At 44.2% G+C, this 254872-nt stretch overlaps 4 protein-coding genes and 3 long non-coding RNA genes across 40 annotated transcripts; 3 read left to right on the plus strand and 4 right to left on the minus strand.

Annotated features, from left to right (window-relative positions):
- The first annotated feature begins 4978 nt into the window (after positions 1 to 4978).
- Positions 4979 to 129996, plus strand: SCRIB (scribble planar cell polarity protein). Of its 19 annotated transcripts, none has more exons than XM_080582886.1 (42): positions 4979 to 5307; positions 28148 to 28265; positions 28515 to 28593; positions 29900 to 29989; positions 30718 to 30774; positions 34520 to 34583; positions 35847 to 35921; positions 36010 to 36154; positions 36515 to 36633; positions 37255 to 37454; positions 38949 to 39115; positions 39711 to 39835; positions 41083 to 41208; positions 41745 to 41978; positions 42452 to 42769; positions 45010 to 45072; positions 67239 to 67328; positions 67908 to 67985; positions 69539 to 69853; positions 70343 to 70423; positions 76877 to 77143; positions 77393 to 77503; positions 80230 to 80406; positions 81305 to 81421; positions 83500 to 83688; positions 84376 to 84495; positions 84747 to 84803; positions 87819 to 87878; positions 88619 to 88702; positions 95584 to 95652; positions 100671 to 100712; positions 101575 to 101703; positions 103051 to 103158; positions 104911 to 105070; positions 106462 to 106630; positions 111814 to 111903; positions 112215 to 112403; positions 118094 to 118233; positions 118636 to 118673; positions 119532 to 119606; positions 122278 to 122329; positions 127667 to 129996. In XM_080582886.1, the coding sequence occupies exons 1-42, from the start codon at positions 5146 to 5148 to the stop codon at positions 127825 to 127827; spliced, it is 5310 nt and encodes a 1769-aa protein (XP_080439012.1). In that variant the 5' UTR covers positions 4979 to 5145; the 3' UTR covers positions 127828 to 129996. The 19 variants fall into 19 exon arrangements, with proteins under 19 accessions (XP_080439012.1, XP_080439026.1, XP_080439023.1 ...); XM_080582897.1 differs by having other exon boundaries at positions 4980 to 5307; positions 101578 to 101703; XM_080582900.1 differs by lacking the exon at positions 45010 to 45072.
- Positions 129997 to 149592: 19596 nt separating this feature from the next.
- LOC308191008 lies at positions 149593 to 153867 on the minus strand. 3 transcript variants are annotated; one of them, XR_013947639.1, is made up of 3 exons: positions 152096 to 152931; positions 151260 to 151325; positions 149593 to 151070 (listed from the first exon to the last, which is right to left on the minus strand). It is a non-coding gene; the product is annotated as an uncharacterized lncRNA (long non-coding RNA). The 3 variants fall into 3 exon arrangements; XR_013947637.1 differs by lacking the exon at positions 151260 to 151325 and having other exon boundaries at positions 152096 to 153867; XR_013947638.1 differs by having other exon boundaries at positions 149593 to 151325; positions 152096 to 153867.
- FAM83H (family with sequence similarity 83 member H) lies at positions 153868 to 183533 on the plus strand. Of its 4 annotated transcripts, none has more exons than XM_080582906.1 (6): positions 153881 to 154000; positions 168180 to 168321; positions 176112 to 176572; positions 178069 to 178233; positions 178582 to 178706; positions 180616 to 183533. In XM_080582906.1, the coding sequence occupies exons 3-6, from the start codon at positions 176126 to 176128 to the stop codon at positions 183272 to 183274; spliced, it is 3396 nt and encodes a 1131-aa protein (XP_080439032.1). In that variant the 5' UTR covers positions 153881 to 154000; positions 168180 to 168321; positions 176112 to 176125; the 3' UTR covers positions 183275 to 183533. The 4 variants fall into 4 exon arrangements, with proteins under 4 accessions (XP_080439031.1, XP_080439032.1, XP_080439034.1 ...); XM_080582907.1 differs by lacking the exon at positions 153881 to 154000 and adding an exon at positions 166349 to 166775; XM_080582905.1 differs by lacking the exon at positions 168180 to 168321 and having other exon boundaries at positions 153868 to 154000.
- Positions 183534 to 187081: 3548 nt separating this feature from the next.
- Positions 187082 to 212994, minus strand: MAPK15 (mitogen-activated protein kinase 15). Of its 3 annotated transcripts, XM_080582909.1 has the most exons (13): positions 212835 to 212994; positions 209358 to 209456; positions 208907 to 208936; positions 206471 to 206561; positions 204843 to 204973; positions 204521 to 204684; positions 201389 to 201528; positions 199277 to 199334; positions 197240 to 197377; positions 196272 to 196377; positions 192781 to 193081; positions 192164 to 192315; positions 187082 to 187972 (listed from the first exon to the last, which is right to left on the minus strand). In XM_080582909.1, exons 1-13 carry the CDS (start codon positions 212901 to 212903, stop codon positions 187769 to 187771), a joined length of 1683 nt encoding a protein of 560 aa, XP_080439035.1. In that variant the 5' UTR covers positions 212904 to 212994; the 3' UTR covers positions 187082 to 187768. The 3 variants fall into 3 exon arrangements, with proteins under 3 accessions (XP_080439035.1, XP_080439036.1, XP_080439037.1); XM_080582910.1 differs by lacking the exon at positions 204843 to 204973 and having other exon boundaries at positions 212835 to 212972; XM_080582911.1 differs by lacking the exon at positions 204843 to 204973 and having other exon boundaries at positions 212866 to 212943.
- Positions 212995 to 215546: 2552 nt separating this feature from the next.
- CCDC166 (coiled-coil domain containing 166) lies at positions 215547 to 221434 on the minus strand. The gene is made up of 2 exons (XM_080582912.1): positions 219591 to 221434; positions 215547 to 217038 (listed from the first exon to the last, which is right to left on the minus strand). Exon 2 carries the CDS (start codon positions 217005 to 217007, stop codon positions 216081 to 216083), a length of 927 nt encoding a protein of 308 aa, XP_080439038.1. The 5' UTR covers positions 217008 to 217038; positions 219591 to 221434; the 3' UTR covers positions 215547 to 216080.
- On the plus strand, positions 217133 to 254866 carry LOC308191009. 9 transcript variants are annotated; one of them, XR_013947640.1, is made up of 7 exons: positions 217133 to 218338; positions 237254 to 237481; positions 240370 to 240473; positions 241618 to 245027; positions 246629 to 246844; positions 247302 to 252678; positions 253312 to 254866. It is a non-coding gene; the product is annotated as an uncharacterized lncRNA (long non-coding RNA). The 9 variants fall into 9 exon arrangements; XR_013947641.1 differs by having other exon boundaries at positions 237257 to 237481; XR_013947642.1 differs by lacking the exon at positions 217133 to 218338 and adding an exon at positions 233143 to 233266 and having other exon boundaries at positions 237257 to 237481.
- On the minus strand, positions 227509 to 227945 carry LOC308191010. Its single transcript, XR_013947649.1, has 2 exons — positions 227870 to 227945; positions 227509 to 227755 (listed from the first exon to the last, which is right to left on the minus strand). It is a non-coding gene; the product is annotated as an uncharacterized lncRNA (long non-coding RNA).
- Positions 254867 to 254872: the final 6 nt, after the last annotated feature.

The raw sequence follows: 254872 nt of genomic DNA on the forward strand, positions 1-254872 counted from the left end.
GCTGTATGTTGCTAACATAGGCATGAGTGCCCTCATTGTTCTAAAACCATGCCTAATCAGAACAGAAGAGTTAATAGTACTGTAGAGGGCTAGTTAACACTTGTGCTTCTAAGGCAATAGTCCTTTAGCTCAACACAAGGGTTGTTGAAATAGCCTGAATTTAAGGTCAGGATTTTTTTTTTCATAAGGGCTAATTCCCTCACTTTTCACTGGCATGTCTGTGGAACGTTACTGCCCGACATGCAAGATGCCTGGCAAGAGAGGCGGGAGAGCAGCTTGACTAAAACGAGACCTCTAAGCCAAACTAAAACACAAAAACATCATACGTAGGCAGTGGAGGCAGAGATATACATCCTGGGATGATTATAATTTACGTCCCTAGGGTGCAGGGAGAGCGGCAGGAAAGCCAGAAACAACAACAAATAAAAATAAGGCTTTCATCAGGTACTCAGGACAACAAGGGAAGATGAAGGAAACTGTACACTTAAGATAAGTGAAACAGGAGACCTGGCTACAACTGACATAAAGAAGTTACTGAGCACTTCAGCCTTCTCTGCCTCAGTCTTCACTAGGAAGTGCTCTAGCCGCACTGCCCAATTCACAGAATCCAAAGTCAGGGACTGGGAAAACGAAGTACTGCCCACTGTAAGAAATCAGGTTTGAGACCATTTAAGGCACCTGGATATGCACAAGTCCATGAGACCTGATGAGATGCATCTGAAGTTGCAAAGCCACTATCATATTTGAAAAGTTGTGGCAGTCTGGTGAAGTTCCCAGTGATTGGAAAATGGGAAGCATAACCCCTATTTTCAAAAAGGGAAAAAAGGAAGACCTGGGGAACTACAGGCCAGTCAGTCTCACCTCTGTGCCAGGCAAGATCATGGAGCAGATCCTCCTGGAAGCCATGCTGAGGCACGTGGAAAATAAGGAGGTGACTGACAGCCAACATGGCTTCATTAAGGGCAGATTGTGCCTGACAAACTGGTGGCCTTCTGTTACGGGGTTGCAACATTGGTGGATAAGGGAAGAGAGACTGACAACATCTACCCGGACTTGTGCAAAGCATTTGATGCTGTCCCCCATGGTATGCTTGTCTCTAAAATGGAGACACATGGATTTGATGGTTGCACCACCTGGTGGATAAGGAATTGGCTGGATGGTCATGTTCAGAGTTGCGGTCAACAGCTCAATGTCCAGGTGGAGGTCTGTAACAAGTGATGTCTCTCAGTGTCTGTGCTGGGAGCAGCACTATTTAACATCTTTCTTGGTGTTTTGGACAGTAGCATCAAGTGCATGCTCAGCAGGTTTGCAGATGACACTAAGACGTGTGGTGTGGTCGACATGCTAGAGAGAAGGGATGCCATCCAGAGGGACCGTGACAGGCTTGAGAGGTGAGCACGCATGAACTTCATGAATTTCAGTAAGACCAAGTGCAAGATCACGCACCTGGGTTGGGGCAATCTCAAACACGGATACAGATTAGGCGATTAGTGGATAGAGAGCAGCCCTGTGGAGAAGGACTTGAAGGTATTGGTGGACAAAATATTGAAGATGAGCCAGCAATGTGCACTTGCAGCCCAGAAAGCCAACCATATCCTGGGCTGCATCAAAAGAAGCATGACCAGCAGTTCAAGGAAGGTGATTCTCCCCCTCTGCTCTGCTCTCATGAGACCCCACTTGGAGTACTGCATTCAGCTCTGGGATCCCCAGCACAAGGACATAGAAGCATTAGAATGAGTCCAGAGGAGGGCCATGAAGATGATCAAGGGCACCTATCCTAACACCTCTCCTATGAAGACACGCTGAGAGAGTTGGGGTTGTTCAGCTGGCAGAAGAGAAGGCTGCAGAGAGACCTGACAGTGGCCTTCCAGTACCTAAAGGGGGCCTACACAAAAGCTGGAGACAGACTCTTTTATCAGGGAGTGTAGTGACAGGAAAAGGGACAATGGTTTTAAACTAAAAGAGGGTAGATTTAGATTAGATATAAGGAACAAATTCTTTATTCTGAGGGTGTCAAGATATTTAAGCAGGTAGCACGGGGGAGTTGTGGATGCCTCCTTCCTAGAAGCATTCAAGGCCATGTTGGATGGGGCTTTGGGTAGACTGGTCTAACAGAAAGCCCCCCTGCCCATGGGAGGGGGGTTAGAACTAGTTGGTCTTTAAGGTCTCTTCCGACTCAAACCATTCTATGATTCTACTGTTTTAGACTAAAGGGCCCATCTTGTCCAAGGCAGTGAATGACATGCAGGTTTCTAGGCAAAAGTGTAGAGAGGGGCAAGCATGGAATGAATATGGTTCAGAGGCCAACAACTGATAGGTAAGGGTTTTCCTAAATTAGAGGTTGTGTCCATCTATGCACTGCTATCTAAATCCTCAGTTTCTTGGACATAATGCAGCATTGGACTAAGTGAATTTCTCATCCTGTAATTGGTGCAAGTCATGCTGAAATAGTGAAGGGTGGCTATCAGATGATCATGCGTTGATCCCTTTGTACATGGCTCTGTTTCTCCCACCTTGACCCTCTTCTAGTCAGCTAGGAAGCTGAAGTACTTAACTGTTTCTAGAAAAGGGTCTCTCTGGGCCTGTTCTAGTGAACTTCCTGATGATACTGCTCTGGGTAATTCCACATTTAATAAATCTGGCAAAGTTCTAGCAGAGTTTTGATGCTGTAGGAAGAATGTACTGGTAAAATGAGCTGATACAGGGCAGTAGTCTGTAACTGATTAGCTTTAATTTTTGAGTACTGCAGGGCAGAGCAATGGTGTTCTTATCCCAGTCTGCACTCCGTGGCGTTCGGCAGTCAGTGTCTGCTCTGCAGCAGCCAAGCATTCAAGTATAATGATGTCTGTTCACAGAAACCTGGTCATCTCAGAAATAGCCCTGCATATTATGACAGCACCAAATACAGATGGGAACAAGGCTGTGATGGGATTTTTCAAGTAATCCATGATAATCTTTATCTTCAGTTTGTCTTGCAAGTCAGTGTGTGTTAGCCCTGATTCAGCATCAGATCTTTCCAGTGGTGGGCTGATAAAACCTCGACAGCAGTTCAGCCCACAGATTAACTGCAGCACAGGCAGAGCTGTCTTAGTCCTATACGTCTAACAGCTGGATAGAGCAAGAAAAGCTTAAAACAGAAAATGTAGTTTCATTGTTTACTAATTAGGGAAGATAGGCTTCCAGAGAAAAGCATGTCAAATCCTCAGATTTGTCAGCTATGTTCAGCTGTGTCTCCATCTCTTGATGGTTTGAGATGAGCAATGTTATGTGCCTTCGGAGCTTCTGTAACTACAGGCTGACAAGCACTATGCCCTTGGGGGAGCTGCTGTTAAATGGTTTCTGCTGCTCAAAGCCCTTGCAGTGTTTTTGTTGTACCTTGATGTTATGACCCCTTAAGTAAAACAGGGCCCTTGAGAGTAGTATCAAAATGAAGTTAGCACAGAGAAGATGTACAAAGCTCTTGATCTTGAATGCTGAGATTTACAGATGATTTTCCCAACTTGTTGAAGTTGGACACATAGCATTAAGAATCAGTTTCATGCCTGCTCTTGCATTAACATCTTCATTAAGCTTAAATGTTTTTTTTTCCCTCGTTAGGGAGAGGATAAATCATATGATGTATTGCTATTATTAAGAGTTTCAGTAGGCTAGATAAATATAATCCCCTTCTTTAAAAAAATTCATTTATTCTGATGGGTTTAGTCTGAATAGAGACACAATGTCAAGCTTTTTTTCCTTGAACTGTAAGTGACCAGAACCTATGCATTTCAGATGTCTACAAGTACCTAATCGGCTGATTATTTATGCTTCTTTTTGGGGGGTGGGAGGAGGTGGAGGGGGGAGATGATCGTTGCTGTTGTTTCTTTCAGAGTACTTGGGCTTTACAGGCTTCTGTTGTGCTCCCTTGACTCATGTATTTCTGCATGGAGGCATTGTTTGAGCTATCTTCATAAAAAGACAAAAATCATGTTTTTGATTGCCTTTGTATACCTCACTGTAACTTGGCAAGGGCAAGGACCATCAGAATCGCAGAATCACCTAGGTTGGAAGAGACCTCCAAGATCACCCAGTCCAACCTCTGACCTAACACTAACAAGTCCTCCACTAAACCATATCACTGAGCTCTACATCTAAACGTCTCTTAAAGACCCCCAGGGATGGTGGCTGAACCACTCCCCTGGGCAGCCCACCCCAATGCCTAACAACCCTTTCGGTAAAGAAGTTCTTCCTAACATCCAACCTAAAATCATCAGGCGTTGGTGCATCGTACTGCTTTACGTAATGGCATATAAGTTGTTTTTTTTTTTTCTTTTTCTTCTCCACGGTGCTTTCCAAATCATTTTTCACGTTATAACCTTGACATCCAGAAGCAGCCCGTAAGCACGCGGGCGCACGTGTGTACAGCTCTGGGAAATGGTCACGGCCAACGCGGAGCCTCTCTGGATAAAACAGGGGATCTGCTTCCCTTCGGCTGTCGCAGACGGAGCAGCTCTGGGGCTGGAGGCTGACCGCCATGATTCTCGGTTTCGTTCCGCCGGTTTTAGGGGTGAGGCGCAGCACCACGGGCTGCGGAACGCCGCTACCGGCAGCGCCGCCGCCGCTCTTTCGAAGCCGGCTCCTGCGAACGCCCGGCGCTGAGGCGAGAGCAGCCGGCCCCGCGCCGACCTCCGCCGGGCCCCGCTCCCCGCCGCCCCCGGGCCGTCCGCTCCCCCCGGGCCCTCTCGCGCTGAGCGGCCCGGCCCGAGGGCGGCGCAGGGGCGGCCGGGCGGGGCCGCGGCCAGGCGGGGCCGGGGCGGGCGGCGCGGGGCAGGGCGGGAGCAGCGGCGGCCGCGGACTCCGTTTCCCAGGGACGCTCGCGGGGGGCGGCGCGGCCCCGGGCGCAGACCGGGCCCGGGCGGGAGCGGCGGGGCCCGAGCGCGGCGGCCAGGCCCGAGCCGAGGGGCGGCGCGGAGCGGGGGGCGCGGCCCGGCGGCGGTACCGGGGGGTTCCGGGGCTGCGGCGCGGCCCGGCCCTAGCGCAGCGCCCGCCCCGCCGCACATCCGGGCCCTCCCTCGGGCGGCCCCTTCCCGGCGCGGCCGCTCCCGCCCGGGCCCGCCCCTGCGCGCCGAAGCCGATCGCGGCCGAGCCCCGGCGCGGCCCGGCGCGATGCTGCGGTGCATGCCGCCGCTCTGGCGCTGCAACCGGCACGTGGAGGCGCTGGACCGGCGGCACTGCTCGCTGCAGGCCGTGCCCGAGGAGATCTACCGCTACAGCCGCTCGCTGGAGGAGCTGCTGCTGGACGCCAACCAGCTCCGCGAGCTGCCCAAGGTGAGGCCGCGGCCCGCCCGGCCCGGCCCGGCCGAGCGCGCAGCCGCGGGCCTGGCCCCGGCCCTGGCCTCCCTCGGTCCGCGGAGCTCCGGGCGCTGCGCCCGGCCCGGCCCGGCCCGCGCGTCGCCCACCTGCGTCCCCGCCGGGGGCCGGGCGGAGCCCGGGGGCGGCTCGGCCGGTCCCGTTCCGCCGTGCTGCCGGGGGCCCGGGGCTGCCGGTGGCTTCCCCCCCCCCGGCCGCCCCGGTCCCTGCGACGGCCCGCGGGCGGGCGGGCGCTGCCCCGGCCCGGCGAGGGTACCCCGCGGCCGACCCCGGCCTGCTCCGCTCCCGGGAGCGGCCTCCGCCGGGGCCGCGCCGCCTCCTGCTCCCCGCTCGCCCCGCAGGGAGCGCGGCCTTCCCCCGTCCGGCGCCGGCCCCCTCCCGGCCCGCTCCGCCGTGCTCCTGGGGGAAGGCGGGCGGGCGCCGCGCCGCCGCTGGCAGCGGGAGCCCCGCGTGGGACGTGCCGGGACGCGGGGCCCTGTGCCGCCGGCCGGTGGGTGCCGGGGAAGCGAGCGAACCCGCCCTGCGAAGGGGCGGCCTGCCAGGGGTCCCGTAAGCCGTGCTGGCTGCTGAGAGGCGCGGTGTGAACGTTAAAGCTCTGCTTTAACCTGTAAACCGTAGCAGGTATCGAAGAAGCATTTTATTCTTACTGTCTGGGACTTAAGCCTTAGCTTGTAACTTCTTCCACTGTTCTGTTTAACCTCAGTGCTCTCCGTGCAGATAATGCTGGTGATAAATGCTTTGTATGTCGCCACACGCCATGCCAGTGTGATTCTTCTGTAGGAGAGGATGGGAGATCCGCTCTGCAGTCAGCTGCGGGCTTGGCCCAGACACCTCTGGCTCCTAAAGGGTTTGCTTTCACAAGACAGAGCCTTTATTTTTTCCTTACAGTACCGTTCAGCCAAAGCAGAAATGATGGTGTTCCTGTTCTGCTGGTTAATCTGAAGCATAGAATACTGCAAACAAGAACTGGAATTTGAACCTGTGCGTGTGCTTGCCTCTCAGGAAGGAGAGCACCTTTAAACATTACTGGGCTATAGGGTGTTATAGAGGAAGTTTTTCCATGTATTCCCTGTCAAAATTGTACAATTTTTAAAAACTATGGAGTATCCTAAGTTGGAAGGGACCCACAAGGATCATGGAGTCCAACTCCTGGCTTCACACAGGAGCACCCAAAAATCAAACCATGTCTGGAGTGTGGCTCAAATGCTTCTTGAACTCCAGTAGGCTTGCTGCTGTGACTGCTTCCCACCATTAGTTAGTGATACCTAACGAACTTTTCAGTTAAAAAAAGTTTTGTGCTGGAAAAAGTATTTCACTGTAGCACGTTTGGATAGGTGCTCATTGGAGTAAATATGGTCTAAGTCACCTTTTTATTAAAAAATTAAGAAAAAATGGTAATTTTTCTTTATTTTAAAGTTTCTTGTTAAACTACTCGTGTTTTTCTTATTTCCATAAAATCTGGGGAAAAAAGAATCTGGAAAAAAAGGACAAACAACCCTTGCTTTTCAGTTATAGCAACACTAGTATGATCCTTCTGTCAGGTTTCTTCCATCATGTATCTGGGGATCATTGTATAATTTAGGTGGGGACTTTCTCAAACTACTGGAAAAATTGTGTTACAGGCAGGTTAGGACTTACAACTGAGTATCAGTCTCTTTTGCAGAGGAGGCTAATTGCAACACATCTGCAATGAACTTGCCGATCCTTGTACTGCGCGACTCCTCCTTATCCCTCTGAGTAGTCAGAGTCTTACTTTGTGTTTACGTAGAAGCAGGTTAGACTTCTACATAAGCTGAAGATAGTGTTTTGTTTTTTTTTTTTTTATGTTAGCTTTTGAAAAGCATCTTTTGGACAATAAATGCAAATTTTATACTGCCACTTTACTTGGTCAGTGATCAGATAGGTATAATGCTGTCTGTGAAGGCAGGTACTGTGTAGCTGTCCTAACCGCCATCTCCTTCCTGTTGGCACTCAAACTACTTGTACTTGTGAGCACGGTTGTTAAACTCCAGGTGTTAACATCTGGTCTGCTTTGGACCGTCAGAGTTCTTGCTGTGACCTGTCCCGGGATCATGGGTTCCCTTTCTGGTGATTGAGTTGTCCCCGGTTTCTAGAGTTTTCTGGTGAGGGATTATTAGAAAAAGCAATAGGGAAAAGAAAAATAAGATTATATGGTCATGAATGGTGCTTCTGGTCCTCCAGTCTCAAAAGAGGTGTAAAGTCAGAAGGGGTACAGAGAATGGGGAACAGAAGGCTTGATAGGAGGTATGCAACAGCTTTCGCACAAGGTAAAGAAAAGTTTGCGAGGTCTCCTCAGTCTGAAAAAGATAGTGCCGTTCCTCCGTCAGATGGTAGATGTCTGGTCACAAACGGCCTGCAGGGATTGAACAGGGAGCGGCTGACCACTGGTTCTTGCAGCCCAAGGACTGAGGACATTAACTGAAACCAAAAAAGGCTCCGTTCAGAAACAATTTTTCATGCATGTTGTAGTTAAGCTGAAGTGTGGAATTACTTGTCGTATGACATAACAGATGCTCAAAGTTTACATGAGCTCGTGAAAGAGAAGACAACCGAAAATGAATAAATCCAAAGACATCATGTTTGGCTGAGAAGTGGCTTGTGCTGCATATCCTGGGAGAGACCTAGAAGAAGTACTGTTTTGGACTTCATGTAGTCACACTCTTCTGTATCGAATACTGTCTGCAGCGGCTACGGGCTTTCTCCAGTAGTGAGAGCCATCAGCCATCTCTAGCAAAATCTAAATGCCCTCCCCCTCACAAGCAAGGTGAGAGGCAAATGCATGTAGCTGGGGCAATGAGCATAGTACCTCTAAGTGCTGGCCACTCTTGAAAAAAGCAAAGGAGCTGGTGGATGCTGCCGAGATATGCCGTGCCCTGGAGACATGTCAGGAAGAGCGAGCAGAAATAGGTCCTACAGTTTCTCACTTTCCAGCCACCCCTACCACGTTTCCTCCAGCCGGTGACACGGATGGTCAGGTAGTCCAGCTGAAGTTGATGAGGAGGTCTGCGGTTTGGTAGAACGAGGCTGCAAGGTTAGACCCACCTGAGGCATGACCCAGTGTGTCCTCGTGTTTCCTGCAGTGCAGAGCTGCGCTTTTGAGTCCCAGGTGTCGTTCCCTACACACAAATCACATGCAGGAAGGACGTTGTTAAGGGATACTGCTGCTGTGGACTATGTGGTTGTCGACATACATCTAACAGAGGAGTAAGAATCTGCATGTTAGGCGACGTGGATGGCGGATGAAAATTGAAAGTAAATTACCCTTTCACCAGGGAAAGAGAGGACAGCAATGCGTGCTTTGGGCACACATTTTCCTCGGGGACAGCAATCAGAGAGGTCTTCGGTTGGGGTGGGGAAGGTGCTTTCCAGGTGAGAAGCACTTCACAGAAGGATGTTCCTTTTGTGTGAGAGAGACGCGGGGAGGAGGATTGGTGCGTACCATGAAGGAAGACATAGGGAAAGGAAAACGTGCTGGTTTCACAGAGTAGAGCTGCACATGCCCGTTCCTTGGGGGAGCAGTTCTAGAGGAATACCGAGGTGTGTGTACAGGAGGGAGACGAGAGCAGCAAATGGAGATGAGTTAGAAGAGTTAGAGATGAGTTAGAAGAATGTGCATGAGAGAGAACACACGGGCTCTAAAGCAAGCGTGACCAGAGCATGCTTGTTTTTAAGGGCTCAGGAAGTTTTCTGGGGAAGGCATCTGTGTGGAGGTGGTTTTCTAAGCAAAAGAATGGGGGGGAGGCTGACTTTTGAAAAGGTCCTTCTGTTTTACAGTTAACAAAGAACTTCCTTTTAAAATGTTTGAATTTATCTGACCCCTCCTCTGTGGGTTTTCTTTCTTACCTCCCCTTACCAGGCCGTTTCTGTCTGACATACTCTTATTTATCTTTATTCCGTTTAATCCGGAGTCCAGAAACGCTGGCAATGTCTTGTTCCTTCTGTGGCATCATTTTCTTGTGTTCCAGAACTTCCCAGGTCCCTTTCCTGCTACTGTTTCGCTTTTGATCTGATTAGATGATCTGTCTGCCTCCTGGCATTTCTTAATGACACCACACTTTCCTGAACTCTTTCTTCCAAGTTGTAGAAGTGAATGCTTGTTTCTTTCCTTTCTGCAGTGCTGAATAGTCATCTGTCTGCTCTTGCTCCTTTTTTATTTGTCCCATGTGGAATCTTTCTTGTTTTGAGTACAGATTTTTCATTATGGTGACTGAACTCTGGTTATTTGAAGTGATAGATTAAATCTATGTTAGGAACATCTGCTGCCTTGTTGCAGGGATTTGCTGCCAGGGTGATACAGCGTGGTTTAATGGAAAGCGGTGAATTTTATTTGATAAGTTCTCTGCGCTCTTCACTGGGGTGCCTGAATTCTAGAGGACAACGTGCCTTGCTCCATGCTGACCTATTCCCTGCCTCGCTTGCATAAAGTGATTTCTGCAGGACTGTGAGTGTGTAGCACATCACAGCAGCAGGATGAAGTCCTTCAGCTAGGGACGTGGTTTTCAAGAATGCAGCTTGCTAGATCACTGGATTAGAGCTACAAGAGGCACCTGACTCGCACAGTCCACTGTGAGAGCAGTTCAGAGGTGCAGGTCTCACCAGAAAGGAAAGAAGGTAGTCTGGCATTCAGTGGAGGACAGAGCAGATCGTAGTCAGAAGGGATCCAGACTCTTGGTGAGTTTTCTGGGGAGTGCTTGGGTTGGACTATGGGAAGGCAAAAGGGAGATGTCGGAAGAAACCTGGGTGGAGCAGAGATTGTAGGACCTGGTGTGTGTGGGAGGAGGAGAAGGTGGAGCTGAGCAGGGACTGAAAATAGTGAGCAAGTTGATGTGGAGCGGGGAGGAGACATCCAATCGGTGTCAGCAGCAGTGCGCTGGAGACCTTTTGCTGGAAGGATACCTGGCAGGGAGTGAAGTGAGTTCGGGTGGGGCAGGCTGAAGGATCATACAAAGAGTGGGGAAAAAAAGGAGGAAATAATAGAGCTAGATTTGATACCGAGTTTTTGAATAGTGATGGTGCTGAAGAGGCAAGCCCTTAGGAATGTCTAATTGAGGGGGTGCAGTTCTGTTCCTTCGCTTTTTCCTTACCCAAACTCCCATGATAAAGTGGGTCCCGTGCAGAAGACTGCCCGCCCCCAGCTGTCCAGCGAGGTGTTTTCATCTTGCACTGAAAAATAAAGGAGATGGATGCCTGGCTAGAACTCCCAAGGAGAGAAGGGAGGCCTTGTAGGTCTGCTGCAGATTCCTTCCTGTTCTGGCTTGTTGCTATTTGCATCATGGCAAGGCAACTTCGAAGCTGGTAGAAGCACTCCGGGTTCCAGCGGTTCCTCCTGTTCGGCTGCAGTTAGCCCGGGGCAGCAGCATCCGTGTCCTTTGTCCCAGGCCTGGGATCCTGCTGCTCTGAGCAGGGTGAAACCCGAGAGTGGTATTTGTCACTTTCCCAAGACAAGGTGGGGCGTTGCAAGCCTAATTAAGAGCAGCTTTTAATTTCCTGGCATCTGGGGCTTGTGAGGAGGATCTCGGCTTTTATTTACTTCCACGGAGGAGTGAAGCTGTTCCTTTTAATCTCTGCATGCTAATAGCCCTTCCCTGAGAAAGTCGGGGAGCCGTGAATCATCAGTGACTGGCCTCCTCAGTGTTTCACCCTGCCATAACGAGACTGAGCATGCTTCGGTGCCCAGCGAGGGCTGAATGTGCGCTGGGCACCTTCTCTTTTCCTGCATGTGAATTCTCTGCATCACAGGCTTTGTCAAAACGGCAAGCTGCATTTGCTTAACAAAACTAGCCAAGAAACTGGTTTCACTTGATTGTTGTGAGACCTGTGCACAGAGTTGGCATGCTCCTCAGTGCCTTTCAGGAGCCATATGAGTTAATGTGTACAAATGGATGTGGTTTTATTTTTCCAAAAGCCAGATATTCTGGATGTGCTGCTGTCCAGAAGTTGAAATACTGCAGCCTATTTCACCCTTATCCTTCTCTCTCTGTACAGTAACCTTCTGTCTTGCAAATCCTGGATGGTGACTAGGGGCGTAAGGACTCGTGCTGGAGTGGTAATAGCTGAGAATAAGCTCAGTTATGGAAAAAAAAAGCCAATACAACTCTTGGACATGCAAACAAGAGAACAGGAAAGAGGAAGAAGGAAGTAATTTTATGTTCTAGGGCCTACAAATAAGAATTGACCATTAATAGTCATTTCTCAGTGAGCTCCAAGGTGTGTGGTCGGCTTTGCTTTTTGCACAGTGTATAGGTGTGTTGCCCTGTGTGGATCTCGAAAGGAGCTTAGTTCAAAGGAGTGTAACAGTGAGGTAAAAAGGCGTACTGGGAGATGAGGTTCAGTATAACAAAGGATTCGTGAGGGTTTTGGTGCTGTGGCCTAAACGGTGCTGCTTCTTACCAAATCTTCCCTTTCGTTGGTTTTGTGCAATGAAGTGAATCAATGAATCAATGGAAATACCTGCTCAGTCTCTCTTTTGGGTTCAGCTCATCTTAGTATTGTGTAAACTTCTAGATATGTCTCAGTATAATGTCAATAATGTCTTCCATACCTTTGGGTACGTCGGCTGCATTTGCACCTTTGAGATTTTTCTTATTCCTCAGTGACAACTCCTAGCATAGGTTCACCTTCCCCTGCTCCTGTTCCAGGCCTCTAAAGAATAAATACAGCATCACAGTGGCCCTGCGGATCATTTGATCGTTACCTGATCTGCTTGCATGTAAGATCTCTCTTTATTCCCTTTGACTATTTTCTGAGCACCTGCCAGGAATAATTTCGGGGGTGTCTCACTGATGCTTAGGGCTAAAGGCAGGACTAGGTGAACCTCTTTAGGTCCATGAAATTCCTGAATTTCATGGAATCACAGAATGGATGAGGTTGGAGGGGACCTCTGGAGGTCATCTGGTCCATTCCCCCTGCTCAGTCAGGGTCACCTAGACCACATTGTCCAGGACCATGTCCGGGTGGGTTTTGAAGATCTCCACGGGGCGAGACTCCACAGCCTCTCTGGGCAGCCTGTGCCAGTGCTCTGTCACCTGCACAACAAAATGTTTCTTGACAATCAGAGGGAATCTCTTGCGTTCCAGTTTGTGCCCGTTGTCTCTTGTGCTGGCAACCGGGCACCGCTGACAAGAGCATGGCTCCATCCTCTTTGCACCCTTCCTTCAGGTGCTTCTAGACATTGGTAAGATTCCCCTGAGCCTCCTCTTCTCCAGAGGGGGCTGAGGCTCAACAGTCTCAGCTCTCTCAGGCTCTCCTCACAGGAGAGGTGCTGCAGGCCCTTCCTCGTATTTGTAGGCCTTTGCTGGACTCTCTCCAGTATGCCCATTTCTCTCTTGTACCGGGAAGCCCAGAACTGGACCCAGCCCTCCAGATGTGACCTCACCAGTGCTGAGCATAGGGGCAGGATCACCTTCCTTGACCTGCTGGCCATGCTTTGCCTAATGCAGCCAAAGATACCCTTAGTCTCTTAGTGACAAGGGCACGCTGCTGGCTCCAGGGTCTTTTCTGCCAAGCTGCTTTCCAGGCGGGTGGCCCCCAGCACGCCCTGGTGCCCGGGGTTCTTCCTCCCCGGGCATAGGACTTGGGCCTTTTGAGATCCTTGTCAGCCCATTTCTCCAGCCTGTCAAGGTCCTTCTGGGTGGCTGCACAGTCCTGTGGTGTGTCCACCACTCCTCCCAGTTTCATGCCAGCTTACTGAGGGTGCATTCTGTCCCACTGTCCAGATCATTAATGAAGCTGTTAAATAGGACTGGACTCACTATTAACCACTGGGGTACTCTTGAGCCTTACAGGCCTCCAACTAGACTTTGCACCACTGACCACCTTCTGAGCCCGGCCGTTCAGTTCAGCCAGTTATCGATCCACCTCGCTGTCTGCTCATCCAGCCCGTACATCAGCAGCATCTCCCTGAGGGAGTTTTGGGCACGATGCTCCCCCTGCCATCCATCCGGCCGGTCATTTCATTGTAGAAGCTTATCAGGTTGGTCAGGTGTGACTTCCCCTTGGTGAATCCTTGCTGACCACTCCTGTTGATTTTCTTCTCTTTCACGTGCGTGGAAATAGTTTCTGGGATGAACTGCTCCATCACCTTTCCAGGGATCGAGGTGAGGCTGACCAGCCTGTAGTTCTTTAGGTTGTCCTCCTTGCCCTTCTTGAAGATAGGAGTGGCATTTGCTTTCCTCCAGTCTTTGGGCACTTGATTTCATAACATTGCTTCACTGTCTGCCTGACAGATACTTGAATGAGGCAGGGCACAGTGATGAAAGATTGTGGTGGATCGTAAGACATGGTGTGTGCTGTGGCAGAGGGATGTGGTGGCCTGCAGAGCTCTTGCATTGCAAGGTCCGTTGTGGCTTCAGACTCCGCCTTCTTCCATTTCTAGCTCAAGGTATTTAATGCGGTGTGTCTGAGCTGATCCCCAGAGAGCTACTTTGGCACCTTCCGATTTGTGCTCTTCCTGTTCAGAGGAATTATTTTTGTCTTTTGTGTCTGAGAATCTCCTGCAGTCTCCTTCCACACAGGGACATTTAATTCTTCTTAAAAACATTTTCAGTCCACCAAATGCACTTCTGTGAACACCAAGATTAGAATTCGCTATACTCTGAATACCCAGCTCTGTACCAATTCATAAACTCGATGTTTTCTGCCTTGTCTCAGTTTCTCGGTTTCAGGATTAGAGTTTATTTGTGGTTTTGTTTGTTTTCTCTGGCTTTTTTTTTGGTTGTTTTTGTTGTTTTTTTATCGTGCATCTCAAAGTCACTAGCAGTGCTGGAGATGTCTGTTGTGTAAATGTATAGGGCAATATGATTTCTGCCTCAAGAAAATACATTCCCACTTGAAACAATTGGAACAGGTAACTGTCTAACTCTTGACATTGTTCTCCTTTGCTAACATTTGTGGCGTTACGGGTAAGTAATTTTGTTCTTTTCTCGTTATAATTGCTACCTGACCTTTCTTTGGTCAGAAGATGGTTTAGAAGAAGAGAACTAGGTGGGTGCATCGGGTCCCTTTGTAAGCCTGGAGTGGTGGAGACTGGAAAAGGCCATTCCTGAGAGGCTGGCATTCTGGGACAGGAGTGTGTAGGAACAGATAAAAGGTAGAATTGGTAAGAAAAGGGACAGGTCTTTGGATAGTACTTGGGGTGTGTTGTTTTGCTGCTTCATCTGTCGCCAGAGTCCTGTCCCATGAAGTGATCTCGGTAGATCTTTCCAGATGAATGTTTCTGCAGGATTTCAGTGGGAGATGTCACTGGGTAATCAGGGTGTGTTGGTGGCACTCTTCCAGCCCGCCTGTACAGGACTCAGGGTAGAGGCTGCTTGTGCTCTGGTTTCAGCAGGGCCTGTCTGCTTAAGGTTTGTATGGTGTTGCTTCTTCCTTTGAGATGCACTCTAAGACCGTGAATTGCTGCAGTCAGTGAAAACCCCCACAGCTCTGCAAGAGCAAAGTTTAATTGTGGTGATCTAAGTCTGGCTTGGGGATTTCCTTTCTGCAGCCCTGAATTGGTTTGTCATTTCATTTGGACCAGAGATTTCACTTTGCTTCTGCATTAAATGCTTGGGCATTCTTGGTGTTTGCAGTCGAACAGTTGCTGCATTCTACCCCTGAGGGGGCTGCATTCCTCAGTCCCCGATTAAATGCCTGGGATGAAGCAGCTGGTGCGCCTTTGGCTCAGAGACAGCTTGCTTTGTCTTAGCTGGAATGTGTCCCTGATGCTTAAGTACTTTTATATATTTGAAATGCATTCCTCAGGGCCTGATATGTGGGGTTAAATAGTCGGAAATCCGGCCAGTCTGCATTACGGAGGGCTGCGTCCTGCAGCCAGGGAGCAGCCTGCCTGTGCGTAGGTCTCCTCTCCAGCTCTGGTATGTGCGGGGGCACGCGGAGCCGCTGCGTGCTGTCCTGTCCTGTGAGCCAGGAGGAGCCAGGCCCCTGTGCATGGGTCTCCCCAGCTGCACACCAGTGTCTCCATGTTGTGTTCTGCCTGGGGTGGGAGGGTGGGGAACGGCCCCATGTCATGTATGGGGGGGGCTGGAGGACAGCCCGTTGCCGTCCTTGCTGAAGCCCTAGGGAACGGTGACCTCTCCGTGGGGGTCTGGCTGCAAATGCGAGCCTGGCCAAAGGCTCGTGTGGCTGGTGTTTGGCTGTTGCAGAGGATCAGCTGCTTCTCCTTGGGACTCTGCTGAGTGGCTGCCTTTTGGGTGTTTGTGATTATGTGCTTGTGGTCAGAAGAGGCTAAAGCTAGTTTAGCGCAAGAGTGGAGAATGGAACACCGCTATAATTGGAGTTGGCTATTTGGGATCCCTTGTTTGGGATGGCAGATGGATGCATATCCACTGCCTGTAGTCTTGTCACATGCTAGCTCAGGTAAGTCCGACAGAGTAACCTGGCAACGGGCACAGGGATCTCTGAGGAATGTCCTGGTGTGAGGGTACACCTGAATGGTGGTACTGCTGCCTTTCTCTTGGCATCAGGGCTTCCCTATAAGGCTGGGGTGCGGCCTCTCCACTGAAGCTCCAAACTGCGGGTGTTCTGATCTCTCAGTGGAGATGATCATTTTTTTGACCTCTGCTACTGTTAAGTCCATAAACCTCACTATATTTCAGATGGGAATGATTCTTTTTCTTGCTTCAAGCTTGGATCATTTCCCTCAGGATAGGGAAAGGTCTGTCTAGAATTTACTGCTCTGGTGGTGAATCTTAGTGCTGTCTGGTGGTGCTTGGGTCTTCTCAAGTGGACTGACTCCTGCTCTGCCGAGAGAGCTGCACAGTCCTGGGACTGACGTCCTGCCTGCATTGTTCGGCTATGGGATAGAAGTCTTTCTGGTTCTTTGGCCTCACCTGTAAGGAGCTGGCTTTCAGCACAGTGATTTGGTAGGACTGAGTTTAACCTTAAAGCCGAGCAACTCTGAAGTGCTTTGCTTTGTAGTTTTTTTTGCTCCCAGCTCTCCTTGAATCTCTCCCATACAGCTGGCTTCCTCAAAGGCAATCCCACTGGTACGGTCATCAAAGACCATCTCTTTCTTTTATCACAGACGTAAGAGGAGGAACCCCAGTTCTGTTAACACTTCTACTGCTAGATCTGACACGTGCTCCAGCGTACTGCCACCTTGGCAGTGGAGCGCACAACAGTCTCTTGCTGCCTCCATAAGCAATGCTTTAGATGGAAAGCCCATGTTAACCAGGACAATGTGAATGAAGCGTAAGGCTCAAATATGCGGCCTGGTATTGCTGTGAAAATTTTGAGGAGCTGCTCAAGCTGCTGTATTTCACTGATGACACCTCCTGCCTGTGGTGGCTGAGTCCTCTGTGTTTGTTCTGGTTGGAGATGAACACAGAATGTTGCTGCATGGTCCTGTGACCCCAGCCCATGGTAGCGCTGAAAGCATGGGAAACCAGGCCCTGGTCTTGCTCATGAATCACCAGGAGCATCGCAATTATTTTCCTGCTACACAGTCAATCCTGCCTTTAATTAAACATGTGCTGTCCTGCTGAAGGCAGTGGGACTGTACCAGCAGGGTTTGACAGCTGGACTTGAAATTCTCCTAAGAATAATGAGATCATAGAATCATGGAATGGTTTTGGTTAGAAGAGACCTTAAAGATCATCTAATCCTAACCCCCCTGTCATGGGCAGTGACACTTCCCACTAGACCAGGTTGCTCAAAGCCCCATCCAACAGGGGCTTGAGCACTTATAGAGATGGGGCATCCACAACTTCCCTGGGCAACTTGTTCCACTGCCTCAACAGCCTCTGAGTGAAGAATCTCTTCCTTATATCTAATGTAAACCTACCCTCTTCTAGTTTAAAGCCATTATTCCTTGTCCTGTCGCTCCACTCCCTGACAAAGAGTTCCTCCCCAGCTTTCCTGTAGCCCCCTTTAGGTATTAGAAGGTTGTTATAAGGTCTTCTCCAGGCTGAACAACCCCAGCTCCCTCAGCCTGCCTTTGTAAGAGAGGTGCTCCAGCCCCTTGATCATCTTTGTGGCCCTCCTCTGGACTCATTCTAATACTTCTGTGTCCTTCTTATGCTGGGGGTCCCAGCACTGAACACAGTACTCTAGGTGAGGTCTCATGAGAGCAGAGTAGCAGGAAGAATCACTTCCCTCGACCTGCTTTTGATGTAGCCCAGGACATGGTTGGTTTTCTGGGCTGTGAGCGCACATTGCTGGCTCATGTCGAGCTTCTCATCCACCAGCACCCCCAGGTCCTTCTCCTCAGGGCTGCTCTCAATCCATTCTTCACCCGGCCAGTATTTGTGCTTGGGATTGCCCTGGCCCAGACGCAGGACCTTGCACTTGGCCTTGTTGAACCTCATGAGGTTTGCACAGGTCCACCTCTCGAGCCTGTGAAGGTTCTGGATGACATTCCTTCCCTCCAGGAGGGGAAACCCCACAGCGCAGCAGAGTTACTCAGGCACCCTTGGTTTGCTCACTCCTTGCAGCAAAATCACCCAACCCAAACACCTCTCTGGCTCTGGGCCTTTGCGTCTGAGGCAGCCTGTGGGTCCCAGGTTGTTTTTGAGGAAACAGGGAGATGTTTGAGACTTGCAGTTTGGCTGGCTGAACTTAGGAACACCCAAATAGTTTTGACTGCAGAAGCAAGAAGGTTTTGTGCAATTCTGGTGTGAACGCCATGTTTACAGTGTAGACCCAGTTCCTCTAGATATGTAAGTCTCCAGATATATAAGTTGTCACTGCCTTATTTCAAAAACATTGGCCTGTGTGTCACATCATTGTGGCTCTGTGGCTGTATAAGTTGGGTGTCTGACTCCTCTTCCTCTGGCATGCACCTGGCTCCCCCTAAGTGCTGCTGAGCTTGAGAAATGCTGAATCTTTATAAAGCATTTTGTTGAAGTCTGCTTAAAGCACGCTTGGCTGAGGAGGCAAATGTCCCTGCAAGCTGGTAGCTCTTGACAGCCACCTCCTGTCTGCTGTGTGCAGGAGGGGTCCTGGCACTGAGGCAGCCCCCGCGAGCAGCCTGCTGCTTCTTGTGAGAAAATGGGGGAGGAGCTGGGACATGGCATCGCCCTCTTCCCTCCGCTCCTGGCCACCGTGGGGATGGCTCTCCTACAGGAGCGTGAGGCTGGCCATCAGAGAGCAGCAAGGTGACACCGGGGAACAAAGGCGCCTGTGTCCTGGTCCCCATCCCCAGGCAGTAGGCACAGTGCCCTTGGCAGGACTGATGTTTGGGTTGTGAAACGGAAGAACCGTGTCTGTGCAGACATGTGGACGGCTTCATGCCTGTCTCTATGTTAGCGTCAGTATGGGGAGTGCAAAGGGGGTCTCCTTGCATTAGCAGCAGTTGAGTGGAGAGCTGGGGTTCTGCCTCAGAGAGGCCAGAAGCTCTTTCTTCTATACCCTCAAGAAGACAAAGGTTCAGAAAAGAGATAAGAAACCAACCCAGGCATCAGGCAGACCTGGAAGGGGGGAACAGACTGCATCAGAAGTAGTGGGTATTTTCATCATCCCTTGGGTGCTTCAGCACCAAAGACGTTTTCTCTGCTTTCTTGGCTGTGAAAATGTATCTTTCTGCATGTGGGATGGGAGGTGTGGGGCATACAGGCTCATTTTTCCATCATATGAGTCGTGGGTAGGCACAGGGCTCTGGCCTTGGCTGCAGTAACTCTGGGCTTGCAAGTGCTGCAGGCTGAATCATAGAATCATTATGGTTGGAAAAGACCTCCCAGAACATCTAGTGCAACTGTCCCCCTACCACCAATGTCACCCACTAAACCCTGTCCCTAAGCACCATGCCCAGCCTTTCCTTGACTCCACCACCTCCCTGGGCAACCCGTCCCAATGCCTGACTACTCTTTCTGAGAAGAAATTTCTCCTAATTTCCAACCTAAACCTCCCCTGGCACAACTTGAGGCCATTCCCTCTAGGCCTATCGCTGGTTATCTGCAAGAAGAGGCTGAGTCCCAGCTCCCCACCCCTCCCTTTCAGGCAGTTGCAGAGAGCAATAAGGTCTCCCCTGAGCCTCCTCTTCTCCAGACCAAACAACCCCAGTTCCCTCAGCCACTTCTCACAGGACTTGTGTTCCAGGCCCTTCACCAGCTTCGTAGCCCTTCTCTGGACACGCTCCAGGGCCTTGATGTCTTTCTTGAAGTGAGGGGCCCAAAACTGAGCACAGTACTCGAGGTGCGGCCTCATCAGAGCTGAGTACAGGGGAACAATCACCTCCCTGGTCCTGCTGGCTACACTGTTCCTGATACGAGCCAGGATGCCGTTGGCCTCCTTGGCCACCTGGGCACACTGCTGGCTTGTGTTCAGGCGAGCATCAACCAGCACCCCCAGGTCCTTTTCCTCTGCACAGCTTTCCAGCCACCCTGCCCCAGGCCTGTAGCGCTGTATGGGGTTGGTGTGACCAAAGTGCAGGAATCTGCACTTAGCCACGTTGAACCTCATCCCACTGGCCTCTGCCCATCGGCCCATCCTGTCCAGGTCCCTCTGCAGGGCCTTCCTACCCTCCGGCAGATTGACACATGCACCCAACTTGGTGTCATCTGCAAACTTAGTGAGGGTGCACTCAGTCACCCTCTGTGGCAGGCATTGCCAGTCAGCACAAGGTGCGTGGTGGTTTTGGATGCGTCTCTGTCCCTGGCCCTGCCACTTATTACCGCGCTGCCTTGGTCGTTCCTGTACTGAAACCCTTCCTGCCGAAGCAGGGGGCCAGTTCCCCTGTGCCTCTCCTGCAAAGGCAGCTGTGGTGGCAGGGGTCACCCAGCACTGCATGTGTGCAGGAGAGGGGGCTGTCCCCCCGCCAAGCGGGGCTGGCTCTTCGGCCATTAATCCTGTTTGGGGAATGGTTGGCTTTCCAGGTCTGTCCTCAGGATTTTGTTTCTGGGAAATGGCATAGCTGAGTGGTATTTCAAAGGGTTTGTTCTGATCCCTTCACTCGTTGTCCTTTCTCCTTTTTTCATTTTCCACCTCTTGATCTGACTAAGTGAGCAGAGAAAGGAGGCATGGCTCTGCTAAGCGTTGCATTTCAGCAGAAGCGAAGTCCTTGGGGGTGGCATCCAAATTCCCAGCATCACTATCTGAATACTGTGGTTCTCCAAGCTAACCCAGTAGCTCCATTAACCTTTTGTTCACGTCCTGGGGCTTTGCCACAGCCTCAGTAGTAATGCTGGGAGCTTTGTGGATATGAAAGTAGACAGAGGCAGGATTAAGTTCAGAAGAGTAAGCCATTTCAGCAAACTGAAGAAATGCAACTTAGGTGGAGGTATGCTAATTGCAGAGAGGAGGAAGGAGCCTCAGACATTTTCTAGGACCTCTTGTAGACAAGCAATAGTTTATAAGGGCTTTTTAGGATTTTGCTGTGTATATATGTGTTGTGTGCAACTTTGCATGTACTTGATGGTTGTGTTGCCATTCAGAGGGACCATGACAGCTAGAAAAATGGGCCGACAGGAGTCTCATGCAGTTCAACAAAGGGAAATGCCAAGTTCTGCACCCAGGGAGGAATAATCTCACACACCATTACAGTCAAGGAAATGACCACCAAAAGAAGCTTTGCGGAAATACCAGGGGGTCCTGATGGGCAAGAAGTTGATCCCCAGATAGGAAGAGCATTGACAGCAGGTCACTAGAGGTGGTCCTTGTGCTCTGCTCAGCACTGGTGAAAGCATATCTGGAGGATATGAGTGGGTCTCCCCAGTGCAGAAAACACATGGATGGACAAGGTTGTGTCCACTGTAGGGCCACAAAGATGGTTAAGGTTAAAGGACTGGAGCATCTGTGATACAGGGAGAAGCTGAGAGAATTGGGACTGTTCATCCTGGAGAAGAGAAGGCCGAGAGGAAATTTACAAATGTATATAACCTGTCAGGGAGTAAAGAAGATGGAGCTAGACTTCTCAGTAGTGTCCAGTGACAGGAAAAAGATGTGATGGGTGAAGAGTGAAATAGAGGAAATTCAGTTTAAATGGAATGAAACACATTTTTTTTCTCTTTTAACTGAAAACATTGTTGAATACTGAAACATGTTGCCCAGTGAGTTTGCAAACTGGCCATCCTTGGAGATGTTCAAAACCCAACTGGACACAGCCCTGGGAAACCTTCTGTAGCTGACCCTGCCTTGGGCAAGGGTCAGATAAGTTGATCTTGAGAGATCCCTTCCAACTGCAACCATTCTGTGATTCTGCTGGACCTGCCCCAGCGATGCAAATTGCCTTTTCGAGAGAACTACTGTGTTTGAAAATCTGCATCCTTCACTTACTGACCTTGCTGTGTGCTCTTTCGCAGTTTGGCAGACACTGGCTGTCTAGAAGCTTACTGTGCTGTCTAATTTTTCTGGAAGCTCTATGCTAGTATCCCTAGGCAGTGGGATGTCTGCCTCTAGCTGATTGATAGAGGTTGTGTGTGAAGGTAGGGGTGACTAGCTCCATTCCTTCTCTTGTAGAACAGGAGAAGGCTGAGGCAGCTAGTCTTGGAGTTGGATGGTCAGTGTTCCTCAAGCGTTGGAGGGAAATAGGGGACCATCAAACTTCTCTCTCAGGATTTAGGCATCTCCCTCTCTTCATTTTGGTCAGCACCACCTCTAGTCCCACCCACCGGCATTGCTAGGAAGCAGTCATGATACATGAAGGATGTGAGACTGAAAGCTCATTTCTAAATCAGGTTAGTATTTACTCCTTCCTATGTTCACTCTGCTTTTCTAAGCAAGAGCACAGCATTGACCAAAGCAGGAGCCACAGGCTAACCAGGCTCATAAATTACGTGGAGGCACAGCGTTTCACGTATACTGAACTGCTTGAGGCAGTGGATGCCAGTGGTGAGAAGCTCTGCAAAGTGGGATGGCAGGCATCCTCACATTATGAGCAAGAAACAAGTTCTAGATCTTTGGTCCTTAGCATCAGTATGTGAGGCTCAGTACTTTTTCAATATATAGGTTTTTTAGTTCCTCAGCGGAAGCCAAAGGTGAATCTGCCAAATGGGTCCAGTATTTGCTGCTACCAGTGTTTCTTGTTTTCATAAACGGTTAGAGCCTGTTGTTGTTTGTCTTGAGTAAAACCACAATATGCTGTTTGGAAATGTTCTTTGAGTAGCACTGACCTAACTGTTGAAGATGAGTGTTTTGTGGTTGGGATGGCTCACTGCTTGGCTGTTGGTAATATTTCAGTTTGAAGCTAATGCTTCTTTCCCTTTTCCCAATAGAAAAAAAAAAGGGTGTTGGGGGCAGGTTGGGCTTGAGGCTTTTTCTTTGGTTATGCAAACAGGCCTGTGATTTTGACCTCACGTTGCATGTACTACCGTTGACAATGTTCTTTGCATGTCGTACTTGGTCACCTCCTCTCGTCCTTTTGGACGTTGTGCTCAGAGGTGTTCAGTTTCCATAATTTGTCCCCATGTTTAGAGTTCATCTCCTTGTAGGGTCTGGCAGAATGCCCTGGCATTGAAGAAGGCCAGCAGGCCACCCTCCTGGGTGTATCGCTAGGAGCTCACCTGGAGACTGGGGAAGTGATTATTCCCTTCTGCCTAGCACTCCACAGAGCACACCTTGATGCCATGTCCGGTTTTCCAGTTCGGAGCCCGCAATCCAAGAACAGCGTGGATGAATTGGTGTGAGGGGAGGGGGGTCGGTAAGGTGTGTGGGGGCTGAAGCACTTGCTGTGACAGGATAAGCCAAAGGGACTTCTTCAGCATGGAGAAGACTGCTTTGAAGGGACTTCGTAGCAGCCTGCCAGTGCGTACAGGGAAGTAGGTTATCGAGGTGATGGAGCCCGGTGGTGCCTGGCAGGAGTAGGAGAGGCATGGGGTATTGTTGGACTAGGAGGTTCTGACTGGTACGGGGAGGCGCAGTGAGGATAATTAAGTGGCAGGTGCAGGGGCCTAGAGAATTTTTTGATCCTCCATCGTTGGAGGTTTTGAAGATTTGACTAGGCAAAGGCCTGAGCAACCTGGTCCGACTTCATAGTTGACCCTTGGAGCAAGAGATTGGACTAGAGAGCTCCCGAGGTTCCTTCCAACCTGAATGATTTCATGATTCTGTGATAAAAGTCTGTGAGGTACAAGATATTAGGGGGATATTACTTCATTGTCCCTTTGGACTGAAAAACCCATGGATCTAGTTTGTCTTGTTTTGTAAGAGATTGAAGTAATCAAATTTTATTTCAGAATCATAGATAAACTCGAGTGACTTTTCAAGTGTTTGCCAGATTTTGTCTTTAGAGGGGCTCCTGAATGAGGATGTCACTGCTGAAAACATGCTGCAGAGCCTGTATTTCATATTTTTCTGTATTTTTTGCAACGTTATAATTTTGAGCAGTGAAGTTATTTATCTTTCATCTTAAAGTGCTTTAGAGGCTCTTTATACTTTTCACTAATTTTCAGCCTGTCAGTACATTAATGAGAGCACCGGCTTATGTATTTCCAGTCTGCTATGTTGCAGTAGCACTGCTCTGGATATTCTAAAAATTTACGCCACCTGAATTGTATTTGCAAGACAATTTTGTAGTTGCTTTCCATCTTAGGCATCCTGTAGTCATTCACTTATTTCAACAATAAAATGTCTTAGTAATATATTCTGATTCACAAAAACCTTTCCTCCCACCCAGTTACCCAGCTACGCTGTTAATATATCAATATATGTATTATACCCTCACATCTTTGTGTCGAGCCCCTTTTTTATGTGTCGTAATCTCCATCGTACTCTGAGCTGGCTGAATTCCTCTGCATCAGAGTCTTGTTTCACTAACCCATGTTGGCTCTGTGTGGTCTTTGGGCTTCTGGTTTGCTAGTAAACTGTGAAAGTTTGTCATTCGTTTTTCTCTTCTATCGAAACTTGTGGTTTCGATATTATATCACTCTAGTTGGAAGGATCTAAATCATGCAGCTTTGGTGGTTTTTCTGTGTGTGTGTGTGTGTTTTGGTGCTCAGAAAATCTTGAAGTTGTATGTGTTTCAATAGAGACATACAGTATGGTGCTGAATTTGTGATGGTTTTTTGCCGGCTGTGTGAAACATGATTAACAGTGATTAGAAAAAGGGATAATTACTGGTCTCCAAAGAGACATTTGCTTGGGCTTTCACTCTTAGTTCCAATAACAATCTTAAAATTAATTTGTTCTTCCAGTGTCACAAGTGATTCTGTTGTGCGGTCACGTTTTGTAACTCTGGCTGTTGGAGTTACGAGTTGAAGTATCCAGTTTCCAAAATAGTGAATTGAAAATTGCATGCATCATGCTAGATGTAGCGTTTGCGGTCTTCTCAGTTCTTGATTACATCATGTTGTCATGCATTACATCATACTAAATTTACAGTCTTAGTAGAGATAAGAGCAAACTTGACTGCTTGATAGTTTTCCTAAAAGCTTTGCTAGTGTAAATGGGAAGCGCACTTTTGTTTCCTCCTGCAGAAAGACTCACCTCTGAACGGCAGCTGAACAACCAGCGTATGTTTATTTGTTTCAGCAGTGCTCGTCTAGCTACTTACGCATTTTTACTGTAATGACACCTAAGTCTGTACTACGCCAGTTATGGAATCACCGATAAGCTGTCCTGGCAAAACTCTTTGTGCTGTTAGTGAAAACAGCACTGAACAAAGCAGTCTGTAAAGGGAAAATACAGACTTGGTGCGTCTGTGCTTCAGCTGCCAGCATTTCACTGACACAGTCCTGTTGGTAAGGGGTTAACGGTGAGGACTAAGTACCTGTTACCTAACAGAATTAAAAACACGTTCTTTCTAGTCAGACTGGACATGGTGGGTCACTTGAGTCCTGTTTAACTTTATTTTCTTGCAAATAAAAAGTCTTAATTCTTGCACAAGGACACTAATTCTACGCCTGTCTTTTGTGATTTCCCCTGATGACTTCTAACTAATTTGAATTTTTGTCACATCGATATATATATATATATATATATTTTAAGTCCAGCTTAACTGACTTTTAAGGAGCGGGATGTGCTACTCTGATGTTTTGGTGTTTGCTGAATGGAAATTTCTGCACATCTCTGATAATGGTCTGTCAGTACTGTGAAGTTTTGAGTTTATTTGGTCACCAAAAAAAAAAGGCTGTGTCAGGAAAAAAAGCACGTTGTTTAATAGGTGTAAAACAATATACAAAACAAGGTATCTTGCAATGTTGTGTTTAGTAGATGACTCCCAGAAGTGAAGTTAATTGAGTGTGAAGAATTGAGATTGTCACAGCAGCCTAATTCTGAGGCTTGGTCTGCACTTAGCCTCAAAAGCATGTCTGTGTGCATGTAGGTTCTGATTATTTTCGGTAACATAGCTATGCTAGTAAAATGCCTGTCAAGCAGTTTGTTTTGTTAGATTGCGATAAACTGCATGGATACAACTGCTGTGCCAAAGAAGCGTGGTTTTTTTTTTTTTAAGAAGTGCTTTTTTTTTGATGGCCTAGCTAAGAAAGTGACTTAACTGTAGGCGAAAGAGGAGTCGTTCACAGCTAGCAGTTCCCTCCACAGATGACTATTTTTAAATCCCTACTGTGTCAATAAATACTTCCCATGTATCATGCAGTGCAACGTATAGCATGATTTTATTTAGTAAATTCTTTTTTTTTAAAGTCTGCACATCTAATTTGAGACTGTTTAAAACCTGTAGCCAGAAGCACTAGAAGTTTGCACTATAGATGTTCCGTTCCCTTTGTTATTTTCTAACTTGCAGACTCTAGCAGGTCAACACAATGTCTTGCCTGGAATTTCCTTACATTCTAAAATTAGGAGAAGGATCTAAGAAACAATAGCAAATCAAGTCTCTAAATGTCCTGCTCTGGCTTGAGGCTTTGCTGTCATTTAGACTTTCACCTACTTCCTTTTTTCTTAAACCGATTTTACGTTAGATAAACTGAATTAAAAAGAGTTTATGCTGCTCAAAGTCAAACCGAATTTACTCTTCTGATAAAGCTTTTCATGCTCCCGATGTCCTAAAGCAGTACAGTATTCGGTATGGGTGCTGTTCAGCCTGAGCATTTCTTGCTCCATGTGGGGGGGGGATGTGGAAGCACGACAGCCTCGGTGTAGCAGCGGCGGTGTTGTGCCATCCCTCACCCTGCACACGCGCCCAGCAGTGCCTCCTGGCTGAGACGCCTCTGTGGGAAACAGCAGGGGTTTGGGTCTGCAGCGCAGAAGCTCTCAAACCAGGTGCATAGAACTCGTTAGCCGGTCTGGTGGGGTGAGCAGCTCTCGTCATTGTCTGTGTATCTTTTCACAGTCACGTTCTGCATCGCCTTTACTTCCTTCCCCGTCCCTTGTCTGGCTTGTGTTACTGTGTTTTGCAGTGTTATGAGTGTTAGCTGTGGGTGCCCTCCCACCCCAAACTGAATGAATTTCAATACCCCCTTAGCTGTTCCTGGGGCAAGTCTGTTTCAGCAGCCTTTTATACAGACGGATTACTGGAAAGGTAACTGAGAAAGAAGGTTCTGACCTCAAATTCTTGTTTGGTCCTTCTCAGTGAGGCTGTGTAGGCAGCCCTGACTCTCTGAACCTGTTTTCTGAACTGTAAATAAGTTTGAGATTGCATTTTCTCTTGCTTAGTGTAACTACGTTTCTGCGTCTGGTTTAGCACAGACAAGGTGATTACATGGATTAGAAGTGGCTTGTCCTTGTCACTACATAGACATGAGTTTTCACCAAGCTTCTTTTCAATTTTCTTTTTCATCGTGGGTTGAGTTATTACCTTTTAAGGTTTGGTCATCTAAAACTCAAAAGCTGTCAGAGATAACTCATCTCTAGTACTCATCCGTGATGTGGCAGAACCCAAACACATAATCAGAGTCTCGCTTCAGTGTTATTACACGTGTAACAGTCTGCCTTGATCTATTTGTAGGTTATGGGTAAACATCTTGAAACTGTCTCTTTCTGCATCAGGTTAATAATGTTTGTTTGTTATTCCCAGCCATTCTAAAACAATCCAGGAAATACAGCAAACGCCGCAGCCTTGGTTTCCATCCTGTCCTATATCCTATGACCAACAATAGCTAGAAGCAGCTGCAAGATTTGTCAAGTTAATAATTATAGTATGTTATGTTTAGTAAACATACTGAGAGGCTGTTTATGTCTAAAAGAGGATGACGGATGAATGTTCTAATTTACTTCTTATAGGTAATGTAATTCACTTCTGAGAACAAGAGTAGGTGTGAAGAAATTGGATGTTATTGGACTAGCACACCTCTAGAGGTCCCTTTGAGTCAACATTTCTATGACTGATGTTTCTAGAAAGGAATTTGCTTTCCTTTTCTAATTCTTGGTTACTTGGGCCCTACAGATAGTTTGCTCACTCGTTTTCTAGTACAAGTGGCACAAATGTTTTCCCTGTTGTTGTAGGAACCTGGGACTGATGTCTTGGGTACTGGACAGCAGGAATGTTTATGACAGCAGGGACAGGACTTCAGTCTGAAAGTCCTGTTATGTTTCTCCTTTGTTGGCTTCTCTGAACCATACTCATAAACATTGTCAGGTCTGTTTGTGAGCTACTTTATTGTGACTTCCTCATGATGGGAGTATGTGAATGCCTGATGTTCTGTGTTTCGTACGGTACCTGTTCATTTTGCATCCTACACAGGAAGGAGAAGGGCAGTAGGATAATAGAGATATTAAATAAATCATTAAGCTAAACTCATTAAATTCAGGTTTTCACCCTTGTCTCTTGTAGACCTTAATTGGGGTTCTCATCTGTGCAGTGACTGCACTTTGGGGCCCTCAGGAGAAGAGAGATTGAGAGGAGATGGCATTTGTCTCCAAGGATGGATGTTCAGTTTTGCCCTGAGGTGAGACGACACATTTTCCACAGAACTGCCGCTGACCCAGTTTTGTTCTCTTCCTGTCTTAGCCTTTCTTTAGGCTTCTGAACCTGCGCAAACTGGGCCTGAGCGACAATGAAATACAGAGACTTCCCCCTGAGGTTGCCAACTTCATGCAGCTGGTGGAACTGGACATCTCCCGTAATGGTAAGGTCAGAGCTCAGTGGGGGAATAGATGCCCCACAGTCTTGCTTCTTTGCATACTGCACTGCCCTGTGCATTTCTGTTCTGAGAGTCAGAACAGTTCGCAGTCCTGCAGAGTGATCTGTCATGGGTCCGGAGCTGTGAAAATTTGTTGTCTTACTGTGTCTCAGGCTGCCACCAGTACCTGGTGTCCCATTTTCCACATGATAGATTCTTCTTAAGCCTCTTTTTCTTTCATGTCTTTTTTTCCAGACATTCCAGAAATTCCTGAAAGCATCAAATTCTGCAAATCCTTGGAGATCGCAGACTTCAGCGGGAATCCCCTCTCCAGGTAGGAAGGTGTATGCAGCCTTTTTGTACAGCTGAGAATGAGAGTTGAAGTTCCTCATCCTCCCTAGCTTTCTCTGGTCTTCATCTTGTAATCGTCTTCCCTTGAAGTTAAGGCCTAGGATCACCCTGCTTTTGCCAAGACCTGCAGCTGTCTGCTCTCCTGACACGTGGAACACTCAGCATAGGGGAAAGTTGGCGTGGCCTCTCTCTTCTGCAGGGCCTTTGGTTTGGACTTACGAGGCTTTATTCATACTGATGACACTGGTGTGAGAGACTTCTGTCCTCTTGGAATAAGTTTGTTACTCTTTCCCTACTCCTTCACCATGCTGCACAAAACAGAACGGATGGAGACTGGTGTTACGGAGGAGTACAGAAAGCCTTGCATGCTATCCTTTGCTCTCTCAGTCCTTTTTGCTCTCTGTCTTCTCGCTTATAATCTAGGGTGGCTGTTCTTTGAACCTGTTTGGTCAGTTTCCCTAGTAACACAATGCCCAGAGCTATGTCCAGGAACAGGGATCTGCCGTCTCTAGTATTCTCTTTCTAAAGCTCTTAATGCATAATGATCTGGGAATTTAAGTGTGGCTTCTCTGCCTCAACGAGCTATACTTTAAGGCACTGATGTCTTATGTATTGTCTGCAAGGGTCCCTGGAGATGCCAGCCTGATGCCAGATGCCTGGTGCTCTTGTGCTCCTGGGCAAGTGCTGCCGGTCACCCTTTAAATAGATTTAACTCTCTGCTTCCCTCTTGTGGTGCCAGACACTGTCAGAATGGGAGAAACTTTTCAGTCTTTGAGAATCCCCATGCCACAGGAATGAGGAGCATTTCTTACCCTACAAGTTATTTGTTAGTCTTTTTGTGGCCCAGAATTCATCAGGAAAGAAGGATTTCTCTGCTTTGTGGGTCTCTTCCTTGCTTTATTGTACTTTGGAGCTGTTGTGATTATACTACTTGGTCCTGGGGAATTCAGCAGTGTCCTCTGCAGCAGTATCCTTAACTGGGTATTTGTATTTCTTAGTAGCCCTCCCTCCTTCCAGGTTTAAATGATTGCATAATGTAGCTTAGTCTGTGGTTCATGCTTAATACTACAGAGACAAGTGTGCATACTTGGACATGTAGTGACTTTGTTGCAAGGAGTGTTGTGTCTTGGAAATGGGTCAGGAGCTGGGGTCAGAATTGGTTCCTGCCTGTCTCATTTGTGCCTGTTTATACCAATTGGAATAAGACTGGCTTTTGGGGGATTTGAGTGAGTTCAGCACTGGTTTTGCATACAGAATTGATGGCGCTTTATTCTGTCATGTTTTCACAGACTTCCTGAGGGTTTCACACAGTTGCGGAGCCTGGGCCATTTGGCCCTGAATGATGTGTCCCTGCAGAGCCTCCCTAATGACATTGGAAAGTGAGTATGCCCCTGTTCCTCAGAAAGCAGGGGAGGGCCAGGGTAGGAGCACTGTGCTGTTGGGGTTGGCAGTGCTAGCAGGACTTGTTGGGCAAGAGCGTGCTCTCCCAGCTACAGCTTGCTGCTGCACTGAATATGCTATCTGAGCACCTCTAAGCATTATTCATATTGAAAGGCAACCGTTTTAAAAGTTTCTTTCCTGGACTCAGCTGCTTCTACTCTTCCACAGTCAGTGCACAGGCAAGGCGTAAATCCAGGTCTCTCAAATCCTCTATCTTCTCTCCTTTTATGAGTACCCGTTTCCAAACAGGTTTGGTCTGTCCTGTGATGTTGAAGTGACTCATGCTTCTAGCAAATAACCAAGGGAAATCTCGTGGTGCTTTGTCCATGAGGTGCAGTGCCCCTCCCATGGGATTTGGCTTTCTACATGTGAGGGATTTTTATCTTTTTGGGCAGACAGTCCTTTATGTGATATCATGTTATCTTGCCCCAAGTTTGGACACTGTGTTGTAGCCCCCTGATTTTGCAATAAGGTGTCACCATCATTACAAGTAATTTAAGATATATTTCCCCCTTTCTCTCATCTCCATTTGTGTGTACACACTTAAGCATATGCATTTGTGCAGGACATGAGATACTGTCACAAGGGAAGGGATATGAACATCTCCTTGGTATCTCTGAAGCCCTATTGAATGAATTTGGCTTTCTTACTCCCTTTTCTCTTACAGTTTAGCAAACCTGGTGACTTTGGAACTACGTGAGAACCTGCTAAAGACTCTACCAACGTGAGTATCTGGTGGCTTCAGGAGTCTCCTGCCTGATAGTTCAGACTCATGGGCTTGCTTTTTCTATAGTACAAGATTTAGCACTTTGATTGGGAGGGCTCAAACCTTTGAATAAGTTAGCTGCATCATGCTGGTTTTCTGTAGATTGCGTTGAGGAGGGAGAGAGATAGTACAGGTCTCAAGAGCAGGGAAAAATATTTAGAGTTTATCCTCAGCTTCTGTGTCAGAAATGATTTGGAATAGACAGGGTTCCACACAAAAGCTGCTGGAAATTGTGGGAACCTTTTTTCCTTGAGAGGTGGAACAAATGACGATTGTTTTGGAAAAAGAGAAATACGTACTGATGTGGGTGTTGGAAGAACTCTGTATACAGTGAAGTTAGTAACTTGAATATGTCTACAGTATATTTTGCTTCTTATGTCTATTTTCTTTCTGATTGTCCTGGTTGAGCAGTTTGTGGGAATGGGTGGGATAACTGGCTTTTCTGCAACGGGTAAAAAATAAGCTGGCAAAGGAATAAGCCATCAAGGTAGAAAAGGTAAGTCATATTAAATGTTTCAGAGAGTTAGGAATAGAGCTAACTTTCTGGCAGAAGATCTGTTTGGTGCAGCTGATGCTATCAAGTAAATAGAATGTGGAGAATTAATAAGGCTGTACATCAATCTTTGATCTGGAGCCCATAAGAATTGTCTGCTGAGTTTTCTCTGAGGTTTCATTAGCACTGTCAGCTTGTTTTCTGCCTGCTTATCCATCCAGTTGATGGTTACAACCCCAGTCTTCCTTGAATATACGTTGGAAGGGATTCCACCTGACTTTTTTGAATAGCAGTAAGTTTTGGGGCTACACAAACTCCCTAGTGACTGCGTGAAGTAAGCAACTATTGTCACCCTTCCTTAGTGTCCTCTTATTCATGGCAAGCGTTCAGTCTGGCTACCTATGTTTTCCTCCATGCTCCCCTGCTTTATTTAAATAAGTGGGCAAAAGAGGCTTCTAATGATGTGGTGTTCAAGCAGGGCTTTGATAATAAGCAGTATCAGTAAGCAGTTCAGGCTTTAGTTTTGTTTCTTCTGTGATAGCTGTGCCTCCCTCACTGCAGGACGTTGCTGTGACTCATGCACGTCCTCTTACAGATGGTTATTTTCCTCTGAGCTTTGCAAGTACAGGGTTTATCTGGTTGTAGAATTAATGTGTCAGTTTTGACCCTTTAGACAAGACATTTCCAAAAGGGAGCTGACAGTCTGCACTGGTCACCTCCCAGCCTTCATACCTGGTGACTACACAGCGATAGACACATAGTTCAAACTAACGCTGTCATCTTGTCTCTGATGCCAAAGTTGCTGGATCTTTTGTGCACAGAAGTTGAGAGCATTGAAGCACTGTCACAGAAAGGTGATGTTAAGAGGACAGCTGAGGTGGCCCCACATGGAACATAGCCACAAGGGAGAAAGCAAGAGCTGAAGCTCCTCACGTCAGGCTGAGAACAGACAAGACAGAGAAGTTTGGGCCCTGGTATTGGGACCTGCTGCTGTCTGTTTCGTGTGTTCTTTGTTCACACAGGCAGATGCCACCACTATGATAAGCTACATAAGCAAAGAGGAGCAATAGCTACATCCAGAGCTGGCTTTTAAACTGCAGTGAAGAATGAGTGGCTTTTCACCATCTAGGAATCAGCGAGTAAATGGATTTTGAGAATTCAGTCTGTGAACAGACTCATGGTTTCTGGGGAGATCTCTCATGCCCAGTGTTCCCTTGTTTCCCTGAGTGAAGCCTCTGTACTGCCTAGAATGATGCTTGTAGCATGTTCTGAGTCTGGGGATTTTTCTCTGAGAGTTAAGTCCATACTTAATATTCATCATGCAGTGCAATTCCAGCTTCTTTTCATTTTTCCCAATTGACAGGATGATTTCCAAAAATAGAAAGTGCCTTAAAAGACCAAGGCAATTTTTGTCAGGTCTATCAGTCAAACATGAGATCTGTTCTTAGTGTGGTTACAAACTGTGCCCAATAATGGCTCTAAACAAGTCCAAGTGATCTTGCCAAAGAGTAGAATGACTTATAAAAATGGATGGTGTTTTCATTTTGCAAGTTTACTGAGTGCAGTAGATAGACAGACTTAGGTACTCTGCATTTGTGACAGTGTCCCTCCAGTTTTTGCTGTAGTCTTTCAGTGTCTTAAAAGATCCAGCTTGCAGTGACCTTGACTTGTTAAAACTTAAATTCAGTGGTTGGCTTTCTGTCAACTGACTTCTGAAAGAGTTTGTCTTGTACAGCTGGTTATCACTCCTCATCTCTTCCACGTAGGTGGGACACAGCTTGCCAGTCAGTTGGGAAGCGTGGCTCACATTGATGTATTCTCATGGAATGGTATAGAGAGATCTGTACTTAAAGCATGTTGTAAGACCTCATATATCAAGGTGAATTCCATGGCTCACTTTTCCCTGTTTTGGGAATTCAAACTGAAGATGCTAAGGGAGTCACGGCTGCTCCACCCTTCAGAGAAGTCAAAGAACAAATGTACAGTCATAATGAGATACTGCTGTACAATAGAATCCTTCTGACAATACTGTTGATAAACCTTTGAGTGAATATAATATCTCAAAATCTACCACTTTAAAAGGTGAGTACTTCTTCTTCCTGTGTAGTCCCAATATTTTTATAGCCTGCTCCAGGCGACACAGATCTATTTTGTTTTTTCTTTTTGTGTTTTTCTTTTCTCACAGGTTTCCAGCCTCCAACTTCCTGAGTTTGGGTGGTGTTGAGATGCATAGCTGTATTTACAAACAAATGCAGTGATTTCTTTATGAGAACATTTCCCTGTAAAGAACAAAATAAGCACTGAAGACCATCCATTCTGGGGACATAGGCAGGCTTTAAATGGGAATTCTGCCTTAGCGTAAAGCAAGAGGCAGCAACCCCTGTTCGGGAGAGTGGGTGTTGAAGTTGGTGGGGTAGGACTGAAAGCTGAAAACTTGTGGACACCTGAACCAACTCAGAAGAACTGAATCCTGGTGTTGTGGTGTTGACTTTTCACCAGAGGTTCATAATGTGTTTGGATAGTGGGGTACATCCTTGGGACCACCAGTGTTGACAGGCTTTGTAGCACAATTCCTGTGTAGGTTTCTTGCAGTATCTTGCCGAGTGAGCTTCTTGTCTGTACATCTTAACCTTTTCTGAGACATCATGCCAGTGTTGTCTTTCCTTTTGTCTTAAACAGCTTGTCCATCCCATTTGGGGAGATTGGGGCTCTTAAATTTGTCATTCCTGCCTCTCCCTGCAGCTGTTCTCCCCTTGCCTCCCAAATACGTATTGTCCTCTGCTGATTCCTGTTATTTATAACTCTGTGCTCAGGTCCCCATCCTTGCAACAAAAATTGGCATCAATGTTAAGGTGTGGCTTGTCATCTATCATGTTTTTGCTCAAAGAGTATTTTTTATAGTGGGAGGGGGAGAGGGCAAATTGGTATCAGAGTAGAAACTGACCACTTTGGGACTGATGGTGCTAATGAACCCAATTCCCTGGTGCACATGGTCTGGCCTGGGGAAGTGTACCAGCTCTCCTAAACTGCTTGGCGCAGAGGGAGTGTGAAAAGGGGCAGGATTGCCCCACCAGTTTTAGGAATTAGTCAAAATTATGTTATTTGTGAGATGTGTGTCCCTGATGCTAACCCTCCTTTCTTTCTTTCCTTCTTTTTTTCTTTTTCTTTCACTTTTTCTATTTTCCCCTTTCTATTCCCTGTATCTTGCAGTTCACTCTCATTCCTTGTCAAGTTAGAACAGTTGGATCTTGGTGGCAATGACCTGGAAGTACTGGTAGGTGAGGGATGGTGGGGAGGGAATACGGGTGGTTGGTAGGGGTAGCACCTGTACCTTTGTGGAAGTGTTTTTTTTGTCTGAAATGCAAAGAAATAGACCCTCGGGTTGTTTGGGAAGATTCTGATCTGCCCAGGATGGCCTAGTCATTGTTCCCAGTATAATGTTTTCTTTGTGTGTTGGCCCTGTCTCACTTTCTACTATCCTCATACACATCTTGCTCTGCTTTTTCCAAGCCCTTCTGGTCTGAGACGTTCTTTGTTGCTATCTAGCTGCCTAAGGATCTTTCCTTTCCAATGAGATTCTGTCTGGTACTTTCTTTCTCTGCTGTGTTACACTGCCACCAGCTGTTGTTTTTCATTTCTGCTGGGCTGACTTTCTGCCTTTCCCTTCGTAATTTAATTTCTCCTCTAGGAAGTACAGGAGCATTCCATGTTGTTCCTGACAGTTATGTCAGCCCAGCATGTGGTGTGTACCCTCTGGATCGGGGTGCCTCCGTGGAGGGCTCTAAGCCTAAGCATGCTGAGAGCCAGCACATAATATTGAATTACAGCTCGTCTTGACATTGGGGGAAATCCAGTGATATTCTTTAACTTTGCAGTTGTGGATCAAGTTGTTCCTGAATCCTGTTCTTAATGTTCTGAAACGCTTTTTGGCAGAAAGCCAACTAAAATGGGAGGCAAACGAGATTTTGCAGCTTCCTGTGCACAAAGCTGCAGCCTGCTTGTGAGAACAGTTGGCTGACACTTGAATTGCACTTGAGTGGTGCTTTAACTCCTAAACCAAACGCTCATCAGTGTGTGTTGTGTTTATAGGTAACAAAAGGAGCAATGCTATGAACACGTCTACCATTGCTGATAGCGCTGCTATGTCATGTTGGGATTGCCAGTGTTAACCGCAAGCTTTTATACATGTCTGGGAGGAGGGGGAGAAAGACACATTTCTGCTGTGGGGCCAGCATTTCCAAAACCCTGTTTGGTTCTTGTCTTGCCTGCTACTGGACAGTCCTTGCTGTTGTCTTCCATGTTTCCTGTTGGGAGCTTCTGCAGCCAGTATGCTAGCCCAGACACTTCCAAACATATTTGCTGCAGTATTGTGGCACACCAACGCGTTAGTTTCATAAACCATTTGATGAATGGTTTTAGGAGGTGTGAAAGCAGTAACAGTATCTAGTTTTGCAAAGTTTTAGTATGATTTGGAATATCCTAGAGCAGTTTCTCCCCTGGAAAGGACTGACACTGCTACTGTCCTGCTCTGTTACAGCCAGATACTCTGGGAGCGCTACCAAACTTGCGCGAGCTTTGGTTAGACCGGAACCAACTCTCAGCCCTGCCTCCAGTGAGTACTTGTTCAGTCCATTGCTTCACTGCTTTGCTCCCTCCCTGTACTGCTCCCTTGAACCACAGTGTCTCCTTTCTGATCCTAGGAGCTGGGTAATCTCCGCCGGTTGGTCTGTCTGGATGTGTCAGAGAACAAACTAGAGCAGTTGCCCAGTGAGGTCAGCGGGCTAGTAGCACTGACAGACTTGCTTCTGTCACAGAACCTGTTGGAATGCATTCCGGATGGGATTGGTGAGTATTGTGGGATGGGGAGCAGAGCAGGACTTGAACTGCCCCAGAAGTGCTCCTGTGGGGGAGGCTTCAGGCAAGACAGTATGTAACAGAGTATTAAGGCTTGATGGACGTAGTTTCTGTAGGTGAGTGCAGAAGCAGCAGATGATGCTGGTGAGCAGACCTCTACAGGACACGTTCAGGTTCTTGATCTGCATCATGCATAGATGAAACCTGTGAACAGGCATGGTTGGGAAGAAGGATAGTGCCTATATTGTTAGGTTAGGTAATCCCTGATGGGAGGCATTTCAGGCAGGCAAACATGGGACAGCATCATTATCTCTGTGGCTTAGTTCACACCTAGCTTGTTGCCCTGGCCAGGTCAGCTGAAGCAGCTCTCCATCCTCAAGGTGGACCAGAATCGGCTGACAGAGGTGACAGAGTCAATTGGGGACTGTGAAAATCTGTCGGAACTCATCTTGACAGAGAACGTGTTGACAGTAAGTACACCAGCAGTCAATCCTCCTGTCCTGTGCTGTTCAGTAGCTACATGCCAGGGATCTTATCCTATCTTCTCACCTCTGAGGCAGGTTCTTTAGTGTGTTACAGCTGCTGTCCTCTTAGCTTCTTTTCAGCACAGAGGTTCACCTAGCCCAGAGACTCTTGAAGACACTGGTGGAAGCTGCTTTCTTGGTATTTTTTCTCAGAAAAATTATCTAGGATAACCAGGATGGATCAGTGCCGAAATTCATCTAGTCTCATGGGAGAAGGTCTACAAGAAAAGCTATATTTGGCAAGGGGCCGTGGTGTAGTGTAGTTTAAAATCTCCCTTATCCAAACTGCTCACAATTTATTCGTTAATACACCAATATTGGAAATGGACAGGTGAACAGGAGAAACGTCTTGACCAGTGGTGTTGTGTGTGTGCTGTGCTGAGATAAATAGTTGACATGTAACAGCCTGTGAACCTGAGGGAAAACCTATCCTGAGGTTGTGGAAACTATACTGAAATCTCATCTCTGTTTGGACAGAAGGCAGCTTTTTTTTTTCCATCCAATAGAGGATTTTATGCCCATTCTGCTGTCTTATCTTTAGCAGCTACTGAATCATGTCCTTCCTAGGCCTTACCAAAGTCCCTTGGGAAGCTGACCAAGCTGACGAACCTGAATGTGGATCGGAACCGACTAACATCCCTTCCAGCTGAGATTGGAGGCTGTGCCAATCTGAATGTGCTGTCCTTGCGAGACAATCGCCTGTCCCTCCTGCCAGCAGAGCTTGCCAACACCACCGAGCTTCACGTCCTTGATGTGGCTGGGAACAGGTTAGCAGCAAGAGGGGTAAACAGTCTTGTAGGTGTATTCCTAAGGAAGCTGCTGGGAAGAAGCACTATGGGCTGGGCCATGGTGCGTTTTGGGAGACTCTGGATCTGTGCTGATCATGGGATCAGCAGTTTAGAGAGGTTGCTTAAACCTCTGGAAAGAGGCTGTGTCTCTCAAGCTTTTTGCCTGCAAAGCATAGGGTAGAATTGATACAGATGCACGGGGACGTTTTTCTATGTGTGAAACAAAGACCCAGGGAAATCCCTGGTCCACTGTATTAATGCCTCCAAATTTTGTAGCTGTATGTCATCAATCCTCAGGTAATTGGTGTCTGAGCCTTATGCTTTTCCCAGTTCAGTAGAAGAATACCACCTCCTCCTCCTGCTCTCATTGACACCCCCAACTCAACATGCACAGTCTTCATCATAACATGTAAGCTTTAGGGTGGCTTTTGGCTCTATCTGTTTCTCGTGCCAAGAGTGTTCTGCTTTCAGCCCCTGGCAGTGGTCTGAAGTGGGTGCTGGGCTCACTGTCAGTTCTGTGCAAATACAAACATAATTTTATTTGCTTGTTTCCGTGTATCTGAGAGTGACACTGGGCACACCTGGCTCTTTTCTTCAGGTTTTCTCTCCAGCCAGTGACAGCTCAATTTCTCCATTGTTTTGCCAATGTGGCTATGGTTTTACTAGTGTTTTCTACGCTGTTTAGGTGTCTCAATGGGACTGTCAGCATCTACAGAGTACAATTCAGTCTGACCAGTGGACCTGTACAAAGCACAGCTTGAGCTGTGCTTTGAACCACTGAGAAATCAACTGTTTGTAGCCTACTACAGGTCTGCAGTTCATGCAGGGATGGAGACATTTTCTTTCCTGGTTTGCATGTGATTCAGTGGGTGTTTCCATACTCTGACTGTGGGAAGATGAAATTTCTAGCAGGTGCCATGTCACATACAGCAGTGTGATTTGTGGCTTTGCTATTTACAAAATAGAGTCTGCAGGTAGACTAGTTCAAAAACTTCCATTTAAGACAAACAAACAAGAAAAAATAACCACAGTGTGCAAACACTTGTGATCTGGTCTGAAAGCTTCTGCAGATTTTAGCTGCAGTTCTGTTAGCTGAGGCTGGTATTTTTGTAGCCGTTGGAAGCTGACCAGAGCTTCTGTTTGGAACATCATCTGTACAGTAGTGCATTAAAGCAGCATCTTTTTGGTTTTCAAAACCCTCTCCAGAGTTCACCATTTTCCACACGCGAAATGATTGGAGTTGTCACCTGCTAAAAACTGATTCAGGTTCCTTGTGGTTTGCGGAGACCAGTCCCTGGCTGCGTCAGAGCCGTATGCAGCTTGAGCCAGCTGCTTCTGTGTGTACAGAAGTGAGGGATTACCTTAGTGGCGAGACTCTGTCCTTCTCTAATGCAGATGAGGCAGTCTGGAGCTGAGTGGAATTGCCGCCATTACTAAATAAGTTTAACCAACAGTTCTTCTTTTCTCTTGCAGACTACAAAACTTGCCGTTTGCTTTGACGAATCTTAACCTGAAAGCCCTGTGGCTGGCAGAAAATCAGTCCCAGCCCATGCTGAAATTCCAAACAGAGGATGATGAAAAGACAGGAGAAAAAGTTCTCACTTGTTACCTGCTTCCCCAGCAGCCTTCTCCTAGCCTAGGTAAGAGACTACATTATGAATGCTGTCTGCAGTACTGTGTACTGCAGAGAGTGATGTAGGGAAGAGAACGTGAACCTCCTCTGCTTGGCTGGACTGTTCTTGGTTACTGTGGTAGCTGTAGTGTACCTAAGCTTCTGACTGGCTGCTGTTGATTTCCAAGGCAGATTGCTAAAACTGCCAAATTGCTTCTCTACCATGTGGTGAAAAAGCTGCAGCCTAGTCTTCAAATCTTCTGCTTATATTTACTGACTGAGGAGTTCATAGTCTGTAAGGTTTGCTTCCTGTCGTGTTGATGTTTTTGTGTTAGTACTTCTGATTTGTGCCTTAATCCTACCTTTTTTGTTAGTTCTTGGGTAAGATATGCTAGAGCTGAAACCTTCAGTACCTTTTGTAGAGGCTGCCGTGGATCTGGTAGGAGACATACAAGAGGTGACAACATCTGGAGGCTAGATCTGATGTCTTCAAAGCCTCTGCAGCTTGATGCCGTGAGCAGATGAGACAAAAGTGCCCTAATGAGTTGAGAACTGTCTTTCATCTAAGACCACATCCCTGAACATTCAGAAAGTAGCTCCCAGTCTGTTATTTTTCTTCCCAGAGAATCTTTTGCAGAACAGTGTGGATGAGAGCTGGACAGACACCAATTTAAACAGAGTCAGTGTGATTCAGTTTCTGGATGAACCCAAAGTGGATGATGAAGAGGAGTCTGGAGCTGAGAGACGGGTAAGGAGTTTTCTGGTGGCTTGCTATCTTCCTACGGAAGCATGGGCACAATCTAGTTTTTTCCTAGGACAAGGAGCAATTATGGTGTTCCCATCTCACAGCTCCTATGATATTGCTGTAGGTTTGTACTAAATTTTTGCAGTAATGAGGGCATTAGGTGTCCTGAGAAGACAAAAAGGTATAAAAGAGATTTATTTCCTTGAGAGCATTTATGCAGACTTACAGTTTGGTGGTTGTCCCATGGGAACTGAGCTATGATTGCTAAACTGCCCACGGATCAGTCAGGTAGTCTAGAGATCCTAATGGTCACAGCAGTGTCAGGACTGGACACTAGTTGGACACTTAGTTGGTGCCCTCCACAGGGAAAGGCTGTACACCCAAACTTGTGCTAGGCAATCTTCTAGCCTGGAGCCAGAAGTAAGCCTGTGCTGTGGACAGTAGTGCTACTAAGGTAGCTAAACATTATAATTGTAGACAGGCAGCCTCAAAAAATATGGCAGATCATTTTACTTTAATTGCAGATGCAAAGGGGAGGATGGAAGTTTCACTTTTCAGCAGGTATTCTATTGGTTTAAATCTCCTGCTGAACTTCTTCCTTTTTATCTTGTGGAGAGACATTCTCTAGAGATCTGAATCCTTCTAATGAAATGTAAAAAATGTATCTGTCCTTCCAGCATGGAGATAATTTTCCTACTGGTGTTTGGAGGTTTACTGGTTAGGTTTGGGTGTTTTTATTTTTTTCTTCTTTCTTTTAACACTCTTATTAATTTTATAATACTGTTTTTCTTGACTTTTAGCTTGGATGGACCTAGCTAAGCATCACAAATTCTGCTGACACACAAGCTTGTCAGGCATATTAAGAAGCACCAGGCTGATTAAGAAGAAAATCTACCTGTGTGTTCCTTTAGGGGAATTCTGTGTTGACTGATTGGCATTTACTAAGACAAACACGAATAAAAACTTCCCGTGTTTATAATTTCTTCCAGACCCTGTGTCAGATGGAGAGGAGGTTAATGTCTGTGAGATGGATCTGATCAGTGTCATCTTCCATTTCTCTCCTCTTCCCAGCTGCACGCTGTAATAGCAGAGAAGTCCAGATCAGATTCTGTGACATTTAGTTCGTGTCCAGCTGGGGCTCTAGTGGTCTGATAAAACATGTCATTTGAACTGATTCAGTCTTGAGGCATGACACGTATTCCTCTGACTGTTTAATCTCATGCTCTGCATGCGTGCTTTTTCTTTGCTAGGGCCTCCAGCGCAGAGCAACCCCTCATCCCAGTGAGCTGAAGGTTATGAAGAAAGTGATTGAAGTTCGGCGCAGTGAGGTACATGCTGCAAAACCTGGCACAGACCTGAATTCACCTAAGTCAGAAGTGAGTGCTGTTCACTAAGAAATGGATAACCATACAGAACATGTAGCAGATGTGGGGAATGGAGAGGCAGTGTTTGTAAGCTGGGCAGAAAAAACTTAACTTTTGGGAAACGTGGGAATGGACTGAGCATGGATTGTCTGCATTTCATGAATTAGAACCTACCTTGTGGTGTCTGCTGGGGCCACTGAGACAGCACAAGATGCAGCAAGGATACAGAAAAGGCCATAAAGGGGATTGTGTGCCTCAGTGCCACTTCTGTCACAAAACAGGGAGAGAAAAAGAAGGCTCTGAGGTACTGAATAAAGATTGATGGGAATAGAGTACTCGGGGATGTTGCCTTTCTGCCCAGGTGTGATACTGACAATAAATGCCCACATAGATGATGAAACAGGGGTAGAGCTAGGAAGGTAGTGGGCAACTTGAAAAAGGTGGTTCTGTTGGCAGTGGACCATACCCCACCCTGCACCAATCAGATTATACTGATCCATTTCCTACTTTGGTTTCCGTCTTGACTTTGCAATCTATCATCTTCCCAGGAGAAAAGACTAAGTGCCACATCAAATCGCAGTGAGGACTCGCACCTTTCTAACAGCACCACCTCTGCTGACTTCAGGGGAGAGGAGCAGGGAGAGGAGGGACAAAGGAGCTGGCCAAATGGGCAGCTGTCTGAGATGCAGGAGCCGGAGAAGGTGGTAAAGCCAAAAGCTGAAGAGGAGCATAAAGAAGCAGCTGTCCAAGAGGAGGAAGATGTAGAAGTGGAATACAATGAGGTAGGAATCTAGGAACTGCATCAGGGTCATGTTAAAAAGTGGAAGGATTTGAAAGTTTCGGAGAAAATGATAAATGGATTTACAGAGTGTGATTTGGGCATTGCTGGAGGCAAGTAAAGGCCCTGGAAGCTAACTGCAGGTAGAGATTCAGGGAGCCTGGGGGAGCAGGGTCCATCAAAGACTAGGAAAGATAGCATGGGAATGAGGCAGGGACTGTGCAAAAATCAGGGTTACAGGTCTGAGTGCCCTCAGTCCATGAGGCTGACAGATGTGTCTAGGTGAAGGAGTTGGTACAGGGGATGGGGTGAAAACAAGTACGGGGAAATTTGAGTGTTCCTTAATCTTCTTTAGCATTAAAGCAGAAATGCTGACTTTGCCTGTGTTGGTAGTAGAGGGACAGCAGATTTATGTGCTGCCTGCAGCTATGGCTGTTATCTGAGGCTCACAGCCTTTCTGGGGCTTTGCCATTGCAGCCCACTGTACACTTTGCTGAGGACACACTAATAAGGAGTGAAGATGAGGATGAAGACGAAGAGCGACCATTCCCAGTGGAGAAACAGAGGCTTATCCGCAAGGACACACCCCATTATAAGAAACACTTTAAGATAACTAAACTGCCCAAGCCAGAGGCAGTGGTGGCACTCCTACAGGGGCTGAACAGTGATGGAGTCCCAAAAGAGGAAGAGGAGCTGGGAAGCCGCAATAACAATGCGGAGCCTGAGGATCAAGAGGAAGCATGGGATGAGGATGACAGAAAAAATGGAGCTTTATCTGCTCAGCCGTCGGTGAAGGTAAGGTCTTGAGGGGAGGGGGAAAGGTCAGAGGGGTGCCAGACCACCCTTTTGCTGCTTTGAACTACCAGCCAGGTTGATGCAGTACCAATGAAAATGTTCTCAAGAGGCTCCAGCACTTCAGGAGAAACATGCTGAGGGCAGGAGAACTGAAGTTCTTTCTGGGGCTCATACAATTGTCCAAGAGCTGTGCCATGTTGCTTATGTCTGACTTCTCATGCTATGTCCAAATGCTTGCACGCTCCCCTTATGTGCGATGTTGTGATCTGTGCTGCAAGAACAGTTCTTTTGTCCCATCACTGATGGGTTTTTTCATTCCTTTCAAAAAATGACCTCCTTGCTTGCTGGTTGTTGCACCTCGTTTGCTACAGGATGAGACGTCCCTGGATGGATGTAATCTCCTCAGGCTTATGTTCAGACTGCTAACAGTTGCTTTTCTGCCACAGTTCAGGTCCTGAAGAGGAGTGGTAGTGAGAGCAGATAGGAGCATGCCATTCTCATTGGTTCTACCCAGTGCCTGCCCAGCACAGGTGCAGTCTGATGAAATGTGTATAGGGACTTGAGGGAGCCTGTGTTACGGAGTTCTGCCATTGCCATGGGGCCACAATGAGCCTTTCTGGTCATGGTCGGGGCTGATGAGTTAAAAGGTCCTTGGCTCTACTCAGGTGAATCACCATGTTTCATCAGGGACATCCAGATTCTTGGTTGAGGAAGATGCTCACAATAGAATAGGAATATACTTATGAGGGACACTGCCTGAGGTCAGACCAGTTCGTACTGAAATTGGTACTGAAATTGATGATTTTGTGAGGTGTACTTAACAGGCAGGGATTAGGATGCAGCTGAATCTACATTATATAGAGTATGACACCAGCAAATCTTATGGGAGAGATGTAGGTCTCTGAACTGGTGTAATATGCTGGAGTAAAACGTATTCTTGTTGTTACTGCACACACTCCAGACTATTGGGATCTTTTCAACCCCACGCTGGAGTTCAGATGGCACAGGGAAAGTTCTTGCACTGAAGTTTCCATTGGAGCCTTTCTTCAGTGGATGCTTGCCTTGATGTATCTGAGCTGATATTTGATCCCTAGGGATGAGACATGCAGTTTCCTTACCATTTGCAAAGTTCTTCAGAGTGAAAATGCATTGTTGCTGCTGCTTATAAGAGTGTGTGAAGCCATCCTAAATCACCTGTATCTAAGACTTGCTGTACATGTGAAATGCCCTGACCCAAAAGGCTCATTTATTTTAGTCTGGGACTCAAAGCCAAGGACACACTGGCCCATTGGCAAAACCTGTGAAGACTACATAGGTGTTGAGATCATGGGTTTGGTATCGCTGTTAAAAAAAAAGTTGTCCTTAATAGAGGCTAAACCTTCTGCCTGGAAATCACAATTCTCCTTTTCTTGGGGCTGGGTTGAATGCTTGCTCCATGAAGGCAGGTTTGTTAGCTTGCCTCCTGAGCTGTCTTCCAGAAGTCGGAATGTGGGGAGCAATGTCGCCACAGAGTTTCAAGTGAGGAATGCGGTATACATGCATTAAGTAAGAAGGTAGGACAAGGTGTGCAGGAGGTCAAGTCCTTAAATCAGAGTTGCTTGTTTTCTTTTTTTGTTTGTTTTGGTTTTCTTCTTTTTTTCTTTTTTTCTTTTTTTTTTTTTCTTCCCCAAAAGTTGGTTTTCAATAGGAATTCTAAGATTTCCTGTATCTGGGAGCAGGATGACTGAGCATCTGACGCTTACTTTCACCGGAGGCATTTCCCTTCAGAGGAGGGACCAGTGAAGTTTGATTTGGGATAGCTTCATTCCTGTGCGGCAGCTAGGTGGCACCAGAGGGCCCTTTGCAGTTTTCTTCTGTGTTGATTAATGCTTCCTCCTTCACTGAAAGACTTGGTACAGAGTGGGTAAAACCAGCTAATGGTGTTTAGCTTGTGAGCTTGACGGTCACAGCCTCAGTGTGTCAACACAGACAAAATATGGCCTTTAAGATGTGGTTTCCAGTTAGCTAGGCCAAAGAATGCTGACACTCTGCATGTTGTGAGCCATGGTCGCAGCCCTGTCGCAGGTACTTGCTGGTAGGTGGTAATCAGCAGTGGTATGAGTGGGGTCTGCTCTGGTGCTGTGTGGCCAGACCTATCGGAGTGGTGTGCGTTTGTGTGTTGGGTGGTGGTGGTAGTGGTGGTGGGTTTGGTTTATGCTCCACTAATCCGCATGCCTCTTTGCTGGTTCCTGTCCTAACAGGGGGTGTCGTTTGATCAAGCCAATAATCTGCTGATTGAACCTGCTCGCATTGAGGAGGAAGAGGTCTGTACCACTCCTACTGTTCTCTCTCTGCCAAAAATCATTCAATCTGCTTGATTTGCTTCCCAGGCTCACCCATTGTTGTAGGGGAAACTCTGATCTATCTGGGTCAAGTGGCTTCTGGACCTGACTGATTGTAAAAATACAATGATTGTTTCCTCCCCTGCTTTCACCTCCTTTCCCTACTTTCCATACCTGAGGTGAGAATGGCTGCTGCAGATCAGGAATGAGATGGAAGAAATGTGAAAAACCAAAGGGGGCACAGGTGGAAAGTTCCTATTTGCTGTGCACTGAGGAAAAAGGAGGTGGAAGAAAATAAATGCATACATTCAGGAGTGGTGGTAACTCAGGAGTAGAGGCCTCAAGAATCTGCTGAATGCTGTGTATGACCCTTTGGGGTAGGGAGGATAATCAACCTCAGGACACTGCAATTGCATGAGGAAGGTGGACTGGAGCTAATGATTCTTGTATCTCATGCATCCCCTCATGCAAAGTCTTCACATGCAGCACTTTGGGATATCAGAAAGGAACAGGTGGCATTAGGGGGGCTGTAAGGTCCCTGTCATATGTACGGTGTTCTGCACCCAAGCTTGAAGTCCTTTGTCGTGCTGCCATAGCTCATCCTCTGACTTTGATTAACTTCCTGAATTCATTTACAAGTTTTCAGTAGGCTTGCCTTATCCTTTGTGTTAGTGGGCTTTCTGCAGGTGGTGTTTCCAGAGAAGTCTTGGAGGCAGAGTGCTACTGCCTCTGGTAAGAGGCAGAAACTGTTGTCAGTACTAACTGCTTGCATGGAAGATACTTTCCTTGGAACAGTACATTAGTACCCATGTATTACTTGTGAGTGCTGTCCTATTTGTCTCTGTGAACTTGTCTCTGTGCTCCTTCCTCAGGTGTGAAATGGAGGCTTTTCTTTCTTGGTTTTGGAGTAAGGCTTTCTGGGAAGGAGGTGGCACATACTTCCATTGAAAAATCTTCAGGGCACACCAACACACCATGTATAAGCCAGATCACATTTCAGTCTCCTTATCTGTAGATCTTGGGAAAACACGTTCACATTTCTTGCATTTCTCTTTGTATAACTCTTCTGTCATCAGTAAAGAGATAAAAAAAACTCACTACAAGTGCTTCCTGGTCCCTTGATTAGCAACACACTGCTCTTGGTCCTCCTTTCTAGCTGCTAGACCTCGAATTCCATATGCAGAGTCTTCTTGCTCCTCAAGGCGCAGTAGTCCAAGAAACCTCAGCCTTGTATTGGACACAGTCTGCCTGCCTCTTCGTTTTGTCCTGCCCATGTTCCACCTACGTCTGATCAAAGTGCCTAGAACAACTTTGAGTCAACTGGGGAGGGTAGCTGGTTAGATGCCCCAAGTTGCTCTGATGTCCCTGCACTATCGTTTCCTTCTTTATACAGATCTGTTGCCTCACTGTAAAAGACTGGTGTGGTAGTGCCATGTAGGATGTGAGATGGTGGTGCAGCTCCTAAGGACAAACATTTTAGAGATCCACAAGATGGGTGGAGGTGATGGCCAAAGTCACCCTAGAGCAGAACAGCTTTGGGAAGCAGTTGATTGTCCCACAGCTCATGGGGAGCAGTCAGCTCAGTGGATAGTTGCTGATCTCTCCAGTCGGTGATAATCTGTCGTTTTAGTGGAGTCATGCTGAGCCCAAATCAGGACAGCAGGCCGTATGGAAGAGTTAGTCTCCAAAAGCATCAGTGAAAGCAAACCGTGGGACTCAAGCTGACGGTTCTGTGAGAGCTGGATTTGTGCACTGTCCTGGTGGGACACCTCACTCATGCTCAGAGTGCATCTTTTTGCAGAGTGCATCCCGTGCCATCTTTTCCTAGAACATCAACTGTGATGTTCTAGGAAACATGTACCTCTCAATGAGTAGGGCAGCAGGAGAAATATTTAGGGCCTTAAAGACTACATAGTGTCTGAGTAGAGAATCAGCTTGGGAAGTGACTGATACCAGAAATACAATCTACCTACTGTTTCCAGGGATGATTTCATATACTTGAGAAGAATCTGTTATAGCTAAACCAGTCTGTTATAGCTAAACCAATGGGCTATTTCCCTGAGCAAGGCCATTGCAGAGTGGAATCCCTCGTGTCTCTTGTTCAGCACAAAGTTCATAATGTTGCTGTCGCATTCCTTGTATAATTTTATGCAGCTCTTACAGAGAGGAAACTACTGATGTTGTTTCAGGATTATGGTTTAGAGTTAACACAAAGACTGGCCTCACCAGAGTAGAGCTGGAGACATCTGCGTGACTTCGGACAGCACTGTAATACAATAGGGAGCCTAGCGCTGTGCATGCAGCTGGTACTTCCAGAGTTCCTTTGCCTGTTAGGGTAAGTGGTACTCTACTGCAGGGGAAGAAATAACTTCGTAAAAGCACAGGACTTATTGCTATCTGGATTCTACTGCTGACTTAGTTCCCAATGTTTTGTCGTAGTCTCCGTCTCTACTATAGAAACGGCTGTATCTGGGTTGTAAAGGAGGCTTCTGGAAGAGAAAAATAGTATATCAAGCTCCTATTTGAAGGCATGAGTTTGCACCTGAAATCTGCTTAGTTTCAGAGAATTTTCGAAGAAATAGTCCAGAAAGAACTGCTGTGCAAATTGAAGATGACAACAATGCAAAGGAGGTCCCAAGTTCTGCTTAAGTGAGCAATGCTGCTTTGTCCGCAGTAACGGCTGGTGTCATCCTTCTGTGTTTGCCTAGTGTTAACTTGTCTTTTACAGAGCACCTGAAAATATGAGTCATGAAGTGCCCTGCATGGGCAAGCTTGTGCTGATTGAAGAGTTTTATACATTTTTGCTTCTTCTGACTTGACGTTCTCACAGCTGTACTAGATTGTATAAAGAGGATGTTTTGGTGATTTCCATCCCTATGAAAAAGCTAGGCTGATCTTAGAGGTTGAAGGTTCTTGACTTCCTTGCTGGAGGGTGGAAAAGATCCTGTCAGCTTCCTCTGCTCAGATGCCAGATCTTGTCACTCTGGAGTCAGAAGCAAGTCAAGTCTTCTCGTTAAAGAAGTCTTATCCTGTGGAAATTGCTCAGAAATGCTACCATTTGTGTTTGAATGCAGGCTTCATGCTTGGCACAACAATTGTTGTTTGCCAGAGGCAGACTGTGACAACACAGCGTGGTCCTGAAGCATCCAGTGTTAAGTGGGGTTGAACTTTGAAAAGTTTTTTAAAATGTTTAATCATCCCATTGAGCTAGGAAGATGTGATGTAATTTCTGTTCAAATTTTTTTTGGCTTTTGATTTCTTGCAATACATTTTTTTAACCTTTTCCTAGTGAGATGAAAGGTCCCTTAGTATTCTTTCTTATGCTATCGCCCTATAACAGTTTGGATGTAGAGACTGTAATCTTCCCCTCTTAGATGTACGATTTCTCATTCAGGTCTATTAAGTCACAGTTTGAATATGATTCACCTACAAAATGACAGATTACTTGTCTGATTGCAGCTCATTCATCATAATATATCGCTGTCAAGTGCAAATCTTGTCTCCTATGGAGATTTCTTAAGGACTGAGTAGTAAACTGTAGAATGATTTCTCACTCACGTGAAGAGCTACCTGCAGTTTCCTTTTTGCTCATTTAGTTCCTTTCTCAAAAAAAAAAAAAAGCAATAGAGAAGTGGGTTTTAACAGAGAGAAAAGACACCTTGTTTAAACAAAACACTACACTTCAAATCTGATCCTCCCTTTTGAAACAAGAAAACAGGATGTATACAAGAGATACAGGTCACATTGCTTAGGACCAGCATTACATAAAAAAACTAGAAATTTCAAAAATGCCTCTAGAAATAAATGGGGAATTTGCAAGCCTTTAAAAATGGTTCTCTACTGGAAAAACGAATTACATTTTCTGACTGTGTCAATAGCAGAAAAGAGAACTTGTTGAATAGCTTTGAGACCTTGTAATGAAGAATGTAATCTCCAGCTTAGATCCAGGAACTGAAATGAGAAAAAAATGATGATAGGTTGACATTTACAGAAGATACACTTTAACCAAAAACAACCTATATTCAATCCAGAAGCAATTAGCTAAATTTAAGGCTGACATAAATTTGGAAGAAATCCTGAAGTCAAGTCTCCTATCGTCACCAACTAGCAGCAGAATCACAGCATGCTTGAGATTGGAGGGGACCTCTGGAGGTCATCTGGTCCATTCCCCTTGCTCAGTCAGGGTCACCTAAATCTCCACGGGGCGAGACTCCACAGCCTCTCTGGGCAGCCTGTGCCAGTGCTCTGTCACCTGCACAACAAAATGTTTCTTGACAATCAGAGGGAATCTCTTGCGTTCCAGTTTGTGCCCGTTGTCTCTTGTGCTGGCAACCGGGCACCGCTGACAAGAGCATGGCTCCATCCTCTTTGCACCCTTCCTTCAGGTGCTTCTAGACATTGGTAAGATTCCCCTGAGCCTCCTCTTCTCCAGAGGGGGCTGAGGCTCAACAGTCTCAGCTCTCTCAGGCTCTCCTCACAGGAGAGGTGCTGCAGGCCCTTCCTCGTATTTGTAGGCCTTTGCTGGACTCTCTCCAGTATGCCCATTTCTCTCTTGTACCGGGAAGCCCAGAACTGGACCCAGCCCTCCAGATGTGACCTCACCAGTGCTGAGCATAGGGGCAGGATCACCTTCCTTGACCTGCTGGCCATGCTTTGCCTAATGCAGCCAAGGATACCCTTAGTCTCTTAGTGACAAGGGCACGCTGCTGGCTCCAGGGTCTTTTCTGCCAAGCTGCTTTCCAGGCGGGTGGCCCCCAGCACGCCCTGGTGCCCGGGGTTCTTCCTCCCCGGGCATAGGACTTGGGCCTTTTGAGATCCTTGTCAGCCCATTTCTCCAGCCTGTCAAGGTCCTTCTGGGTGGCTGCACAGTCCTGTGGTGTGTCCACCACTCCTCCCAGTTTCATGCCAGCTTACTGAGGGTGCATTCTGTCCCACTGTCCAGATCATTAATGAAGCTGTTAAATAGGACTGGACTCACTATTAACCACTGGGGTACTCTTGAGCCTTACAGGCCTCCAACTAGACTTTGCACCACTGACCACCTTCTGAGCCCGGCCGTTCAGTTCAGCCAGTTATCGATGTTGTTAAGGGATACTGCTGCTGTGGACTATGTGGTTGTCGACATACATCTAACAGAGGAGTAAGAATCTGCATGTTAGGCGACGTGGATGGCGGATGAAAATTGAAAGTAAATTACCCTTTCACCAGGGAAAGAGAGGACAGCAATGCGTGCTTTGGGCACACATTTTCCTCGGGGACAGCAATCAGAGAGGTCTTCGGTTGGGGTGGGGAAGGTGCTTTCCAGGTGAGAAGCACTTCGCAGAAGGATGTTCCTTTTGTGTGAGAGAGACGCGGGGAGGAGGATTTGTGCGTACCATGAAGGAAGACATAGGGAAAGGAAAACGTGCTGGTTTCACAGAGTAGAGCTGCACATGCCCGTTCCTTGGGGGAGCGGTTTTAGAGGAATACCGAGGTGTGTGTACAGGAGGGAGACGAGAGCAGCAAATGGAGATGAGTTAGAAGAGTTAGAGATGAGTTAGAAGAATGTGCATGAGAGAGAACACACGGGCTCTAAAGCAAGCGTGACCAGAGCATGCTTGTTTTTAAGGGCTCAGGAAGTTTTCTGGGGAAGGCATCTGTGTGGAGGTGGTTTTCTAAGCAAAAGAATGGGGGGGAGGCTGACTTTTGAAAAGGTCCTTCTGTTTTACAGTTAACAAAGAACTTCCTTTTAAAATGTTTGAATTTATCTGACCCCTCCTCTGTGGGTTTTCTTTCTTACCTCCCCTTACCAGGCCGTTTCTGTCTGACATACTCTTATTTATCTTTATTCCGTTTAATCCGGAGTCCAGAAACGCTGGCAATGTCTTGTTCCTTCTGTGGCATCATTTTCTTGTGTTCCAGAACTTCCCAGGTCCCTTTCCTGCTACTGTTTCGCTTTTGATCTGATTAGATGATCTGTCTGCCTCCTGGCATTTCTTAATGACACCACACTTTCCTGAACTCTTTCTTCCAAGTTGTAGAAGTGAATGCTTGTTTCTTTCCTTTCTGCAGTGCTGAATAGTCATCTGTCTGCTCTTGCTCCTTTTTTATTTGTCCCATGTGGAATCTTTCTTGTTTTGAGTACAGATTTTTCATTATGGTGACTGAACTCTGGTTATTTGAAGTGATAGATTAAATCTATGTTAGGAACATCTGCTGCCTTGTTGCAGGGATTTGCTGCCAGGGTGATACAGCGTGGTTTAATGGAAAGCGGTGAATTTTATTTGATAAGTTCTCTGCGCTCTTCACTGGGGTGCCTGAATTCTAGAGGACAACGTGCCTTGCTCCATGCTGACCTATTCCCTGCCTCGCTTGCATAAAGTGATTTCTGCAGGACTGTGAGTGTGTAGCACATCACAGCAGCAGGATGAAGTCCTTCAGCTAGGGACGTGGTTTTCAAGAATGCAGCTTGCTAGATCACTGGATTAGAGCTACAAGAGGCACCTGACTCGCACAGTCCACTGTGAGAGCAGTTCAGAGGTGCAGGTCTCACCAGAAAGGAAAGAAGGTAGTCTGGCATTCAGTGGAGGACAGAGCAGATCGTAGTCAGAAGGGATCCAGACTCTTGGTGTGTTTTCTGGGGAGTGCTTGGGTTGGACTATGGGAAGGCAAAAGGGAGATGTCGGAAGAAACCTGGGTGGAGCAGAGATTGTAGGACCTGGTGTGTGTGGGAGGAGGAGAAGGTGGAGCTGAGCAGGGACTGAAAATAGTGAGCAAGTTGATGTGGAGCGGGGAGGAGACATCCAATCGGTGTCAGCAGCAGTGCGCTGGAGACCTTTTGCTGGAAGGATACCTGGCAGGGAGTGAAGTGAGTTCGGGTGGGGCAGGCTGAAGGATCATACAAAGAGTGGGGAAAAAAAGGAGGAAATAATAGAGCTAGATTTGATACCGAGTTTTTGAATAGTGATGGTGCTGAAGAGGCAAGCCCTTAGGAATGTCTAATTGAGGGGGTGCAGTTCTGTTCCTTCGCTTTTTCCTTACCCAAACTCCCATGATAAAGTGGGTCCCGTGCAGAAGACTGCCCGCCCCCAGCTGTCCAGCGAGGTGTTTTCATCTTGCACTGAAAAATAAAGGAGATGGATGCCTGGCTAGAACTCCCAAGGAGAGAAGGGAGGCCTTGTAGGTCTGCTGCAGATTCCTTCCTGTTCTGGCTTGTTGCTATTTGCATCATGGCAAGGCAACTTCGAAGCTGGTAGAAGCACTCCGGGTTCCAGCAGTTCCTCCTGTTCGGCTGCAGTTAGCCCGGGGCAGCAGCATCCGTGTCCTTTGTCCCAGGCCTGGGATCCTGCTGCTCTGAGCAGGGTGAAACCCGAGAGTGGTATTTGTCACTTTCCCAAGACAAGGTGGGGCGTTGCAAGCCTAATTAAGAGCAGCTTTTAATTTCCTGGCATCTGGGGCTTGCGAGGAGGATCTCGGCTTTTATTTACTTCCACGGAGGAGTGAAGCTGTTCCTTTTAATCTCTGCATGCTAATAGCCCTTCCCTGAGAAAGTCGGGGAGCCGTGAATCATCAGTGACTGGCCTCCTCAGTGTTTCACCCTGCCATAACGAGACTGAGCATGCTTCGGTGCCCAGCGAGGGCTGAATGTGCGCTGGGCACCTTCTCTTTTCCTGCATGTGAATTCTCTGCATCACAGGCTTTGTCAAAACGGCAAGCTGCATTTGCTTAACAAAACTAGCCAAGAAACTGGTTTCACTTGATTGTTGTGAGACCTGTGCACAGAGTTGGCATGCTCCTCAGTGCCTTTCAGGAGCCATATGAGTTAATGTGTACAAATGGATGTGGTTTTATTTTTCCAAAAGCCAGATATTCTGGATGTGCTGCTGTCCAGAAGTTGAAATACTGCAGCCTATTTCACCCTTATCCTTCTCTCTCTGTACAGTAACCTTCTGTCTTGCAAATCCTGGATGGTGACTAGGGGCGTAAGGACTCGTGCTGGAGTGGTAATAGCTGAGAATAAGCTCAGTTATGGAAAAAAAAAGCCAATACAACTCTTGGACATGCAAACAAGAGAACAGGAAAGAGGAAGAAGGAAGTAATTTTATGTTCTAGGGCCTACAAATAAGAATTGACCATTAATAGTCATTTCTCAGTGAGCTCCAAGGTGTGTGGTCGGCTTTGCTTTTTGCACAGTGTATAGGTGTGTTGCCCTGTGTGGATCTCGAAAGGAGCTTAGTTCAAAGGAGTGTAACAGTGAGGTAAAAAGGCGTACTGGGAGATGAGGTTCAGTATAACAAAGGATTCATGAGGGTTTTGGTGCTGTGGCCTAAACGGTGCTGCTTCTTACCAAATCTTCCCTTTCGTTGGTTTTGTGCAATGAAGTGAATCAATGAATCAATGGAAATACCTGCTCAGTCTCTCTTTTGGGTTCAGCTCATCTTAGTATTGTGTAAACTTCTAGATATGTCTCAGTATAATGTCAATAATGTCTTCCATACCTTTGGGTACGTCGGCTGCATTTGCACCTTTGAGATTTTTCTTATTCCTCAGTGACAACTCCTAGCATAGGTTCACCTTCCCCTGCTCCTGTTCCAGGCCTCTAAAGAATAAATACAGCATCACAGTGGCCCTGCGGATCATTTGATCGTTACCTGATCTGCTTGCATGTAAGATCTCTCTTTATTCCCTTTGACTATTTTCTGAGCACCTGCCAGGAATAATTTCGGGGGTGTCTCACTGATGCTTAGGGCTAAAGGCAGGACTAGGTGAACCTCTTTAGGTCCATGAAATTCCTGAATTTCATGGAATCACAGAATGGATGAGGTTGGAGGGGACCTCTGGAGGTCATCTGGTCCATTCCCCCTGCTCAGTCAGGGTCACCTAGACCACATTGTCCAGGACCATGTCCGGGTGGGTTTTGAAGATCTCCACGGGGTGAGACTCCACAGCCTCTCTGGGCAGCCTGTGCCAGTGCTCTGTCACCTGCACAACAAAATGTTTCTTGACAATCAGAGGGAATCTCTTGCGTTCCAGTTTGTGCCCGTTGTCTCTTGTGCTGGCAACCGGGCACCGCTGACAAGAGCATGGCTCCATCCTCTTTGCACCCTTCCTTCAGGTGCTTCTAGACATTGGTAAGATTCCCCTGAGCCTCCTCTTCTCCAGAGGGGGCTGAGGCTCAACAGTCTCAGCTCTCTCAGGCTCTCCTCACAGGAGAGGTGCTGCAGGCCCTTCCTCGTATTTGTAGGCCTTTGCTGGACTCTCTCCAGTATGCCCATTTCTCTCTTGTACCGGGAAGCCCAGAACTGGACCCAGCCCTCCAGATGTGACCTCACCAGTGCTGAGCATAGGGGCAGGATCACCTTCCTTGACCTGCTGGCCATGCTTTGCCTAATGCAGCCAAGGATACCCTTAGTCTCTTAGTGACAAGGGCACGCTGCTGGCTCCAGGGTCTTTTCTGCCAAGCTGCTTTCCAGGCGGGTGGCCCCCAGCACGCCCTGGTGCCCGGGGTTCTTCCTCCCCAAGTGCTGAGTTTGCACTTCTTGTTCAACTCCATGAGGTTCCTATCAGCCCATTTCTCCAGCCTGTCGAGGTCCCTCTGGACAGCAGCAGGATCCTCTGGTGTGTCCACCACTCCTCCCAGATTAGTGTTTTCTGCAAACTTGCTGAGGGTATACTGTGCCACATCATTTAGATCACTGAGTTTGTACTGTATTTCACAACTCAGTCAAACATTTTATTTAATATAGATTGTGTTTTCCACTTTCCCAGTACATACATGCACACTCAGGTTTCTTCTACTGGGAGGCTGTTCCAGATTTCTACTTCTTGAATGACTGGAGAACTTGATTTCGAACTAAACTTGCACTTGTTTATTCATTGTTGTCATTATATTCTTTTCCTGAAAAATCTTTTCTGCTGTCTGACCCTTTGTCCTTTGTGCATTTTTATGGATGTCAGTCACAACTCCTTCCAGCCTTCATTTTGCTAGATTAAAAGAAGATTCTTTTGGTCTTCTCTTCTATGATTTATTCTCTATATCTTGTCTTTCTCACTGCCCTTTCATGCACCTGTTCTACTTGAACTCAAACTTGTTGACTGTTGATAAGATGACAGAGTTTATTCAGTCTTCATTACCCTGTATTCCATAGTTTTTCTTCCACTTACGGTGTGGCAGATTCTGTTTATGAATAGGAATTCTCTTTAGCTACCTTGTTTTTATTCCTCCATTCAGTGTCAAGGTTCTCAGTGAGTTTTTGTTCTCCAGACTGCTAATATAATCTCTTAAGCATATCTCTGATTGTATGTTTTAAAATGAGCGATGTCAGGTTTAGTGCAAGAATTTTCCTTCTATCTCGTTGTCACTTTGGACAAACACTTTTCTAGTGTGCTGTCCTTAGCAGCACAGAATGGAAATGAAGCAATTCTTAGTGTGAGGCTAGTCAATGAAACAAATTTTAGAAGAGTTTCATAAATTTCCCAGTATTCTGTCATTTAATTACATACTGCCATTTTAATTCCATATTCCTAAAATGGACCTTTAAAACAATAAGAAATTTCTGGGCTGCAAAGGAGTTTCAATGTGAAAATTTTTAGTCAGAATTATACAAAATGAATGACTATACCAATGATTTTAACACAAAAGAGCATCAATAAGAATAGGAATAAAAATCCATTACTGCTAAAGAGAGGAAAAAATATAACGCATTTCAGTATCACTCATTCTAGCTCAGTCTGCAGGATTTCCACGTCTAGGTTTTTGTTCTAGTTCTGGGAATGGTTCAATGCTCTGTATCTGTACCTGGGTTGGGGCAATCCCAGATGAATACACACTGGGAGAACTCACTGAGAGCAGCCCTGTGGAGAAGGGCTTGGGGGTTCTGGTGGACGAAAGGCTCAACATAAGCTAGCAGTGTGTGCTTGCAGCCCAGAAGGCCAACTGTGTCCTGAGCTCTGTCAAAAGAGGTGTGACCGGCTGGGGAGGGAGGTGATTGTCCCCCTCTGCTCTGCTCTCACGAGGCCCCACCTGGAGTACTGCATCCAGGTTTGGGGCACCCAGCACAAGAAAGCGAGTCCAGAGGAGGGCAACAAAGATGATCAAGGGGCTGGAGTACCTCTCCTATGAAGAAAGGCTGAGAGAGCTGGGGATGTTCAGCCTGGAGAAGAGAAGGCTCCGGGGACACCTCCTTGCAGCCTTTCTGTAATTAAAGGGGTCTTATTAAAAAAAAAAAAAAAAAAAAAAAAAGGTGGAGAAGGACTCTTTGCTCGGGTAGATAATGATAGGACACGGGGGAACGATCTTAAACTAAAAGAGGATAGATTTAGACTAGACATTAGAAGGAAATTCTTCACTTGCCCCATCCCTGGAGGTGTTGAAGGCCAGGCTGGATGGGGCCTTGGCCAACCTGATCACCTGAGAGGGTGACTTCCCTGCCTATGGCAGGGGGTTGGAGTTAGATGATCCTTAAGGTCTTCCAACCCAAACCATTCTATGCTTGTGTATTTGGCAGAGAATCAGTTGCCATTCTATGATTTTATCTTTGTCCAATACTGATTTTTTTTATCTATGCAGTTGAGTGTTTTCATTTCCAGAAGGACTCTGTCCTGTTGTGTACCATGGTTTAGCCAGTCCAGTTCTTTCAGGAACCTCTCTTTTGCTGTTGATGTTTCCATGGCTGTAGGAAACCTGTGTGCCTATTGTGATGAGGAGGAAGGACTAGCTTCTTAAATCCCTATTTCTGGAATTAATGGAGGAACTAACTATCTATATGAACCTATATGAACCCAGAGGTTTTTACAGTTCAAAAGTCATCATCAAGAGGTACATTTAATATATTGCATTCTTTCCATCATCCTCACTTAATGTCCTGTCATCCATTGTCTTGGAGCCTCTTTGGAGAAGGGGGGTCTGTAGGAGTACACCTGAGCATTTAGCTTTGCAGGTCACCTGTCCTGTCTGCTCTTCATGCTACTGTCAGTCATTAGTATACTGCCATCTCTGCCTTGCCAGGTATCCATTCCCCTTGTAACTAACAAAACATTATAAAGGAGGAATAGGAAAAATCAGAGCCAGAAAATCTTCAGATCAGCTCTTCTGCCAGGGCAGGATCTTTCCTTCGTGTTCCTTTTTCCGTTGTTCATTTTTAATTTAGTTCTCAACATCTCATGCAGTGATGTCTTACCTTCCATTTGCTCACTGATATTTTCAGCCTGTCCCTATGTCCTCATGAGTTACTGTTTACTGAAGCCAGACAGATTTAGCTCTTCTAATCTTTCCTGGTGAGTCAGTGCCTCTGGCTCCTGAACTGTTGTGTGTCTCTTCTGTAACTACCTTCTATTTTGCTGGGGTGTTCCTGGAAACGGACACAGGGTTGGATGTGGTATCTGTGTAAAGACACCTCTCTTGGTGGGTATGCAGGTCTTTATTTGGGAATTATGAAGTGCGGTTTTTAGTGAGGCATTGTGATCCTTTCACTGGTATTTTCCCAGGTCCTTGTAATATGTTATTAAGGATTTCTGAACTGTTCATACCATTGTACTAGATACAGTGGAGCTGCTGTCCATGAATTTGTCTCATCTCTCCAATCCCACTGATACACTTTTATTCTACAGTATTCACTGGGAGTAAATTGTGCAATTTAATTGTAGTTTTGCATTGAAAAGATTTTCTTTTAAGACTGCTGCTGAAAATTCATTGGGTATCCAATGGCAATCTGGTCTAGTGGAAGGTGTCCCAGCCCATGGCAGAGGAGTTGGAATTGGATGATCTCTTCAAGGTCCCTACCAACCCAAGCCATTCTGTGATTCTGTGATCCCTAATTCCTTTGTTGCTACAAGCGTGGAATAATCTTTTCATATAAAGTCATTAATGTCATGCATGAAAAAGATTTAAAAAATATATATTTTTATCCCATCCTCTCCCATACTGGAAGGATGCTATGCTCCTCTCATAAAGAACAATTAGCATTTTCTTCTGTCAGGGATTCAAAATAACATCCGGCCTGATAAAGATCTCTGCAGAATCCTACTTCATGGTTCTTCTTTATTTCAGTTAGTTCTTAGTTTGTGTAATGTAAAACTAAACCCAGCATCCTGTGATGTCAGTGAGAATGTCTTGTGATAAGAAGTTTCATGTTTTACAAAAGCCTGCTTATTAGATTTATACTATTAATCTGTCAGCCAAGTTTAGAATCTTGTCAAGGAATGGAATAATGGTGTAGGTGTTTTTGCTTGTTTGAAAGACCTAATTTTCATAATATTCAGCTGCTTGATATGCATGTTATTTCTGTCTGCTCAGTAAGGGACATGCATACTAGTTCTTCTGTTTCTTTTCTGGAAATGGTGCTAGGATGACTGACTGGTAGTTGTAGGCATAATCTTTTAATATCGTAATTTAACAGCACAACGTAAATGCTATTTCAGGGTATCAAGTTTCCAGAATTTTATAAGTACTCTGTAAGTATATTGGAGACCTTGGTCAATTGTTAGGACTCTTGGGTACAGGTTATCTAGTTCTTCTAATTTTTAAGTGATTATTCATTTTGATGGTATTTAATGGATTCTCTAGCTCCTGTTGGAGTGAAATGTGATTTATGTGATATGTATGCATTATCTTATTTCTATCTAAATACAGATCAGAAGTATTTATTGAATATTTGCCTTTTCCAAGTCACTGTTGACAACCCAGTCTCATCTAAAGTTTCAAGTGGAGTAAATCCAGGGATCAGACACTGCCTCTAAATGTATAGCATGCTATAAAAAGATGTCTATGCATGCAGAAACTTGCTGCCTTCTGGAAATAAAGCCCTTAAACCCTCACTCCTTTGCGTAAGTCTGGAGGAACAACGTGGTCTTTCAGCAGGCTCTGAAGAGCAGCAGTTCCATACTTGGTCTGCTGAACCCTCTAAATGTCTAGATTTCTGCCTCTGTATCTGCTGTGCCCCTGTCAAGAACAAGTTGCAAAAATCCTTAGTTGACAGTTTGTAGGACACAGCACTAAATACTGTTCCAAGTCTGTTGGGCAATATTCAGATATCCCTGGCTGCTAGAGAAAAGTAAGCCTGACCATATGCGCAATGCTTCTAGTTTCTCTAGAAAGGTATACGTTTACTCAGTGCAATTTGGAAAATCTCACAGGATCAAGAGAATCTGTTAAAAGATAGCTATATCAAAAATCTGTGAAAAATAGGTTAGACTCAAACCAGTCTTTAGAATCAGAGAATATTCCGAGTTGGAAGGGACTCAAGGATCATCGAGTCCAACTCCTAGGTTCCCAAAGGAGCACACAAAATATCTGACCATGTGTTTGAGAGCGTTGTCCAAATGCCTCTTGAATTCCAGCAGGTTCAGTGCCGTGACCACTTCCCTGGGGAGCCTGTTCCAGTGCCTGACCCTCTCAGTGCCTTCACCCTCTCAGTGAAGAGCCTGTTTGTAATATCCAGCCTGAACTGCCCCTGTCACAGCTTCAAGACGTTTCCTTGGGTCCTATTGCTGGTCATCAGAGAGAAGAGATCAGCACCTGCCCCTCCGCTCCTCCTTGTGAGGAAGCTGTAGACCACTATGAGGTCTCCCTTCAGTCTTCTCCAGGCTGAACGATCCAAGTGACTTCAGCCACTCCTCGTATGTCTTCCCCTCCAGACCCTTCACCATCTTTGTAGCCTTCCTTTTGGACACTCTCTAACAGTTTTGTCTTTCTTATACTGTGGCGCCCAAAACTGCACACAGTACTTGAGGTGAGGCCGCACCAGCGCAGAGTATAAAGGGACAATCTCTTCCCTTGACCGGCTAGCAATGCTGTGCTTGATGTATCCCAAGATATGGTTGGCCCTCCTGGCTGCCAGAGCACACTGCTGGCTCATATTCAGCTTGTTGTCAACCAAAAGCCCCAGATCTCTTTCTGTGCAGTTGCTCTCCAACATCTTGTCCTCAGTCTGTGTGTATAGCCAGGGTTGCCCCTTCCCAGCTGCAGGACCCGGCACTTGCTCTTATTAAACTTCATATTGTTGGTGACTGCCTAGTTCTCTAATTTGTCCAGATCATAGATCTGGACAAATACATAGTCACATACATAGTCACAGCACCAAGTCTGTCGGAGTTTCAGAATTGTTTAGACTATGCTGTCAGTGATACAGTCTGAATTCTGATTTTTGGGTAGACCTTTGTGGAGCCAGAAGTTGGACTCGATGATCCTTTTGGGGCCCTTCCAACTCAGGATATTCTATGATTCTGTGACCTCTTTGCAAGGTCTCACCACCCTCGACTAAGTCAACAGCTCCACCCCATTTTGTATCACCAGTGACCTTGCTCAAAACACCTTCAAGTCCTACATCCAAATTGTTTATGAAAACATTGAAGAGGAATCGTCCTAAAATGGAGCCCTGGGGAACCCCACTACTGACAGGTTGCCATCCCAATGCAACCTCATTTACAAGAACCCTTTGTCCGCAACCCATCAGCCAGTTGTTCACCCATCTTATTATGCTCTTATCTAACTGTATGCTGGTCGTTTTGTCCAGGAAGGTACTGTGAGAGACAGTATTGAAAGCTTTACTGAAATCCAGAAAGGTTACATTGACCAGCTTCCTTTGGTCATCTTGATGGGTGATCTTATCGTAAAAGGAAATTTGTGAATTCATGTTGGCTACAACCGCTGTCTGTGTTGTCCTTCAGGTGTTTTTCAATAACTCCTAGAATAATCTTCTCCATAATTTTACCAGGCACTGAGTGAGACTTACAGGCCTGTAATTGCCAGGATCTTCTTTCTTGCCCTTCTTGAAAATTGGGACCACATTTGCCAACTTCCAGTCAATTGGGACCTCTCCAGATTCCTAAGACCATTAAAAAATAATTGAGAGAGGTCCTGCAATGACATCAGCCAGCTCTCTCAGTACCCTGGGATTAATTCCATCAGGCCCCACAGACTTACATGCACCCAGGTGGAGCAGCAAATCCCGCACAAGTTTGGGGTTGACTGGGCATTTATCGTTCCTGCAGTTATGGTCCTCCCATTCAGGGCAGCTGGGGTCCCAGAGCCCATCACTGGTGTTGAAGACAGAGGTGAAAAATGCATTAAACATCTCCGCTTTGTTTATGTCCCTGTTTGTTAGGTGACCATCCTCATCAAGTATCAGACCAATGTTTGCTCTGGTCCTCCTTTTCCTGTTAACATACTTTAAAAAACCCTTTTTTATTGTCCCACACAATGCTCTCCAGCTTCAACTCTAATTGAGCCTTGCCCGCACAAATTCTCTCCCTGCAAAGGTGAGCAGAATCCCTGTAACCCTGTAGAGGTCTGTGCTGCCATCCATACCTGGACAAGCTGGAGCACTGCCCGGTAAGGGACCTTACGAAGTTCAGCAAAGGCAAATGCAGGGTCTGCACCTCGGGCAGAGTAACTCCATGCACCTGTAAAGGCTGGGAGCTGACCTGCTGGAGAGCAGCCCTGCAGAGAAGAACCTGGGAGTCCTGGTGGACAGCAGGTTAACCATGAGCCAGCAATGTGGCCTTGTGGCCAAGAAGGCCAACAGTATCCTGGGGTGCATTAGGAAGAGTGTTGCCAGCAGGTCAAGGGTGGTGATTCTGCCCTTCTACTTAGCGCTGGTGATACCTCTCCTGGAGCATTGTGTCCAGTTCTGGGCTCCCCAGTACAAGAAGGACATGGAGCTCCTGGAGTGAGTCCAGGAGGGCTACAAAGATGATTAGGGGACTGGAGCACGAGGACAGGCTGAGGAAGCTGGGCCTGCTTAGCCTGGAGAAGAGGAAACTGTGAAGGGGATCTGATCAATGCGTACAACTATCTGAAGGGAGCGTGTCAAGAGCATGGGGCTGGACTCTTTTCAGTGGAGCCCAGTGACAAGACAAGATGCAATGGGCACAAACTGAAACACAGCAAGTTCTGGATGAATATGAGGATACATTTCTTTACTGTAAGGGTGAACAGAGCACTGGAACAGGTTGCTCAGAGAGGTTGTGGAGCCTCCTTCTTAGGAGATATTCAAAACCCGCCTGAGTGCAATCCTGTGTAATGTGCCCTAGGTGATCGTGCTCAGCAGCGGAGTTGAACTAGATGATCTCCAGAGGTCCCTTCCAACCTCAACCATTCTGTGATTCTGCGTAGTTCTCCCATGTCACCCAACCTTGTTTCCGGTGACCGTATACTTTCTTTTTCTGCCTAAGCACTTGAAGAAGTGCTCGAGCGAGTCCAGAGAAGGGCGACCAAGCTGGTGAGGGGTCTGGAGAACAAGTCTTACGAGGAGCGGTTGAGGGAGCTGGGCTTGTTCAGCCTGGAGAAGAGGAGGCTCAGGGGCGACCTTATCGCTCTCTACAGTTACCTTAAAGGAGGCTGTAGAGAGGTGGGGGTTGGTCTGTTCTCCTACGTGCCTGGTGACAGGACGAGGGGGAATGGGCGAAAGTTGCGACAGGGGAGTTTTAGGTTGGATGTTAGGAAGTACTTCTTTACCGAAAGGGTTATTAAGCATTGGAACGGGCTGCCCAGGGAGGTGGTGGAGTCACCATCCCTGGAGGTCTTTAAAAGACGTTTAGATGTAGAGCTTAGCGATATGGTTTAGTGGAGTACTTAGTGTTAGGTCGGAGGTTGGACTCGATGATCTTGAGGTCTCTTCCAACCTAGAAATCTGTGATACTGTGATACTGTGAAGAAGATCCCTGCTCAGCCAGGCCAGCCTGTCCCTACTGCTTGACTTCCAACATTTTGGAATTCCCTGTTCCTGTGCTCTTAGGAGGTGGTACTTAAAAAATGACTAGTAATGTTGGACCCCAATGTGTTTAAAAGCACTTTCCAGGGGACCTCACTAACTAGTTCCCTGAGCTGTCTGAAGTCTGCTTTCCCCCTGTCCAAGGTTGAAGTTTGGTGGCAGTTTTCCTCCTGTCGCCAAAGATTTTAAACTCAGCTACTTCGTGGTCATTATGGCCAAGGCGACCACCTATTGCAACTTCACCCACAAGACCCTCCCTGTTTACAAGCAACAGGTCCTAGAGGGCACCTTTCCTAGTCAGCTCTCTTAGTACAAATACTAAGTTATCATCAATCACAGAATCGTCTAGGTTGGAAGAGACCTCCAAGATCACTTAGTCCAACCTCCGACCTAACACTAACAAGTCCTCCACTAAACCATATCACTGAGCTCTGCATCTAAAAGTCTTTTAAGGACCTCCAGGGATGGTGACTGAACCACTCCCCTGGGCAGCCCATTCCAATGCCTAACAACCCTTTCAGTGACGAAGTTCTTCCTAATCTTCCTAACATCCAACCTAAACCTCCCCTGGCGCAACTTTAGCCCGTCAAGGTGCTTCAGGAATCTCCTGGACCTTTTTGTCTCAGCTATGTGATATTCCCAGTTGACATCTGGCAGGTTGAAATCCTGAAGTCCCCCATAAGGACAAGGACAGCCGATCTAGAAGTCTCTCTCAGTTCCTTAAGGAATAATTCGTCATTGTCATCCTGGCCAGGTGGTCTGTAGTAGACTCTTACAATGACATCTCCTTTATATTTGTCTGTTAATGCTTACCCAGAGCCTATCAACTGCATTGTTGCTAACCGCAAGCTCTGTATAGTCCAGTGCCTCCGTTACATAGAGTGCCACCCTCCCGCTTTGCCTGCCCTGCCTATTCTTTCTGAAGAGCCTGTAACCGTCCATTGTAACACACCAGTCACAGACCTCTTCCCAACAGGTTTCACTTATGACAACGATGTCATAGCTCTGGAACTGGACCAGGGCTTCTAGTTCCTCTTGCTTGTTTCTCATGCTGCGTGCAATTGTGTAGAAACATTTCAGATGTGCTTCATTGAACCTAGCCCCTCGTGGGGCAGACTGAAGGGTCTTGCTAGCACACAGTCCCTCAATTTTTGGCATGCAGTCCCATAGCTTATCAGTGGCAGGACCAGTTTTGTCCCTTTCCTCCTTCAAATCTAGTTGAAAGCGCTATCAATCAGCCCTACTAACTTTTGCCTTTGTTTGAGTGTGTTCCCCAGAGACTTAGAGGCAGAAACACAGATGAGACTGAGGGAGGTAGAGGAGAGGGGAGGGAAGGGTAACTGTTGGTTTTTACTTTGGTGCAATCAGTATGATAAATGTTTTTTTTCCTATTCTCCAGTTCAGGGAAATGCCAACTTCAGGCTGAAGTGGTGGTCTTTGCCATTTTCCCACGTTACCCCTGTCCGAGCAGCACATTTCCACTGAGGGCATGCATGCTTGCCTGTCTGGGAGGAACACCAGACATGTTGCCCACTTGATGAACATTTGCCTGTTCTGCTGCTGTAAGGAACCAGAACCAGATGAGCAGCATGTTTCTAGGTGGGGAATATCACAGATCTGTTGTTAAGCCTGAGATGAACCACTGTTGGGTGGTGGGTGGATCTGTGATTCTAAGAGCATAAATGCAAGAAGAGAAATAAATACACAGAAAAGTTATTGACAAGAGTGTGCAGGGGTGGTAACAGTGCCATCCCCTACTGTTAGGACAAATGTTTTCTTGAATGAAAGTCAAAGCAGCTCCAGGACAGTTACACTTTTAGGAAGGCATAATTTAGTATTTCAGTGCAAAAAGCAGTGTCTTAGCCATTATATGAAATAAAGTCATAGAATATCCCAACTTAGAAAGAATCCACAAGGATCATCAAGTCCAATTCCTGGCTCTACACAGGAGCACCCAGAAGTCAGACCATATGTGTGATAGCATTGTCCAAAGGCTTCTCAAACTCCAGCAGGCTTGGGGCCATGACCATGTCCCTGGGGAACCTGTTCCAGAGCCCAACCACTCTCTCAGTTAAGAACCTGTTCCTAATATCCAGCCTGACCCTCCCCTGTCCCAGCTCCATGCCATTCCCTCGGGTCCTGTCACTGTCACCAGAGAGCAGAGCTCAGCGCCTGCCCCTCCGCTCCCCTTGTGAGGAAGCCGCAGGCCGCCATGAGGCCTCCCCTCAGCCTCCTCTTATCTGCGCTGAACAAACTAAGTGACTTCAACTGCTCTTCATATATCTTCCATTCTAGGCCCTTCATCATCTTCTTAGTGCTGAATGTAAAACTAAAAGACACGTATAGGCTACTGGAACCTTTTTTGTAAGGTTTCTTTTTTGTCAGGTACATATTAATTTCATAGTCTTTCCATAGACTTCAAACAAACATTCACCAGTTTGGTTTCTTACCACAATATTTTGTGGGAGAACTTACTTGCTTTGGGAGTTGGAAATCTTCTTTCTAGCCTAAATATATTTATGTCCCATGCAACCCAATTTGCTGTTGTTCCAGCAGTGTCTTTAAATTTAGTTACACTTGGTTCCTCACTGGTGTTTTGTTTTTTCAATTTACATTGATAGACCTGCGGTTCTTAGCCCTCAGCACAGTTGACTTTTCTGGCAGATTTCCTGATATTTTTGGTCTGGTTTCTGTGAATTTGTGAAATCCGTTGTTTTGTGGTTTATCTTTCAGTTAGTTTCAACAATCAACTTAGCGTGAAACTGAAAGTGACTTCAACCAGTGACACCATATATTCCTTGTTCATTGTCAAAAGCAAGTCAAAAACAATAATCTTGTCATATTCAGTCACTGAGCAAAATCATCAGCTATCTTACTCAGAAATATCTGGATCCTGTTATTAGAATTCTCTCTAATCTACATATGGGAACCAAGTTTTCTGTAGACAAATTGACAATTTTTAATCAAATTAGATAAAAGCCTTTATAGCATTATCAAAATCCAGTGAGACTGGAGAATATAATGAGTATTTTCACTTAGATCCTAATAGACTTTTTCACACAAGAAGAGTTTATGTAATGTATAAGCGGTTTTAAAGTGTGCTATCAATGATATACAATGCTATTTTATGCCCACCACATTTTTGTCTCAACTGAATAATCCATGTCTTTCAGTACTTGGATTTAACTCAGTCTCTAGGTCTTGCACTACAGACAATGTATGTATGGTCTGTCTAGAATCCAGGGTAAGCTTGTGAAGATTCTGCCACCTTTCTACTACACCATTGACTGGGCACAAAGGAAATGGCAAAGATCCTCAGTGTAATTCTGCGTTTCCTGGGGTTTTTGATCTTAGTAGAATGTGAAGGCCCCACAAGCTGTTGCTTTTGTCACTGTAGAAAATGAAGAAAAATTTGAAGGGAGGGCATTAAGGAAGGGCTCTCCTGGTTCCTTTGTTGACTGCCTTGTGGCCTGGCCAAAGCCAAGTGGATCTGATGTTGAAGCTAGAAACCTCTGCAGCAGCCGCTCTCTGTTCTGGACTTTGTTTCCAGAGAAGTGACATCTGGAGGACAGTAAATTTTGTTCTCTCCAGAAGTCTGTGTAGGTTTCCATCACTTGCATCACCAGCTCCTTGGTCCTTGGCCCTGACAGATCCCCGAGGGAGCCCTGCCTATCCCATTCCTTTCCGTTTCCTACCACATGCTCCTTACCTTCCTTCTCATGACTTGGGGCAACACAAATAGTTCATGCTAGTGTCCTGAATATAGGCAATTTCAGTTCAAGTTTGAGGAGAGTTTTGCTATTGAAAGGGGCCTTAATTTGGTACGTGGAAATGGGAGATAGGAAGAAGAGGCTTCTGGATTGCACAGCTACATTTCTGAGCCTGCACGTGCAGAGGGGAGAAGAGGAAGGAGCCACTGAACAAGACAGATGGCTTTTCCAGAATAACACATTGATTTCCATCAACAGAGTAAAGCCAAGTATCTGTCCCAGTGTATTCTGGAACATGTGCCATTCTTGTTACTGCATGTTACATTAGGGTGATCCTTAATCTCCCAGTAGCTGTATGGAATTGCACCTCAAAGAGAGCAATGTGGTAGATCTGGGCTGTGATATGAACAATATCCCTGTTTTCTTATCCAGTCCTATTCCACTCTTTATCAGTTTATTTTGTGGTGGACATCCCATTCCAGTGTGTTCAATACAGGCAAACTAACTCTTGGTCTTGAGATATAGTTCAGAACTAAACTGGGAAAACTGGTTTGTTTATACGTATCGCAACTTTGGTACCTTTGAGGCATCGACACCACAGCTTACACAAATACATGAGCAGATGCATGCAGATAAAGTCTATACTCTTGTGCTTATTCTCTGAAGTAGTCATCTCTTGCTCTTCAAGATGTTTTTGGCATCTTCTACGCCTGCGCTGACCTGTAACCTGTGTTCATTCTGCTTCCAGTTGACATTGACTATCGTGCGGCAGACAGGGGGGCTGGGCATCAGCATCGCAGGGGGCAAGGGCTCCACCCCCTATAAGGGTGACGATGAGGTAAGACCTTGGACTGCATAATCATTGAAGCACCCACTTTTCAGGGACTAGTTCTCTGTAGATGGACATTGGATTTCCATATGTAAGAGCTTTGTGGCGGTTGGACTGGGTTTTCACAGAGCAAGGTGGAGAGCAACCCTTGACCTGCCAAGGAGTAGGGGGCTGGAGCACAACTTCTCAAACATTCAGGCTACTGACCGCCAAGAGCAGCAATGAGAGCAGCAGTTTCTTTCCCACTTGTGTCCTGATGTACAGGACTCAAAAGGAGAAAAGTATAGGGTTGTCTTCCACATGTGATAGCATCAGCTGTGCTGTTCTCATCCTACTGGAAAAGGATTATTGTTTCCTTCCCTTTTCCTTTTTGTCACATGTGGGGTAGCCCTGGAACGGGAATTTTTTTCCCCTTTCCACTAACTCCTGAACGGAGTGATGTGGATGTCTTGTCCCCACAGCCAGGGTATGGGATTGGCAAGGGATTTCCCCTTTCCCTTAAGTTGAACGGGGTGGACTACTTTCCTTCCACGCTTTACATGGTTGAGGAATGGACTCCACTTCTTTTGACATAGAGTGTCTTTCCAGGGCATCTTTATTTCCCGTGTGTCAGAAGAGGGACCTGCAGCTCGTGCAGGGGTTCGTGTTGGGGACAAGCTTCTGGAGGTAAGAACCTAGCTAATATTTCTAATGACTAGAGAGTGAATGGAGAGATGTAGGTTGATGCATAAGTGCATTGCACTAGTCTGTAAGCCAAATTAAGCATCAGGAACTGCACAAGGAGAAAACAAAATCCCCCCTAGCTCAAAGAGTAGGTTGTTTAATTAACATTGCCATTTATCTTTTAGTTACCTGCCTGGGGTTTGCTGCCTTGTGGGGATGGTAGAGGTGATGGGGAGGATGAGGCTTCCTGTGGAAGAGAATTCCCCTTCGCAGAAAGGGCCTTTCCTGTGCTTGGCAGGGGCTACCTTGGAGACGTATTGCAGAACCATAGAAAATCCTGTGTTGGAAGGGACCCACAAGGATCATCAAGTCCAATTCCTGGGTCCACACAGGAGCACCCAAAAATCAAACCATATTTCTGAGAGCATTGTTCAAAGCTTCTTAAACTCCAGCAGGCTTGGGGCCATGACCATGTCCCTGGGGAACCTGTTCCAGTGCCCAGCCACCCTCTCAGTGAAGAGTCTGTTCCTAATATCCAGCCTGACCCTCCCCTGTCCCAGCTCCATGCCATTCCCTCAGGTCCTGTCGCTGTCACCAGAGAGGGTCAGCGCCTGCCCCTCCGCTCCCCTTGTGAGGAAGCTGCAGGCTGCGATGAGACCTCCCCTCAGTCTGTTCTTGGGGCTGAACAATCCAGGTGACCTCAGCTGCTCCTCATATGTCTTCCCCTCTAGATGCGTCACCCTCATTTGGGCACTCTCTAATAGTTTTATGTCCTTCTTATATTGTGGCACCCAAAACTGTACACAGTACTCAAGGTGATGCCGCACTACCTCAGAGTAGAGTAAGACAATCGCTTCCCTCAGTTGGCTAGCAATGCCATGCCTGATGCACCTCAGGATCAATTGGCCCTTTTGGCTGCCAGGGCACACTGTTGACTCATACTCAACTTGCTGTCAACCAGAACCCCCAGATCTATTCCTGTGGGGCTGCTCTCCAGCCTCTCATCCCCCAGTCTGTCCATATATGCAGGGTTGCCCCATCTCAGGTGCAGAATTCAGCACTTGCTTTTGCTAAATTTCTTGCAGTTGGTGACTGTCCAGCCTTCTAATTTGTCCAGATCTCTCTGCAAGGCCTCTCTACCCTCAAAGGAGTCAACAGTTCTTCCTAATTCAGTGTTGTCTGCAAACTTGCTTAGTATGCATTTGAGTCCTGCATTCAGGAAATGAAAGGGATCTGGCCCTAAAATGGAGCCCTGTGGAACCCCACTAGTGACTGGCTGCTAGGATGATTTTACCCCATTCAGTACAACCCTTTGAGCCCCACCCACTAGCCATTGTATTATGTATTTAGGCAGCACGTGCTTTCTGAGTACAGGGAAGCTCCCTTGTGGGGTAGCAGGTGAGGTCTGTCGTGTCCCTCTTGGAACAGGGTTGCAGCGCTAGGAGATGAGCTGTGTTTTTGTTGGACACTGACTGCTAAGACTGGAGCTGTCTTTGTAGGCTGTTGGAAGATCTCCCCACAAAGGGAGGGTTGTGCCTGGCTCTTTTTGTCCCCAGGTGAATGGCGTATCCTTGCATTGTGCTGAGCATCATGTGGCAGTGGAAGCTCTGCGTGGATCAGGAAGCTCTGTCTCCATGACAGTCCTGCGGGAGCGGATGGTGGAGCCAGAGAATGCCATCACCGTCACACCGCTTCGCCCTGAGGATGACTACAGCCCTCGTGAGAGGCGAGGTGGCCTACGCTTCCCAGAGCGGCCTGAGGGGACACCTCCCACGGAGAGATACTCCACCTGCCTTATGCGCAATGAGAAGGGTCTGGGCTTCAGCATTGCTGGTGGCAAAGGTTCCACACCCTACCGGGCTGGTGACACGGTTAGTAACGATTCCTTGGGAGGGAAGATGCTCAATCCCAACTCTCAGCACATCATGAGGGAGCAGCATGGGGTCTTCCTTACATTGCTTGAGGCAGCATAGGAACTCTGCCCAGGAACTCTGAGTTGCTGAGCCAGGCAGTCTGTGTCTCGCTGAGAGCCAGAATCTACTCTTAAGTCAGGGAAAGAGAGAAGTTCAAAAGGAGGCGGGGCTGAGGCTCACAATTCCTGCCAGTGACATTTAATCCTGCCAGTGTCCTCTTGACATATTCTGGGCTCTCGGCCATATGAAGACTTTGCTGCAGGTGGCTCCAGAAGCAGAAGAGGGTTTGTGCTGAGTGAGGAATGAAGGGGAAGTGCCAGGGCAGGGGAGGGCTCTGCAAAGGGGAAAGAGCTGAGACCTGCCTGGTGTCAGGGAGCGATTCTGGGAAAGCAAAGCTCTGGTGAGGGGAGGTACAAGGCTGCTCTGACCTTTCTGATTGTCTTTCAGGGGATCTTTATCTCACGAATTGCAGAGGGTGGTGCAGCCCATCGGGACGGGATCCTGCATGTAGGAGACCGGGTCATCTCGGTGAGTGCGGGTATGCAGGGAAGGGCAGGAGGGTCTGGAAGGGGTCTGACTCGCTGCTCTTGGGACAGCAGGCACAAATGAAGCTTCCTGCCCTTCCTCAGACAGGAGATGTGTTCCTGTCTTTGAAGATGGATTTTGAGGGTCTTTTTTTCATCTCCATGGTCTTCTGTGAGAGCACTTAATATTGCTGGTTCTCTCCCTGTCTTTTAGCAGCCTGTGACTGGTAGTGGGTACAGTTAATGTCTCCTTTCCCTGAGTGGAGCGTGTGAGCATGTGCCCACAGGGACAGTACGCAGTAGTCAGGGCTGTACTAGAGAGAGGTAATATGGGTGATATGACAGCACTGCCCTAGCCTGGGGTCCCTCCAGAGCCTTGTAGGACAGCCTTGGAGAGCTGTGCCATAGCAGGATGTGTGGGAAGGGACGTTCTGAGGCACAGCTGACAGCTGCTCCCTGCGGGGTGGCAGGGGTCAGTATAGGCTGAAGAGGAGGGAGGCTGCCTGATGGCAGTGTGGAGCTGGGCAGGGCACATTGGAGTGCTTCCCCCTGCTTTCATTTCAAACTCTGGCCCCAGTTTCCCTTCCTGTTTGTGCCAGTGATATGGATCTCACTGCTGCCTCTAACCTCAAGTCTGCCTAATGTGTCACCTCCTCTCCCTCGTGTGGGGGAGAGTCTGCTGAGTCTCCTGACCCTCTTCCCAAGCTCGCATGCTGCCTCCATGTGAAAGCTCCTGCATCCTGGTGCTGGTGGTGGGTTTCTGATCCAGCTGTTGTGGTAAGAGCATGTGTTACCACAGAGCTGGTGTGAGTAAACACTGATACAGCCTTGTCAGTGCTGGCTTCTGTCTGCTCTATCCCTAGGCTGGGGGCTGTGTTGTATTTGCTCTGGCACAAAATTTTAGTGGAGCTTTAGCCCAGGTCTGACAGGCATATCTTGACAAGAGACTTGAACACCGTGGTACAGCATCTCTCTGTCCTTGCTAGGGCTCCCCACCCCCTCCCAAAATCAAGCATTGACCCCGACTGTTGCCAGACAGAATAGCAGAATCATAGAACGGTTTGGAAGGTTGGAAGGGACCTTAAAGACCACCTAGTTCCACCCCCCCCTGCCATGGACAGGGTCTTCTTTCACTGGATCAGGTTGCCCAAAGCCCCATCCAGCCCAGCCTTGAGCACTTCCAGGGATGGGGGCATCCACAACTTCTCTGGGCAACCTGTTCCACTACCTCACCACCCTCACTCATCATGAAGAATTTCTTCCTAATATCTAATCCAAATACCCTCTTTTAGTTTAAAGCAATTACCCTTTCTCCTATCACTACGCTCCCTGATAAAAGAATCCCTCCCCATAGCCTAAATTATTTTGGTTTTGCTCATCTTTTGATGCTCCACTGGTACAGAGGCATGACTGAGAGGCGTGATTACAGGCACACAGACCATCATGTGGTGTTAATTGGCTCTACCTGTGGCAAGAAGGAAACACAAGATCTCAGAATGGAGTCAGAAGTCAAACCCCATTTACCCCTCCATTAGCAGCTATATTTATATCCATGGGCATCTTCATAGGAAAGCAGATCTAATTCCCTAGTAATAGCTTGCAGTGTCTTCAGACTGCTTTGTATGAGCCCAAGGCTTACAGAACTCAGGAGCACTGTTAGGTTTTGACGTGGATGAAGGTTTTGCTGTCCTTAGTCCTCTGACACACCTCACTGCAACAATATGTGCAGTGTTATTGCATAGGTAAGGAGTATATCCATGAGCATGGTCTTCTGCTCTCAAGGATATTTCCTGTGCTCAACTATGTGCAGTCATAAAAGCTGTGGTGTTGAGCGTCAGTTGCAGCTCAAATCTTGCGATCACTTAAGAAATCAGGTACAAATTACTATCTTTCAGGAGAATCCTTACCTAGTCTAGACTATTCACATAACTTCTGCACCTTCCAGCAAGTGTCTAACTGTAGCAACTCCAGCAGGTGTGCCTCCTGGTAGCAGCTGCTATTCTGCCTTTCCTGCTTGTGGGGTTCACAGTATCCACATGGTGGTGGTAGCGTTAAATCCTGAGGCCTCTCCTATCTTCTTGGTGATAGTTGTCCTTGAGATGTTCTGCTCATTCTAAGAGACTCATGAGCAAGCTGTGTGAGTTTTGCCCTGTCTCTGGCCAAATCTGCTGCTAGGTCAGACCTGTGGAACTGTCCTGGCCCAGTGATACTGGATGTTGAAGGAGTGCCTGTTCACTTCAGAACAGTGCCCACACGGCATCACACAAATTCTGTCTTTACCACAACTCTTCTGAAGCATTGATGGCCCATTTTTATTGGAGGGCTTTTCAGGACATGATGATCTACAGGATATGATGTGTAGGTTGCTCGTGTTCCCCTATGGGGAAAGCAAGAGGGCCCTGGTTAAGATACAGGTGGTTTCACAGGTCCAGCAGGCAGAAGCCTGTTTGCCAAAGCCATGGTCTCCTAGTCATGCTTCTGTATCACTTTGCCAAAGATTTTTTGTTTTCTTGGGAGAAGAAATACAGCACAGCTTCATATTCTTCCCCTGTGCTCTATATCATCCCGGACTTCTCTACAGGGAAGGACCAGGATAGCTCCTTTTACATTCTTCAGGGAGCTTTGAGTACATGGATTGAAGAGCCCAGCCTAGATCTCTCTTCAATGTTAACACCCCACAAAACTCACCGGTGATTGATTACTAATTCTCCAGCCTTCCTCATGTTCTAGTGTCTCTTATGAATAGCACCCTGACACAATTGTGACAGGCATCTTGAGAGTCGTCTTGGTAGTGGAAGATGGGGCAGAAAGCAAATGGGACAGGGAGCTGCATGGGGGAATGTTGGAGAGCTTGAGTCATTGGATGGGAATCTAGCAGGGAGGGTGCAGGACTGGGAGCAGTGACTAAGGGCAGCTATTTTGGGGGGGATAGAACTGGGAGTAGAAGGAAGAATACTTAATCTGGGGGAGACTGAGAACAGTAGTGGTACCAAGTGATATGTGAGGGTCCTAAAGAGCAGTCTGATCACTAAGAAATTTGCTAGAGATCTATAGCTCCCTGTGGCATGGACAGATGATACTCTTTCCCTTCCTCTGTGCATTCTGATAGCTCAACTGCTCCTGTTGCCCTTGTTCTCTTGTTATGTAGAGACACAGCAATAAGGGCCACTGAAAACTAGCTATCCAAGAGCTGAGAAGGTATGATTGCCAGGCAATAGAGAAGCTCATGCAGAAAATGCTGTCAAGAACTGTTGTATATGACATACCTCTGACTCGGGGAGTTCTTGTGACCTCATTCGTTGGAGTCTGAGGAAGTACTACTGTATACTTGTGCTCTGACCATTCTCATCAGTGGTGGAAGAATAACAGAGCTCACTTTTCAGAGTGGAATGCATGAAGTCAAGAGTGCATGCTGCTACTGCAGGTCTCTCTGTGAAACATGTAGGGCCTTCATCTGGTGATAAAAGCCTAAGGGCCAAGCCACATCTGCATGTCATCTTCGTTAAAAATTGCTGCATCCCTCAGACAGGAGGACCTAAGAGGATTCTTCCTTACCAGTCCACTAGATGTGAGGCAGCTGCTTTTCCCCATTCCCAGGTCCAGCCCTACAGGCACAACTGGCCATGGATTTGCACAGACAGGAAAGGAGGAAGTACTTTTTCAGGCTTCCATATAAAGATGAATGGTTCTCATAGGGCATGAACAACACAAATGGCTTAACCCTGTTTCTACCCAATGGCTAATCAGGTTTAAGGTTTGCTTGCGGAACATACACGTGCACTCCCTCACTTAACCACCATGCAAATTCACATTTGCAGGTCTCTTCAGTTTCTGGCCCAAGCATCAAGTTCTTCAAAGCTCTTTGGTCAGACCCTGAGCCTTTTATTCAGTCTCTGGGCCAGCTGCTGGGTTTTTCCAGATACTGGATTCCTACTTGCTGGCTAGTTCAGCATGAGTTTTACTAGTGGGTCTTGCGCTAGTACATATGCAGAATAAAGAACAAATTCACACAGTAAATAGGAACAGGATATGATAAAAAGGTAGAGCAGATTGTGGTGATCAGGCACAGGGCTTGCCCAGACAAGTATACTGTCGAGCAGCCTGCTTGCCTGTGATCAGCCTCTCTTGTTCTCTACCTTCTCTGTTTTCCCATACTCCTTCTTCCCCACTCCTTGGCCCCTCCATTTCCCTATGTGTGATTCTCCCCCTAAACATCCCATCGTAAATTTTGCATATTCACACAATCCCTTTTAAAACTTCCTGTAGTGAGTTTGCTTTTTCCTGTGAGAGCTGTTCTGACAACCCATGATAATCTTCATTACCAGGTTTTTGGTCACACTTCTTCAATGTTACCTTTTGAGTGATTTAGTGATCCATCCATGAGTGTCTTGAGACTTATCTCTGTCACCTGCTTTTCATTAGGTTTGTGCATCTCTCTGTTTAATTTATTATCTTTCCTGCTTATTGCCTTTTATGCTGAATAGCCATTACCCAGGTACTTTTGCATCCTTCCTAGAGCCTCTTCCTGCATGTATGTGCGGGCTCGAACATCTTCACATCCTTGTTAGGCCTCTGTAGTTGGTGCCAAAGATGTCCCTTTGGGACAGATGTCCGAGTATCGGAGGATAGGCTGTGGGGCTGAGAGTTTCCTGACCGTGTCACAACTAGGAGTGTAGGGCTATCTCGTCTGCTTTTTATGTGATAGTCAGAAGATAACTAGTGAGCAGGGTAATATTGCTGATAGTCTGACAAAAACCCCACTGTAGGCTGAAGCCTCCGTGTCATAAGCAGAGTAAGCACACTTGACTGTGGATCTGGATAGTGCAGATTGGTTGAGGGTGGTGGTAGTGTTTATGAAGTTTCTGGACAAAGCCTTGTCAGACAGTGCACTGTCAACTTTGCCCAGAAACTGCTTTCTTGAAAGGAGCCTGGGAATAGTTACAATATTTCTAGGAATTAGACAGTGAGGAATCAGGCTACAAAATCCAGTTGCTGTGGCTGTTAAAAAGTCATGTTATTATTTCATAAGCTGATCAAACTCCATCTTAACAGCTATTATTTTCATGTCATTGTTATTCATTTTGGAAAGCTATTCCAAAAACTATGGACTAGAAACCTTTCAATTTTCAATGTTAATGTTGTCATGGCAAATTTGGTGCTTCTGGCAGCATTCTTTAACTTAGCTTTTCTCTTGATGCTCTGTCCCTTGTACAGAATAGCCTTCCTCTTGGAGAACAGTCACATCCTTCCCGTTCCTTTGATTTTCTAGTCAAGCTACTTTGTATCTTATTTTTGTAGGAAAGGCTTTCTGTTCCCCTTCTTGTCCTACAAGCATTTCTCTGTGCATTTTGATAACCTATGTTAGATTTCCTTATTTTGTTAGTGTGAAGTATGAGAATAGTATACATTTTTTCAGATGAGGTCTCTTCAGTGCTTTGTACAAATGACATTGCTGCTTCCATGTATGTACTGGAAGCATCTCTGTGTCCAGAGCATTGTCTCTTTCACCAATACCGTAGCAAGACTATATTTGTATTCTTGATATTATTTCGCATAGCATATTGGATAATGTCTTCTTGTCCAAAATATTTCTATTTTTCTTTTTGTGTCAGCCAGACAGTCACTGTTGACTAGCTGAGTCTGTTTCTTGTTGCTTCCAAATCTTTTTATACCCGTGGTACACTTTTTATGGCTTAAAACTGACAACACAGGACTATCCTCCCAAGACTGCCTTAACCTTGCCCAGCATGAGGGAACAGTGGCCCAGTAGCTAGCACACATCAGATTGTGTCCTTCAGCTTTTCAGTGCCTATGTCTGGGCTCTGAGAGTGGTTGATATGGGCAAATGCCCTAGTTCAAAGGTAGCTGATGCCATGGTGCGTTAGTGTACTGTGACATCACTGCTGGGAATCACTGCTTTTTGCCTTCCTCCCATATTAAGATCTTTGAACCCATTCCTTTAATGCAACCTCTTGGGTTTCTTTTGTCATGGCCAAGTAAGAAAGCTGGCATGCAAAGCCAAAAAGGAGTCGTAGATACTTTCCTGATAATGAACGAACAAGGGCATAGTCTTGACAATAGCTGTGTAGCACTCCAGGAGGTACAGCATCATCATACTTGGTGTTTGTAGTCCTCTGGAGCATCACTGATGCTGATAGGGCCTGGAGGTTTGGAGGGGAAGGTGAAAGGTGTTAGGGCCTGGAGGTTTGGAGGGGAAGGTGAAAGGTGTTGGTAATCTGTCTAGAAAGGGGATGGTGGTCAGCTGGGAATGAGCAGGTGCCCACGTCCTTTTGCCAGATAGGAAGAAGTGGGGTAAGTTACAGAGTGCTTTGGTTACAGACTTTTGGGAAGGGGCAGGTTTTCACAGAATGGGGTCCCTTAGGGTGCTTTGCTAAGGCTTAAAATGACAGGGTGTACTCGTGTGATGGTCTGACACTGAGTTTGCGGGTTGTTCTAGATCAATGGGGTAGACATGACAGAAGCCAGGCATGATCAGGCAGTAGCGCTGCTTACCGCATCCTCCCCCACCATCGTGCTGCTGGTAGAGAGAGAGGGTGCAGAGCAGCTCAGCGAGGGAGACTCACCAGGCGTGCCACGAGTGCGCATGCACTCCCCACCACCGCCTCCCAGCCATGGGGAGAGCCCACCTGAGGAGACACCTTCCTGCAAGGAACTGCAAAGGAACCATCTGTCTAAAGGCCTGGAGGATCAATATCCCATTGAGGTGAGCCTGTCTGTTAGAACATGGGATAGTGTAATCTTCGTATTTTTTCATATGAAAAAGTGGTAGTGCGATGAGGGCTGGCTCACTGGGTTGTTGGAGCACTGAAAAGTAGTGGGTAACCCTCTTGTCCTGTGGGAGATTACTTTGTGCTCACTCACACAGAACATCCCTGACTCCATGTTTTTCAGTGTTTGTGGTCCCTATGTGATATCCTTTATTCTCTGTAACACTACCTCTTGTTCCTTCAAGGAAATACACCTTGTAAAAGCAGGTGGCCCCCTGGGACTCAGTATCGTAGGAGGCAGTGACCATTCAAGCCATCCATTTGGGATTCATGAACCAGGTGTCTTCATTTCAAAGGTAAAGTCCTATGTGGGCAGCCTAGCAGTGAATGATCCTGAGTTATTTAATTATTGAGGTTCAGATGAAGGATTTTGATGTGAGAGTATTACAACTCTTAGCCAACAAATGCTATCTATCCATGTGCTCACAGATTTTACTCTTTCTTGACTCTATAATTTTACAAGGAATGGAAGTTAGGTTTGTTGGTCTGTAGCTCTCAAGATACCGTCTAGAGCACTTCTTTGTAGACTTGAGTTATACTGACACTGTCAGTCCTGGTACAGTAAATGGTAGTGACGTCTACCATTTATAATGGTAGATGATGCACTTTTGACAATAGTGCTGCAGTTAAACATTTGAGTTCTTTCAAAATTCCTGTGAGAAAGTTATTTCCTGTTTAGTCTGGCATCAGACAGAGCAAACTAGTGAAAAGATGACAAAGGTTTTACGCAGGTTAAAAAGCTTATATGGGACCATAACACATCGAATGACATTTTAGAGCAATTCTTACTTCATTTTGTGCCAGTGTTAAATTTTTCATTGGTGAAGTAGCTTGATACTTGTTGTGGTTTTTTGAGATAGAAGCAGTTTAATGAAAGAAAAGCAAAGTCTGTGCACAAAAGCAAAAGGAAAAAAGGTTATTCTTTATTTCCCATCAGCAAGCAATGCTCAGCCACTTCCTGGAAAGCAGGGCCTCAATACATGTACTAGTTGCTCCAGAAGACAAACGCTTTCATAATGAGAGTACCCCCCCATTTGTCTCCCTTCATCCCCCTCAGCTTTTATTGCTGAGCATGACATCATATGCTATGGAATATTCCTTTGGTCAATTTAGGTCTGCTGTCCTGGCAATGTCCCCTTCCCACCTCTTGCCCACCCCAAAGGCTACTGGCCTTTGGAGTCAGGTTGGAGAGAGTCTTAATGCTGTGCCAGCACTGCTCAGCAACTGCCAAAGCGTTGGTGTGGTATCAGTGCTGTTCTAGCTACAAGTGCAAAGCACACTGCTATAATGGGCTGATGTGGGAAAAGTTAAATCCAGCCCAGCCAGAGTTAGTATGATATTTAAAAAAAAAAAAAAAACAGTCCTACAAGATGATTACTATATTATCACCTAATTGAAAGTTAGCACCATGTAATAACATTACAGAACATATTAATGGACTCCAAACTGGGTGGCAGTTTTCAAGAGGTAGGATGTCAGTGAATGGGAGGGCTCCCAGATGGATTTTACAAGCATTTGTACCAGACCTGATGCTATTCAGCCTTAGCAACTGTGTGAACGTAAATCTCAAATTGCAGCCAAGAAACTGAACAAAAATATACTGCAATTGTAATTCGTAATGAGGAGGAAAGATTGAAGTCGATCACTTTTTCCTCTTCAAAGAAATACACTAATGTAACTAAGCATGAGGTTTTGTATCTAGATATAGTTGGTGCAGACCAGTTTTCCCTTTTACACTATTTTTTTCTGGAAAGCAGTAACTTTGAAAAGCATAAGAGTATCATAATAAATGGACTGTAATGTGAGTTCCTACTGTAAAACAGTCATCCAAGTGATACTCGGACATGTAATAAGGGACAGTGAAGGGAACCAAAACTCAACTGAAGGCAGTGCTGGCTAAGCCAAAACCAAAATCCACAGTCAGTCGAAATACCTGCAATTTCAAAAGATTTTAGATGGAGAAGAGGAAATAAAAGTGACAAAGATTATTCAAAGCTACAAAGATTTTTCAAAATTGGAAAAAAAGTCATATAATGAAGGGAGGAAATTGTGAAGTACCAAGGGGTGCTTTTTCCTAATGAAAAAGAACTAAACTGTACATCGGGGAAAAAAAAGGTCAGACAGTATTGGGCTAAAAACTGAGGAGAGGTTTGAAGTAGCAAGAATAATTATTCACTGGGAAAATTTTCGAAGATGGTCATAGTTTCTGCAGCCCTGAACACCTTCAAATTGAGGTTAGATATTCATCTGGGAGATAACTGTTAAAACACAGTTTTTTTCTGAGCAGAAGGCAGTGGTGCATAATGACCTGTGATAATCATCCAGTGGGTTAGTTGACTACTTCTGGCCTTAACAACAAAAGTGGAAATGCCATTTGAACATTGTCCAGTAGCAAATAAATGGTACTATAAGCAGTACCAGCTGTATCAAGTTTTGCCAGATGACTGAAAATCTGTGTCCTTTCTGCTTTTGTCACAGCCTCCATGCTGTCTTGATGTATGGACAATTTTCAAGGCATTTTTTCAATCTTTGCAACATCAGCTCAACTTTTGTGACATTAAGGCTGAGTTTGTATCTCTCTGGCTACTGTCTTGCCTTCCAAGGTACTGGTGATTTAGTACTTTTTTCCCAATGCTTCAGAAGGTCTCCAAATGAGAAAGAGGAAAGAGTTTGAGTGGGAGTACATGGACGAGCATTTACACTGCGCATAGAGGATAGAACTGACCTTTTTATGGAGGCTTTCTGAAAGTCAGTAACACAGTAATGCACCTGAGCAGCTTCTTCACAGATACAATACCTCTTGGGGAACTTTATCTGTGGAAGTCAAAACATGCCTGGAGGCATGTTGGAGGATAGCATAGGGACATGATAAAAATTGGCCCTTACAGCTTCCTCCTGCTGAGGTTGTAACACTTACTTGCTGTTCATTTGTTTTTTAAGCGTGTCCACAGGCTTTATCAGTGTATCTCCAAGGAGAGATGGAATTTTCTTTTCTAGTTGTAACATTAATGATTCTTTGTAGGTCATTCCCCGTGGGTTGGCATCTCGCAGTGGACTCCGTGTAGGGGACAGGATTCTGGAAGTGAATAGTATTGACCTGCGCCATGCTACCCACCAGGAAGCAGTGAATGCCCTGCTCTCCAACACCCAGGAGCTGACTGTGTTAGTAAGACGAGATCCACCACCACCTGGTATGCAGGTAGGTTCTGAGTAATAGCACTGGGGTAAACCGCACTCCCTTCTTGATAGAAGGCTCAACTCTGAAGGCAGTTTCTTATCTAGTTGGAAGTCTGGGTCTAGGATACAACCAAACTTCTGGCTAAAGATTCTGGATCCAGAGGAAGGCCACAAGGATGATCAGAAGGCTGGAACACCTTTCATATGAAGATAGGCTGATGGAGTTGGGGTTGTTCAGCCTGGAGAAGAGAGGCTCTGGGGAGACCTTAAAACAACCTTCCAGTACTTAAAGGGGGCCTACAGAAAAGAAGAGGAGGGACTCTTTCGTCAGAGAGTGTAGTGATAGGACAAGGGATAACTGTTTAAAACTAAAATAGGATAGATTTAGATTAGATATTAGGAAGAAATTCTTCATGGTGAGGGTGATGAGGCACTGGAACAGGTTGTCCAGAGAAGTTGTGGATGCCCCATCCCTGGAAGTGCTCAAGGCCAGGCTGGATGAGCAATCTGATCTAGTGGAAAGTGTCCCTGTTCATGGCAGGGGGGTTGGAACTAGGTGGTATTTAATGTCTCTTCCAACCTAAATCATTCTATGATTCTGTAATTCCTTTGTGGAGGAATCCATTCTCATGTAAGTACATACACAGTTGAGGGCTGTGGAGGGTCTCTTGCCAGGACCATGATGATACTGTGATCATAACTGATCATTCCCAGATTTCACAAAGACTGGTCTTGAACAGGAGACAGAAATACAGAAAGGGCAGAGCCACATAAAAAAGAATCAACTGTGCCAAATGAGTGAAACCAATTCAGGTCCCTTTTACTATATTTAGAATATGGCCAATTACTGAAACTTTTTCCTCAACAATCCCAGCCTGAACTTAACCCAGAAACAAGGAAGACTGTTTCTGTATTTGCAGGAAATATGCATTGAAAAGGCTCCAGGAGAGAAGCTGGGCATCAGCATCCGGGGTGGAGCAAAAGGTCATGCTGGAAATCCATTTGATCCCACTGATGAAGGCATCTTCATTTCTAAGGTACCAGACCACGAATTCTGCAACTTGGTTGCATGCAAGGACTGGTAGGGAGAAAGGTGATTCCTTGTGGGAATTTGTTTCGTGTGCTCTCTCCACTTTTCACTGGGTACACTAATTCTCCTTTAGTTTTTAGTTTTTTCTCCATCCACTGAAGCATGTGCATGTGTTTCCTTTCATATTTCCTCCTCTACAACAGCTGTAAAATTTGTTTTCTCATTTCCTGTGTTTACCTTTATTTTGCCTTGCACTCTTTCTTTTGTTCTTTTTCTATTACACAAACCAACGTTTCTTTCTTTTTCCCCTCAATTCCTATTGCTTCCCCCAAGTGCTCGTGGCCTTTCTGCCCACTGAAACATGCATTCATTTTCCTCCTTTCATTGAAAGCATTATGAATTAATTCCTGACTGCGCCTCATGTGCAGTGCACCATGTGTGTAATTTTTCCCTTTTCTTTGTCTGCTTGTTGTGCGTACTCATTTGTCATGTTGCTTTTCCCCAGGAAGTAACACACATTTTATTTTCAACAAAATACTATATATAAGCTTATGCTTCTCCTGACCTTCATCAAAAAGTACTGCATCTTCTTTCTTACCCAAGGGAGCATAGTGACGTGGAGTGTAATTTCACATCCCTTGCTTGCTTTGGATGTTCATATTAATGTCACTGTTTCCCTTTCTAGCTCATATGTTAGGGTGGAAACTCTGCCCCTACTCTAAAGAGTCCTTGCTGGACGGTAGACACTCCATAGCTGCCAGTTAATCCTTTGTAGTAATTGGCTGCTGTCACCCAACTCTATGGAGGACAGGCAGCTTCTTTAGGGATCCTTGGCAGAATGAGGACTGGCCACAGGTCTGTGATTATAATTAGAGATTTACGATTTCATTAAAAAAAAAAAAAGTTAACAACCATCATAGCTTGTTATCTACAATTTCTTACACTTAGTGTTGTCTGTAGGTTCGTGCCCAGTGTGGCGCGCCAATAAGTACACAGTCGGAATCCACACGAAGGTCTTTTAATCAAATAATTAATTATATAACTCTGCAAAGTCAGGTGCTTGGCGATCTTTCACAAAGCAAGTACACCTCTGACTCGAATCACTGTAATTTATACACAGCAAACTTGTGAAAACTCTATCTTTGGCTACTTTTGATTGGCTATTACAGCTCACCTAACTTATCTCCACTGAGTTTGCGCATTACAGAGGAACAGCGGGGGGGGGGGGGGGGCACACTAAATCCCACATTAGCATACATTAGCATTTTGATCTATGTAATTTTAATATGCTAATGACCCTCAATGAGCAAAAGATTACTATAGGTCAGTCTGGGGCTGTTTTTCTCCTTGTTTTTTACCTTTTATCGCTTATCTTCCTTGCTTCTGCTAGCTCAAGGCTACCTGTCTCTTTCTTTCAGCTAAAAGACTACACAAGCTACAGGCCTTACTATTTTCTTCAAGGTTTTCTTGTTTTTTTTTTTCCCCCAGCTTTGGGACTACATTAGCGTGGCTTATAGTTGCCCAGAATTTCTAGAATTCTCAGTTACAGGGGCTTTTCAGTCATCTGGATGGACCCTCTTACCAACCAGTGTGTGATACAGTCATAGCCTATCGGATAGTTATTGATGGTTTTTGGATATCCTCATCTTCATCTTCCTGTTCCTCTGGTGGCCCAGCCTCGTCTTCTTCACAGAAGAAGGCAGGTGCTGATCTCTTTTCTCTGGTGACCAGTGATAGGACCTGAGGGAATGGAGTCAAGCTGCGACAGGGGAGGTTCAGGCTGGATATCAGGAAAAGGTTCTTCACCAAGAGGGTTGTCGCACACTGGAACAGGCTCCCCAGGGATATAGTCATGGCACCAAGCCTGTCGAAGTTTAAGAAGCATTTGGACTATGCTTTTAGTCATATGGTCTGAATTGTAATTTTTGGGTAGACCTGTGTGGAGCCAGGAGCTGGACTCGATCATCCTTGTGGGTCCCTTCCAACTCAGGATATTCTGTGATTCTATGATTCTTCCTGATGGTCTCCATGTTTACTTAATCTTAACTCCTGATGTAAAATCTTGATTCTGCCCATTCCTTGTAGGTGAGCTCCTCTGGGGCTGCTGCTCGGGATGGCCGTCTGAAGGTGGGAATGCGGATCCTGGAGGTGAATCATCAGAGTTTGCTGGGAATGACACATACAGAAGCAGTACAGATACTGCGAAGCGTGGGTGACACACTCTTGGTGCTGGTGTGTGATGGCTTTGATCCCAAGGCTGCAGCTGCCATTGAGGTAAAGAGTGAAGTGCAGGGTGCCCTTGTAGTGACCAGTACTGTAAGGATCCCACCTATTCTGCAAAGAAGATTGCTAGATTTTCCAGCCTTTTGCTGTAGATTTTTTTTTGAGTTCCCAGATTTCAAAGTTTGGTCTCCTGCTGTATGAACTGGAAGTGGTTGCTGGTTCATAAATCAGTAGTCTCCCAAGGCTGTATATCTTCTGCTGATTACAGAGTTGTTTCACTATATCACTGCACTGACTAAAAATGTAGTTTTCAAACTAATTGTATACGGTATATTTTATACCCATTTTTTCTTGTACTGACTGATGTTACTTTTAAAGTAAATTTCTGTCTGTCTATTGGAGATCACCTTTCCCCACAGGTAAACATCCATAGCAAGCCTGTGTCTTATCAAATTTTTGAGGCTTAGCAAGTAAGCTTTTTTTTAATCCTTCACTAGATTATGTGCTCAGTTCTTGGTAACCTTACCCCTTTCTGTGCCTGTTTCAATTCAGATTCTTCTTTCTTAGCCCTCAATTTCCTTGTGTAACTGACCATTGAAATAAGGTTTTAAGTTGTGAAACAGTTCTGACTTGCCTAGGAGCATCTTAGTACTCTACATCTGGTAGCCCAGGATGTAGAATTTTTTTGTATGGTATACTATGGGCTTTCACCATGTTTATTCCCTTTTTGCTTTGTAGATGTCTCCAGGAATTATTGCAAACCCTTTTGCTGCTGGTATTGGGCGGAAGAATAGCCTAGAAAGTATCTCGTCTATTGATCGTGATTTAAGCCCTGAAGAACTGGAGATCCTACAAAAGGTGAGTATTCTGGCTACAGCTGGGAGAATGATGTAGAGTGGAAAAAGTTTCCAAAAATCTCAAGCATCTCCCTCAGTGCGTGGAATCTGCAGTATAATGGATAATGGACTTCCTTTTTATGGGATCAGCAGTTCCCAGCACTTTTATCAGGAATGCACTAGGACTTGACTCTGAAATCTTCATGAGGCTGCAGGTGCTCCATGTGAGGAGAGAGCACTGGGTGAAGTGGCTCTAATTTTGGTCTCTCCTAGGAGATGGAAATGGTGAGAGAAGCAGCTCAGTGGGAGAGAGAAGAAATGGAGAAAGTGGTGAGAGACTTTTCATGTAGTGGAATCTGTTCTTGACAGCAGTTCTGCTAAGTCTGTGAGCCCTAAGGAAAATGCCACAGATTACCTCTACCTAAATGTGATTGATGTGGGGAACTTTGGGCCGTCTCTCTCCATAGCGCACCTCTCAGTTACTGTAGTTGCTTTTTGGCTTTGCCATACCTTCCTATGTATTTCTTTGATGGTACTTACTGTTATTCGTGGAGTTTGTCTTTGTTACCGGCAGGTACTTTCTGACCAAGGTTTTCTCAAAGCTGCAACTTTGAGGAAAATGGCCTGTTATCTTGGAAGTCCCACTTTAATCAGTTCTGTGTATACAGCACTCCATGATCTGACAGAGCTTTTATGAACAAAGATGAGAACACACAGCTCAAAGTTGCACTGAGCTTGAAGAATTGACCCTGTTAATCAATCAGAAGTTTGTGCTCCTCAGTTTACATGGCCATTTTTCTGATTGGTCATGAGAATTTTGTGTTTCTACCCATTATTTCAGCCTTTCACAGAAATAGGTTAGTAGAGACAAGCCCCTCAAGTACTTAGATTTTCTAGTTATCCTTAAAACTGTAATTTATTCAGTCAGATCCTTTTGGAAAATTAAATTCTTCAGTACTGTCAGTTGTAAATCTGTTCTCCTGGCAGATAATGTGTGTACGTGTTGCAGGCATTTTTTCAGGTTTCCAATTTAGATCTACTTTAATATTTCTGTAGGTTCTATCTGTAGTTGTAATTCCTCAGCTGGATGGGCTTCACTAAACCTGTTTTTTTTTGTGTGGTTTTTGTTTTTACATTTGCTGTACCCCAAGAGTGCAGTTTTGTTGGCAGTTCTGGATGGAGATTATCTTTCTAGTTCAGTTAACACTTGAGATTTTATTTTTTTATTTTTTGGAAAAAACAATAATGGGCACAGGCTGTAATAGTACGGAACAATGAACAAGAAAACAGCCTTATGACCTTTCAGTCATGCAGTGTCTAATCATTAAACATATGTATTTTATATTTGTATAATCCTACCCTGTCTTCTGGTCCATGACTGGTATGGGCTATGCAGGAATATGACTATATGAAAGACTGGAGTAGAGAGACAAAAGGGGTTCAGCATGTTACAGATTCCCTTTTGAAACTTTTTTCATCTTTGATGGCATAAAGGTTGGTTAGATTGACATCACCATGTGCAAGAGTTGGACAAGGGTTGTCTGTCTTAAGGATCTGCAAAGTGTTCTGATGGTGTTTGAGACCTATACATATAGGGGAAGTTTTCCAGTGGACCATACAGAATTATAGAGTAATTCAGGCAGAAAGGGACCTCTATAGGTCTTTCGGTTCAGCTCTCTGCTCAGAGCAGAGCCAGCTTATCTAAGATTTATTTTTTTCTTATGAAATTCTCCTTCCTTGCCTAGGAAGGAAAGTAGAGTGGTATGTTGTGATTTCAGAAAACCTATTTTTGTAGTGTTACTGTTTCAGCAAAGAATATTCCTACCAGTTTTAAATTGGTAGCATATGGATCTGAAAGCTCTCTAATAGTCTTCAGATGTTAGAAGTCATTACCCACATTTCTAAAACCTCTGGATAAACCAAGAGCCAGTCCTGCTTCAAAACCATGTGGCTCTGTCTAAGCAGGTTGCATTAGTTCAGTCTTAGGTAGGTAAAGGCTTTTCCAAAATTTATGCTGAGATTACTTAAAAATACACCCAGAAACTGTCAAGACAAACAAACAAACAAATAACCACCAAAAGACAGAAAAGCTTTTATGATTGAGTGGATAGCCTTGGCAGTCTCTCATTTTAAAAAGTGCTGATGGTATTATGATTGCTTTTTATGAAAAATTTGAACTTGAAAGATTACAGTCAGTTTGAATATCCAGTATCACAGATAATACTTGTCCAAAATATATAACCAGCTCCAGTGTAGACTTTAGCATAAGTATCCCTAAATACCCCAGTGGGTCCTGTGATCCACCAGAGCATTATTGTCTTCTCATGTCTCTCATTATTGTCTGGAGATTGGAGGTGTGATGTGGGGCATTGATTATTTGCTAGTGGTAATGCACAGAGGTTTTCGAAGAGGCGAGCTAGGTGCATATCAGAATTTTCAGGTGGCTCCCTCTGCATTTCTCAGATGTATTTCCAGCCTTGGGATTTCTGGACCATCTGGGTGCTACTGTTTGGGAACAGTCGAGAGGGTTGGAATACACAATAGAATGGACAAATTCTGCTCCTTTTGTCCGCAGCCCTCACTCTGCAGCATAGCTTCTGGGGGAAAAGTCACAAAATGCACAGATACCATTCTTCTATTATGACAAATAACGCATATTATTACCTTCTTCTTGCAACTTTGAGGCAAGGCTGTAGTAGGGTGTATGAGATTAGTCACTGGTGACTCTTTCATGATATTCCTGTGCTGTGTTAACCAGCTGGTTTTAAGCCCTGCCTACAATTTCTGTCTTTCTATAGCCTTTTGGCTGTGATGCTATTAACAAGCACGTGATTTTTTTAGGTCTTTTTCCTTGGTGGAAAGGAAAGGCCTGTGCTCTTTAGATTTGTTTTTCCATTCCTTCCAAGCTTCCCCAATCTATGCTCTGTCAAGATGTCTCTTCTAGCAATAAGCAGTCTTCTCCTGTCCCTCAGTGATGGTGCGGTTTGTGCTGTGTGGGCAGCTTTAGCTCCCCTTCCTTTTCCCCAGGATTGGCCCTGCTGAGGATCTTAGAGACATCTGCCCTCTTCCCCTCCTCTGGTGACACCCTGGCTTGTATTGTGTGAGGTGTCTGTTCCCATCCGTTTTGCTGGCAATAACCCAGCTCATGCAGAATGCCAGCTTCTCTTTCCCTGGGCCCAACTCACCTGCGGATTTCTGCTCGTCCCATCCTGGTGCCAGCCCTGTTCTGTTCATGCCTCTCTGTTTTCTCCTCAAATTATTGCCCAGCATGATGCTGACCTCTTTCCCTCTCTCTTTGCCTGCACTGCTTGGATGCTGCTCTGACTCTGTCCTGTCTCATGGAAGGAGTGGATGCGTAGGGAGCGGGAGGCAGCCACACAGCAACTTGAGGAGGAGGCGGCGGAGGTGAGGAGCATGGTGGGAGGGTTGGAGAGTCACAGAAAAATGCCACAACTGGATTTAAAGGCTAGAAAAATATCTAAAAGTAGAAGCACTCATTCCCCTCAATTTGTGTTCTCCCCTCACCCCTAACCCCCCAAAAGACTTGACTTCAGGATATAAGAGAAGATACCAGGAACGAAGAAGTCTTTAATGTGATAGAGAAAGTAATGCTGAAAAACAGTGGCTAAAATTTGAAAGCCAGACAAATTCAACTGGAAAGTAAACAAAAGTATACAATGAGTTTGAGTTAAGGTAGAGAAAAGATACCACTTTCTCAAATACCTCCATCTCCAGACTGGAAGTCTTTCTGGATGCTATTAAAAAAAAAAAAAGGTGTGTATATAATATGCTTTTCTCCTCCTGTAAGGGAATGGATGTGTGCACACTGGGAAAGGAGAAATGGTGAGGATCTGTGCACCAGTGAATGACCAAAGGCCCATTGTGGCATGATTTCTGCAGTTTTTCTCAAGGCCAGCATCTATCATGTTTCCCTATGGTTGTGTTTGGAACACTTCCAGGTTCACTTCCAAGCATGGGAACTTCCTGCATAGTTTGGAAATAAGGCCTTGGTTATCACTAGGGGTGATTTCCTTTCAATTGCTCTCTATAGTTGATTTAGTTGACTTTTGGCCTGATCTCTTCCTGGTGTTTGTGTTGTTTTTGTTTGTTTGTTTGTTTTTGCTCCCCCCTTTGGCCCTCTCCAGAATATCACGAGTGAACCTTTGAGACTGGACTATCGGACCCTGGCTGCTTTGCCCAGCAGTGGCTTACAGAGAGTCAATCGCACTGTAAGTGAGGGGCTGTTGAGTTGTGGGTCCCTGCATGGGAGAAGCTGTGATCATCCCCTTACCTGCCCTCACCTTGCGCACTGGTGTGAGAGATGATGGTACTCTCAGCAGAACTGTAGTAGACTTCCAACACTGAAACAGGAGGGAGCTGTAACAGAAAGATTAGAATGAGCAAAAGAGGAGAGAGAGCAGAGAGACGAGTTGCTTTCCATTTTGGAAAGGGAAGCGGCCTCTGTAGTTGGTGAGACAAAGAAGAAGGTGTCTCAAACAAGGCAGAAAGAACAGCTCAACAGGAGAAAAGAATATGTGTGAATGGGAGTGTGTGGGGAGTTGTCATAGAAGGAGGCAAGCACTGAAAGCTGCAGAATAGGGAGGGGAAGATTATGCTGGACACGGAGGACAACAGTATTGTGTGCAGAGAAAAAAAGGGATGCAGAACGCTGATAGCAAATGTATTAAAGCAAAGTCAAGACCCATCTAGAGCTGCAAAAGGCAAAGTAGAAGTGATTGCATTATCACAGCCGTGGATACTTCCACCTCTCTGCATTTCAGTCCCTGTGGCAACTCAGCAAAGAGAAAATTCAGATTTCACAGATTTCACAAATTACTGTCATCCATCTTTCCTGTGTTGTTCAAAGTCTCAACTCACCTCTCCATCTCTGTTTCCTTTGATCTTGTTTTGTCCTCCCTGTATCATACCTATTCTACTGTGTTTCTGCGTACTCCTTCAGAGACACATCCTCATTCTTAACCTCTATTCCTTTCCTGCTGTTGCAGCAAGACCACCCCATTGCTGATATCATCAGAGACTAAGTATCTCTTGTCTTTCCACTGCCACCAGACCTGATGTTTTCTGTGTTCCCATTCCACTGTTTCAGGATCATCTCTTTTACATTTACATGTCTCCATTTCATTCCATCCAGACAGGTTTTCTCTCCTGTTCGTCTGTCCTCTCGTTGATTTCAGGCCATCTTGCTTTTCTACTTTCACACTGATTAGAGATCTTCTTTGCCACCAGCTTTGACTCATATTGTTCCACACCATGCTCCCCAGCTTTGAGTTTTCTCTCTTGGCTGTTCACACAGAAAACTTTTATCAGGAAAAGGTTTAAAGTATTTGTAGCATCTCTTAATGTAACTTAGTAGCTGGAAGCATGGAGATAGCCAGCGCCATGCAAGCAGCTGCCTCCTGCTGAACAGCCCGTGTCTTCCAGAGCAGAGCAGCATTTGGGAGCTTGTGCCTTAGCGGTCTTTGTCAGCCCAAGAATGCTGGGCACTGGAATGTGCAGCCGGACACATTGGAATGCCAGGGTGTAAGGGCAGCATCTATAAATGTCCCATCTCAGGGGAAGGGCCAATTAGTGCCTATGTTTATCTTCTTCCAGCTGTCTTTTGCACAGCCTTGTCTTTGCTTTGTTTGAAAAAAATATATCTGCTCAGACTGTGAGATATGGGCTTCAAGGCCAGCAAGGTTCTGGCTTTCCTTCAGTAACTGCACCTAGCCTATTTGATGACTGACTAGAAGATTCAAGCATGGATCAGTCCAGCCAGCAGAAATCCCTGCAGTTCAGTTATCAGGTTGTCTATCTGCAGATAGCCTGCTTGGATTAAGAGGGCTAATACTATTGCCCTATTCCCATGGTATGTTTCTTTTTCTTCCTATACTTAGCCCAACTCTGTCACCAAGTACTATTTCCTAAACAGCGTCTTACATATCTTCTGTTGCTGTGTAATGCCCTGCAAGGGAGTGCAGGGCCTGCTGTTCTTCACACTGTTGAGCAGGAGTAGGTGCAGACCTCTGCCATATCTTTGCTGTAGTTTGCAGGTGGAATTTCTCATGGGGATGCCCCAAGAACTGTTCCTAAAGAAAGGGCAGATGGTTGTCCATCTTGGATTAGTCCGTATTGCTGTCATTTTGTGACTAAGAGTTACAAAGGCTTACTGTGCTGAATGCCTGTTGTGTTTGTATGGCTTTAAAATCCCAACTACAAATGTTCAGTTGAAAGCTGCATAAGAATATTCTTCTCGGTGATGCCCTCTGGCCATGCCAGCTTCTCAGTAACTCTGTGTCTTGCAGAGCACCCAGTGCACTAGAAATTCAGGATAATACCATCACATTAATAAAGGAGCTGTTGTAGTCTCTCATTTTTCTGCATATTACAGGCATGAAAACTATACCCATGAAAGATTGTGTCTAGCCACAACAAAATATTTAAACTCTTATTTTGCTTTCTGGACTAAAAGAAATGGAGAAGACTTTACATCTGTCAGTAACAGGTCACCATTGTTATTTAATTAATAATCTGTACTATCTAGTCTGAATCTCTTCAGTTTCTAGTCATTGACTCTTTCTCTGTAGCAGTGAGATTTCAGGTTAGGGCAAAGTGATAGATCAGAACTGCAAATGCATTTTCCATGGAGGATGCATGGTAAAACATTACTGTCCTCTCTGCTGGACTGTGGAGTGACAGGGGCAACGCTGGGAAAAGCACACTGCATTGCCAAAATCTTTGCTTACCCAAAACAGAAATTGTTACGTGTTTGATAAAAATAGTCCACTATGGAGAGGAGGGAGCAGGGCATCCTGCACTAGAATACAATGCTGCAGCAGTAGTGCTGGAGATTAAAGGAGGAATGTGTGAAGCTCAGTTCCAGTCATGTCTGTGAACAAAACAGGGCTTTAAGGTCTAACAGACCTCATGCAGTCTTGGTGAGATGACCACCTCCACAGTGCCATAAAAGTGTCATTTATCTTTTTTCCCTTTGTGTGAGCAAGGTAGGCCTTGGTGATTGTGGGATTCACCTGGAATACACGTTGGTCAGTATTTGTACTCTCCTGTTTGGCAAGGGAAAGTGGCAGTAGTGCCAGAGTGGTCTGTCTGTAGGACCAGGAAACCCACCTTGCAGTGGTGGATTGCTAGTAGTGTTTTCATTACTGCATCCACAAGCAAACAAAAAAACAATGTTCCTGAAAATGCTTTTTGCCTGGTGTAACTTTGTGTGTACTACAGCTCTGCTAGTGTAGATTATGGCACTTTGGGAAAATAAGGTTGGATTTTTGGTTGGGGGTGTGTGATTTTTTTGATAGCAGTCTTACATTGGAAAGTGACATAGCTACAATAACAGTATTTCTAAGGGTAGCACAGGCTTCATTGTCTGAAGAAATGTGATATGAACCAGGGCTCTGCCATCTACTGCATTAGGTTGGGTTGGGATTGAGGGGCTGGGGGAGGGCCTCAGAAATTCCTGAGCCTCTCAGCTGCCATTGTAGTCACCAGCCCACCCAGCCCTTGAGAGCTATTTTTGTGACTGCTGCCATGACACAGGAACTGGAGAATGTGCTCTAAGCAGAAGGGGTCTTTCTGCTCCACAGCAGGCAGTTGGACAGAAGGAGTTTGGAACATTGTTCTGTGATTATCTCTGCTTCCCTGAAGAAGGCTTTGGCTGGGGTAACAAGCACTCTTTTATAGTATTAGAAGAGGAAAGGTCAGTGCTTCATCTTGGATGGGTACAGTTGATCCTAGGCAGAACTGGAACTCTGTTTCAGTTCTGCCTTCAATAAGAGTGCTGAAAGAGATCAGTGCTCTGTTAGCTATTATTTAGCTCTCTGGTACTAGCAGTTGATATGCATGTTGATGAAATGGGACCATAGAAGAATGATTGTGCATGCAGATATGATGGATCTGCATGGGGTGAGCAATATGGAGTTATTGTGTGACTGTATGGAAGTGCACTGGAGCAAGATGTGAGATGTTATTCTGTAAGATAGTGCTGGAGCTACTTGAAAGTGTGCTGGGGTGAGACAGGTGATGTTTGGCTATGTAATGGTGGAGCTGAGAATGTGCTGTGGTGAGGTGGAAGACTGTGCTTGTGCAGGTTTTGGTGGTCACTTTAGCTAAGGAGCAGCAGTGTTGAGCTGCTGAAATGCAAGCTGGAATATGTATGAGAGCTGGAAAAATGCAGGGAGTATGCATGTGCCTGTTGATTACTTGGTGTATGTATTGCATACTGTGAGAACAAGTCCTTTTCTGGAAAATGTATTAAGGATCACAAGATCGGTGATAGAGTAGAAGAAAGGGAGGGGATGGTAGTATGGGAAGTAGTACTGAAGTTCTTCTCTTCCCTATCCTTCAGCGTCAGCAGGTGCTCTCTATTTTCTGCCTCCTCTCCTTTACTCTGTTCTCTTCCTGTCTTTCTGATCATTTTGTTTCCTCGCAGCTTATTCAGTATAATAGGGCCAGCTCCAGAATGGAGGGTGACTGCGCTATGCTGTCTCCGCCAGTGGCCCAGGATAGCCGGGACTCCTCCCCAGAAACAGCTGCAGGCCTGATCAACAGACGTGTGCCTGGCCTTCCCCAGGACCCTGCATCACCCAACCAGTGTGCAAGTGGGGCAGAAAAGCCCCAGCTAGACAAGCAGGATCCCACGGGTTGTCCCCTGTCCCAGGACCAGATGCCAAAGACGCCAGAGCAAGAGTGTATGATCGACTCTCAGCCAATCCTCTTCAGTGAGAACCCCTTTGTGGTGGCTAACCGAAAGGGGAAAGCAGCAGGCAAGGCTTGTCTGGGGGGCCCACCCCTGGGCTATGGCAGGGAGGGAGTGCTGAAGACCAACCTTTACTTCAAGGCAAGCAGTCCCATGGCATGCTGTGTGTGGCATGCAATCACACAGTTAAAGCCACCTGCCTCCTACTAAACCACTGCGCATGCCCTGGGCCCCAGATGCCAGGCAGCACGAGGCCTGTGCAGGGGCTGGTCCCATCTAACATACGTGCTTCTGTGTGCAGTGGCAGTCATTCACTGACAGTCAGTGAATTGTCCTCCAGCCACTAATGAACCCCAGTTATTGCCAAGTATGCATGCTGCTAAGCCCCTCTTTGTGAGGAGGCAGTGATGTAAGGACTGGGGAGGACCTTCTCTTCCCCCCTCCCTCCCCAACTCCACCAGTGTCTCTGTGGGCAGGCAAAAATCAGGAGCAGTAGTGTTCCTTGTCTACAGTAGTTGTGAGAGCAGGAATTTGGCAGGGCTTGTAGAAGAAGGATAATGGTGTCACACGTTTGTATCTGGGCCTGAACAAACACAGACATTTTTAGACCCCTGAAAGCTAAGAGGCAGTGCAGCTGACATAGTTAATCTACAGCCCAGGAGCATGCTGTTCCTTGAAGTGACATGTTTCGATATATCTAGGCTTTCAGTCTTCAAGGGAGAGCTTTGCTTTTCACTGTGGAAAATCTGTTTGTATTTAGCTTCTTTATTGCTGCACAGCAAACGAATAGCTGAGCAAGGAGGACTAGGCCCAAAAACTTGCGTGCTCCAGATTAGCACCACACCCACTTCCCTTCTTCCTTTCTGAGCCTTTTGGGAGATCCAAAGAGCAAGAGAAGCAAAATAACACTAGGCAAACACCATACCGCACCCAATACACGCACACACACACACACACAGAAGGAAACAAAACAAAACAACACCTAGCTATAGTTTCCTTAGATGTTTATAGCCTAGTTCCTTGGTGACAATTTGTTTTTCACGTATGTGTAGGCATTTTAAGAATAGGACAAGGCATGCAGTGGAATCTCTGTAACCTCTCAGTATATTCAAAGTCTGTGGTATGGACATAATAGAAATATATCCACCTTCAGAGTTAATGATTCAAAAAAGTAGGGGTTACAAAGCACTGGCCCTTTTTGAAGGCAGGTTTTATGCCAGATCAGCTATCATCAGTCTGGAGGTGGGTGTCACAGTTAGCTTGAGCTAATCTAATTCCACATTGCTGCTGAAAGGGATTGATTCCCCTTGTCTGTATGTTCTCCTCCTGTGTGCTGACACCAGAATTGTGTGTCAGCTGCGTTAGGGAGTTTAAGTATTTTCTTTTCAGAATTAGTTTTTTGTAGAACAGCTCCCTCCTTGATGGATTGGTAGGCTGTGTGTTGTCGCACAAGGGAAGGGTTGGACAGAGGTACTAAGAAGCAGGGTGAGTGAGAGTGTAGCAGTGGCATGGAAGTAGATGTGTTGAGACTGCCACATCTCTGTCACTAGAGTGCTAAGAAGAATCAGATGTTTTCTGTTCTTCAATATAGACCTCAGATTACATCTCCTGGCTTGGTCAGTAGAAATACAGTTGCCCAAGGCTGACCTGAATCCAGTTAACAGGATTGACTAGTACATGAGTATGCTATTAATTGCAAAAGCCTAAATTTACTTAAACAATTGTCTAAATCCCAAATACCTTGTTTCCATCTTTAGGCATCTAAAATACTTTTCAAATCATGCTCCTTATTCATGTGCACAGTATGGTAATTATCGGGGGCTCTGCTGTCTTGTTGCAGCTGTTGGGGCTGGCTGTAGGCTGGCTCTCAGCCAGAGCATTGCTGGTCATAGGCTCCTGCAGAGGGGGTGAGAGCCCTGTCTTTCCTATGCTCGTCTGCTCATAAAGGGTCTACAGTGGATGTGGCTGGGGATGAATCTTGTCTCCTTTCAGTTGGGAGTGGCTTTTGTTGCTTGGTGTCTGTACAACACAATGTCTGTCTAAACTGTGGTCCAGCCTGTTGAGGGCTAACAGGAAGTTAGGGGGAGAAGATTCCAGGAATGTCTTACAAGGCAGAAGGCTTCAACCTAATTCAGTTGGCCTTGCAAGGCATTTTGATGTGATCTGAGTTCTAATGTTCAATGTAATTCCCTTGCTATTTCTAGTACTTTTTGCAAGTTTCTGCCACGTAACAACTGTCATTGGACCAATGCTAACTCTAGTTTCTTGCGGTGAAGTGGCCAGTAGCTGGCATCAGGCTGGATATCAGTGTTCTCCCTTGCCTCCTGGTGTCACTGCAAAGGGAGATACGTGGACATTGCTGCTGTACGGTAACTATGTTTGTCTTCTCTCTTGCAGGCTCCTGCGAGCGAGTCTGGGACAGGAATTTCCCGGAGGGAAACCCCCTATTCTCCTAGTAACCAGCAGGTGAGACTGCACCCAGGACTGGCAATGTGGGGAAGGGCAGGCTGGCATGTGTCCAGGAAAAGACAGCACCAGGGCAGAAAGGCAGAAGAAGCCAAGGTTAATTTCTGTATTTCAGAGTGATACTTTTGTGGTGGTGAAGTATCCACCACAGGAGGCATCTAGAGAGCTAGGGAAAGAGCTCTGCTTTTTCAAAATATCTCAGAGACGTAAGAATATAATTAGCTAGTCATAAACTCAGTGGAGAGTTATTGCTCTGAGGGTTAATTTAATTCTTAGGGTAATGAGCCGGGGGAGTACCTAGAGTGACTACAAAATGATAGTTGTCTTATCTTTTTTGAGAATGGCCTCACCAATGCTTTACATGAGACTGTATTAAATTATGTCAATTGGTACTTTAGAAGAAATGGAGAAGTCAGGATTTGGAGAATCATCTCATGTCTGTAAACCATCGCTACCTGGTCTCCCAGACTTATCCCTAGTTTTGTCTGTGACTCTGCTGGCAACCCACATTATCTCTTCAGAAGAAAATCAAATCTGCAGCAGACAGTTATAGGTTAGCCTACGTTTAGGGAATGATTTTCTAAAACACTTTGGTTAGAGGCTAGTTTTCAATCTGAAATGTGGGGTGTTTTTTTTTTTGTCTTAATTTCATGCAACTTTTGATGTTTGACAGCATTATTTATCCTTGCAAACTCTTCTTACCCATATCAGCTATGATCTTTTCTTTTAAATCTTTCAAAGTCTTTGATTTCACTTTTCATCCTGTGGCAGTAGGTTTCGCAAGTTAAGCCTTTTGAAATGAGACCACTCTTTTTGAAAGTGGATTTTGAAATTTTCCCTTTACAGGCATTACGTGTAATTGTATTTTGTAATAAGAGGTTGTGGTGGTTTTACTCAGCTGGGCAGCTGAGCTCCACCACAACTGCTCTCTCACTCACCTTTCTCAAAGGGAAAGGGGGAGAAAATACAGTAGAAAGGTCTCAAGGGCTGAGATAAGGACAGGGAGATCACTCAACAGTTATCGTCACAGGCAAAACAGTCAGCATAGAGACATTAATGAAATGTATTACCTATTACTAACAAGCTAGAGCAGTGAGAAACAAACAAACAAAACTACAAACACCTTCCCCCATCCACCCTCTTTTACATCATCCCCCTGAGTGGCACAGGGGAATGGGGAATCGGGGACTGTGGTCAGTCCATAACACTTAGTCTCTGACGCTCCTTCACAGTCACTCTCTTCCCCTGCTCCAGCATGGGGTTCCTCCCACGGGATGCTGTCCTTCCTGAACTGATCCTGCATGGGCTTCCCACAGGCAGCAGCTCTTCAAGAACTGCTCTGATATGGGTCTGCACCATGGGCTCCATCCATCAGGAGCAAAATACTCCAACATGGGTCCCCCATGGGCAACATCTCCCCCCAGATCACCTCCTCCTGCATGGACTCCTCTCCACAGGCTGCAACTCCAGCCCAGGGCCTGTTCCGGCAGGGGATCGCCACAGGCCACAGCCTCCTCCAGGCCACATCCACCTGCTCCACCGGGGGCTCCTCCACGGGCTGCAGCATGGAGATCTGCTCCGTGTGGGACCCATGGGCTGCAGGGGGACAGCCTGCTCCACCAGGGGCCTCTCCTCGGGCCGCAGGGGAACTGCTGCTGCATGCCTGGAGCACCTCCTGCCCTCCTGCTGCACTGACCGTGGTGTCTGCAGGGTTGGTTCTTACTCCTGCTGTTGTGCAGCAGTTTTTTCTGTTTCTTAAGTCTACTCTCACGGAGGCGCAAACAGCATTGCTTACTGACTTGGCTCTGGCTAGCAGCAGGTCCCTTTGCAGCTGGCTGAAATTGGCCCTTGTCTAACACGGAGCAGCTTCCAGATTCTTCTCGCAGAGGTCACTCCTGCAGCCCCCGCATACCAAAATCTTACCACGTAAATCCAATACAGAGCTGTAATGAGTTGAAAATGGTACTGTGTACTCTGTTCTTACTCCTTTTGCATCTGTTGCATTCCTTTTGGAGTATGACTGCATTCCTACTATTCAGACCCAGCAGCTAACAGATCTTTGGCTTAGTCATATCAGCAACCTGAGCTTGACAAAAGCTATCTACTTTTTTGCTTTGTTAATTTTTAGCCCGCTCAATGAGGTGAATCACATCATCTTGGGGTGAGGTGACCATTAACACTGACAAAGGAGAAGGGTCAGGACCACATGGCTAGGGGTAGCAAATACAACTGTGGAGCTGTAGTGAGCAATAGCTCACTCCATCTTCTGTTGCCTCCGTAGCCTATCTTGCATCTTCCTTGATTCTTAGATCCTTTGATATCAAGTGAGCACCAGATACACAGTAAGATTGGAAAAAGATACTATTCGTTAAAGTAATGGTATTTCAATGCATTCTGTTTCAGCTCCATATGTTTGTTTATTTGCTTTTTTGACAGCAGATCCTCAGAGGTGTATTTTGGGCAGTTTACCTGCCAGTTTTCTTTGAGATTAAGGTCTTTTTATCAAGAAGTATTCTTGGGGTGAAGATGATACTCCTCATTCGGAAAGAAATCTAGATATTGCCAGCAATGTGCACTTGCAGCCCAGAAAGCCAACCATATCCTGGGCTACATCAAAAGAAGCATGACCAGCAGGTTGAGGGAGGTGATTCTCCCCCTCTACTCTGCTCTTGTGAGACCCCATATGGAGTACTGTGTTCAGCTCTGGGACCCCCAGCACAAGAAGGACATGGACATACTGGAACGAGTCCAGAGATGATCAGAGGACTTAGAGCACTTCTCATATGAAGAAAGGCTGAGAGAGCTGGGGATGTTCAGCCCGGAGAAGAGAAGGCTCCGGGGACACCTCCTTGCAGCCTTTCAAAACTTAAAGGGGGTCTTAATAAAAAGATGGAGAAGGACTCTTTGCTTGGGTAGATAATGATAGGACAAGGGGGAACGATCTTAAACTAAAAGAGGATAGATTTAGACTAGACATTAGGAGGAAAATCTTCACTGTAAGGTAGTGAGGCACGGGAACAGGTTGCCTGGAGAAGTTCATCCCTGGAGGTGTTGAAGGCCAGGCTGGATGGGGCCTTGGCCAACCTGATCACCTGAGTGGGTGACTTCCCTGCCTACGGCAGGGGGCTTGGAGTTAGATGATCCTTAAGGTCCCTTCCAACCCAAACCATTCTATGATTCTGTGATATTAATTTACTCTGAATTTAAAGAACATCCGCTCTCAGTTAAAAAACAAGCACAGGTCTCAAAGGGTGGCCCTGTATCTGCTCACAGAGTGATTTAGGGTGGAAGGAACCTCTGGACTAAGACTCTGCTTGGAATAGACCCGATTAGATCAGGTTACTGAGGTCCATGTCCACTCAAATTCTGAACACCTTCAGAGACGGACAGTCCACATCTTTCTAGACACCATCTCCAAAGTTTCAATGTTTGAGTACCGTCACTGTGAGTTTGTTGTTTTGGGTGGCTTTTTCTTGGTTTGGTTTGGGTTGGGTTTTTTTGAATTAAATTAGCATTTGGCTAGAATGTCCCTAGTTCCAACATGTCATGGGCAGCTTTTGTGATACCCCTGATGCTTTTTGTTACTGACTCAGGTTCTTGAAGATGTTTTGGTGTCACAGTTAGTGAAGCATTAGTCTTGCTAGTGGTACTCTCCACCTGTGTTATGTACATGAGCTTTCTGTCACAATTACATGATTTAATACTTTTTGAATCAAAGCCTTGTACAGCAGTCTCCTGCATGTCAGGTAAGATTATATCTGGTAGATTTAGTTCTCTTTGGACAGTGAATGTTACACAAAATGGAACAGGTCCCCCAGATGATACTGAAGGACATAAGGCAATTACTAGCCTTGTGGCTTGCACGTTTTCTGGGATTTCAGGAGACTGACCTTCAGGTTGTTGCTCCAAAGTAGAAATTCCAAGAAATGGCATCGCTAATTGTTTGTCTCCATCTATTTTTAATGTAAATTCATTGTTTTTGACATCTTGTAGTCAAACCAGAATTTACAGGCTTATTTCAGAGCTCAGAGAATTATTTGGAGAAGTCAAGTCCTTTGTCCAGAGGCTGGCGTCGTGATGGTATCGCCTGGCCTTGAGTTCTGCCAGCTTCTCATGGGGAGCAAGCAAGGTGGGGGAAGGAAGGATCTGTTTGTGGTGGGGTTGGATGTATGTACAGGGGACAGCAGTGGGGCTTCCTCCACAGCAGGCAGCAAGGACCTGCGGGGGGCACTGACATCTCTGGGTAACTGCAGTCTCTGTGCTGGGAAAGGTACTTGTCTCAGCCTCTCATGCAGGAACCCTGGTATCTTCATTTTCTCTCCATTTTCTCCCCTGGCGATCCTCTGGCGTTACCTCTCTCCAGACACCTGCAGCCACTCGGCCTGCTCACCTGTCAGGCAGGGAGACCCGCTTTGTAAGTGCCTGTTGGTGTGCAGTGTGTGCTGCTGCTCTGTGCTGCTCTCACCCGGCACCGCTGCTCGTCTCATCTTCCGCCAGCTCTGTGCTCCCCAGCTCTTGGTCTTGGTGTGCACCGCGGGCTCAATGCAGAGAGCAGTGCCCAGAGCAGCCAGCCAAGGCATGAGAGGCTTTTTCCACTAGATACTGATGATATGGCATCTGGGAATGCTTTCTGGCAGAGAAGCTGTGGTGCTGATGGCTTTGCTCGAGTGCAGTAGCAAGTGCAGAGTGCCGGGGATGTAAACAAGGGCCAGGATCAGCTGAGCTGGAGCAGAAGAGGAGAGGGTGGGGGTCAATGCATGGAGATGCACAGAGAGCTGTGAGTGCCTTCTCACATCACAGAGGAACTAGGAGCAGTTCCTCTTGTGGGAGGGCTCTGGACATGGGCTCCCCACCTGAGGAAGGCATTTCAGGGGTTGATACAGGACTTAAGATTTTTTTCTGGTATGGGGAGAGGGGTGTGGGTAACGAGTTTTATATCTTTTTTTTTTGTATGGAGCAGGGTTAGCTAAAGGGTTCTGGCTTGGTCTTCACATTTACACCTTTATTTCTGTTTTCAGGCTTCCATTAATTTCATTGCATCACAGGATGATAGTAAATCAGTAAGTACATCTGTTACGAGACTTTGTTGTAATGTCCCTATGCGTTCTGCAGTGCGTAGAGCTTACCTGTTCCTTCTGTGTGTGCTTACTTTCAGCCGTGTAAGTTTCAATGTTGCCTCATGTACTCTCCTTCAGTCCTCCGTTATACGTCAAGTTTATACAAATGCACTTAAATATTCGTAATTTGATAACTTGATGCAAATGTTCTTGCAGTTTTTATTCCTGTTTATACTTGCAGCTTTCACTCGTGTTTTTTGCTGGCTTATTCAAGTTCTGCTCCTAATCTCTTCAGTATGTGATGTTTTGTTCACTTCCACACAACAACCAGCAGTGATGGCATCTAGGTCAAATCTCAGACTTTTATGTCCACTCTTTGCTCCTATCTGTGTCTGCATTTCTAATTGGAGGCCTGGCTGGTTCTCTGTTCATTTGCGCCTCCGGCTTTTGCCAGTACTCGTTTATCACTGATGTTTCCCAACTGCATCTCCCATTCATGATGCATACATTCTCCCAGCTCCGACATACTTGTGCCGTACCCCTCTGACCATTGTAGCTGCCACTTTTATGGCAGATTCTTCCTTGTGACCTGGGCTTTCTCTTTGTTGTTCCTGTTATCACCTTGACTTGTCTGAATCTCTTTGCCTGTACAAAGTACTTGTACCAGAGGCATTGCTTGGTGTTTGGTGTTTGCTTCAGTAGCTCAATTGAATTGAACTACTTGAATTGAGTAGAATTGAGCTCAGGTGCATGGATTTGTCTTATTCACTTGCATGCCAGAGACACATTGCTCCCCAAACTTCTCACCTCTCTTCTCTCTCTCTATTCCTCTGCTTTTTCCCCTACTATGTGATATTGACACAAGCAGACCAAACCAGGTGTCATTCAGCCTCTGTCTCGAGTGCGTCAAAATGCTGCCTCACATAATTCGGAGGACAGGGACAGCCCCAATCCCTTCCAGCAACCTGAGCCGTGCTCCAGTATCCAGAACTCTGTAAGTGGCCTGCAGTTCTTTCTTACTAAGCTTGTCCTAGGCTGCTCTAGTGCCACTTTTTCTGATGGGTAGGCTGAACACAGCCTCCCAGTGGTGTCTGTGTAGTTTAAAGATCATGTGCCTTAGCTAAAGCTGGTTTTGAATTTGCATCAGACTGGATGCCCTGATTAAGAACCCGTACTCTACAAGTAGAGTAATAGTCAATGTGTCCTGTTCAGTTTTCTAACGTGAAAGAGCCTCACCAGCCTGCCTTGTGTCTTCACTTATCCATTCAAAAATCTTGCATTGTTGAAACTGAATTGTGGCTGAAATCCTCACAGCAGTTAGTTTTAAATCCTTATTTATGAACTGTTGCATTCTGTTGAGGCATAAATCATTCAGAACCCTTTTCTGTCAATGTCTTGCATCTTGGAGCAAAAGCCAATGTCATCTCACTGATAGTAAGTTTTTTGATTTGCAAAATAATTGTTTTTCAAAGACTATTTTTATCTGGGATGTATGTTGATGGGAGAGAAAGATTAGCTATTTTGGTCTTTGCCTTGGTAAGAATTGACATGACTTGTGTACCTGTAATATAGCTCTTCCCTTTTATTGAAACCTATATGAAATTATAGCAAATTACAGACATTTCTCTGAATAAGTGAAGGGAAAATTTGAGATCAAAGTCTATTCTTCTCCAGATTATTGATCCCTGAGTGGGTTGCCACTGGTTTAGGAGGCTATGACCATTAGCCTTGAAGTGTGCAGAACTATGGACTGGTCATTTTAGAAGCAGAAGCACAATAGCCACGGGGGAAAAAAAAAAAAAAAAAGTAGAATGAGACTGATAGATCCCTTCCCACGAGGAAGTCTCATTTAGTCAGAAATACTAGATAAAGCCAGGGCTTATCTTCCATTTTTAGTAGACTAAAATTGGCTAATTCAGTTCTAAGTAAGGGTCAGTCAGCTGTATATCTGCTGTATTCCAGTGTCCAAAGCCCATTGATTCAAATAAGTGCATTCTAGTTGAATTGGTTGGAAATCCTTAAGGATCAAGAGAGTAGTCTGACGCCTTGGCCAAGAGATCAGTCACAAAATTCTGGTGAAGTCAGTGTGGATCTGTACCACCAGAAGTATCAGTCCTCCACCATCCAAGAAATAAAATGGGGCTATGTTACATGTGCTGCATTATACAGTGTCCACTGCTCACCTTGCTGTACAAGGCTGCCGTAGCTGTCCCTTCTGTATTCCAGGCTTTGCAGGCTGAGGATTTTGCAGTGTTTCCCTCGTTTTCTGTTTGTTTTTGTTGTTGGTGGTGGTTTTTTATAAATCTGTGATTCTTTTTATATTCTGTATTTGTCCCTTTAGCCAAAGCCACCTTCACCACCCTCTCCTGACGAGATTCCCATCAATGTCAAGCAAGCATACAAGACCTTTGCAGCAGTACCCTTGTCACACCCTCTGCTCGAGACACAGGTAACTAGTGCTGACTGGGGTGAATGTTGCCCGAACAGTGGAACACACAGAAGATAAAACATTGCAAGTGAGCACGGGAAGTGTGAGGATAGGAAGGAGGTAGCAACTTGTTTACCCCAAAGAAATATGCTGTGTGTGATGTTGAGGATGAACTAGGTTCATGAGTTAGATGTCTTGACTCATCTTGTACACAGATGATTTCTCAAGTTCTAGCTGCTGTATCATGGTTTAGGAAGCAATTACTGATCCTGAAGTAGCTCACCTTGTATTTTGTACTACTAAATTCAATTCTTTTCATCCTCCTCAAAGCAACCTATCATTCCAGGATGCTATTCCAAACCTTTTTGAATTTTAACAGTACTTATCTCCATTCTGTGGAGTGGATGAATGAAATAAAGTGCAGAGACCTTTGACAACTCTGCATTTCTGCGAATCTGTGTTCTGGTCTTCTTTGTCATTCATCAACTTTTTTCATGCCTCCATGGTTTCTGATTCTAATTTGGCAATGCAAATGTTAACCAAGATTGGTCACGAAACTGATGTTTGTAGTCTCAAGACTACAGATCTTTGCAGTTCTTTGTTTAAAAAATTATATTATCAAATGAGGGTATTAGATTAATCCTCATTGCAGCTGTTCCATTATACTTTTTTCCATTTATTTTCATGTTGTATTTTCATCCTTGAATATTTGTCCTGGAGCTTTTTACAGTGCTTAAATTAGACTGGTGGCTCTGCTTCTCAAATTGTTTTTGCCTGCTTCTTGATTCTGACAAGATATTGGCTATCTTTTAGACATAAATGTCCACCTAGTCAAACAAGTCAATTAAAAAAAGATGCTTGTCAGACTTTGAGTTTCTTGGGTCTTCTCATTCAGAATTCTTGAACAGTGATCTGCAGGGGTGAGATTTTTGATAACTCTTGGCAGTTCTCATTTTACCCTTACAGTTTCTGATTTCTGGTATACGGATGGATTTTGTGGATCAATTTCTTCTTTTCCCTGTAATTCTACTCTTCCAATATGCTGTTATTTTATTCTGCTAAATAAGAATTTCTTTTCTTCCTGATAGTGAAATTTCCACTTCTTAGAAGTAAATTTTACGTAGTTATATCTTTGATTTAAAGAAAATCTCCATCTTAAGCTAAGCCTTCTGCTCCTGTTTGGTTCACTGATTTCCCTGTAAGTTTCAGTTTCTGCCCTTTTAAAATCAAAAATTTTTGTCACCATCTGTTTCTGTTTATCCCTCAATTAACTTAAATCCTCTTTGCCCACTACTCAGAATTGCTAAGTCTGAAGCAGCCTTGCCTTGTGTTAATTCTGTGACTGTTCTGTGAACCAGTTCATCAGCTGATGTCCCTGACTGCTGCTGTTTTATATTGCATCATTGACACTTAGTTGTGGGCGAGGAGTGATGATAGAAAACCCTCTGTCCAGAGTGTGCCCACTTCTCTGTATCCTTAGGAATTGCCTGGTCAGACCAGCACAGAGAAACCCAAAACTGCCCCAGAGGTGAATTCTGGTGACTGGAGCAGGAACTAGGAGAGGGACTCAAAGAGGATTCAGGCTTTCGGGACTGTGGATGTGGAGACAGGATCCCAGTGCGGGCACACACTGAAGGGCTGGGGAGGAGGAGGAGGGTGTGGGTATGGAGCATGTGAGTGGGGTGAGCACGCACAGGGCATGCATTCAGGGTGGTATGGGAAGAGAGCCTTGGCTTGGTCGCTCTGTGGACAGTGCTGGTGCATCTCCCACAGGTGCCGATGCCAAGTGGACTGCACAGCCCTGAACAGCGATCCTTCCGTGAGAGGCAGAAGTATTTTGAAGTTGAGGTTAAGCAGCAGCAGATGGATAAGCCTCCCAAGCGTGTTTCCTTGGTAGGAGAGGATGACCTGAAGAAAATGAAGGAAGAAGAAGGTATGCTTCAATCTGTGCAGGGAAATTTGGCCTGTTAAGTGAATCCTACCTCTATGGGAGGCATGAGATAGCACACACACCAGGAATCCAAGACCTGCAAAAGCGTGTGGGTGGTTATTAAAAACGCATGGTAACTGCTTGACATATGTGAACTTTAATGAGTTTATTGGCTGCTCCACTGTTACTGTGTAAAACACAATCTCTGATCAGGACAACTCTGAGTACAAGAATTAAAAAAAAAAAATCCTGGGGAAGAGAAATCTCACAGTGAAGATTGTCCAGATAATAAATGAAATTTTAGCTTACTCAAGAAGAAATATCCCAGTAAAATACTTAAAAATCATATATTACACCCTCTGGATCTCTGCAATTCTAGCAGTTACCCAAAGATTTCTGCTGTTCTGTGCTCCCACTGCCAGCAAACTACAGCTTTAGAAATTTCTAAATCTTGTCATAAAGATCCCTAGTCATGTTTTGAATTAGGCACGCTTACTTGCACAAGTGTTCCACTTGCATTTTCTTATTTTAAAAGCATTTAATAAAAGAGGCCAAGCATCGTTATTACTTTGCAGTTACAGTAGATTGGTCAGAACACCTGCCTGCAGAGAGTAGCCTATTCACAGGCCCCTTTTGTCCCTGTTCCTCTTGGGTCCTGTGCAGCTACCTGCCTGCCTAATGGTTCCCTTTGACTCAGTGCCAGGAGGAGGGGGTTCCTCAGCACTCCAGTCCTGGTTTCGGCTGTGATAGAGTTAATTTTCTTCCTAGTAGCTGGTACGGTGCTGTGTTTTGGATTTAGGATGAGAATAATGCTTAAACATACTAATATTTTAGTTGCCACAGAGCAGTGCTTACACTTAGTAAGGGACTTTTCAGCTTCTCATGCTGTCATGCCAGTGAGGAGGATGGAGGTGCACAAGAAGCTGCGAGGGGACACAGCCAGGGCAGCTGGCCCAAACTGACCAAAGGGATATCCCATATGATGTCATGTGGAACAATAAAATGGGGGGCGGGGGTTGTTGCTGCTCAGGGAGTGTCTGGGCATCAGTCAGTGGTGGTTCTGCATCACTTTTTTTGTATATTCTAGTATTCTCTCTCATCCCACTGTGTGTGGGAAGTGAGTAAATGGCTGTGTGGTGCTTAGCTGCCTGCTGGGTTAAACTACGGTAAGCCTCTAGGAGTGGAGGCTTATTGCCTAGGGAGGGCAGGACTGAGGGAATGCAGTAGAGCTCGTTACATCTGAAACATTAGTGGAGTGGAGGAGAAACAAAGGAAATGGTGAAGAGCACAGACTTGAAGGGATGATGAGCATAAGTTCCTGCCCAGAGGCTTCATCCCTGTGGGGTTTTAGTGAGTGCCTTGTGGTGTAAGATGAGTCTGTATTATTTTGACAGCTCGAAAGCTGCAGCAGAAACATACCCTTCTGTTGGAAGAAGAAGTGGAAGAGGATGAGATGATAAAACAAGTGCCTGAGATGAGCATGCAGTCCAGTGTCATCATTGAAGGAGTTGAGTACAAAATTGAGAGACTAAATGGAAGGAGCATCCAACCTCCAGGAACTCGGTAAGACAAGGCTGCTAGCTCAGTGCCACCTACATGTGTCAGAGGTGTCTCAGCATCAGTAATTTTCAGGGAAGAGGGCTGGACATTACCTCAGCTTCAACATAAAACCACACAGTATGGAGTTTTGTTTTTCCAGCTCTTTCTTTTCAGAAGAATACCTTCTTCAGCTCTGTGCTTTGGTATGTAGAGCCATTAATTTTTGGTAATAGCTAACTTGTGATAAGCCTTGGTGCTGGACCTAGCTTTGATTTTTTAGGGTATTGATTCCTGGTTCTCCTGGACTTGTTCTCCATGTTGTTTTGATGTTGTTTTCTCATTCTTGGGCACAGAGCTGGGGAATGAGAAAAGGCTTCTCATAAAACTTCAAATAAAAATAAGGCTGCACTAAATAGAATAAAACTAGAATAAAACTGCAGCACCCACCTTTGGATTTGTCCTTATCTGACTTAATGTACCTGAACTTATTCAAAGCATTTGTCACTGTCCTCCGTGATATCCTTGTCTCTGAGTTGGACACACATGGATTTGACAGATGGACAGCTCAGTGGGTAAGGAATTGGCTGGATGGTCGCACTGAAAGAGTTGTAGTCAATGGCTCAGTGTCCAGGTGGAGATCAGTAACAAATGGTGTTCCTCGGGGGTCAGTATTGGGACCAGCACTATTTAACATCCTTGTTGGCAACACAGACAGTGAGATCACAGAATCACAGAATCGTCTAGGTTGGAAGAGACCTCCAAGATCACCTAGTCCAACCTCTGACCTAACACTAACAAGTCCTCCACTAAACCATATCACTAAGTTCAACATCTAAACATCTCTTAAAGACCTCCAGGGATGGTGACTCAGCCACTTCCCTGGGCAGCCCATTCCAATGCCTAACAGTCCTTTCAGTAAAGAAGTTCTTCCTAATATCCATCCCAAACCTCCCCTGGTAAAACTTTAGCCCATTCCCCCTCGTCCTGTCACCAGGCACGTGGGAGTATAGACCAACCCCCACCTCGCTACAGCCTCCTTTAAGGTACCTATAGAGAGCGATAAGGTCGCCCCTGAGCCTCCTCTTCTCCAGGCTGAACAATCCCAGCTCCCTCAGCCGCTCCTCATAAGACTTGTTCTCCAGACCCCTCACCAGCTTCGTTGCCCTTCTCTGGACTCTCTCGAGCACCTCGATGTCCTTCTTGTAGCGAGGAGCCCGAAACTGAACACAGCACTCGAGGTGTGGCCTCACCAGAGCTGAGTACAGGGGGACAATCACTTCCCTAGCCCTGCTGCCCACACCGTTTCTGATATAAGCCAGGATGCTGTTGGCCTTCTTGGCCACCTGAGCACACTGCTGGCTCATATTCAGCCGACTATCAATCAGTACTCCCAGGTCCTTCTCTGCCAGGCAGCTTTCCAACCACTCATCTCCCAGCCTGTAGCTCTGCTTGGGGTTGTTGTGCCCCAAGTGCAGGACCCAGCATTTGGCCTTGTTGAATTTCATACAGTTGGCCTCAGCCCATCGGTCCAGCCTATCCAGATCCTCCTGCAGAGCCTTCCTACCCTCAAGCAGATCGACACACGCACCTAACTTGGTGTCATCTGCAAACTTACTGAGGGTGCACTCAATCCCCTCACCCAGATCATCGATAAAGGTATTAAGGAGGACTGGCCCCAGTACTGAGCCCTGGGGGACTCCACTAGTGACCGGCCTCCAACTGGATTTGACTCCATTCACCACAACTCTTTGGGCCCAGCTATCCAGCCAGTTTTTAACCCAACGAAGCGTACACCAGTCCAAGCCACGAGCAGCCAGTTTCTTGAGGAGAATGCTGTGGGAAACGGTATCAAAAGCCTTACTGAAGTCAAGGTAGACCACATCCACAGCCTTTCCCTCATCCACTAAGCGTGTCACTTTGTTATAGAAGGAGATCAGGTTCGTCAAGCAGGACCTGCCTTTCATAAACCCATGCTGACTGGGCCTGATCACCTGGTTGCCCTGTAAGTGCCACGTGATGACACTCAAGATAATCTGCTCCATGAGCTTCCCTGGCACTAAGGTCAAACTAACATGCCTGTAGTTCCCCGGGTCTACCCTCCGGCCCTTCTTGTAGATGGGCGTCACGAGAGATCGAGTGCACCCTCAACAAGTTTGCTGATGACACCAGGCTGTGTGGTGTGATCAGCATACTGGAGGGAAGGAATGCCATCCAGAGGGACCTTGACAGGCTCGAGAGGTATGTCTAGTGAACTTCATGAGAATCAACAAGGCCAAGTGCAAGGACAAGAAGGACACAAAAGTATTAGAACAAGTGCAAGGTCCTGCGTCTGGGCCAGGGCAATCCCAAGCACAAATACAGGCTGGGTGAAGAATGGATTGAGAGCAGCCCTGAGGAGAAGGACCTGGGGTTGCTGGTGGATGAGAAGCTCGACATGAGCCAGCAATGTGCGCTCACAGCCCAGAAAACCAACCATGTCCTGGGCTACATCAAAAGCAGGTCGAGGGAAGTGATTCTTCCTGCTACTCTGCTCTCATGAGACCTCACCTAGAGTACTGTGTTCAGTGCTGGGACCCCCAGCATAAGAAGGACACAGAAGTATTAGAATGAGTCCAGAGGAAGGCCACAAAGATGATCAAGGGGCTGGAGCACCTCTCTTACAAAGGCAGGCTGAGGGAGCTGGGGTTGTTCAGCCTGGAGAAGACCTTATAACAACCTTCTAATACCTAAAGGGGGCTACAGGAAAGCTGGGGAGGAACTCTTTGTCAGGGAGTGGAGCGACAGGACAAGGAATAATGGCTTTAAACTAGAAGAGGGTAGGTTTACATTAGATCTAAGGACGAAACTCTTTACTATGCGAGTGGTGAGGCTGTGGAACAGGTTGTCCAGTGGTTGTGGACGCCCCATCCCTGGAAGTATTTAAGGCCATGTTGGATGGGGCTTTGAAGAACCTGGTCTAGTGGAAGGTGTCCCTGCCCATTTTGTGTGGGGTGAGGGTGGGCAGGAGTTGGAATTAGATGATCTTTAAGGTCCCTTCCAAGGTCCTAGGTGACCCTGCTTGAGCAGGGGGGTTGGTCTAGGTGATCTCCGGAGGTCCTTTCCAACCTCAACCATTCTCTGCTCTGCTCTCGTGAGACCCCATCTGGAGTGCTGTGTTCAGCCCTGTGGTCCACAGCACAAGAAGGACACAAAAGTATTAGAACAAGTCCAGACGAGGGCCACAAAGATGATCAAGGGTCTGGAGCACATCTCCTGTGAAGACAGGATGAGAGAGCTGGGGTTGTTCAGCTGGGAAAAGAAAAGGCTCCAGAAAGATTCTATAACAACTTTCCAATATCTAAAGGGGGCTTACAGGAAAGCTGGGGAGGGATTCTTTGTCAGGGAGTGTAGTGATAGGACAAGGAGTAATGGCTTTAAGCTAGGAGAAGGTAGATTAAGATTAGATATAAGAAAAATTCTTTAATCTGAGGGTTGTGAGGCCCTGGAACAGGTTGCCCAGAGAAGCTGTGGATGCCCCATCCCTGGAAGCGCTCAAGGCTGGGTTGGGTGGGGCTTTGAGCAACCTGGTCTAGTGGGAGGTGTCCTTGACCATGGCAGGGGCGTTGGAATTAGATCATCTTTAAGATCCCTTCCAACCAAAACCATTCTGATTCTATGGCTTTCTCTTCTGAGTCTGTGTTACAGATGTTCTTTTTTTCCCAAACACTTTTTTTGGGGGTCAGTTTTACAGAGGCTGAAAACACTCATCTTGGGGTTTTTTTGAGTCTTATTTCTCTCCATTGTTCCTATCCAGTCTCTGTTGAGCAACTTCTCACATGATGAATGCACTGAGAACCTTCCACCTTCTGTGCTGCCCTTAGCCTATTACTCGTCAACTCTAAAGGACAGCAGCCAAATGCACACCAGCTGCTTGGTTTGATACGAAGGCCTACTTATCCCTGCTTTTTTCATACTGAAATGTGGGAGGCTAGAGAAGAGTAAGCCTGGTTCCATCAGATTGCTTTGCTCAGTCAGCAGTGATTTTAACAGTGGAAGGCTCTGAGAATGTGTTCAGCTTCAAGCTTACAGTGCTTATCTGTGTAAGAATAGGCAACTGCTTATATAAGACTTTTGATTCATGCTTGTACAAAGTAGAGGTAATGGAATAGGCTGAATGTGTGCATCTTGAATTTTTTTTCTTGTCATGCTGAAACAGAAACTGGAATTTAATAAAAATAAACTTGAGCAGTAACAATAAGGGCTCAAACATTTAATAAGCTTTCTGACTGCCAGCTGAGCTGCAGTGACTGGGGGCATGTGCTTAACCTCTGGAAAGCAGTGCTGTGTGACCTACAGTTCAGCCTGACATGCAGCAATTTGGTTATGAGCATAAATCCTCAGTGTGTCGAGCAGAGTGTGCATAGAGTGGCTGCACTGAGAATCATGGCTCTGAGATCTCACAGGATTTGTCCCTAGCCCAGACATGCATTCACTTACAACTCAGGAGGATTGATCGTCCTTTGTTAACGTTTATGCATATCGAGCATCAGCAAACGAAAAAGCTGGAAGCAGCCATTCGATGTACATGATGGGGCTGCCCATTGTGTAAAGGGAGCTGGAAAGAGCCAGACTAGGGCAAGGCAAGAACTTGTCAGCAAGCACAATGTATTACATTTGAAGAGTGTGTGTGTTAGTGGAGGGGGCATGGCTGACTTCCAAATCACAGAATCACAGAATTGTAGGGGTTGGAAGGGACCTCAAGAGATCATCAGGTCCAACCCACCTGCCAAAGCAGGTTCCCTAGAGTGGGTTGCCCAGGTAGGCGTCCAGATGGGCCTTGAATATCTCCAGAGAAGGAGACTCCACAACCTCCCTGGGCAGCCTGTCCCAGTGCTCCGTCACCCTCACCGTGAAGAAGTTCTTTCGCATGTTGGTGCAGAACTTCCTGTGCTCCATTTTTTGGCCATTGCCCCTTTTCCTATCCCCACAAACCACTGAAAAGAGGTTGGCCAAAATGAGGAAAATGAATTCTGAACATAGAGAACATGAATAGTTATGAAATCAACAAGGAAATGCTTGCAGCAATGGAGAAAAAGCTGTTCTGCAAAAGCATTAAGGGTTGTGTCTTCAAACTGAACTAATTACTGCATTCTAGAGCTTGGATATTCTGAACACTCATTGGATATGCCAGCCTGCGATACTGTTAGCTGACATGCTTTTTGGTCTAGGTCCTCAGAGTTTAATGAGAACAACAGCTCACAGAGGAATTCACTGGAAGAGGCAATGAAGCCTGAACAGAGAACCAACTCTATATCTGGGTAAGTAGATGAGCAATATCCTCTGCGTAGAAACTGCCAGATGACAGAGCAGGTGACTCCTACTTTTTAGCAAATACAGGGTGTGAAAGGAAGAATTTTGTGGAGAAGGGAAATTGATCGGAACCAACTTCTTAGCAGAAGTTTAATTTTGTGTCCTCCTTCCATCTCCCAAGATGATATCCTTGGACCTAGTTGTGGTACAGAACAGTTGATTGTGGATGTTGATCATCACGTTTCACCTTCAGAAGAGCAGACAGAGTTGTACTGAACCAGGCCTGCCTGTTTCTCACTGCTTTTCTCTCTCTGCCAAGGCTGAGTCCATTAAATCTTGGAGCAGGGGATCCAGTGGCACCTGTGCGGACAGCCAAAGCTGAACGGCGACACCAGGAGCGATTGCGAATGCAGAGTCCTGAGCTCCTGAGCAGTCAAGAGAAGGAGCTTTCTCCAGCAGAACGTCGTGCTCTGGAGGCAGAGAAACGAGCAATGTGGAGGGCAGCACGGTGAGACAGATGAACTGTCACTATTCTCTTCACTACGCTAGTTCAGGGAAAGGGAAGCTGCTGCATGTCTTGGAATCCATGGTGTTAAAAATGGAAAACAAAGAAACCTCCCTATGTCATAAGCTGGGAGAGGTTGTAGTTGCACTTTGATTCTGTCAAACAGTGCAAAGCATCTACTGCTTGGCTGAGCTCATCTGCTTCTGACAGCTACATGAGTGAGATGTCTCATAGTTCAACAGTGCTCATACAGTCATGAAGACTGAGTTTTATAAAATACACAACTCAAACAGCTTTATGTGATGGTGACTGTATCTCTTTCCTCTCAGCACACAGTTCCCCCCCTCTTTTGTAACACGTGGGGAAAGATAGTATTTATCAAAGCTGTGAGGTGACACATTCAAAATGAAAAACAGAAAGAGCATTTCACATATTCAGTGTTGCTAAACTGGTAGACTCGCTGAAGCCAAGAAATGAGCAACATGAGGACGTTCTTATCCTCACAAACTTCCATGAGCTGTGAAAGAGTGATTAAAAATTTGTTTTGAAAGAGGTCTTCCTACCTCAGATCTTTAGATTGGGGGCTAGTCCAGACCCTTACTGTGTAATATAATTCCTTTCAAGAATTAGTCAAGCTGCTGCTGTAACAAATTATTTTTCTTCCCTGAATGCTCCTGTAACAGGCACTCAGATGATAACTGCAGCAGTCTTTCTGGGGGGTTGAGTGAGAACTTTTAGAAGAACACGACTGCTAGCAACTCATCGTTGCCAAACTGCTAGATAGGATGTTGGAGGGATTACTGTGAGTTGTACCACCTAGCAATATCAGTGTTTGTGGTTAGATTTGGATGATAATGGTGCTGCCTTCTTCTGAGGCTCTGAGGATGAAGAAATGTATAGTGGAATTATCAATGATGAGAGCTGACTACTTATGCTTATCTAGGGTTTTGATGGTACACATCTTCCCATTGTTACTTGATCATATAACAGATCTATCTGGTTATAGTTTTGCTGAGCTGGGCTCAACTGATGTTCACAGTACCAGGGCTCTTGTCTTTCAGGAAGAATTTTCTTAGCATGCTCCAGCTCCATTACCTTAGATAATCCCTTTGGTCTGTCTCAGATTATTTTTTTTCCTGGAGCATTGCCTTAATTTCAGTGCACTACCCTGCAGTGTCAGAAAGCTGATCAAGTCACTGGAAAGCCTACCTGTTACACAAAACCTTAATTTGGAAGAAAATGATTTCTGTCTTCTTGTAGCATGTTATACCTTTGAAGCTGGCCCTGCTTTGAGCAGCTTTAATGTCAGATGACCTCCAGAGGTCCCTTCCAATCTGAGTGAATCTATACTCAACAATCTCTCCTTCACGTGCACCCCAGACATGGGGGTGTCTACATACAGGTACAGCGATGAGTCAGGATCTCACCACACTGTGCTCTGGCAGGATTGTTTCCTTCCTGTGCTATTGTCTCATCCTCCAGATACTATGGGATTCTGTCTGCTACTCTGACTTACTGAATGTTCTGCTGTATTTGGCATCACACTCCTGTTCTAGTTGTTGTAGTTCCCATGGCTTCTGTGTCATGACTTGTCAGGAGGCATCGTTTGCAAATGGCAGTTCTGTATTTTCACATTAAGGCAGGAACAACCCTTTTACAAAAATACTGACACATGGAAGAAAGTTTATGAACAATGCCTGCCATAATAGAGGCATTGTCATTGTATTATAGGGCTAGAAACTGGGCAGGTGTTGTAGAACCAATATGTGGTTACAAACCATAGTGCATCCAGGCCTGGGGCCCCCAGCACAAGAAGGGTGTGGATCTGTTCAAGCAGGTCCAGAGGAGGGCCGTGAAGATGATCAGAGGGCTGGAGCACCTCTCCTATGAAGCCAGGCTGAAGGAGCTGCAGATGTTCAGCCTGAAGAAGAGAAGGCTTCACAGAGACTTCAGCTTTTCAGTACTTAAAGGAGGCTTATAAAAAACATGGAATGCAACCTTTTGCTTGGGCAGAAAATAATAGGACAAAAGGGTTTTAAACTAAAAGAGGGGAGGCTTAGATTAAGTGTTAGAAGGAAATTCTTCACTCAGGGGTGGTAAGGCATTGGAACAGGTTGCCCAGAGAAGTTGTGGATGGAGGTGTTCAAGACCAGGCTGGATGAGGCTCTGGGCAACCTGGTCTAGTCGGTGGCATTTCTACCTACATCAGGGGGGTTGGAACTAGATGGTCTTTAAGGTCGCTTCCAACCCAAGCCAATCTATGGTTCTATGCTTGATTCTATGATTTTATCTCCCTCATGCCTCCACTTCCCATGCATATTTCCTCATACACTGGAGCAGGCTGTATTAGCTCCGATTACTCCTAAGCCTAAACATTAACATGTCCAGGTAATTCTATAATAAAAGCCTTGTTTATGGTGGATATAAAGTGGAGGAACATGACATTGCATGTTCAAACATTTGAAAACATAGACATTACAAGGATTCTGCCATGTCACAGAATGTACATCACTTGCCTCAGGAGTCTGTGTTCTTACATGATCTTGTTACTGTTGCTAGCAGATAAAGAAATCTGAAAAATGCTGGGAATAAACAACTTTTCTTTCTTTCTTTTTTTTTTTTTAACTGATCACATAATTTGCTCCTATAACATTACCATACACCTGCTGATGCTTCTTGGTCAGCTGGGCATTTGTCGAAATTGCTTAGATTACAGTCAAGTTTTACATTACACTGTAGAAGGGTTAGTGAGTGTTGAGTATAGTGTTTTTGTCCACTCTTGGCAGGAGATAGACCACATATCTTCATGCCTTTTAAGCATGTTTTGTTCACAGAAAATGAACTAGGGAAGGGAGAGTTAAGAAAATGCATGAGGAGAAGCTGCTTGGAGCTGCCTTGGTTTTGAGCTGTTAGATTCCGTGTAACTGTTTCGAAGTTATGCAGACCAGCTTCTCAGCTTCACTTTGCTTCTGATAGCAAGGTGTAGTTTTTTATTCAGCTCTCAAGAGAAGTGTCTGGCTGATTCTTTGGGTAGCGTTAAGTCCTTGCTTTTATTGGCATCAGCAGGAATCAGTCAGTTACCATATTGAGCTCCTTTTGGTAAGACAAGGATGGACTGTCCCCTACTACCACAGATCTCACAGATCTGGTCTTAGGAGCCATCTTCTGTAAATGCTAGAGCAAGTGCAATGACATGATGGCAGCTGGGGCTCATGTCTTGTTTCCAGAGGTCCCCAGGCAGCACCACATGTGCTGTGTGGGAGGGAGGACTGGATTGTCCTGCACATGGTGCTTCAGCCTCACTAATCTGTATTTTCTTTAAGTGCATGCCACTGGTTTTATTACTTTCTTTCTAATCTTCTATCTTCTGCTTCTTTCCAGTTCTCTGATCTGTGTGCTGTCACTTGTGACCCCATCAATTCGCACCATCTTGGGCTTTCCTTTTTCTCCCTGTGTCATCAGTGCCCTTACAGGACATGTGGTGCCCCCCCCATCCTCACCTCACCCCACACACCCACTCCCCTGTCCTCTGTAGGGAGAAACACACCTGAGGACCATGCTACATAAGTGTTCTCAGTGCACGCAACTGCTGACAGTGGTGCCATAGGAAGAGTGTGACTGAGAAGGTACAGGCACATATAGAGGGGGAACAGCAGTCCAGCAAGGCCTATATGCATCTCGGCAGGTTTCCCAATGTGCGCATATGGATGCACTCATCTCTGCAATTGCAAGTGTTTCAGGGCCTGCGGCAAATAGACCCTTCATAATGTGCATGCCCGTTTTGCATCGGTGTGGCCTCACCTTGAGTAGTGTGTGCAGTTTGGGGCTCTGCAATATAAGAAGGATATAAAAATAATAGAGTCTGCCCAAAGGAGGGCAACAAAGATGGTTAAAGGACTAGAGGGGAAGATGTATGAGGAGCAGCTGAGGTCACTTGGTTTGTTCAGCCTAGAGAAGAGGAGACTGAAGGGAGGCCTCATGGCGGCCTGCAGCTCCCTCACGAGGGGAGCGGAGGGGCAGGCGCTGAGCTCTGCTCTCTGGTGACAGTGACAGGACCCGAGGGAACAGCATGGAGCTGGGACAGGGGAGGGTCAGGCTGGGTGTTAGGGAAAGCTTCTTCACTGAGAGGGTGGTTGGGCACTGGAACAGGCTCCCCAGAGACATGATCATGGTCCCAAGCCTGTTAGTGGTGTTCAAGAAGCATTTGGACAACATTCTTAGAGATATAGTTTAACTCTTAGGTTGCCCTGTATGGAGTCAGGAGCTGGGCTCAATGACTGTCATGTGTTCCTTCCAACTGGGGATATTCTGTGATTCCATGATCCCATTTTATCATGGTCAAAGGTGCATGCTAAAGGTGGTCAGATATATGTATGCCAATGTACACTGAGGCGATCAAATGTGCATGCACATACACACACTCATGTCCTGTATGCCCTCAGTCTGCTTCATACATGCACACACTTCTTTGAAACTACCTGCTGGGCATTTCCACTGGTCTGCTGAGTGTTTCTAGTCCTTTCCTCCCAGCACATGAGGGCCCACCTACTTAGGCTCTGAAGGCTAACACTTCTGGGTACATCATCCCAGACTGCCCTCTGGAGGTTGCTGCTTCTTCTACAGCAGTTGGTGTTGGGCAGGATCAGATATATAGGAGCCTGTTTTAATCAAGGCTATGCCTATTATCAGACTCACACTTCCCCTTGCCAGGGTATGTTCATGTATCTGCTTCTTTCTTTCCCTGTGCTTGTCCGCTGTAATGTTCATCACCATCATCTCCTCTTCCTTTTCCTCCTCCTTCTCTTCTTCCTCCTCCTCCTCCTCTTCCTCCTCCTCAGATCCTCAACTCTTGAAGACAGTATTAAACAGTACGAGCAGGATCTGGCCAGGAAGCTGTACCAGTCCCGACAGTGGGCACCTGCTCCCGGGGCCAGGCCAGCTCAGATGTCTAGTCCAGTGCAGAGTCACGCCTCAAGAATCCCTGGGTCAGGAAGCCAATCCAGGTGTGCACAGCCCCAACCCTGCTGGCTGCATGCTCAACTGTCCTGTCTGTGTCCCCACATCCTAATGCAGTGCTCCAAGCTGTAGCCTGCTAGGGGTAGGGAGAAGATTTTTAGCAGTTGCTGGTATCCATTTCCCTAAGGTCCCACAGACTATTAACAGTTAATGAGAATGAAGGGGGGATGCTGGGTCTGTGTGGCTGGGTGGGAGCAGACATTTCTGAGGGCTGAACCTACTTTTTCTTAGGTATTTCATAATCTCCTAATGGCATAAGAGGGTTAAGATGCAGCACGCTGAGAGCAAAGAGGAGAGTGAAACAAACCCTATTTATCTGAGTCCTGGCCATTCCCCTCCTTGTTCCCTAATTTGGGTTGCTCTCCTTCCTATATGGCACCTCTGAGAAGGCCTGCAGCATCTCATTGGGTTGATGCTTGGCTCCAAGCTCTGTCTCTTCAACACACATGACAGCATGCGTGTTTCAGGACAGCAGTCTGATGAGAGCAAACCAAGCTGTTCTCCTCTCCTGCTTTGAAAATCTGTCTGCCTCAGGGAACCAAAAGTGCCTAATCTGCCTTTCTGCACTCAGCTTACTGACTGTGGTCCAGTTGCTGGGCACAGAAGAGGGCATTATCTTTTACAGAGAAGGCAGTATCTGATGTCTTTTTCTCCCTCCCTCCTCCTTTCTGAGACAGGATGAAATCCCTTGAACAGGATGCTCTTAAAGCCCAAATGGTCATTGCCAAGTCCAAGGAGGGGAAAAAACGCAGCACTCTGGAGCAGCTGGCAGAGTCACCTTCACCTGTTCCTACCCCATCACCAACACCACTGGAAGGTACTGTACAGCTATCTGTATCTCTGAGGAAAAAAAGTTAATGCTTCTGTAGATTAACTTATTTGAAAACAGACTTGCTGAAAGCAGTTTCTTCGTTCAGCTGAGGTTGGAAGTGCCTTCTAAGCACATGACACTTCTCAGCATAGGAGATAATCCTGACACGTAGAAAACTTGAGAGACCAATACATTTGAGTTACGGTTCCAGGGAACCAGAGCAGAACTGAAAGGAGCATCATGACTAAAAAGGAGAGAGGCATTTTTTCTGAGATTGCGGTGCCTTCCCTGAGTCTAGTCTTTTATCACACTTAAATACTGCTAAGTGGAATGTGTGGGTTTGTGTGTGTATGTGTTGCATATAATACAGGCATTCACTGAATAATGTTTTTGTGTTATCTTTTGCAGATTGCAGTCCCAGGAACGTCACTTCACCGGGAAGGCTGGTATGACATATTCTGCTTGCTTCTGTTCTCTCACCTGTAATCCTGGGGTTTCTCAGTTACTCACCTTGGGTATGAATAGTGCATCTGGACAATGGGATCCCTATTTAAACATTTAATCCGAATCTGGCTGCGTGATGTACAGAACTGTGAAGAGGAGGGCACTGTGGATGGAACTCTGTCATACTGATTGCTAGAGGCATCCCCCTTTGTTACAGCTACTCTGTAGCATCTGTTTTCCATTTCTCTGTTTTACTATTTCATCCCTTTCTTGGTTCTTTTACGCCATTTCCATGTTCAGAAAGCCTTTTACTTTAGAGACTTTGCCCCCTTGTCTCTTCAATAGCACAATACTGAGAACTTTAACTGAAATCAACATCTTACTTTTTCTAAGCACTGTATAAATGCAACAGGACATTGTTGCAAAGAACTGTCAAAATCAGTAAGACCACAGAATGGTGGGAGCAGCTGCACAGAAAGAGGACCTAGCTTTGCCTAAGGTCACACAATACAGATAACTCCAAATTGAAATATCAGCCGTGCTAGAACTACCAGGAATCTTGCCACTGATTTTCCCACACACACTAGGTTACATAAGAACCCTGTTTTGTATGTGCAGTTTACTAGAGCATATGCTTTCTCTGCAACTTGGAGCACCTGTCTTCACACCAGAATAGATGAAAGACTGTGTCCATGAGTTGCCTTTTTTTTCAGAGGCTGTATCTAGACACTGTTGTCCATAACTGAGAATGACGCTCTGCTTCCAACTCTGCGTAGATCACTCACTGTGCTGCTCTCTCTCCATCCATTTCTCTCTCCTTACTCTCTTCTCTGTTTCTTCTCATTTGCTGTTCCTTCTAGTCCATGTCTGAAAAGAAGTTTGACTACCGGGAATTTGCTGCTATTCCTTCCTCCAAACCTGTTTACGAAATCCAGGTATAAACTGCATGCTGAATTTCTGCCATCTGTTGGATGGGTTAGGGTTTGATGTGATAGAATTGCCGGCACTTGAAGTGATGACCTTCAGTAGAGAGGCTGAATGACTTGAGGAAGTCCTCTTCAGAGTCGCTGTGTATGGGGCAATGACGACTGACCATGTTGTATAATTGAGAGGTTATTGGAGACTTCAGTCAAGTTGTTAAAAAGTTGCTCCAGACAGTTTTAAAACTAGTGTCAAAGCCTTTGCAAATACAAAGTAACTGCATCTTCACTTTAACTGATCATGAAATATTAAGTGAAAGATGAGAACTAAAAGGGAAGAAAAAACTATAGAAATAATTGCCAACAAGTTGCAAATTGGAGTTAATGTTAACTTCAAACTGGAATGTATCCAGCATCCTGCCCAAGAAGCAGCTGTTGACAATTGTCTTATGCTGTAACGCTGCTGTAGATTAATTATGAAGTAATAGTGGTAAGAGGACACCAAGTCTGGGGCATGAGCACCTTGGCAAGGTTCCTTGAGGGGGGAAACAAACTCATGTCATTTAAGCTGCTTTGTCGTTCATGTGAGCTGCCTGTTTTTGCATTTGTCTGATTTAGTCATTAACTGATTGCACGTGACAGATGATTTGAGCAGATATTATACATCTGTAATTATTTTTTTGTTTTAGCTTTATGAAAAGACAACGAGGCAGATACCTGCATTTACATTGTAGTTTGCGTGGGGAGCTAGCAAATACTGGCATGTTAGGCTTTAACCTGCTGCCATGACACAAATGTTCCAGGTCCCAAGAGGTCTTTTTCCCAATGCCAGGCTGACTTTAGCAGAGTTCCAGTTTGAGGAGTCTCAGGCAGTTAAACATTTGATTCATATTCTTGGCTGACGGCTTTTGCTGGTTGTATTGCCCAGCCCTTCGTAGTCACTGATCTTTTTCTCTAAGAATCCCTTCCCTGTTGTGGTGCACACTTGTCCAGGTTTTGTACCAAGTAAGTGAGTAGAGAGTGGGAGTGGCAACTCAAGCCCCACTGGCAGCCCTGTGCTACCTGAGTTTCCCCGAGCCTCTGCTGAGGTCATAGTGCAGCACTGTGTCTTTATGCAGCTGAGAAGTTACCTCTAAGTGATAAGGCTACACCTCCAAGTGATCAGGCAGTTCCTCTGGACCTCTCACAGCAGTGCAGTTAATTACAAGGCTGCATTTCTTCCTGGCCATAGTCACGCAACTGTCAGTCACTTTGGATCAGCACAATGCTATTTGGCTGCACTGTGTTCCTCAGCAATACATGCCAAAGTCAACACAGCTCCCTATGTTCTGCTCTCTGCTGTTCACGAAGAACATGATTTCTACCTTGCATTCGCTTTATTTCTAAGTCACTCAATGAACTGAGATCATCTCCCACTCTTTCCTACCCTCACCAATTTCACTGATTGCATAAAATAGGCAAAATTTATACGTAAATGAGAGTATTTCTCACAGCTGTGAAACTTCCTTAATGCTTTCCATAGAAGTGAATAGAGCCATCATTCTTTATCCTACTACAACTGAGTTTCTACTTGTGTTCTTGAGCTGAACAAGAAGACTCCTAAAAGAAGATTTTGATCAATGGTGGCCAAAAGTTTCAGAAATTTGTCATTATTAAACCTGTGGAATACTAAGCTCTTCTGAAACATTTGTATAGCTCGGAAGTGTTGAGCTCAGTGTAAGTATTGTGTACAAACTTAGAAAGAATACTAAAAGTAATAAAAGCAGCCATTTTTGATGCAAACAGTACTTTTACAGAGTACTTTGATCTTTCTGTCCTTGAAGTCCTATACACAGCTAGATCAAATTTTCTACTTGAGTGAAGTAAGCAGTACTTGGGACATTTATGCCAGTGTCCAGAGTAGTGCTGATTTTCAAGCCACCTCAAGTTTATGACCATGAGCAAAGTTGTTTTTTCATTGTGTTGTCACTCTGACCTGGTGAACTACAGACAGCTCTGGTTGGTTGTTGGAACAGGCTTCATTTTGTGAAGTCTTTAATGTTAGCAGGAACTGGTACAGTTTCATAGCTATCATTTAGCCATTTTTCCAGAGCTGTCTCTGCCACCTCTTGGGATGTAAGCACTTTCTATCCCATGTCAGTTATCTGTACACACCTGAATAAAGAAAAATTTTGTTTTTGCCTAAGAAGCTAGGCCTGGGAACAGTGCAGGTACAGAATTAGGATCCAAGACTCTCAAAGAAATGTAGCTGTCTTATGTCATTGCTCCCCTCCCATGCTTCTACTCCTTTTAAATTGTCTTTATGCTTTTTGCCTTTCCTGTCACTTTCTATCCCCTCCTCCCTACCCCTGCAAAGTAATGGGAGAGTAATGTGGTGCGCTGACATGCCTCTAATCTCACAATTCAGACACTGGGCTGGTTGACTTCAGCTCAAAAGGTTAATGTGTAATCACACACACAATTGTAGGGGTTGGAAGGGACCTCGAGAGATCATCGGGTCCAACCCCCATGTTGGGGAGTTGGGGGGTAAACATGTGAATTCACTGAGGGTCATGCCCTGGCTGCTTTATCACCAGAGCCTTTGAGGGCAAAAAGTTCTCTGTAGTGTGTTGGAAGGCTGGAGGTGGGGAATTACCTGGCACTGCTGTTACAGAGGTGGATGCTTCTGTCTTCTGCTCTTTTCCAGTCACCCGATGCAGCTGATGACCTCAGATACATAGATGACAGAAATAACTCAGGTAAGCTGATGGCCAGAGGATTCTTCTTTGTACTACTGCTTGTGTCCCATCACAGTTCTAGAGTTCACCTTTGCCTGCTTATGGAATCCCTGAGGACTTCAACTTCTTGCTGCTTGAAGCAATGACTTTTTTTTTTTTTGTCCATTCTAGAATGAAACCTTGAAACTTGCTACATTCAGTTTTGGGTAGGATATCTGCATTGCACTTCAGTGATGGCTAATTTGCTGAGAACTGTGTGTTACAAGCATGCCTAATCTCCTTCCTGTTTTGTGTTCTGGAGTAACAAATGATAGTAGAACATGGGTGGGAAGCTTTGGCCTCTGGCACCTGCTGGCAGTGGATAATGTCCATTGTTCACAGTCTTCCTTGTGCTTATTCTGCTAAAGCAAAGAATCTCACTGCCAGCAGCAACAACTAAAGTCATCCTGGTTTAGGATTTGAGAGCATTTGGATGTAGCCAGGTGACTCTTCAGGTCACCTTGTGAATCTTTGTGCATGGTCACCTAAATAAACGCTAATTAAAGCTTTGACTCTTCGGACTGTGCTAGCTACAGTACGTCTTTCTGTTCCCAACTATAACAGACACGCTCAGACTATCTTCCACATCTTTTCAGGTGGCTCAAGTAGTAGTGTGGAGCTCAGCAGGGCCTGCCTCATCCTTAATAGTATTTTTGTTTCATTCAACAGTTGATGCTGGGTTTCTTCTGCCTATTCCACAGCTATTTATTTTTCTTTTATTTTACACAAGAAACAGTTCAGCTCTCAATTTTGTCTTTGCAAATCTCTCTTGGTAAAGGCTGCACTCCAGATTGCTGATTAACGTACAGACCATTTCCAAAGGAGGTTCTGCTGTAGAGATGTTCAACAAAAACGTACTTTCCTGAGAACAGTATCTATTTCTCATGCCTGTGTATACTTCCCAACCCTGTTTTTTTCTTTTGAGGTGGTCCATTCGCGTAGTCTCCATAACCTGCATAAGACAGGTCACAGAAGGATCAAGAAATAATCAGCAATTGCACAATGGTTTCAGACTTCACTATTGCCTGTCATTGGTCTGTTGCATCCTCATAGAGAATAGAGGCCATAGAGAAAAGATGGTGGTGCTCTATTAAGAGGTTTCTGTTTGATTGTTTCGGGTTTTTTTTGAGCCAGTCTTTAATTCTTATTTAATCCTTAAGTTACCATTGTATGAAGCTGTGATATACACCAAAAAGGATGCAGGTTTTCCAAAATCGATTTGGAAGGATAGCAGCTGAAGATGCAGCTGGACTCTCTTGGTATGGGTCAAAGGTTAGACTAGATGATCTTAGATGTCTTTTCCAACCTGAATGACTCTATGAAAGCTCTCAAATTTTTGTTTGTTTCTTTGTTTCCATTTTTTTCCCATCTCGTTCTTCCAGGAAATGCAATATTCCAGTCAGCGTATAGATTTAAAAAAAATAAATAAATTCATGAAGCATACATTGATTTTTGGGCAAATATTATCATTTGTTTTGGGACTCAAAAACCTCTCCTTTTCAGCAACAGTTCCAGCCTCCTGCTGGTCCTGCGTTTGCCTCTTTTCAGATATTTTTCTTAGAATATGTGGAGACAATATTTGGAATAAAATATTTAACTGAGAAAATTCGTGATAATTGGAGTGATTTTTAGTTGTATTTTTCTTTACTGTAATGGGAAAAGGAAGGAAAAAACTATTACCAAAAATTAAAGGGGTATGTATTTAATACATCTTTAGTCATGTCTAATTGCTACATTTAGCGACACCTCTTCTGTGTACTCCTCTGCATGCATTGGGGTTATAATCACAATTTTCGTTGATCATGGAATTTTTATGGCTGTTTGACCATATTGTAAACTCATAAGCAATTCCTAACCTTTATGCTAGAAAATCAATATAATAGAAACTCCAAGAAATCTTACTGCTGACTGCAAGAAAGCATTAGCATATTCCTCTTCTTTACATCTTTCAAAACAACATTTCACTCTTTTCAGTGGTGCCTAGCAACAGGACAAGAGGGAACAGGCACAAACTGAAACACAGGAAGTTCCAGCTGAATATGAGGAAACATTTCTTTATTGTAAGGGTGAACAGAGCACTGGAACAGGTTGCCCAAAGAGGTTGTGGAGTCTCCTTCTCTGGAGACATTCAAAATCCGCCTGGATGCCATCCTGTGCAGCGTGTCTTAGGTGAACCTGCTTGGTAGGGGGTTGGCCCAGATGATTTCCAGAGGTCCCTTCCAGTCTCAACCATTCTGTGATTTTCTTTCTGCTCATTGCAGATGGGCTCTAAGAAACAGTCCTTTCCATTCTTGGGTCTGACTTCATGTCTGCAGCAGTCCCCCACCATCATCTTTTAAATGCATTTAAAAACATTAAATCCAATGCTGTTAAGAGGCCATGAAGATAATGAACTATATACTAGCACTTTTAGGGTGGGACCATGCTATGTTCTTGCTTTATGATACAGCTTTTCCAAATCACTTACAGCCAGTGGCTTTTGCTTTCCAATCTTATGACCGTTAGGTTTCAGAAATACGTTCATTTTAACTTTCTATTGCTCTTATTACTGAACACCAATTTATGATATTTAAGAAGTTATTTTTCTCCACATGGTCTTTTTTATGTCTAATGTTTACAGCAACTTACATGGGAAAGATAGCTTCTTGTCCTACGCTTGTCTAATCACTACTTGTATTACTAGTTTGGTCTAGGACACTGCTCAGCAGCTCATATACATATGGGAAACAAAGATGATCCCTTCACCTTCTTCTTGTATGTTAGTTTAGCCTCATCGAGCCTCTACAGCCACCTCTCTGGTCCCAGGAACTGCATCCACCCTTTTGCTTTCCAAACTTCTTTTTTACAGATTCTTTACCACAAAAATGTCAAAATTTCACAAAACTGTAATCTCTAAATTCATACAAGTTGCAATGCATGTGTTCCTTTCCATTGTTTTCTGACTTCTGTCAGGATAGGAAGGACATAAGGGAGGCTGTACTGGTTCAGAATATGTCAGTATCTTTGGCTATAAATGATTATGTAAATTAGAGAAAGACAGTAACAATCAGAGAAAATGAGCTTGCTTGCATGAATCTTCTCAATTTTCTTCAATGACCTATTAATTATGGATGTCTTGAGCCAGATATTGTGTCTGGATTATCAGTGGAATAATCCTCTAAAAATTATCTAGCCTTTCTAAACTACTTATTCTGTCTTTTTTGACACTTTGTGGTATTGAGTTCCCTCACTATGCACTATTGCAAATGCAGGTATATAAAGAGTTATGCAGTAGCAGAATGTTTTCTCTAATGTTTCTCTAATGAATCCTAATGTTCTCCCATCTTTTCTGATATCTAATAATCAAAAGTGAAACTGTGTTCCTGAGAATTGCATTGTTTTCAGAAAGCTTCTCCTAATGACTATAGAATTGATGCAGAACCATGATTTCAATTTAAGGATGTTGCATTTGATCAGTATTATACTACTTTTTTTGAGCTTAAGCTTCATCCAACAGTGTAAAAGTAGACGTACTATGTCAGCACAAGGTTTGGGATAGTCTGACACGAGCTACTGGGAATGCCAAGAAAAGAACATAAAAGAAGCCTAACACAATTCTTTCCAGAATACTGCTCCAGGCTACAACAAACTGTGGTGTTACATTTTATAAGCCAGAGGCCTTTAATTTCAGAGGTGTTTGCTTCTTTCTTGAATCTACACACATTTGCAGTAATTTTCACCTTCCATGTTATTGCCCAGTCAACTCTGTAAAATCCTAATACACTTTTTGTAGCTGAGTTTCATTTGACTACTCTGATACACAGCTTGGAATAATCAGCAATTTTTCTCAATGCAGTCATAATCACTTCTACTCCTCATTAGTTACCAAAACCTGACCCTGCTATAGATAGCTACTCCATTTTGTGATGCCAGGTAATTTTTTCCTACAATTTTTCAATGCTTTATCTATTTATACACTGAAGGATGTGTCGTCTTATCCTATGGCAGCTTATTTTCATTAAGAGCTTTAGCTGAAGATTAAAATATTTTTTTGAAAAGTCCGGTACACTGTGTTGAGATCATACTTATTTGCATGTTTGATGAATCCTTTGAGAAATTTTAGTGGTCTAAGAGCAATGAATTCCCTCTGAGACACGTTGATTCCTCTCCCCAGTTTGAATTTATCTGCATGTCTGTCAATGCTTTTGTTTTATGCCAGCTTGCTTTGTTCGGAAGTCAATAATCTATTTGTCAATCCCAGAATCCTTTCAAGATACCAGTTTTGTCACCTATGTTCACTTGGTTCTGAGGCCTTTTCAAACAACAGGTTGATGCTACAGTTATTAGTTCAGGAAGGCTTCTGGATTATAACAAATATTCCTATGTGGGTAGTGTAACTAAGGGGACATTACATCTTGGAACATGGCTCTAGAGCAGAGGGTGGCCTACCAGGTACAGCTCCGCATCAGCAGACTGTGCACCTTTGATCTGATATACCTTCATAGACTTCTGTATTTGAGGTTCTCTATTAAATTCAATGACTTCAGGCAGGCTTCCCAGGAGCCAGTTTGTACTTGAAGGAAAAATTCTGGGGCTTCATGAAACTTTTTTCCTTTTTACACAAGTATCTCACAGTAGATGCTCAAGCAATATTATCACAAGGGGCTTATGTTCCAGGTGTATGTAAAAGTACATGGGGTAAGCTGCGCCAGTTCTTTTCAGGAGAGTAAGGAGCCACTTAACAGCAGTGTACTTCAGATGCGGAATACATCCTGAAAGGCCTGAGACCAAGTTAACTGAGGGTCAGTCCTGCCAGAATATCTTTTCTGGTGAGTTATTTTGGTGGGGGACCCAAGTTGAAGTCTAAATTCACAGAAAGGGCTTTAGTCATGCAACTTCAGCATTAACCAAGGCCAAAATGCTCACCTCTCTCAGTAGCTACTGCATACCATCCTGGTGCTCATACTGCTCTTCAGGGCTTGATACTCTTTTGAAACTAGCAAAATGCTTAGAGCACTAACATACGCCTCAGTCTCTTCAGTGTACTTGATTTTTTCCTAAAGCTTGGTGCTTCCATACTGTTTTCAGTGAATCCCGGGTGTTAGGGGCAGATATCGCCTGAGGTGTGTGACTTTCTTCCCAGACTCCACAATAGTCAGTACTTTAGGTACAGATCGTCTAAAAGTTCTGGGCATGGTATTACTTCATATCACATCTAAAGACTCCAGCACTGTCTCAAATTCAGTACCTGGGTATATCCCTCTGTCATCATTAACTGTATCAGCTAAATACTTAACCTGACACTTTCTCCTAAAATCTCAACTTCTGTTGTTTCTGCAGTTCCTCAGGAGCAAGATGGGCAGCCAGAGGAAGAGGAAACGTTACTAACACATGATTCATCAACACCTACTGCATCAGCACTTGAAGAAATGGCTCTGTACAGCAGCAAACGCAAACTCCGACACAGCCGGCGCAGTCTGGAGACTGCTGTCCCAACGTAGATGATCTGATGCACCTGGGTGATAGAATAGCCCAACACAGGGCTCTTGAACTTCCTGTGCTCCAGGAACAGCACTGCCTCCTGGACTCTGGATGGGAACTGAGCACCCCAGGGAGCGTTGTGGTTAACTAACTTCCTTTAAGGCTGTGAACCACCCTCTTTTCTCACCCAATAGTGCACTGGGGCATGTCCTAAACAAAATGGGACAACACTAGACTAAGATGGCCAATTGAGAGGAGGTGTGGGTAGGACAGTGGGCAGCTGCAGTTTGTTAGCCTGTAAATATTGGGGGGGAGGGAGGGGGTAGGACAGAGAACATATGAGTGTAAGAGTGTGTAGGGCTCCAGCTGTTATTTCCTCAACTTGGATATTTTTTTAAATAGTTAATATGGGAGCTTCTACTCTGGTATGAATTAGAAGGAAGTTCCAGCCTTTGCTCCTATTTAATTTCTAGTCTTTTGCCAAGAAGCATCTCCTTCCACCTCCCACACTGTGTCACCTCACTTTCTTTTGGGAGTGTGTGGAAGTAGGTAGCTTGGAGGCAAAAAGGAAAAAAAAAGGAATTTCAGTGAAGTGCCTCCCTCTGACACTGACAACTGACTCAAGCAAAGACGACTGAACAAGCAGGAGCCTGTGCCAGCTCTAGGAAGCATCAGCTCCATTTCACTTGCCTCTGTGAGTGCAGCAATCTGTCCCATGTAGAAGAATGCTCCTGACACTATTTTGTGCTATTCTGGGAGACAGGTACCTACCTAGAGATACACATAATTGTGTGCATGCAGCGTGAACCACTCTACCTGCATGCTGCTCTAAGTGTCAGAGGAGGCCAGGTATCTGTCTTCTGTCCACATCATGTCTGATTTGGTGAACTGCGGCAGAAATGAGGAAGGAGTCGAAAAGGTGTAGCAAGGGTATAGCAGTGTGCATGTGTGACAGCAATAGAGAGCAGAGTAGTTGGGGGTTAGGATACGGTGGCAGAGGTAGGAGGTGTAAACAGCAGATAAGGTAGTGGGTTAGGATTCAGGAAATGGGGAAGGGTAGGAAATGGCATTGCTGGGGTCAAGTTAGGAGTAATAGGGTCTTACAGATAGGAGGATACTAGTAAGTGACTCCATTGTGTTGCCCGCTAGCTGTGAAATGAAATGTGATATCGTGAGGGGTGCTCAGTGTGGGACTCTCAAGGAGTGCCTGCTAGGCAGGGAGCACAATGAAGTGAGATGGATCTGGCCTATGCCTTGCAATAACTACACAGTTCTGCTTTCTGCCAGCTTGTTGTCTTCAGGCCCCTGCCCATGTAGAACAGGGCAAATACATGCAGGAGGAAAAAATAAAAATGAAAAAGGAGCAGGGGTGTGATTCCTGGTTTCCATGAAAGGGCCGTGAACAGTCTGTATCAAGTGAGCTCTGCATTTGTGGAGGAGACTGACACCGCTTATTGCTCTGAAATCAGTCTCTGCTGCTCTGCTGCCCACTACTGAAGTAAAACATCCCTTTTCTTTTTTTGTGATTTTTTTTGGTTGTTTTTGTCTGTTTGGGTTTTGTTTGTTTGTTTTGGTTTGTTTTTGTTAATGCCTCCAATAGAGAGAAAGACATCTGAACTTGACAGTAGTCTGATCTGTCTACCCAGGTACAATGGTGCTCTCTGGTGAACCAGTCCATCAGTAAGACCAGAGTTGTATCTTAAGCCTCTCAGTGGCTGGATGGGGCTTGGGAGTGGCAGGCACTTCTGCTTGTATATTTGCTGAATGACTGGATGCATTTTTTTTATAGTTGAAACTCTCCCTTCATGCCAAAATCCAGTGGATCATTTTTAACTGACTTCATGTTTTAATTTTACAGGTCTCTGAAGGGGGAACTCAGATAATCTCAAGCTGCAGCTATAGCTGCTTCCATCATCAGCAATTTGAGCTTTTCCTTTTTAAAATCTAATTTTAGCATATGCTTTTTAACAAGAGCAATTTTGGAAACAATCCTGGATTGGTTTTGGTGACTAACGTGATTTTTTTCTTTCCCTTTGTGGTACCTGGTGCCAGGTTCTGGGTTCTCTCCCCTTCTCTCCTGAGAGACTCTGAGGGAAAATTAGCGCATCAAGACTGTAACTAGTGAAATTTGTACAACCAAAGAAATCTATTTTGTGGTTCAAGGATAATAAAGTTTACTTTACATTTTAGAACCTTTAGTTAATGTGGTTTGCCCTGTGTGAAGTCTGCAATTTCTATACCAACACTTTCTTTCTGATGATTAGCAAACGTATAATCTAGCAATCATGCTGGTAATTTTCCTGCTTCTAGTTTCCTGAAAGGGGATGAAGTTTTGAGTAATAGAGAACAGCCAGGGGCTGCTGGTATATTGGGAATCAACAGGGAAACAAACACCTGTGAAATGCCTAAAAGGAATTAGGGTATGTTCACCTAAAAAAGTGACACAGACGATAGCCCAACTTAAGTGTCTTTATGCCAGTACATGTAGCACGGGTAACAAACAGGAGGAGTTGGAAGCCACTGTGCAGCTAGAAAGCTATGATCTAATTGGTGTCACTGCAGCTTGGTGGGATAAAGCACGACTGGAGTGCTGCAGTCAGTGGCTATAAACTGTTCAGAAGGGACGGGCAAGGAAGAGGGGGAGCAGAGGGGGGACCTCTTTAAAAACAGTGATGAACACATTGAGGGCTTATGGCTAAAAACTGGGGGCCAAGCAAACATTCTTACTTCAGCTACAAGGAGCTTCATGCTCACAGGCCTGATCCAGCTAGGGGGCTTCAACCACCCTGATATTTACTGGAGAAGCGGCACAGCAAGATTAAACAGTCCAGGAGACTCTTGGAGTGCACCGAGGATATTTTTTAATGCAGGTGATAGACAGCACAACCAGAAGAGAAGCATTACTGGACCTGCAGTGATCATGCCCTTGTGGAATCCACAATCCTGAGGTAAGATCTTGAATTTTAGGAGAGCAAACTCCCAGTTGCTTAAAGAATTATTGGATGGGACCCCCCCCCCCCCCCCCCGGAAAACTGCCACTGAGCAGAAGGGTTAAAGGCTTAAAAGAGCAGAACAGAGCTGACAGCTTTTCAAGGACATTTTTTTTTCTTGGAGCACAAGATGTCTCGATTCCCATGTGTAAGAAATAAGACAAGAAAGGCATGAGACCCGCATGGTTGAGTAAGACCCTCCTGGTCAAACTAAAAAGTGAGAAGGAAATGCAGTGGAACCAGGGACATACATCCTGAGGATATTATAAGGATGCTGCTTGGATGTGTAGGGATAGGATCAGAAAAGCTAGAGGCTGAATTTGGCAAGGAATGTGAAGAATAGTAAGAAGGGCTTCTACAGGTATGTTGTTCAGAAAAGGAGGAATATGGAAAATACACGCACCCGATAAATAAGAGGAGAACAAGTGACAACCAATGTGAAAAAGTCTGAGATACTCAATTTTTTTTACCTCAGTTTTCACTGGTAATTACTCTTCCCACATCTCTCAAGTCCCTGAACCTCAAGGTAGGAACTGGTGGAACAAAGTCTCTCCCATTACAAGAGATCAGTTTTGAGGCCACCTGGTGAACCTGAACATACACAAGTCCATGGGACTGGACAAGCTGCGTTTTAAGGCCCTGAGGGAATTGGCTGATGCAAAGCTTTCCACCATCTTTGAAAAATCATGGTAGTCCAGGAAAGTCTCCAATGACTGGAGAGAAAGGGTTCTCACACCCATTTTAAAAAAGAGTAGTAAGGAGGATCCTGGAAACTACTGACCAGTCCTTGTCAACAAAGCAGAGCAGCATTACTGTGGACTGAATTGATGAACTCTACATTATTATCTGATTGCATAGCATGTTATATATACCTTCTGTAGAAAGCTGGCAAAGACTCACTGTAAGTTCAACAGCAGTAGAGATGACAAAGCCCTTCTACAAAGGGCGGTCCTAGCAAGAGTAATTTATGGCGTTTACATAGTCCATGTATTCACACTTAATTTTCCCCAGAAATGCATGAAAAACATTAAAAAAAACAAAACAACTACAAATACGCAAGGCATATTAACAAAATTTCAGACATCAAGAGCCTAGATCTAAAAATGTAACTTTCAAAGAAATATACGTGATTAGCAATGGAGAAGAATAATTTGCAATCTAAAAGCCACTTGGACTTTGGGATAACTACATATCCTGAATCCTCACCTCTAAGGATTATGGGGAAGAAAGAACAAACTTTACAGAAAGAATAAATCAAGCAGATGGGAAGGAACCTTAGTGCAAAGCAAGCACTTAAGGCTACATTTTATGCCCACTCTTACCACAAAGCTCTCAGGTCCTTTATGGAAGTTTTCGTGGCTCCAGGATTAAGTCCTGTCTGTTACTGGTAAACAAGTGAGGGATGAAGTTCTTGTCCTCCCTTGTATTTCCTTTTATATTGAATGAATGGTAGGCACATCTGAACACCTACAGGATTCTCTTCAAGGATTTTCAACTAACAGATACGAGGTACTCTAACAAAGGCTGCAAATCACAACACATTTACCTATAATGGGGGGTGGATGTGGGGGGGTTGGAGAACTATGGTTTGTAACCCAACATAATTATGAAACAGCACACCAGCAGACAGAATTTTACAAATATATAAACACAAGCTAATGCTCACTGGAAGAAGTAATTTAAGTTCTCTCTGGGTTTATTCTGGAAAACTCAGAAAAAAAAAAAAAAGCAGGGGGAATCAGTATGCTCAATGAATACATATGTTAAAGTCTGGCATAGGTAGATATCACTGGTATTTACAATTCTAAGCACTACAGTGACAGAATCTGAGGGTTTTTTGGGGTACTGCTTCTATGAAATTTCAACCTATTAGGGTTTTGTAAGGAAGTTAAGAAGATGTCAGTGTCAACAGACCAGGAATGGACAACAGAATGCGGGATCCAGCCATCCCAGGTGATTGCTTGCTAGCCAACATATGCACTGATAGTCTTCCTGATTGCAGAATCTTGATACACATTGTGGTCAGAAAAACAGGCTTGGTTTACTGTCCTGCTGAAGGCTCCGTGACAAAATACAAGTCTGCTTGATGGGTACTGCTGAATAGTCTTGATTATATTATTTGCATATCTTATGTTTTTTTCTGTTTCTTGACTATTCCTTTCTCTGCCCGTGCCAGCTTTTCTTCACTTTGGTCTCCTCCCAGAAAAACAACAGCCACTAATTATTTCTTCCCTATTGGGCCCAGTTTTGATACATTCATACCTAAATCTGATATTTCTGATAAGTTGCCCAAGTAATCTTAGTATAGTATTACTGATATAGTGGCTTAAGGACTTTTGGCCTAACTACATTCTACTCCCCAGAAGGTCCCCAGTATTCCAGTTATCTGCAGTTCCTTTGTTCCTTGCATAATTTACCCACAACTACCTGTGAAATCCAGCCACTTCTCATGGCAATATTAGCAAATCTTTTATTGGCTTCTTACATTGTTATTTGTTATGTCCAGCAGTTTCTCACATCATGTCTAGTACTGTCTCATGTACAGTTTAAGTCAGTTTAGCCACTGGCTTAGCTTGCCAGCTCAGACTGTTTAGATATCTTGTTTTCTTTTAGTTTATGGCACCCTTATATGAGACCAGTGTTTGATTAGTCATTGTACTTTCTTCTAAGGCACAGGCTGCAGCTCAAAGATATTCGTGCATATTATTCCTCCCAGTTTGCAATGAAATTTCGACTTCCAGGTCTATGTTAAAAAGTGTTTGAGTGGTTTTATGTTTAGATTTTTTTTTTTAAAGTAGAATGTGTCCTGGCTAATGTTTCTAGTATCAAACATGAACCAAAAGTACCGAAGTCCCTCAGAAGAAATGGTCTCCGGTTCTTAACGCCCGAATTCACAAAGACCCAACAGGAAGTGTACGTAAAAGGTTTAGGATAAAAATAAAAAAAATCAAACACTCTAAAGTGAAGAAATAAACCCTGTAAAGAACTACGGCACTGTGACAGCATGTATCATGTACTTCAATTCCAATGCAAGAGGTACTCTGGGTAAAAGGTGAACTTGCTGGTAAACAAAAGGTATTTTAATTGTGTATGTGTCAGGAGACTGGTCTTTGCAGTATTGTCAGCATACAATGTCCCTAAAAATAGCACTAGCATCACAAAAGAATGTATCAATCCCAACAGATAATACTAACAAAAAACCATGAAAGATATTACCATGTGAAAGAAACTTGGAAACAGTGCGTAGACCTGTGAACAGTCACCAGAAATGGCAACAGCCCTTGGTCATGTCTAATGTGAATGTAACATAAATTCAGTATTCCATAACAACGAATCATTAAAAAAAACAAACAAAAAAAAAATCAGTGTAAAACTCAAGTAGCTTATCCATGAAGATAACTGGCCACTTTATTGCCAAAGGGACTGTTTGGCTGAAAAAAATGCTCTCAGCACAAAAAAACAAACAACTATGTTTTGCTATTAGCCAATATTATCTATCTGGAGGAAAAATGTATAAGTATCTACTTCAAGAATAAGGTGAATATTCAACTGTAAAGGATTTTTCAAACCAATCAAGGCTGTCTATAAAAATTAAAACAAACAACAACCACCACCAATAAAAATAAAATAATAAAATAAAATAAATAAATAAATCAAATCAAATCAAATCAAATCAAATCAAATCAAATCAAATAATAAAATCTCTTTTAAAAGGAGGGTAGAGAGGAAGGGGCAAGTGTTAATCACAAGGCTGCCAGACATCTCACCTGTGTGATTTGAATCTTAGCATTTAAGCTGTGTTTGCCGCTAAACTCTACCTCATTTCTATAACCACTGCACTAAAGAGTGCTAACTTCAATGTTTTCATGTTTTTGTTTTTTTTTATGACAAGCACATAATTTGAAAGTGACGAATCAAATCATTAGCGTGTGAATGTCTGAGTTCCAACGTTCCTTGAAAAACGTTCTTCCTTCATGAGACTTCACAAGTAGCAAGAAAATGAATCATGGAACAAGTTGTCCAGTGGTTGTGGATGCCCCAACCCTGGAAGTGTTCAAGGTCATGTTGGAAGTGTGATATATGGAGTAATAATTCTTGTCAAGAAGATGGTTAATGTTAATAAAGAAGGAGGAGATGTGGGAGTGTGGCCATGGGGGTCGACAAGCCCCATGGCTGGTGATAACATCGGACTCTTAACGATGAGGCCATCAGGAATGTAAAGAGTTTAGAGGGAACAAAGAAGGGTGATTCAGGAGACGCCATGCCGTCTTGGGTTGCTTGTTCTCCCGCCGTTAAGGCATGGAAGTTGCTGGGGGTTTGCTGGTTGCCGGGCAAAGTTGTTGACCAATGAAGAGTTAGTGGAAAAGGACTGCTGTGGGGCGAATGGTATAAGAAGGGAGCCTGTCCTCAATATGGGATGCAACACGATATGATGAAATTCTGTCATCAATAAAGTAGTAGTGTTAGCGTAGCAACCACATAACCACCGAGTGATTATATGAAGGTGCTTTATTCAGCGCTGGAAGCCGGGGCAGGTGCCCAAATCTGGCTTCAAGTCCCGTTACTTCCCAGCCGTTATTTATACATACAATATTGCGTCAGGTATACATAATCATTACAGGTTGCAACAGCAGCCTCGCTTTTCATTCTAATTAGCTCCCCTCCCCTTTGCACATGCGTGGCGCACTCTGGTGGTCGTCCAGATGAAGTAAGGAGTCTTCCTCTCCGCTAAACTTTTCACCTTTCTTACTCGATGCATGCTCCCTCCGTTTCTTGGTTCTGCTTCAACTCATTTCATCATTTCCAGGCCCTTATCCAAGGTCAGGTTGTACCTGTTCCCTCCCAAGGTTCCCCTTCAATGACTCTTTTGATTGTTCAATGTACTCCCTAAGTATCCAGTATACATAGATTACTTGATAATGTAAGTACATTTAATAATATTTAATTATACTGTATGATCCATCACCTGAGAAACATTAATAGAACATCCATTCGATTCTCCCCAACACTAACATTTTGAGAAACATTAATAGAACATCCATTCGATTCTCCCCAACACTAACAGTAGCAGTTACTGATCCTGAAAGAACCCTGGTGTCCGTGTGGTCGTTACGCCACAAATGGCACCCGAACAGGGACCTGAAGAAAACAGGAACAGGGACAGGGACAGGCTAACAGACCAGGGACCAGGACAAGAACAGGGGCATTGATCGCCTAATGAAGATGGGTTCGGCCAAGCTCAGCAAACCGCTCTAAGAAACTCGTACAGAAAGCTGGAAATAGGCGAGCTGCAGCTGGAAAGAAGCTCAAGCTGAGAGAAGCGGACCCGCGCACACAACCGCCCCTCACTGGCCGAAGGTAAGCAGTTGCGCATTATGGTGAATCATACGTCCTTAGAAACAAAAACTGTCCTGGTAACCTTACAGCTTATTCCCTTTATTAACAATCCGACAGTTTATGATCCTGAAACATGGGACCAAACTGAGGTCAAGGTGTGGGACTCTGCTACTAAAAACGACAAGGTTGTGGTGGGATGGCTCGGCACCTGGCGAACAGTCTCTGAGGCCTTAAAGAGCTATGTGCGACCACAATCAGAAACGTGTGGTTTGCCAGATAGTGAGGGAGCTGCGGGCTCGTCCACCGATCCTTCTGCTACACCATCGGCCCCCCGCCGCTACTGCCATCGCAGGCCTTTGCTGTTACGCCCCCTGGTGGCCTGGGCGTTCCTTTTGATCCAGGCCCTGTAGGCCCTGAAAAGGAGCCGGATCTGTTTCCCTTCGATCCGGGAGGAACAGGATACACAGGGCCCGAAGGCCGAACTGCTTAACAACTTAAAGCGAGACATATTGTTCCCACGACTAGCCCTGGAATTCTCCGGTGTTTGTAATCAAGAAAAGGAATGGAAAATGGAGACTGTTACATGATCTGAGAAAAATTAATGAAGTCATGGAAGATATGGGAGCACTTCAACCAGGATTACCAACTCCAACTATGTTCCCCCAGTCATGGACATTAATAGTAATAGACTTAAAGGATTGTTTGTTAAACACTTGCCAGAATTCGGAAAACTTTGCCATGTTTATGTTTCAGTTGATACCTTCTCTGATTGTACATATGTATAGGCGTACTCGGGTTTCTTATGAATATGTAAAAGCAATATTCTATATATTTAGAAAGTTCGACGGTTCTGTGTGCGTGTTGGTAGAGCATAGACTCCCTGTGCACCCAGCGCTGTTTACTTGCCTTTTATAAATATTACTAAATTCAGATTGAGTTGTATCTTCATTTATAACAGAATGGACCTTAAAGATCATCTAATTCCAACTCCTGCCCACCCTCACCCCACACAAAACAGGCAGGGACACCTTCCACTAGACCAGGTTCTTCAAAGCCCCATCCTGTTAGCGTTCATGAAGACACATAATCCACAAAGTGATTATATGAAGGTGCTTTATTAGGCGCCGGAAGTTAGGGGCATGCCTGCCCAAATCTAACTTCGTCTGATTTGTTCTCTTAGTTCTCTTTTATCTCCTAAGATACTACATATGCATTAGGTTTCACAACTCATCTATGCATATTCATTTCCTAGCTCCGCCTAGCCTCGCTTCGTATGCTAATTATCTTATCAGTCCTTCTGCGCTTGCGTATCACTCTCTGGTGGTCGTCCGGGTGGTCGTCGGGATGAAGTAAGATGTCTTCATCAGAGTTGAACTTTTTAACCTTTCCTTCTCACGCATGCTCTCTGAGCCCTTGGTCTCAGTCCAAACCACAAGGTTGGTTTGATCCAGTTCCCAGGGTCCAAGAAGCCCCAGTTATCTAGATGTCTTGCAAATTGAGCATTCTTTTAATCCTCCTTACTCCTCATCATGAATCGGTGCATTCTCTCATGTTACCCTTACACATATATTTTGTATCTTCCAAGCGCAGCCTCGGAACAGTACATCGCAAATGTAACATATTAAACAATATCGTATTATTTCTTCTTCTATTACTAACAATCCAACATGGCCTTAAACACTTCCAGGGATGGGGCATCCATCCGTGATTCAGTATAAATTAAGTAAAAGAATAAATAAAAACAATTTATAAATAAGCTGCTAGGAAAATTAGCTAGGTTCTTTATTTCCAAGTTCTTCAGTCTGGCTGATTTGAATACCAAAGAATCTCTTCTTCAAAATAGAAATGCTAAAACTACCACAAATCTGTACCCTGAGTGAACAAGAAAACTGTAAAAAGTTAATTTCTAACTCTAACTGTACGAATATTTCTCAAGGGATATTAGTAGATAGCAGAACTTACAAAAAAATGAAAAAAAACTGCTCAAAGAAAGCTATGTGCATAGGTCAAAAAGAACAACCACAAAGTGAAAACTCCCCCCAGATCAAACTTACTTTACATTTCAAAGTGTAGCTTAGAAAATACACACTTCGCCTCAGCTTTCAAAAGGACTATGATGTTGAAAACGGGAAAAGAAAAGAAGAAAAAAAAAGGAAAAGATAGTTAATAGGAATGAGGATTAGAAAGTGGAATTACCTTGCTGGAGGTATAGAAAAATTCAGGAATCCTATTATCCTCAATAAAATCTTGCATAATTTCTTTCCCAGAATTTGTAAGGGATGGCACACTAAATCACAAAGATAAAAAAAATACTTGAGAGAATCTTTCCAGTGTGGTGTTGCATCATGAGTTACTTAAAGCTACTTGCTCACCCCTAGCCCTCTTCCAAATATGTAAGAAAAAATCTCATTAATTTTCTTCAGACAGGACCTTCTGTGAAACTATTTTAGTCGCGATTGCATTGGCAGGCATCCTGCAAGCAGGAGTGCACAGTAAAAGTTTATCATAACCTTATATTCCCTATTACTCGACACCACATTTCTCCCGTTTCCTCATTGGCTGAGTACTACAGGTTCACAAGCTACTCAATGCACTTCTATACCATATATGTACAATTTTATTTGACCAATCATTAATTTCTCCTTTTCACCTATTTATCCTGCAATTTTATCTGAAGCAGACACTGCAACATTTAATCACTGGTCTCATTTTACCCTTTTATTTCCACTTGCACACAAAGTTCAGTTAACGTGAGAAAAATAGTCGCAAAATCAAGAGAGAGATAAGGCGTCTTCCCCTACCTTTCCTCTGCTAACTAAAAGATAACCAAAGCTTCCTTTGCTAGTTAAACAGATTTTCTTTTGACTGTTATTGCTTTCAGGAAAGATGCTAAACAAAACCATCTGATGTGGTTATAAAAGAGAACAAATGTGTTGCAGAAAATTTGCTGATGGAGCATGCCAAAGTAGTAAAAGAGTTCCTAAAATTCCATAGGAGTTTCCATAGCTGTTCTTCCATCATTTAAATGTATAAAATCCATTCTTATTCTCCACAGAAAAAATACTGAGTTTTAATTGTGCACTAGAAACAAAAATGAAATACTTTTCCTATTCAAAATACAATGCATCTTCTAGAAGTTTCGCAGAATAACACTTCAGCAGCCTGCAGGCCAAACCAGGATCATGTCCAAAGTGAAAAAGTATACAAACATAGGATTCTGGTAGTATTTGAGGATTTCTCTTCTACATCTGATGCATTCTGTATCTCACAGATTATAATCCAAGTCAATCTTGTGTTGGGACACAGAATCCAGACAGTCTATGAAATGATGAAAATTTAGTCCTGCGTGGTGTATTTCACACACATTATACTTTGCCTTGTTAACTGTTTAGAACCAAATGACCTACAAGCTTTCGTATTCTCCAGTTGCCTCAAGATGAGAACAAGATCCATGTGTTGTCAACAGAAAATAATTAATTAGGTGAAATTCTGTCACAGAATCCTACCGGTAAAGCCATGCTCTAGCCTAGAGAGGAAAGTAAAAAGCTGCCAAGGTCTGCACCCTAAGAAAAACTCCTTTCCAGTCCCAAATCTAGTGATCAGTTTGTGTGAGCATTTTAGTGAAATTTACTATCCAAGCGTCTGAGAACAAGGCTTCCCTATAGCACTTCAGAGGTCACATCCTATATTCATATATGACCAATCTTTAATGTATGGAAATGGAAAAGCAAAACAACAACCAAAGGAAATATCTATCTCATCAGAAGGCATAAGGGAAAAATAAAAATAAATCAGAAACTTTCCACGCTTCAAATAAATAATCTAAATAAATCAGGTAGGAAGTCATATGTATAATTTACCTGGTACACCTGAACAGAAAGACAGTGTTGGTGCAGCCTCACGTTGACTATTGTTTACAGTTCTGGGCTCCACAATATACAAAGGATAGTGTCCAGAGGAGGGCAACAAAGCTGGTAAAAGGGCTGGAATGCATGTCCTGTGAGGACACTTGGATTTTTTAGCCTGGAGAAAAGGCTAAGCATAAACCTTATTGCTCTCTGCAGCTTCCTGGGGAGCTGAAATGGAAAGGGAGGTATCGGTTCTTCTCCCTGGTAACCAGTGATAGAACGTGAGGGAATGGCACAAAGCTGTGCTAGGGGAGGTTCAGAGTGGTCATTAGGAAAAAAATCTTTAACGGAACAAGCTTTTGAGTGAAGTGATTGATTCCCCTGTGTTCAAGAGGCATTTAGACAATGCCCTCAGTAATACGCTTTAACTTTGGTTAGCCCCGAAAGGGTCAAGCAGTTGGACTTCATGATCTCTGTAGGTCCCTTGCAATTGTTCCATTCCATTCCATTCCATTCACGTATAACACCTGCTTTTACAACCCCAAGATCCAATGGCACAGCTCTGCAAACAAAGTGACCAACTGTTAAGTTCACTTCTGGTTAAGGCCTTAAACAAGCAATTCAAGCAAGATTTAAGTACCTAGAACTAAGCCTGAGAATGAACATTGGAACGATTTAAAGGCACACCACAAAAAGGAAAGAAACATAGGTAAAATGTCACAACTAAATCAAAACGTAAGAAAATCAGGTACTAAGCTGTATGGGTACACACACTAAGGAATACACGTTAAACTGGCTCTGTCCTCCTGATACAGTGCGTACTGTACCACCGCCGATCCAACTCTGTCAGAACATCCTGAAGTCAGAGGCAGCACAAGGCCACGAAGCGACTCGCAGGCTGAGTGACCAAGTCCCGACAGTCCCGGCAAGCGGCCGCTGCCGCCGCACGGGGCGAAGAGCTGCTTAGTGCTGCCGGCGGGGGGGCGGCCGGGACCGCTCAGCCGCGGGCCGCCTGGCTGCAGCGGCGGGGCCACCCGTCGTGGCCGGGCACCGCCGTTCCTTCGCGGGTCACCGGCTGCGCAGCGCAAACCCGCTCCCGGCCGTAGGAGACGGGCCGGGCCACGGGAGCCAGGAGCGTGAAGACGACGCAAGAGTTCTACGACGAGCGGCCCCAACAGCGAGGGACGGAGCCGTTCCGCCACCTCGAATCGACGGGAGCCGCGACCGTACGGTGTATCAGCGCGGCCGCTGCCTCCGTGCTGCGGCCCCGCCTGGTCCCGGCGGCAGCGCGAGGCCGCCCGGCGAGGCCTCCCGGTGGCACCGCCCCAGCGCCCAGCTCCGCCCGCGCCCTCGGCCGCGGACCCATCAGCAGCCAGGCGCCGGCCCGCGGGGGCGTTCCTTCCAGCGAACACAGGCTTACTCCGGTGGCTCTGAACGGAGCAGAACCGAGGGAGGAGGAGGCCCTGCGACAGCGGCGCGTTCGTGCTCAGCCGCCCGACTCCTGATAGTGGGAGCATGTTTGAACAAAAGTGCTTTAATAAACTCAAATGCAAGGTACGTACCTGTGAAGAGTAAAGACACGTCTGCAATGAATGTACAGTATTCTTTAAAGCTTATTGAAAAATCTGGGGGGAGCGCTCACAGAAAACAAGTTAGCCTAAATTAATAAGATCACAGGATGTAACAGTGGGTGCTTAGATGCGCGACGGCGCCTAGTAACGTGTCTACAACAGAGACTGAGCTGCACGTTTGGAAGCTGAAGTTCGACAACTTCAGACAATAAAAAGGTGCAGTTCTTCAACTACCGAAACTACTTACCTGCGGTTTTGCTGAATTCTCAATCAATCAATTGAAGCCAACATTCTTCTAATACGTTTTCACTGCAAAATGATGATTAGTTTTTCTGGTCTTTTCATGCAAGACAACTGCATTTAAACTGACTTTACACTCTGTGTGTCTTCTCTACGTACTACAATACTGATTTATGTAAATAAAATCTATATTAGAAAGTAAAATGCAAATTTTACTACTGAAGCTAGAGACCCTGGCAAATGGAGTGATGAGCTCAGATCACAGGGGATCTGTTCCTCCAGCCTTTTTTCTGTGGGGAGACTTTAACTGGCCAGGCCAAGCATATGCATGTCAGATCATACTGGATGTTCAGCTACACTGAACTTGAATGCCACCCTATGCTGACTGGGGATTACCAATCTAGTCACATGTCAAAGTGCGATTATCTCATCACAGGCACCTTCATTCCTTATATCATCTCCTACATCTTCCCTCAGGAGAAAAGGATGGCAGTATTAGCTGAGTATTTCGGTAAGAAAACAACAAAAACATGCTGGTACCCAAAGAATGCTGCTGTACCAACAATATTGACTGTAGTGATTCTTCGTCTTATTCCCCATTTTAGACTGTTAATTTAAGGCATTTTTTTCACTAAAAGCAGACAAAAAAACCTATAAGCATAATAGTGAAATTAGGCAAGACTAAATTTAGATTCATGTTCCCACCCCCATACTTCCATTCAGATGTCAGTCCTGCTTGTTATAATAATGTTAGATTTCTCCACAGCCACACTTGAAAAAAAAAAATCTTTACAATGAATAATTACCATGAAGAACTGGGAGGGGAATGAAGGAGGCAAGTTTCTGAAGAGACTCCTTCAGTATCTGTGAGCAAAGCAAGGCTGAGAAGTCAAAGACAGGAGTACAATGACTTCTTCAATGATACACAGAGCATGTGTTCACTGCATAAAAAACAAGTTCTATGCTGAGTGCCTGCTGGTAGCTATTACTTCTTGATACTGAGTTGGAATAAGAACAGGAAGATCTTGTTAAACAGCTTCAGACTAGATAGATAGGAGAAAGCAAAGTTGCACTTAACCCAGGTAAGGTAATATATACAAATAAAGTGTCTGGAACAGATCAAAAATGGAAGGGGCAGAAAGGGTTAGTCACAAATGTTAAGTCAAAAGGAGCTTTCACTGTCTTCTCTTCCATTATAGTAGTCCAGGGGATCTGAAATGCTAAAGTAAGCAACTCAAGAGATCGAGAAAGATGTGTTACTATTCTCCTCCAGGTCCTGGGTCACGTCAGTTCATCTCTGTTTCTGTCTTCTTCAGTGGAGATGCTGTGTCTCTGTTCCTGGTATACTGATAAATGATCATAGAAGGCCAACTGCTCTTTATAGGATGGAGAGCCAGGGGCAAAGCATGATAGTAAGGTATCCTAAGCCGGGTTAGGAGTGTCACCAACCAGAACAGTCCCATAGTGACTGAACAATGATGGAGACAGGGTCAGCTGAGAGTCCAGACAACCAGACAAGCTTGTGGTGGCAAGGCAGGTCTGAGGTAAAATTGTGAAGTCTGACCACTGCTCAGGGTCAGGTCCAGTGATGGTGACCAGGTTCAGACACAGCTGATTGCTGGGCAGGCCCATAATGACAAAGCAGGTCTGAGATGAAGCTGGGTAGTCAGACATGGTTCAGGGCCCAGATAAACAGGCGTGGGCATGGCTGTAGCTGGGCTGGAAACCAATATTCCTATGACGTAGCTCAAGCAGGACAGAAGGCATGGGCTCAAGGTGAAATGGAGATCCTGGGGCCCATGGACTGAAGGCTAGTGAGGGCCATTATGGCCTACTAGTGCACTTAGGGCCCTGATACTTACACTGGATATTCATGTTTAGTCCCCTCTCTTCCTGCGTTTCTCCTCTGCAAACTCTATGACATTTGCCATTCCTATCTGAGATTTATTCCATTGTTACTGCTAGCCGTTTATAAAATGATGAAATTTGTGAATTTCAGATTCTAACAGTTACTGATATGGCTAAATAATTTTAGAGAAATGAAAAAGATTTGGAGAGACAACCAAGCATAGAATCATAGAATTCTTCTGGACTGCCCTTGTCACCACTGATTACTAAGAATCTTGTTACTTGCTAATTTGACTTGCATGATGCAACATGTAGAGTGGGATCATACACCAGCTAGAAATGCAAACTAGGGAGTGTTTTTGCCCTTTGTCAGGGCAAAACAAGCCTTTTCTGCAGGTCACCTTTAGTTGGTGCTTTGGAAATAAAGACTATTCTCAGCCAGTCCAAATAAGAAAACAGTAGAGCTTGTTCCATCCTATCTTCTAATAACACTGACAATCTCCAAACTTTACTTCTCTCCAATTTCTCTTCTGGGAAATATATTATTTCCCCACAGCTATAAACAAGCTACTAGCCAGCATACTGTTGTAGAACGACAGCAGCAACTGTCTTTCCTAAGAACAAACACTAACATCTTTGCTAGTGTGAGCAATGGCACAGATAATACCTTCAAACAAGAACAAAGATAATCAAATTATAAGAGAAATGAAATGGTTGGATAAGTAATGACAATAATGCTATGAATAAAACTAATGCCTTTTCAGTTTCTACTTCCCTTTTAACTTGCTTACAGTTTTTGACCAGGACAGGCAGACAAAATAAAGCTTCAGTCCCTGAAGCGTGAGAGGTGTACTTAGGGAGTGAGGACATGATGAAAGATAAACTTCTGTTAGGTCAGGTTTTCAAGGTATAATCGAGCCTGAATAAATCACTGATGAGAATGGTTCTCAACAGCTGGCTTCCTGACCATAGATTTCACATTGCTCAGTTAGAGGCAGAAGTCCTTCCAAGCACAGGCTGTCACTTTCTTCCAGTCCTTTGTGATTTCCAGAGGAGAAGGATGAACACTGATACACAGGAGGCAGGTATTTATGTCTTTCTTGTGTATTTTGGCAAGATGTGTCTACGTGCTGTGCCAACCAAATCCTAGAATTGGACTGAGGACATCCTCAGACATGCCTTTCCATATTACAGTACACTTCTGCCCTTTCCTGCCAATTGTGCCAATGCACTAGTTTGCAGAGCCACTATATGAAATGGATCCAGAAACAATTCAAAAATTTAAGAAGTTTAAAGAGAAAATTTTATTTTTCTCAGTTTATGGTGAAGTGGCAAAGATATAGGTGCAAAAATACAAGATACAAACAAGTACACAATAATGCAGAGCATCTTCATTACTGTGGACTACCCAAGGAACTCCAGTAACATTTTTCGTGGAATAATCATACTTTAAGCAGCTCCCTCAAGTTCTGGGTAAGTTCTTCCTGTCTCTTCCACCAATTGTTCTAGTCTGGGTTTCCTGCATTGATTCTCAGCTTATGCATAATGTTGTTATCTCAGCTACTTAACTTTTTTTTTGTTTTCAGTATCCTCCTCATCCCTGGTAAGCCTATGTGCTGCAGGTCTGCAGCCAGAAATGGAACTTTTGTGGCTTCATGAATACTTTAATTGTATAGCTCCCTTGCATAAGATAGTGTTTTTATATATATTAATTTTACAAGAGAAATAACTTCATATAATTTCATCAAAATGACTTGATGCCATAGCATCACTTTTCTTCATGCATCTGCCACTGCTGCTATTTAAATTCATACTGGTGGATATACGTGTAATTTATGACACACACTTACTCTTTTGCAGGTCAGAAGCCTGAATGTCCTTAAGCAATAAGGAAAAGCAGAGTCACTTTCCCAAATGGGTACAAATTTTGAAGAATGAAGTGTCCACCATGTGTCACATCAAAATATATATACATATATATATGCAGGAGTGGGACCACAGGTTACCATGTACCTGTTGCCAGATGCTGGAGGGAGTGGGGAGAAGTGTATGTATCTTTCCCTTCACCTGGTGTGCCTGGGCACGTGTGTGTAATCTGCAAGCTCAACTAGGGTCCAGGAAACAGTATTAAAGGACTTGCATTGGTATTTGAGAGCTCTGCAAGTGTGGAGTGCCTATGAGACAAGAGTGTGACTGTGGGCATTTGTTCACTAGTGGACAACAAGCTGGACTAGCCAGTAAGTGGGAAACAGGTAGGCTGGGTATATGGGCTCCAGATCTGGCTGGGGTATTGGACAGACATTGGAGACGTGCTGATACTCAAGGGTTCCATGAAAGCATGCGTGTGCTTGTGAGTCTTGAGAGTGGGGAGTGTGAGTGCTTTCCCTTGAGAACTTCAATACTGATCAGCCAAATAGGAAAAACGAGACTTGACTGCCTGTATTGATGTTACTTCTTGTAGTGTTGAATGTGACTGCTGTTGAGAGCAACCTCAGCTGAAGGCACCAGGTTTGGTTCCAGCAGGCAGGCAGAAGGAATCACGAGGCCCCAGATCGCTGGAGGACACAGCTACTTAGAACATTCCTTAATATTAACCTCCTCAGAGAAGAAGAAAAACTGAACAGTTGGACTAAAACATGGTGTATGCGATTATATGTGTAGAAAAATATGATCTATTATGTAACATTTTGCAGCCATTTATATGTTTATTCATACAAGTGGTGAGAAGCTCATTCAGAGATTAAATAGGCTGCAGAACCATTGATCTGAACCAATGAGACTGATACAGCATGTATTCACAAGATCTAACTGGAGGAAAAAAATGATACCTAATCAATAGTCAAGTATCATCAAAGTCCTGCCATAAGAGTAGAAAAGAGATTACTGAGCCCTGTGTGTGGGAATATCATTGTTTCAAGCCAAAGGCCACTACAATCACAAAGTTCATATACCTGTTTTATCTTCATTCACTCTGTGTCTCAGTGAGCAGCAATCAGCCATATCCATTACTGATCACACAGATGTTTGTGCTGTGCATTGGTTCAGCCTACTGTATGACCTAGTTGAAATACAGATCCAGACAAAATTTCCTAGGATAGGGAATAGCAAGCTGCTGTGGACTGATGTAAGCAGAATGAAGAATAGCCTGCACATCTTTTCAAGTGGGTTCACTGTTACTTCGTTTGCTGCTTTCTCTCCCAGTGCTGAAGTCTAACAGCTGTAACAACTGCTGCAATCTGAAATTAGGTACACTTATTTCTGATTACTTTGTTTTATCCCACTGTAGCATCATGTCATTAACCCATATTATAAGCAATCTGGGGCAGCAAATGTCTCTTTCCTACTGGCTCTTTGTTTAAAGGCAGTCAGCATAAAAGAGCCCTGGTGAAGACATTAGTCACAAATAGTAATTATCTAAAGGTATTACTAAATTAATCCAGTATGATAATGCATACATAAAATTAGTAAAAATAAATAAATAAAAAATTAACAAATGCATCGAATGACAATTCCTTAAAAATAACTAGTATTATCTTGGAAATAATAAAGAAAAAATAAACATAACCAACCTTCTGAATAAAAAGGCAGCAAAACATTATTAATAGTTGGGGGGGGTGGTGATGTACATGAAGCAGGGGCTGGACTGTGTGGAACTTGAAGTTGGCGATGGCATGAGAGCCTCTGGGTAAGGATTAAGGGAGGAACAAATAAAAGGGATGTTGTGGGAGTCTATTACAGACCACCCGTCCAGGATGACAACGCTGATGAATTATTCTTTGTGGAACTAAGAGATGCCTTGAGATCAACTCCCCTTGTCCTTATGGGGGGCTTCAACTTGCCGGACGTCAACTGGGATTACCACACAGCTGACATGAGCAAGTCCAGGAGGTTCCTAAAGCACCTAGAAGATAACTTCTTGGTCTTTTTAGCTTTAATACCTTCTTTGCCTCTGTCTTCAATGCTAATGATGGGCTTCGGGACCCAGGGTGCCCTGAGCTGGAGAACCATGATGGTGGGAATGATAAACTCCCAACTGCCCCTGAACATGTGCAGGATTTGCTGCGCCACCTGGATCCATACAAGTCCATGGGTCTGGATGGGATTCATCCTAGGGTGCTTAGAGAGCTGGCTGACATCATCGCGGGACCTCTCTCAATTATTTTTCAACGATCTTGGGAACCTGGAGAGGTTCCAGTAAACTGGAAGCTGGCAAATGTACCAATTTTCAAGAAGGGCAAGAAAAAAGACCCTGGCAATTACAGGCCTGTCAGTCTCACATCAGTGCCTGGTAAAATTATGGAGAAGATTATCCCTGAAGTTATTGAAGCGAACCTGGGGGACAATGCAGTCGTAGGTCCCAGCCAACATGGGTTCATGAGGGGCAGGTCCTGTTTAACAAATCTGATTTCCTTTTATGGTAAGATCACCCATCTAGTCAGTCAAGGGAAACCAGCTGATGTGATCTTTTTGGATTTCAGTAAAGCTTTTGACACAGTTTCCCATAGGATCCTACTGGATAAAATGTCCAGCATACAGCTAAACAAAAACATCATACGATGGGTGAGCAATTGGCTGATGGGCAGGGCTCAAAGGGTGGTGGTAAATGGGGACACATCAGGCTGGTGGACGGTCACCAGTGGGATCCCCCAAGGCTCCATTTTAGGGCCAGTCTTCCTCAATGTTTTTATAAACAATTTGGATGTAGGACTAGAAGGTGTTTTGAGCAAATTTGCCAGTAACACTGAACTTGGAGGAGTTGTGGACTCTGTTGAGGATGGAAAGGCCTGGCAGAGAGATCTGGACAGACTGGAGAGCTGGGCGATCACCAACTGCATGAAGGTTAACAAGAGCAGGTGCTGGGTCCTGCACCTGAGACGGGGCAACCCTGGCTATACGTACAGACTGGGCGACGAGACGCTGGAGAGCAGCCCCACAGAGAGAAAGCTGGGGGTTATGGTTGACAGCAAGTTGAATATGAGCCAGCAGCGTGCCCTGGCAGCCAGGAGGGCCAACCACATCCTGGGGTGCATCAAGCACGGCATTGCTAGTCAGTCGAGGGAAGGGATTGTCCTGCTCTACTCTGCGCTGGTACGGCCTCACCTTGAGTACTGTGTGCAGTTCTGGGCACCACAATACAAAAAGGACATGAAACTGTTGAAGGCTGTTCAGAGAAGGACTACAAAGATGGTGAAGGGCCTAGAGGGAAAGATGTATGATGAGCAGCTGAGGTCACTTGGCCTGTTCAGCCTGGAAAAGAGGCTGAGGGGACACCTCATCGCGGTCTACAGCTTCCTCACGAGGGGGAGTGGAGGGGAAGGCACCAATCTATTCTCTTTAGTCACCAGTAATAGGACCCAAGGGAATTGTGTCAAGCTGAGGCAGGGGAGGTTTAGGCTAGACATCAGGAAGAGGTTCTTCACTGAGAGGGTTGTTGCACACTGGAACAGGCTCCTCAGGGAAGTAGTCACTGCACCAAGCCTGTTGGAGTTTAAGAAGCATTTGGACTGTGCACTTAATCACATGGTCTGAAATTTTGGGTAGACCTGTGTGGTGCCTGGAGTTGGACTTGATGATCCTCATGGGTCCCTTCCAACTTGGGATATTCTATGATTCTAGTTATTGATTGGAAAGATGCAAGTAATACCCTAATGCTGTAAGTGTGATGAAGTATTTTAGACCATTAGCAATGAGACCACCTCTGTTAGGAGCTCCCTTCTTAAAATCAGCCATTCTAGATAATTTTCATTCCAGAGTATAACAGACACTGGCTCAGGAAACGTCAAACCTATTTAAAGTTCAGAAAACTTGGAAGAGCTGATAATGATAACATAATGTTGCTGATTCATTTGTGTATACAGCAGTAGTGAGCCTGACAATAAAAGTATCTGTACAGTTTGATAGTCAGATTTTTAAGCTAGAAGAAAAAAGTTCAATAAATACAGTTTAAAGGATGGGAGAAGGGATTTTAAAATGTTGTTTATTTAATTTACTGAAGAGAAGACTGAAAGGTGATGTGTTTATTTTAGTTGCATTACTGACAAATATTTAAGTCAAATACAGGTTACTAGACTCAATGCAGAAGACTAAATTCTATGTACGTTATAACATAGGAGACTGAAGCAGAAGAGTGATAGTTTTTTCTGGCCATAAGCTCTATGAAGGCAAGTGCCACTACACTGACATTCACCTCAAATACGGTACCCAAGAAGAACACTTCAAATGGGATCTTGCTTGCTGGTAGAAACTAGAGCCAGAGTTTACGTGGATTTTACTTTCCTTTACAGGTAATTTTTAAACTTTATTACAAATAATTATTATTTAAGGAATAAAAGGTTTGTAAAGCCACACACTGAAACCTTGCTGAAAATTTTTGTGAAACAATCACAAAAAAAAATTTGCGAACCAATCTTGATTTGACCTTCAGGGGGATTTGAAAATTCACATTTCAGTATCATACAGGAAAAAGACCTAAACGAAATGAAACTTGCTTTCCTTACAGTCATCTTTGGTTCAACTCAACCTAAATCTCATCTTCAGATTAGAAGTGCTATTTATCCCATCTAATTTTAGGTATTTCTATCTAAGGTAGCTGATTCATCTCCCTCTGTACTCAGTGGGGTTTAGCTGCAGTTCACCTCTCTGTTTTCGAAGGCCTGAATTGCATCCTAGGCTCCATTGACATAGTAACAAGCCCTCCACAGACTATAAAATAATCATGGGTAACTTGCCGTGTTGTGGACACCTACATAGTAATCACCAATGTTGAGTCAAATAAATTCTGCTTTAAATACATATATCATTACCAGGACACTATTGGCAGTATCATCACTTTTTTGGGCCTCAAAGTTTCCTGACAGTAGGAAAGATATATTATCTAAAAGATAACATGAAAAAAAACTCTGACCTTAAAAAAAATAACCTCCTTTTGAATGTTGTTTCAGTTAAAATTAAATGGAAGGACAAATAAAGACAGGACTATATCTTAAACTATTCACTTAAAAAAAGGAGACAATGTAATTTCCTTAGACTAATGAATAGATATGAAAGAACCTTGAAATTTCTTTACAACAAATGTGCTAAAACTGCTTCTTTAGCATTGTCGACGGAGTATTAGGTAATTCAGGAAGCACACTCCAGGCTGTACTCCTGTCTGTGAATCTCACAAACATCCTTCTTCAATTCTTGAAGATTCCGTATTAGAACTGGAGTGCTGATAACTTCACACAGGGAAGGAATCAGCTTCATCTTTGCAACAGACTCTTCACTTACAATGTTAGTTTTCTTTGCCATTAGGGAAAATGCCAGATGACATGGACTCAAAGCCAAGCAGCTTACAAATGGCACACAGCCCTGTGCATCTCTTGGCACAACCTGCCTACAGAAGGTTCAGATCAGCTCATGGATGAAAACCAGCTGGTCAAAGCAGAACCTGAGAAAGAAAATGGTCATAATGTTAGATAAATGAAAGTATTTTGGAAAGCCTTCTATCATGTATACCTTTCTTTGGCTGAAGGTACACACAATTGGAGCAGTCGGTGTGTAGTTTAGACATTATCAGACTCACAGGCATCAGCTGCAATAAAAAAATTCAATTAAATGTTAGAAAAAGCAAAATCACCATGAGAGCGGTCAAGCTTAGGAACAGGAACTGAATGAAGCTGTGGGATCACTGTCTTTGGAGATACTAAAAAAAAAAAACCACAGAAAATACTACTAAATAACATGATCTAATGGATTCTGAATTGAATGGGGATGCTGGACTATATGTCTCCAATGACACCTTTCAAACCAAAATTATTCTATGATTTCTTTCTTAATCTATACTCAGATAACAGCAACAACTAATACATTCACCTATCTTTGATTATCTAGAAGATTCAATCTTATCCCAGTGGATGATGACCCCAGTTATTCATGCTTTTGAACAACTGCATTAACCAATCACGCTTTAACTTTACAGAATACAGCAGAGTATTTCCTCAGCAATGTGTTAACCACAAGATCATCAAACTGACCAAGTACTCCTTACAATGGCTTCTTTGGATAAGCACCTTTGGATAAATTCTAAGTTGTGCTTCTTACCTCCAGGGCGTGCACATGGAAAATACAAAGATCACCTGAAGTTCTAAATTTTGATGGAGATTGTCATAACCATCCCAATCGCACAACAGAACTTTCCATCAGAGATCAAATTTGCTTAGGCTTACTTGTATTTCAAAACATTTATTTGACCTTGCCTTTTCTAACAAAGATAGCAACCTACACACTGAAAACAAGAACAACATAAAAATTTTATCAAAGGAAAATATTCCAAGACATACACAATTATACCAAAGAGAAGAGGAAAACAGCAAGACAAAGCAGAGATTAGCCACATGATGTGCTGCTGGAAAGCATCTATTTGTAGCTGAAATCACTGACAGATATGAAACTACAGAGTTAAGATTGTTTTACCTCTACAGGTGGCCATCCATCCCGCATTCCTTGTATTCCTAAAAGCTGTGATTCTTGAAGTCTTCAACTAAGCACTCAAAGTAAGTGGGGCATTGTAAATAGAATATTCCTGCTCCAGTTCCTTTCCTCCAAAATAGAGATAATCACACCATCACAGCCCAATTGAGTACTTAGAATTTAATTGGTGTTTGTTAAGCATTCCAGTAGTATACTGATGAATAGCACAGCAACACCTACATGGAAGTTAATAACTCCATTCAGTGTGGTGCTTAAGTGGCGTGTGGTGAATAATGCCCTGGGCAACACAGTGAAGGATGATTAAAAGCTGTATTTACTGGTTACCTCCTCAGTTGGAACTCTCTCCATCCTTCTGCATTGAGTGAAATAAGCTCCTTCTGAAAAATATCCCACAAGGATGCTACTGAAGTCTGTATAATCATGCACATTTCCAAATTCTGAAGACATCCCCTCCTGTCTTGGCTCCTTAATATTAAATTACGTTTTGTAATACTCACACGAAATTACCATACATGACCATACAGAAGGAAGCAAGACCCAGGCACGGACGGTACGGGATGCGCGGCCACGCACTGACTGCGCTGTGCGTGCATACGCACCACACACCACGGCTAACCCGGGCGCGCCCGGCCTTCCTGCGCCGCTCACCCTCGGCCACAGTACCCGGACTCCCCCCACGCCCTCCCGCCGCAGGGCCCGGTCCCGCCGTCCTTGCGCTGCGCGGGCACCCAGGCGCCGCCAGCAGGATAAAGTCAACGAGCGCCGAGGCAGGACGGTGCTCCCCTCCCCGCCTCTGTAACATGGCGCCCGCGTCGCCCCGGCCCCGCCCCCGCCCCCGCCCGCCGCGGTGCCCGGGCCCGCCAGAACCGGGCTGCCAGGCCTGAGTCACCGCCGCCTCCCGCGGAGCCGCCTCCCGCCGCGCCCTCCCAGCCGCCCGGGCACCGCCCGGCACACAGCAGCCGTGGCGGTTGCCAGGCTGAATAAGATAGAACATGAAAGGCGAAATAACAGGAGCTGCCACGCCCGGGGCTGCGGGGAATCTCGCTTAACCCTTCTCAGCCTGCGCTTGAAGCTGGCCCCAACTCCACGCGCGGCTGCAGTGCCAGCAGGACAGCCCCTCTGCCAGCGAGGCCGGGGTGCAAATGACAGTGTATGGGGCGGGGGGGCTGTGCAGGGAGACGGGGGAGGCACGGCTATGGCCTCGGTTACACTTTTGCACAGCACCCCCAGGGAGACAGGAGGGGCCGCGGGTAAAGCCTCAGGTACTCTTTAAGGGTGCTCCCAGGAAGATGGGGGTGCATGGGCATGGCCTCAGGTACCTTTCAGAGGCATGCCAGTGCCCTGTTGTGGAAGAGGGAGGCTGAGGGTCCAGCACTCCAATCATTCCTATTGTGATGGTGCCATGGCCCGGGCCCTATGGCCGCACAGTGCACAACACAACGGTCTCCCCAGCATGGACCCCTGAGCATGGCAAGTCTGTGCTGAGCCCAAACCCTCAATTCCAGGGCAGCTACTGGACTACGGTGTGCATGGGCCAAACCTGGGACTGGCAGCCAGGGTCCCTGCACGGCTGTCAGTACTGAGCCTGCTTCCCAGGCCTGCTCCAAGGCCCAGGCCTGAGCTGGTCTGACAGGCTCGGGGCAGACGGAAGGGAGAGGCTGCCTGCGGCTCAGGAATGTGCAGCCCTTATCTCTGGCTCCCCTGCAATCCTGGGGAGGGAATAACTCTCCGGAGTTTGCCTTTCTCTCGCTCTTACTCACCCTCTGCCCTGGGTGGAGCTTGATTCTCGCTGGATTGGAGGTGCCCGTGAATCAGGCTGCAGGCACGTCCAGGGGAGCGGAGAGCTGGAGAGCACGACCCACCACCTGCCCTGGCTCACCTGGGAAGGTAGGAGAAGTTCAGGCACCTCGTGGGGTACCTGAATGGCTTCGTGAAGTGGTGGGCAGGGGCTGGGGAGGTCCTCTCCTGCTCCTCTGTGCAGGACTCAGTGCTTAGGATTTGGGGCAGGGACTTTCTGCAGGTAGTTTGTGGGCAGAAGATGGCTGCTTTGTGGGGCCGAAAGGTTCCAGTAGCAGGAGCTCCCATCTGTGTCATGACTGCTGCAGTAGGAGGAGAAACCCAGTAGGAGACAGAAGAGGTGAGTGGGGAGGGAGAATGCTCCAGCACAGTCGGAAGGCATTGTGGCTAGTGAGGGAAGAGACCTCTCGTTCCTTAGGTAGCCTGATCAAAACTTCTCAGTGAATGCTTCGCTGAGCCTGTGGCCCATCTCCTTTGAGAAAGCCCCAGGGAGGGTACATTTCCAGACTTAGCCCTGTCTTCATGAAGAGATCTCACAGCTTGACTCAGCTTCCCACGGCAGAGTCTGAGCTGGCCATCTCCTTGGACAGAAAACCCTGTAGGCATGTGTGCTCAGATGACTGGGATGAGGACTTCGCTGGTTGTAGGGCTGGAAGGGCCAAGGTCTGCAGTAGGCAAAGAGCCGTGAGACATCTGTTGAGGCCCACTGCACCCATACTTGCTTTGACCTCACTCCGCATGCATGGGTGTGTAGCTGTCTGCTGACATGGCCTGCAAGCAGCGACACAGACATTCATGCACGTACATGCAAAAGCACAGACAGATGCGTGTGGACACATGCATGCACAGGCACACACGCATATAGCTCATTTTTTCCACAGATGTGAGCCTTCTGGTTTTGTGTGTACGCAGAGAGGAAGGGGAAGGTCTTGTATTCGTGACACTAAAATGACTGAGGTCAATAGAATTCAATTATGGCTTTTGTCTGGCCCGAGGACCAACGTTCTCTATCTTCTAAAACAGTTAGAGGGGAAGGAGGCACTTGGAGAGGGACAGAAGCTTTTAAAAACCTTATTTTGCTGAAAGAAATTAATTCATGAAAGTTACAATAAGCTCAGCTGTAAATACAGGAGTAACAACTCTAGGCAACAAACCAGCCCCCAAGCAGAGCAGTGACAAACACTGCAGAACACTGGTGGTCGGTATCCCTTTGCACAGCTTACAATAGCATGTGTTTTCATTGAACAACCAGTAAAGAAAGAGACAAGCAGACAGAAAAAATATAGCACCTCTTCACCCCTTTGCAGGGGCACAGGAGGGTTGCAGTTTGGTGAGGCAAAGTTATATTAATTTTGGCCTAACTCCCATTGGTTTGAGGGGCTTCAGAGATGTATATGAATTTCTGAGAGCTGTATTTGCTTGTCACCTGGCAGTGCAAACAGGAGTATACTGAGGAAGAAAAAAGTTTTGCTTATGGTGTGGCTGCAGGGAAAATTGCATGCCGAAAGAAAAAACAAAAATGTCATACCAGAGTCTGGTTTGATTGTGACAGAGTAGGATCATAGAACAGGAAGCAGATACCTGCATTTTCTATCTTATTGTTCAGACAATCTTAATTTTCTGAGCAACAAAAATTTAGCCCCAAACCTTGTAGTATTGGACTTATTTCTATTTTATAAGTGGAAAACTTTTGGACTGCTTATCATGCCCCATTTGGCAGGCCTTAATGAGGAAGAACAGTTTTGTGAATGGATTTCTAAAATCTAAGCCACAGTGCGGGGTAGAGTAAAGGCCAAGGGTTGCATGCAGTTGTCCTCCAAATTATATGTTACATTATTTGGCCTTTTTCTTGAGGTTATACATGTTCTCTAGTGCATGAAGGAACAAGCAAAAGGCTTGACTGAAAAAGAGTAAGTTTGGCATAAGTGTTGCCAGCACTTCAGGTAATCTCTGTAGAGGCCCCTTTTGCATGCAGAATCACACTTCAGTTTTCAGTTTGTCTTAGCATACATAAGTAGCTGTAAACATCAAATTTTGGCCTAGTAACTTTCTGCAGGCTGGATTTACACATACCACTTCATGCTCTTTATTGCATAAGACAGTTAAGATTGACATCCTGACACACTGTCTCAATAACCACTTCACAAGGAAAATTATGACATGTAATTTTTGTTTTACTTTTCCTTTCCACTGTGCTGTAGGAAGATCCCATGGACATTCCGAATGTATGGCTACAGCAAAGAATATTTTGTGGGATCCCTTGCACAGAGTAGCAAGCAGAGGTGAATGGGAGTCCAGCAGGTGGTCTGAAGTGCTGACCAGATTCCCAGTTCTGCTCTGTCACATGCCGGTAGCACACAGTATGTTTACTACTCACCTTGGTCATTGAGTTTATTATATCAGTTCATAGGGTGAGCTAGCAAATGTATGTAATATGGAAGGTAAAGCTGTAATCTCTGGAAGCTCAGTAAACAAACTGATTAAATGAGTTGAAGCAATTTTTTATCTGGTGACTGTGACTTCAGACAAAATTAAACTCCTAGACCACAGCGGGCTAATATAGTGTTTTTTAAAATGAGGACTGTGATGCATATAAAACCATCTAGAGTAAAGAATGGGATCACATTCACTCAGATGCTTTGACATAGGGTGATAGTAGAGGCTGCCCAGATAACCAGAAGAAAAAGCCTATAGTTATATATATGACATTGTAATAGGAATAATAAATTTCATATTTTTATCTTCTAAACAGAAATTTTAACAGTAACCCAGGCTTTGAGCCTACAGCCTACAACCAAGAGAGCTTTAGAATGTGAACACAGAGACTTCAGCAGAAAATACAGAAAGGAAGATCGAAAGAGGAAGGATAATTGCTGTGAGGATTTAGCAGATGCAGCTGTGGCTGAGAAAGTGTCTAATTCAGAGTACTGCCCGCATTTCACCAGACTGCTCTGCAGAACATATCTAAGCCTTACTTGGTGAGAAGAGCAGTTAATAGGAAGGTAATTAAGTCTCCAGTGTGGTCCAGCACCCAGTGTTTTTCCAGCCACAGCTCTTGTAAAATTTCCATGGTAATACATTATTTCTAAACCAGGAAATTCTGGAGTACCCTTGAAAACTGAAAGTTCTCTACACTATATCAAGTTTCTAATCTACAAGAACGTCACTATGAGATTGGCAAGTAAGAGGCCTTAAATTGAGAAACCCTTTCTCAGAAGAAGTTTAATACTTAGTACAGAAAGCTAGCACCCATAGGAGTAGCTCTTAGAAAGGATGAGCATAGCTGTCACTATTAATTGACTGCTGCAGCAGGATTACAAAGCACTAGCCATCCCTCCATTACACAATGCAGAATTAAAAACAAACAAACAAAAAAAAACCCCAAACACCTCAAACAGTATTCCAGGAGACAGGTCCACCCCCCAGTCGTTTACCTACTACAGCATTTTCTTGAGAGCAAACCAACATTTTCCATGTCTTGTTACCACAATGCCAGCCCAAGTAGTTTTACCATAGGCAATACTGTTCTCTCCTAAAGCTGACCCTCCCAGAATATTAGCAACCTATTTTCCTATCTTCTATTTTATCAAGCCAAATATAATTTTTAAATAGTTTGTTTCTAGACTTTGGGGGTTCAGAATATTTTGGAATTCTGAAAATTTTTCACAGCCCATCATAAGGAAATACGTGATGTCATTTAACATGACTGTATGGGCCAGCTGTGGCCTGCTCATTCTTGCCTTCTGGATCACAGTTTGAAAATCACTGCTTCACATTTTTCTACAGGATGTAACTTTGATGACGCTCAAAATCACTGATTCATTTCTTCACCTGAGTTTGGCAAATGCTGCTAGTTGAGAGAGGTTTTGTGGCTGTGTTTGGAAACTACCAGGCTAAACTAAATACTTTTAAGTTGCCCTTCTTTTCTTGCTGTTATCCAGGGCAATGAAAAGACAAGGTGTTTAAGCTCAGCAAATTGTGTATATACTTGCATATAAATATGGGGTCTTGGGCAGAGATCGTATCTTACTACCCCTTTCCAACATGTATGAGACAGCCTTTGCTTCCTCTCAGGCAGTTTCCTCTGCTGGTGTATAGAACACTGTAAAGACCTCAGCTTTTGGGAGTGTCTTAAAGCAGAGAAGCAGGTCCAGCCAGGGAAGTCATCATCTGAGAGAGGCAGACTAGGAACTCGCCATGCAGGCAAAACACGTAACAACAAGCACTGGAGTCAGCATTGGAAAGGAAGATAGAGCCAGCCTGAGGTGCTGAGGCATCACTGGGGGCTGACATCAGGCAGCAGCAGATGAGAGGGAAAGGAAACACTGAGCCAGTTTACTTTTGCTTAGACTGGAGAAATACAATCCATCACTTTTGATTCACACCTGGCACAGAGGAGAATGAAGAAAAATGCAGGCCTTTTTTTTTTTTTTAATGTAGGGCTTTGTGATCTTACAGTGATCATTCAGACAGCATTGTCGAGACTAGAATTTCATGGTACTCTTCTAGAAAAAAAAATTAAAGTCCACTGAAATGGAACAATGTCAAAAGGCATTGAATGATGCACAAGCCAACAAGGTCTATATTTTTCCATTTTCTGATCTTAGTTTTAGTCTGAAGGGAGGATTTTTACGTAGCTAGCTTTATCTGTCACTTTTCCTTCCTCTGCCTAGATTAAAGATTTCCTTATGACAACCTTTTTCTGTGCAGAGATACTTGTAGACTGTGATCACATCATCTCATACTGTTTTCAGTATTAAGTGGGTGACATTCTCTGATCTGATAGCTTTACTGGATCACAAAACTGAATGCTAGTGGTAAGTATCAAACAAAGTCACTCCCAATTACACCAGTGTGAACAGAACCAGACCTCAGGCCAAGCCAGAAGGAAATTTCCCAAGAAGACTCTCTCCTCAAATCAGCAGGTCCTGATAACTGCAAAGGTATAGCTGCATGCTCCTTTCTGTCCTCCTGTTTCTCCCTTGCCAGTGTGTTTTGGCTGGGGAGGGGAGCAATTACATTAGTAACTACACGTACAGAGGTGCACTGGCACAGGAGCAACCAATGCAGTGTCTTTGGGAAAGCCTAAGCAGATGGGTGGGGGAAATCTTTGCTGTTGAGAGATTGAATCCCGTCTCTCATCAGTCCATTTTATCTGCCTTCATCTCCTACTTGTTAAGTTTTCAAAAAGCTCCTTCGTGCTTTCCTTTATCCACTGCCCCTAAGCATGGGAGGAGTTACTCATAAACAGCTACAAAGTCTGCCTTCCTTTTCTCCTTCAGCTTCCTCCTGAAGAAAAACAGGAGTCCCATATTAGCATGCTAAAAAGTAACTTCTGAGGAGCCAGTGTACTGAATACTTGTTTCTTTATACTGCTTCTCTGTACCTGTCTGTATTCTACTATACTTAGAGGAAGAATTTCTTGGGAAGGGACTTCTGTAGTCTGGGTTCATTCTGTACCTAATATAGTAAAGTTCTCATTCATGACTGGTGCTTTTGATACTTACAAATTTGTGAGCATGATTTTATGAAATCATAGAATATCCTGAGTTGGAAGGGACCCACAAGGATCGTCGAATCCAACTCCTGGGTCTCCAAAGGACCACCCAAAAAATCAGACTATGTGTCAGGGAGCGTTGTCCAAACACTTCTTGAACTCCGGCAGGCTCAGTACTGTGACCACTTCCCTGGGGAGCCAGTTACAATGCCCAACCACCCTCTCAGTGAAGAACCTTTTCCTGATACCCAACCTGAACCTCACCTGTTGTAGCTTCAAGCCATTTCCTCGGGCTGGATAAATAATAAACAATTTAGGAAAGCAGACTACTGCATGAAATTCCAAGTAATAACAACTGCCTTCTAGAACAAAAAAATAGAGGACACTGTGAATCAACACTATTTTCTTCCAGACTTCATGAAATGCCAATTTTGTGTGACACTGCAGCTTTGTATGGGGAAAATGGGATCCAGTGTGGTGACTTGTCAAATGATAAATGAAAGCTAGTCTGGAATCTCTGTAAAAGTAAATTCACAACTTTCTTTCTCTTTATTCATTTACTCTTTATCGTGGAGCATGATGTTCTCTATAAGACTTTATCTGTCTCATGCATGCAAAGGTATTACTTTGCCTTTTCTTTAGGCATTGTGATGGTTCTCCTTATGTTAAAAAACTCCATCAAAAATTGTTTTTCCTGTCTCCCTGTAGAAGCTAGCTGTAGTACAGTGCCTATAAACCACATAATTCCAAAACTACTGATATGTAAAATGCTAAATTTGCACATCTCCCTGTTGTTCCTTTGCACCCTTTGCTTGTTTTCCATCTGTATATCATGTCTAATGGGGTCTAGATTACAAAATCTTCTTAAGCAAGCACCAATTTAATAATTGCATCTAGCAACAATGGGATTCTGACTCCCGATCAGAATCTTTTATTATAACTGAAAAATGATTGAAACCAGCAAGTATACTTGCCTGTATCCACTTGGGATTCAGGAAAATTAGTTTCTTGCCACTAGAACCATTCAGCAACAGCAGGACTGAAAGAAAGAAACAAACCATAGTAATCCTGTCCTATAAATCAGCAGGATAATCATTGCTTCTTAGTGGTCCATAATAAAATAGAATATTATGAAAGGAACACAACATAAAACATTACTCTGTGCTGGTGCAGCCTTACCTTGAGTACTGTGTATGGTTTTGGGTGCCACAATATAAGACGGTTACAAAACAATTGGAGAGTGTCCAAAGGAGGACAACAAAGATGGTGAAGGGTCTAGAAGGGAAGACATATGAGAATTAGCTGAGGTTTGTTCACTTGGTTTGTTCACCCTAGAGAAGAGGAAACTCAGGGACAACCTCATTGCTACAGTTTCCTCACTAGCAGAGCAGAGGGGCAGGCACTGATCTCTTCTTTCTGGTAACAGCAACAGGAGCCAAGGGAACAGCATGGAGCTGTGACAGGGGAGGGTCAGGCTGGATATTAGGAAATGGTTCTTCACTGAGAGGGTTTTTGGGCAGTGGAACAGGCTTCCCAGGGAAGTCATCATGGCCCCCAAGCCTGCTGGAGTTCAAGAAGCATTTGGACAATGCTCTGAGACAGGTGGTTTGATTTTTGGATGGTTCTGTGTGGAACCAGGAGTTGGACTTGATGATCCTCGTGGGTCCCTTCCAACTTGGGATATTCTATGATTATACCACTGTATATAAAGCCATATTTCACTTTCATCGTGCAGCTCCATTCCCATCATCTCAAAAAATTACACAGTAGAAGTGAAAAATTCAGAGAAGAGACTAGACTAGAGACGTAAAGCTGCAAACATGTAATAAACAGTTTAATAAGTTAGAGTTCTCCATTTAGAAAAGTGATGATTGAGGAGGGAGTTGACATATAAAATCAGAGGGGCACGATGAAGTTCAGTAGATACTGTTTTTTTATCAAAAGCAAAAGACAAAGAGCAAGAAGCAGATTCTAAAACAAAGGAGACTGTTCTTTATAGCTGAGCTGTAGAACTCCTTGCCTCTGGCTGTTGTAGATGCTGAAATTGTATATGGGTTTGGGAAAACTCTATGTGAGTTTATGATAGTAAAATCCTTTGAAGCTGTCTACAGTCATTAAAGCATATCTGGCTCAGGAAGTTCTTGAACCTCAAGAAGCTAACATTGAATTAGAGAAGCTGGTGAAGCATTATAAATGCTTGGCCTGTCCCTATATATTTTTCACATCATCTGCTCTCAGACCCCATTGGAGATTAGATTCTAGGCTACCAAGACATCTGATCTGAACCTGTACAGCTGTTTTTATGCTCTATTCTCCCTTGGTCATTCAATTTCAGGAATATATATTAAAGAGAGGGTTCAGACATAGAATGAATTCTGGAGAGACTGAGAATTTTGGGATTCTTTATCTAGAGAAGCCAGAAAGTAAATAAATAAATAGAGATGAGGAAAGGGCAGGTGAAGTGCAGAGATGTGCAGAGGGGCTTTTATAGTAGAGATATTTAGTGCTAAAGAACTCAGTACGTAGGATTATAGTATAGTACACTGTATGGAATGGGATTGGGAAAAACTATAACCTTTCTGGAGGATTATGATCTAAATCAGCATCATTTAGATGAGGAAAAGTCATCTCAGTAATTTACAGAGAGAAAATTGCTTGAAATATGTTGTTTTGAATATAGTTTCAGATTAAGGACATGGCTGCACACAAAAATGCTTTGTACTATAACACGTCATCACAGAGTAACTATTTCATAGCAACTACCTATATGCATGTACCCTTACTGTAACGTTCTCTGTCGTAAATGCAAGGTATTACAGTTCACTTATGTTGAAGAAGTAATTGCCTTTCACTCATGACAAGAAAAGTGCATGGTAGATACAGTGGATCATTAGGTTTCCACAAAAACAGCTTACTTCACAGTAATTGTATATTGAGTCTGTACCCTAATGGCCAGTTGTTAGTTGGATGAATATGCTAAAATCATTCAGTGGATAAAAGTACATTACTTTCAAAAGGCCATTGATAAGATCTCTCATAAAATTTACTGAAAATAAATAAACACTGAAATTATTAAATCTAGAGAGAAATGCAGGTAACTTTGGAAAAAAAAATAACAAACCTAGGTGAAAGAGCACCAGCATAATGCATATTAACCAGCATAATGCAAATGAAACCACGTGTTGCTGGTGCAAGGTAATTTATACAAAGGGAAAAAATGATATAATTATATGCCCTCTGGCATTCAAGTGAATATGCAGTTTGGGTTGGTGATGGTGTATGTTTATTATAATGAGCCCAAATTTCTTCAAATAATCTAAATAACTACTTTCTGAAATATGATTAAAAATCCTACATTATGTTAACAGATTTTGTGTGTTAGGTAGATAATGAAATAGTAATTTATTACTATTGATCATTAAAGAGAAGGTATTAACAATGTTCATTGCTATCAGACTTCCCAGCAATTGAGTCTTTGTCCAGTGCTGCTCAGGAGTTTGATAAGGAGTTTAGGTAATCAGTAAATAATCTGATAACATTCAAGGATAATGTAAAATTTGTCGAAACAGTAGATATCGTTATATATTAAGTTGAAACAGTAAATATCATATATATATTAAGTGCAACATCACAATCTGATTACTGGAGTTCCTGAAGGGAGTCCAGTGAAGGGCTATGAAGATGCGTAGGGGGCTGGAGCATCTCTTAGGAGGAAAGGCTGAGGGAGCTGGGCCTGTTTAGCCTGGAGAAGAGAAAGCTGAAAGGGGATCTTATCAATGTATTTCAATATCTTAAGGGAGGGTGACAAGATGTTGGGGCCAGACTCTTTTCAGTGGTGCCCAGCAATAGGACAGGAAAAAATGGGCACAAACTGAAACACAGGAAGTTCCATCTGAATATGAGGAAAAAATTCTTTACTGTGAGGGCGACACAGCGCTGGAACAGGTTACCCAGAGAGGTTGTAGAGTCTCCTTCCCTGGAGGTATTCAAAACCTGCTTTGTCATGGTCCTGTGCAATGTGCTCTAGGTGACCCTGCTTGAGCAGGGAGGTTGGACTAGATGATCTCCAGAGGTCCTTTCCAACCTCACCATTCTGTGATTCTGTTAAATGTATTTTTAGTAGTAAGATGTAAAACAATACACATAAATCCAGAATAAAGGTTAGAATTGAAGATTTAGTCATTTTACCATGAAATGTAGTGTAAGATGAAAGTCACTAGAAGTACACTGTTCCTTGTTTTGGTATTGTGATACAAAGATGGATTACATTTCCAAAGTTCGGAGAATTCATAAGGAAAAGCCCCAGACATTTTTCAGGGTCAGTAAACAGGCCCTACCAAGACAGAAAGTTCAACTTATCATGGAGAAAGCTGAGAAGTGATTTACTTGAAGACACAGAAGATGTGGTAATAGGTAATTTTTCAGTTTTGCTCATGGAGGCATTATAACAGTTAAAATCTGAAGATAAAGATTAATTTGACTTTGAAAAGAGATGCATTGTCACAGAAGGAAAAGTAAATGATCACTGAATTAGCTTGCTAAGAAAATGGTTGACTCACAGATATCTGGTATTTTAAAAATAAAATCTATCTAATATATATATTTAACTACAGTTACTGGGAGGAATGTATTCACCAGTGTGAAAAAGCCTACAGTGTGCAAGCTGATAGATTGTTTTGCTCTTTTTCTGCTCTTTGTGTTTGTACTTCTCTACTCTACACACTCTGCTCTGCTGGATTCTACCAGTCAGAATTTCTGTATAGTATTGTGTGCTGCATGGTTACTGCTCTTCCATGCATATATTAAAATAAAATTGATAATCACTTCTGATATTGCAGGACTTGTCTGAAGGAATCAGCAAGTAGTTTTCCTCATGGTGCAACTAGGTAAATGTATTTAGAGCTTTTCATGTTCCTTTGATACAGCTGACCACAGCTACAGGTAGAATGAGACGGTGGAATGATGAGTTGCAAAATTCAAGGCAGATTTTCAATGGCTGGCAATATTCAGTGCTAAGCTAACCCCCTTCATGTACTCTTAATTTATTAAAAAACAGTTATGATATCGACTAGACAATAGATATTTTAAAATTAAAATGCACACTTTAAAATATTGCTTTGTTTCAAAAAATAGTCATCATTGGATAGGTTTGCTTTTAGCAGATTTTCAAAAATTTCAGTGTTAGGGTTTATCTCTATTTAATATTTTGATCAATAAAATAAAAGCACTTGTGATAAAGCCTTTAGATACTTGATTATTGGGGAGGTCAATAAAAATAATAGGGCACGTATACAGAACATCTTGGGTCACTTGATAAACAGATGCATCACAGTTAGTTTTTACACATACTAAGAATCCATTTAGTACTTAGAAAAAGGAGATTGTATCCCAACAACCATTTCAAAACCTAATGAGTACCAGAATAACCAATGAGGTCAAGTGTAATTCCATGGCAATATCCACAGATGTACAAACAGGAGTAGGGAGGCAGTTTTATCTTAAATACAGCATTGGTAAGAGAACAATCAAAATACTGTGTTCAGCTGTCCTGGATGCATTTTATAATGGACCATGAACAAAGTACAGAAGAGCTATTAGTACAGTTTGGGGGCTCGCAAAATGTCGTACAGTGATTGTAGGATTCATCAGCTTTGATGTAGTAGTCTACTTTAGTGTGAGACAATTCCTCACTTCACTGTATTGACAAATTTTGGTGGTTGGTAATAGGAGTATGGACACCAGTCATTTACGGAGATGCCTACAGTAGAGAGGCCTGAAGTTAGGTGAGAGCAGTCTGCCCTACTGTAGATGTGTGAAAATATAACTGAAAAAGTGAAAAACCTGCTCTAATTTCTTTATCAGCTGTTTAAAGACTGAAAATGCTGAAACTACCTGCTCAGCAGGTTCTGGTATAATGTATTGAAAGGTTCAAGCTGAATCTTGACAGTGGATTGTATAGAATCACAGAAGCAGGTTGGAAAAGACCTTTAAGATTATCAAGTCCAACCATCCACCTAAAACTACAAGTCACTGCTAAACCATACCCCTAATGTCATATCCACATGTCTCTTAAGTACCTCCAGGAATGGGGACTCTACCACCTCCCTGGGCAGTTTGTTCCAAAGCCTAACCACCCCTTCCATGAAGAAATTCTTCCTGAAAACTAATTTAAACCTACCCTCATATGCTTTCACTTGCCACCTGAGAAAACAGACCGGCACCTCCTCGCTGCAGCCTCCTTTTAGGCAATTGTGGAGAGCGATGAGGTCTCCCCTCAGCCTCCTCCAGACCAAACAGCCCCAGGCCCCTCAGCCGCTCCTCACCTCTTGTTTTCCAGTCCCCTCACCAGCTTCTTTGCCCTTTTCTGCACACCCTTGAGCAACTCAGTGTCCTTAAAGTACTGAGGGGGCCCAAAGCCAAACACAGTACTCGAGGTGCTGTCTCACCAGAGCTGAGTACAGAGGGCCGTCACTTCTCTCGTCCTGCTGGCCATACTAGTTGTGATGCAGGCCAGGATGGCATTGGCCTTCTTGGCCACCTGCGCACACTGCCAGCTCCCATTCAGCCGCCTGTCGAACAGGCCCCCAGGGCCTTTTCCAGACAGTTTTCCCCAGGCCTGTACCGCTGCATGGGGTTGTTCTGACCCAAGCGCAACTCACGGCATTAGCCTTGTTGAATGCCATACACGCAGATGCGGCCCATCAGTCTAGCTTGTCCAGATCCCTCTTCGGAGCCTTCTTATTCTCAAGCAAATCAACAATCCCACTCAACTTGGTGTCATCTGCCAACTTACTGAGGGTGCACTCAATCCTCTCATCAATATCACGGATAAAAATATTAAACAAAACCAAGTACTGAGCCCCGGGGAATGCCACTTGTGACTGGCCATGAACTGTATTTAACTCCATTCACAACAACCCTTCATATATGATAGGATAAAGGTAATCTTGGAGTTAAAAACTGAAGACTGAGGAGTGAAATTTTGGAAGACTGATTTTTAATGTGTTGTCCTGGTTTCAGTTAGGATACAGTTAATCTGTCCTAACTGAAACCAGGACATGTGTCTAGGAGAAAGATTAAGAGAAGACTTGACCAAATGTGTTTGTATTAAGAGATGAATCTCATCCCATACTCATTCCATTTTATTCCATTTTATTGAGGGGATTACAAAGCAATTCTTTTGCATGTGGACATTTTATACACTGGCATTTAGTTAACAAATCTGACTGTTGGGGAGCAATCCTTTTTCCTAAACTTAGATGTTTAGTGTCTTTTAGGTGCTTTAAGGTATCTGAAACATGGCAGATGTGGCACAAGCCCTGTGAGAGACTCGCACCCTTCTTGACCAGCAGATGGAAGCCGGGCAAGGTACCTTAGGGCATCCAGAGTGACATTAAACAGCTGTATGTAGACCCCTGAATTGCTCCCCTGGTTATAGTTTGTACTTTATTTATATTCAGTTTACCCAATGCTTAAGGACTGCATACCGGGAAGAAGTTTGAACTTTTCCCCTTGCTACCTAATATGGCTTGGGTTTTTCTAAGACAACAGGGATTACACAGGAAATTAATTGGTGGCATATGCCAGCATGTTTAATGGCTTGAAATAACTTCTCACGCCCCATACTGGTGTGTTCTGCTCATAAAATCAAGTTTAAAATATTTGCTGAAATTTTTGCTGAAATTTTCTCCCAGGTCATACTGAGGGGCCCCCCATAAGAGGGGCCCTTTGCTTTCTTGTACAATGTAGGGGCAGTATGCTTCCTGAGATATTTTTCCAGATAAAGTTGCAGCTGCTGAAGGTGTGAAGGACTTTGGTGGTGTGCTTGATCTTTCCAGTTCCCTTCTGATAGTACATTGCAGATTTTATGGCTTTGTGGCTTCGGTACTAAGGATCTTAACTTTTTTCAGTACTTGTCATATGAATCAAAGAAAGGATGGTCAGTGGCTCTTCTTGAACTGATTGTTTGTCACATGGCTGCTCACAACTCTGGAAGCTGGAGTAATTGATTTATATGAGCTCTTCTCCTGTAAACATACACAATTCAGTTCCTGAACTATAACTCCAATACAGAACATCACATTACCCTCTATAAATACTCTCAAGAACATCATGGTGGTACCACATAATTATTTTTTTTAGCATCTTAATTTTTCACTAGATTCCCCACAGCTTGTGTCATTAAATTTTTTAAACAGTGGCTAGCAAATTGAATAAAGTGAAATTCCTAATGTAATTGAATAAACAAACACATAAATAAGTAAAGTTCTCTAATAACAGTAGTTACAGGTTTCCATATACATTTGGTATATTTTCAGTTTGTGACTCAGTTTCTTCGGCAGTTACAGTAGTTCAGATTTCCAAATATATGGTGTCTTTTTTTTTTTTTTTTCTGGGGTACAAGAAGCTGCTATAAAGAGATTTGCAGCTGAAGATCAAGCAACAGGACAATCCACTTCTTGGTGTTCCTCTTTTGTTTTAGATGTTACCATAATCTTCTGGGAAAATCCAGCCATCATGCAAGAATACTAATAAATAATGTGTGCCCTAATCTTCCATTACTATGGATTCAGGAAATTTGACAAGGTATCCAGTGAATTCCCATTAAAGGAACAAAGGCATAAAAGCAAAGAGTAGCCATCTGACTTTAATGAGAGCCTTTGACAATGAGTTCTAAGGAAGTAAGGGCCCAGATGGGCTGTCCATTTCACAGAGCTCTGTCCCTGATTTTGCTTCTTCTGCTAAATACTTCCTTTATTTTTTTCTTTCCAGAACTCCTACATGATAACTGCCACAGATTTAAGATAGAATGAGGAACTGCTTGTTCTTAGCTGCCCCTCCTGGCATTCTAGGTCCTGAATGCCCTACAAAATAAATAACGAAATACCCAGTTCTGGAGTCAAACAATAACGAGGTAATACTGCATATTTAGTAATATCTCTAATTGTCTCTGTGGCATGTGAATTGATACTGAACAACATTTCTGTGCAGCATTACACTGTGATAACTAACAGTTTGAATGGATCAAAACTAGTTAACAGAAGAACAGGATTGGAATGGAATGGAATGAAATGAGGATAGGATAGGATAGGAAAGGATAGGATAGGATAGGATAGGATAGGATAGGATAGGATAATTTAGAGTAGAGTAGAGTAGAGTAGAATAGAACAGAACAGAACAGAACAGAACAGAATAGTTGCAAGGGACCTGCAAAGATCAAGTCCATTTCAGACTACTTCAAGGCCAATCCAAAGTTAAAACATATCATTAGGAACAATTGCAAGGGACCTACAGAGATCATCTAGTCCAACTGCCTGACCACTTCAGGGCTAACCAAAGTTAGAGCGTATTTCTAAGGGCATCGTCTAAATGCCTCCTGAATACAGACAGGCATGGGGCATCATCCACTTTGCGTGAAAGCCTGTTCCAGTGTTCTACATCCCTCACAGTAAAGAAATTTTTCCTAATGTCCAGTCTGAACCTCCCTTGACACAGCTTTGTGCCATTCCCTCACATTTTATCATTGGTTACCAGGGAGAAGAACCAACACCTCCCTCTCCATTTCAGCTCCTCAGGAAGCTGCAGAGAGCAATGAGGTCGCCCCTTAGCATTCTTTTCTCCAGACTAGACAACCCAAGTGTCCTCAAAGGACATGCATTCCAGCCCTTTTACCAGCTTTGTTGCCTTCCTCTGGATGCTTTGAAATATCTTAGTATCCTTTTATTTTGTAAAGAGGTAGTGTATATATATATATATATATATATACATATATATATATATATATATGAAACTGTACTGTGGGAAACCAGCATTAGCCATAAATGGTATGTAATAATGTCTGCTACTTTGCAGGGGAATTGCTCATCAAATGCTGGCTTATTTGACCTAAAACTAGAGACAGTTTTGGAGATGGCAGCTTAACCACACCAAATTTGAAACAGTATCTCAGAGTTCTGCAAGTTTCCTATAGCTATTCCCAGGAGTTGTAACTTTAAGAAAAAAAAACACTAATACATTAACTAAAATTTTATAAGGGCCTGGAGAAATTCTGCAAGATGGACTGTAACAGGAGTATGCTTGCTAAGATTGCAATTGCATGGAATCCAAAAGCTCTGGTGACTGTGCTGTACCATAGTGAATTACCATTCCTAGCAGTGTTTCTGCCCAGGAGCTACCTAAATGACTTTTGTAAACTTTTACTTATTCACTGATTTGAGATCAGCTCATGTTTACCATATGACAAAAGATAATGACATTTGAAGTTGCAGCTAACTTCTTTCCTCCTGCTTACCCTGACAGGAAAGTAGTTTTAAAGACTACTGAAAGAGTAACAGTCATTTTGTGCATCTTTTGCCATATACAGCATGGGATATGTTCATTGTAGATAGCATCATGTGAGAAGCCAAAGGGAGGTTATTGGGATGATGCCATTGCTGAGTGTTCCTGGGAGATTTCTTCACAGAAACTACCCATACTTTTTGGGGCTTAAAAATGGTGTAGTGTAAATACACCATATCAATGATACAGGTAGAGAAAAAGCAACATTATTCATGCAAGCTGAGAATTCATCAACATATTATGTTGTTGCCACAGAACAGGGAATTGAAGAATGACAGCCAATTCTGCAGCATTCAAAAAACATACAAAGCACAGCACATCACCTTACCCATTTAAACATTTTTGTAGCCACATAAACGCTTACAGCTACTAACTAGAAAGCACTCTAGATTAGCAGCCTTAAGGAAAAATGCCATATAGAATATAACTGTATATTATCACACACCTCTCTTCTCACATGAATAGAAATGCCTGTATAGTGTCCTTTTGGGCCAGGAAACCAGCTACCTATGTTTTTGATGCAACAGATACAGAGATCTTGATTTGCTGAAGCTTTTTCTCCTTTTGTGCAGAAATTTCAACCTCTTCAATTTTTGGCTGGATCCAAAAGCTGCAGTAATCTTTACAGACGTATACACAACCAGTTGCTCTTGAGACTGTATATATTCCCCATGAACTAAATCTGTATCGTTAGACTGTCAGTTTTCCATCTTGCACAAACATTAGGTGCAGAGATTTGTTCCACTTCTGATATACCAGCAATTGCATCACTCATGCAACAGAATCCTATCTTTCTGAATGCCTTCCCAGGAACTGCCCTACTGCTTTCACACTCCACAATCCCATTCAGTAAGTTATTTTTAAGTGTTGCAGAATATTTAAGAGACTTTTTAAATAAACTCCTGCTTAGGTATTGTTTAAGCTGTTTCAAAACAGATCTATCTACGATTCTGTGAAGAGAAATACTCCATTGCGTGCACAGCAAGCAAAGTGCGTACAGGTAGTTGAAATTGCTGCTCTGCTTACATGTACTACCCATGCAGCTGTAAAAGTGTCCCAAGTGTATCAGCCACATTGCATGTGCACAACCTTCTGTGCAGCCCTAGTGCTATTAGTCTGGCACTACCTGGGGGCACTGGGCTTCTGTGAAGTAATGTAGCCTTTATCTATGAACCCTTCCTCTATATAGCAGGCTGCCCAGTTACAGCTGCTGCTGCAAACCACTTGTCAGACAATCCAGACAGAAATATGAAATGTTCAGAACCTTCCTGAACTTCATAAGGAAAGGAAGGGAAGGGAAGGGAAGGGAAGGGAAGGGAAGGGAAGGGAAGGGAAGGGAAGGGAAGGGAAGGGAAGGGAAGGGAAGGGAAATCAGAGTACATGGCAGCTATACTTGAAAAGTGAGCCAAATCTGAAATTTCCTCACACTCAGGCTCTGCATAATCTACGGAATCCTTGGGGGGAAAAAGATACTGCTTTTCAGCTTTTCTGCCTTTCCTTGGGAACAGCATAATGGTCAAACACTGTAGCTATGCTTAAATTTATTGTTCCCACTTGTGAGGGACTTGTTCTTCTGTCCTTGCAGCTCAGAGGTACTTATGTTTATAGTGGCAGACATAATTTCTGGGTTTTATTTCATGGTTCTCAGATTTGTGCATGTATTTGGGAAGAGATTAAAAGTACCTGTAGGAAATGAGGAGGGGTCACGATTAGAGCTTTGCCTGGGCAAACACAGGAATGGCACACTCAGCAGGCTGCAAGTTCTCTCCAAGTGGAATTTAGTGGTGCTTTCTCAGCGTTAACTTCTAAGCAGAAGGAGCTGGCTGAAATAAGACACAGCATCTCCCTCAGTTCTCGCCTTGCTCGCCAAAGAGGGTGACGGTGCAGATTTTCCAGCCTTGTTACTCAGCCACAGGACTGTTCACGCTCCGGTGTTTGGTCTAATCCAGTTCAGGTGTTTGCTGCGGCCTTCAGGGTCTGTTTTCTCAGGTAAAGGTGACGTCGGAAACCGCCCTGGCTCCGCCTCCCCGAGCTGTGCCCCGGGTGCTCGGCTGGGGCCTGGCAGGCCCGGCCTCGGCGCGCTGCGGCCAGCGCCGGTCTCTGTGGCGATCCTCCGGGGGCTGGAGTCTCCTCAGCATGGCGCTGGGTGGGAGATAGTCTGGGCTGGCAGCAGGAAAGCTGATGGCCCAACACGTGTCCGAGGCTGGGTGCTGACAAACCTGCTCCCTGCCTGCCCTCCGGCCACACCACACCCTCTGCCCAGCCTGCACAGAGCCCGGCTTAGCAGACACCCTGTGCGTTCACAGCCGAGGCCGACACTCCTTAATGCACACGCAGCGAAATGATAGCCTCCGACACGGATGGGCGGAGGCAACGCCCTCGTAAGAGGCTGTTTTTAGCGTGCCAGCACAGCCGAGTGCAGATGTCTTTCCCTGTTACATGAGAAACTCGAGTCCCCTTCTGAATGCCTCTAACAGACCACTGACCCTCCTGGGACTGGCTCTCCCACCTCACCTGTGATCGCTATATTCAGTCATACCAGGAGTTCTTCCAGCTCTGTGTTTGTTTTCTCCCTGTGGCCAATGGCTTAAAGAAAAGCGTGAGGATGGTTTTTCTTTTTCATCAAAAGTATTTTTTCACTGATATGTTCTTGCTTGTTCATGAATACATTTGACTACCACAAATCCTTAGGGAACGTGACTTCCCCTATTGTAAAAACGACCCTACTTACCCTTCCCTTTGTTTCCTGACCTACCTTTCCAGCCACAAATTGTTGGATAGTGGAAGAGTGTTCTGGCACAGTATCATATGTCTGTCGTGCCCATATATGCTTCCTTGGGCACTTAGTGTTGCCCACTGTCAGAGGTACAAGGGACAAGCAAACCTTGGAGCCAACCAATACGTCCACATAAAGAAAACTGGCAATTTTCCTCATCTTTTTGTATCCAACTTCCTGTACTCTTTCTCTCCTGCCCAGGCCACAGCCACAGCTGCTCTGCTGAATTCCCCTTAACCATAGGCACCAGCACCATCTCCTGCTGCCATCACCATCTCCTCAGCCCCATCACTACCAGCTCACCTACTGCAGCAGTGGTGCTGAAGCCATGCTTACAAGCCCAGCTGTACCTGCATAAGTCCATCCCAACCTGGTTATTTGTTACCCTGCACAATGTGCTTTATGCTTCCTGCTCCAGAAATGATGCACATACATATCCAGGCAGGCTCTGCATTAAGTCAGTCCAGGTTCAGCAACACTTATCCGCTTGAGCTTCACACAGAGACTCCGTGGTACACACATACCTCACCAGTGAGGCTTACTTTGCTGGTGGGAAATGACAACTTACACACCCACGGTTTATGAGAGACAGAGGAGATAATACCAGTGGCTCGTGATTTGCATGGGGATGGGTCCAACTTTTTTTTTATTCTACAGTTTAGTCTTAGGTGGGTATTTTTTCATGCAGTTGGGAAAAGGCCTTTCTAAGACTGCTTTTCAGTGATTAGTTCTTGACTCAGAGATACTTGGTCTTTGTCAGCAATCAGAAACTGAACAACATGGTGAAATGTTTGTTGCTACAGAATATGAATCACATGTTTAAGTAGACTCATATGGTCTGTGTGCATGTCAATACAGCTGGATGCTGTGTTGAAGTGAAAACAGAATTCTACATCCTAGTGTGCAGTGATGATGGCAACAACAAGAGTCAAAATAAGAGGGGAAGCACTGTTACATGTACATCTAGTATTTTCTTGCCAAGCATGGCAAGCACAGATGCATAGAGAAGAGTAGCAATACTCCAGAGTAGTCAGTCAGAGTAGATCCATAGCAGTATCTTTATAGTTAATGGTCTTCAAAGGATTTTCTTCTTTTCCATTGAGATGTTAATTGTTTTTTGAACACTGGCAAAATTTTGATATCTAAAACATCCTGTGGGAAGGAGTTCCGCAGAGTAAGAACAATTGAGCAAAAGCTTTCCTGGTGTTCAATTTGAACCCACTCCCTGCTAGTTTCAGTTGAAGCCCTTTTAGTTCTTGTAGTGGAGGAGGAAATAGACAGCTGTTCCTTCTCATATTTTGTAGACCTCTTCTGTAGGCTAAAGAATCATAGTTCACATTTATAATAGCCTTTTTGAGATGGGAGGAATGAGACTCATATTTGCAACAGGTTTAGGTTGTAAGTTCCTCTGAATCTGTATTCTTTATTAAACAATGCTTAGTATTAGCTGACACTTTTCCTTTAAAGGTTTATCTTTGTCATCTCGATTTATAACATTATTGATATATTAATAAAATATAAAATTAAGGTTATTTTGTCACTTTGCATTTATCAGCGTTATATTCTCTTTTGCTATTTTTATTGTCCAGTCAGTACGATGAGGTTCTTCTGCTTCGTCTTTCTTTTAGTTTTTGCAGTTGGCTGTCACTGTTCTGAGCAAGCTAGCATTATTAGGAGTTTGTCATCTGCATGCCTATTCATCCCCTTTATGGATTGTTTCTGAATATGTTGAACAGCATGGACTCCAGCATAGCCCTTGGGACCCCTGTGGAGCTGTGGAACTCCATGGGGCATGGAGTCTAAGCATTAAATTCCAGTGGAATGCTGTGACTAAGAATTTTGTACTACAAAAGTGGATAATGTCAGCTAAGAGAAGAAAAATGAGGATGCTGCTATTTGAAATATTAATTATTTCATTGCTTCAATGTTGTGGTCTGTTTCAGGAAGAATGTTAAACAAGGGAAAGTCCAAGAATTAATTTAACTCTGGGAACATTTCCTTAAAATGAAGAGCTAAAGACACTTTTATAATAGTTAAGAGCTAGTACATAACTGACATGAGCACACCAAAATGGAGGTATATAGTAGTCTGCTTTTTATTCTAAGAGAAAAAAAGACGAAATGAGAATTAGACTGGGAAGATAAAGCTGGGTATTTCAGATTACAAATAGCTAGAGTGTAGACTGTAAAGACGATTATCTGTTGGAGTAGTTTACACAGGTGCTTGCTAGATTCAGTCTGTTATAGTAAGACCATATTCTTTCCTGTTGTACCATGCAGCTCTACCAAGAATTACAGTCTGAGGTAGGAGTAACTTGTGATATTCACTGATCTGTGATCTGCAGGGACTCGGACGGGAAAGTCCTCCCAGGCTTTATCTCAAAACTATTGTAGGTTTTCTCTTAAAGTGATTAATAAAAGTGATAGTATGGGCCTGAAGTCATTTTCCTTCCTCCCACATCAATGGCAATCCTTTCTGTTTTGGGAAGTATCATCTCTGTTGAATGGTAATGGCAATAGGAGCCACTTTCACCCTCTGTACTCACAGTCCCTATTAAAGCAACTTGGTCTAGGTCTAGGACTGTCATTTTCTTTTTTTTTTTTTTTTTTGACTTTGAGGAAGCTTCTGTTGGTGTATTAGTGATGGAGCAGAAAAAGTGTGTCTGAGCATTGGCATTAATTGAGGGTCAAAAGCCAAAGAGCTTTGGAGCTCTTTGCAGATCAGTTGGTTGTTATTATGTGAGTTATATTTGTGCCATGACAAGCCTTTCTTCCAAAAACTGGTTAAAATCACTGGTTTGTCTTGAGTCTCAAGTAATGGGTTCCCTACAGGCAAGTATTTGTCAAATATTGGATATAAGCCCCTTCAGCTCAGATTTTCCCAAAATCCCAGATTTTTCCATCAGGAGATTGAAGAAGCAATCATATCACTTGTTTTCATTTCTTCATGGATATCTTGAGGCCTTGTCTGACTTCTGACCATGCTACAACAGTAAGAAATCCTTATACCTGCCTGCATTCGCCTTAAACTCTTGCTTCTATTCATATACTGAGGTGATTATAACACATAATTTCTAAGGGTTCAATGGGTGCATTTGTAGGCATGCGTGTGCATTTGCATTTACTACCATGTTGCACACAATAACATCTTAATAGCATTTGGAAATGAGTTTCAGTGGAGTTCAGATAATAACCAGCAGCATTGCTCTTCAGAGGAAAAAAAAGGTAGGTTTAAAATAAAAGACACGTTTAAGCTTAGCTATCAGCAGCCTGAAAGAGAAAGCTGGGCATTCTGTTATATGCATCATCTTTGTTCATTGCTGTGATGCCCTAATTGATTTGTTCCTTACTTTGCTCATGTTACGTTTAACCATGTTAAAGTAATTATTTGATTACCACCTTTGCCTAATTTAGGGTGTTCATTGATTATGAATGAACTATCTCCAACATTACTCTGCACTTTGATTCTCTTCTCTTTTGATTTTGTCATCATGACCCCTCAACCTTCACCATTTATGAGGATTGGTGTGTCACTGGACTGAAACTCCTGGCCTGACTGCTGTTCTCATTGTTGGCTTTTTTTCCTTACAGCTCTCCCTCCCCTCATGGCTCGTCGATCTCAAAGCTCCTCACAGGGGGACAATCCCCTTGACCCTAACTACCTTCCCCCACATTACAAGGAGTATTACCGCTTAGCTCTGGATGTCCTTACTGAAGAGGGCAAAGAAAGTTACGAACGCTTCCTAGCAGAGGAAGCAGCCCCTGATTTTCTTTGCAACTCAGAGGTGGATCACATCATACAGAATCTCCAGAAACCCCAGTATGCCAATCAGGAAGGTAGCACAGACACCACAGGTGACAATGACATGGATGGATCCTCTGGGACATACTGGCCTATGAACTCGGACCTTGCTGTTCCTGAGCTTGACCTAGGCTGGCCAATGGTCTTTGGGTTCAGGGGAACAGAAGTGACGACCCTTGTGCAACCGCCACCCCCAGACAATCCCAGCATTAAGGAGGAGGCTCGCAGAATGATTCGAGCAGCTCAACAGGTGAGACATGAAACAGTCCAACTAGAGCAGAGATAAAGGTTGTATGTGTGCGAAAGGATGCATCAGATCCACTGCTAATTTCCTTAACTTTGCTCCGAGGACCTGACAGAGGGGAAAGATGATTCTAAAACTACCATTTACTGCATCAAAGCTAGTCTTTGAGTCTTTGCTCTCTGGACTCATGGAAAAGTGTGGAAGGCCATACTAAAGCATGATAAGAGTTCACAGAATCATAGTAGCTGAGGTTGGAAAGTGTCCTCTGGAGATCATCTAGTCCATCTCCTCTGCTCAAAGCAGGGTGAATTAGAGAAAGTTACTTAGGATGTGTCCTTGAGTATCTCCAAGGGTGGAGGCTCCACTATCTGTCTGGGTAACCTGTTGCAGTCTTCAATCACCCTTACAGTGAAAGAGTTTTTTCTTATCTGTAACTGGAATTTCCTATATTTCAATTTGTGTCCAATGTGTCTTGTCCTTTCACTGGGTATCGCTGAGAAGAGTTTGACTCTGCCTTCCTTACTCCTTCCCATCAGGTATTTATATCCATTGATAAGAGTTGGGAAGTACCGGGAGATCCTACAGAGCTTTGAATCATAGAGTCATAGAGTCATTTAGTCATTTATGGGGAAAAGACCCGTAAGATCATCAAGTCCAACGAGCCACCTAATACTAAGTCCACTGCGAAACCACATCTGCATGTCTCTTAAATACCTTCAGGGATGGGGACTCCACCACCTCCCTGGGCAGCCTGTTCCAATGCCCAACCACTCTTTCCATGAGGAAATACTTCCTGTATCCAATCTAAACCTCCCATGGCACAGCTTGAGGCCATTGCCTCGCTTCGTATCAATTGTCGTCTCAGAAAAAGAAACCAACACCCTCCTCGCTGCAACTTCCTTTCAAGTAGTAGTATAGAGCAATGAAGTCTCCCTTCAGCATCCTTTTCTCAAGACTAAATAGCACCAGCTCCCTCAGCCACTCCTCATATGTCTTGTTTTCTAAAGCCTCTAGAAAAGCAGCTATTAAAATCTGGTAGAAAAGCTACTAGTAGCTTTCTAAAGCTACTTGTTTTTTGAAGCTACTTCCCATCTAACAGCTTTTAGAGGTAGCTATAAAGTGACTGAATAAACATTGGTGAGGTAGTTATTTAAAAATGACTTATGTGTTTGAGGGAATGAGGAGGTAGTGGCCAAGCAGCCCAATAGATCCTTCCAATGTGGTTCTGGTGCCAGAAAATGCCTGCTGTGATCATGGGGTTAACGAGTAAGGGAATGATCAGTTACAGTGAGGTTTTACCCTCACCTCGCACCTTCATATACACAATATGTACATCAGATAACAATTCTGTTTCCAATTCTGGAGCCCACAGTGTTTAAATAGGAAGTTGAAATGGAGCCATTGCAGCAGTGCAGCCTTGGAATGTGAGGGCTGGGGGACATGAACAGGCAGGCCATAGGCATACACAGGTCTCTGAAGACTTTCTTGCATTCTTTTCCTAGGTGGTAGCCATAGTGATGGACATTTTCACTGATGTGGATCTGCTGTTTGAGGTGTTGGATGCTGCTGCTCGCAGAGTGCCCGTGTACATCTTGCTTGATGAAATGAATTCTCAGCTTTTCCTTGATACAGCTGCTAAATGCAGAGTCAATCTTAACTACGTAGAGGTGAGAAAACCAAAGACCCCTCCCCCCCGCCAATTCCCATCCTGAGGAGGGTATGTCCTAGCACACTGTGCTGTCATTACAGTAAAGACCTGAGAAATAGGAAAGCTGGGCCAGAGGCTAAAGAAATATAAGAGGAGCCAGGAGAGCTGGCACAACAATACAGGACTGAAGGCTGAGGACACAGTGATAAAGAGGGTTGTTTATCCACTGTGTATGCAGACAGAATTGCTAGTGCTGAAGTATAACCATGGTGGCAGGAGGGACATTAAAAGAGCAAGGGGAAGAAAGAGGGACTAGGGGAGTGAAGTAACAGCGTGCAACTGAGTCAGTGCCTTGTCTGGTTTCCAGTTCCTAAGGGTGAGGACAGTTTCTGGCCCAACCTACTACTGCCGCACAGGGATGTCTTTCAAAGGTCATGTGAAAGAGAAATTCCTCTTGGTGGACTGCATGGTGGTGCTGAGCGGCAACTACAGGTGAGAATTCCTGCAATGTTATATCTCAACCTCAGTGAGTAATAGGCTGTTTGCTGGGTAAAGCAGTGTTTCAGCATTTCCAAATGAGGAATTTTTAAACCTGCCTCAAAAAAAAGTGTCAACAAAAAAAGCCATCTGAACCAACAAACCAATCCTAACCCAACAACTCATTCCAAAGCAGAACAGTTAAAGAGACCAAGGAGTATGCCTTTACATTTCAAGAGCAAGTTACTTTAATGGAATTACCCATGTCGTCTTTATTAATGACTTGACTATAATCATGTTATACCCAAGTATATCAATCAAGAGTTGTATGTTACTGTATCCCATTTCCTGTTCTTAGAGGGAAACCTATGTTACATCTTTGCTCATAACCAAAATTTACTTTGGTCTGTTAATATTGCCCTACCACAGCCTCAAAAACCTCCTCAAATAGCGTCATATAGGAAGGCAGTTGTAAACCTTTATTATGCTGAAATTAGAAACCATTTGTAATTCAGTCTCAGAGTAAATTAGAACAGAACAGAACAGAACAGAAGAGTTGAGCTGAGTTGAGTTGAGTTGAGTTGAGCTGAGCTGAGCTGAGTTGGAAGGGACCTTCAAAGAAGCTCATCTAGTCCAACTGCCTGACCACTTCAGGGCTAACCAAAAATTAAACCATATTGTTGAGGCCACTATTGAGGACCTTGGCAAGCTTGAGAGTTGGGCCTGTGTGAACCTCTTGGAATTCTACAAGGCCAAGTGCAAGGTCCTGCAACTGGGTCAGGGCAATCCCAAACACAAATACAGGCTGGGCCATGACTGGATTGAGAGCAGTCCTGAGGAGAAGGACCTGGGGTTGTTGGCTGATGAGCTTAAGGTGGGGCTCATAAAAAAGGTGGAGAAAGACTTTTTGCCAGGGCCTGTAATGACATTATAAGGGGCAATGGTTTTAAAATGAATGATGATAGACTTCAATTGGATTTAAGGAAGAAATTTTTCATGATAAGGATATTGAGACACTGGGAGAGGTTGCCTAGAGAAGTTGTGGATGCCTCATCCCTGGAAGTGCTCAAGGCCAGGTTCGATGGAGCTTTGAGCAACCTGATCACTACCTAATTAATTCACTACTTCCTATAGGCAGGCAGATGTTCAGTCACTTCAGTGAAAGCAGGGCTCATCACAAATGCCATCACTCAAAATGTCTCCCCTTACCTCCTTCCTTCTCCCAGCTTTTATTGCTGAGCGTGACATCATACGATATGGTATCTTTGGTCAGTCTGGGTCAGCTGTCCTGTCTGTGTCCTCTCCCAGCTTCTTGTGCACCCCCAGCTCCCTCACTGGCAGGGCAGCATAAATAGAAAAAATCCTTGACTAAGTGAAAGTGGTATTTTGCAACAACTAAAAACATCCATGTGTTATCACCATTATTTTCATCAAAAACCCAAAACACAGCATCGTAGACGTCTCTATGAAGAAAATACGCTTTATCCCAGCCAAAACCATGACAACAATCTTCCCTCTGACTGAGGTAAGGGTGACTGGATGTAGTTCCATAGTTCATCCCTTTGCCCTTTTTAAAGATGGGCACAAAATTTTAGATGTTAAAAAAAAAAAGTATTTGCAAGAACATCTACTTCACATCACTGGTATGGCTTATCATCAGCTGTCTTGCCGTTGTTAGTGATAATTGCTTTTTTTTTTTTTAAAACAGTAGTCACTTATTGCCTGATAAAATCCTCTTCCAAGCTGTGATGCCCAATAAATATATAACTACAGAGGCTGGGAACAATAGTGTGTAATGAATGGCTGCCTGAGCAGTACATAGTATCAGGAGAATTTTTTTCAGACAAGCTTATGGTTTAATGTGAAGTAGTACAGCTGAGTTACTTGATGCTAACACTATTTTTACTTCTGTTTCTCTTTGTAGTTTTATGTGGTCTTTTGAGAAGATTCACAGAAGCATTGCACACATCTTCCAGGGAGAGCTAGTGGCCAGCTTTGATGAAGAATTCCGAATTTTGTTTGCACAGTCAGAACCTCTTGTTCCTCCAGCCAATGTCTTGGCAAAGGCAGAGAACCCATTTGCCATGACTCCCTTTGGCAATAACATGCCCTTCTTTCCAAAAAAAGCACCCCTGATGTTCCAGAGGGATGACAATCTTTTTCCCTCCTTTATGGACAGAGTTGATCCAGACAGGTACTTCCTGTCAAATTTCAGGCGGGATGACATGTTGCGCCATACTGTGGAGGGGTCAGCCATGCGAATGTATAAAAAGGTAGAAATGGAGAATGCTCAAATGGATCCTGTCAGGGGTTTTCTCCGTTCCAAGCAGTTAGAGTTAGATGCTTTTAAGAGACACAGTTTTGCAGAAGGAACATATGAAAATTTTGCTTCTTCTAAACAGTATGCCAGGCAGATGTTCATGAACAATATGGATGAATTTAAAATCCAGTCTAGTCATTTTCAGAAGGATCAGTTCTACCAGTATCAGTTTGACCATCCCCATCTTTCTGGCAGACCTCAGGGACTCTTCGAGAGAATCCGAGGTGGTAGGCCAGGATTCAATGAACTGGAAGAGGGAGGACCTCTTTCCTATGGAGAGGGACCCAGATACCCTGAACTTGAATCTAGTTTTCCACAGGAGGGTTTCCCCTTAAGGCTGGATTATGTACCTTCAAATTCTTCCAGGGAAGTGAGACATGGCTCTGATCAGCTGAACCCTGCAGGCAATGGCCCAATGGGAATGATGTTAAGAAGGCAGAATATAGGACAGAAATTTATTTGCCAAACTTCTCCTACACAGAAACAAAGCCTGGAACAGCGCCTGTTCCTACAAGACAAAGATGAGGACCAAGATCAGGACAAGAACACCCAGGAAAATAGAACAGGTTTACGTAACTGGAGGATTTCGTCATACCTTAGTGCATATCAGTCAGAACCAGAAGAAGGTCTCCCAATGCCTATGGAATCAGAAGCATATAATGATGTTCTTGGGGATACCCTCACAAAGCACTCCACTGACCTCATCTCAGCATTCAAATCCCCTATGTCTTTTAATAGCAAGTCACTGGGAGTTGACAGTGCCAAAGAATTTGCAGATCCTGATAGAGTAGGTGAAGAAACCCCTATACTGAAACAAGATGCCTTTAGGTCCAGAATAAATCCTTTGATCCAGAGGAGCTCAAGACTGAGGTCCTCTCTGATTTTTAGTGCTGCCAAGTTAGATCAGCCTAACACAACAATAGAAAAGGTTCAGATGATCCAAAAAGAACAAATGTCCAGTGAACTGACAAAAGATAATGAAACTATAAAGACAGCCACCTCATCTAAAGTGGCAGAACTTTTAGAGAAGTACAAAGCTGTGGGCAAAGACACAGAGCGAGCTACAGTCACTCACACCAAAGCTGTTTCCAGTTTTCTCCAGGAAGAATCACAGAACACAGAGAAGAAATGTACCAAATCTGTGCAATATAAGATTCTGGAGAGTAGGGTTCTAGACTCCAAAGACTCCTGCAGTACTTACAAAGTGCATGGAGAGGCTGACAGATCATTTGGAATGGCTTCATCAACCCCCCAGCTTGTTGACACATTGAATAAAGATCCCCTAGCACATATTAGCACTAAGGTGGACAAATTATCATCTCGGTTTTACCCAATAGAGAATAAACCCACTCTTCCAGAGAAAGAGAGTCTTATATTTGTAGGAGACACTCAGAAATTGACTCTTCCAGAAAAGAAGGAAAGAGTGACATTCAAAGAAGACACACAAAAATTAGTCAGTACAGAATTGAAGAAACCACAGGTCAGGACAAGTACTGCATCAGCTCTTGAAAACTTATCTAAAAGTCAAGGATCTGACAGCTCTCTCAATAAATCTGAGGAAGACTGTTCAAAACAGGAACAAAATCCAATTGAATTTTTAAGAAAAGGATCACTACGGTTGAAGCAGCTTTTGAACCCAAAAGGTGATAAGAAATTGGAGGAAGAACCCACTTCTGAGAGTGGAAAATCTGACAAACAGCCTGTGGGGCTCAAAAGATCTTCCATAGGGGACTGTCAGGAAATGATGGAGGAAGAAAAACATAAATTTGCAACACCACTTCCTCCCAAAAGCAACCAACCAACACAGGGGAGATTTCCTTCATCCACAGCTAATATCCTGTACAGCAGCAATCTCCGTGATGATACCAAGGTGATTTTGGAACAAATATCTGCAAACAGTCAGAAGAACAGAGCTGAACTCGCCAAGCAACTACCATCCACTAGTAATCCTGATCTTTCTAAGTCAACTACGAGCTTGGAAAGGAAAGGTGAGAAGGAGAAAAGCTGTAACATCCATAGGTCAGAGAGTTTTGGAAGCCAAAAACGAAATCTTCAGCGGCAACCATCAGAAGACAGAGATACCCTTCTGAAAAAAATGGAGAATATGCGGAAGGAGAAGAGAGTCTACAGTAGATTTGAGGTTTTCTGCAAAAAGGATGAACATACAAGTCAGAGCGAAGAGGAGTATGACACAGATGCCAAAGATAAGAAGATGGGAAAATTCATGCCCAAAATCCTGGGGACCTTCAAGACCAAAAAATGATCATAGAAATACTATTTAATACCATATAATCACTGACTGTCAAAGCCAAATGAGGAAGTAACACATTTATGATGGCTATAATACCATAGGCAATGTTCTTTGGGGGTAGTGAGTGGAAATATGTTCCTATGACTCCTATGGCACAATTTGTCCAGTAAAGTCATGTGGTAACAGGCAACTTTATTGCAGTATGTTTAAAATAAAGTTATTAAATTGCCAACATGCTTAAACCATGGAAATAAAGCAGAGTCTCTTTCTATCAGGCTCAGGGAATGTTTTCAGTAGATGAAAAAATAATTCCACGTTCAGTAAATTCAAAAAATAGAAAAATCAATACTTGAATTCAATCAAGGAAAGAAAAATCTACATATACATGTATTTAAAAACAATTGTTTTTCAGGTTCTTTGAATCTAATGCCTAATCTAATACAGGAGGCACCTCTTCGAAGATTTACAGGACGAAAAAATATCATAAGCAACTTTTTTTCTTTACCTATGTAATGGTCTTGTCCAGCAGAACATACCCAGTTTTTATATTTACCATTTTACAAGCCTATTGGTTGTGCTTTGTTATTGGTTTGTTTCCTTATGTATAATGGAAGCATTGCATCGGAAGTTGAGCTGAGAGAAGAAGCTGGAAGGCCATAAAAGAAGAAATTGACAATTTATTAATGGAGAAAGAGATGGTTTTAGAACTGCTTTTCAGCTGAGCTGGGTGTTACAGCCTGTAAAATGCTGTTTTAGTCAAGCGGTATCTTACCAGACTGTGTAACTCCAATTCATTAGAGGAGGAGGGGGAGGGTCATTTGTTAGCACATCTTCCCAGTTTGGCAATCCTGATGGAACGTTCAAGCTCAGAAGTGTGTTATCACACAACTTTCTTGTATGACTTTGGTAGCAAGCTTAAGCATGCAGTATTAGACACAGTACAGATTAATCTGTAGGTTCATGCTGTTGTGTTATACTGTCTTGCAAGATTGAAGGTAAAGACAGAGGCCAAGAAACCATTGAGCATAAAGTTTTTTTTTTTTTTTTTTCCTTAATTTGGACTGCCTCTGCTTGGCATTCCTCAGGATTGCCAAACTGTTTTTTGTTTGTTTGTTTGTTTTTCCATCTAAAGAGATGAATGAGAAGGGTCTGCCAGAAGGTAGGAAGGCCCTGCAGAGGGACCTGGACAGGTAGGATCAATGGGCAGAGGCCAGTGGGATGAGGTTCAACGTGGCTAAGTGCGGATTCCTGCACTTTGGTCACACCAACCCCATGCAACACTACAGGCTTGGGGCAGGGTGGCTGGAAAGCTGTGCAGAGGAAAAGGACCTGAGGGTGCTGGTTGATGCTCACCTGAACACAAGCCAGCAGTGTGTCCAGGTGGCCAAGGAGGCCAACGGCATCCTGGCTTGTATCAGGAACAGTGTAGCCAGCAGGACCAGGGAGGTGATCGTCCCCCTGTACTCAGCTCTGATGAGGCCGCACCTCGAGTACTGTGCTCAGTTTTGGGCCCCTCACTTCAAGAAAGACATCAAGGCCCTGGGGCATGTCCAGAGAAGGGCTACGAAGCTGGTGAAGGGCCTGGAACACAAGTCCTGTGAGAAGTGGCTGAGGGAACTGGGTTCTTTAGTCTGGAGAAGAGGAGGCTCAGGGGAGACCTTATTGCTCTCTGCAACTGCCTGAAAGGAAGGTGTGGGGAGCTGGGGGTCAGCCTCTTCTTGCAGATAACCAGCGATAGGCCTAGAGGGAATGGCCTGAAGTTGTGCCAGGGGAGGTTTAGGTTGGAAATTAGGAGAAATTTCTTCTCAGAAAGAGTAGTCAGGTATTGGGACGGGTTGCCCAGGGAGCTGGTGGAGTCACCGTCCCTGGGGGTGTTTAGGGAAAGATTGGGCATGGTGCTTAGGGACATGGTCTAGCAGGTGATATCAGTGGTGGGGATATGGTTGAAACATGATCTTGGAGGTCTTTTCCAACCTTAATGATTCTATGGAACTAGACTTCTGAATTTCTTGTTTCCATAAGCTTTGGTTTCATGACTAACCACTTGTGGTGTTGGCTGCAAGCTCAGAAAACCTGTTCAGGTATGCGGCTGACAGATAGAAGCAGAAGGCTGCAACAGTTCCTGAAGGTAACTTCAGTAGGGTCTTTAAAACTTGATATTTTATTTTAGGATGCCAGCTCCCATGGTAGCAGGCTGTATATAATTTGCATATCTTTAACAATTAATGATAGTTTTACGGTTTGTTGAAAATCTTGGGAAATGAAGATGCTGATCTGAAAGAAAATAAGCCAATTTCCCTATTACTATATATGGTATGGAGAAATTTGCAAGAAACAAAAGAATTTATCATTTTAACATGAGAAATTCAACCTAAAAATAAACTTCCGTGTAAAAAATAAGGAGGGAAGAACCAACCAAATCTGGAAAAAAAGCTGATGTGGATCTTATTCCACATTCTATATATGTATACTATTTCAGATACAAACTATAATCAGTTACACAGGCACAAATTCATAAATTGATACTGTGTGTATGCTTATTTCATTTTAGTATTGAATCAGATTCAGTCACAGATAGGTTCCTGCTGAAGTGATCAAGACAACAGTTCTCTCTCCAGTGATTCAGATATTAATCCTACTCTACCCTCTTCATAGTTATATATCCTATTTGTGATATATGCTAGCCCTATTTTGTGTAATTCATATAATCTCTTGCTTCACCAGCCTTTCACAAACCTACCTTCTCTAGTATCATTCTGTAATAGACATGTTGGAAATGTAGTTATTTCTGTAATGACAGATTACATGAACATTTTAGAATTTTTCTTCATTTGTTTAGACTGTTAGAATTTTATCTTGCTCAGCATGATGTTTTCAGTGTAAAAGTATGTTCCTGACTAGAAATAGAATGACTCATCTCTTTTAGCAGTAAGCTGATTACCAGCTGTTGTGGGGTATATACAAATGTTGCAGACTAACTAATTCACTTGGTAATAACAAAAGCTATTTTAAGGATAAAAAGTTAGTGTTACAGCCCATCACTTGTCAGTCTAAGACTAAGTTCACAGAGGGTCTTAGATGTTGCATTGTACCATCAAATTGATAGGCGCTAGGCTTTTAGTGGAACTCACAACCCTGAAATAAGCATTAGGCTGACTTTTCAGTGAATGAGAACTGGCATCTTAAACTCACAAGAGCCAACATATTGTGCAGGGTGCTGCCTATACAACCCTGTCATTGCTGTTTACTATTTCTGTCTGTACCTCAGATAGATGGGAAATGCCTATTTTATGAATATAAACCAGGGCTTCCCAGTGAGCTGCATTCCCAGCTCCCTAGTATTACCTGATTTAAATGTGCACACTACATAGCAGAAGTGAACCTGTTACTATTTTTTCATTTAACTGGACTTTGGTGTTTAGGTACTAAAAGATAAAATGGATATGCTATCAATGGCAATGGTACTCATATCTTGCACTTTAGTGCCTGAATCCCCACTGTAACCACCATCCCAAAGTTCTGGAATAGCAATCACTTATCAAAGGTGAAGTAAAGTTTCAGGGACAGAGACTTCTTGTTAGAATTTAGGAGTTAAATAAGAAGAATGTATTAAAAATCAGCATTAAACCACGAAAACAGTTTTAAAGTTTACTGTATTCCTAATGCTGCCTGATGACAGCTTAACGATGTTGCAGCAATAGCATCTCTTGGAACATTGCTTTCTGTAAGAAAAAAAAATTACCATGATCTTACTCACTGAACACAATAACCCTTGTATTTCTCCCCCTTCAACAGACTGCAAACATCAATTAAAAGACGTTTTTTTCTTTAGTGCAATATAAAGAATTTATTATTGCAACACTTACAAAATATATTAATGCATGGTAGGTAGGGTATTCAATATTCTAACAGAATCCACATATATTTAAAATACTTCTCTACTTGATTTTGTTGAAGTAGGCCACCATTACCTTTGTTTATTCAGGTTCATTCATTTACCCTGAAAGAGTCCTATAGAAATTAGTGTATGAAGGGCTTTAATGTTACCTGTGAAGGGTTTGTTCAGTCTTCTTGGTCTTCAGCAAACAGTTAGTTACTTATTCTGATCAAAAAAAGTCTGGACTTAGGCAGTGCACCCGAAGCTGCTAAAGAAACCTGAATATATCTAAAGACAGTCAAGCATCAAAACATTGCAACTTTCTGTAATTTTTTTGCAATAATTAAAATGAGGAATATGAACTGACAGTATTCAATGTTCTCAGATTAGGGGAGCAAATAGTTCTGTGTCCTTGTCTGGGAAGACTGTAAGGCAAAGAGATTAGATTCTTTTCCCTGTTGGTTTGTCCAAAGGAAAGTGGTACATTGTTCCATGCAATGAATAAAGCATTTCTCTTCACCTGGGGTAACTGTAAAATTCCTGTTATATTTGGCTCTCACTTGTTGTTACTGAGTTAGGGGATTGATGAGATGAGCTGTATTCCACCTGGTTAGGACCCTTCATATTCACTACTCATGTTGTTGTGCAGAATTTGATATTGGAAGACTCTGCAGTGCAGATTTACATATAGTTCCATAGGCCTGGGAGTAACTGCCCATTGATGCTTTTGGATCACCAGCAGCTCCCATATTTGCAGTAACCTGGAACATCTTTTTACTGGATTTCAGAAGGGGACGAACATCTTTGCTGTGAAACTGAGTATTTCTTGGATTCTGTGTGAGAAACAAAAACCAAGACAGTTAGAAATCTGTAATCGGCATTCTAAAATACAAGTAAGGAACAAAGAATTTGCTTCAGCTGTGGAATAGAACAGATCATGAACGTTAATTGACTAACAAACAAAATAGAGTGTTTCACAATATTAAGAACAGGGTGGCAAGAATGATGTGAGGGAGAAGGGTTTTAAAATGGGTGTATCAGGAATGAGTTAGCAGCATTGGAGCACTGGAGCAAAAGTTCAAAGGTCTGCTTGGCTAGTATCTTGTTTTCAGTGGTAGTGAATGGTTTAAATAAATGTACAAAAGACAGGTCATCCTCATCATTTCCCAGTACATCCTCCTGGCTTCTGCCAATCGAATGGCTTGGTGAGTGTCTGAGTTGGAAATTGCTTATGGGCATTAGCCCATGTGGGGAAAAGTTAATCATGTATTAACGCTTTAAAATGCATAATACATTACTGTATATATTACTGCAGCTTTAAAGGACAGCTGTTTCACTGCAGCTTATGCTTAGTGAACTGCTTTAGTTAACTGGAAGCCACATTTCCTCTCACTAAGTGTGGCACTGACTGCTGTTGCCCCAGCCATTATAGGAGTCAAATGGCTGAGAACAAGAGTTTCATGAGCCTGACTTGATACTGGAAATAAATGTAAAATGAATGTAGAGCAAGCTGGAATGTCAGAACTTTTCAGCTCCTGCTGAGGCTGACCAAGAAAGACGGAAAAGTCAACATTCACTTAACACATGATTAGCCACAGTGCTGATGAGCGCCCACCACAATATCTTGCCTCTGACAATGGCCAGTGTTAGCCTCTCAGGGAACAAATACAAAGCACAGGGCACATGTAGCATGATCTTCTCCCTCTTACGTGCTTCCAGTAACATGAAGTTAGTCACCAGTACCTAGGGAATCTTCAGAACACATTGTTTATATACATAATTGCACATGCAGCAATCTCCACAATCTCACATTGTGGAATTAATGGTTCCACACTTGTTCCTCACATGTGGAATAAATAGTTCCCTATTATTCACAGAAAGCTTTGAATGGGATTCCGAGGCAGAAAGGCTGAAAGGTAGGTTGTTAGTGTGCACATGCGGACTTACATTGAACTTTGTAGAAATCATGTCTCCTTTGAGCAACTACTCGTATATATTTTCATATCAATCACAACAGATTGCTGTTACTGGCTGGGTTAGGGGACTGATGAGACAAGCTGTATTTCACTTGGTTAGAACTCTTTCGTATTTGCTACTCATGTTGTTGGGGGGAATTTGAAATTTAAAGACTCTGCACTGCAGAATTACATACAGTTCTATAGGCCTGGGAGTAATCGCCTATTGATGCTATTACTAAGAACAAGCTTGATGCTTAACATTGTCCTCAGCTTGTTTCTAGGTTGAAATAGTTCTGATCTTTCAGAGCTGTGTTCAGGGAAATAATCTGTTTTAAGGTATGATACTGTATGCTGATACAAAGCAGCTGATCCCACCTGACTCTTCTTTGACAGTGGCATCTGTCAGAATTTCTGTCAGAAGTCTCTTCATCCAACTGAACTGCACTTAGCATACCTTTTCAATGGTTTGGAACTCCAGCATGTAGATATTCAAGTATTTGTTTGTGGGGATGTGAGAAAGTCTCACAATAAATAATCCAATCTTTACTGTCACAAAAAGGGTAATTTGTGGTGCCTTATTCCATCTTCTTTTGCCATGAACTTCTGATCACCTTGTGTTGGCTAGGCTCTCCTTGAGTTTGTCAGCAGACAACTAGCTCAAGGAGAAAGAAAAAGCAGGGGCACAGAGTCATTTAAGAACCCAATGAGCATAGGAATTTGCACAAGGAAGCAAGAAGAGGGAGGAGCAGGGGACAGGACTGAAACCTTCACTGTTAAGCAACAGCAGTCCATTAGGTTGGTAACAAAGGTAGTACAAATTTTCCAGCTAAATTTGGAATATCCAACTGTGTCAATCAGGTTAAAAAAGGAGTATGCTACCTACGTGCTCTGGACTTCACACACCATCATTTAAGAGAATTTAAAAGCAACTGATCTGTGATTCTTGAAGTCAAAGGGAGCTGATGATGACCCGAACAATGCAGTGATTTGAAATGGTGTTCAAATTCTCACTTGTCTGAAGTGATAAAATTGAAAGTAGAATGGAGTCAAAATTAGACTGTCCTCTAGAAAAAGGGCGAAGGAAAGTATGGTCATAGATCTTAGCACATCTCAAAAGAAGTTGCGTTAAAAATTCAAGATGGGAAAAAGAAACAGGAAGAGAATTTGCAGAGAAAATTCTACCTTTTTTATTACAGTTAACTGATAGTTATGATCCATTGTGATTAATATTTAGAATGGAATAGAATAGTTCACTTGGAAGGGACCTTCAAAGATCATCAAGTCCAACCGCCTGACCACTTCAGGGATAACCGGAAGTTAAAGCATATTACTCCCCTGTGAAAAAAGGCAGAGAGAGCTGGGGATGTTCAGCGTGAAGAAGAGAAGGCTCCAAGGTGACCTTATTGCAGCTTTTCAATACTTAGAGGGGGCTTATAAAAAAGATGGAGAGCAACTTTTTGCTCGGTAAGACAATGACAGAGCAAGAGGGAATGGTTTTAAACTACTAGAGAGGACATTTAGGTTGGATGTTAGGAGGAAATTTTTCATTCAGAGGGTGGTGAGGCACTGGAACAGGCTGCCCAGAGAAGCTGTGGATGCTCCAGCCCTGGAGGTGTTCAAGACCAGGCTGGATGAGGCCCTGGGCAATCTGATCTACCACCTACTGTGGCATTCCTGCCCATGGCAGGGGGGTTGGAACTAGATGATCTTTAAGGTTCCTTCCAACCCAAGGTGGTCTATGATCCTATGATTAGAGAGGGCATTATCCAAATGCCTCTTGAACACAGACTGGCATGTTAACCACCTCTCCAGAAAGTCTGCTCCAGTGTTTGGCCACCCTCATGGTGGTTAATTTTTCTTAATATCCAGTCTGAACGTCCACTGGTGCACTTTTGTGCTGTTCCCTTGCATTCTATCATTGGTTACCAGGGAGAAGAAACCTATACCTCCCTTTCCATTTCTCCTGCTCAGGAAGTTGTAGAGAGCAATGAAGTCACCTCTTAGCCTTCTTTTCTCCAGACTAGACAACCCGAGTGTCCTCACAGGACATGCCTTCCAGCCCTTTTACTGGTTTTGTTGCCCTCCTCTGGACGCTTTCAAGTATCTTAATAGCTTTTGTATATTGTGGAGCCCAGAACTGTACACAATATTCAAGGTGAGGCTGCATCAATGCCAAGTATAGTGGGAGAATTGCCTCTTCTGGATGGCTGGCTATGCTACGTTTAATGCACCCCAAAATACAGTTTGCCCTCTTGGCTGCCAGTACACATTGCTGATTATTAAAAAAAATCCTGCTTATGAGGCAGAAAACTAGTATTACAAAAGGCTGCATTACTTCGTGTTCTCTAAAGTACCTAAATCCTGTATTTAAGTTCAACGGTCATTCACGGAACTCCTGCATGAACCTGTAGGCACTGAAATGCTCTTACTCAAGTCAGAGATGACAATGGCTTCATTTGAAAGACTGCGGTTAGACTTAAAATTCCAGGGGAAAGTTTGTGTTTATAAACCCAGACTAGCTGAAGATCAGCATTATATATGTTGGAGATGTAAGGTTTAAGACACATCTCTTTCCTTGATGTTTCCTGGTCATTACATGGTCTTCCTCTCAACACGCTGCCTTTTGTACAGAACTTAGCTGAGGGTTGTAAACTTCATTAGTAGACATAACACTGGAAACGTAGGTATTGCATCACAGACGACTAGAATATTCAAGCTTCTGTCTCAATCTACTGCATATTAGAGGTAAGTTATGACCAGTTATTTCCAGAAACATCAGTTAGCACACTCCTCAGTGCTCTAGTAAAGGGAACATATTCAGTACAAGACCTGTACCATTTGACTGACACTAGATACAGGCAATGAAATTGTATATATCTTTATCATGTATATCTTTATCATAAGTAATTTTAACCGATGGACAGTTAGTAATTTAGTAACTATCAAAGCAATATGACTTGCCTCTCATATAAGTATCTTTATGAAGCTGCAAATCAAGATATTTTTTGTCTACGTCATTTCGGTCCCTGAAAAGTTATCTGTTTTCTGTGCAGGACTGCTACTTACATTACAGAGGTTCTGTACACTTGTAGGAAGTAGCTGAGCATTTGCATTTGCCCATGTGATTTGTCTCCCCAGTTTTCCGTTGTTAGAAGTTTTTGCCTGTTGATGATGTGGTGCAGAATGGTTCCTGATCACAGCACCAGAATTTGCATTACCTGCAGGAGAAAAAACATGAGAGAAAGTAGGAAAATCATGAGGACACAGAACACACTAACTGAAGCAGGGACAGAGCGTAAACACTGAGTCAGCCTCTGCCACATCACTTCATCTCACTAATGGGACAAAAATATTCAGAATAAAATTAGAAAGAAGTTGCAAACAAAACCGGTTCCAAAGAGCAGGGGAAAAGAAAACAGCACCAGAGAAGTAACCGAAGAGAAAACAGAAAAGGAAAAGAGTCAAGACTGAGGCAGCCAAGAGCTAAAAAGAACATCACACACTCAAAACTCATTCAACAGTGTTTTGCTCGTATGTCATTTTCCTTCCACAGTTTCACTCTCATTTTGCCCTGTTAATTCTCTCAGTTTCTTTTTCCCCGTTCAATCTATTTTCCTCTTTCTTCCCCATAATAATGCCTCATTATGGTGGATTGCATCCAATTGCAGGATGGTAGTACCTACTTTGAATAGCAATGTGTGTTATAGGATTGTATATCACATTGATCCTTGATCTCTGACATAAAGATCTTGCTAAATCTTCACTCTGGATGGACACTTCCGGCTGGACACTAGTTGTAGTTCCACTACGCATTTGTGGATTTTTTAGAAGAGGTGGTGTTGGTTCTCTCTGGCTCTTCCTGGTGGGTAAAGTCACAGAATTGGAATATGGAAGAAATGGCCTGGATTGAGATTGACTTAGTTGAATGTTTTCTCTCTGCATTTGGTCCTTTGGATGGCTATTTACTTTTGTTTCAAGGATCATCTACAGAAAGGAAAAGTCAGTTAGACTTAACACAGCTACACAGCAAAGCAGAAGAATAAAAAAAAAAAAAAAACGCAAATAATTTATTTCATGGGATATGTAACAATTATAATTTTAAAATTAATTTAGGGTTGGAAAGAAGATAGAAATAATATTCTTAGTGGAAAGAAAGAATGGACTGAAGCCTTAAGAAAAAGGATAGGGTGAACAGGCAACTTCAATGCATCTTTAGGGAGAATACCACTACATAAAGTTGCCATTAGCTACGAGAAAGGCAGAATCTATATGGCAAAAAATGGTTAACACTATGCTGTTTCTTACCATCTCTTTCTAGAATTTTGCCAAGTCAATTTTTAAATTGTCAGAGGAACATACATTGCAGTTAGTTCATAATCTCACCTACCTCTACATGGCTATTATCTAGCATTAGAATCCTTGCTGAGGTTTGGAGTCTTGGTACAGACAACCTGCTCTCACCCTCCTCTGATCACAGTCATGCCGAACTTGGCACACTGTTGTTAGGATTAGTCAAAATTTGTTTCTTAACCTTGTACCTAGATTATCTGTGAATGATCTACTGATGTTTGTAACATCTTTTCTACCTATACTCAGTATTCATTTTATTCAGTCATCTGCTCATGACTCCTAACACTTTTTCACAGTAGAGTTTAATTTTTTTTCCTTTAAAGACCTTAAAAGAAATGTTCAGTATATTCAACTTTTTTAAAAAACAACTTTCTTTTTCCTTTTTAAAAATTTTAATTGCTGTTCATAGAAGCAGTAACACTTTTTCTCTCTCCCTGGGAAGCTGGTCACCCTTATCAATGTTTCTCATTCTTAGATTTTCTGATCTCTAAGCTTCCTTCTCAATCTTTTCTTCCCACTGACATTCTTTCCAATGCCTGTTTTACTACATTCACTTTCCAGCTCCTGCTCTTCTCACCATCTTCCAGCTACTTTGCCTCATAATATTTACATAATATTCACTGGAAAAAAAAGGAAAAAAGCCCAAAACAATTTCTCATCCTGAAATCTTGACTTACTTCCACTTTTGCTGCTCCTTTTATTCCATTGTTAGAGCATTCACTGTTGCTATCCTCCTCCTACTGCCTCACACCACCATTCAACTCAGTCCATTATGTCCTACAATTAAATCTGATTTACCTTAATTTTGTTCTTCTTTCATTCCTTTAAACATTACATTTAAACAGTTACTTTAGTTACTTCTGTTCCCTGCAGAAGTTTCTCTAAGTCTTTCTCATCTTTTCTCTCTTGCTCTGTTTTTTTAAAGCAGATGTCATCTACTCATATTATTTCACCGAAGATGTACCTCTCCACTGCCAAATTACTGTCAGCTTTTTATTTTCCTTTTGATCTTAACATGTCTACCAAATAGCATCAAAATACTACCTTTCCTTTCTCCCCTGTACAGCTAAAAGTCCTGTATCAGCTTTTTTTCTTCCTTGATTATTACACTATTTTCTGATTTTTCAAGTACTATTATTTTCCCACATTAATGTATTCACAATATGGCTACTAAAATATCGCTGTCTTTTATTATTAGCACATCAGCTACGCTTATCCTTCACTTGATCTTCCTCCTCTCCTCCTCTGTCAATGGTTCTGTAATGTGCAGAACTGGGGACAAGAGGATGGAGAGCAACCCCAGGGAAAGGGATCTGGGTGTTCTGGTTGACAGTTTCTTCACATGGGGGAATGGAGGGTGGGGCGCTGATCTCTCCTCTCTAGTGACCAGCAACAGCACCCGAGGGAATGGCTTGAAGCTACATCAAGGAACATTCAAGTTAGATATTAGAAAAAGGTTCTTCACTGAGAGAGTTTTTGGGCACTGGAACAGGCTCCCCAGTGAAGCCATTGTGGCACCAAGCCTGACAGAGTTCAAAAAGCATTTGGACAACACTCTGAGACATATGGTTTGACTTCTCGGTGGTTTTGTGTGGAGCCAGGGACTTAATGTTCACTGCAGGTCATTTCCATCATGTGATATTCTGTGATTCTGTAATTCTGAAACCTGACTGTTCTGTGTATGTGGTCCATCATGCAATGGCACTTGACTACTCTTGAGCAATAAACATAAATATGTGATAAAAGCTTACATGCAAATTCACAAAGGAGCCCAGAAAGAGAACCAGGATGGGGACCCCAAATAATACCATGCCAAGCTGCACTCAGGCCAATTCACAGGAACCACCAGCCAAAGATACATCTGCACAAACTGAGAGGAACACAGGTGCACAATGGCAAATGGGAACTCAAATTAAGGACTCCGGGGAAGCAAACACTTTGACTGGGCCCCTCCCAGAGCTGTCTCAGCAGAGCCATCAGCCCTTGGTGGTGATGTGATGGCTAGCAGATCAAGCCAGTCTAGTCAGTGAATGGCTCAAATAGTCTGGGAGCACAGAGGTGAGTGCGTCTCTAAGGGGATGAGAGCACCTCTGTACCTCTAGGTGTGAGAGCACAAGAAACATCAGCTAAAGGGCCTAGAAAATCCAGTGCAGCTGTATAGGTATGCGTGCATGGTCTATACCAGCAATCAGAGTAGGACTGCAGTCTCGGGGGCTCATATGTTCAAGTGCAGTAACTGGGGGGCCTAGGATCCAGAGGACAGCTACTGGTCAGACAGTGTTTGAGACCAGTTGCTGTAGGGATCCAGTGTGCACATACTCTCAGTAGCGGACTTCCATTTTGCTCAGCCAGAGAAGTGAGTAGGATGAGGCTATTGGTGCTATGTTTGTGTGAGTGTTCTGTCTGTCTGTCTGTGACCTGTGTGGCTGTCCATTTCTGTATGTATATATGTAGTGTGCCTACATTCTCTGTGTGCCTGAGCCTACAGGGAACACCTTCAGGCTTTCTACTGGCTGGACCTGGGGACACCAAGTGGCAACAGCCTCATTTCTTAGGCTGTTGGATCCAGCCTAATATATTTTCCTCTAACACAGTCTTTCTCAGACACCAGGCTTTACAGACTTTTCTTTTCCCAGTGGGAATCTAGATTTAAACACTTCTCTAAAAAATTATGACAGTATGATAAGAAGCACCAAGCTGTACCTATAAGTAAGCATGGAAGGGGAACGGAAATAGAAGAAAATGACAGAAATCAGTAAGTGTGTCAAGAATTACAGGTTACCTGGAGGACTGAGATTTCAGAAAATAGAATAGAAGAACGTACCTCATACAATTTATTTCGATATTCTGCCACAGACAACTGGATATCATCACCTAAAGGAAGAATCACATCATAATCCAAAGAGGGCTCCCTGGCAGGACAATGAAACCTAAGATGACAACACAATATAAAGTCACTAAGACTAAAAACAGCTCCACAGTTTAATATGGTATTACAAAGGATTGTCAGATCATCTAGTGTGATTTCTTGTCTAAATAGGGTTAGAGAGAGTTAGGATTTAGCTTTGTCTTTTTTTCTACCATGGATATAAAGGAAACTTGTTCCAAAAGCAGCTCTATACCATTTCAGCAGACAGCGGCAGAAACTGCACATTGATACATGTGCACTTGCAGCCCAAAAAGCCAACCGTATCCTGGGCTGCATCAAAAGAAGCATGGCCAGCAGGTCAAGGGAGGTGATTCTTCCCCTCTGCTCTATTCTCGTGAGACCCCATCTGGAGTACTGCATTCAGCACTAGGGCCCCCAGCACAAGGGCACAGAAGTATTAGAATGAGTTCAGAGGAGGGCCACAAAGATGATCAGGGGTCTGGAGCACCTCTCTTACAAAGACAGGCTGAGAGAGTTGGGGTAGTTCAGCCTGGAGAAGAGAAAGTGCCAGGGAGACCTTATAACAACTTTCCAATACCTAAAGGGGGTCTACAGGAAAGCTGGGGAGGAACTCTTTGTCAAGGAGTGGAGTGATAGGACAAGGAGTAAACTAGAGGAGGGTGGATTTAGATTAGATGTAAGGACGAAATTCTTTACTCTGAGGGTGGTGAGGCAGTGGAACAGGTTGCCCAGATAAGTTGTGGATGCCCCATCCCTGGAAGCATTCAAGGCCTGGCTGGGTGGAGCTTTGAGCAACCTGGTCTAGTGGGAGGTGTCCCTGCCCATGGCAGGGAGGTTGGATCTAGATGATCTTTAAGGTCCCTTCCAACTCAAACTGTTCTATGATTCTATATTAGTCTCACCTTTTCACATAAGGATGCTGAAGGGCCTCCTCTGCTGTCAGCCGTTTATCAGGGTTAAATACTAAAAGTTTCTTCAGAAGATCCAAGGCAGGCAAAGGAGTAGAGGATGGTAAAATCTCTTCAAATGTTACTCGTTGCCTAGAAGTCAGGAAAAAATGATATAAGAACCCAGTGTCTAACTCACAGGTAAGTCATGAATTACAGTTCTGGGAATCACATCAAGGTGACACCTGTCTCCAGAGTTCACTCACAAATAGTGTGTCATAATTCTGGAACACTCAAAAGCACAGGTCTGTGAGTATGATAAAGACTTTTACCTCTTTGGTTAGGTTTGGATTCCTCCCTCTCAGAGCTATGAACCTACATGAAGTGCCTACCTAACTTTTAAGACTAGTCTTTCTCTTGTTTCAGTGGAAAGAGAGATACAGGTCAGTATGCCAGAACACAGAGTAATAATCAGTCTTGTGGAAGTACTTCTTCTCTTTTTTTGACAATGCAGGAAGCCCAGACTCCTAACTTGCATGTTTCAGTTGAAATGCTGATTCCATGAATCCAACCCTAAGACCACATAAATATATTTCTAGATCATTTGCAATGAAAAGATTAAGTTTAAAAATCTGGTTTTGCATTTTTTAAATCCTGAAGATATTTATTAACATAACAAACATGACAATATTTAATACATTTCATAGAATCATAGAATCATTTGAAAAATCAGTTTTAAAACATTATTTTTACTCATATTTTAAAACATTTTATTACTCCATGACAACATTATTTTTAGTTTAGAAAAATGATCCAACATGGAATTTGGATTTGGATTGAATGGCTCAGAAAAAATCATGAACAAGATTTCACTTGTTCTTTTACCTAGCTAGCGCTGTCTATCAGAACCTAGCCATTTGTATTCCATATTTTCAGGTGAAAAAAGGAGCATAAAATCTAGGTGTAGGACTGTCAAAAAAAAAAAGTGCATTTCAGCTAGGAATGAATGGAGTTTTCCAGTTGTTTTCTTCCACTGTGTGTAGAAGGTTTATAGAAACAAGAGAGCTCAGAGGTACTGCGTTGGGTTGACCCTAGTTGGCAGCTAAGTCCCTTGCTTGCTTACTCACATCCCCACCTCCACACCTCCTGCTCATTGACATGCAGCAGCCCCGTTACAGGATTCACTGAGAGGCTAGGCAGTTGTAGACAGTTGTTTAATCTCTGTAACCATAGCAGCTACACCAAAAGCACACTGGTACCCTTTTGAATCTTTGAAGTAGCCTCTCCTGCGGTAGTCTATACCAAGAATGTACAGAGCCTCTAGGCCAGCCACAATAGCATGCTTTGGCCACTCCTTGCTTGCTAGGCTCACTTTCTCTAACACAGACAACTTTTAGGAACCCACTGTCACTCCAGAAATCCAGATGGGTTCTGTGCCTTTATACCCTGATGGTATTAGGGTACACTGTGCACTGGTATCCACCAGAGCCTTATACTCCCCAAAACAGATATATCGGTAAGCAGTCAGAGAACTCATACCACACATAGCTGGGCTATTGGTAATGCTGAGTCCCTGATGAGGAGGGATGCCCATGTCACATATGAGTACAGAGTACTCAGAGACTAGTGACTAACTTTCTATGACCTTAAGAATGTTAAGTTTCCTAATTTTTACTAATCAGGTATGTAATAACTGACTAATTTACTTAAGCAGAATTATCAGGCTTTCCATGTGTGAACCAATGACATTAGATACCTAAAAAAGTCAGGATAGGAAAAATTATTATTTTGAGAAAGTACACATGACGATAGCTTCGAATCTAGGTCCAACCTCATTTTTGCTTTGTTACTCCCATACTACAATGTCATCGCTCTTCTCATCATTCTTTTCTTTTTAAACTTTACATCCCCTCCCTAGAGTCAGGTGAATGTGCAGAGAGCAGAAAGCATTTCTACTGGTGAACTCTGGAAGGTGAACAACAGGTGATTTTTTTGTCCACATTATACAGTAGATTGTTGACTTCTGAGACATATTTAATATACCCAGCTTACCAGGAATTCATGCGGCTAATAACTGAGGCCCTGTAATCTGATTGCATAGCCAAAATATCTGGAATAATGAAAAGATACCATTAATGCTAAGATTAGGGTTACCAGAGCTATACAGTTTATGAAGGAAAGCAAGTATTTGATATTAACATAAGAATCATAGAATCATTAAGGTTGCAAAAGACCTCCAAGATATCTGGTCCAACCATATCCCCACCACTGATATCACCTGCTAGACCATGTCCCACCTTTTCCTAAACACCCCCAGGGACGGTGACTCCACCAGCTCCCTGGGCAACCCGTCCCAATACCTGACTACTCTTTCTGAGAAGAAATTTCTCCTAATTTCCAACCTAAACCTCCTCTGGCACAACTTCAGGCCATTCCCTCTAGGCCTATCGCTGGTTATCTGCAAGAAGAGGCTGACCCCCAGCTCCCCACACCTTCCTTTCAGGCAGTTGCAGAGAGCAATAAGGTCTCCCCTGAGCCTCCTCTTCTCCAGACTAAAGAACCCAGTTCCCTCAGCCACTTCTCACGGGACTTGTGTTCCAGACCCTTCACCAGCTTCGTAGCCCTTCTCTGGACATGCCCCAGGGCCTTGATGTCTTTCTTGAAGTGAGGGGCCCAAAACTGAGCACAGTACTCGAGGTGCGGCCTCATCAGAGCTGAGTACAGGGGAACAATCACCTCCCTGGTCCTGCTGGCTACACTGTTCTTGATACAAGCCAGGATGCCGTTGGCCTCCTTGGCCACCTGGACACACTGGTGGCTTGTGTTCAGGTGAGCATCAACCAGCACCCTCAGGTCCTTTTCCTCTGCACAGCTTTCTAGCCACTCTGCCCCAAGCCTGTAGTGTTGCATGGGGTTGGTGTGACCAAAGTGCAGGAATCCGCACTTAGCCACGTTGAACCTCATCCCACTGGCCTCTGCCCATGTACACATCGAAAGAAGAAATTAGCCTAAGAAAGCTCATTAGGAAATCCTATGGAAGGGGGGATGGAATACTGACTTACAAATGCTCTTTCATGCTTCCTACTTACTTTTTTGTAGATTTCATAAGCATGTACTCTTATACCTACATACTTAGAAACACCAAGATATCTGAGGCAAGATGATCTGGCCTGAATCACTTGTGTTTTAAGCAGACTACAAGGGATACCAGCTATCAGTTTCTTCATTGCGCCTCTGGGGTTCTTTTTGATTGGTTACAATGAACAGTTGCTGTGGGATTTTAGGTTAAGTTGCTATTATTAGTTTAATTTTCCACATTTGAAATACTTTGAACATATGTCTATTTTGTACGTGTTTGTCTAGCAAAAAAAGAAATGTGTCTCACAACCTTCTTGCTGTGTTTAGGATACAGGACTTTCTGATGGGGAGTCATTTGCCCTGTGGTCTTATCAGAGTGCAAGCCTTCCGGTCACGACATTAGCAACACACTCTTCAATTATATTGCTGAGAATGGTCCTAAAATGCTATTCACATTTTTGTTATTAGTGCAGGCTATTCTTCTAACCTTAGTTTTGGTGTTTTCATATACATTTTCATCCATATTGTATTCACAGCAACCAAATCTCCAAGAAAAACTATACATACATTTAAACTAGATTAGAATTATCCAAAACATGTTCTTAACATAAAGTTAGCTATCTTTCTAAAAACTATTTGTTAGCTCAGTCAGAACATGTTATGTTGCAAAAGTTAGTAACCTGTATAGACTGTTAGACTAGAAGCTATAGAAGACCATCATAATAATAATCAATTTTGGATTTAAAATATATTTTCTCCAGCTTTCAATTCTGTATTTAGATTTCCAGACCGAAAAGTCCAATTTACTGTTACTACAGAAGTCCCTCTGCAGTATGGTACTCCGTTTTAAACTGTTATCATCTTACAAATCTCAAAAATGTTTTCAAGGCCTGGTTCTTGTTTCTCATCTAATCAAGTATAGGCCTATTTTCCTCTAACAATAACATTTCACAGATAATCTTCAGCTTCCTTGGGAAGATGTTAGAATAACCTACAACAGATATATTCTTCCTGATCCAGCCGGGCTGCTTGCTTTCACTCTTTTTATCTCTTCTCTACATAACTTTCTCCATAGAAGAGTCTTACCTTCTCGGGATGGGGCAGGAATGACCCGCAAGATCTGCTCTATTTGATTCACTGTTGATGTTCCAGGAAAAAGAGGTTTCCCAAGTAGCAGTTCCCCCAGAATACAGCCAATGCTCCACATATCTACCCCTTTAGTGTAGCTACAAATAAAAGAACAGAGTTAGGTTTATTTTTCCAGTACCTGGTATTCATATCATCTACATTACCTTATTTTGCTAGAAAAATAAGCTTGATTACTCCTTGAGTATGAATGCTCACAGGTTTTGATTATAAAGTGAATGACACTGGTGAATTATGAAAGTGGCAAGAGCAAAACAGAAAAAAGACTTACCATATTAAAAGTCTATTCTATAAAACCAGAAAAGGAACTATATTAAAAGTGAATACTAGGATAAGGGAATATATACATTTCACACGATCAATAGTGAAGATACGAGCTGCTGTTTAGAAACAACTGTTAAGAATCATAGAAAGGTTTGGCTTTGCTTGGTTTCTCCCTGCAGATGCAAACTGCAGCTCTGCACTCTCTCTGTGAAGCCAGACCTTGCTTCCAGAGGTCATGTATTTTCTTTTTCTTCCCTAGTTCCAGAAGGAATTCCCTGTTCAGCCAGGCCGGTCTCTGCCCCATTTACTTGACTTGTGGCACAATGGGATTGCCTGCTCCTGAGCTTTTAAAAGGTGGCTCTGGAAGAGCAATCAGCTCTCATGGGCCCCTGGACTCTCTAAATCCAATTCCCAGGGAACACTGCTAACCAGCTCTCTGAGAAGCTTAATGTTTGCTCTCTTAAAGTCCAGAGTGGCAACTCTGCTGACCTTTTTTCTCCTTACCCCCAAAATTTTGAACTCCACCTTGCCTGCCCTGCCTATCCCTCCTGAACAGCCAATAGCCCTCCATCCCAGCACTCCAGTCATGGGGCTCATCCCACCAAGTCTCACTAATACCGATGATATCATAATTCTACGAAAGGTCCAAAGTTTCCAGTTCATCCCATTTGTTCTTGATACTGTGTGCACTCTTATACAAGCATTTCAGATGTGTTCCTGAACTTGCAGTGCTCCCTGGAGTGGCATAGATGCTCCTATGAACCTTGCCACCCTAAAACAGTGCTGTACCATCCCTTGGCTTAACCACAGTATCCCTAATGGTACTCCCACATCAATCCTAGTTTAAAGCCTTCTCAATCAGTCTTGCCAGGTTACAGGCCAAGAAACATTTCTCCCATTGACAGAGGTGGATCCCATCAGGCTACATCATTGGCACCCACATGAAAGAGGAGGAGTGGATAATAGTCTAAAGGCTGTATCATGCTCAAAAGCTATACAGAGATATAATCTGAAACACAGATCTGCACCAGAAGGAGGAAATTTCTGAAACAGAAATCATTAAGAAAATGAAAGCTGAAAGCTAACTTACCTAAGGCAATGATCTTACCTTTTTGCCTACTAGATAGATTCATATGTCCTAGCAGTATTTGTACCAAGCTGCACACACACACAAGATTTCAGCTCCATGCAGTCTGCTCTTCTTTTTTGAATGCCATCTTATTATATACTCCTTTCTGCTCTCGAACTCTCCGTCTCTCCAAGTGAAGACTCAGAATTGATGACCATTTTCTCTCACGCTGTCCTACATACTTTAGATTCTCTGTTCTGTGCTCACCCCCCCACCTTTTCTGTGTTTTTTTTTTTTCTTTTTTTCTGCTATATGCTGGACTACATATGCTCATCTGGAAATATGAGACCTGATACTGACTTAGATGCTACAGATCATATGATGGACCAGGCTAGTGAGCCACAAACTAATATCACAGACAATTAGGTACTATACAGTAACTGGTCTACAGTAACTGTCCATGTACAGATTCATATCTCACATCTTATCTACCTTTAAGGTAGGCAGCTCACCTCTTTCCTAGAAAGTAATAACCTTCAAATGTCCTGAAACATAACCTGGCAAAAGCTCTTTCAAATGAGAAGTTGCTAAACAGAAGCTAGCTTACATCAGCCAACTCAAAAAGACATTTGGACTGCGGATGACTATGCACTCATCCAACAAAGCCAAAATATGTATGAAGAATTCTGGAAGACTAAATACCACTTCTAGAAATGGGATGAGAAACTCTGAAGTGTTAATAGTAGGTCTGTTCTCATAGCTTGATGGCTAAATATGCTTCAGTGAGTTGTAAAGAAAAAGACAGTTATGCTGTGTGCCCATGCATCACATAACAGAATGGGAACATCCCATAACAGTTATTCTCCTTTCTGTTATTGCGGCAGCAAGCAGAGAAGGAGTGGTATCATCCCAAATGAAGCATCTACAATGAAAGCAAAAGATTAATAATTTCAATTTCCCTCAGCTAGCTATGCATCACCCTCATTGGAAATTGATAGAAATTATATCTGCAGTCTTCTTGCCGTATTAGCTGTTACAGCTGAGACAAGCTTCTTTTCACTTCAAGTTTCTTTCCCTAGTCCTAGAAGGAGAGCAGAAGCTGCAGAGTTCCTTAAGCAAGTGAGCAACCAAACATAAAAGACAGTATGAACAAGCAAAAACTCAAAAACCGAAAAAAACCTTCCCCAACCACCCACACTCCCCCTCAAAAACAAACAAACAAACAAACAAAAACCTACAACAATAGAGAAGTATCAGCAATACTCTAGGGAAAATCCTCTTTAGGGAAAAGTGGAATAGGCTAAAACTTTCAACTCCATTGGCAGGGAAAAGAAAAGCAGTGCTTGAAAAGGAGCAACAAAATGAAGACGAAAAACCTGCTTCCTGGGGTCCTTAAAGAAAAATTCGGAAAAAGAGGACTGAAGTACTCAAAATTTTGTAAAGATGCAGATTTAAGGGGATAAAGAATAAGTCTGGTGGGAAAAAGGACAACAAACAGATGAGCTGATAATGTAGGTAAGTTGGCAATCTAAGAAGCCAGGGAGGAAATGTACATGAAATGAGAGATTTTTCTGTTGCAGAACAGAAGTTTAAATGCATGCTGAGGAAATGAACCTGTGACAAGACATTGCATCTGGTGACATCTGAAATTAAAAGATTTAAGACTTCCCAGTCAATTACTTTTCCCAGCAGTGAAGAAATTATACAATCCCATCCCTTTACTCATAACAAGCAGTTACCTCCGAGAGGAAAGTAAGATCTCAGGGGCTCGGTACCAGCGTGTTGCCACATACTCTGTTAAGGCAGGGTTGCCTTGATCCTCATTCATGTGACACAGAGAACGGGCCAGTCCAAAATCACAAAGTTTTACAAAGCAGTCTGCATCCAGCAAGATATTTGAAGGCTGAATTGAACAAAGCAAAATTAATAAGCTCTTTACTCTCTGAATTGCAGAAGGTTATTATCAAGGTTCTTATACTAGTCTCATTCTTTTCATACTTTTCCATTTAGTGTTTAACACAAAACTTGAGTGAAGGATAAAGACTAGTGACTGAAATATACCTTCTGATCTCTGTGAATAACATTTCCTGAGTGGATGAATTTAGTTGCTTTCAGAAGTTGGTAGAGAATGTAACACTTGTGGATGTCTTTCAGTAAATTTCCCTTCTTAATCACAGCATGTAAATCTGTCTCTGTAATACACATCAGTAAAGGATTATCAAGTTACGAATATGTTCCTCAAAACAAGGCCAGAACAGACCATTGTACAAACTGTAACTTTCCAAGTGCATTCTCAGTGGAAGTTAACACTTTAATGACTGATAGTACTGCAACAGAGTCACAGAATCATAGAATCTCCTGAGTTGGAAAGGACCCACAAGGATCATCGAGTCCAACTCCTGGTTCCACATGGGACCACCCAAAAATCAAACCACCTGTCTCAGAGCATTGTCTAAATGTTCTTACACTGGATGTCCCTAGAGAGCCTGTTCTAGTGCCCAAACACCCTCTCAGTGAAGAAACTTTTCCTAATATCCAACCCGAATCTCCCCTGATGCAGCCTCATGCTGTTCCTTCCAGTCCTATAAACTGGTCATCCCCTCAACTCCCCCTCACGATGAAACTGTAGACCACGATGAGGTTGCTCCCCAGTCTCCTCTTCTGTAGGCTGAACAAACCAAATGACCTCAGCCACCCCTCAGATATCTTGCCCTCCAGATGCTTCGCCATCTCTGCAGCCCTCCTTTAGACCCTCTCTAATAGTTTTATGTCCTTCTTATATCTTTATGTCCTTCTTCCAAAACTGCACACAGTAATCAAGGTGAGGCTGCACCAGCACAGAGTAGAGTGGGACAATCACTTCCCTTGACTGGGTGTGTAGTAATGCTGTGCCTGATGCACCTCACGATACAGTTGCCCCTTTGGCTGCCAGAGCATGCTGTTGACTCATATTCAACTCGCTGTCAACCAGAACGCCCAGATTGCTTTCCATGGGGTTGCTCTCCAGGCTTATCATCCCTCAGTCTGTACATATATCCAGGTGCAGAATCTGACACTTAACTCTTGTTGAACTTCATGCAGTTGGTGATTGCCCAGATCTTTAATTTGTCAAGATCTCCCCGCAAGGCCTCTTTACCCTCAATGGAGTTAACAGCTCTTCCTAATTTAGTGTTGTCCACAAACTTAGTATACCTTCGAGTCCAGCACCCAAGTCATTTATGAAAACATTAAAGAGAATTGGCCCTAAAATGGAGCCCCAAGGAACCTCACTAGGGACTGGAATCAGTATGAGTCAGCGACTGCAGTCTCTCTGTATTGTCAGTTCAACTTGCTGCTTATGCTACAGTAATTGTTCCATTATTGCATAATTTTCTTACAGTAAAACTGCATGTAGTCTCTTCTATATTCTATTCTATTATCTCTTCTGTCTCTGTAAGCCTTCTAATCAGTTGCTCGCTGCCTTCCTTCTTCCATCTCAACCAGCCAGTTCTCTCATTCCCTTCAAAGGTTCACAGCTATTCCCATCTAATCACAACAGGTATACACAAAAAACCTGTATTGCTCCAACTTACAAGTCTACTTACATGAATATTCATGTTAATCATTAACACATTACTACCACAGGCAGGAACAAAGATAACTCATAAGACAGGATGCATTTAAATGGCTGACACAACACTAAGTCTCACCCATGGACTCAAAGATGAGGTAGATGTCTTTGTCATTCTGAGCACGGATAACATCAAGCAGCTTGATGATATTTGGATGTTCTCCAAATTCCTGCAGAGGGAAGAGACCCAACTGTCAAAATCAAGTGTCTTTCTTGTGAATCACCAAAAGTAGTATAATTTATTTCATTTTGTAATATTCTCTAGCACAAACATTAACATGTTATTTCCTTCATTATGCTTCTACTGAAATACTGAAAATTTATTTAAGCTTGCTCCAGTATGAAACCAATCAGTCTAAAACTCTGTATGATATATAAATTAGTACTAAAAATCCCTCTACAGCATGTATGGATAAAATCTAGTCAACATTATGCATCTTATATTTCCTACTGAAGGTAAAGAATTATTGTGGTAGTGCAAATTTAACAGAGGTGCCATCACCATTCATAATTAAAAATCCCAACCAACCAGAAAGGGTTTATTTGAAGGCAGGCTGAAGCACTATATAGACTGCAGTAATTGAACTGATTGCAATGGGAGATCAGACAGCCACCATACTCAGAGATACAGAAATACAAGTATATTAAACTGGGGATGAATTCTGTCCTCACATTTGCAGATTGACAATACTGTCAAGACCATTTACTTTGTCCTCAACCTTAACAGCTTTTTTCCTATAGCTAACACCTCTTCACAGCTAGAGACACTGTGAACACTTCACAATATGCCAATATTTTCATGAGCTACCCTTTGTAGAAAATACTACTTATCACTCAGAAAAGAATCATCAAAATGCCCAGATTGTGAATCAACGTTTCTCAAATATAATGAACTTCATCAAGTGCATCAAATGTCTTTATGATAAACATACAGATGAAACTAAGGAATCAATATGTACAGGAAGGAATTTGCTGAGGCAAGCAATATAAGAAAAACATCCAGTTACCAATGAAAGAATATTTTTTACAACTTTCACCCTCTGATTTCTCAGTCCTGAATTTTAAGTTAGAGCTTAAAAAACCTTCAAAAAGAGTAGGTGTAAACTAAAATTCTTAAGACTATTGAGAACCAAAAGCCATGAAAGTACGGGCTTAATGGCACATTAACCACCTTCTCCCAAAACGTCTTGGTCTTTCCTTCAGGAGAGATAACCTCCTATTTCTTTTCACAGCTCTTCCTCCATCCATCTACTCCAGAAGTGCTACACTTTCAGAGATGATCTAACTCAGAATCAACCTCTCAGAAACTATTCTCACATGTTTGTAGCTCTTGACTGTTGCTTTTAATTCAGGCTTAAAGAATAATTGGAAACTTAAAAATCTCATATCTTTCATACTAAAACTCGACAGTCATAGGAAACAGCCTATGAGCCCTGCCTTGTCTGTGTCTTTAGCTAATCATATTTTAACAACATTATCGCTATTCCAAAACATTGATGTTTCTACATGGTAAGTTTATGGAGGAATGGACAAGTAATTTTAATGCCATTGCTAAGGTAATTAGGCCCAGCGTGTGGTTAACTATATTCAAACATGAGCAGCTGTAAGTAATTTCATACAGAACTTACATTTTTAGTTTTGTTTTGATTACTTCAAGTGGTCAAGTTTCTTTCACACAGAATCACGGAATCACAGAACGACAGAATTTTAGGGGTTGGAAGGGACCTCAAGAGATCATCAGGTCCAACCCACCTGCCAAAGCAGGTTCCCTAGAGTGGGTTGCCCAGGTAGGCGTCCAGATGGGCCTTGAATATCTCCAGAGAAGGAGACTCCACAACCTCCCCAGGCAGCCTGTTCCAGTGCTCCGTCACCCTCACCGTGAAGAAGTTCTTTCGCATGTTGGTGCAGAACTTCCTGTGCTCCATTTTTTGACCATTGCCCCTTGCCCTATCCCCACAAACCACTGAAAAGAGGTTGGCCGAATCCCACTGTCTCACACACTTAAGATATTTGTAAACATTGATAAGATCCCCTCTCAGTCTTCTCTTCTCAAGGCTGAACAGATCCAGGTCTCTCAGTCTTTCCTTATAGGGAAGATGCTCCAGGCAATGTGATGTGTTCTTTCCATGTGATGGAGGAAAAACATTTTGGCATGTAATCTTCTTACATGCCCCAGCCCCATCTCTGAGTAGTGGCATTTAAAATTTAAGAAAAATACTTTCCGTCACAAGGAAGGAAGAAGCGACAGAAAGTGCAAATCTATATGCTGATCACAGAGAAGGTATATGGCTAAAAAACGGTGAAAAAGCAGGGCATGTCTAAAGGGAAAAACAAGACCAACTCTCCATTTCATTCCAGTGCTTTTGCCCAGTCATGCAAAGACTCCTTGTCAAGACATTGCAGAAAAGAAGTGAAAAGAAATGTCAATGATGATCATTTTGAAAAAGGATGGGAAGAAAATATGTGAACAGAGATAATTAAAAATCAAAGAGTAGGAGGAAAAAATGGACCTTACCCGTAGGAACATAATCTCTCGAAATGTTCTCTAGAAATAAACAAAAAACATTTATTATCATATCAACAGAATGACAAAAGAGAGTATGGACTTCCAATGAGAGAGTTAAACCCATTCTCATTTCTACGGTAAATGGAAACTCCATGTGGTAGGCAGGCTTGGAAAAAACTGTTTGCTCCCTAGAGAGTCACAAGTGTGCTCTAGACTAGGGAGAATCAAATTGTGCATGCCTATAAAGACACTTTTTCCTCAGTGACATCAAAAAGTAGTCTGTAGATATTAAGATATACAAAGCCTGACATTTATTGCTCCTTTTTATCCTATTGTAGCTGTAGACTATATTACTACATAACTGTCAAATAACTAGTATCTTTTGGAGACATAAATCCTGAAAGTATTGATGAATTCCCACCATATCCCCTCAGGACATGTTATAAGAATGATACCTCACCTGAGCATCTGTTCTGTTCCTGAAGGCATCAAAAATCTTTTTAACAGCAACTATTTCCCCTGTCCTGCGATCAATTGCTTTCCATACAATGCCATAAGCCTAGGGAGGAAGAAGGACAAATGAATAGTGTACTACAACATCTTACACTGAGTTCAAACCTTCAGCACAGAAGCAGAATGAACTCAACAGAGAGCTTCAAATCACCAGCTACCTAGAAGAAAGAGAAACTAGGCCAATAAGTACTACTTGGTTGATATGAGAACTACGAACATCCATATCGTGTCTGACCAAAGGACCACAAGGTCCAGCATCCTGGCCCCCAAAGCAGCCAATAGCAGATGTATATGAGTAAATATATAACAATGATCCCCCTTTACAGCTTCCTGGCCTCTAGTTATTTTTGGCTGAGGATCTACCTGAGCCAGAGATAGTTTCAGTGTATTTGACAAAGTCTCCACAGATGTGTCTTCCATTAACATGACAGTTTCCTCTTCACCCCATGCTGAAATATCAACAACAACATGCTGTTCCAAGGAGAATGTTTTCATCTCTAAGAAATAAACCTTGTTATGACATAGGAATCACTAGATCAGATCACAATAGAATGTTCTTCCTATTTCTGGGTTATGATTTTGAATAAAGGCATAAAAAGATGACTCTAGTGACTATAAAACAACCACAAGGTAAAAACTTATGGAATAAGTTCATTGTATGGGAAATATCTTCTTAGTGTCTATTGGTTAAGAAATCATCTTCAACCATCAGACCCATGACATACAGCAAACATCATCAACATACACACACAACAATAGCAATACATCTCATTAGCTGTATTGTATTAAACAGGTGTCCATGCACTATATTTCCAGAAGTACTTATCGCTGTTCTGTTTCAGCACTGCCATGACTAATCCTAAACTGCCCTATCAATTAATAGAACTTCTGCTGCAAAACACAGGCTTGCCATATTAAGAATGTCTTTCCTAAAACAGTTGAACTTCCTATTCTCAGAAACCACGCAAAAGGAGAGAAATCTAAAGAATATAGTAAAATGAAGTTAAAATAATATAAGAAAACAGAGAGAAAGGATATTTCCAATTACATAGCTGATGTGACCAGAAATAGACATCTATCGCTCATACAGATAGGTTTGTCTGCTTAAGATCCTGAACAACACATCCTCTCCTGAAAATGAAATGGAAAAAAAAAAAGACAACACAATCGCCAACAACCTAGTACTAAAACACTGATTTGATGTACATATACTCCAATGGCTTGCACTTCATGATGCATAGCCAAGGACCTGAACCCATATTGCAGGACCACAAATATTCTTGGAAGTCTGCCTTGATGTCACTAACTGAGTATTTAAGTACAAAAATCACTCACTATCATATACTGGAGCTATTTTACTTTGTAAAGATATTTAAACATTAACTGGGCAACTGAGTGACAAATGACCCTGATGTGCAGACATAAGGCATTCCCTAGAATGTGGAAACTTAAGATTCAAATCTATGACCCCAAAATAAAAAAAAAAAAAAAAAAAAAGAGATGGTGAAGGGCGTAAAGGGGAAGATGTATGAGGAGTAACTGAGGTCACTTGGCCTGTTCAGCCTGGAAAAGAGGAGGCTGAGGGGACACCTCATCGTGGTCTACAGCTTCCTCACGAGGGGGAGTGGAGGGGAAGGCACCAATCTATTCTCTTTAGTCACCAGTAATAGGACCCGAGGGAATGGTGTCAAGCTGAGGCAGGGGAGGTTTAGGCTAGACATCAGGAAGAGGTTCTTCACTGAGAGGGTTGTTGCACACTGGAACAGGCTCCTCAGGGAAGTAGTCACTGCACCAAGCCTGTCGGAGTTTAAGAAGCATTTGGACTGTACACTTAATCACATGGTCTGAAGTTTTGGGTAGACCTGTGTGGTGCCAGGAGTTGGCCTCGATGATCCTTATGGGTCCCTTCCAACTCGGGATATTCTATGATTCTATGAAAATGGATCTGTACCATAAGGTAAACTGAGTAATCACCATTTGCAAGTATCATACTAGTTAAAACAGTCATCTAGAATAGGGAAAACTCAAGATAAATTTCCTGTTCCCTCAGTAGACAACACAGCTTTTAACTTGAAAAGATTATGAACAGTTTAAATTCCCTTACTATGAAGGAACAGCTTATCTCCCTTGCTGCTGCACTTCTCTGCTCTATTTTTCTGGGCAGTCCTCACCTGTTTCAGGGCCTTTCAACAGTCTTTTAAGCACTCATATAAGTTCATCAGCTGTGGAATCTTGCCAATACATATAGGGCTTTCTGCGTATGAGAGGCAGAAAATGCAAGTATTTAGGAGACTGGCACTACCTGAGTTAAGAGCTTGACAAGCAGTTTTGATAATGTCAGTGGTGGCCTGAAGACACTAAAGTCCTTTAAGGACGCCACTGTATGCTTGTGAAACAGTTTCCAAATAGAATCCTCAATTTAATTTTTCAGATGAAAGAATAATGCCAATTTTGTTCAAAGAACATAGCACATTAAGATATATTACATTCAGTCAGAGGGAGAAAGCTGATAAGCACTAACAGTATGGCTGCAAACCTCAAGTCAGAGGCAAACCTGGAACGAAATACAGCCACAGGAAAGATCTTGATTTCAAAATGAGAACAGACAAAGCATTGTCTTAGTGGATAAGGATGACAATGTACCTCTCTCAAGTGCCCCCATGTAATTGCACATGAAATGCGTTAACTACTGCTGTCGACACAGCTAAACAACGGCAAAGAGTTGCCAGAACAGAGAAAAACAGCTAAATCAAGAAGGGCTCAGAGACCAAGACAGATCCTAGAAACGAGCTTTGGCTCACATAAAAATATGTAATTTTATGTGAAAAAAATTACTTGATGTGGCGTTATACCTTAAACAGTGGATTTACAGTAAATGTGAAAGAATTTGACAGATACAAACAGAAAATCTTTTTGAGGCTCAGACTCATTTCACTAATAAACTAGGTGTACTATGTGTACTAGCATTGCTTTGTGTGGAAACACAAAAGTATAGCATAAAACATGCAAGTGGGAATGGTTCCCAGTAAAGTACAGAAAAAAAAATCTGGTGGGAAATTTAGCCCTATTTTCAGTTTCATATGCTACAATCATAACATTTTAATTACTGTTTTTTTTTAAGAACAAAAAGAAAAAAAGAAGTCCCAGAAAGTTATCGATTTGTTATTTGTAATACGATTTGTGATTTTTAAAGGTTTAATAAGCATTACAAAGCCCTTTTCTTTTTTTTTTTCCAACTGGCTTCACTCCGAGACATCCAACACTAGACGCGGTTTCGGTCAGAGGCAGGGACCGGGGCCGGAGGCGAGACCGAAGACAAAGCCGCCACCGGCCTGGGCACCGGCCCGGGAGGGCGTGCCCGCGCTACAGCGCAGGTCCCCGCCGCGCAGCTCCCCAGGCTCCCAAGGGCCCCCGAGGCGCTCACCCCCTTGCCCAGGCGCCTCTTGATCTCGTACTTCTGGGAGACGAGCGCCTCCACCTCCGGCACGCTCATGGCGGGGGAGCCGAGGCAGCAAACGGCGCCGCCCCGCGCCGCACCCGCCTCGTTGGTTTCCACTGCTATGGAAACAGCCGCGCCGGACGGCGCAGGCGCAGAGCGCGACCCCGGCCGGACGGCCGGCGGCGGCTGCCGTGGCGGTGCGGCTGCCCCCGCCTCCTGTCCTCCCCGCTCCCCCTCGGCGGTGCGGCTGTGAGGAGGTGTCGCGGGCTGGGCCGCGGGTTCGCGTGGCTGCTGGTTGAGGGGGCGGCTGGCGGAGCGCAGCGTGGCCGCCGGCGGAGGGCTCCCCTCAGGCAGCGGCGGGTTGTGGCCGTGCTGCCGATCGCGGCTCCCAGGGGTGCGGCGGGGGAGTGTAAAACGTCTTCAGCGTATCCCACCCTGCGCCTTCGTCTTAGAAACTTTTAATGAGCGTGCCAGTGTCAGCGGGAGCTCTCTGACTTGCTCGCAGCACCTGCTGTCATTCCAATGCACAGTAACGTTTCTTTTTTTTTTTTTTTTAAATCTATCAGTTGTTAGTGGAAATGCCTACAATGCAAGTCGTTTCTTCCTACCAGTGTGCTCTGGCAGATATTGTTCCCATAATATCCATGCTGACAAACTGATCTAAGTGTGGATTAGCTAAGTGGATGGTTAGATGGAGTGAAAAGTCAACTGCTGGAATCAGACAGCTGTCATCAGTGACACAAAGACCAGCTGGAGGTCAGTCACTATAGTGCTTTACACCAGGGTTAAATACAGGGGCCAGTACTGTTTGGCTTTATCATTAATCATCTGGATAATGTGCTAGAGTGCTGTCTCAGCAAATTTGCAGATTATATGAAACAGGGAGGAGTGGTTATTACAGCAGATAGTTGTGCTACTATTCAGAGGGACCCTGACAGGCTGGAGAATCAGGCCAAGAGGAACCACATGAAGTTCTACACTGAAAAATGCCAAGTTCTGCACTAGGGGAGGAGTAATTGTATCCACCAGTACAGGCTGGAAACAGATGGTCTAGAAAACTGCGTGGCAGGAAAGGACCTGGAGGTCCTGGTGGACACCAAGTTGACCATGAGCCAGTAATGTGGCCTTCTAGTAAAGAAGGCCAAGAACATCCGTAGGACATCGAGGTGCTTGAGCGAGTCCAAAGAAAGGCTACAGAGCTGGTGAGGGGTCTGGAGAACAAGTCTTATGAGGAGCGGCTGAGGGATCTGGGGTTGTTCAGCCTGGAGAAGAGGAGGCTCAGGGGTGACCTCATTCCTCTCTATAGGTACCTTAAAGGAGGCTGTAGAGAGGTGGGGGTTGGTCTATTCTCCCAGGTGCCCGCTGACAGGACGAGGGGGAATGGGCTAAAGTTGCACCAGGGGAGGTTTAGGTTGGATATTAGGAAGAACTTCTTTACCGAAAGGGTTGTTAGGCATTGGGGTGGACTGCCCAGGGAAGTGGTTGAGTCACCATCCCTGGAGGTACTTAAAAGACGTTTAGATGTAGAGCTTAGTGATATGGTTTAGTGGAGGTCTTGTTAGTGTTAGGTCAGAGGTTGGACTAGGTGAGCTTGGAGGTCTCTTCCAACCTAGATGATTCTGTGATTCTGGGCTGCACTAAGAAGAGATTTGCCAGTTGGTTGAGGCAAGTGATTCTTCACTTTTACTCAGCACTGGTGACACCACATGTTGAGTATTGTGTCCAGTTCTGGCCTCCCCAGTGCAAGAAAGACATGAACATAAAGAAGTGTGCCCAGCAAGGGGCCACAGAGATAAAGCCTTAGAACATCTGTGATAATTGGAGAGTGTAATTGTTTAGCCTGTAGAAGGCTCCGGGGAATCTTACCAATGTGTTTAAATATCAGGTGGAGAGGGTGACGGGAGGCAGAGCCATACTCTTCTGAAATTGAAATTTAAGAAATTCCATTTAAACATAAGAAAGATTTTTTTTTTTTTTTTCACTGTGACCATGGTCAAGCAGTGGAACAGTTTGCACAAAGAGGCTGTGGAGTCTCTGTCCTTGCAGATGTTCAAAACCTGCTGAAGGTGTCCCTGCTCTGACACTCCTGTGAGATTGCTTGCATCCTCAACTATGTTTTGATTATTTATAAAATATCCCTTTGTGCCTACTCAAACTTAGGGTAAGGGTGACCTCTAATATCATTGCTGATGAGATAATCACAGTCCAGAAGTGGTCAGCTTGAAATGTGAATGGAACAGCAGGCTACTAGAATTTTGCTTCTCCAGTGAAACACTGAAGCAATAAAAGAATGAGAAGAAAGCAAAAATTTATACAGAATCACAGAATTGTGGGGTTGGAAGGGACCTCAAGAGATCATCGGGTCCAACCCCCCTGCCAAAGCAGGTTCCCTAGAGCAGCTTGCCCAGGTAAGTGTCCAGACGGGCCTTGAATATCAGAGAAGGAGACTCCACAACCTCCCTGGAGAGCCTGTCCCAGTGCTCCATCACCCTCACTGTGAAGAAGTTCTTTTGCATGTTGGTGCGGAACTTCCTGTGCTCCATTTTGTGGCCATTGCCCCTTGTCCTATCCCCACAAACCACTGAAAAGAGGTTGGCCAAATCCCTCTGTCTCCCACACTTCAGTATTTATAAATAACACAAATATATTTTATTGATAGTTATGACCGAAGGTCAAATACCGTAACTGCATATATTGTTTAAAGTATTTGGTTACTTGCTTATTTATTTTCTCTTTTTTGGAGACTAACAAAAGATAAAATTAATAAAGTCTGCTGTGCTGAAGATTTGGAAAAAACAGTGCTGGAAGCAGGAGCTGGCCTACATCAATTCATTTTATGTTAACAATAGATGTAGCTTGCAGTGAAAGTTAACATAGAGTTTGTCTCAGTATGTGTAAGGGTATAATGTTTGTGTGGAAAATTATTAATTGATGTCTGATCTCAAAGAGAAAATGTGATTGTTTATTTTGGGGAATGAAAGGAGTGCAGTTCCAGTTGTCTTGGTATAAATGTCATGGAAGTTAAAGGTGAGGTTGCTTTCAAGATCTCATCTAGATTGCATGCTGAGCATGAGCTATGTAAATGAATCCTTTCATCAACCTACAGAACATGTCAGCAATTCAGGTTATTTATGTATACTCTGTTACTTAACTGCTTGTAATAACAGTTGATGGTCCAGCTAGGTTTAGTGATACAGTGTCATGAGTGAGGAATAGAAATGTTTCTTTAGGCTAATGGCCACATCCAAAGGGGCTGTTAGAGCTGTAGGTTTTCCAGTTTGCATTGTGTCCCTCATGCTGATGTAACCTGTGACGCACACGTGCCATATCCTGAGTGTATTGGTTCTCCCGAAGAAGCTGCTGCTGCTGCTCTCTCAGTTGAACTCTGATTTCTTTAAGGACTTTTGAGCATTGGATGAGTCTGAGCAACTCCTGGCGCAGTTGCCGATTCTCAGCTTTTACTTGTTTGATATGCTGAATTAGAGATTGTATTGCTGCTTCTTCTGCTCTCTTGGTGAGAACCTGGATCTTCTGGTGAGAGTCCACCTCACAGTCAGCCTTGGCCTGCAAAAATCTGCTCTTGATTTTGTGCATTTGTTCTGAATGCTGGATCTTTGTGACCAACAATTCCTTCTCCAACTCTTTAATCTTTTTCATCTGTTCTAACTGCAGATCTTTGAAATGCTGCAAGTCTTCAACTTCCTTGTTCATAAGAGAATACTTTGCCTCCATATTCATCAGATAGGTTTTTACCTCCTTTTCTTTTTCTGTATATTGCGAGATTAGCTTCTCTTTCTGCTTCCAGACCTGAGACAAATCAATTTGGTTCTGGTCATTTAGTGTTATTATTAGATTCTGGCACTTCTGGCTGTGTTTTGTTATGTAGGAGAGGTAAATGTTACTCTCTTCCCGATTCCGTTGGGCTTCTTCTTCTAGGAATTTATTCTCCTGCAGGAAATACTCCACTTTTCCCATGTATGTGTTCATATGTTCAGTAAGAATTTTGTATTCCTTCTGCAAGTATGACTTCCTCTCTTTGACAAGTGTCTCCATATCACTTATTCCTTTGGATATATCTCCATTCTTGGTTCTTACTCCTTGCTTATTTTTCCTAGTACCAGTGGTGTCTTGTTTAATCTGCTTTGTCACGGATGCCATATTCCACAGAGGGGTATCAAATTCTGGCAAACTGTAATGGAAAGGGAAATTATGAATTTTTAGTGAGCATTTGTGTCACATGTATGATTAACATTGTTTTTTCTCCCCAATCATGCCATCTAATGTCCTTTTGTTTTCAGTTGTTCATTACAGCAGCCAAAATGTTTGACCTAGAATTTCTCTTATCTCACCTATGTCTTGAGTTGAAGAACACAGGCACGTAATGTGCATGTGCATTTTTACGTTCATAGGTAACTGAGGAGAAGTAGTTCTGCTAATTGAAAACCACATATCTTTTTTTAAATTGTTGTTGTTTTATAATGTTGTGTTATTTCTCTACTTTGGAGAACAAAGTCAAATTCCACTGAGGAATTATTACAGGATTACATTCTCTGTAGGTGGAAGATCTTCTGTATAAAACTTCAGCCAGCAAGTAAGCACTGAAGGCTAAATAAAGGGATGTCTGAAGCTTATGAACATGTATGTTGATAAATTCTAAAATGTAACTGCTAGGTCATCATGCTAGACTAGAAGCTGTCTGTATTAGTCTATAGAAAACATTAAGGAGAGAAATACAGGTTAAGCCTCGTTCTTCCGTAAGGAAGGAGAAAAAGCATCTTGAGTACTACTGAAGCACAACACCTGAATGTTCCAGAATCCTGGCACCCTATATGAAGTACAGGCCAACACTCTTGTCCCCATGAGGTGTGTCCTCAGTGACTATTAGAGCATGCATAGGCACTGTGGCTGATAGTTTCCTCTCCAGTTCCTCTGGGGTTTGCAGCCCTACCAGGGTAATCAAGACACACAGAAGTTTCAGCCAAACCTGCACTCTTACAGGATAGAGACCAAATCACACTTTTGCTGCTGCACCTGCACAGTAAACAAGTGTTTCCTGACGTTCAGACAGAACCTCCCATCTTCCAGTCTGTGCCTGTGGCTTTTGGTCCTGTCATTGTGCACTAATAAAAACAGTGTGGCTCCTTCATCTTTGCACACTCCCTTCTGGGCAACGTGCTCTGGGTGGCCCTGCTTGAGCAGGAGGATTGAACCAGATGACTCCCCAGATGTCCCTTCCAACCTCAACCATTCTGTAATTCTGTGAAATTAGGAGGGTAACATGTAATGGAGTGCAAAAGACAGTGAGATAACTTTGACCAATCAGGCAGGTTGGGGCTGCAGGTGAGAGGAAGAGCCAGTTCTGGAATGGGCACTATAAATGTGAGCATAGGACCTCTGTGCTTCTTATTCTTAGATACACACCCAGGTTTCCATGGAAAGAGAACAACATCCCAGAGCCCAGTGTGAGGAAACGTGCAATGCTAATAAAGGTAAGACTTATCAAGTTGCTAATAAAATTGACCAGTGTAATATGCACTTTAGGACATAGGATATTTTTCCAGAAGAGACAAACATGAATAACAGTGTTGAGGCACAGTAGCAGTATAGAAGCTGAATGTGTCTGAAATCTACGCTTTTTCCTTTAGTTTCAGAATAATGTTTTTGTTGATCTTGTTGTCTGTGTGGCACAAGTTCACGCCAGTAAGTATAGCTGAGCACATGCTGAAGCTGAGAAATAAGTTAGAAGACATGTTTTGTAATGTTTGGGAGATAAGAAGTAAAGATGATGGGATATTGGTCAATGCCCTATATTGCTCTTAAAAATTCATCTTCTGTATGTATCCAATGATTAAAATAGAGTACATCATAGGAAATAGGTATCTAGAAATTAGGCGTAATTTTTGTGATATCAGTGAGGAAGAGAACTGTTGAAATAACAGTAATTGGTAATATAGTTATTTGAATATATATTCAGACAGTTTGAGCACTATGCTACAATTCTACTTAAAGAATTTGCTAATTTTTAAGCAGTCATCTTATCAGAGGTTTCATTTTTTAACATACAACATTAAGTATTAAAACTGCTGAGATACCTGCAATATAAGAGAGACAGTTAAGTCCACAACAGATACTGAAGGAAGGAAAAAGCATCAGTATTAATGGTCCTTGCAAATATAATCAGAAAATAAAGGAGTGAATTGTACTTTGTACAGAATTTCTAAAATACTTATTCAAAAGAGGAACAGTGCAATCAAGTATTTAGAACTGGAGCGAAGTCCGAGAAGTCTAATGTTTTTAATGAACATTTATAACTAAAACTTACTGTATCCTACTAGAACTGGTAGTCCCTTTTAAAGAACATATGCAAAATTTGAGTGGATAGGTGAACTAAATAGAAAAAATATATTAATCTATTGTCATAGTAACAGCAGAACAGTGTCCAAGCTAGGAATGTGGCAGCTGCATCAGAAGTAGGGTAGGCATAGGGAAACGTAAGAATGTGTGCAGAAATCAGTGCAGTTGTGTTTTGGGGAACTGAGTTTCCAAAGAGCTAAAAGGTTGTCACAATGGAAGGTAGTAGAACTGAGTTAATGCTAATTATGTGGTTTTATGGGAAAGAAAATAGCAGAGCTGTATGAATATTAGGGAAATGACTAAATCTGCATGGAAAGAAACAGGCCTTGCTAAAGTTATTATTATACAAAAAGTGTTGAAAAACAAAATAACAACAACAATACTGACCTTTCCTGCTTTTGGGGTCTTCACAGAGTTTCCAGATAGCTCCTTCTGGCTTGCTGATTCTGGCTTACTAGACGGCATTTGCAGATAGCTAAATTGTGATCTCTGAGCAATGGTGGTGTTAGTAAGCTGTGTGTGTCCATGGTGATGAAATACCGCGAAGTCACAAGAGAAGTTCAGTAGCGAGATTCTCAGAGCCTTTTCACTTCCTGGCTTGGTTGTGAAGCCTGACTGTGATGCTCTTTGTTACCTATTGGAGTTAATTTAGCAGACACATGAGGGCACTTTGGCTTATGAAAATGTGATTTTTAGTGGCCACTATATAAAGAGGAAAACAGTCTCAGCTACCTACTAGTATATGCTGAAGGAAAAGGTATGTCTTAAGCCATGATCATCCTTGAGAATTAGATGCCAGTATCTACTCAAGCATTTCTGGTCTGTATGTTTGGGTTTTCTTTCCAACAGGTTGGCAAGCATTTCTATATTTCACAAAGATAGGAAGGGATGGATGTGGGGAAGGAGTATTTGTGACATATCAAAAGTAGATTAAAGAAGGGATTTTTGTAAATGAAGTCCTTATTTATGGAGGGGTTCCTCATTTTTAAAAGGAAATTGGTAGCTAGGGATGCATTTCCTGATTTTTGTAGGGAAAATGAGAGAATATGGTAATGCTAATTCTGGATTTGCCCAGAGAATTATGGTGTCTGTGGGCTGGTTGATCACTGCCAGGATGCAAGCTAATATGCTTGAGAGTGGTCCAGCACCTGGCAGTATCACAGAATCATAGAATCGCTGAGGTTGGAAGGGACCTCTGGAGGTCATCTGGTCCATCCCCACCTACTCAAGCACGGCCACCTAGACCAGGTTGCCCAGGACCATGTCCAGAGAGCTTTTGAAGGTCTCCAAAGAAGGAAACTCCACAACCTCTCTGGGAAACCTGTACCAGTGCTTGGTCATCCTTCACAATAACAAAATGCTTCCTGATTTTCAGATGGCTTCTCTTGTCTTCCAGTTTGTGCCTGTTGCCTCTTGTCCTGTCACTGGGCACCGCTGAAAACAACCTGGCTCCATCTTCTTTTCACCTTCCCTTCAGTTGTTTCTGGACATTGTAAGATCCCCCCTGAGCCTCCTCTTCTCCAGGCTGAAAAGTCCCAGCTCTCTCAGGCTCTCCTCACAGGAGAGGTGCTTCAGGCTCTTGATCATCTTGGTGGATCTGTGTTGGATTATTTCCTGTACATCCACATCTCTCTTGTATTGGGGAGCCCAAAACTGGACCCAGCACTCCAGGTGTGGCCTCACTAGTGCTGAGCAGAGGGGAAAGATCACCTCCCTCAACTTGCTGGCAATGCTTTGCATAATGCAGCTCTAAATACTATTAGCTACCTTTGTGGTAAGCACATATTGCTGGCTCATGTTCAACTTGCTGTCCACCAGACTCTCCAGGTCATGTTTTCCCAAGCTGCTTTCCGGACAGGTGGCTCCCAGCATGCCCTGGTGCCTGGTGTTATTCCCCAGGTGCAGAACTCAGACCTCATGAGGTCCTTGTCAGCCCACCTCTCCATCCTGTCAAGATCCCTCTGGATGGCTGTCCTGGTTTCAGCTGAGACAGAGTCAATTTTCTTCCTAGTAGCTAGTATGGTGCTGTGTTTGTGGTTTAGGATGAGAATAATGCTTATAATACACCGATGTTTTAGTTGCCGCAGAGCAGTACTTACACTTGGTCAGGGACTTTTCAGCTTCTCATGTTGTCCTGCCAATGAGGAAGCTGGGGGTGCACAAGAAGCCAGGAGGGGACACAGCTGGGACAGCTGACCCAAACTGGCCAAAGGGGTCTCCCATACCATAAGACGTCATGTGGAAAAATAAAGCTGGGGAGGGTGGGGGTGGGGGGTGCTGCTTGGGGCATGGCTGGACGTCGTTTGGTGGTTGGTGAGCAATTACATTGTGTATCACTTGTTTTGTCTATTTTTTGATCATTATTATTATTATTGCTTTCCCTTCCTTTTCTGTTTTCTATTAAACTGTCTTTATTTCAGCCCATGAGTTTTACTTTTTTCTGATTCTCTCCCCCATCCCAATGGGCAGGGGGTAGTGAGCAAGCAGCAGTGTTTGTTGTAATCGCAAAGGATTAGATACCAAATAAAAAGCCAGCAACATCTTCAGCTGCTTCAGCTGTCCAGACTCTATCACCAGAGCATAAAGGGTACACTGGACTAATTTTCCAGTGTTTGCCTGGCTGTGCACATCAGTAGCTATTTGAATCAGTGTATTCAGACATGCATCTTGTAACAGGTATGTTCTTATAGCTTTGAGAGCCCTTATGAACATGAACCAGAAAAATAAAACTAGTTGTTTATGAGAACTTTGTTGTACTTATTATTTTGTATATAACTCTTCATGTAGTAGTAGAGACTTACACCTTAGGTATTTTTTGTCCCATTTTTCTGTTTAAAAAAATAATGCCCGCCTACAGATCACTAGTCAGGTCTCCCTTATTCAATGCATTGACATACTTTAAGAGTTATAGCAGCTTGATTAAAAAAAAAAAGTGTCTCTCTCTTTTTTTTTTCCTTTCTTTTTTTTTTTCGTTTGTAGAAATTGTGTTGGTTTATTCCTCTTATTGGGTTCATTTGTGTTTTGAAATCTTGGCAGCTGTCTACATATTTCCTTAATGCAAACAGTGAACCAGCAGGCTAAAGAGACCTGTCATAGGGAAGTCTCAGCATAACTCTACCTGGTTTTCTTTGCTTAGAAACAAATTTTCTTAATAAAACTTGTGTCGTTAACCATTTAAGATACTGTGAATGTGTCTTTTGTGACATTTAGGCAGTGGACAGATCTGAAACTGCCTACTGGACCTGTTGCTTTTATTTGACACTTTTTTTTCAGCTTTCAGTAATTGGGAGCAGTGCTTTCCATGTTCTCTAAGACTGGTGCAGAGAACTTCAGTGCATCAATTGTGTTGAATGGCCTGTGGAGAACAGTCAGACTTGTTAGCGTCACTGATAAGCACCAGCCTCGGGCAAACAGGGAGTTAAGCATTTTGCTTCCATTTATCTTTTATACAAACTTTGTGGATGGAGGTCCAAAAGCTTGATGTGAGACGTTGCTACAGTACGTTGTCTTGCAGTGGCAGAACGATCCTATTTTGGCAGCAGAACAGAATCTTGAAGACCACGGTGCCTGGAGTGAAACCTTTTGCTTGATTATTTGTAAAATGAATATTAAAGTTAACGTCCCATGATACGAAGTATGAAGCTTAATGATGTACATGCTAAACGTATATGACTATAGTACTCAACTCTCCACCCAAATCATGTAAATGTCACCCCAGGGAAGGAAGAGATAAGGTTAGGATATAAAAGAAAAGTGTTAGTGTTAGGAAAAAGGGTTAGTGTTAGCATTAGTTAGATAAAGTGAGAGAAAAGTTAGAAAAAAGTAGGGGGAGAAAGAAGAGATTGGAGACCTAGAAGAGGCAGTTGAAGGGCTCTGCTCTTTCTCCTCCACCAAGACAGGGGCACCTTCCTGGTAAGCTCTGTGCCTTTAACTTTTGGCGAGGAATACCAAGGACAGAATTTTGCTAGCGCTATTAATATATATTTGTGCTACTGCAGTAAGTGTATTTATCAACGGCAATTCCGAATGTTATATCTGTCACCTTACTAAATGCTTTCAACTTTGCAAAACTGTCTCAGTGAAAGTCTTTGTCAGGGCTCTGAATCAGGCAAATGTTTGACTACCCTTTCATGCCACAGGGTCTGTATACATACTGTTCTGTGTGCTTTACTTTCAGAGCTCATCAATGTATTTGCCATTCATAGGAACAAGAAAGAGCTGTCTAAATATCATAAGCTTGTATATAAAACTAATATGTTGATCCACATCCTAGAGAGATTTTGTTTCTCTAGGTATATAATAATATAAACTTGGCTTCTCTGTGGCACGGGACACTGAATTTCAATGGTTTACCCATTCATCAAGCCTGGCTATTTGTGACCAAAGTACAAGTTCACAGAAAAACATCTATCCATACTTGAGTACAGTAATAATGGAGAATCCGCTACTTAATTTGTTTATTGTAATGGTTGATTGTTTCACATAAAAATGTGAGAAAGTAAAATTTTATTTTCTAATTTCAATTCTACAGCTTCAAATTTTCTTGATCTGTAGGCTGTTTCCTGCTAAATTGTAGTGTCCTCTACTCTTCAGTCTGTTTCTACCCGTGAAGATTTGTGTGTGTGGTGGTTTGATGTCCCATTTTTTATTTTTTCTGAAAGAAGATTGACTTGCTTTTTTAAGCATTTTTCTCCAGGTCATGAATAATTTTCCGTCTCTTATATACAATCTCAGTCTGTCAATGTTCTTTTTAAATGTTTTATTCTAGTGTGTATGTAGCGTACCATAAAAAAGTGAGAAGTGCAGCAAGACTTACTAGTTTGTAGATTTGCCCTGTCCTAGCAATCCAAGCACTCTCTGATGCTGCCTTAAAGCTCCCTCTGGTCTGCAAACAGTCCCAAAGCCTGCCCCAAGGCTCCCAAACACCCCCACACCTGCCACTTGAATAACCCTGTCCAAGAAATGCGGAGAGAAGGAAGTGCTGGAAGAGCCATGCGTTGTTGTGGTCTCAGAAACTTTTCTGGCCTCTCTTTGTAGATGATGAAGCCAAGTCTGACAGTTGAAGAAGCATCACAGTTGGGAGCTCTGCACAGATCTGTGGCTAGCCATGGCAGATGAACTCTGATTTGCAGCATGATCACAGCTAAGTCCTGGGGCTGTGGTGTATGTGAGTGAGGCTGGAATGTAGTTGGCCTTTAGTTGGCGATGTTGTTTGGGAGGAGCTGGAGGTTGTTTTCATGAGACTGAAGCAGCGTGCATGCATTAGGCAGGAGATGTGCAATACCTAGCAGTGGGAATTTAAGTGATGTGCAAAGTGGTTGAGTAACTTGGGTTACAAATGTTCACCAAAAGTGTAATAAGCTAAAAAGGCCCGCTTATATCATAAGAAATATTTCCTAGCTACAATATTTTACCCTTGTCCTGACTACTCTGTGAGAAATTTTCTATTAAGTTCTTAGGGTGAGATTTGCTGGCCAGACAAAAAGGCTTTTGAGGTGGTGTTAGTGATGCCAGGAGTGATGTTACCAATTGTCATAAATGCCTCTCTGTGTGCAGGTGGTTATAGGTTCATGGTTGTAGGTATCACTGTCTCTTGATGAATGTCCGTGAAGCAGGGATGAAATGCAAACATATTAATTGTCCCTAATATGGATGAACTAGTGTTTACAATGTAGGTAGGTTCAAGGGAAATGCAGCCTAGTGCAGTCCTATGGATGAGTTCTTGCCTATGGTTACATTTGAGTGCTTAAAACCAAGCCTAGAATCACCAACTGCAAAGTGTTTCTGGCGTGTGTATTCCTGTTCTGCTGCACTTGCCAATGAAGGGGTAACTTTTAAAAACTGGGGGGAAAAATTCCTCAGCTCCTCTTTATTGTTTTATCTGCTCTTATGTGCTGTGGCATTTCTTGCTCAAAACTAAGGTTTTGGAGTAATTCAGTTACAGTTTATTGTGAAGTTTGTTGTTTATGGTTTCTCACTTGAGGACTGTGGTTTGTTACCTTATTTTGAGGGGCTTTAGAGGGGCTCAGTCAAGGTTTACAGTTTACTCATTTACTGATCAAAGTACAGGATTTAAACTGACCCTCAGCCCTAAGCGGTAAAAGCTTAATGACCATTTGAAATATTAGATTTGCAGTTTATCCCTTAAGGTTTAGGATTTACAGATTACTGTTAAACGGAACAGTCTAAATCCTTAGCATACTCTGTAGGCCGTGAACAGTAGGCTTTGAAGCTTTCTTTGGGATTTGTAACCTTACCCTGTGCCATCCAGTGTTCAGCTTTTTGCTCTGATCTGGGGTCTTGTCTGACATGGTTTGAGTATGACACACTGGAACAGACTGCTGAGGTGGCGGGCAAACTGAGAGCTCTAAAAATTTATTGCAGTGCTTTTGTCTAGGCATACGTCTGCAGAAGTGCAGATAGATAAGATCAGGGGTTTTCCTCTCAAATACTAGAACTGAATCCTATCCCTGATGGAAAAAACTGGGGGAGGCTGACAGCTGCTTCACGATTCTTATAGAAGCAGGTGTTCTAGCATGCAGGAAACTGACAGAAACCTCATGAAGTTTGAAAAAGGGAAATCCCAAGGCCTGCAGGTGGGGAGGGGACATCCCCATGCACCAGTATATGCTGGGAGCCACCCAGCTGGAAAGCAGCTTTGCAGAAAAGGCCCTGGGAGGATCATGGTGGACAGCAAGTTGAACATGAGACAGCAATGTGCACTTGCAACAAAAGTAGCTAATTGTATTCACAGCTTCATTATGTAAAGCATTGCCAGCAAGTTGAGGGAGGTGATCTTTCCCCTCTGCTCAGCACTGGTGAGGCTACACCTGGAGTGCTGGGTCCAGTTCTGAGCTCTGCAGTACAAGAGAGACATGGACATATTGGAGAGAGTCCAACAATTGGCCAGAAAGCTGATGAAGGGAGTGCAGCATCTCTCCTATGAGGAAAGGCTGAGAGAGCTGGCACTGTTCTTCCTAGAGAAAAGAAGGCTCAGGGGGATCTAATCAATATCCATAAACAACTGAAGAGAAGAGTGCAAAGAGGACAGAGCCAGGCTCTCCTGAGTGGTGCCCAGTAACAGGGCAAGAGGCCACAAACTGGAACACAGGAAGTTCTGTCTGAACATCAGGAAAGGCTTCTTTACTGTGTGGGTGGTCAAGCACTGACACAGGTTGCCCTGAGAAGTTATGGAATCTCTCTCCTTGGAGATCTTCAAAAGCTGCCTGGGATATGGTCCTGGGCAACCTGCTCTAGGTGGCCAAGCTTGAGCAGAGAGGTTTGTACCAGATGATCTCCTCATGTCCCTTCCAACCTCAACCATTCTGCAATTCTGTGAAACTAAGGTAAATTTTGTTAAAAATTGTTATTTTTGTCTACTGGAGGCAGCACTGAGGACTAGGTAACCCATTTCTACTCTGTGAATATTGTTTACTGTATCTGGCTTAGCTTTACTTTGGTTGCTTCACTTTTTTTAATCTTACTCTCATTTGTGAAAAGGAAAAGATAACACAACTTATTGTTTTGATTAATTGTCATGGCTGAAGCTGAAAAAATTGGGAAAAGGCAAACTGGCTGAATAAATGGCTTTAAAACTGAAAGCTGTCTCTATCTCCGAACAAGTGAAGCCCTGTTTCTCCTAATGGGCAAGGACCACTGTTAAATAGTCATCCAGGATAGCAGATCACCAATGCTACTGTGTTTGCTTGCAGCAATATGAGATGTCCCCGGTATGTCTAGGGGCTGAGGCATGCATTGATGGTGCTGGGAGGGAGGTGGTTTGGGGGGGGTGGTGGTGCTTGCAGACAGCTTCTCATCAGCCACAGTGATCCCTACAGCACACCTTGTAGCCCTTTTGGCGTGCACAGACACCCTTCATTTGTATTTTGTAGTGCCCCAGACCCTTCTCTTTGACCTCTGAAACCCTCAGTTCACATTTTGGGTTGTACCCGAAGCTTCTGTCTGCTTTTCTGCATGTGGTTGTTTCTGTTGCAGGGTTCCATAGGTCCCACTCAACAACTGTATAACCCTATCTCCCACAATCATCAGGGAAAATCAAAAGAATCAATCAGAGCTTGAGAAATATTATATCTAAAATGCGTGTAGAAAACAATATGAAACGGCTGAATGCCTTACCAATTGCTTTGATGCATATAACGCAGAGGCCAAACCAAACAGAATTAACACCAGCTGAGCTATTATTTAGCAGACTCTGAACTCTTATGTAGTAGCAAAGACTCTCTTGTTGGAAGGGGATGAAAGGTTAACTCAATATGTATTGGAAATCCAGAAGTACATAAAATCCTTCCGGTGCCAAACTCAGCTTCTTTACTGTGGGGGTGACAGAGCACTGGAACAGGTTGTCCAGACAGGTTGTGAAGATATTCTCTTCTCTGGAGATACTCAAACCCCACCTGGATGCCATCCTATGCAAGATGCTCTAGGTGATCCTGCTTGGCAGGGGGGTTGGACTAGATGAGCTCCAGAGGTCCTTTCCAACCTCACCATTCTGTGATTCTGCAATACAGCAACCAATGCCTTTAGAAGTCCCCCTACAAAACAGGAGATTATGGATAAAGGTACATTAAAAAAATATAATAAAAAATCAGTGAAGCCCAAGGTAGGAAAGGCTTTTCTGGTATTGTTAGTTTCCCTTTCTGCAGTACCTGTAAAGGAGAAAAACACTTGGATATGTCATTCTCATGGGAAGTTTGCCAGGACTGAAGAAGTAAAGGATCCACTGAAAAATATATTGAAAAATCAAAACAAATGAGTTGTTCAGGATAAATAAAATAGACTTGACATTAATTGTAATATTGTTAAGACTGTATTTACTACTAGTGGTGTTATTGTTAATTCTTAATCAATGTTGAGAATTAAGGCAAAGGGAAGGGTGAATGCTACTGGTTTAAGTAAGCACACAAAAATAAATATAACAGTTTGGCGAAAGCTGAGGTAGATTATAAGAACAAAAACTTAATAATGATTGGGTTAGGAAAAAAATCAAAAAAAACAACAACAAACTATTACTCTATAATCAGGTGCTGACAAAGTAGTGTGTAAAATGGGAAAATCAATTTAAAATTGATAATCAGGAAAGAAGCAAATTTCACAAAGTACCATTGGTATGATATCTTTAAGAAATATTTGCCTGAGGCCATTTTAATGTTACATTTAATAATAAATTCTGTTGTAATTCTGTTAATTTTGTTGTAATTCTATTAATTTTAATCATCTTGCTGTTTCTGTGCACTGTTTGCTTGCACTTTAAAATGTAGGTAGAATTTTTGATTAAGTGCTTATGCTGTGATATGGAAGAAGATATAGGCCTAGATGGCCCCAAGAAAAGCAGGGGACTGTGAGGAAAGGGTTAACCATTTTGCCCTGCTCTGCAAGAAAAGAGTTAACCATTCTCCTAGCAGTTAGGCTCTGATTGCTGTTCCTGGTCAGAGCTGCAAACAGAGGCATGAGCATTTTCTGTGAGATATGGTAGGAGCAACAAACCAATATGTGACAAACACCAAAAGCCCTGTTTTGAGAAAACTTCAATTCTGTGAAAACAAAGGTCTCAGGGAGACACAAACAGAGGACTGGGGCCTCTGCATCTATCCCCCACTGTAAGACCTGCTTTGCATGGAAATGAGGGAAGATATTCGTGGAGTCAAGGACTGGTGTGATGATATGATTGGATAAGTTTGTGTAACATTTTGTTGGAAAATGTACGTAAGCTGCTGCAAATTGTAACTGGTGTGTGTGTGTCATTTCTCCCTCTCATTTCTCTAATGGAGGAGAGGTTTCACGATCATGGCTAACATTTAGTAAAACACTGCAAATCTGTACTTGGATCCTGTTTCCTCCTAGGTCACGGAATGTTCTGAGTCACTTTTGTGATGCTGAGCAACTGAGGGCTCTTCCTTTAGCTTTCAGCAAGCTGTTCTTGGGAGCTGGGCACACTTCTGCTACCCTGGTAGCTCCATCTGTCCCTGATAGGGATAATGGCAATGGCTCTGTGTTGCATATGAGCATTAGCTAACGGGGCAGGTGGGATGGGCCGCAGCTAAGGGGAGAGGGTTGATGCAGCTGTTGTGCTCATGGTGATCATAAACTGGATGGGCCAGTGCAGCCATGGTGTTGTCCAATAAAAAGTTCAGATTCATTACTTAGTGTGCAATAAACCAATCCACGCACGAGGTCAAGATATTGTTTTATTTCAGAATTGTGCAAGTCTCAGTACAAGGTGGTTTCCCACTAAGCAGGCATACCCAAAAATTTCCCACGCCACACTTTATACAATCTCTTATCACTACATTTACATGTTAGCACGATCCTCTAACTTCGATTTGGTTGCATAATTAACATACTGCTGACATGACAAAATAATTCTGCACATTCTCAGAGGGGAAGGGTCTCTTGTTGGGCCGGCATCTCTTAGCCTAGAGGCATGATTTTTAGTAATATACTGAGGACAGTTCATATCATAATACTTCTATCATTGCCGTTCAGCCAAGTATTTCTAACAAGTTGATTAGTAACAAGCTCAAGGGCATGTGTGTCGAATTTTCCTTACAAAATGGTCCTCTTGATTAAATAGTTTCTTAGTTATCCTTCCAGTAGATATCTTCGAGGCCTGGATCATCTTTGCCCTTGCCTTGAAATACATATTTTAACAAAATAAAATTAACTAGTTCCTGGCATTATAATCACCCCCTTTGAGACTTATCTAATTTATCTATATTAGATTAATCTTACCTATCTATCAACCTAGTACAGCATCTACAGGTGCATTGTATTATTACATGCAAAGGAACAAAGAATATTACTATCATAATTGTTAGGACTAAAATTTTCCTCATCCATAATTTCAAATCTGGAAATCAACCACTATCAGGCTTTAGAAAACCCCTTATGAAGCCATCAATTCAAAAGGGGTGTTATGGCTTCAGGGATTCAAAAACACTTCTTGGTTTCCTCACTCCCTGGCTTCTTGACTACACTCAACCAACAAAAGACTGTTAATGTTTTTAACCCCCTTATCTTCTGACTTAAAGAAACTTACACCTTTACACAGAAAGTATATCTTTGTTATTGTGATCTACCTTATCCATAAAGATACACTTAAATTTATATAATCTCAGACTATAAATTTATGGTTCATTAACTTAGCGATTTTCAGCTTGATTTCCTCTTATAGCGTCTGAATTGCCCCTTTGATGCACTTTACAATGTATCACTGCTACTTCCTTGGGCTGGTGGACTGCCTCAAGTATTTTCAAAATCTCATTCCCGTTTTTAAGTGTGGTGCCTTGCAACAACAGTCCCTTCTCTCTCCAAAAAGCACCATATACATGTATCACTCCAAAAGTAAACTTTCAATCTGTGTAAATATTAACTTGTTTTTCTTTTGCCAACTCCAAGGCTCTTGTGAGTGCTACTAATTTAGCATTCTGTGAAGAAGTATTAGATGGCAATATTCCTACCTCTTTCTTTGGTTATTGTCACCATTGCATACCATGCTTTTCTCTCTCCATGCACCATGTAACTGCTTCCATCCGTGTAGAATTCTTCATCCGGATTCTTAAGGGTTGTGAGTGTGTCTCTCAAATCCAGTGGGGTGGCATATACCTGTTCAATAACTTGCAAGCAGTCATGGTTAATTTCCTCCTCTTGGTCTAATGGCAATAATGAAGCAGGATTCAAAGTACTATGTACTTTTAATTGAATATCATCTTGCTCTAGCAGCAGTACCTGGTATTACCTAAAACTGCAGTTACTGCACGAGGCACATGTACTGTTACTTTCTGTCCCATTGCTAATTTTCACACCTCTTATATCAATTACCTTCTCCAATCTTTTTCTTGTATCTAACTTCATCAAGTATCAGTTTACCTTACCAGTTTTGCTTCTGCCTTGAGCTCTAACTTTACTGTTTCTGCTGATCTTGCTCTCCCAGATTTCTCAGCTGACCATACAAATGGTACCACTGCATCCTTAATTTCAGTCAGTACTTGGATCCTGTTCCTCTCCCGAAGCGTCTTCAAAATTTTCCTGTAACAAACATACTTGCACCTGCCAAGGATTATTTTCATGGATATGTACTTGGATTTTTCCTTTCTTGAAAGTTATTTGGGCTCCCAGCTTATGTAATAAGTCTCATCCTAACAGAGGCAGTGGACATTCTGTTAAGTGTAAAAATTCGTGAGTAAAAACTCGCTTCCCAATTTGACGCTTAATTGGTTACAAAAAGGTCTTAACTTCTCACTTTCCAATGTCCCCAACCACTGGCATAGAAGATTTACTCAGTGGTGTTTTACAGCTGTTTAGTACTGAGTAAGTGGCTCCTGTAACTACTAAAAAATTACAGTTTCATTCCCCAGCTTTACTGGAACCAGGGGCTCTGCTGGAGTACTGGATAATTCTGTGCCCAATCCCCTTCAGTCTGATTCTTCCACGTCAATCATTAACAAGTCCACTTCAGGAATACTTGTTAATTTTGGCTCTCTGGTTTCACTTTTGGGTATTCCATCTTCCAGTGCCCATCCTCCCAAAAATATGCACACTGATTTAACCCTAATGGGTCAGTTGGACAAGTAAATATTGCGTCTGTCCCTTGTCCTCTTCCTCTGCCTCAATTTCCCATTATACTGCCTCTTTCCCCTTTTTAAAAATCCCCTACTACGTGACAATCTGTGAGCTTGAACCACAGCTGTTGCAAGCAGACTTGCTTGCATTTTTGCATTCTTCTGTTTCTCTTTCTGTCTTTTCTCCCTTTCTAGTTCATCTCAATTATCATATACTTTATATGCTATCTGAATGAGTAGGGAAATAGACATTCCTGAAAATGCATGCACTTTCTGCAACTTCTTCCAGATACCAAAGGCTGACTGTCCTATGAACAGGATGTTAAATGTTACTTTATTTGCTTCATCATCAGGTTTTAAATCTGTCTGTTTTCTGGCTATTTCATACAGTCTTTCATAGAATGCTGAAAGGTTCTTATTTGCTCCCTGAGTCACTTGATACAACTTGGACACATTCTTAGATTTTGGCAGCCCATGCTTAACTCTGTACAAAATTAACTGCTGATATTGTTTTACAAGCATTTTACCTCTGCCTGTATTCAGATCCCAGGTAGGTTCCAGCTCTGTCATGAACCTCTCTGGTCCTTCCCTTACATTAATCCTTCAATTTTTCTCATTAGCCTTCTCTAACACCAACGATCTCTCTTCTTATGTTCAACAAAACCTGCATATCTTTCCAGTCAGACCTTGTTCTTTCTGCTGTCGGACTAAATCCTTCTGTCCTCTCCTACTCATTTCCCTGTCTTTCATTCACAACACTTCCCTGATCCAAATCTCTTTTATCAGATACCAAAAGCTGTGCATCCTCTTCCTCCTCATTCTGTTTCAAACACCTCTTTCCAATACTACGTGCTGAACCTAGTAAAATTGTTATTCTCTATATCAGACATCATATCATCATCATCACCTTACCGTCAAGTGGTGCAGGGTTACCTGGACGCTGGGACTGGCCGGATCCTGGTCGGGATGTTGGTGATGCAGGGCCACAGTAGTGCCAGAAGGCACCCTTGGTCAGGCCGTGGGACGTGTGGGGTGGGGGTGTCACGAAGCGTGTGCAAGGGGAACTACAGCGCGTCGGGACCGTGCCAGAGGAGTGGGGTGGGACCGGACAGGGAGCGGGTAAGCTCGTATATCGGCTGCAGCAGCGACAAAACCGAGCAGGGGCCGGTCGCGACGCAATTCTCCCCTCCGTCCCCAGGGCGGAGCTCTGCGCTCGGCGTGGGCTGCCGGCTCCCGCATACTCGTCTGCGCGGCAAGCCGGGAATTAAAGTCTTCCGGCACCGGACTTCCGGGTAGCCGTGCTCTTCTGCGGGGCATGCCGGGAGGAGTAGTCTTCCGGTACCGGACTTCCTGGTGACTGTGCTGGTGCGCGATGCGTACTGGGAGGTGTAGTTCCGACACGAAGCTACCGGGTGGACACGCTGGTTTGTGCAGCGCACCAGGAGGCGCAGTTTTCCAGTACTGGACTTCCAGGTGTCTGCACTGGTATGTAGGGAACGTACAGAACCGTAGTTTTCTGCCACCGCACCTCCCGAGAGCAATGCAGATCCATGAAATACGAGGGTTAAGGTCCGTTTTAGGGTTTGGGTTCAGGTTACTGCTTGGGTTTTGGTTCAGGTTTCTGGCTTAGAGATGAATTCCCCAGCGAGATGACCTTTTTAAAATGGTGCTATTCTTTTGATTAATTTCTATCAAAATAATTTCCTTAATATCTAATCTCCTTGAAAGCTATCCTTACTGTAGCAGTGCTACAGTGCTGGTGGCTGTATTGTGAGGGAGGAGAAAAAGCACAAACCTTCTTCCCATCACAAAAATCATGATTACAGATTGGGCAGAACTAGAGACAATATGGACAAAGGAGTCATTTGGCTCAGATGACTCAAAAATAAATAAATACGTAAAGGATAGGGTGTAAATGTACCAGGAAGCAATGTAAGAATTCTCAGTGCAAGGAGGGGATGTTAACATTTCACTTCATGTTATCAGAATAATTTTGTCACCCACAGTCCTATTAGAGATGCCTAAGGCATAAATCCTGACATCCTGCTGATCATCCAGAGAGGGTCAGAGATAATGTACACAGGCCCCAAACCCTAGACACAGGTCCAACGCTGTAGATGCAGTCCCCAGACACTAAACACAGACCCCGCTTTGGGGCCTTCCTATAGGATTCAGGGCCTGTGTCATGACTTCGGGGCCTGTGTCTAGGCTTTGGGGCCTACATCTACGCTTTTGGGCCTTTGTCTAGGGTGTGGGGCCTGTCTGTAGTGTGTGGGACCTGTCTGTAGGGTTTGGGGCTTGCATCTAGGGTTTGAGGCCTGTCTGTAGATTTTGGGACCTGTTTGTATGGTTTGAAGCCTGTATGTTTTGTTTGGGGCCTGTTTCTAGCTTCTGTGGCCTGCATCTAGGCTTTGGGGCCTTCATCCAGGGCTTGGGGCCCATTTTTATGTTTTGGGGCCTGTCTGTAGGGTTTGTCTGCTGCCTGTGTCTACGGTTTGGTGCTTGTGTCAATGGACTGGGGACTATGTCTGTTGTTTGGGGCCTGTGTGTAGCATTTGGGGCCTGTGTCTAGGGTTTGGCACCTGGTTGTAGTATTTGGGGCCTTTGCCTACACTTTAGGGCTTGTCTGTATTGTTTTGTTAGAAACAATCTGCAGCCAGTAACACAGGCTCAAGCGAGGATGAAGTATGCATGTATGCAGTCAGTGAAGTATGCATGCACTATTGCAATTCCTGTAGGTAATAATAAATTATCTAGGTATGCATGCATTATTGCACTTCCATAAGGTAATAATAAATTATCTAGATATGTATGCACTATTGCAATTCCAGTAGGTAATAATAAATTATCTAGGACTTACTTTACAAGCTCTTTGTGGACCAATTCCTTCCCCTTACTCTCGATCAACCCACTCTTCTCCCAGATTTTACCGAACTTATGAACCACCCCATATGCATCACTCAAAGTAGTTTAGATGGTTCCCTCTTTTCCTTCAAGAAGTCTGAGTGCCTGATTCAAGGCATATCATTCACGTGTTTGGGCTGACCAGTTATTTGGCAATTGGCCCATATCTTTTATTTCTTCACTAAATTCATCAATTATAGGATATCCATTATACCTCTTTCCCTGTACTACTGTTGAGGATCCGTCAATAAATAGATTATCTCCTTCCTCAAGGGGAAATGAGGTCTCACTTTAGTCTGATACTCGATTAAATCTAGGCAGTTATGTTCTATATCCTCTCCATAGGAAGGCAGCTGGATTCACGCATGATTTTGTGGTTAACACTAAATCATCCTTTTAGATCAGTATTGCCTCATGTTTCAAAATCCTAGAATCAGTCAGCCAGCACCCAGCTCTCTGAGTCAAGATCGTCTTAACCTGGTGTGGAGTAGTAACTATCAGAAGACCCCCAAAGGTTGATTTCTTGCTTTCTTCTACCAGAATAGCAGTTGCTGCTACAGCTTGAACACATTCAGGCCATCCTCTGGAAACTGGGTGCAGCAGTTTAGACAAATAAGTCACTGGTTGCTGCTTATCCCCCCACTCCTGGGTCAATACTCCCAGTGCTGCTTCCCGATCCACAGTAGGGAATAGATAAAAAGGCTTATTTAATGCGGGAAGAGCTAAGACTGGTGCTGTGATTAAGCACTGCTTCAATTTTTCTATTAACTCGTTTTCCTCTTTGGTCTATTCAAGTATATTAGGCTCCTCCTCTAATAATGTAAGATGAAACCCTTATGTTTTCTATATGCTTCTATCCATAATCAACAATATCCCATTAACCCCCAAAACTTTCTTAGTTCTCTTTTAGTGTTGGGTCGGGTAGCTCAACAATTCCATGAATCCTCTCTGGGTTTATTCTTCATTTTCCCACAGTCACTAACTGCCCTAAATACTTCTCTTTCCACATATTGTATTTTATTTTTTGATACTCTCAAGCCCTCTTTTCCCAGAAAGTTTAATAGCTCGTTAGTGGCTTCCTTCACAACTGTTTTATCCTGTCCTGACAATAAATCATCCACATATTGTAGCGGTAACACCCCCTCCAGAGGTTGGAATTGCTTCAAAATCTGCTCTAGAACTTGCCCAAATAAATTCAGTGACTGTAAACCCCTGAGGTAAAACTGTCCATCTGTATTCTTGCTTCCGTCCCATTTTAGGGTCTTTCCACTTGAAGGCGAATATATCTTTGCTCTTAGTGTCTGAGAGCACCCCGATAATAACACTGTTATTCCAGTCTAACAATTTGCTATTTGAATGCCCGATTTCATCATCAAATCCCTTCCAAACAAGTTAGTCCCTGCCTCGGGTGCATACAATAGTTGCCCAGTGAGCATTTCATCCCCTAGTCTCAACTTGGTGTCCCCAAAAAGTAGCACTGTTATCCCAGCCCCTTCTACCCCCATCACTTTTAGGGTTTCATTAGTTATTTTAAGCCCTGATACTTCATGGACGAGCAATGACCTAGCTGCCCCAGTGTATTGTGTTTACACGGCAAGGTTCAGGTAGTCGAGGGGCTGCAGTGGTGGTCTCTGTGAGAAGAATCCAGCAGCTGCCCCATGTTAGGTAAGGGCCAGTTTCAGCTGGCTCCAGAGGGACCCACCACTGCCCAGAGCCGAGCCATGAGCAATGCTGCTTGTGCCTCTGTGAGAGCACACCCAAGAAAGGAAAAAAAAAAAAAACACAAAGATAACAGGCTGCACAGCAGCAGCTGGGAGAGTGAGGAGTGAGAAACAGCCCTGCATACACCAAGGTCAGTGAAGAAGAAGGGGGAGGAGATGTTCCAGACGCCAGAGTTGAAGTTCCCCTGCGGCCTGTGGAGAGGCCTACCGTGGAACAGGCTGGCCCCTTGCACCCATGGGTCCCCTCCCATGGGCACCACAGCAGAACAGACCTCCATGCTGCAGCCCGTAGAAACAATGAGTATAAAATACAAAATATGTAACGCAGTAAGCTGAAGGGATTGCTGAAATTGTTAAATTGTTATATTGGCCTTGCGCGATAAGACTCAGCTCTAGCCACAAAATCAAGGCTAAAGAAGGAACACGGTGCCCCAAGTAGAACTCAAACAATTGAATTAGCTGAGTTTGAAAAAAAGCAAAACTGCTGAAGTGGTAAACAATGACAGACCATGCACACAACGGAAAAGAGAAAAATACAAGGTGAAGAAGACTACAAGCCTTCATCAGAAAGACCCCAAAGTGCAACCACCAGAGGGTAATGCACATGTGAAAGTACGAGGGACAATATGATAATTAGTTCTGAGAAACCATTAACATAAATCCTGCCCTTTCTTGGAAAATCACATTAATATGTATGTCACCATACCATAAATAAGTACTCATTGTCTTGCTTAGGTGTATGTGTTTGGTGGAATTATCCGCCACGTACCCAGCACTGTTAAAGAATACCTGCTTTCTAATTCTTCAAAACAAGTCTTGAAAAGTTACATTGCTTTTTGTGTTTCAGCAGGTGATCTGGGGGACAGCTTGCCACCCATGAGGGCCTCAAGCTAAAGCAGCGTGCCCCCAATAGCTGGACCCTGCGACACTGACCCACACCTGGAGCAGCTCTTGAAGAGCCGCCATCCATGGAAAAGCCCACACAGGAGCAGCACATGAAGGACAGCACCCCACAGGAAGGACCCCAGGCTGGAGCAGGGGAGAGAGTGACGGTGAAGGAGCAGACGAAACAAAGGTTCTTTCCTATTCTTGCATAGCTGCCTGCCTAATCATTTCCCTCTTTTCTCCAGTGAATAACATACTCAAGATTGACATTTCCGCCCCAGGATTATAAATTAGGCGCTAGAAACTGATCTAACTGTTCTGCTAGTCTTGTAGGGACCTCAGTTAAAGACTTAATTTCCTTCTTAAAACTCCTAACCTCTCTGCTTGGGCGAGGGGGCGGGGGGGGGGACACAGAGAGGTAACATAACCTATTTGTCCTTGTTCCACTGTGAACTCCCTAAGAGAATACATAGGAGCATTAGTACTGTTAGTATCAGGGAAGGGGAAATTCTCAGTATCTCTCCTACATTGTTCTAATTCTTGCCAGAGCCTAGAGTGCACTCCTTCTCTAGAGACAGTGTTAATTGCAGTCAACTTTTTCAACAAAAATTGACTTAACCCTGCACGCAGCAAGCAGCATAACTCGACTCTTCCTCCAAAAAAGGAGTCTTACTGTTCTCATGTAAATTTAAAGACCGAATTTTCATCAGACCCGTATTTTGGCCAAAATATTGCTGTTCCTTCAATTGGTTCCTTTGTCCAGATTAATACACAGTATTTAATCATTTTCTTTTTATCATTTCCTCTAATTTTGGGATTATTTTTCCAATTTCTTATCATTCTTCCTCAAGGACTGTTGGTAGGCACTGCCCTAGTGCTCTGGAACCTGCTCCTTGTCCTCTGAAACCCTTATTTCCCATTTTTCCTAGCCCTTGTCAATGTGCTGCTCCTAACGTTCCAGTTCTAGAAAATGGGGGTGTACTGCCGAGCACTTTACCGTGCACAGGGTATGATACACTTATGGGTTTACCAAATTACCTGGTGTACTGCCAAGCACTTTGCCATGCAAGGGAGTACTGTACACCAGATTTCCCCAAGACTCTTCCTTTCGCACTTTTACCTTTCGCTTCGTTCATCTTTGGCCATGCCCCTTGCGAAGCTACAGAACTACAGATCGGGACTTCACAATTGCTTTGTACAAAAGTACATCTCAATCACACTTCACACAGGAGTCTTACCCAACCCCCAAGGCAATAATTACTATTTCTTTCTTTGGTCTGTGCACAGAGTTACTGGATCACTTCTCAAAACTGGAGAATTTGCCCAGTAACTACCTTCCTTTCTTTCCTAATTTTTCACCGATCCTGCCTTCTCAACCAGTCTCGGTTCCTCCGACGAGCTAATCCCAGAGAATCCTGGACAAGCCCCTTATTTATGAGAAACAATCTGCAGCCAATAACACAGGCTCAAGCGAGGATCTCAGTGACGTAGCATTTTTATTTGTGATTGCAATGATGGGCATCCTGCAAGCAGGAGCACACAGCAAAAGTGTGTCATAACCTTATGTTCCCTATTACCCAATGCTTGATTCCTCCCGTTTCCTCATTGGCTGAGTACTACAGGTTCACAAACTACTCAGTGCTTATTATTATACCATATATTTACAATTTTATTTGACCAACCGTTAAATTTTCCTTTTCCCTTTTTTTTCTTCTTCTCTCGTGACTAGAGGGCCTGTGATTTTCTGTTTTTACTGATTTCACACTGCTCGTCTTGTTTTTCTTAGCTATCCTACTAATTTTGGGGCAGTGGGACCTTTCACTGTTCCCTTATCTACTTAACAGACTCCCCACTGTTATGCCTGCACAATCACTTTTGAATGTACAAGGTTAGTGGAATTTTCCACTGCAAAAACACAACTTTAATTCTTACACGAGACAAACATCTGTGGCACGAAGATCAAGGATGACTTCTCAGAGGTAAGCAGCTCTCCCTTTGTCCCCCCATCCTCTGAGGAACCCTCCTTACGCTCGTTGCACATTCTTGAGGCCCACAACACTCATTTTCTCCTCTACTTAGCATTCCTAGTCCCTCCTTTACTCGCCCTCCCCCCCGCCCGGCCCCTTACTAAGGATGGGTGTGCTCTACTCAGGTCCCTCCTGAGATCCTGCAGGTCTTTTAAATCTGCACAGCATCCTTTCTGGTTTGTACAGTGCCACTATTTGTTCTGTGCCCCTCTGAGGACAGCTGTTGCCTTCTCAGATCCTGATTTTTTTTTGGGGTTTTGTTTTGTTTTTTAACTGTGTGCCAGAGGGCATGCAGCCAGGATGGCTGCCTTTTCTGTCCTATTAAACTGGGGAGAAGTTGGGATTGAGTATTAGTGTTAAGACTAAATGCTAGAATCAATCTCCATATTAATTTAAACTCTCCTGTACTGCAAAGCATGCATAGTTGAGACGGGGAAGATGCTAATTAGACGGGGAAGATGCTAAAACTTATCTGAATTAATATTTAAATACATATATGGTAAAATATGCTGATTATCAGGGAATGTAGATGGGAACCTTATGAGACGCAGATGTAAAAAGGAAGATATTGCTCAAGGCCAACAGTAAGGGAAGGATGAACAACTTGTTGGCAGAAAACAAGGCAAAGATAAGCAAAAAACTCCTAAATACTGTCCAACAGAACGTCAAAGTCCAGGAAGGTAAAAGGTTTAACCTCCTCTTCCTCGTTGCCTGAAAGACCCCAGCCCACAACCACCAGGCTACATTGCGCAGGTGCAACTGGGAGGAGCTAAGGGCGGGGAGTATGGAAATGAGTACTTGGAAGAGGTCTGCCTTTTTGGGGAAAAAATGAATATGTATTAGATCTCATGTAATATGTAACGGTACTATCTATAAAACTGCGAGAAACTACCGAGAAGGTTGCTTACTTTTTGAGGGAAGCTATTCCCAGTGCACCCAGTGCACTGTAATAAGGTATACCTACTTTACCAACCCTATGGTTGTGGAGTCATTTCCGTGCGTCATAGTTATGTATGCAATGATCGTCTTCTCCTTGTCTTTGGTTTACCAGGGTAGAAGCAGCTGCCACTAGGACCCCTGTGGGGTTTGTTGCTGAGTGAAGGTGACACACCGGGTAAAATGAGAAAAGCTGCAGCTGATGTGCTGCAATTACAGGTTTGTCCCGCTTCAGCTTTAAGAAATAGACAAATGCTTGTAGGGCTTTCCAGTACGCTAGATGTGGTTGTGACTTGTGAGGAAATTTCTTTCTACCTGTCCATCTATCTATCTGTCTGTCTATCTATTTATTATGTCCAAAGAGTTTTGCTTGAACGGAGTGCAATAAAAGAGGGCTAATGCCTGTACTGAACAGCAAGAGAAAGCATAAAACACCGTATAAATGCAGGCTGGGGCAAAGTTGAATGGGAATTGAGTGGTTGGGGTTCTTTCCAACAGAACTGGGTATGCAGACAGATAGCTATTCCTACCGAAGATCGCATCAATTACAAAAGGTAGTAGTAACCTTGCAGTTTCTACGTTCTGTAGCATCTGTAGCAAAATAAACTGGCAGATGAATAAATGAACAGGTACAAATACATGTGACTCTATAGCTGAGATTAAATAACGTGCAGTTTCTTCTGTGTTTTATCTTCCAAAGCATGTTGTTGACGAGCGCCTGAGCTTTTTGCTCGTGTTACCGAGGCAAGGAATGGCTGCGCTTCTTCCCCCCCATCCCTGTCTTTTTTTCTTTTTTTTTTTTCCTCCTCTTCTCCCTCGATGACAGGGACTTGAAATGTTTTTCTCGGATGTCCATGTGAAAATTTAAAAAATGCTAATGGTGAACACTGACAGAATTGGGTGACTTTTTCAAGGTAGAGGGTAAAGAACATAGAAATTTCTAATACGTTAATGTTACTCTGTTAACAAAACTGACATACTAGCCGTTTGCTGTTCCTAGCTTTTTTGGTTTGGTTTTCCTTTCAATAGTCTCCCCAAAGGCTTCTGCGGGTACAATGTGTATATTTTCTGTTCTTCCAGAACTCATTTGGCAGGAAAGACAACCGTGAAATCTGAGGGCTGTGGACAACCATCTACCAGATGGTTGTTGCAGATGCCTTCGGTCATGTTATTTGTCCCTTTAGCTCGCTGTTTCCATTATCTTGAGTTGAATTTTGTGTAGCGCTATGTTTGCAGTGTTAACATTGCTGACGAGGTGTTTTAGATTAAAAGCGATCTTAACTGTAGTAGTGAATTCACAGAGTGTGGCTTTGTGTAATGACTCCTATGATCAAAGCTTTTTTTTTTTTCTCCTTTGTCACAGACAGGAGAAAAGCTCTTTCCAGCAAGATGGAGAAGGAATTAATTATACCTCTGCCTCATTCCGTGAGACCGGAAGACACTGAGTAACTTAACTGTAAACTGCGATTCTCAGAAGACATACTAAGAGTCTCAGGTTCCTTCTCTGCCTGCCCCCCAAGGCCTTAGGGATGAGAAATCTAAGGCTTTATGTTTCTCCCTATGAAATACTGTCGCATTAAGGGGCATAGCTGACTGTTACGGGTCTGGTCAGATTCGGGGTACTGAACTATTACGGTCACGGATTTACCAGTAACGTAGCACGCCCTTGCTCTAGTCACGTTCAATGAGAACTGTCACGGCTAGGAACAATGCAATGAACAGCAATTTATTACAGCAACAGGGACACAGGTTCTCTGGATTGCCAGAGATAAATTCACTGTCGGCAAAAGCAAGCGAGCACGCATGAAATACACAGGTACTCATCCTGGCTGTTAACGCGTTAAAAGGCACAAAGACTCTAGAGATTTCTAAGTTTCCAAGGAGACACCTGGTACAACCAAGTGTTCAAATATTACCCCACGGCGTCCCAGTGTGGGGGGGAAGAGAGGCTCAGCCCATCGACTGATCCCAGAAGTCAGAAAGGTATCCTTTTGTGATGGTTTCTTCCCTAACATCCCCTTTCACTTAAGACAGTTTACATTTATTTTCCCTCCTTTAGGTGGGGCTTGAGTGACTCTAGTCAGGCATACCTTGGTTATGATTGGTGAAAAGTTTTTCTTGCTTTCGTTTAAAGGTACAGGGGTCTGAGAAACTCGGAGCATGCCCTCAGTGAGGGGTGGTCGCACCTTGGAGGCGGGGAGCTTTTGGGATGGAGGTGTGTTTTGGTATTATGATGACACTAGAATGAGCAAAAGTTCCCTAGAGTGCAGTGTTTTGTTTAAAAACATGACAGGTCGTTGGCTCAGGGTAGCAAACGTGCAGCTTATCGGTCTCAGTGTGCACAAGAGCATCGGGTCCCCATCTGGTCACAGAGCCTATCCGTGGTGTTTCCACTCTGCTTTACGCTCCGTCCCATTCCTTAGAGTCAGCACACCGAGTTCCCCTAGTGCGATAGCACGTAAAGTTGGAGGCCTAGGGAACGCTTAGGTAGCGCAGCTGCCCTCCACCCTGAAAGCTTCTTCAATGCTGTACGCTTTCTTTAAAAGGTGAATATGAGTTTAATTTGCCTAGATGCTTCAGGCAATTACTCCGCAACTGCCCAAAGCAGCGATAGTGAGAAGCCCACTTCCAACATCCGCTCCCCACGCAGGGACGGACGGACAGACAGACAGACGCCGCTCTTTGCCTTGCCCGCCAGGGGAAGGGGAGAACAACCGGGCAGGGAGCCCCACCACAGCCCCCCCTCCCGGGAGTCCTGCACAGCAGTTTAATAAAATTTGCTTTCTGGCCTGTGCCCCCTTTGGTGGTTGCCATCCCAGGAAGTGGCTGTCGCCGTCTGTGTGTGGGTGCAGGTTCCGTAGCGGGGTGGGTGTAGAGGGTGCAGGGGCCGGGGGGGGTGGCCCCGTGTCTGTCGGCCGCTGGATGCTGACGACCCCTCGGAGTGCGGGGCCAGCCCTGCCGGGTGGGGGGGCAGCTGCCTATCGTGGGACGGGGAGGGCAGCTCGCTGCTGTCTTTGCTCCCCAGGCCCAGGGGGACTGCTCTGTGTGGTGGGGGCTGCTTGCAGAGGCGCAAGTGGGGAGGGGGCTGGGGGTTCCCGGCAGGACCCCCAGGGCAGGGGATGGCGTTGCGGAGGCCGGGTCCCGGGAGATTGGCGGCTGGGGCAGGGAAAGCCCAGGTGGGGATGGCACGGGGTGGCAGGCACGGGTCCGTGGGTGCTGGGCTGCAGGTGGGGAAGCCTGGGGCTGGCTCCGTGGTGTCTGCAGTGTCAAGCCGCCAGGAGCACCATTCCCACAGCAAGCCGGGAGTTGTGGTCATTGGACTCTGAGCATCCCGTTGCCCACGTTGGGTTCCTTGTTATTATCTCCCTGCCTTTTTTGTCCTGATAAAAAATGTACTGTTTCAGCTTGCCGCTGCTCAGCTTCCCAGCCGTGAGCGGCACGTTGCTCAAGGCAGACACTTCCTCCCTGAGGCGGCGTGGGGTGCAAATTTCTGCTGTTTTCGTTTGTGCTTTTTCTGGGAAAATGGTCTGGGAAGCCGTCCCTGCTGCCCTCGGGACGCCACCTGCCGGTGAGAAGGGGCTACTGCAGGCGGCGCGGGCCTGAGCATGCGCGGTGGCGCCTTTGGATGCCCTCTTCCGCCACCTGCTGGTGAAAATTTGGTACTGCTGGCGCCTTGGGTCCGCGCATGCGCGGAGGCGCCCCCGGCGCCCTCTGCGCCACCTGCTGGGGAAAAGTGGATACTGCATGCGCCTCAGGGCCGCGCATGCGCGGTGGCACCCCCTGGCCGTCTCTACCGCCACCTGCTGGGGAAAAGTGGGTACTGCAAGCGCCTCGGGGCCGCGCATGCGCGGTGGCGCCCCCGGCCGTCTCTACCGCCACCTGCTGGGAAAAAGTGGGTACTGCAGGCGCCCCGGGACCGCGCATGCGCGGTGGCGACCCCGGGCGCCCTCTGCCGCCACCTGCTGGGAAAACTTTGGTACTGCAGGCGCCTCGGGGCCGCGCATGCGCGGTGGCGCCCCCTGGTCGTCTCTGCCGCCATCTGCTGGGGAAAATTGGGTACTGCATGCGCTTCGGGGCCGCGCATGCGCGGTGGCGCCCCCTGGCTGTCTCTGCCGCCTCCTGCTGGGGAAAAGTGGGTACTGCAAGCGCCTCGGGGCTGCGCATGCGCGGTGGCGCCTCCTGGAGGTCTCTGCCGCCACCTGCTGGGGAAAAGTGGGTACTGCAAGCGCTTCGGGGCCGCGCATGCGCGGTGGCGCCCCCTGGCTGTCTCTGCCGCCTCCTGCTGGGGAAAATTGGGTGCTGCAGGAGCCTCGGGGCCGCGAGTGATGTTACTACCTCATTTACTACAACATCTTTTCCTGCGAGTGATGTTACTACATTGATTTTGGTTTTGGGGTGCAATCTGTTATGCTGCTAGATTTTTCTTCCTGTGTAGAAGAAAGATTGAGCTAATTCCAGTTAGCTTCAGTAACTTGCTTTCTCATATTGTCATTTCAATATTCAAAGCTGAAGCAAAAGCATTGGTATTGTTGCTTCCAGAGAGACGCCAGTTCTCCGGTCTGCACTCTGCATGCTCTTCAGATAAGCTAGAAAAAAATAAAGGAAAAGAAAAACAGCTGCTGCTCCTCCTGCTCTCTTTCTGCTTTCTACTTTCTTGTGCTTTGCCCCTCCCCTTTCCCAGGTGATTGGCTTTGGGTTCCAGGCAGCGCCTAATGGTAATTGAGTCACAGGCATCCCATCAGAGAGCTCATTCTGCCTGGGCTGTGCTTTGGCGTAAGTGCATTGTTTTTGCTTCAGTCAGTTGCAGGGGTCTTTAGGTGGGTCAGAGTATATGGACTGATGCGTTTCCAAGTAGAGATCGGTACGTCCTTCTTTTTGAGGTAACAACTAGTAGGATCCTTGCTGATCCTGGCTGGAATAATAATAATGCACAACACAGAAATCATATGAGAGATTTGGGGTCAGAATGAGAAAGTACTTGTGGATGAATCCCAAGGACCTGGTATCCCAAGATCTCTTGAAAGTTCATTTTGTGATTAAAGCCTGGCAAGATACACAGAAAAAGCTCCAGAAGGTGGGGGGATGTAGTGAACAGTCACTGTGGGGGGCCCTCCTGCGGGAGGCCCTGGAGGTGTATATCGGGAGGGGAGATGAGAAGGAAAAGCAGAGAGCGAAACTAATGGTATTGACAGCGTAGCAGGTAGTGGGGCAGAGGGTTGGAGAAAGAGGAAGAAAATCGTCAGGGGGAGTCAGGGCCAGGATGGAAAGGAGAGGAAGAGAGATGAAGGAATGGTAGGCAAGGAAAGACAGGCTTTGAAGTGTGGCCAGGCTGGACATTTCAAATAGGAATATCCGGAGTGGAAGAAGGAGGAGAGAAGGAAAATGGGAAAGTACAGGCTGGAGAAAGATAGAAGTGTTAAAAAGGGTTATTGAAGGTGTTAAAGGTGGGGTATGCAGTGTTTGACAGAGCTGTTTGAAGTTGAATGAGTAGGGAAAGAGGATGAAGGCATTATCTAAGTAACAGTCTAGAAGTTTTGGTATATTTGCTGTGGTGTTTGGTCAGTTTCCCAAGTATTGGGGAGGAGGGGGGTGGGGTGGGGCAGCCTGCTCCCCCCTCCCCCCTCCCCCCCCGAACCTTGGTATGTGAACCCAATACACTGGGGCAGCGAGATCATTACTGGCTTGTAAAGCATCAGGGATTAAATTAACTAATGAAACCCTAAAAGTGATGGGGGTAGAAGGGGCTGGGATAACAGCCCCACTTTTGGGGGATACCTGGCTGAGAGTAGGGGATAAAATGATCACTGGGCAATTACTGTATGTACCAAAGGCAGGGACTAACTTGTTGGGAAGGGATTTGATGATGAAATCGGGCATTCAAATAGCAATTTGTTAGACTGGAATAACAGTGTTATTAATGGAGTGCTCTCAGGCCCTGAGAGCAAAGATCTATTCACCTCTGACTGGAAAGACCCTGAAATGGGGGCGGAAGCAACAATACAGATGGACAGTTTTACCTCAGGGGTTTACAGGGCCACCAGTTTATTTGGGCAAGTTCTAGAACAGATTTTGGAGCAATTACAACCTCCCGAGGAGGTATTACTGCTACAAATATGTAGATGATCTTTTATTTTCAGGACAGGAGCAAACAGTTGTGAAGGAAGCTACTGACAAGCTATTCGACTTTCTGGGAAAGCAGGGCTCGGGAGTATTGAAAAATAAATGACAATATGTAGAAGGAGAAGTCAGGTATTTAAGGCATCTAATGTCTGAGAGAAAACAACTAATAAATCCAGAGAGGATTCAGGGAATTGTTGAAAACTAAGAAAGAATTTAAAAGTTTTAAGAGAGAGATTTTTTTTTTTTTTTTTAAGGAATCAGGCGCCACGAAGTCTGAGGGAAAATGGATACTCCCTGATGGGAGAGAAATGCTGAATAAAGCACCAATGAGGCAAATATTAACTGTTTTACATCAAGAGAGTCATTGGGAGGTGCAAGCAATGTGTGATGTTGTGCTAAGAAAGTATGTCTGTGTAGGAATATACACTGTAGCGAAGCAAATATGCAGAGGATGTACCGTATGTCAAAAGGTAAATAAAAAGGTCACCCGTAACCCATCTAGAGGGGGACGGGAGCCAGGGATTTGACCTTTCCAAAGTATACAGGTAGACTTTACCGAGTTACCTAAAGTAGGGAGACTTAAGTACTTGTTTGTCCTAGTTGACCTAGCTGACTGGATGGGTGTAAGCTTTCCCCTCGGTATTTGCCACTACGAACACGGTGGCTAAGGTATCACCGGAGCAAATAGTCCCTAGATATGGGATAGTTGAAAACATTGATTCAGATCACGGAAGTCATCTCGCTTCACAAGTACTGCAAGGGTTAATGCAGGCCTTAGAGATTGAATGGAATTTTCACACCCCCTGGCACCCCTCCTCTTCTGGGAAGGTAGAGCGAATGAACCAGATGTTAAAGAAGCAATTAACTAAATTAGTTTTAGAAACCCAACTTCCTTGGGTAGAATGATTACCTTTAGCACTCCTCCAGGTTCAAACAGCACCAAGAAAGGATATGGGAATTTCACCGTATGAGATGCTGTTCGGATTCCCCTATCTGGGCAGAAGGGATGAGATACCACAATTTGAAACAAAAAAGAAGTTTCCTAAGAACTGTATTCTGGGGTTGTCCTCTTCTTTGTCATCTCTCAGGACCCGTGGGTTGTTGGCTCAAACCCCACCTTTGGAATTCCCCGTTCTCCACCATCAACCAGGAAATTGGGTCCTGATTCGGACCTGGAAAGAATCAAAACTCCGGCCTGAATGGGAAGGACTATTCCAAGTACTACTAACCACTGAAACAGCCGTAAGAACTGCAGAAAAAGGCTGGACTCACTATACTCGAGTGAAGGCATCCGTCAACCCTAGTACCTGGGAAGCTGTTCCTACAGAAGACTTGTTGGAAGTTGAAATCGAAGAGAAAAATCTCGTAGCCGACTCTGAGCAGGATAAAAGCTTACAGTTGTAAACTAACCTTTTATTTTCACAGGTAACTAATGAGTGTGACTTGTGATTGAGAGAAAGGACTGGCCTATAGCGAATCAAAGTGCTCCCAAGGGGTTTTTGTTCTAGTAGTAGTGTACATATATCTTACTCTTTGTATTGGTAATTATTTGGAAACCTAAGGGTTAAAAATAATGACAGGGAAAAATCAACTATTAATTTTGTTTCTAGTGATTGTAGGCCTCAGAGAAGGCCTTGGTCAATTGGCAACTTGGAAAAGGCATGACCAGATAATAGTAAGACGGGATACCCCGTCAAAATAGGGGTGAATGTGACAGAGGGTTATGTACCACAATCTGTCATGTTTGATGCTTGTGAGGTGTTAGCTTGTGGAGATTTAAATGCCCAATGACAATTGAGCATGAGAGAACAAGTAACTGGGAGAGACCCAACAGCCAGATTGAGAACAGCTGTATGGAAACGATCCTCTATTGCCATCAGAGAAAGGGAGAAACTCAAGGAGAAAAAAGGAGAGAAAACAGGAGGCCCTCTTTGAAATGCGGCAGTTCAAACATTTGAGATTGAAACAGGGTATGGGGATGTGAATGCCTGGATAGAATGGGTCAAATATGCTGTCCAGAGTCTCAACCGTAGCACTTGCTATGCTTGTGCCTCGGGACGACCGATTGCCCAGATAGTGCCCTTCCCATTGGGGTGGACCAGGGATTCCCAGGGGATGCGATGTAAGATTGCATTGTACCAAGAAAAGACTGCCTGGGGAAATGAGGCCTGTAAGTCTCTCTCTTTGCTGTTCTCTTCCTTGCGTGATAGCAGTATCAGGGTTCCTCCTGCAATCTCTACAGCTATAGGTGACCATGCAGCTTGCCTCTCACAGCAGGGTGTGAGTGCTACCTGGCATCTGGGAGAATTTGCCTTGTGCACGAGGACCTTGAATGCTACCAAGGACCTGATGGGAAACTGCTCAAGACTTGAGATCCCCAGGGCAGATCTGTGGTGGTACTGCGGAGGGAAGATCTTACAGTCCACCCTACCATCTAATTGGGGAGGCACTTTTGCACTTGTTCAATTAGCTATACCCTTCACCCTGGCATTTGAAAGAGAAACATCACAAATACCAGGCTGGGAGATGAGTGGCTGGAAAGCTGCCTGGCCGAGAAGGACCTGGGAGTATTGGTTGATAGTCGGCTGAATATGAGCCAGCAGTGTGCCCAGGTGGCCAAGAAGGCCAACAGCATCCTGGCCTGTATAAGAAGCAGTGTGGCCAGCAGGGCTGGGGAAGTGATTGTGCCCCTGTACTCGGCTCTGGTGAGGCCGCACCTCGAGTACTGTGTTCAGTTTTGGGCCCCTCGCTACAGGAAGGACATGGACGTGCTCGAGCGAGTCCAGAGAAGGGCGACCAAGCTGGTGAGGGGTCTGGAGAACAAGTCTTACGAGGAGCGGCTGAGGGAGCTGGGCTTGTTCAGCCTGGAGAAGAGGAGGCTCAGGGGCGACCTTATCGCTCTCTACAGTTACCTTAAAGGAGGCTGTAGAGAGGTGGGGGTTGGTCTGTTCTCCTACGTGCCTGGTGACAGGACGAGGGGGAATGGGCGAAAGTTGCGCCAGGGGAGGTTTAGGTTGGATGTTAGGAAGTACTTCTTTACCGAAAGGGTTATTAAGCATTGGAACGGGCTGCCCAGGGAGGTGGTGGAGTCACCATCCCTAGAGGTCTTTAAAAGACGTTTAGATGTAGAGCTTAGCGATATGGTTTAGTGGAGTACTTAGTGTTAGGTCGAAGGTTGGACTCAATGATCTTGAGGTCTCTTCCAACCTAAAAATCTGTGATACTGTGATACCCAGAAGAAGTAAAAGAGGCTTAGGAATATCATTTGATGATAGAGTGTACATAGATTCTATTGGGGTGCCTAGAGGAGTTCCCAATGAACAGAAAGCCAGGAATCAAATTGCTGCAGGGTTTGAGTCGCTGTTCTGGTGGGTAACAATCAATAAGAGTATTTATTATAGTCAGCAGATATTCATAAATCATACAAGGGATGCGATAAGAGAAATTGCTGAACAACTAGATGCCACCAGCAAAATGGCTTGGGAAAACAGAATAGCATTAGATATGTTGATCGCGGAGAAAGGAGGGGTGTGTGTGTGTGTATGATACTGAGCAACCATTGTTGCACTTTTATACCCAACAATACTGCCCCGGACGGCACAGTAACTAGAGCGTTGCAAGGGCTTACCACCCTTGCCAGTGAATTGGCAGAATAATTAGGAACAGGCACTTCCATCACAGGATGTTTGGAATCTTGGTTTGGTAAATGGAAAGGGATCATAGCGTCCATATTTGCATCCTTGATTGTAGTAGCAGGAGTTTTGACGGCCATTGGTTGTTCCATTATCCCCTTGTGTAAAAGGACTAGTACAGTGGTTAATTGAAACTGCACTATTGAAACAAATGACCGTGGAGCCACCACCTAACTCAGATAAGGTGATGATATTAGAGGTGATGGAAAGCAAAGAAGGTGAAGAAGAGGAAGAGATCTACCAAATTACACCTCAGAGAAAAGTTTTGCAAAAATCAACAATTTATAAAGAAGAAAAGGGGGGAATCGTGGGAATAAAAATGTTGTTTTTGCAGAGTTACATTGTTTAGAGGGAAGGAAGGCGGTGTTGAGATAGGCTTGCAGTGATAAGAAAGCTTAACAGACAACCTTGTAAAATGCAGACAACCGGACTCCTTAGAGCAGCTAGGTGAAAATCACGGTGTCAAGTCAGATAAGTGAAGAAACATTACCACTTCAAACAGTAAAAAAAGTCAAAAGAAATTTGAAATTTAACAGGCCGGCAACTGAAGGCCACGTAGTGTCTGTGAAGCGTCGGACAGGTTGTGAACCTGGAATATCCAGTCAATGGGGAAACAGGGGAGGGTCCCGGTCGTCGAGAAAGAAAGTATATAAACCGTACTGTGTGACTAGTAGGTGCGCTCCTGCTTGTGGGACGCGTGCCATTGCGATCGCGAATAAATTACTACTTCACTGAGATCCTCACCTGAGCCTAAGCTACTGGCTACGGAGTGTTTCTCACACTCCCTGCACATAATCCTGGCTACAATATACCGTGTTATCGAAGGTGCCTTTTAAACAACATTGATAGAAACTCAGGGGGCGATAGTACTGACCCTGGGTGTGGAACTATCCACGCAGGGAATAATCCACGCTGCACCAAATATGGTAGCCACAGGAACGTTAATATACATAGCGCACACCAGATGCAACGTGAGAATCCTGTAACTGGATGGCCTGTCCCAAATGGCGAGAGGTGGTACTGGCTACGTGGCAATAAAGCCAGGAAGGTGTTGCCCCTGGGATGGAAGGGAGCTTGCACCCTGGAGGCAATAATTCCAAACGTAACTATTATTGAAGACCCACAAAGCCAAAGCCCCCTTGAGACCACACGCAGGATTAAGCGGACTCCAGACAATTCTCTAGTAAAATTCTCTAGTATTTCACAGCTTTGCAAGGTGGTTTTTACCTTGGTGAGGGGTGGGTGAATTAGAAAAAGCTATTGTAAATATCTCCGCTATAACTGAAGAACTAGAAAATAAGTTTGATAAGTTTGCAAAAATAGTACTTTAGAATCGAATAGTATTAGATTCATTAATAACCTCATAAGGAGGAGCGTGCACTATAATTAATGCTAGTTGCTGTATAGATGTAGATCAAACGGGATGAATTTGACTGATATTTGGGGGGAAAAAAAGGTATACTGGGGGGCGTGGGGGGGGGAAAGATCCTACATAGAGTAGCTCAAGATGACAGTTCCTGGGCATTTAGAAGCATTTGGGAGAAACTAACTTCGTGGTTACCTGAACAGAATTGGCTCAAACAACTATTTGTTGGTATTGTAAAAATAATGGCATTGTACGCCTACCCTCCCCCGTGACATCCGAAGAAGACTATTGCGCCTTAACATTGGAGAAACTCAAGAGTGCGGTACGTGAAGAGGTGCAAAAACAACAGTAGGAGTAAGGAAAGAAGAGGAGGGAACTGTGAGAAACTAAGTTGTGTTTTTGCAGTAGAGAACTAATTTTCTGTATTCCGAGGTAGTTGTGCAGTCATAATAAGGAGAAATGCTACGTGGGTAAGCGGACAGTAGGCAGCCTCACTGTTCCGAAATAAGGCAGAAGCTTGAGGAAAAACAGGTTGAGCAGCGTGGGAACGGTAAAACAAAGATCCCAGGTTCCTGAAACATAAGAAACGGGGGAAAAAAAAAAAAAGCAAATAAGAAGGGAGAAATTAAAGGGTTGAAAAAGAAGTAAAATTGTACATACATGGTATAGAGGAGCGTCGAGTAGCTTGTGAACCTGTAGTACTCGGCCAATGAGGAAACAGGGGAGGGGATCAGGCGTCGGGGAATAGGGAATAAAAGTTGATGTTGTGCTTATTGCAATGCGCTCCTGATTGGCAGGACGCCCGCCACTGCAACCGCGAATAAAATAGCCTCACAGAAGATCGTGTGTCAAGAAAATTATTTGAGATGTTTCCCGCAGATATACTTGACGAGAGAGGACCAAAACACCCGCGCCTTCTTTTTAAATAAAAAAAAAAGAAAGAAAAAAAAGGCAGCACAGGGGCAGCCTCAGGGTCGCCTTCCCACAGGGAAGCGGCGCCGTGATTGGCTGGACCGTGAGGGCGGATGTGGTGTCCGAGCGAGCCATCATTGAGGGCAGAAGCGCTCCATGATTGGCTGGAAACCCAGGGCGGAAGTGACGTCACGGCTAGCCTTAACTCAGGGCGGAAACGCTCCGTGATTGGCTCGGAGGAACGCAGGGCGGAGGTGCCGTGAAGGGCTTGCCGGCACTATGGGCGGAAGCTGTCGGGCCGGGCCGGGCCGCCGAGGCGCGGTGCCGCAACGAGGTTGGTGGTCGGTGCCGCCCCGGGCCGGGCCGGGAGGGGGCGAGGCGGTGGGCGGTTGGGGCGCCACGCGGTCGGCGGCTTCTGCGGAAACGGCCCTTGTGCGGGGCGGGGGCGGTGCCGCGCCGGACCGGAGCGGACCGGAGCGGGCGTGCGGCGGGGTCTGCACTGCGCGGGGCTTCGGAGGGCTGGGGGAGAGGGGGGCGAAGCGGCGCGGGGGGGGTGCGGGCGGGCACAGAGAGTGCGGCGGGGGGGCGGACGCAGAGAGGGCGGTGGGGGGCGGGGGTTGTGTGCGCTTGGCCGACTCCCCTCTGCGTCGGATGGACTGCTCCGTCCCGCGGCATGCTGGGAGCTGTAGTTCTGTGGTGCGCGGCCGGTCTTTCCCCGAGCCGGGGCCGGGGCCGGGCCGTGCGCGCCGGGAGGCGCAGGTTGCCGCTGGCTGCGAGCGCGGCTGCCGGCGGTGAGGCGAGCGAGAGCCTTCGGGGGTGTCTCCCCGGAGCGTCGGGCCGGGAGGGGTGGGGGCTGCGGCGGCCGGGCGCGGGTCCTCGCTGCGCTCGATCGTCGGGCTGCGCCTCGGAGGTTTTCCTCCCCCCGCGTGCTGACGGCCGGCTCTCTCCTTTCCCTGCGGCTCACCAGGGCAGAAGCAGCTCCCCGCCCCTGGGACCCCTGCGGGGTTTGTTGCCGAGCGAAGGTGGCACAGCAGCTAAAGGGAGGAAAGCTGCAGCTGGCGTGCTGCAGTCGCAGGTTTCCCAGGAGAAAGAGCAGCCTGTCTGTCCCAGCTGTCCGGGTAAGTCGCAGCGGGTGAAAATCCAGGCGTGAAGGGGATTTTGGTGGCTCTCTTAGACAGCTAGTCCTACCAAAGATCGCATTGGTTACAAAAGGTAGTAGTAACCTTGCAGTTTGTATGTTCTGTAACGTCTGTAGCACAATAAACTGGCAGGTGAAGAAATGAGCGGGTACAAATACACGTGACTCTATAGCTGAGATTAAATAACGTGCAGGTTCTTTTGTGTTTTGTCTTTCAAAGCGCGTTGTTTGACTCGGTGATCCTTAACGATGATCCTCGGTGGTCCCTTCCAACTCAGGATATTCTATGATTCTGTTGTTGCCGAGCGCCTGAGCTTTTTGCTCACATTACTGAGGAAAGGAATGGCTGTGCTTCTTCCCCCCTCATCCCTATTTTTTTTTCCTCTTCTCCCTCGATGACAGGGACTTGAAATGTTTTTCTCAGATGTCCATGTGAAAATTTTAAAGAATGCTAATGGTGAACACTGACAGAATTGGGTGACTTTTTAAAGGTGGAGGGTAAAGAACGTGGAAATTCCTAGTACGTTAATGTTACTTTGTTAACAAAACTGATGTAATAGCCACTTGCTGTTTCTGTTTTTTTGGTTTGGCTTGTTTTTCCTTTCAGTAGTCTCCCGAAAGGCTTTTGTTGGCAAAACTTTGTCCTGCTTCAGCTTTAAGAATTACCCTAGAAATAATGAACAAGTGCTTGCAGGGCTTTCCAGAATGCTAATTGTAGTCAGTCAAGAATGACTTGGGAGGCAATTCCTTTCACGTAATCGTAGAGTGGTTTGGGTTGGAAGGGACGCTTAAAGATCATCTAGTCCATCCCCCCTGCCTCGATCAGTGGCGTCTTGCACTAGGTCAGGTTGCTCAAAGCCCCATCCAGCCCAGCTTTGAGTACCTCCAGTAATGAGGCCTCTACAACTTCTCTGGGCAGCCTGTTTCAGTGTCTTACTACCCTCATTGAGAAGAACTTCTTCCTTTTGTTCAATCTAAATCTATCTTCCTTCAGTTTAAAACTTGTCTTGCCTTGTCGCTACAGGCCCTGGTAAAAAGTCCTTGCCTGTCTCTTTTGTAAGTCCACTATATGTGTTTAAAGGCAGTAATGAGATCTCCCCAGAGCCTTCTCTTCTCCGGGCGGAAGTGTGACAGAGCCCTGCTGCTGGTGCTGGCTTGTGGGTCAGTGCCGAGCTACCGGAAGGAGGTTTTTATGTACTTTTCTAATTCCTTCAAAGGGAAGTTGAAGTACAGACAAGCTGACTGAGAACACTCCAAAGTGGTAGGCGTGAGACTTTTTGTAGGACACCAGCTCTTCTCCTCTGTGAGCGGAAGGAAAGCTTGTTCGGGCACAGGTATCTAGCACAGAGGGATGCAGCTCTCTCGTTACCACTTTTGCTGACTCCTGAAG

This window comes from Anser brachyrhynchus (assembly GCF_964034855.1).
Source record: "Anser brachyrhynchus genome assembly, chromosome: 2".
Taxonomy (NCBI): domain Eukaryota; kingdom Metazoa; phylum Chordata; class Aves; order Anseriformes; family Anatidae; genus Anser; species Anser brachyrhynchus.

Excerpts from the sequence above, each read along its gene's own strand:
- SCRIB (XM_080582886.1), top strand. The coding sequence starts at position 5,146 with ATGCTGCGGTGCATGCCGCCGCTCTGGCGCTGCAACCGGCACGTGGAG. Across the intron at positions 70,424-76,876 it reads TAGGAGACCGGGTCATCTCG|ATCAATGGGGTAGACATGAC; the intron begins GTGAGTGCGGGT and ends GGGTTGTTCTAG. Across the intron at positions 103,159-104,910 it reads ACCCTCTGCTCGAGACACAG|GTGCCGATGCCAAGTGGACT; the intron begins GTAACTAGTGCT and ends CATCTCCCACAG.
- FAM83H (XM_080582905.1), top strand. The coding sequence starts at position 176,126 with ATGGCTCGTCGATCTCAAAGCTCCTCACAGGGGGACAATCCCCTTGAC. Across the intron at positions 178,234-178,581 it reads TCAATCTTAACTACGTAGAG|TTCCTAAGGGTGAGGACAGT; the intron begins GTGAGAAAACCA and ends TCTGGTTTCCAG. Across the intron at positions 178,707-180,615 it reads GTGCTGAGCGGCAACTACAG|TTTTATGTGGTCTTTTGAGA; the intron begins GTGAGAATTCCT and ends TTCTCTTTGTAG.
- MAPK15 (XM_080582909.1), bottom strand. The coding sequence starts at position 212,903 with ATGAGCGTGCCGGAGGTGGAGGCGCTCGTCTCCCAGAAGTACGAGATC. Across the intron at positions 204,685-204,842 it reads TTATTCACAGAGATCAGAAG|CCTTCAAATATCTTGCTGGA; the intron begins GTATATTTCAGT and ends TGTTCAATTCAG. Across the intron at positions 199,335-201,388 it reads TCCTGCCCCATCCCGAGAAG|ATATTTTGGCTATGCAATCA; the intron begins GTAAGACTCTTC and ends TCATTATTCCAG.
- CCDC166 (XM_080582912.1), bottom strand. The coding sequence starts at position 217,007 with ATGGCATCCGTGACAAAGCAGATTAAACAAGACACCACTGGTACTAGG.